At 41.9% G+C, this 272,409-nt stretch overlaps 3 protein-coding genes across 9 annotated transcripts; all 3 read left to right on the plus strand.

The window, feature by feature from the left end:
- The first annotated feature begins 3,355 nt into the window (after positions 1–3,355).
- TUBE1 (tubulin epsilon 1) lies at positions 3,356–18,587 on the plus strand. 4 transcript variants are annotated; one of them, XM_050315880.1, is made up of 12 exons: positions 3,366–3,411; positions 3,500–3,573; positions 5,550–5,602; positions 7,422–7,479; positions 8,060–8,175; positions 9,186–9,307; positions 10,585–10,772; positions 11,597–11,772; positions 12,533–12,673; positions 14,140–14,280; positions 15,183–15,357; positions 16,526–18,587. In XM_050315880.1, exons 1-12 carry the CDS (start codon positions 3,387–3,389, stop codon positions 16,682–16,684), a joined length of 1,428 nt encoding a protein of 475 aa, XP_050171837.1. In that variant the 5' UTR covers positions 3,366–3,386; the 3' UTR covers positions 16,685–18,587. The 4 variants fall into 4 exon arrangements, with proteins under 4 accessions (XP_050171838.1, XP_050171837.1, XP_050171840.1 ...); XM_050315881.1 differs by having other exon boundaries at positions 3,356–3,411; positions 3,708–7,479; XM_050315882.1 differs by lacking the exons at positions 3,366–3,411; positions 3,500–3,573 and adding an exon at positions 3,619–3,846.
- Positions 18,588–87,625: 69,038 nt separating this feature from the next.
- On the plus strand, positions 87,626–230,524 carry FYN (FYN proto-oncogene, Src family tyrosine kinase). 4 transcript variants are annotated; one of them, XM_050315874.1, is made up of 15 exons: positions 87,626–87,738; positions 148,359–148,429; positions 173,107–173,241; positions 189,525–189,782; positions 190,346–190,442; positions 194,508–194,606; positions 195,710–195,813; positions 200,010–200,159; positions 203,401–203,565; positions 204,038–204,193; positions 207,600–207,779; positions 209,594–209,670; positions 209,773–209,926; positions 218,292–218,423; positions 227,591–230,524. In XM_050315874.1, exons 4-15 carry the CDS (start codon positions 189,536–189,538, stop codon positions 227,797–227,799), a joined length of 1,770 nt encoding a protein of 589 aa, XP_050171831.1. In that variant the 5' UTR covers positions 87,626–87,738; positions 148,359–148,429; positions 173,107–173,241; positions 189,525–189,535; the 3' UTR covers positions 227,800–230,524. The 4 variants fall into 4 exon arrangements, with proteins under 4 accessions (XP_050171831.1, XP_050171828.1, XP_050171830.1 ...); XM_050315871.1 differs by lacking the exon at positions 204,038–204,193; XM_050315873.1 differs by lacking the exon at positions 203,401–203,565.
- Positions 230,525–236,840: 6,316 nt separating this feature from the next.
- On the plus strand, positions 236,841–264,189 carry TRAF3IP2 (TRAF3 interacting protein 2). The gene is given in 11 exon segments (XM_050315864.1): positions 236,841–237,222; positions 237,224–237,352; positions 245,564–245,648; positions 245,899–246,654; positions 249,735–249,927; positions 252,132–252,307; positions 253,716–253,804; positions 255,601–255,669; positions 257,964–258,080; positions 259,174–259,248; positions 263,589–264,189. Coding segments are annotated over 11 exon segments (1,920 nt in total). The 5' UTR covers positions 236,841–237,138; the 3' UTR covers positions 263,736–264,189.
- The last annotated feature ends 8,220 nt before the right edge of the window (positions 264,190–272,409 follow it).

A 272,409-nucleotide genomic window follows, 5' to 3' on the forward strand; every position in this document is an offset into this window, starting at 1 on the left:
AGAAAAATACTATGAACCAGAGGATACTTTCAGACTCAGGAGAGAGCAGAAAATAATGCAAATTTCCCTGCCCCCAACATCCACATAGACCTTGAAATTACCATTTCATATGCACCAAAGAAAGTCTGTATGTGATGCATTATATTACACACACCTCCACATTCATTTCAAAGCTGCTGGTGTTTAAGAGAAAGTGACTGCCTAAGCAGAAATCTTCCCAGAATTCAATTTGTCTTCTGTATCTATCTTAAAAATTATAGCTCCAAAGTACAAAACCCTTCATCTCCAAAGATTTGGGAAAAACCTCCACTTTCTGAGCTACACTGTCAGATTGTCCATTTGCAGTTTCAATATGAACATAACTATCTCAATTCTGCAGAAAACCTACCAAAAAATAAAGCACTGACCTTAAGAAATTATAATTTTTCTCTTCCACCTTCAACATTTTAGTAAGTGTTGTTGCAGCCTTTATCTAAGTCAGGGCTAGAGCTGCACTGTTATTATATCATGGAATATTTTGAAACTGGACATCTGCATGGCTGTGTAAGAAAGAATCCAACTTCAAGATTAAATACTCAGCAAACTGCTTCAAAATAGAGTATTTAAATAGGACCTCTGGCCCGTCTATCTCTTATATCTGAGATCTCCCCTCTCTTCAAGGATCAAGAGTATGGACAACAGCCTAGACAGGAAAATTAAAGATGGAGCGTTACAGGCCTGACAGTAATTCCCCAAAAGCCAGCCATTCTAAGTCAAAACAAACCAACCAAACAAACAAAAACCCCACCAAACAAAACCAAAACAAAAACAAAAACCCAACAACCCAAACAAAAACAAACAAAAACCCAAAAACCAAAAACAAAACACCAAAACCAAAAAAAACCCACACATACACACAAACAGGAAAACAAAACTACAAACCAACAAACCTTCATATGTGAACTAAGAGCTGCTATAAATCAAAGGATAGCATTAGTTCGAATTGCAGTGTATTCTCCCTACAGCAGCATGTGGCCTAAATAGTCAAATGACTGTTATTAAAAAGATGCTGAAAGCACAGCACATATATTTAACTTGTTATGTATTTTTGGCTGTTGTTACAGTTCAGATTTTAGGGTTATTCACCGATTCAGTCATTTGCTCTCACTAACATAGTAGGTTATTCATACAACTATTCAATTTTTGTTCCAAAGCTGTGGAACACCATTCCCGTATAACACCTTCAACAAAAAGTTACTGAGAAATTAAGGGTAAGAAACACACATTAACATAAGTCTGTTGATTAAATAATTAACACAGACAGTCTCTGAGTGGACCTGTACAGATTCACTCATTTATAACATGGTAGATGAAGTAGGGCTTCATCTACAACAAAGCAGAAAGTCAGCGTGTGATGATTTCTTTTGCATAGTTGAGCTGACTATTTCATTAAACCTCTGAGCATATGCATCAAGCTAATCTGGCTGTTACACATAAACTTCCTGCCCTTGGACCTCCTTTGGAAGCTAAAAAATATTCCCATATGAATATGAATCTCAATTACATCTCTGATTCACGGTGTTTCTAAGCTCAGGGAGAATAATCACTTAATATTTGCCAGCACAGACCTCCTAATAGCATACTGGGAGTCAAAGCACAGTGTCTTGCTGCAATCTCATGTTCAATACAGTGAATCCCATTAAGCTGAATCTTGATGGGACATGGAACACAAAAGCTACAACTAACTGAAAGAACAAGTAGAAAGTGTAGCTAATTACACAAGAAAAAAGTAAGCCAGATACATTATTCTTAAGAGATTCTGAAGACCTTAAATTAAACTTCAGAATGCTTATAAGCAATGTTGAACTGCTTTTAGCCTAAATAAGACCAAAAAGGCATGTGAAGGGAAGACTTTAAGGACATGACAGCAGGCAAGAAGTATAGAAACAGTTTGCCATTGAATATAGACTATAAGTTTGAACCAGTTCAGATAACCACAGGGAACAAAATTAAGCTATAGGTTACATCTAGACTGTCCAGAGAGAAATTACCACCTGCTTTCGTGGTTAATATTCATGTAGTTTTACACTGGTTACTAGTTTATAAAAGAAGTGTTTGTGACAGTATTACCCTTTTCATGCTAAACATGCCTATAACACTAAACCTATTGGTTCTTTACAATTTCATACATGACGCTTGAGTAACCTCAGGCCACTCAGTACTTTTTCTTAAGAATAATATTAATTTCTAATAGACGGATTCTTCTCTTCCAATTATGTTTTTAAAAAATTAGTCTGTGTATCTATTTCTTGTACACAATACATTATTAGATTGTATTGTACAATATTTTATTTGCTCTAACTTTATTTTCCTGTGGACCTATAATTAATCTCTACAGGATCCTAAATCACGTCCAGGAGCAAATAAAGGATTAAGAATTTCATTTAGCAAATTTTGTTTGCACACCAGCACTAGAAATAATATATTTGGAAAAATACTATTCTGTTGGACAGTTTTAGCCATAAAACCTAATGAACTGGGTTGCATGGAAGTGCTTTTGTTCTCCCACAGGAAGCAGAAATGCCATCTGTGTCACAAGACAGCTTTCTGCAAGCAACTGCTTTGCGTATCACACATTCTTTACTGGTTTAGTGGTGGATTTGGCAGTGATGGATTAACAGTTGGACTTCACGATCTTAAAGGTCTTTTCCAACCTAAACGGTTCTATGATTTTGCAGCTGAGCTATGTTGTGGACCGGTCTTGCTGTGCCGAGACAATAGCAACTCCACATCCTTCATTCTTTCCTTTTTTATTCCTTAAGTCCAACACATAGGCAAAAGCGCCTCCCAATTGCACTGTGGAAAATTATAAGCACACGAAATACGAAACTGAGCTTAAAATAAAACATAACGTGCGAGCCTGATGGGAAGGTACATTACAGCATTTCCTAATGACCACTTTTTTACTTAATTTTTAATTTGTATTTTCATATCGTTAGGCGCATTTCACACCATATTCCCGAATTATCAATTTGGGGAAAATAAAACGCTTCTTATCGCACCATTTTTAGCCACAGAAGGTAATGAACTGTACTGTACGGAAATATCTCCAACTCGGGATATTCTGCGAGTAGATTACTTGTTTTCCCACACAAAGTGTTCATTTTGGGTCTCTGCTGAGTCTCCTGCGTCTGACAGCCTGCAGCCCCCTCACAGGTTCACCCTCGCAACACCATTTCCAAGCTTCCCCTATCGCCTTAACCACCCCCGGCGCTCACTAATGGGACGTTCCACTCGGGGCGGGCTCCCGCAGCCAAGGCAACGGGTGGGCCGTTCCACCGCAGGAACTCAGGGGGCGCGGCTTCCGGGCGCCCGCTTCGAAACGGCGGAGCTTCGCTGGCCGTGCCATGACCCAGTCGGTGGTGGTGCAGGGTAAGGAGTCGTGGTGCCCAGAGCTACCTCCCCCACCCTCCCCCGCTACACCCTCCACGTTCTTGAGCTGTGTCTCTCCCCTTTGCAGTGGGGCAGTGCGGGAACCAGGTGGGCTGCCGGTTTTGGGACCTGGCGCTGCGGGAACACGCCGCCGTCAACAAGGTACGGGTGCCGCTGCCGCCGCTGGCCCGGGGCGAGCGCCCTCGCTCCCTCCCGCCTTCGTCGCCGCGGCTGCAAAGCTCTGTGTTTGTTCGATTAAACTAAGGCCGCTTCACTGTGAGCAGAACTACCCCCAGGTTCCTGTGCCGTTTAACTAGTCGTGAGTGTAACTATCCGGAGACCTTGATAAGCCGGAGGGCTGGGTAATCACCAACCGTATGAAGTTCAACGAGGGAAAGTGCTGGATTCCGGACGTGGGATGGGACAACCTCAGATGTACGTATAGACTGAGGAATGAGCAATGCCACGGAAAGGGACCTGGGGGTCCTGGTGGATGGCAAGTTGGATATGAGTCAGCAGTGCCCTGGTAGCCAGGAGGGCCAGCCGTGTCCTAAGGGGGGCATCAGGCAAAGCATCGCCAGCTGGTCGAGGGAGGGGATTGTCCCGCTCTGCTCTGCATTGGTGCAGCCTCACCTTGAATATTGTGTGCAGTTTTGGGCACTGCAACATAAAAAAGACATTAGGCTGTTAGAGAGTGTCCAGAGGAGAGCCACGAGATGGTGAAGGGTCTGCAGTGGAAGCCAAATAAGGAGTGGCTGAGGTCATTAGGTCTGTTCAGCCTGGAGAAGAGGAGACTGAAGGGAGACCTCATTGCAGTCTACAACTTCCTCGTAAGACGAAAAGGCAAGGCAAGCACTCATATCTTCTTTCTGGTGACCAGCGATAGGACCCATGGGGATGTCCTGAAGTTGTGTCAGGAGAGGTTTAGATTGGCTATTACACCCAGAGGGTGGCTGGGAACTGGAACAGGCTCCCCAGAGAAGTGGTCATAGCATCAAGCCTGACAGAATTCAAGAAGCATTTGGATGATACTGTCAGGCACATGGTGAGACTCTTGGAGAGTCCTGTGTAGAGCTGAGTTGGACTTGATGATCCTTGTAGGTCTCTTCCAGCTCAGAATGTTCTGTGATTCTATGATCCCTAATTCCAGTCAACTTTCTCCAGCCTTTCCACCTTGAAAAGCCCAGGATGTCTCCCTAAAGCCAGGCATTACCAGGTTTAAGGCACTTAGTGGCAAGAGAAGTCTGTTTAGTGTAGGTTCTTTGCCACTGGCAGTAAAGCAGAAGGGCAGCCCCCCAAATTCCACTGTTGTTCTCCATTTTAGCTCATGCCACATACTTGCCATACAGCTGTGCTAAAGAAAATTGCACTGAAGAGGGCATAGGATTGTGCTGACTACCCTGAACAAAATCACATTTTCCTTGCTGTGACTATAAAGATACTGTTTCCTGGTTAACACAGTATATTAACAGATAATAATGAGGAGTCTTCAATGCCTTCTTTAGAAGCAACTGTAAAAACACAGTGGATGAAGTTCATGTTGCGTTCAGAGAGTCTTCTGGTTGTAGTGTAGTACAAAAGAGTGTCTTCCAAATTCTCCGTCACCAGGTCTTGATCGTGGTAGCAATCTGTAAATAATAATGTGAAAGTATTTAAACTTGCTAGGTCTCTTTAGTTTTATGGCTGGGTAAGTAATTTGCGTGCTGTCTCTCAGCAGGGAGTTCTGGAATCACTGATGCAGTGTGATGTGCTTTCCTTTTCAAAGAACTTCATGGGCCTTAAGCCCACGATGAACTGAGTGTTGTGTCAGTGATGAACTGAGTCAGCTAAACAGCAGCTATTAGATTTAATAATTGCCTGGGGATCTTCAGTAAGCTACTACAGTTGTCTAATCTTGTGCTGAAAAATTAATTTTCTAGTTACGTCCTCCTGTCAGTTTTTAATAACGATGATTTTTCAGTGAAATGTTCTTTTTAGATCTGACTAGAGCTAGCTGGATTCAACATAGATGTTTACTCTGTTTCAAGCGGTGAAGTTTGACAAGTGACCTTCAGACGTCCCTTCCAACGTAAATTATTCTATAAAAAAGCACTGAGAATTTTTGATGTTACGTATCATTTTGTGTTGTTTCCTTTTAGAAAGGAATTTATGATGAAGCGTTAAGCAGTTTCTTTAGGAACATAGATACAAGGTAAGTTGTCTTATCAAGAAGCTCATGAGTGTAACACAGTGGATCCACACTTCAAGTATCTTCTCTTAACCTAAGTTATAATTTTCTTTGTTTCAAGTCATATTTAGTTTGTTCTAGGAAAATATTTTGCTTTTTTGTTTTCTTCTCAAAACGTATCTTTACATTTCTGGTTTAAGGATACTTACTTCAGTAGTTAAAGATGTTGAAAGTTTGGGTTAACCAATTTATATCTTAAGAGCATTCAGTCATCTCTAATCCGTCCAGTTAGAAAAATCCTTGGATTTGACCAACCTGTTTTTCTTCTATGACAAGGTTACAGCACAGCATGTGATTTTAATTAAAATGGCTTTGAAATACAAATAGTTTTGTCTCAACTTTTACAACTTTGAAAGAACAATGCAAATGCATTGGAATTTAGGATTACCATTCCTTGTGGGTATTTCCTGGAGTAACTTTTTTTTTTTTTAAACCCAGAAAATTTGATTGTAAAAAAATGCCTATATTTCTGTACAAGCCTGGTGAAACCACCAAATTTTTAACTGGCAGCTTGACTGCAAAAGAATCATCTGTTTTCTTTCTGAGCAACCTAGTCTAGTGGAAAGTGTCCCTGCCCAGGGCAGAGGGGTTGGAACTAGATGGTCTTTAAAGCCCTTTCTAACCGAAACCATTCCGGGATTCTAGGAACGTGGAGATTTTTTTTCAGCAATTGAATCCAAGTGATTGAAGGAATGGTCCGTCGCACAAAGACAATAGGAAGAAAAAGAAGTGTTGTTTTGGGAAGGGTTTTTTTCCTCTTTGAGTTTTGTTAGTCCTTGAAGAGAAATAGAACTTCTTTAGGTGTTTTTAGTCCTGCTATAGTGGACTCATATATGTGTTGTGTAGCCTAGAGTAATCACATAAGTACTGCTGTGAGCTGTTCAGCTAATGAGAAGTGTCTGGAGAGCAGGTGGAAAGTCCTGGAGGAATCCAGTACAGCCCCATATTCTCTTCCCCTCATTTCTGATGGGACTGTAGCAAATTTTAGCTCATGTTTTGGGAGTGTTTTTGTGGTAGAATGTAGAATAGTCTAAGACATTCTTTAGTCTTGGCCAGCTCCCAAATAAGGTAAATAACTGAAGGGAAAATTAGATCCATCTCCCAGTATCCCTACCTTTTTTCCCCTGTGTTCAGTATAGTTTGGCCAGACTGGAGTATCTCATCCTTTGAGTGCAGAAGCACCAGCATTTGTTGTTGAGAAAATATGATTGTAGCACAATGCATAGTCTCCTGCCTTGGCTCAGTACAACCAATCCTGGGAAAGAAGTAGCTATGCCCATCCCAGCATTATTTCTGAACTGGCAAATCTTCATAGCAAAGTCAAGCTGTGCTCAGTGCAGTAACACAGGTTTCACACCTGAGCAGAAGTACAGCGTCGTAACAACCCCCACTAAAGAGCTCGTGGGGCTACTTGGTGCACTGTGTTCAATTATGTGATGCGGATACACATATCACATGCTGATAAAAGATGATCCTTTCAAGTTTTGGCGAACTGTAGAATTCCTGCAGAGGCTGTATCTGAGAGTAAGCGTTCAGTGCTTCTCTTTTCAGCTTCTTGAAGTAATGCTTAGGCTGTTTCTGACTGAGATCGTGTCCTGTAATTGCATTACTTCCGGGAATTGTGAGGTCTTTCTTAGCAGTATGTTCAGGGTGTTTCTGTTTGTTTTTTGTTGTCATACTCTTCTGAACACAAAACACTAAAGAGAAAATTTTATTATAGTATGTATTTTCTATTATGAATCTGAGCTTAGATCTTTCTGTTACTGGTTTTTTTTTTTTTCAGAAGTGGTGGTGATGGCCCAGGTATTTACAAAGGAAAAATCTGCTCTTTAAAAGCACGAGTAAGGCAATCTATAAAGGTCATTCTTTTTACGTGGCATGTTTATGTTCAACTGTGTGGGAATTTTCATGAAGTCCTTAAAATTGCATACAGGTTTAAATACTGCTTTGACTAGTAGAATTTCTAATAGTAACTTTTATGGTTCATTCAAGTAATACAGTTTGCTGCTTGTGTTGTTGAGTAATTGTAATTCTAATAAAATGATTGCAGATATTAGTAACTAAGTACTTATTTGAATTCTCTAAGAAGTGGGTTTCCTTAAGCCACTTTAAATTATTAAGAAGCAAGAAAACTTGAAACAAAATATTTTAATGTCTTCATTGCTAACTGTTGGGGCAAAATATAAAATTTTAACTAAATTTAATTATCTGAAATGTTGTCCTATTGACCAACTTCTGGCAAATCAGCTAAGGTTAATCTAATTGGTCTCCTAGTTAACAACTGTGGGAAAAAAAGGCTTCTTTGGAGCAGAGTAGAAACAGTATACCTTTTATATTGTAAATAATTTTGTATTTCTTTGTATGGTTATTTCAAGGGTAGTTTCCTTACTGACTGAATTTTAATTCTTTCTCTTCTCAAAGGCACTGTTGATTGACATGGAGGAGGGTGTGGTAAATGAAATTCTGCAGGGACCATTGAGGGATGTGTTTGATAGCAAGCAGCTTATCACAGATGTTTCTGGTTCAGGAAACAACTGGTGAGAACCTCTTCAGAACACATTTCTTAGCAACTAATTAGATGGCATTTGAAAAGGGAAATGATAACCGTAGCTTTCTGTTTCGTTCTGCACCTGGGGAGCTGCTGCATTTTACCAGCAAACTTGGAGTCACTGTTGCCTGGAGGAGGGCTTTGAAAAGGCTTTTACAGAAGGATAATTCTGCTGATACACCATTTTGACTATTTTTTTCTCCCTCTTTTTTGATTTTCGTTTCAAAAGAACATGCTTTTTATTTTTGTTTTTTTGGTATTCAGCTGCTTCCATTGCTCAGTCAAAGCCATAATCTAGTTTGAGACTGTGCAACTACTGTGGAAAATGAGATATATGAACAAATGCATTTCTGATTTCTAAGCACCACAGAGTCTGGCTTTGTGTGTCTAAACTACATTCCCAAAAAGAGAAATTCAGAAAAAGATTGATTAACATAACGAATTGCAAATTTTCATGGAGACCCTAATGTGCCTCTAGTAATATTCAGTGCACTACAGACTGGAAAGCAAATCATCAGCAAATGTGCCAAAAGAGAGGGCAATACAAGGATAAAACATCCTGTAACTTCACCATCTAGCAGGCAAGTGTATGGAAAACAAGCCACTTGGGGTTCTTTTTAATTACTGGTATCATTTGACTTGCATAGTACTCAAAGGAAGATCAGGACACATTTTGCATAGGGGTATCCTTATTGTTAAGGAGCATGTAATTTTCATTTCATTATTACAATGAGATCATCCAATGTGGGAGTTTATTTCTTGATCGGTACAAAATAATAGTGCATGCTCCAAATGTGAACTTAGTGCTGCTTGCATCCTCAAAATTAAAACCATGTCCTGACTCCCATATTCTCATTATGTAGACACAGTTTGGAAACTCTCACAGATGAGGTGTTGGACTCTGAACTCTAAACTGTCAAATAGAAACAGATAAAATAAAAAATTGAAAGATTGGTTGTTGGAATATTTTTTTTTTTAAAGTACTTTTTGTGTCCTCAGGGCTGTAGGTCATAAGCTATACGGCTATCAGTACCGGGAAAACATTGTGGAAAAGCTGAGGAAAACCGCAGAACACTGTGACTGTCTGCAGTGTTTCTTTATAATACATTCCATGGGAGGTGGTAAGTAATGTCTTTGTAGTGAGTATGATTGCAGTAGCCACAGATGAAAAAGAAAAACATGGATCTTGAAAAGAACATAAATATAATAATTCACATGGTTCAGAATGCATAATAAAAAAAAAAACCACAGATCAATTAAGTGGAGCTGTAATTATTTAGTACTTGTTTTGTTAGAGCACTAAGGAGCCCTAATGTGTTACCCAGAGCAAAAATGCAGCTAAAATTTTAAATACGACTCAGTGGATGGATCCAGACAGGTACCAAAGACAAATAAACTCAGCAGAATTACTGCTCAGAAGAAGGGTCAGTGGCCTCTGAACACTGATGTCATTGTTGTAATCAAGTTGCTTTTAATCATGGGGAAAGAATTTTGTGAAACACTTGAAGAAGACTTCAAGTGTTGTTTTAGAAAAACTTTGTTTTTCTGTTTTCCTTCCACACAATTCTCTTGAATCCAATCTAGTTACTTTGTTAATAAACCAAAAGGGAGAATGCTTTGCCTCTAAGCCTTCCTACAACAGAAACCTGGGAGCAGCATGTATTGTAACTGGTAATGATGTGGAAAAGGACTCAGAAAATAGCTCTAAATATGAAGCAAGGGTTCTGTCGAGAGCCTTTTTTGTGGCCGTTTGCTTAATTTCAGAGCCCCTGCAGATATTGTTTCTGTTATTGCAGAAAGTTGCTGTCTTGTTCATAAGAATAAATTGTCTGCCACTGAGAATGTAGCTGCAAATTTAGAAAAAGATCACAGTTCAGATCTCTGATTGGAGCTCAGTGCTGTGTTCTTAGTTATAATGAGGGGAAAAAGCTTATGTGCTGGGAGAAAGGGGTGGTTCTATTATGACTGGAGAATGAGAAAACTTTATAAAGAAACCCTAAAAGGAAAGAAAGTTTGGAGCGGTTCAGTGCTTTTAAGCAAATGTCTTGTTTCAAAATACAAATAAAAATTTTAAAATAAGAAATAGAAATACTAGGTCAGAAAATGTTTGTTATATAATAGGACTATTTGGATTGCAGAAATTTTTGAAATTGTATACTTCATCCTGACTGGTATACCTTGGGAAATACTTTTTTTACTTAATTATTTTCCTGTCTGGGAAAAACCTTTCTGCCTTAAGTTACATTTGAGTAGCCTCCACTGTCAGCCAAATATTTCAGAAAATACTCATTAACATATATAATTGAAAAGTTGTATGTCTCCAACATATGAGTCTTAGGGCCTAAGATAACATGGGGAACCTTTTATCTTCTCTCATTCTGTTTTCATTCATAATTAGGGACAGGATCTGGTCTTGGAACTTTTGTACTAAATTTGCTTGAGGACGAATTCCCAGAAGTATATAGATTTGTTACTTCAGTTTATCCCTCTGGTGAAGATGATGTTATTACTTCTCCATATAACAGTGTTCTGGCTATGAAGGAGCTTAATGAACATGCAGACTGTGTGTTACCAGTAGAGAATGAAGTAAGAATTAATATTATATTTCTGGCAATTTTTTTTTTATTAGACTGCACAAAGGAAGTCTTTCTCGCTTTTCTGTATCAATTTGAGTACCAAGTCTTTAAAGCATAATTTCATTTTTTCAAATAATAATTGAACTTCTAAGTCACTTGTAGGCTTTTGAAATGAACATGGGTATCACTAAAAAGTTGCTCTGCATCTTCAAAGTAGTCTAGAGTGAATTTTTTTGTGTCTTTTTCAAGGTGAACATTGAAAAGCTTCTATTTACTGAGACAGAGTGTCTTCTATTTTTTTAGCTATCATTTTGTGCATAGTATTAATAGAGTCCTGCAAGAGAAATGACTAACCACACTAGATTCCAACACACTTAACTGTGCTCATTAGTCCTAGGAGAATCATAGGTATACTTGACCTTGCAAAGTACTAGAACCATTTGAATCTAGCTCTGGTGACTGTCTTGGTGTTGGTTTATGGAAAAAAAAGCAAGAAAAAGTGATATTTAGTTAGAGAATATATTTTTCCTTTCACAGGTGTTATGAAAATTTAAAATTCATTTTTAGAAGATAAGGATTTTAAATAGTTGAATATAATTCAAACTTCTGAGTCAAGCTGTGTAAATATTTGTGACATGTAAGGAACAGGCTTTTAGAAACACTTCAGTAAACTGGAATTGCTCAAAAGTTGGACTTAGATGTATCAAAGGTATAATCTTTGAGCTAACAGTACCATGTGTTAGCTTTTAAGATTAATGAAAGTGAAAAATTGGGGTACTGAATTTGAAAGTTCTGTGCTCAAGACTACTTTGCTTTTATTTTTCTCTTTCAAAGTCTCTGTTTGATATAGTTAATAAAATTAATCAGATGATCAATTCTGGGAAGCTGGGGTCAACCGTGAAGCAAAACAGCTTGGTAACATCAAGTGCAGGCAGTGTAAAAACTCTCCAAGAGAAGCCATTTGATGCAATGAATAATATCGTAGCCAACTTGCTGCTGAACCTGACAAGGTAAAGTTACAGGTTATTCCTCTGTAACAAAGTAGTATTGCTGGAGGTGGTGTTTGCTGCAAATATGCGGGCCTGGATCAACTTGAATAATATAAATTGTTTTTCATTTGATACGAGTCTTCTCTTTTTAAGAGTTGGTTAATAAATGCTGAAGTATTTGGAAGTATTCAGATTGTAGTGGTGTTGCTTTAGCCATGACAGTCTTAAAACTGAAGTAAATTTGTAGGCAGAAGGATAGTGTTTTCCATTAGTGATTAGTGGAGCCTAGGAAGGTTTGCCTTTCTAGGCCAGTTGTATTTATTTTATAAATACTGTCAGATCATTTTTGCTCCTAAACTGTCTATTGCTGCAAGAAATATGCTTCTGGAGTATTGGCCTGTTTTTCTTTTAAACAGATTGTCAGGAATGCAAAGTCACACATGTTTTATGATAGCTTGTTTAGTACAACTGGTATTAATTAACTGGTATTAATCAAATATGTCCACATACTGAAAAACAGTGCTAAAGACTACAACTGGGAAACAAGGTCTTATTCTTGATGATTTATTGTTCTTTAATGAGAAGTATAAGTAAATAAGATTTAGCACTGATTCTGCCAAATGTGACAGTTTTGTAATTATACGTGAATGGTTTCTTGAATGCTGTGTTGTTTTACTGTTTTATTGTACAGAACAGTTGAAAAATAGATTAATGGAAGTTTGCATTATAGAAGTGATTTCCTTAGTTTATAGTAATTTTGTAATGGTTTGTTAATTTTCAGTTCTGCTAGATTTGAAGGTTCCCTAAACATGGATCTTAATGAAATCAGTATGAATTTGGTTCCATTTCCTCGACTTCATTATTTGGTTTCAAGCCTGACTCCTCTGTATACGTTGGCAGATGTTAATGTACCTTCTAGAAGGTAGGGAAAATATATTATGGGAGTTTCGCATTTAAAGCCTAACTTCTGATTTTTCCATAGCTCTCATTAAAAAATCCCATTCTGTAGCAAAACTAAGGGTGGAAGTTCTAAAACTTTTAAGTCTACCACATTTTCAAATTCATCCTGCTGATTTTTATAACATCTATTGTCTCTTTTCTCTGTAATGGTTGAGCCAGTAAATTTGACATCTTTTTAATCTCTGCTGGGAAATGTTTTTGTTGGAAAAATGTATTACTCAGATAGAACCCACACCACAAGTTCTTTTGAGTAACAGTTTGCACTTGTCCTTACAGTATTTTGTCAGTCAAAAAAGAAATTAAACTAGACTCTTTGGGAAGTAATGCCATATTACTTGAATGTGGAAGTGCAGTGAGCCTATTTATCAACTTATTGTAATGATAACCTGAAACTTGTAAAGTTCTTTGAGATATTTTTCCCTCTGACACAGCAGAAAAATAACCAGTTAAAATAGATTTTACTGGATTTAGTGAATTAAGTTCAGGCAGCAAGAGGTCCAAATGATGATAGAAGCAACTAAAGTGATGGAAGTATGCAAAGCAGAGGAGAGGGCTGTTCTGTGATAGCAAGTGGTGACAATCAGCTGTATCTTTTGAAAACATACCTTGAGACAGTGCGGTGCTGGGGGAAGGAAGCATACCATGGGGAGATGCTCAGTCAAAGATGTCGCAGAATGAAGTGGGAACAAGCAGTAATATTTTTGGGTTTTTTATTTAGTTTTTGTGGGTTTTTTTGGAATAGACAGAGTGTGGCAGAGGTGATATAAGAAAAAAGAAACAGGTGATGAATACAGAGAGTTTGAGACAAATGGAAAGAATAGCTTAGATGTTGTGGGTCTGCAGAAACGTCAGGACACCATCTTTGATGTCCCACACTACAGTGAAACTTGCTTAAGGAAGTGAAGAGAGAAAGAATATGATCAGCAGTCATGCATGATAAAATTAGAATAAGTAGACAAGTATGTATAGTCTGTCTTTTCCTAAATCATTAATCGAAATCATCACTGTTCTGTGATTCTTTGATCCTTTTAAATAATGAAGTGTAACAGGCAGATAACCAGTTCTATAAGGGTCAGCAGCACTTTGATATTCCTTGTCAGATCCTTCACAGTGAGATTGTCCACTCAGATTGTCATAAGACCTTGTAACTACTGACCTCAAATTGCCTTTATAAAGGCAACTTCTGTGACTCAACAGTGGCCTGTAGCATGAGGGAGAAGAGTAAAAAACGGATCTAGTGTGTTTTTAAAAACTTGTAATGCCAACATATATATAAGTTTGAATCTTTTTCCTATAATTTAGGGTCCCAGGTTAGATATATCTTTATCTCCACAATTTTATGAACTTTCAAACTCTGAAGATGGGCATTCTGAAAAGCTTTTGTATCCTACTTTAGTAAGAGTAGATAACTGTTTTCTTTTCCCCTAGGTTGGATCAGATGTTTTCAGATGCATTTAGTAGAGATCATCAGCTAATTCAAGCAGATCCAAAGCATAGCCTCTACCTTGCCTGTGCACTTCTTGTTCGTGGAAATGTGCAGGTTTCAGACCTTCGCCGAAACATTGAAAGGTTTGTAATACCACACAAAGTAGTCATGGCAAACTGTTGTCAGTCATCCAGAGCACTCCAACTTTTCATTTGAAGAGTTTCAATACCAAATCAGTTTACTCAGAAATATTTTTCTGTATTTTAGAAGGAAAGAAAATGTAATTAACTTATGCAATGAGTGAGAATAAGTCACAGCATTCCTGGATTTCCAGATAAAGGGAGCTGACTAAATATCTCAGTACTGCTCCTCCCTTTTCCTCAAAAACGCAAAAGAAAGCAAAACCCAACCTTCCAGGGCTCTCCTGACAGTAAAGGATGTTGGGGGAGTAAGTTCTGTAGTAGAAGTTTGTTTTTACTGAGCCAAACATCCCTCTCTTTCATGGTTACTTTCCTGTAGATAGGACATCATCCTTATTTAACAACTCTGTATTGTTAGCACCCTGTTTCTACCTTTTACACTATTGAGCTACATAGATACAACAGGAAAGGTAGGCAAGCTTCACATACAGAAGGGAGTTTATAGGCAGACAGGGAAGCATGAGGAAAATTTCTGAGAATCTAAAGCATTTAACTTATTTCAAAACTACAGGTCAACTGATTGTTCCCACACAGTATTAATCTACCCCTTTCCTAAATTGCAGAGGGCTTGCAGTGTCTTTTATAGAAATAGGTACTTGTAACTTCGTCTTTCAAATCCCGATACGTTAAATTAACAAAACAATATTGATGTTTGCAATTTAACTTTCAAATAGACACAGTGATTTAGTCTGAAGTCTAAAATGTCTTATTCACAATGATAGTTTCAACTGTCCTGCTTTGTTCTGAAAGCTTAAATGTTAACCTTTTCAGACTGTTAGTTAAGAAAGAAAACTTAGCATTCATGTTCTTCACTTTCCTTAGATAACTAAATTTTTGTATCACAGGTTAAAACCTTCTCTGCACTTTATCTCCTGGAATCAAGAGGGCTGGAAAACTGGTTTGTGTTCAGTACCTCCTGTGGGCCATTCCCATTCCCTTCTGGCTTTAGCAAACAACACCTGTGTAAAACCAACTTTCATTGAACTCAAAGAGAGATTTATGAAGCTCTACAAGAAAAAGGTGCAACTCTTATCATTGTAATATCCGTAGTCACTAATCATTGGCATCTTGTGTTATTGGGAAGCAAATCTTAGTATCACAAAGGGACTGCTTAAAATTAACAGCCCAAGATTTCTATTTATGTTGCCTATTTATATTTACGCTTCTTAAAAAGCGTAAATGCCTTATTCATCTGTACCGACCTGACAATATCACAGAATCATAGAATGGTTTGGGTTAGAAGGAACCTTATAGAGCATCTCGTTCCAATCCCCCTGCAGTGGGGGGACACTAGACCAAGTGTCTCAAAGCCCCATCCAACCTGGCCAAGAACACTTCCAGGGATGGAGCATCCACAGCTTTTCTGTGCAACCTGTTCCAGTGCCCCACCACCCTCTAAAAATTTTTTTCCTTGTATCTAATTTAAATCTTGGTTCCCACCAAGCTTTTCTCTCACTTCCCTTCCTCAGCAGGACAGGTGGAACATACAATGAAAAGCTTTTAGGTCAAGGACAGAGAGATCACTCAGCAGTTACTGTCATGGGCAAACCAGAGAATATTATTTTAATTTACTGCCAATGAATAACAGAGTAGGACAGCAAAACTGAAAACACCTTCATCCCCACTCCACCCCCTTCTTCCCAGTCTCGGAATTTCACTCCCGGTCCTTCTTTGCTGATCATCTTGTCTGCAGGGCTGTTTCTCTCACATTGTCCTAAATCATCAGCTGTTGTGCATCCTTTTTACCCCTCCTTAAATATGTCGCAGAGGCATTGCCAGCATCACTAATGGGCTCAGCTTTAGCCAGTGGCGGGTCTCTACTGGAGCCAGCTGGAACACGCAGGCAGCTCCTGTTATCTTCTCACAAAAGCCACCCCTGCAGCCCTGCACTGCCCCTGCTGCCAAAACCTTGCCACATAAACCCAGTAACATGGTCGGTCCCCTAGGGTACACCTGACCAGTATGAAAAGATGGATGTTTAAGGAATCAGTAATATTGATTGTGATTCCATAGGGGATTGTAACTAAAGTTGTGAAGTATTTAAACAAGAGGTGTCATGATATAAGTCTCCTTTCTACAGTGCTTGCACTTCCCCTTCAGTGCAGGCTAAATGGTGCTTACTGAGCCAAAGCAAGTAGGGGCCAAGAAAAATGGTAACAGTGAATTATGGGTTTTTTTATTCCTGTAGGCTCACCTTCACCATTATCTGCAAATAGACGGGATGGAGCAAAGCTGTTTTTCTGAAGCTGTGTCCTCTTTGTCTGACCTAATAGAAGAGTACAATGAACTGGATGCTACAAAAGGTGGGCCTAGAACAGATCCATCAAGACTGAAGATAGCTGTCTAAAGAAGGAAGAACTGCTTTTTAGTTTTTTTTGTTTGAAGAGAATGAAACACTTCCCTAAACATCCAGCCGCGTCAGTTAACCAGAATGACTTGCAGCATGCCTGGCTGTGGTAATTCCAAAGTGGGACTTGAGGAGACAGTGCGGTGCCGGGACAACGGCTTCCTCAGCTCAAGAGTTGTCATATTAAGTGATAAGCCCTGCCTGTAAAAAAGATTTGACAGCACCTAATTATAGCTGATATCAGTAAGAGCAGTAATCCTAGCTATGGAGTAAATTGACACACCATATGCTGTGAAGACAAGGAAGAGAAGTTTTAGCAGCCAAAAATGTAATTCTTTTCTCAGACTTTACAGTAAACTAAAGGTAGGCTTTGTTTCAAAGAAAGATCACCATTGCTAGATTTGTTTTTAATAAGCAACTACGAAGAGAAGAAAAGCTTATGTAGTCTTTTCAAAGGTGAAAGCAAGTCTCTAATGAAACTGCTTTCTTAAGCTTTACAGTGGACATTTCAGAATGCTCTAAGCTATGTTCATCATTTTAATATTTTTGCTTCTCTGTTGTACTCAGCTATATTAGAGCATTCTGAGTTGATACCAAAATTGGCAATATCAGAAAATTCCACAAGATAAATTTTGTTTCAAGTATTATACTTGGAGTATTAAATAACATATTATTTTAATGATTCATATTCATGAATGCTGAGTAGCACTTGATAATGAGACAATACAGTATACCTCTGAGCAAAACATGCACTTATAATGAAGTTTTATATATATATATATAAAGAATTATAACAACTGTTTGGAGAACAGAGTTTATAGGCTTGAAAGAATGCAAGTAAAATAGATGTTTTAATATTTATAATTATCAGGGTAAGCAGCTTTTTATATTACAGTAAGAACTTTTACAAAATAGAATATACAGCTATTTCCAGTTGCTTACTAGCATTGGCTGTCTTAAAACAGCAAGACTAGTGAACTGTTACAGAACAGAATGGATCAATACAATGATTCTTGAAGCTTGAAGTCCTTCTAGCAGAGTTGGAGTGGGTGTATAAGTAAGCACAATTTCCAATGTATATGTCCAGAAGCATTCAATAAAGCATTGTGCTAGCATTTGTTGAGAGCATTTTTTAAGAAAATGTTCTAAAAACAGTAGTTTCTTTGAAATGTTGCATCTTTTATCTGCAGTTGCCTGCCCACTTTTTTATTCCTTTAGATGTGCACTGTTTATATTCACAACACTAGAGAAACACTATCTGCTGCAAAAAGCAGTCTGAGTTTAAAGTTGAATTCTTCATTTTCAAACAGTATTGATGTGTTTTACTGTTGCAGATACATGGTAGAAAAGGTTAATTTAAGAATCAGCAATGACAGATGAAGTATTACAGGGAAGTATTTTTTTCTAATAGGTTAGAACATGTGGGGTTTTTTTTTGTGGGCAACACCTTGTTACAGTGAGACATGAAGCTGTCTTGCTGTGCCTTTCTTAATTACCAAAAATTCTTGTTTGGACAGAACTACTGTAACGTGCATCCTTCTCAAGAATATATTTCCCCATATAAAAACAGTTACGTTAAAGAGATGCATTCTTGCTTGTGTTTTCCAGTGACATTTAAAACATGAGTGAGTATTCACTTGTTATTTCACTGCTTATACTGTTTATACTGCCATAGTATAAACACTGCTGTGGCAGAGGGTTATGCTAACTCTTCAGGGTGTGAATGTGCTTTTGCATTCTCGATGTGTTACAGTCAGTGGTGTAACTTGTCATAGGACTTTGAGTTCAGAAAATATATCTCCTGGAGCACTGCAAGTCCTCTGACATACGCACGATGTTATCCACATCATCTTCCACTTGAAGAAGCCTTCGTTGGGACACTCAAACTGTACAGTGATCATTTTGGACTTATTAGGTATGCAGCACCTCTTGTCCAAGCACACCCCACAGAAAGTTAGTCTGTAGCTTTGAGTAGTTGAACATCCAGAAAAAATTAGCTTCTCTGCTCTTGGAAGCTGGAATGTCGGTTGACATGTTTTTCCTTTTGGAATCTTTAATATTAGAACAAAGAAAAGCCTGAGTTTTCTACACATTAAAAACAGACCATGTAAGAATAAGTTGTGACATTTACTTAAAAATATCTTAAAAGTTAGTCTGAAACTAATGTAGTCTGAAACTGCCTTATTTTTTGCTTTATCAGTCGACAAGTAGAAAATACTTTCGGAGTGACTGTGCATCAGGACAGCACTGGCAGCACATCTATATCAGGACATTACATTATTTTGCTTGAAATCACACATCTGTAGTTTACTACTGAAACCCTAAGACCAAATGTAGAAAGCATAAGAGTTATTTTTAAACCCTTAAAAAAGAAGTCAATGTTTTATTAGCAGTTGCTAATACATATATTTTTCCACTAGCTCAAATATTTTCATTTTCTATTAAGAGGTAGTTTTATATCAGAAAATACCTTTATTTTCTTCAGCATATTGGTCAGACAAGGCTGGATGAAGCATAATCTCTTTTCTTTTTTCATCTCACATTTTCTGTTGTCGTTGGTCACTCTGCTGGATATGCCTATGCCACAGGTCCTGGAGCAGGGTGTCCAGGGAGTTGCCTGTACAAGGCACTTTTTCTTCAAGACTAGCGGTAAGCTTCTGTAAGCTAAGACAGCAATATATTATTTATGCAGCAGAACTAGCCCCAAAAGGATGAATTGAAAATACAAGGATAAGACTTTGATTTCTGTTCCTGAAGGTACTTCTGGAGATAAACGTGGAAATAACATTTCTGTAACATAGAGACATAAATAACTTTTTATACAAAAGCCAGCTGAGCTGCCATTAAACTTTACTGACACTGGATACTCAGGTCCTAGTAAGGACTATTAAATTGCATAGCTATGTGACCCTCCCGTTCCATGTAATGGAAATGTTATGTGGAGAGGGTTATTTGTGGAATTTTTATGGAATGCCCAGATTTTTTTTTTTATTTTATTTCAGGCCAAATTTAACTTGTAAAGGGCTGCTGAAAACATTAATGTTTGTTTCTTTGTAGATACTGTGAAGACCTTAGAGTTTGTATTGAGGAATAAAATGCTTCAATCAGTTCTAGATATCACCAAAAAGCCTATTTTCTGATGGATGAGGCCTGGGTTGGATGGAGTACATTTTAAAAATAAAGAAATAAAATTGCAATGGAAAAGTTCATAGTGAAACTCTGCAAAAAAACTATGTGGAATCTGGACATTTATGTGACGAGCACAGAATTACCTGAAATTGCCAGAATTGCTGTCAGCTTTCCAGAATACCTGGAAAGTAGACAGCAATTTAAAGATCTCATTGAAGCAAGCAATTTAAAAGCCTTTCAGAGAACTGCAACAAATAAAGGGAAGTTAAATGGTTGTTTATACTTGGTATATTTTTTTAAAGTATGACCTAGTTACATCCTTATGTGTCTGAATTAGGCACATCCAATTGAAACAAAAAGCTAGAAAACAAAATGAGCAGTAAAATGAAACTTAGCACTTATTCACAGTAAGAGAAAAAGGGCTTTTCAAAATAGATATTGAGCCATCCATGGAATTCATGCACAAGTTGACCTGATACTTCTGCTGGTCTGTGGAATGAAAGGGGAAAGACTTTGAAACAAAAATTTCAAGGTGTATTTCTTCAGAAGGTTCCAAAGAACAGCATCCTTCAGCACGTACAGCCAGCACAGGGACAGGGTGTTGAGTCCCTGAACTGAGCCCAACAGGAAGAGTTTGCAAGCTGGGTGTCTTCTCTCAAGGTTATGCTGTGCAGTTGATTCAAATCCTGGAATAAATGTTGGCTTAATACTGTGCTCCAGATACCTGAAATGTATATCCCCACAAACCCAGTTACTGTATGTCAGATGGTTTGGTTGCCATTGTTTTCAGTGTGTTCTCTCTTGAATCAGATTAACATTGTTCTCTAGAAAAGAAATCATTCTTCACTTGAAGTCCATTGCCTTACCAAGTGCATGTTTATACAAACAACATTAAGGATATTTCTGTTAAAAGGCTTTGATATTAGTTATAGGTATTGTATCATAATTTTTGAAGTAAGGATGAGCTTCTTTTTTTATTTTTACTAACTTGTATAACCATTGCTCATGTGTGAGAAGCTGTCCAAGCTGAACTTCAGATTTTGTAAGCGGATCTGTTTATCTGCAGATTGACTTCTGTGCATCACCTGTTTACTCAGCAGTTTTTGATGAAGGTTTTCTGATGAGCTTTGCAAACTTTTTGGTTTTGTTTTATTGATCGATGATGATGATTCAAGCTGCCACCAAATAAATGGCTCAGCTGTCTAGTACCCGTATAAGTTGTAATGAAGATGACTTTCGCCATGGAAAGTTGCACATGCATAGGGAGGAGATGGCACAAGCTTAGGCAGCTGTGGCCAGGGAAGGGCCAGAATAGCTGTTTCTGTCATGGTGCTTCCTTAAAGTGAAAAAGAAAGCTACAGGGTTAACAGCAGAGCAAGGATGAGGTTAAAGGGAATGTCAGCTGACCCTGGCAGAACTGCATGGAGAAGCTTGTGGATGTTTTTGATCAGAACAGAGAATTGATCTGAATAGAGAAGAAAGTACGGGGAGTGCTGTCCTTGCAGTGACCTAAAATTTGTCAGGAAAGCCACCAAGGCAATTTTTATCATTTTCTGCTTTCTATTGGAAGAAGAGGCCTGCAGCATGTTAATGTATGTATGTGAAAATGAAGACTCTGTACCTCACAAAGCAGAAGAAAGTGAGACAGCTCCCAAGCTGCAAAATGGCTGTCCACCAGCATCTCTAATTGGTCTGACTGATCTGATGAGTAATAAATCTCTGCAGAATGATGCTTTGCCCAGTTCCCTGGTGACAGAAGCCAAAAACCTTTTTGCTTTTCACATTCATTAGGTTTAGAGAAAAGAGTCTGTGACCTGAGAGTAAGAGGGATAAGTGGGACAGAACAGTCACCCTGGCAATGGCCTTCAGTAAGAACTGAGAAAGTGCCAGTGTGTCGCCTGCCTGGCTGCTGGAGCCAGGGACACTAAATGCAGAAAGGCTCATGTACAGAAAAGTTTACTGGTGTAGCCAGGCTCACCTGACATCAGTCTGTAGTTGGTTGATTGAAGCTGCTTGTGCTGTCCTAGTCCACAAAGAGATTGTCCAGGCTTCTTTCTGCCCGTGACCCTGGTGCAGGGACTCACTGCTAGTCTTGGTGTGAATACAGGTGTACATCCAATTGCACCACTGATACACAGGCACTTATAAAGTGGGTTAGGCTGGAAGGTCTGCCCATTGGGATAATAAACTCCATTGAGCTCACATCCTACAGCTACCAGATCTGAAAATGGTGAACAACAGTTACTGACACAGGAGGAGCATGTGGGTTTTGCTTAATAGAGTGCTAAAATGTGGTCAGCCATAAATGTGATCAGCTCTTTAAATCAGTCATCAACATCTACCAATAACAGGCTTGTGCACAATGAACTGGTTTCACTAATGCATGTGCAGGTAAGTTTAAAAGCCAGTCCCAGCCCTACTCTCAGATTCTCTGGCTGAGCAGTCAAAGGACTAAATTAGGATAAATTGTTTAGCATAGAGCTTGTGCAGCACCTGCAAGAAGGATTTTCCTCCAAAACCATTTACCTGCATGGTCCCACCCTCCTGCATTTCAAGAAGGAAACACGAAAGAACAACTTACATGCACACACGCCTTTTTCATACCTAGGCTCGTCTTCCGAGTAGTCGCAGTAGAGACCTTTGTGGGGATCACAGACATCTGCTTCATTGCAGGGCTCTCCTGACTGCTTGGCACAGACCTTACAGCACCCACAGCCATCCTTCACCAAGCTTACTCCAGGGGTGCAGGCTGGCACAGGCGGGCATCTGCATGGCCAGTGACAAACCTCCTTGCGCTGGTGGACTTCACCAGTTTCTGAAGGTTTATCTCCAGGCTCCGCTGGTGGGCTGTGGAAAAACTTACACACAGTGGGGTATTTTGAGCGCTGAATGCATTATGTGAACCTGGAATAGCATAAAATGAAGTCGAGGTGGAAAACACTGTCATGTTGGATGTACATGACATGTAACATTTCTCATCTTGTGGGATTGAAAAGTGAAAGGCTGTGAGTTTAGGTAAGAGGCAGAGGACCATCTTCATCCACTGTCACGGCTTGAGGTGTTCCACCAGTGAACCTGGCCTACTGCTTGCACAAAACACAATTCATTGGTCTTTCCTTTGCCTTCCATAGAACAAAACCTATAGTAGAACTGAAGTAGAAAAAGTGTTTTAAAGTAGGTGGTTTTATTTTAAGTATTCCTTCCTACAAACCTTTTATCAAATTAATTAACTTTTGATTCCGCACATAATTTTATAACCAGCCACAGTCCTGTGTGCCAGTTCTGATGGCAAAAGCCTTTTAAAATAATGAACCTCTTTTGAATGTTACTTTTGCTTTAAAATTTGAGTAGTTGTTTGGGAGTGCGCATTATAATATTTACAAATTCACTTGTGCTACACGCAAAAATTTAATCCTAATAAGGAAGGCTAGTAGTTGTACAGAGCTTAATAGGTTGCTTTCTAAGAGTGTATTCATTTGCATGACTAAGTCCTCATTGAATCCAAGGCTTATGGAGCAAAGACATATCTCATTAAAGAGATTTGTATCAGCAGTACGAAATCAAGATCTAGACAGAATTTGCTGTTTTGCACATTCTGTCTCAGAATTCATGGGGAGGGGCGTGGTGTTTGGGCTTTTTTTAAGTAAAGGAAGACCTAAGTAATTCTTGATGGGTTTATTTTTCTGAGGCATGGGGGAGATTAAGTCAGCATGGAGGATCTATTTGAGACAACTACATTCTATCTGCATTTTTTAAGAACTACATCTAAAACATAACAGTTTAGATCTTAGCATTAGATCTTTTCATGCTGCTGATTTCAGCAGAAATGCAGATCATGCTATATTTATTCTCCACAGATGACTGGTTCCATAGTTAAATGGAGGCACACACAGCACTTGGCCACTATACAACGTAAGGCCTGTGAGCTCCCATGAAGCAGCTCTGACTGCCCAAAGAGCAAAAGAGCAAGACAAGATCCAGCCCCTCACCAGGTGCCAATATCACCATTAAGCCTGCAGAAAAAAAATAAAATACATAGCCTATATTTTTTTCTGGGCACATGAAGCCCAACTCATCAATTTCTGTTCCTCCAAACTGCAGGGCTCTACTGATATAGAAATCACCTCCAGCAGAGATACTGAGGGAAAGCTTGGGAAGGGGTCATTCAGCTGTGTTTCCTTTCTGCTCGACTTTCAAACTGGAAATCACTGCAGAATCCAGCATTTCATATGTCATAGCCCATGGAAGCTCTCACACCATAATTGAGCCAGCCTAATTGCGTGTAACAGTAAATGACCTTTTAAAAGCCTTTTTTCTACCACTAATTTCCATTTTTCATGGTCATTTACAACTATACTTACAATATCTTAATCTGCAGCTACTAATGAAGTTCCAAAGTAGTAGCTTTCAAGTTCCTTTAGCTGAATGATTTTTAAGATAGATATTAATTTACACATGCAATTCTTATAGGAAATGAATATTAAAGAATGTCATGTGGCATTCCATCCACCATGAAGAAGACAGTTTAATAAATGTCTAATTTTGCAAAAGGATTTCTCCTAACCCTTTTTACCTAAATGCAGCAGTAATATATAAGCAACTAACTTAAATGTACTCTTTTTTAGGCAGCTCAACATCTATAAATCATAATTTTGATTTGATGAACATGTGCATTGAAATGTAAAGCTTCTTGAAGGATCGTTATGGAAACAAGACACACAGGTGTTTCTGTACATTTAGCAGTATTCAAGACTGTGTGGTCAGTTTAGGAAACACTTCCTTGCTGTTTTCTTGTATTTAAGCAGATCAGTATTATTAGAATCTGGCCACATGCCAACTATATGAGGTTATGTGGCTTGAATCAGATACCACATTTCAAAATGGGTATGTGTAGCAGGAAGTAATCTTCTGTGTTTCAGCCAATATGTTTAATTTGCATTACAAATTAAAGCATGCTTTAAACCTACAGAATTCTACCTAAGTGATTTTTCTCTCTTTGTTTAGGGTAAGATGTCAACTGAAAGGTGTGAGACTACAAAGTTCCCCAGTAAGAAAAAAACACCATCAGGCAAATATCCGACAGTTTTAACTGTGAAATTACTGAGAACCTTGGTTTATCTGAAAAATCTTCAAATATCTATTAAGTTACAATGAAAATGTAAAGTTTGCTTGTACAGTTTACAGGTCAAATATTTTTCTAATTTGTGCTTCCCTGAGTTTCTATACCAAAGCTATTCACATCACAGAAGCCCCCTGCATACTTTTCCTGATCCTATGGGCAGATCAGAAAATGAGACCATTGTGTAGGAACCCTTCATGTGTTGTTTGTTTTCTTATGTGTCAAAGATTGAACAAGGTCAGCATGGCATAAATAAGCAAATAGCAGAAGTAGGCAATGTATTTATCGCTAATGTTCAGCTTTCTAGGTCTGGCTCTATAAACATGCAGAAAGTTAACGGAGGGAGAGAGTCATTTGAAAATTCTCCATTTGACACTCATCTTGATCGTAAAGGACAAATTTTCAAAATTGAGTAAATAAATAATGAAATTGACCTTTGAAGCAAACACCTTTACAAAAAGCTAACACTTAAAATTTACTCATAAGAGACAAAGCATTAACACAGCCCAGGTGCCTTTCTCTTTGTAAGACTAGCCTGAAGTCAGACCTCTGTGTGTATATAGACATACTTGCACACACATATATATATATAGATATATGGAATATGAGCATATAAGGAATATGAACAGGGATGTTTACTTCCTTACTGCATCAGATATTCATTGGTGCTTAATTTTTATTTTTTTTAAAAAGCAGGGTCACTGGCAATTTAAGCTTCCCTAACACTTTTTTTCCCACTAAATCATATTAATGTACAGAGAGAAAAAAATTACCAAAATCAGGACTGATGCAGTAAATAAGCTGCAAATGAAATTTACTCAGGAGTGTAGGGAATGGCTGCTTATTCTTTATGAGGAATTTACTGCTCTGAAATTTAACTTGTTAGTAAGCAAATAAAAACTTTTAACTAGAACAAGGTGAAAAAGGGAGAAATCTTTTCCTGCTTTTTAATGAACTTACCTGTTGCGTACAAGGGATGATGAAGATGGTGGGAACAAGGAGCCACCGCATGTTCCTGCACATTCAGAAGTGAAACTGAGAGATAGGGAACAGGCTGAGCTGTGTCAGAGGAAGCACTGAACACAAAGCTCTCCTCTGTCTCCCTTGCCAACCCTACTTTCCCCAGCACATGCACGAACACATACACGCATTCACACTTGAAATTCTCCACTTCATACAGAACCAGCTTCACACTGAAATTTTCAACTGGTCTTCTTTTCTCTGCCCAGAGCTAGAATACAGATTTTCACACCCTGCTTGATCCCATCCAGCTGATTCAGCCAGACTTAAATTGAGGTCGGGTGGGGTGACATCTGATTCTTGAAATCTTGCTGCTGGAAATATAGTGTTATTATTGTCTTTCAATCCGTATTACAAGAATTTCTGAAATCTGAAGGGCAGAGCCCCAAATACATGCATTTTTTTGAGACAGAAAAGCGGAGTTACTCGAAATTTCTGATGAATTGTGCCTATCAAACATAGCATAAAAATTAACAGCCAGAACATGCTTTCTAAATAGGGAAAGATATACTATAGTGTGTTATAATGCTACTACATGTTCTGCACTACTTCTTTCCGTGGAATCCTACCAGGCAAGCCCAAACTATTATGTACTTTTCCCTGAAGTATGCACCTTGTCTTACTGCCGTGTCACCACTTAAAGACAATATTGTTCAAATCGCCAAATTTCCTCCCCCTAATACTGCCAAGGTGATGTGCTTGAATTTTAGGCTAAAAGGTAAGAGTCTGCAGGACAATGTAAATGCCCCAGCCCTGCACCATTGGTGTTGGTGGTGCCCTGCTTCTCCTCTCCTTTGCATTTGTCCTCGATTAGGCACCTCCTCTGAAGCCGAAGTGTTTCTAGGGGAGGCTGCCAAAGACCACACTCACACAGCAGCCATGTGTGGACAGAGGCAGTAGTAGGAGTATGGAACCAAATCCAGAACAAAAAACTCTGTTTTGCTCCCAGACTTGGAGCACCACATGCTCTCTGCATGCAGTTACAAATGCACCCTGAACTACCCTTCCAAACTCTTGAGGATTCAGCTGTAAACCACTGAAAATCTGCTTATCTTTGGCACGACCACTTTGTCACGTAATTCAAGATAAGGTCCAGGCAGTACCTAGGTGACAAGTGGATGCTGCAGATCAGTTAATTTCAGTGATGTTACTCTGCATGTGCGGCAGTGCAGACTGGGTCTGACTCAAGTCTTCCTTGCGTTTCCTGTTAAAATCTTATGAACATAGACCCGGGTTTCTCAAACATCTCTTCTGTATACTATCAAAACAGAGTTTTTTTCATAGAATCAGAAGATAATTGACGCTGGAAGAGACCCAGGGGGTCTCTAGTCCAATCCCTGCCCAAGTAGGGTCAGCTCTGAGATCAGACTGGGTTACTCAAGGCTCTGTCTATTTGGATCCGGAAAACCTGCAAGGGTAGAGGCTGCCAAATCTCTCCTGACAGCCTTTCAGAGCAATGCCGGCTGTCTGAGGATGTTCCAGGTACAGTTTTCTCCTGCAGCCTCAAAGATATGCCTTTCCCTCTCCAGTCTGGAAGAAGTGAGGAAGGTCAGAAGACTAGCACATCCATTCTCCTCCTCCTGGGACTGCAAGGGGAGCACACAGCATTGATTTGTGCTGTTCCTCTTTGCATTGCAGAAATAAAACGTGGCCAGTGTAGGACTGGGAATCCTCTGTGGGAGCTGGCAAAGACTGGTCTGATGTGGATAATGGTCCCCAGTCTTGGGAAACAGGAGACAGATGTTTCTGTAGAACTACCCTTTGCTTTTATATGGTGTATTTTGTTGGAATTACCCAGATAACATGATATTTTGAGTTTTAGAGAGTGAGACTTTGAAACTGAGGTTTGAGTATAATTAAGCTGATTGACAGAAAATTTGGGTTTGGAAGGAGTGGGAGGAATGGTCCTCCCTGAGGAAGACATTCTGGTGATAGAACACATTAAAATGTGATTTTAGGTGGCTGGATGGTTGTTTTCGTGTGTGCAAAGTAGCCAGTGTGCTTCAGCCCAAAAAGGGCCTCCTACTAGGAGCAGAACTCCTGCTGGGAGCACTCAGGTCTCCCAAGTGATAACATACCTTCACTGCCTTTCCCTAACAAATACATTAAATGAGACTCTTTGGACCTTGCAGTACCTGCAGTACTGACCTCTCCATGTGTAATAAGTAGCCATAAGACCACAAAGACAGCAGCTCTAACTCCTATGCATAAATAGTGCACTGATGCTTTGACTGAGTATTAGGCTCAGTGTCTCTGCTAGTATTGGCTCTGATTTAAATAAGTGGAGGTTATATGCCCTTTTCCTCTCCTGAAGATCTTTAGTGACCCCCCACAACTTAAAAATTAATGGTTTTAATGCTATGTCCAGACTCAGCAGTAGTTTGTCGGTATGCATCCTTCTTGACAAATCTCCCTCGCAGATTTGATTACATAAAGTATCATTCATTTCCTGAACTAAACCTGCTCTGCTATCTGGTGCCATTCTAATACCACCCTGAACAGAAATGTAATTTAGTTGTATATTCAGTGACCTCTACATTTCTTTGGTGCCAAAAAATCATCTTCCTGTCTGTGAAATATGCCATGTAAAGCCATTGGCTTAAGAGATGGAAAAGTATGAAATATAAACCCGTAAATGAACATAGTCATGCATTCTGACTGGATACAAAGTCTTAGACAAAATGCCAGAGGTATTTATTATTGATATTTGTAGGGACCAGGATTTTCAATACTCCCTAATGGGCTTGGTGGAGTTGATGAGATAAAATCCATGAAAGCCAGGGTTGGGTTCAGTCATTCCTAATACCTGGATGTCAGTCCCAGACACACACCTAATTTAAGGGGTCACCTTTTGGCAGGAAGGTTTTAGCATGTTGGCCTGTTTTATCACTCTTTGTGCATGGATGTTACAGAGACTCACTCCTCTGTTTCAGTCAGTCAAGCCTACTGGCTGTGTCTCTTCATTGCTCCTCATCAAATTGAATTTGAGGCACAAGTTGCACTCAAAAATGCCCCATATCTCTCCTCCTGGAGCACCACCAACAACAGCACATTTCTCAATGAGCTGAGTAAGGAACTTCTCCCAAGCTGACAGGGGTCTTCCAGTGGGACAAAAATTCATCTCGTCCTGCATAGCCACTACAGCAAGGCCACGTGCAACACTGAGGTCACTGTTGGAGGGATAGAAATGCTTTGTACAAGGGCAGCTACAATATGTTCCCCACAATGTGCTGCTGTTTCTATTTCAGCTCTTCTCTACTTACAAACTAATGTAAAAAGCTTCTCTGAACTGTAACAGGCTACCTGATTTAGGAAGATAATTACATGCAGGTTTAAAATTATAGATCCCATTTTCAAAACTTTTTTTCAGAAAAATTTCCCATTTATGCAGATAGTTGTCTATATCCTATTTTCTTCTAACAGGCCATAAACACAGAAGAGATGCCATAAAGTCTATATTCCTAAGGACACAATTCTGAAGTGTTTCATCTTTCTGTGACTGTCAACCACATGCAACAAGGAATTCTCAGAATTGTGTAAGCTGAATATTTGTCATCAAAGAGAGCCTGAGTTTTCATGTTTTTGGTTGACAGATCATTAAAAAAATATCTATGCACACTGGACCAGTCTGTGCTCTGCCTAGCTGTGTGGGGCAGGCTCTATGCAGTTAATCCAGAGTGGCACTGCTGAAAAAAAAAAAAAAAAAAAAAAGGCCAAAGTGAAGGTAGAGACAGGAATAAAAATGAAGACAAATTGGGAACCCACCAAGCAAGGAAAAGAAGTGCAACTGTGCTGAGCTAACCTATTATATGCTGGAATTGGCCAATTCTGCATACAGTGCAGTGGCTCTGCTTTTTTTAATGTGATGCTGAATTCACTGTAGAAGAGTAAACTCAGATCAGCCCAAACCCTATCTGTAAAGCAGCTTTTCTCCTCATAGCCCAGTTCTTTGGGCACCCCAACACTGGCAGCTCCCGCCTCCCCTACCTTTCTGCCCTGCAGCTGGCCTGCTTTGTAGAGCAGGCAGCCAGCTGCTCCTCAGGGAGAAGCACTGTCAGGATAAATATTTGAGCAGGGCAGCCAATCCCACATGTCAGGAGACATGTGAATGTCCACTGAGGCTCATACAGTTCTCAAAGGGTTTCCATTGTTAGTTATAGGAGGAAATAGTAAAGCAGCTTCCCAAACTCCTGGGCTATTTACACATGTAGGTTGTGTGCCAGATAAAAAACATTCCCAATGGAAATGAAAATAAGGTCCCAGCCAATGTCCTACCCAAACCTTCCTTGAGGGAAGACATGGGAGAGACATAGAAAAAGAGTTGTATTTTTCCCCAAACCACCCATTAGGTATTTTTTTTAGTTTATTTTATTCCCAGTACATACTTTATTAACCTTTAAAGAAAAAAAACCCACATAAATACTAGTGCATTCACATTGCTATCTCCAGATTTATTTTGGCACAAAGTCATCTGAAAGACAAATTCATGTCTTTGGTTTACAGAAAAAGTATATGATGCTTGCTACCCAGAGACACACATAAATTGTAGGGCACAGGCTTGATCTGGTGCCCATTTTTCATGGCAAGTGGCAGTTTTCATGGCTTTTTCAGGAAGTGAAAAAGCCCCAGAGAGGGGAAGGAAGGCTGTGCCTGCTCCTCTCCTTCCTGTTAGTGCAGTCATCTCCACTTCTTTCCCCTCAGGTATGAAGAAGGCCACTTCCACATCCCTCTTCCTGCATACAAGGAAGCTGCTCCAAGTTTCAGGGCTGAAAGGATTTATCCCTTCATTGGATAGTTCCATTAAAAATAGCATAAGCTGGGGGACTGGTGGTGGAGAGTCCAAAGAGCAAGTGCTGGGTGAGCACATTAGATCTGGGTAAAGTCCAGGGTTCACAAAGATGGTAACAGCCTGTGTTTAGGCCCTTATAAGGGAAGATTTTGGAAAGGACATAAGAGAGTTCTTGCCCCAGTCCTCAGGCTATGTCTTTCAGGTATCCAAGAGAGAAAAAAATCCATTCCTCTTTATTGTAAGAGTGTAGAGAATAGTGTGAAATTTCTTTATGTTTCTACTTAAGAATCTCACCTCAGTGTATTCGTACGAAAGAGTGAAAATGGGAAACTCAGTTTAAACATTCACATTTGGTTCATTTTCATTTTCATCTCTATAAAAAGCACCAAATCCTACAAAACCTCATCAAAACCAATCAAAACTTCACGTCAACTCAGACTCTCCAGAGGACTTGCAAGCTTGCCTATCTTGAAAGAAAATGTGGCTGAGTTGTGTTGGTTTGACCACCTCAACAATTCAGTTGTATAGTTACCTTTCCTTTTGTATGCCTTCAGCAGAATTCCCTGTAAATCATTAGGGTAAAAGAAAACAACCATCTCTGTTGCACAACTGTGTCCATTTACTTCATCCCAATGCTTTTGTCCAGATAAGTGGTAATGGTTGACCATCACCACCACGTTGAAGGAGAAGAGATGGCAGACAGGAGTTGGCAGGTGGGTTGCCCAGACCTCATTTGCCATGTGGGTGGAAGTGGGGGAAGGAAAAAACCAGGAAGGGATTACAGCAAAAGTCTCCTAGTGAATGATTGTGCCTGACTTACTCATTTCCTATCCAGAAAAGCCCACAGGAGAGATCAAACATAAACAAGTGAATAATGTGTCTGAGATCCATGGTTCTCAGTACTGTTTTACATAAAGGATTATTTCGTTTGCATTTTCTATAAATGAGTCATGACCTATTGAGAGCTACAAAACTCTCCATATTGCTCCTGCAAAAGTAGGACCTCTGAGATGTCGCCTTACTTTTTTTTTCTGCATTAAAAGTCTGGTTCCCCATGTGGTGGGAGACATGGTGCTGACTCCTGGGGGGACAATGCAGTGGCAGAAAGCAAAACCAGGGAAATTTAAATGGCAAAGGGAAGAGAAACAGAAGGTTTAGTGCTGCTGGAGCCAGACCATTCATGGGGCTGGTGTTCCCTCATCACTGCTCTGATCTCCTGCCTCAGAGATCTCAGGTAGGGCTGAAGGGGGCAGGCACTGCACCTAATGACTTGGCTTGCTGACCACTTACCAGAGGGAGGAAATCCTGGAGGTACCTGGGCACACACCCAGGAGGCCTCTGGATAAACTAGGTGTGGCCCTGCACTGCAAAGCTAAGAAGTTTTAGGAAAAGAGAAGAAAACTTTTCCAGTGTCATTCAAAGCAAGAAAAATACTAGGGTTTTCTTTTATATATCCTCAATAATGCATCTATCCCTCAAACCTTGTCTTTTAAAATCTCTTGCAGACCACCTTAAATTCACTGGAGAAGTGCTCAGTCTTGCATTAGGTACAGCCCTGCCATCTGTCGGATTTTTTTTTTTAAGTTAAACGCTTGTTTAATACCAGAGGAAAAAAATTACAGCAGTGGCTTGTTTTTTTTATTTCAGTCAAATATGTGTTTGCTTTCCTACAGGAGTTCAGAAACCAGCAGCAACCCTGACATTTCCTGGGGAATCCAGTTCATCTGGGACCCCATCCAGACAACCAAAGGTTGTGCTCCTGCCTCAGAGCCTGCCTAACCAAAGGTATAAATTGGCTTCAGTGATGGCAACATCCCACTTCTGTGGGCACCTTCCTGCATGAAAAGGGAAAGGTGACTTTTAAGGGGAAAAGATTGGGTTTTTTCACATAAGACTAACAGGTCATCTCAAAAGACCCTTTAATCTAATGAGGAAGGGATAAGAAGCCCCAGCAATGGGCATCTCAAGCCAGAAAAATTCTTATATTTAATAGAAGATGAACTATAACACAATATACAGAAGGAAATGGCAGTTCTTTGCTTTTTTTTGGGTGAGATCCCTGTAGATGTCCTTCAGTGGGGACAGCTACATGTCAACTAGAAACCCTTTCTATCTCTGGAGGACAACACATACTCCCATAGCGTGGTGCATTACTTCAAATGGACACTTCATCCTCACACTGAGATGAGTTGCATCTTTGCAGTACCTCTGTACCTTTTTCTCTGTGGTGACCCTGCTGGATCTCAGGGTGAGAGCTGATTGGAGAAGCATGCCTTTTCTCTCTAGTCTGGCACAACTAATTGAATCAAACACAAGTAATGATTCCCAAAGCTCAGGTGACCAGGTATAGTGTAGACTTGATGCTTAGACATCCTCAGGTGATTTTAACAGTCCCTTCTGGCCTTCTCTCTGTGTTTCTGGGGCTGGCACCACAGCAGGGCCATAGGCATGGTACAGCTTGCCATAGGGTTGGCATAAGCATTCAGGGCCAGCCCATGATCCAGATGACCTTGAAAAGTGCTTTTTTGTTTCCTTGCTCCATGTGAGGGGCAATGGGAGAGGTGCCCCCTTGGCAGTGTCCAGGATCAAGTGACAGGAGAAAACAGCTGCAGCTGCCCAGCACAGGACCACCACCAGCTTCTTCCTGTCCTCATGAAGAGAGCTTCAAAACAGAAATGAAAAGAGACTTACTGGAGAACCTCTGAGCATGGAGGATATATTCATTGACATTGTTCTGACTCAAGCCTCTAAACTTTTTGAATATGGTCACATTACTCATTCACTCTGAACAGAAGAAATGAGCATGCCAGCTTCTGTTTCCACACACTTAAGCTGCGTACAACAGAGAAGAAGGCCCAAGTGGTCTTTGTTGAGGGACCCAGGTAAGGTTAGATAAACCGGCAACTGCTTCTTTTTCCTTATGAAAATAAGAAAGGCAGGATTTAGAAACTGCTTATTAGAGATGCTGATGCAGCTGCAGACAATGGCAGAAGATGTTCGCTGAAGTATGCTATTGGAAACAAGGTTTTTAGAACAGTTGGGGTATTCACAGTGGGGAGCTTGTACTGTGCTTCCAAGAGTCTTGTCCAGTTTCACACCGTAACTCTTATTTTTGTGTCAAAAGACAGACAAATTTCCACTCTGAAAGCCAGCAGGAAAGGAACGGAAAGGAAAGGAAACAACTGAAAATAATACTGTGGGTTTTCTGTACTGTAACAGAAACAACAGTAAAAAGCTTCTATCTAGTCTGCACTTGAGAGGTTTTCCAACCCCCAGGAAGTTCTTCCCCATAACAGACTCATTCAAAACCTTTCAGGGAATTTGGTCCTGCCCTGACTGCAGCTGGAGCCTGACAAAAATAATGGAGAACCCAGGCAAAAATGTTTCCCTGAGTCATGTATCTGATTCAAGGCAAGGTCGCAGTGTACTCGGAGACAGCCTGAGGTGAACATTCATGGATGAGCGACGTTGCCTGACACCCAGCCTGTGTTATGACAGTAGCGAGAAGGTGACATTAAGTGAACCGCAGAACATGCACTCCAGACTTTTGCCATGGGTAAATACACTCTCACAGACATAGCCCAGAGCGTGTAACTATACTGGTATGGAAGGGTAAAGATCAACTGTCAATTAAAATCTCAGCGAAGTCTCACTTAGCATCCACGTTGCTCATACACATGAATGGGCAGCCCTGAACTTTGCCCAGCCACAGGGGAGGCTGGAGGGGAGGACAAAAAGACACACCAGTCCAGTCAGGGTGGCCACACCATCTAAATTAAGCAGGTCACGTATGGATTGTAACACCTCAGCTCCGTGCACAGCCCACACGGTCTTCAGGCATCTTCAAAGCATTGGGCCAACCTGGACCTTTCCTGCTTATACTGCTTGTACTCTCCTAAACACAGTCAGGAGTCAGCATGTGTCTGGCAGCCTTTGCAGTAGTTGGTGTGAAGACACTGATCCAGTTTTGGGGGAAAGTGGATTTAATAGTGCAGATATGAGCTGTGCTATGCCTGCTAGCCTCAGGGCCAGGTAATGGTCTCTGCTCTGTTTTATTATAGTGGAGAGACAGCCTCTGGGTCTAAAACATATCTGATCATTTTTCCACGTATCTTCTGCTAACAGGATCTAGAGTACAGTCACCTATTATGCATTAAATCACAAAAGTACTATCACTAAAAATCACTTTATTCAATCAATTTTATAGTCATATGGCATTTTCCAACTTTTGCCTTCAAGTGCACACTGAAAGTGTGTCTATGTGGCTGTCAGAACTTTGTAGGTCTCAAGGAAATACTAAGTATATCTTTAAAATGGGGTCCTGCAAGCAGAGTTGCCATGGCAGCACAGAAAACTGGCCCAGAAGTACATCTTTGTTTGCCTTTCCAAAGATGACAAATCATTCAGAGCATCTAATGGATATTTCTTTAAAACAAACCGGGCTTGAGGAAAACCTGGTTTGTCCCTCTCTCTTAAAACGTCAACCTGAGACCTAAAATCACAAGTCACATAAGAAAAGGAGGAAACCAGTGGCATGACAGGCCTGATAGGATCAGAACAAAATCTTCTGCAGCTTTTCTAAAGACTGAACTGCTATCTTCAGACAAGGACAGCTGCTACCCAGCAGCCCAAAGCAGAAAAGCCCTCTTGGATGACCTGACTGTCTCTGTTCCCATCGTCATCCCAGTGACCCCAGAGGCAGCACTTAAAAAGGAGCTATTCACTTCTTCCCAGGTTAGGTTCTGTTGTTTAGGTAAACCAGTCTTCACTGGAAATTGGGGAAGGAAAGAAAAAGTAATTTTTTTTTCTCTTGTCTCTGGTTATTACTTGGTTTTGGTTCTTTGTGGGGTTTTTTTTTTGTGGGCTGACAAATGACTGAAATACAGGGTTAGAAAAAGAAAAGAAGGAGACGCAATGAACCAACCAACACAGGTGCATGCACACCCAGCAGCAGCAAGGGGTGTCTCTCCACTGGCCATGGCCACTTAAAGATCAGGGCTTTGGTTTGACTCTCAGTTTCACAATGTGCTGGTTTTGTCCAGGCTCTTGTAGGCAGCTACCTTGGTGAGACTGGCAGGAGACCAAGAGCCCATGTTCCTGAGGCTGCCTATTTTGTCTGATTTAAGTGTGGGTGGCAGAGCACGTTGGTTCGTCCTTGACAGTGGGGCAGGAGGGTTTGGGCTGAATTTCATACTGGGGGAAGAGAGCATGTTTCACAGTCCCCTTTGTGTCCTGTCAAGATCTTACACACTGTAGAAATCCTTATTTCTGCTGAAGGTGGCATATCTGATGGGAGATGGGAAAGAGTAATTGCCCCACATCCAGCAACAAGTCCAGCCGATCCCATATTTCTTACCACATCATTATTAATACCATTTTGGAAATGTCAAACAGAGCATTGTGGAGGAGACTAAATTCTGATAATCAGGAAAAAATACACAGAAAATGTGAAAGTGGCTTTGTTGTGATTTTCTTGGATAGATGACTACAGCTCTGAGAGGGAACCACTGAAGATTTCTTTTTCTAGCAACAACAGCTCCAGTGTCAACTAATGGGGACTGAAAATTTGGGTCATTAGCTGGAGCTCTTGAAAAGAGACTTTCCCAAATGTGACTCTGCTCTTTGTGGTGCTGCAGATTGAGAATCGGGAGGTAGGAGAGGAAAATGCAGCACTGGGGCAGCCAGATAAACACTGCTCTTCCCACCTTCCCACTCTGAAGCACTGTGTCTCAGTAGCCAAAACTCCCAGAGGGACATTTTTTCCATTGCATCATGAGGCATCACACAGGCAGTAAGGGCTTGGCCGGGAAGGTTTGCAGTAGGATTTGCAGGCAGAGCACTGCTTGCCTTGCCTAATGAAGAGGGACAGGACAGCAGACACAGACAGTGGACTCCTGCACTCCCTGTGGTGGAGGAAGCCTTTGCTGGAACACCTTGTTCTCAGGGAAAAGCTATTTAGCTACTGACTAAGCAACTGTCGGTTCACACTGCGAAGCACAGAAGGTGAAAATATGCTTTTTACAAGGGTAATGGGTGGGACTGTGCCAGCTCACAGACTGCTACTGCTAGGCAATGGGCTGCCCTTTTCCTGCCCAGCTCCAGCCAGCCCATAGCTGTGCTACTCATGCCTCACGTTAGGAAAAGGCATTGAGCTGCAGTGCCAGGGGAGAGACAGGTTTGGGATGGGCAGGGAGCAGTAGTATTGACACAGAGGGTGCCCGTGACACAAGCCAGGGCCTCAGGCAGCTGCCAGTGTGAAGCAGGCAACCAGGGCAATTTATAGAAGAGGAGCACATGCTACACTTGATTTAGCAGCTTACTCTGTATTGTCAGAGGAGAGCAGGGAATTATTATGGTATTTGCCCCAGAGACATTTTCAGAAGCTGCATAAGTAAAGAAGGCGTAAGCAAAACTTGTTGTGAACCAAGAAATATTAATAATGAATGGATGCTTTTCAGAAATAGGTTAGTAAAACAGGTTGTTCATCTGACCAGGGCAATCTGGGGAAAGATTTAGACCTGGGAAAAGATTTAGACAATGATGTGTTAATTTGGCTAAGAATAGAAATACATGTAATTTAAACACAGCTGTAATGGGCCACTGAAGCAACAAAGGAATCTCTACAATGGCCACTGCTGTGGTTTCCAAAGAAAAAAGTTTTGAGCCTTAGGGGATATTTTGTGGTATATATGTAACACATATCCATATTTTCTGCCTTTCTTCCCTCAGCCCTTACTCTTATATCAGACTCTATAAATACTGAAGGGCCCTGTAAATACAACTTCTTTCATCAGGTGTAAGTTCAAACTTAGTGGGGCAGACAAAGACCATGCTCTGGCTTTATCAAATCTGTGCAGCCAATAGTGTTTCCCCTTCCTGCACCAGGCAGAGCAAACGGGAGGTCTCCTCCACACATGTAGCCTGGGCAGTGCCTGGCATAGTCCCAGGAAAACTGAGACTCCCAGATTTCTCTCAGACCTGAGTTGGCTCTGGCATTCATTCCTGTTTATCCCTGCAGGTTTTCTGGGGAGGGCCCTATGTCATCCCTATCCTCAAGGGCTGGACAGAAAAGGTGTCTGCATGTCAGGAATCGCATCAAACAGCACAATGTTGCAGGAAAATACACAGTAAAAAGCTAAATTGCTTTCATTTGAAAAGCTGTCCAAATTGCACTCCATGACAGCGCTGGGACAAGGCATGATCTCTGCTGAAAACAAAGGGGCAGCAGCCAGATTAGATGCCCCAATCCACATTTTCTTCTGGGGTTGCAGGACACCAGATCTCTGCCACAAAAGCAATAACAAAACTCCTCAATTTGCCTGGCAAAGCTAAAGCTTTGGGCCACAGGGACATGATTCCTTGTAGCATCAGCTGAGTGCCCTTAAGTGTCCCCAGAAGAAGGAGCAGTCCCATGTTGACATGCAAGGAAGAAAGAGCACATCCTCCCAAATGTGAATCGATACGGCTAAATGAACATACTCAACAGTCACACCACAAACCTCAGAACTCATAAAGTTGTTTTGAAAAGCACATGATTTTAAAAAATGAACATTTTTTATTATTTTCCTGTTTACTCAGTCTCTAGACTTCTGGTCCCTAAGGTCAGCTCTGCAGCCAAAGGGCTACAAACTTTTTCCAAAACTGAAAGCCAAATTTGTCCAGGAATTGTTTAGTCACACAAACTGAGACTGTAAGGAAAAAACACCAAAGATCACAAGACTCCTGATAATTTTCTGGACTTGTCATCACACATGATTTGTCATGTAAGCCTGTGGAGAAAGGTCATTTCAAAATCCTCAGAAATGCTTTGTGGTTTTATGGAAACTCCTGAAGAACAGTTTACTGGATTTCCTTCTTAACTTTTTCTTTCCTTTTCTATTTTTTCTCCTCTGCTTTTCTTGGTTTGGTTTGTGGGGTTTGTTGTTTGTTTGGGGGGTCTGGGGAGCTTTTGCAGGGGGTTTTTTTTTTTACTAGTGTTGTACCTGAAGTACTCACAGTATTTATATATTTAGTATTTCAGAATATGACTATGTTACAGAGCATTCAGAAAATGGCAATTTTATGTTCATCCATCTAGATTCAGCTAGAAAACTTTCACTTGTGTCTTCAGAATATTCCCTAGTTCAGACTCTCTAATAACAGTAGAGAGAAGTAAATACTAAATTGTTTTCTTCTGTTGTGCAACTGGACAGATAGAAAATGGAAATAAATGCATAGTACAAGAAAAAATGAGTTTGTAAAATAGGTTAAAAGAGTTCTGTCAAATTTTCTCATTTGCAATCCCACACACATGTCTGTTAACCTGGTTAAAGAAATAGTAAAATTACATAGCTTACTGCCAGTGGGTTAACATTTACTTCAATAAGAGATGGGAAGCAGCAAAACATTTTATTGTTTTATATTTTTTTCTGTTCATGCTGTCAGTAAGACAGCAGAGAGGAATAGCTAGAAATCAGAACTAAATGCCCTCATTTCCAAAGTCTGAGCATGTACAAATGTATGGTACCAGGCATTAAAAGTGACCCACCATAGAGATTTTTATAGCTATAGAGTTTGTGTCTACCACCAAGAGGCCTTTCATGCTGGGGTGTGCTGAGAGGAAGGCAAAAGGTACAACCACCCCAATGCCTTTAAGTGCCCTGACATCTTCATCTTTCAGCATTACAGTGCCATTGCCCTGTAATCTCAATAAAGTCATGATTGCACGGGGTCTCTCCCCTCCTGCTTTCCCCCACGTTTAATAAATGAACTTCTTGCAGCATTTGCTAAGGTGCAGACAAATGCACTTTTCAGAAACACGACCATGAAAGCTTCAGCCTCTCTTCCACTCACCAGTATGTGTGTAAGGACACTCGATTAATGGGCCTAGCCTTAGCAATAAAATGAAATTCTGATTTTATCATAATACACTAGTTTTCCAGTGTCTCACTAAAAGAAATTAAAAGCTCTACAATACCTGTCATCCTGGCAGTACATGCCCTCTTCCTCAAGGTTAAATAGCTCACTTTGCACTGCTGTCTCCACTACTTGCATGTAATTATATTTTCTGCATAAGTCTGTGTTCCTCATCTCACATCAATTCATAGGTACATACTCTGGTGGCATACTCATGTGCCAGCCTTTGGAAATTGTCTGTTTTCTGGGAGATTAAGCTCTTCCATCCTAATTAAAAGAATTGCTCAAATTTGGTAAAATTAATTGAATATACTATTAGCTAATTTATTTTTAGTTAGACCTAAGGGAAAATCCAATTTTAAATTACAAAGTTCTACAGCGCATCTCCATCTTCGCCTTTTCCTTCAAGAAACTATTTCCAATGCGACAAATCCTCCCAACATTTCCTACCTCCAGTAATACCCATAACACTGCAGTGTGACTGAAAAGCTGCATACGGCCAGTCAACAAACCAAGCTGACTCCGAGGACCTGAAGTCTGGGTGGTGGTGGCTTTGGGTGAGAGCAGCTCCCTCCACTATCTGGCATTTTGTAGAAAACCAGGCAGTACCCCCTTCCCATAGCTGCAGTGTCTGCCCCCACTGGTGCCCATATGTGAATTTAAAAGAATTCCATGATGGCTTAATTGAATATTTGCTTAGGAAAAATGTCTTTGAGGGTAAACATTTCTTTGGGGACTGGAGGGTGTTGCGGTTCTCCAGCCTGATGCTTCATAGTTATCCTCCTTAATGGCTTTTAGACATCCTGGTATTTTTTAGTTGAAGCTTTCCTGATGCTGCACTGACAGTTTCCCCAGCCAGAGCTTTTGTCTTTGTAGAAAACAAGCAGTATTGCAGCACTCTCTCCGAGGATCTGCTGGGACAGATGTAAGGAGCGCAACGGATGGACGGCATGCACACATACTGAAATTGCCCTGCTCAAAGAGCAACACAGTTCCATTTTACCAGCCACCAGCTGATAAGCAAGGACATGATTCTCCCCTCATAAATAAGATGAAGGCAAAATAAAAAGAGTGCCATATTAGCACTCACCTGAGAGGCATCTGGCACTCAGGTCCATAGCAGTATGTGCACACTGGCTCTACTATGACCCTGTCAGGACCATGTTCCTTACCAAATGCAGAATGTTTTATGCAGCAGCAGCCGAAAGGGCAACACTTCCATCCTGAACCTCCCGCCTGAATTTATCTTGGATGATCAGCAATGCTGTTTCTTCTGCTGTTTGTTCTCTTGTTGGATTCTGTGCGTGCTGAAGGAAGGAAGAAAGAGGATTTCAGTGTCATGGTTTTCATGCACAGCTAAAAACTAGCTGTTAGCAGTAAAAGATGTGTTTCAAAAGGAGGCCAACCGTACCAGAAACAGAAGATCGCTGTGTGTAGACATAATACTACAGCGGTCTTGCACAGTATAACTAAAATGTTAGTAGCTATTATTCAGGTGAACAAAGAGGAGAAAAGTAAAAAACAAAAAGGAAAAGAAAACAATGAAAAGAAGAAATGAGGTTGCTATCCTAAATGCACATGATAACTACACCAGCTGGTTATTGGGTCCCCCTCTGCAGCCTGAAGGCCAAATTCACTGCCTGGCCAGAGGCAGAAAGTGCCAGTGGCTATCAGAAGGGTCTCCATTCTGCTATGTGAAGTTTCTCTGTCCAGATTCAGTGGCCTGCATGAAAAGTAGATGCTGCTGCTCTTGTCTGGTCATCCTCAACATCCAGTTTTCAGACCACCTTTGCATTTCCTTCACTTAGGCCAAACCAGACCTTCCCATCACCTCAGCCTAATAACAAGTGACTTCAGGGCTCTACAAACCTCCTCAGGGCTTGTTAGAGCAATCCAGATCCCCTGAATGTGGCACCAGCATCTGTCTCCACCTGCCGTCAGTCCTTCTTGCTGAGACCGTGCAGAGGGAAGCCAGGACCTGGCCCCAGGGATGTCACCATCTGCCCTTGACATCCCTAGGAGGAGACTGCTTAGAGATTTTAAAACTGTGGTATCAGCAGCCAAGTCAGAAAGAGGCAGAAAGAGAGCTCGAGGGCTGAGCTTCACTGGAAAGGACCCCCTGAAGCAGGATGAGGTTTGTTGCATTTTGGAGGGTCACCTGATGACATGGGCCGTTTCAGCACAGTGTAAACCAGCTCCCTGCAGCCAGCTCACCACCACCCAGCTGAGTGCACCAGCCACTGCCCCAAGGCCTGGAAACAAAATTCCTCAAAGACTTAGTGCTGCTCTCAGCAGCACTGCACAGCTGCTAAGTGTCTGGTACTGGGGAGAGATGGTTTCCAGCTAAATGCTCTGCTGGTGCCTGCAGAGCAGCAGTGACCCACAAGAGCTACTGCTGAACCATTTCTTCTGACCCTTCCATGAGTTTTTATCTGTGTGCACTGCTACAGTGACCAGCCGATCCTTCCTGCTGGGGCTTGGCTTCTCTACTAGGGAGGCTTGGGGCTGTGACTTGTCAGCCCAGACACAGTTTTCTGTAGGTTTTCTGGGGTTTTTGTAGGTCTTCATTTGTAAACAAGGCAGATTTCTGCTTCAAATGCACATCTAGGATATCCACCCTTCCTGCGTCCTCAGTGGAAAGTCATTTTTGTGTGCAATTTGTCTCCTCAGAAGGCAGGTGTCTAAGCAAGTCAGATGATTCACATGCAAGAAGAATCTACTCCAGTCCTTCAGCTGGAAAGGGAGCATGGACAGCAGTGGGCACCAGTGGCGTGTGAAAGCAGCACAGGTGCTTTCCAATACCCCTGTTGGCTCCCAGGGAATCCTACCTTGAAAAACCACAGAGATCTGCTTTGATCACAGTGAAGCTTTCCTTCCTGTGAGCACCCTCACTGAGCACAGAGAATCCTGACTGTAGAAACAAAAGTGTATGTTTTTGTTATAAACTCAGCGGATACAGTAATTACATGCACCACCTCCTTCTGCATATCTCTTTCCTGGCAGTTCTTTATTAAGTACAGTGTCTGCCTGGGCGAGATGCTGTCTCTTCTCTGCTGCAAAGGGATGCATCTCTCACCATATGAGTTCTCGTTTTCCCTGCATGCCCACAAGATCTCGCCTAGCATGGAGAATAGCCAGACATCTGTGCTGTGTGCAGGGGAGCAAGTGTCCTCTGTTTTCTCCCATAAGAATGATAAGGCTTTCACTGGATGTACTCAGAAAGAGCAAACCCCTTGCTCCGCTATCAGATGTTCTCCCTTATGGAAAATGCAAGCCCCAGGAAATAGTTATGGCTCTACATCATTTCAGACAGGGCTTGGCCCCAGCCAGATTTTCAAAGCCCTGTTAAAAATAGATTTTCACTCCCCAATTTCGTTTTCTATCCAATTTTCTTTCAGTGCTGCACCACGCCCACACTATTTTTCCTTTAACTGAAATGCTTCCCACCACTGCTTCCTTTCAACACCCCTCGCCAGGCTTGTCATTTACTGTACATCTGCATTTCACAAGCCACAGACAGCAACCAAAAGGACTGAGCCCTTCAAGTTTTGCTTAGCACTGGAGGGGAAAAAAGCAACATGTTAAAAGGAGGCCCCAGCAGTTGACAAGCCAGCCTAAAATGGGTGGAGGCTGAAGGAATGGTGTGGGAATGCTCTGGAGGCTCTGTAGTACTTAAGCACAGAAGACACTGGGGCAGTCTGACACATGAAGGTTATTTAGGGCTAAGAGCCTTCCTTGAGGTAAATGTTCCTCTGCTATCACCGGAGAGGACAATGTTCATAGCCAAGTCGGTATTGCAAGCTGGAGAAGACAATTTAAAACAGTGTGAGCTAGATACGTTGTAGAAATAGAGTGCAACCAAACTGAGATTTACAAACACAAATGTGAAATGCTCTCTATCTAAGGGAAACATCAGTTGCATAGACACAGAATGTAGGGGTGTTGCTTTTGCACAGCACAGCCCAGCCTGGAAAGAGAGCAGAAGCTGAGCAGTACAGAAGGCATTGTCACAAATGCAAAGGCATCCCAAGCAGGAACATTCCTCAAGTGTAAAGCTAGTGGGGGCTTTTCCTGAAGTAGACTGCCACAGGTAGGTCTTGGTGTGAGCACAGCACCCCTCTGGGAGCATATTTCTGTTAAAACTGACCAAAAAAAAAAAAAAAAAGGGAAGAAAATCAAAGAGACAAAATAATAAATAATCCGAACAATGGAAGGACGTGAAACTGAGTGTGTTTGAGAGGGGTGGGAAGATATCCAGAGAGGACAGTTAAGGTGTCAAAGAGTATTTCTGCAATTGCACAGACCACTGCCATGTCCATTTATTGAGGATAAAATAACAAGCAGAGGACAAGAGAAGAAAACAAGGATAAAATTACATGTATTTTTAAGAAACTGTGCAGAATTTCCATAATTGTTGGAAATAGATGGGACATGCTGCGTAGTTCAGGCAGGTTTGTGCTCCTGGCTGAAGCTACTGTGGGCAGACCACAGCCACACCAGTTACACACAGCAAGGTAGCTGACAGCTCCTGCAGATGCAGGGTGTTGGTACCCTGGCTTGTGCTACCCAGGCACTTGAATCCCCCTCCCCCTTCCACCCACTGGAGCCTTGCCCCATTACCCCTCTGATAACACTTCCCACATTTCATTCAGTGTAATTATTTTAATGAGGATTTTCAACACAGCAACACGCGATCCTCTGCAGGATTTCCTTACTTACAACTATAGACACTTCAAAATGTTACTCATCTTGCTTATAATGATAATAATAATAATGGCCAGTCTTCGCGAGCGAAGATCCGGGGAAGGTCTTTCCACCTTCCAGCCTGCGCATTGGATTTTTTAGGTGAGACACAGTGTGCGCGGAACTGAGCCCACCCTTTAATCCTAAGGTTCATCTGCCGGGGCCAAGCGAGCTTGGACGGTGGCAGCGAGGTCCTTAGGACGTAGGTGGGTTGCCTATTAAGGGTTAACGAGCCCCACCTGCCCGGGAATCGAACCCGGGTCTCCGCGGTGACAGCGCAGCGCCTTTACCACTAGACCACCAGGGGCTCCACTCATCTTGCTTACAGGGGCTTTATATCACAGGTATTATGCTGAAAATAATGTACGTTTATTTTGTGTGGATATCCTAGGTGATACATCAGCCAGCACAGAAAGGTGTAGAGGGACCTTCCCATAGTGTGACACTTAAGTGGGTTCCTCTGCCCTGGGCTGGAGCTGGACACCACCTCCTGCAGAAACGGTGAGTTGCTGTTCCGAAGCGCAAGGAGAAATTTGTAATCCTTTTCCTAACTTCGGAGCTTGATTTCTTTTTCCCAAATGTTGTACTGTGAATGTTCTGAGAGATTTATTTTTTTTTATTTGGGGGAAGGTTATGCTATGCAGTAGCCTCCTCTCACAAGCCTGTTCTGCAGAGGCTGGAGAGCAGGAAGCCCCTTGGAGCCCCCCAGTGTTCTGCAGCTCCCCTAAGCCTCTGGGTTTTCATGACAAAAGCACATGGGTTCACTCATTAAAGCAAGAGGTCTGGGAGGAAACATCTTGCAGGCTCAGTGAGCAAAGACACAGGAGGACTAGATTGTTTCCTGCTTCAGCTGCCAGATTTTATGTCTGCTGTGTAGTGAGGGTCATGCTGCTCTTGCCTTTCATCAGGCACTTTTGGGTTTAGTTTAGACAGCATCTTCCATATTAGAAACCACTGTCCACATATTCATGGCTAGGTTATCTCACTTGGAGGCAGAGGATACTGTGGCAAGGCATAACAGATTTTAAAATATCTGGCTATAGCACTTGACAAAAGACCCTTCCTCTGCACAGCAATAATGAGAGGATTGCACATACAATGTGGCAGCAGGAGGTGTCCCAGAATCCCAGTAGATTCCCTCCAACATCTGCTCAATAATGGGTTTTTTTCCTTTAATTTTTTTTTGCTTTATTTTAAAAGAAGAAAACAAGGAAAACCAGAGGGTGCAGTAAACTGCTCAGAAGGGCAATGATCTGAAGTTGTAGAAATCATCAAAGTGGTCTGTTAGGACACTGGGAATTCAAAATGTTCAGCAATAAAAGGACAGCTCGCATTCAAAGGTGACATTCAAAGCAATTCAAATAGCATAATAAAGCAGTATGTAACAAGGTACACAGTTCATATCAAAGGTCCTCTTATTAAAGAGCTGCTGAGTGTGCTATGCAAAAGGATTTAAAATAGACATTTCTGCTTAAACAAGGTCTCATTTCTAACATATCTTCCTTTTTGACTTGTTCCTGCAGTCAGGGAGGTCATATCATAAGGCTAAATTTGTGACGACATAGCAGTTTCCATGGTAGCAAACTATTGTCATAAACACTGAGCTTTATGATTTCACAGCTGGATTAAGGAAAAAAAAAAGAGAATCGGGCTGGAGAAGGAGGAAGTTTTTTATTTCAATGAGACTTAGGGGAATACAGAAGATTGCAGGCAAAGAAAATTGCTTTTTGCGTAAATGTTCTTTTTTAAGTTTACCCCAGTGTGAAAGTCCCTTTTAAGGGATATAATTTGGGTAACGATCCCTCTCCTATTTAAATGCTTACAAGGCTAATGAGCAAGCTTGTCTATTTTTGGAACACTTTAGCAGTAAGGCTGGATGTTTTGCAGTAGGAAACCACTGTACCGAAAAGTATTTTCTTCACTTTCCTGACCCCTTTCTCTGTGATTTTCTGTAACTTCACCATCTAGAAGGCAATATACAGGTGAGGGTATGTTATTTATGACAGTGTATAGACTCTACCAGTCAGCCACCATTCACCTCCTCATTACTCCTCATGGTTTCTTTTTATCAATTATATTGAAGTATCTGTGAGTACTGAATGGAAATGCCTGTCAAGATGGACAGATTTAAATACGATTGTGGTTTTAGGAAGAGTTGTTTTCCTGGCATGGTCATTTATGCCCTCAAGTTAAATTAGTGTTGGTAATTATCAATAGCCCTTGAATATGAAAATGCAGTCAGAGAAATTTGGTTGTGGGAGGAGACAGGTGGCCTGTGCTGCCAGACCACCAGAAAATGCAATATACCATCACACCTTGGATGACAAGACTCACTCTGCCAGGGGCAAATCCCAGGAAAACTCCATGGCTTAGAGGGAGGCCTGGAGAGATCCCTGGTGCCCATCGCTTGCCTCTGGCAAGCTCCTCTCCAAGCACCATCCAGTTCTGCCTCCAGGGGAAATAAGGATGGGGTGGCTGGGAGAGGGATAAAAGAGTCAGTTCTCTGTGAGCCCTCAATGGTCCACGGAGGGATATCTCAGAACCACCTCTCTGATCCCCCCAAGTCACCCTACCCCTCTGCACTGGCAGGCAGCGACAGTGGAATAGGGCAGCTTCCATCCTCACTGACTGGGAAGGTGCTGTCAAGAAGAAGCGTCACACAATAAAATGCACAGTATTCCTATAGGAATACAAGTCATGAAAGTTTCCTGTGTTGGCCTCAATCAAAGACAGATCTCAAAGCTAGAGAAAGATTATTACTGTGTGTCCTAGTGATTCCCCTGGAATTTCTACAGCAGAAACAAATTAAACGTAACTCATCTTACAAATAATTAGCACATTTCATCTCAAGAAATCCCAGCTGACTTTACCTACTAGGCACTAGATTAGTATGTCCTGCACTAAAATGAATCTGACATTTAGCTTTCTAACAAAGAAAAAGGTAATCTACCTCATCAAAATATAAAATAACAGTGCAGGCAGTGCTACAGGCTGCAAAGTTTCTTTCTGAGCCACTCCAAAATAAAATTGTTTTAGAGCATTAGGGCTGGGCAGTCACAAATCAAACATGCGGATGTAGCTTGACTTTATTGACTATCAAACTCTCAAGGGAGTTTTTTTTCTTTCCTTTGAAAAAAATCCAAAATTATCAGAAAGATCACTTTGTACGGGTACTTCCTTCCCATGAGATGGAAAATGGCATTGCTCTGAAAACTGGAAATGCTAGGTCTGGATCCTGAGAGCTGTACACTAGAGGTCACTGCTATAATAAAGGAAAGAGCTAGCTAGCAGCTAAGGCACCTTATTATAAGGTGACTCACAATGAAAAGCAACAGCTAACTGAATTATACGGTATTCGTCAAATTATACTGTATTCAATTCATTTTCATCTGTTTCTCTTGCTTTAATTGGAACTTGAAAATTATGTCAGCCTGTGGAATTTTCATCACAATGGTCCTCTTCTCTTTTTCCTTTTTTTTTTTTTTTTTTTCCTCTAAAGTAGGTATTACTGGGCTGGCTCATCTTGACCAAAAGCCCAGTGCTGCCTTCATCTCCAGCATTCAAGTCCTCCTAAACAATGTTGGAAATAAATGGACACAAGAAACTTTAATACAAATCAGAGATGCAAACCAGTGGGTAATTAGCTGAAGATTACAGATGGAATGCTGACAAAATAGCTTCCTATAGAGAGATTGTCACTACCAACTGTGTGCCAGGCAACTCCCGAAGCTTCCTAAGTCTCCAAGCATGCTCACCTTTTTGTATCTGTTTCTGTATAGTCTTAATTAGCGTCTGAGACTGTTTATTTAATGAGGCATCCCACACTGTGGCAGTGTAACTTCTCTCTCACACATATTGCTGCTGAGCAGAGATGATCAGCGTTAATTTTCAGTTCATCTTTCCTAAGCTTGTGTCATAATATTATGATGCTATTTAAGTATCTTTTTTCCAACCTTGCTAAATTATTAATTTCATTCAGGATCAAGCCTGTAACCTGTCCAGTGCCTGCTTGCTGATGATTCATGACATTTCCTGTTTTGTTTCCTTTATAGGAACCATGGTTCCTGATGATTTTGCACATCTTCATGTGGCACATCCTGTGCAGGGAACTTCTTATACCAGTAGTCAACAACATATTTTGTTAGCTGTTTCTCCTTATTCAGTCTTAGATCCAGCATTTCACATCCTTCTGGCACTATTTTATCCCATGCACTTAATTTTCACTTTTTTTTTTTTTTTCTTTTCTTGCATCAAATAGCACATCAAGCATGAACATGACAACAGAAGGTATTTTTGTAGTGAACAACTGTGATACAAGATCCGCTCATCTCACAGCCCTGGCCCGTGTCCCTGCTAACTTCTTGTAAGTTCTCTCATGTTTCATCTTGGTCAGTTGTCATACACCAAGAGATAAACTCATCATCACTACAGAAGCCACCTATGGTCTAATCAGTTTCTGCACAGATCACTCCACTGCTGTACAGCCTTCTGCCAAAAAATTCTTCATGACACCCAGCTTTGTATACAGCTTTATATATTTCTTTTGTAGCTATCATCTTTCTTATCCCTACCTAATATTTCTTTTTTCTTGTTTCTTTTCCCCAGCTAAGGGATAGCCAAAGAATTTGTCTATATTTCTAGTGACAACACTGACATGTCTTCAAATTACTTTTTTCCTTCTGAAGTTTGATATGTTGTTAGGATTTTTAGGTTTCACATTTGCAACTTACAGTCAGCTTTTTAAAGCTACTTCATATTACAGCTTTAAGTCCAGTTCAACCTTTGCCCGAGTCTGTTATTTCTCCTACAACTTTTTCATCGTGATCATTTCCCAGGTTTCTATCTTACCTGAGAATCCATTTTCAACTTGTATACACCAGAAAACTGTTTCCAACATTTATTTCATTGTTATAGGTCTGTCCTCACCCAAGAAAAAAAATACTTGAAAAAAAAAATTTTATGCATTATTTTGGTTTAATAATTTTCATTTAAAGTAGCATTTGTTACATAAAGCATGCAGTGTGCTAGAGCAAATTTTGGAAAGAAGTAATCTGGAACTATGAGTATTGGTAGTGTTTTCTGTGTAGTATGAGACTGCTTTCTACCAAAATGCCTCTGGTAATATACATTACCTTCCTGACACTTCCTTGTAACTGAAAACAACCTTGCTGTGATACTGTTGAAGTGCAGAGAGGCTAGAAAAAAAACACGATAGAAGACCAGTTCTTTTCCGGGCCTTGTACAGACTAAGCAAACGGTAATGTGCTGGTCATTTGTAGGAGTTCCTGTCATAGCATACTTCCCCTGCTGTTGCACAATAATTGCAAAGAATTTCTAGCAAATATGTAAATATTTCCTGCCCTGCCACACGTCTGCTGTGAAAGGAAGTCCCCACAACAGCTCCACCATCAGCCCAGCGTTGCCCCCTCCGATGTTCCCTCAAACACCCCTCTGCCACACTGCCCACCCCCCAGGCCTCGTGATGGTGAGCCAGCTGGTCTGCTGCAGCCACTGCGCTGCTTCTTCCCCTCCTGGCCATCGACTGCCAGGCACCCTGCTGGGACCCAGTCCTGCAGCATCTCTCTAGGCCACCTCCAAATAAATAATAAGCAAGGGGGTTGCCTCAGAGCTGCTGGCCAGACGGTGTTTCCAGGTCAGCGGTTCCCTCTCTTGGAGCCGTGAGCTTGGAAGCACTCATGCCAGGGACACTGCCACTTGAGGCCATGGAAGAACAAGGTCATGAGGGGGAAAGTTTGCAAATCACTGCTTCAGACTGTAAATTTTTCTAAAAAGGGACTTTCTTTCAAATGCTTTTGTAAGTTATTGCTCACAATGACCTTTCCAATGTGTCATAAGAAATAGTGGAGACAGCATTCAGGTTGGGTGTATTTTGGTAATGTTACATGCAATAAATCCAGAGGCTCACTCCATTTCTAGTCTGGGCTGCTGTACATGTTCCAAATCTACATGTGCTCTTCATTCTTCTTCTTGAGGTCTAATCCTGTGTGCACACGTGTTTTGTTCATCTTACGCCCCTACTCCTGTCACTTATTTCAAGGGATTTGTGACCCTGAGATCTGCAGTAGATTTTACTGATGAGCACCAGCATGCTGTTCTCTAGAAAGCTTTTTGGCAATGTGCAGGTGACACCTGGGGAGGGCAGATCTTTTGTCAGAAGACCACAACAGGAATGATTCTCAAGTTTAATCATAAAACAGAATCATAAAACAGAAGATACCTTCGTTAATTTTCCTAATTCATACAAATTCATCCTGCAAAGGAGTGGTTTGGGAGACTCTGGTAAGATGAGAAGCTAGATACATTAGAATCCAACTCCACAGTTTATATAATATTTTTGTTGGGCATTTATTTCCCTTTTGCATTCACAGAAATTTTAAGCTTGTGTATAAGAGGAATAAGTGAGTCATAATACATCTTGCTTCATCACTTATTTACCTGGAATGCAGGAAGATGCATAGTTGCAAACATAAGCAATAATTAAGATTAAATATTAAAAGTTTTCCAAAACAGGAGTGGAGGAAGGAAAATCCTCCTAGTTAGCTTGAAGACGAAACTGGAATCAGATTCATGACACAACTCCCTGCAAGAACAAGGATCTGACCTTAGCAAACCCCCATGTCCTTTACAGGCTTGGGATTTCCACATCTACTTTGTCCAAATTCCCCAGTGAACAAGTCTGATCCCACTGCACTTCTCCCTAAGCGAGGTCATGCTCTCACATGGTATTTGTAAGGATGAAGCTTTTCATTGTTTTCCAGTGTTGTCAAGGAGTAGGATTGCAACTGTACACATGAAATTTCATCATGTCATTTGGCTGAATGCTCCTTGGGATGGAGGCGTATGATGAATTTTTGGATACTAAACAAGTCACTATTAATACTTAGCATGCTGTACTGCTGAGTCTTAGAAATCTCTGTGTAAGACTGCATTGTTTGAATGGTTTGGGGTTTATTTTTTTCCTGGGTAGACTTTTGAGAATGCTAAAGGCCTGGCACCAGCCTCCTTATAACCCTCTCCTTGCCGTTTTCCAAGGATATTTTTGGAAAATTCTTGGAGGCTAATACCAGACTGCACAGACAGACTCAGAAACCACAGAGCTAATTCTCAATCATTTGAGGCATTCCCGGGCTTTTGGGATAGGAAGCCCTAAAACACTTTGATTTTCCTTCAGTCTAGGGCTGATTAGGGGAATGATATGTCTCCATGGCATAAAAATAGCCAAGAGGTTCATGTGGCCCCAGAGTGCTGCCCCTTTGAGTAGTACACACTGACCACCACTGTAACAAGACATCTTTACTGGAAATAGCAAGCATGCATATGTGTAGCCCTTGGAAAGATTTGAGATGACTAGAGAGGTCCTCTGAGCAGTAAGTCTTCTCAGGGGACTTTTACAAAACTTTTTCAAAACTCTTTATATTCACTGACTGATAGTTAACACAGGGTTGGGCTGCAGAGGCTCACAAGCCTCTGAGACTGCAGAGGGAAGGTTCCCCCCTGGTTTGCAAAGGATCAGTGATATGCAGGCTACCTACTTAGCCAAGCCAAACAGATGCCCCACGTTATAAAGGAAAGAGCATGTATCCTCCTAAAGACTTCAGTTTGACTCTCACCTGCTATTCCTCTGTCCCCATCCCATTTTTTTCCTGACCAAAATAAGAAAGTATTGATTGTAAGCATATCGCCATCCTTCGTGTGGAAAATATGTCAAAACAATGGCAATATTAACAATGTCTCTCTGCCTTAAAGGATCCTGGAGAAGTTCATTAATTTATTTGCAAGACACTCTAACTGGAGTAAGGATCGTATAATTAGATTCCACTTACACGTTGTCAATGCCTTTATGTCCTCTTAGTAGAAAACAAAGGAAAACATAAAAACATGCAAAGGTATCCAATTTAAAATAAGACATGCAAGAGACTCTTCTGCTCACAGAGATAATTGTTCTTCTAAAGCTTTCAGTTCCCAGATCACTTTCCACAGACATGGGACATTTCATAAACTGCAACTCCATGACTATAGGATTTCTGGAGGTAGCACAAGGTAACGTGTGCCATTCTCTCTCTCATGCCTGTGCGACACAGCCTCCATGAAAAAGAACCCTCAACTCCTTCCTAGTGGATGACTGCTTGACCTACCACCATGCCACACTGGCAGGATGTGGCCTCAGCCCCCAGCCACAGCCAGACACCCTTGCTGCAGAGGAGCTCCACCACGCTCTGTCTCACTTTGGCAGACCCTTACCTCCATGGTGCATATGTGCCTCCAACCCTCTTATGCTCCTGCCTTCACGGGCTCTGTCATGACACTGTGACACTGCTGCCACCAATAACTGGAATTAATCTTTAAAATAGGTGAGGAGGGGAAGATTTGATAAAAACAAATCTTTATTCTATTATAAATCACTTCAGATTGTAAATGCATTTCAAAAACATCCATCTGGTGCTAAAGCCTGGTGTCACACATCAGATATAAAAAGTCATCTCTTATGAGAAAAGAAGGACTTTTATAATTAATTATTAAAATATCACCAAGGAATTTGCAGAACAAGGGCATGGTGACCACACCCGCATCAGAAGGCTAGGAATAATCATGACACAAGCAAGGGAGAAGGAAAGTCTGAGGGCAAGGACCCGGGACTCCCTGTCTGAAGGAGGCTGCATGCCCAGGCAGTGGATGTGTTTTGGCCCACAGGTATATCTTACAAGTATTAGGGGCAACAGAGGAGTACCAAATGCCCTAAAAAGTGCAGAGAAAAAAGAAAAGCAAAATCCAGTGGGTCAGCCAGGTTTCCTAATAAGATGGTACTAGCTAATCCAATATCTGCAAAGAATCTGTCTAACACTAAAAACATTCTCACTGTACATTTATGTACACCTGGACAATTGGTTAATTAAGTAATTTAAGAGATGCACATCTTAGGAAGTACAACATCTTGGTCACTAATCTGAAGGCCTTCCATTTTAGCTGAGCTGTTGAGGGTAAATTCTTGAGAAGTTTGCTAATGAAAACCATTACCTGTCACCATTGAACCCTGTGTTAATCTGCATTTCTGTGAAGTCTGAATCAATACGATTTTTCCTGTCAAAAAAAATACATTTTTACTACTGCTTTCACACAGAACAGTGCAAGGTTACCTGCAGACTTTAAATGGGAAGCACTGTAGAGAAATGAGCTCAGAGGAAGGTGCTAATGGGGGTGATCTTTACAGTATCTGCAGGAGATAAGCAGTCTGCAATCTAAAACTGAACTAATTTTGTAAAATGTTTTGGGTAAAAAGGTGAAGGAATACACCATAAAGCACAGCTTTCCCATGGCAAGTCCAGAGAAGCACAGAGCTTGAGCTTCTTTGATTCATTTGTTTCTAAGAAATACAGCTCTGCACAAAAATTTCTTTAGCAGCTCTATACTGTGTATTACTGTACCCACTGCTGCCATTCAGACCAGACAAGGAGCTGCCAGATGACCATTTTCCAGTTTGGTTTGAAAGATGTCATCTCAAAAGAATACTCTTTGTTCTAACAGCTGTGCAAGAAAAATGTATATGCCAAAATAGAGGAACAGAGAGAGTCAGATCATCAGCCCTTTAGAAAGAAGCACAATGAAAATTATTAATGCTACCCACAAACAATAAGGAGTGTAACATAAAACTAGGGCATAACAAGCTGTGCAAGTACACATGCAGCATAGGGACATCTGTGGGAGAAGGAAGCATCAGGCACAATCCAGATAAAATCGTAATTTCTCTCTCAACAAAGTATTGGAGAAGAACAAAAGTTTTTCATCTGCAAAGATTATAACAAGAAAATCATACAGAGCAGCAACAGGGGACTTACCATCCCAAGAACATACTTTATTGACTATCATGCTTACAATTAACTACTTCTAGATAATAAACTGTAATATGAGCCTGAGGAATCTGGAAGGTTAGAGGGTAGTCTTCCATTTTAGTTTTTGGTTTGGTTTAGTTCCAGAAAGAAAGGTAACAGAAAGGCTCTAGGGATACACCTCTTAGTTTGGGTGCCCATGGACAATACCCACCTACAAGCAAATCTTCAGGACCAAATCTGATTGCTCTTACTAGTGCTTTTCTTACTGAACGCACTGCCTGAGATGCTGCCATCAAGAAAAGAAACCACTAAATCTTCTAATGGGCCTCACATCCATGAAGAAAAACAGACACAGAGCTGCAGCCAAAAAGCACAGTCAGCAGGAGATACTACTTGCAAGGATGACAGTAGTTCTTTGACCAAACATAGGAAAAGATTTAAGCTTGCAGGCTGAAAGGGTCATCTGGTGGTCTTGCTTGATAAGAATGTCAGTGATTGCATCTCCAGTCTTCTGCTTTGTAAAGTAAGGAAGAAATCGTGTGTGTTTAAAAAAAAATTAAAAAGGGATTTGGGCATTCTCCCTTCAGAACTTCACAAACTTAAAACCTCATGGGCACTCTGCATATGTGTGTGTGCTGGGCCATGGGCAGCAAAGGAATTATGAAACCAGAATAATAAGTTTTAATTTAATTTACCTTACCCTGTATGGAAGAGGGACCTAGCTGGTTCATCATTGCTTATAGAATCTTTCCCATTGAACTCTACCTCACAGATCATACACCTCCTTTCCAATCAAAATATTACCTCATAATAAAATTTAGGAAAACATATTGAAAGGTCAAAATAACAGTAACAAGTTATAAAACAGTTTTACTTATTCAAGGTTTCTATTTCCAATATTCTGTCTTTAATCTTCCACTTTCAATATTTGCATACACTTTTTCAAACTTTATTAGACTGGCATTTTGAGTTTGGGTGGACAGTGTTAAAGTGTTAATCCCTGTATGCATTTAAACACCCTAACCAGACTAACTAAAATATTTAATGCCTCAAGAGCTATCTCTCTCTCTCTCTCTCTCTCTCTACTTTCTTAGGAGCAGTTTTCCTTACACTAATCCTGAATGCCCTAGCAGAAGCTCACTTTATGGCTGAGCTGTTCCACAGCATTAGTAGGTATTTTAGCCCCATCACAGAGAGGTTAAACTGGGGTTAGTCCAGATGATGGAAAGCTAAGTGGAGCAATATGAAGAATTCCATCTGATGGGAACCAGATCAGAGAGAGCAGAAAGGGAATTGCCCATGTTCAGGAATTGTCTTGACTAGGTTAGGACATTCTCCCATGCCCTGCCATTAAGCACCAGTTAAAATGCCTTTGCATGGTCTGGCTTCCAGGAGGTAATAACAGACACTCATGGAAGTCACATCAAAGGAAGTTTCCAATTCCTTATTTGGAAATATGTCTTTAAGCAATTTTCCCAAAAGCATAAAAGAGGCCAAGGCATAGCTAGGAATGGGATTTTGGTCTTTTTTGAGAGTTGCTGTTGCACTGCAGGGATGGTGCACTCGTTGTGTGAAATATTCACAGAGCACATGAACTTCTCAAACTGCTTATCATCTGTTTCCACACTGTTTACCACCACGTCTCTGTACCCCGCTACCACCCCACAGAGCAAAGCAAGCAGAGTAGGACATACACAGTCACACGTCTTTCAGTCCCCTGAAGCAGTTCAGGCTTCATCACTGGATGTTGCATTGAGAGAGGACAGGATTGCACCAGAAGTCCCTGCCTTGTCCCAGTTGTGGATCTCTTGTCCCAAAAATGGGGTGTTAACATGTGGTTTGAGTGAGAATGGAAGGAAATTGCAGCAGAATCTTATAGTTCCATATGTGTCTACCAGGATAATATTTGAGGTGAGTGGGCAGGTTAAGACTCATCCAAAGACCGAGTAATTCTGCCTTAGATTAATCCACCCTCACTGAAGCTTGGTATAGCAATGTTACCTTGAGCTAGGGAAGGTTATGCATAGCACATCAACAGCATGGCTGACAGGCAGGTATAAAATTGATTTGCACTAGCGAGATTTTGTACTGCCTGTTCTTTTACACCCAAATAATATTTCTTATGGTATCACATGAAATGATGGTGTTTTAATTGAAACCTGAAAGCTCTTAGTCGTTGATGGATCTTGAGACTTCTATGACAACAAAATCAGGTAATGATTCCAATATGAATGAAAAATTTCAAATATTAAAGCTCCTACAACAATTTCTCATCTCATCTGTCTCTCTTACCCAAGTTTTAAAACTTTCTCTAACTCCATCGAGGAATGCAAATCCCTATAGCATTTTTGCTGCAGTCTCCAAATTCATGTAGCTGTTGTAAATCAAAAGTGCTGGTGGATAAGAAGTAAGAACTGTTCATTTGCTTAGCACTACACCAGCTGCTGCATATCCCATCCCATGTCCTAGTACTATCTATATTCTACTGATATACCTGAGCTAATGAAATAATTATTACTTTCAATTATGCACATTCAAAACACAAATTGAACTTCAGTAATTTCAGCTTACTCTCTTGGAACACAGGCTTAAGCACAACAATGTTACTACAGGAAACCTTCACACCTTTGCATAAGGGGCGTTACTTTTTCTGCATGAGTAAGGGAAGTCACATTTTCCCCTGTGCATCCACTGTGCTTCATCTGCTCTCATCAGCACTTCAGTACCTGGAACACAACGACTTATTTTCATCAAAGAGGAACGGTGAGTCTGGGTTGAGGCACTCTTGTAAGGATCCATGGCACTGGCAGGCAATGGCAGGCCAAGGCAGAGGAGAATGAAGGCACTGAGGGTCTTCCAGGGTGCCAGAGGCGCCAGCACCATGGGGGAGTTCACACAGTACAACCGGCTGCTCAACCGGCACCGGCAGCACCTCCGGTCACCCCCACAGCTCAAAATGTCCCCACCACGTCTTATTAGCATGAACAGGGTCCTGTCACCTGTATTTGGGAAGAAGGGAGAAAGACAGGAGGAGATGGAGCCTTGCAGACCGCTCCCCAGAAACTCTGCCTCACCTCAGCTTCCACTGCACATTCAGACTTCAGGATGGAGGGGTTGGTACTTGGAGACTGGATGAATCATATTTTCCATGTTCCGATGTAATCTGTGTAATTTCTTTATCACAGGGCAAAATGCGTTAAAGCACACGTGGCTGCAGTGCTCTGTGGGCTGCATTGTGGTTTTCTCTGCCATCAAGACACAGCGGCGACTGGCTACCCATCCCTGTGCATCCCCCACATTCTTTGGGGCACTCACCTCTTGGCAACTGTCTTTATTCTTTCCCTTTGGTGCAGCAGGGCTCAAGGGTGCTGAGAAATGATAACTCCTGCTCGGTTGCTCACCTTTGTGCCCCAGAAACACAAATCAGCATGGAAAAGAGCATAGAGAACATTAGTAAAGTGCTTCTCTCATCTGCAGCCCTGCAGGGTGTTTGGCTTCTCTTCACCTTGCTTTTCCTTCAGGGCATTTTGGTTCCTCCTGCTGAATATTGCTCCAGAAAGAGATGGAGCATACAGACAGCGAGCTGCGGTTGTGTGACATTCCCTGCTCGGCTACTCCTACCTGCTCTGGCTATGGAGGCAAGAAGTAACTGTACATCTGATCTGAACATCACGCTTCCACTCCTGAGCATATTGCCAGGAAATGCTGTGTCTGTCTCTCAGTCTCACCAAGGCCCAGAATAGCCGTGCTCTCCGTGTGCCCGAGATCTTCAAAGCCCGTGTGGATTTTCCTTTTTAATTCTGTTGCACTCCCTCACTTCCGCTGCTCAGCTTATAGAAATTTCTTAGTCATTTCTCTAACAGGTATAATGTCACACCAGCCACTGTGCCTTTCCACGTAATGGGTTCCTTCCTGGTTTTGATTCTCTAGCTATACCTCCATTAGTAAGCAATGCTGTGTCATGGCTCCTCTCCTGGGGTTTTTGCATCCTGTCAAACTATCAGTGTTTTTAAGTTGCACAGTTTGGACTAACACCACACGGTGTTTTCCCAGACAGTGCCCAGGACCAGTCTAGGGTTAGCAGGGGCAGGGGCCATCTCTAATAGACAGAGTAAGTGCAATTATCTTGACCTGGAGGTTGAAATGTATAACTAGAAGAACACAGCCTATGCTGCGCCTCAAGGACAACAAACAGATCCTAGCCCTTTTTGTGGTTGGCAATGAGGACTAGAGAGCCAATCTTCTTTCTCTGTAGAGTTATTGCCCTCTGACCTTCACTGGATGTACACCTTTAGATGGGCTTCACCTCACCAGCCTTTGGTTGTTTAAATCTAATCATCCATTAGTTTCCCTCTTAGTAAAGGAACAGCAACAGGAACCTCTAATGGGCAACCTAAAATAGATGGCGTGAGTCAACAACAGGAGACATCTGTTACTATGCACTAATTAAAAATGGAGCCAAGAAGACTAACTCAGACAACTTTCATAACCCAGCTAAACTTGGGTGACATGAATCTTGCTTTATGTGGTTTTGCTTCTTCTTAGTTTACTGTGTTCTAGGAAAAGGCATTGCGATATGCATGCTGTCAGTTTAGCATGTACACTTACTGGTACTGATGTACCAATGCAAAGTTTCCTATGCCTTTTTTAACTGATTGTTCCTGACTTCTGAATAATTATTTCTGCAGAATTAACATTCTAAACATTTGCTTTCCACAGGAATATATGTCATGTCATGCAATCTGTGATATGCAAGATTCTAGATTCACATAATAAATTAATTTCAGATATATTTTTAATCAATATATTTGTTCCCTGAGTTATAGCACATGGCTGAAGGAGAATATACACTTCCATTAGGTTCATCAGATCCCACAGCTCAAGCAAAAATGGATCAGTTGTAGTGGCTCTGATCAGCACATATAAGAATATGTTAGCTGCACCATAATTTTACACCCACTGATGATGGCATTTGTGACAGTATGGAATAAATGAGAAGCTGAAAAATGGTTCTTCTACCTGAGTCCTACTCTTTTCTGCTCTTTGACATCTTCCATTGCTGCAGCAGGGATGAGGAAGGAGGATTGGAAGAATGCATGTTTCCTTCTCCAAAGGTCATAAAATATTGGTTTGACAATTTTCTTTGAAACAGGCAGTAAAACTCATTTTCCTCTTGCCTCCATGTGCTCACAAAGTGCGTGAATAAATATAAGCTGACACAGGGTTTCTAAGTGTGCAATACTGTGAAGTATCATTTTACCTTTCACCACCAAGCTTTTGGCACAACCACATGTCTTACGAGGAAAGGAACGGTTCACAAACCATGCAAGTCTGCCTGAAACACACATCATAAAACCTGTGGTGTGCCCCAAGCCGCTGTACATGCGGTTCGTTCCACTTATTCCCTTCCAGTGTTAGTCTTTGCTTTTCGAAATCCTCTGATTTTCCCCTCTCATTGAACCACATTAGTTACTATGGAAACCGGTCTGTGGGTATGGAACTTGGTGACTTCCGCATGGAAGGGATGCTTCCCAGGAACCTAAATATCGACTGGAGGGTTATTTGCTGATACTGCATATGGCTTAGTTTTTGTAAAAACCTGAACAAGGTCACTGAGGGAAAAGAGGTATCAGCTAAGGTTATGATGAAAGAAACCCCAAATCCACCCACTGGTATGTTCTGCAGTCCCATGACCGTCCTAGTGTCACAGTCCTGTGACTCAGAGGCAGAGGAAACAGAGACAGCCTGTGCTGAACCACAGGAGTGTGGATCCCTCCCAGGAGTAGTTCCATACAGAGAGAAACACGCAAGGTTACTGCAAATTTTGTGGTGAGCTTCAATGATGCTTACCAGAGAACTATTAGCAAAAGTTAAAACTAAAGAAAAAAAATACTGCACGCAGCACACTAAAAATGTCTGTGACTTAGCTATTTCAGAGAGGTCTTTTCCCATAATACAGAAATTCATCTATTGCAGAAAACCCTTTGTGAAGATTCACTTGGCTGGGTGGTACTTTGCTGTGTCACTATGAGGAGAAAAACCTCTAAGAGGGACCAGATCCACAAGAAAATAAGCATGACAAAGGTAGGTATTGAGTAGGCAGCATCCAGCAGAGCAAAACCAGGCAGCAGCAAGTACCAGCCCCTTTGTAGGTGCCATCCTGCACTTCACTGGAAGTGACCAGCCCCACCTGACCATATGATCATTAAATGCTGTTTTCCATTCTTGTTAAATAAACTTACTAAATACCACCTCCCTCAGTGCAGGCAGGAGGCAAGGCAGAGGGGTGTAGGGAAGACAATTCCCTTTCGTTCCAGGCAGAGGGAAACCTGTGGGATAGGCAAGAGGAAGGTGGCAGTGCAGGCAACATGGTAGAAGACAGGGATGTGGGGACCAGACACGGCATGGTCTCAGCCTAGATTTATGGATTCCCAGCCCCTGTTTTTGGTAATAGTGTGAATCTTTTCCAGAACAGAAACACATATACTGAGCTGGGGCATCATGGTGCAACCAAAGGTGTGTGTTTTGGAGCAGCAATTTTTCATATAGATTTTTTCCAACTGTGTTTCCAGGGCAGTAGGAGACATCTCCAAGCATCTCCCAGTGTGTACCAGCACAAGCCACTGCCAGGGTAAATGCTGCCAAATGAGTTTTCTATTGTAGAGGGATAAAATACTCTGACTAGAGGTGTTGTTTGATTTGTTTTGGGTTGGGTTGGGTTTTTAATTTAATACAAAAGGCCAGTGGTATTTCCATTTACCTACAAATAGGCCAGTTGGCTGCCCTATTGACAATACTATTTCTGGATGCCTAAGGAGCTGGTCAGCGGTGCAGGGTCCCTTCCTCACCCTTTGCTCTTCACCCCATAGCCCTGAGTGTGGACCACTCAGCCTGCATTTCCTCTCCTTGAATAGCTCAAGTGGAAAAAAGCTACAGTAGATTTAGAGATCAATGGTTGAGAATGAAATCTAATCCAATTGCAAGCTATTTTTGAAATACTTAAAAGGGAAAAAAAAGTTCCAAACTTTTTTGGAGGTTGGTCCCTTTATACCAGTAGCAGACCTAGTATGGGCAGTAAGGTTGAGAGGTATAGATTGCATATTTTAAGTCATACTATCCCCAAAGACAACCAAGTAATTTAACACCTTGAGCTCTGCTGTCACATTTTTGTTTAGCAACTATGTGAAAAGTCATCATGTCCCACTTTTAGATGGCCACCTCCCTGTTCACACTGATCTTTATAACAAGCATAAAAATGTCTATCTATATTTAAAGTGGGCTCTTTGCAGAACCCTAGAAATTTCACTGAGACAGATTCTAGACTGAATATGGACAGGCACATAAAGTCATGACTTTGGCACAGTTTGCTTAAACTTTCAGAACCCACTTTCTGTTGTCAGGCTGCCCTCTGGCACTGTCCCTATCCTCCACTCCCCTACTCTCTCAGGGCATTAGCAGAACACAGGCTGCCCTAGCAAGGGGAGTGGCTGTAACACACTCCCCTGTCATTTCCCAGTGCATCAACTGTAGGGATTTTCCAGAGGGCTTTTTTAGATCCACCTGTTGTTTGTTCAGCCAGCTCCACAGAAACATATAAACCTGTTTTACTTGAAAAGGGAAAGCAGGCTAACCTTTCTGTGCAATTAGACTGAGTTGTCTGTCTGCTTTCAGCCAAGAAGAAGGTGCCAGCCATGTTGAACGAACAATTTACCTGACTGACATCTGAAGAGGGAAAGAGTGAGTTCCCTAAATGAAACTTTCTCTTCAGCCTCAGGGCAAAAAAATCTATCCTATTCCCACAATTTTGGCTGATCCTCTCCAAGTTTGTGTAAGGCATGATGGTTCTGATCTGTTCTTACTTGAAATAAATGGGCTGGCCCATCCCTAACCAAAACCAGTATTTGAAACATGATAGAGGAGCAGTTGTCCAAAAATTAACAAAGTGATGACCCAGATATGGAAAATAACTGCCAAAAACTCAGGTTTGAAATACATGTATTTGAAATTAACATTAGATAAATATTGCTAGACACAAATAAATAAGCTACAAAAATAGGCTCAAAAAGTCTACTGAAGGTTTTATAGGAATCTTGTGGAAAAAAAAAAGAGAAGTGAAGTAATAGAAAAATAGAAAAAAAATACACTTGATGGGAAATCAACTGGCTGAAATCCATGCTGGTCAGAAAGAGAATGACTGCATGCATGTTATAATAAGTTGTGCTAAGGAGGAATAACTGAGTGGAGAAATGGAAAGAAAATTAAGCAGCAACATCTCCCTGTCTTTTCTAACAAGGAGATGTCTCAAAATTTAGCGACACTTGTGAGATGGTAAAAAGTAGCTTCAAAGCTATCAGCAGGAGAGCTGACACCCCAGAGCTGCAGAGTTCCAGGCAGAGTGGAAAAAATGATGCTGAATCTGATTGCTAACATATTCTGTCTGTATACAAAGGATGCCACAGGAAAAAGCAGTGGAAATTCCAGAGCCAAGAGTTGTAATAAGGTCACAAATGAAAGCCAAGACAGGAAAAAGATGAATAGAAGGGCAGAACCATTCCCTCTGCTCACCTGCATCAACCAGCAAGACCTCTCCTGTATTTGCATTTGTTTTTGCATACTGATTTGAGCTCTAGACTTAGAGCCAAGAGACTGAATTTTTATTAGACACAGGCTGTGAAAGCACAGACAGAGGTAGCACAGCAGAGTTTGAACAGCCTCAGTTTAGCTGAGTGGGACCGCGACTGCTCTCTATAAATACACCAGGTGCAGAGGGGAAAGCTATTTCTGATGAGAGAGATTTCCCAAGAACAACAAATGGCTGTAAAGGGGCCGTGGGCATTTGCAGGCAAAGCCTCTGCCTGCACAGGGGACAGGCTGTGCCACCCCTGATTCTGCCACAGCAACTTCCCCCCTCCACCAGACATCAGCTGGCTTCACTTCAGTCCAGTGGGAATAGAAGGTGGGCTGGCACGAGCTGTGATGCAGAGGAGGGGAACAGCAAGCCCATGGGTTTGCCATGGTGTACTTGGGCAACTCTGCATGCCAGGGACACCAAGGTTCCCGGCATGGGGCAGTTGACACACGCTGCCACCCTGGTCTCATGTGCCTTTCCAGCAGCATCAGTGTCTCAGGTCTATGTGGCACAGCCACATTGTTCAGTAAAGCTTTCCCAAAGGTCCGGAAATCCCAGATTTCAAACCAGGTGACAGGGTGTCTCTGTGCTGCCAGCAGCAGGGACTGTGAAATAAATACTAGAATGAAATAAACACTAAAAAATGCTCAGGGAAATACTACAGTATACTTCTTCACTTCTGGTGTTCAGAAACACTCAGTACGCTGCTGGACAAACTTTTCACTTGAACAGTGAATTATCAGACTTGAATAATCTCTTGTCCCTGGGGTGCAGGGGGTGCTGGGCGCAGGTGTAGCTGGCCTGTTGTGCTCCCAGCCCTACTGCTGGACCCCAGTTGGAGTGCAGATGGGTGACCACAGATCCACAGTCCTTGTGCAGGGCAGGCTCTAAGTGTCTGCCTGTAGCACAGGTTTTCCTCTCACCAGTGCTGGGCCATTATCATTACGTTTAAAAAGCTACTGTCAGTTTACAGACAACCCTCTTCTTCTTTTCTCTTTTTTTCATTTATTACCAGAACTTGAAGGAAATAGAAAATTTTTGAAAGGTTTGCTGGGAAGGGGTGTTCTGTTCCAGTAAAAACAGCTGGGTCTAGGTAAATAAGTATTATGTTACTATGTAATAGCCACACACCACAATCAAGGCAGTACTAGAAACCTAGAAAACCCACCCAAATTAAAAACTTCATTTCAGTTCCCAACCCGAGAAACAAACACAGAATGTAAAGGAAGATATTTTTAACTCATCTCAAATTCAGTAATGACAGGATTTCTGGTGGCACTGGTAAAAAAGTATGTGTTTAAAATATAAATTTTCAATACTGAAAGCAAGATTGTAGACTGTAGGGTATAAATGTTTTCCAGAATAGAACTCTTCCTTTTCAAAACCAAAAGATATCAGAAGAAATCTGATAAACATTGGACTCCTGGCATTTCCACAGGCCTAGCCTGAAGTAAATATGCAGAGCAGGAGAACAATTCTTCTGTAAGAAATCGTATTCTGTAGGTTTAATCTTTATGTTGGTTTCCAAACAAATTTACTTCATTCTTAGTTGTCAAGGTCTCATAAGAAAGCAGGTCTGTGGCTTGCAATCATGGGTCAGCAGCATCATCACTGCATAATATAAAGTAAAGCTGTCTTCTATTGCAGTTACAGAAGTTCACCTTAATTATTTAATCTTATTCTGAGATTTAGGAGGTCTGGTTTAATCTGCACAATTTTATCACTGTAGGATTTGGGAGGCCTCCTCAGAGGGGTGATTTGGAGACTTCCAGTACTGCAGTTGTTCAAACAAATGAAGAAATGGTCCTTGTTGTGGATTTGTTTACATTTAGTATCCATCTGCCTTCCTGACAAGCCCATCAATGGCATCATTTGTAAAATGCGTAGTTTTACTGCACCTGACTGGAAATTAGCTCACCTAAACAGTCTATTTCAGATACTTGCAGCACAGTACAGCAAAATACTCTCCTTCAACCATGTAACCTAGAGCAAACATAGAGTTTATCAGCCTCCTTATCTGACTTCCTACATTCCATATCAAAGCTCTTCACTTCTCTGGTGATTCTTTCAAATAAACATAAGAGGCTTTTCCTAAACATAAGATTTATTCAGCAGGTCACACTGGGATGTTATTTATAAGATAAATCACACTGCAAGAGAGATGGCAAAGAGAGGAGAGCTAAACAGCTTGCCAGTTGGGGGTACGAGATGATCCAACTTTAGAAGATGCTGCTGTACTAAAGGAAGGCTTGATAAATACCAGCCCAGTTCACCCAGGACAACCCATCTGTGTCAGCCAGATGTAACATAAAACTGTCTGGGAGGAGGGGAGTTTTGGTGCAATTCACAGCAGAAATCAGCTGTTCCCCTCAAATTTTTGTGATCTCACTCATTCTTTCTCAACGTGCTGTCTTTTGAAGCTCTTTCTACTGGAGTTTTGAGGAAAAGCCTCAGGACAACTGAGCAATTTCCCCTCTTACCTGGAGCAGGCTCTTTGCTGAAGTTCACACAGAATCAGCCTTAGCCAGGGTGATCTGAAAAGCTGATCTAAGCTGTTGGCTTCTCGTGCCTCCTGACCCACCACCCTCCCCTCTCACCCCTCAGGACAGTGATGTTTATTGTCACAGCTGATTTTGATGGCAGTGTGGGGATTTGTTTTCTTTCTTTTTAGTTGACAGTGCTGCAGAGGTCCTGCTGGGAGCAACAAACATCCTCACCCATTTGCAGGGATCAAAACTCACCCTGACATGATATTTTAGGAGTGGAAACAGTCAGCTTCAAAGAAAAACTGACCAGAAAAACAGCTTCTGAGCAGCACTGCTGACTCCAAAGCTGTAGAGAGCAGCTTAGCTATGTGAATATGATCCCAGGAAAACAGCACAATAAGTCACCCAAAGGGAAGAATAGCCCCTGTATCCCTATATCTGCCTTGCAGTGGAGAGCTTGTCATTGCCTCCTGCCTCCATGTCTTCAAACTGATCCAGAGTTATCAACAATCATGAGGGGATTTTTAGATCTGCAACCAGAACACATTCAAGGACCACCTTGGCTCCATCAGCCACAGGGCAGAGCCATCTGTGGGACTGCACCATATGTGGACTGCTCATCCTTTGTAATCAGCTTGTCCATGCAGCTGGGGATGTGCTGAGCTGTCATGTCCACCCATGTTTAGAAATAAAACACTGCTCTGGCAAAGACATGTGCCCAGCCCTCCACCCACATGGCCCAATACAGAGCTGGTGCCACTCAGCATACTCCCAGAGGAGCGTGAGTGCCAGGGAGCACTTCCCCAGTGTGCTTTGGGTGTGGTCACTCCCATCTGGACAGCAGGAACATTTCCCATCCCCACCAATTGGACCCAGCATCAGTGAATGCTGCCTTGTTTTCCTGGTTTGCAAGTATAACCAAATAGAGGTCAATTCTATCTTCTAGTCACTTCTTCAAAACTTGCACAAAGAGACATGGAGTTACAGCAGTAAATAATTTAGAAGTATATTATTGTATAATAATTTTGAGGTTCTCTTGTCGCTCTCATAGGAGAATGGTAGTCCTTTATTTTAATCGGAGGGAGATATTTACAGCATTGAACATGGAGTATTGGGCCTCTCCCAGTGACTGTTTCTACCATGAGATCTAAAATTCATGTTTTCCTTTCCCCAAGCTTGCAGTAAACTAAAGCATTTGTTTAGGGGGGACCTTGTCTAGAATGATGCTGTTTGGAATAGCAGTCCCATGAAGAAAAGAAAAGAAGAAAATATGGCTTAGGTGGGAGTGGTGGAAGGCTAAAAGGTTTGTTCCAGACTTTCACAATAGGGTGTGAATACAAAATATGTACATAGCCCTGGAAGAAGTTTAGTAGCTCCTGTCAGCTCCATCACAGATGGCTTCCTTCTAGCTCACCTCCTGCCTCATGGGCAACCACCAATTTCAGTATAAATTCCAGGTATGGCTGCATGTGGAATACATTGCCCATTTTTTAGCATCACCAAGTCTGTGTCAGTGTATGCAAACTTAGAGAGGGAGTAAAAGGCAGTGGAATTCATGCCTATGTGTGTAACAGAGTGGAATAGCAAGATGAGCAATGCTGGAAAGAGATATGACTCCACTGAGGTCACAAGGGCTTCTGACTGCCCCCAGTCATCTCCAGCATCAGACCTGGGAGGATCTGGGCATATGTAAAAATAGGGTGTGGAAACAACCTTATCTTGTTAGCTGCTTTCCTGTTTTTCATTTGCTGCCTGCTTTAAACCACATCCCAGGGGCTGGGTAGGGTTAGAGCAGAGCTGTCCTGCCTCTCTGGCAAAAAAAACTCCCTTGGTTTTTGTAGTGCCCAAGTGCACACAAGGGATCATCACAGGCCTTAGCACAGAGCTCATGTTGATGCTGTCTCACTATATATTGTATTGTGCTGTTATTCCCACGATTTTCTGACTAAGCAACAGCTGCAGTAACTTTCCATCCCAGTTTATGTCACCAGTGAATCCAAAACAGGATTTCCATGAGGTCACACACACCTGTATCTGACCGTATTTTGCTTTGATTGCCTCAGTCAGTGCAGGCAAGAGATGGTCTGACCAGTGAGTAAATCTGTCCTGTCCTTTCTCTACCAGCTGGCAGTTGGCAGACAGACTCTGGGCACACAGGGAACATACCCAGATGTGTCATTGCAAAACTGCCTGGTGCCAGAGAAATATCCCTTGTCATACCAGGCTTTTTTTAATTTCACTCCACAGATCAAAATCCCTGTAGCCAAACTAATGTTGTTTGCCTCAAAACTATTTCCGTCAGAGGAAAGAAGACTGGACCTGCTTGGGGACATCTGCTGTACACAGCCACTTCAGGCAGAACAAAGGGAACTGCAAATAGAGGAGCCTGCATCCTGATATGGACTGCCAGAGTAACAAGCCACATCTTTTCTGAGACATTCTCACCTTCCTCTCCTTTCAGCAGACCTGTTTGGCCTCAGCTCTCCACATAACCATTCAGAGAGGGGAGAGGAAAACTTGGATTTTATGCTTTTTGGTACTAGCCCTGGGAGACATCTCCAGACATACCCTTCTCTCATCATCAACTAAAGAGCCCCATTAGATTTACATTGAGGTTTATGGACTCTCACTGCCAGTGCCACAACTACAGTGGTCTTTTCTGCTTAAGGGTTCCAGGGGATTCATACAAGGCTTATAAAGCCTTGCTGCCCACACAGTTCATGGGTGAAAACAACGAAAGAAGGCCACAGGCAATGCAAAACACAAGCTGGTGGAAAACAGCGGAACAGGGACCAGTAGTATTAAGTAGTTCTTTCTTTTTTGGGGGGTGTGGTCCAGCTACAGCATGGGCCCGGAATGATCACCTCGAGGAAGGAGGGATCTCCCCAAGGATGGATTTCTAAAAGAAGCTCAGTTTCTGCAACCAGTTACTACACAAAACCTGGCAACTTGCAGCACAAACCCTTTTAAACACTTTTTTTCTCCTCCTCTCCCTGCCCTTACCACAGAATGTACATCATGCCCAGGACCCCAGAGACAAACCAGGGCAGGAAAATAGTTTGACTAGGAAATCTTTCCAATGTCAACATCCTCTATCCTGGGGCCTTGCTTTCCGTGAAAAGATGGACTTTGTGTACACATTTGAGTGGACTGGGCTTAAAGGCAAAGACCTGTCTTGTGGGTTTAAAAAAAAAAAAAAAAAAAAAAAAAAAAAAAAGTTAAAAGATATTATACAGCCTAAACAGATTGAGCACCCTGAGTACTCACGTGTTGTATTTAGCAATATTTAGGAACATATTTATTTAGACTGTGCAAAACCTTAGGCATTTCAATGCAGAGCAGCCCTAGGGTACCAGGCTTCATCTCCATCAATACTGCGGACTGTTGCTCCAGTCCTCAGCAAAAGTTGTGGTGAGTCATTTAGGGACACATAGGCTATTCAGACTCCCAGCACCTGGGCTAGAACACCCATGACTAAACAGACCCCTAAGGCTTTTATGCCATCACCCTTAATTTCTGCTGGAGCAGCAAAAACCTGGTTCAGACAATGCTGTGACTTCTCCATTAGCCAGTCCAACCAGGGCAGAGACAGGAAACTGAACCAATACTTTAAGGCTGAAAGTCAAACTGGTAGTGGCTGGTCCTGAAGAGCAAGCAAGAAGGATCTGCTGAACTGCACCAGTAAATTGAACCAGTGATTAGGAATTGCCAGAGCACCACTGTCTCTCTATTACGCCTTGTCCCTCCTCAGTCTCAAAGCTGATGAAAGGTAATCCTTGATGCAAAGTTACACAAACTATGCCTCCCTTAGGGACACATATCCCTGCACAAAAGACAATCCATAAAACAGGAACATTCATGACTACCATGCTGAAATATTGCCATTTCAATGGGAATACTATGAATTCTACAAGACAGGAAGGCATGAGCATTTTAAGAATCCACTACACCAAGAAGCAGCTTATTTCACGACTGAGATGAGTGTTATTTTGAAGGAAGTCATGTCCATGACTAAAAATAAACCTGTGCCATTTCCCTGTTTGAATTTCCTGTAGATCTTTAAAGAATACAGAGACCTAACCAAGTCATTCTCTTTGAAGGAAATATGTGAGATCATTAGCAACTTGCCTGCTGGGAGGTTCTCAAATCCAGATGTCTTTGTGGTAAATTCGCACAGAGCATTTGATACCTATTTATTCCCTCACTTACAAACCACGTGAAACTCATAAAGTCAGCACTGCTCTAAGAAAGACATGACTGTTGGTAGCTCTGCTTGCAATAGACAGACATTGGATTAAAATGAGGTTTCACTGTTAAGTGAAAAGTTAACTTCCAGGCATAGTTCTTAATTCAAAACATCGGAAAAATTAACATTCACATTTGGGCATTTTTCCAGGTTAGATGATAGTGCCTGGATCTTCTCTGCACACTCTATCTCATCCACAGCAAGTGGTTAAATATTTGGCTCACTTCTCTAATGTATGTAAGTGAGTAATTATGATGTTTTTACTAATCACCCCAGAATAAGGTCATCATCCCTCATCATAGGTTTTTGTTCCACTGCTGCTTCTGGCTCACTAAAACCAGAGCCCTTGTGTCACACCTTCTGACACTCCCCACACACTCTGGTAGTTTCATATTTGGATGAACTCAGTTGCTTTCATTTTGGATAATTTCTTGAATCCCTTCAGCATTACTAAAATGACAGCTTAAATACACTATCTGTCGAGAGATTTTTTTTGGTTGGCTGGGCGTTTTTGTTGAACGAGTTAAAATCTCTTAACTCATTTGTATTCCATGATTGCAAGTAGACTTAAAACATAAACGGACTGTCCACACAGTGGGTCCACACTCCTTTGGTTTAGTTTCCAGGCTTTCCTTATTACATCTTCAAATAGCACCTCTGTTCATGGTCAGTGTAAGCTTGAGCAGCCCCTTGAAGGAAGTGACTTGCATCTCAGCTTGATGGAAATTTGGGCTTACAGGACTGAAGAAGTTTGCATGGGCTCCAATGGAGTCCAGTAACCCACACTGAAGAATTTTTTTAAAAACATATAAAATAATCTTTCTGTTCTATTTGGTGCTTGCTGATGATGTCTCTGATGGAGACTATCAACCAATTTGGGACACCATGTTTCAAAGATTTAGACATAAACAAAAATGTGAGGATGTAGGAAGAATACCAGCTAGGAAAGGTTGAATTGTAGAGGTTGAATTAGCAGAAATGAAAAAGAAAACTAAGGAGAGACATTAAGAGCCTTTAAGGACAAGAGAGATGCAAAAAGGGAGAAAAGAAATTATTCATATGTTCTTTGGAGGTAGGACAAGAGTAATGTATTTTGATTGCACCAAGAGAGACTGAGGGTTCCTCTAGTGATAAGGACAGTAAACAGTAGGAAAGATTGCCTAGGGAGGTTGTGGAATATCCATCACTGTTGGTTTCTGAGAGCAAATGTGACAGATATGAGTTGGGAATCATTCTGGTATAGCTCGACCTGCTTTGGGCAAGGACTGTGTACAAGTTTATTCCTCAAGGCAATCTCCCAGAGCTATTTATTTAACACTTGGTGATAATGGGTCTCATAGACACAAAGGATTAAATATTGAATACAACAAATAAAACTATCTCAAGAAAAGAAGAGAGGAAAAAAGACATTGTCAAGTTTTGGGAAGCTAGAGGTGTGCTTTAGTCTTCAGATAGTCCTCTGATCTGTTTTTGTTTTGAATAAAATGAATATAAATTATCACTTTCTAGGCAGCATTAAGAAACCTGTTGACTTCAGAAAGGTCACTTAAAAGGGATAAGCTGTGTGGGTACTGGAGTAATTTCAGATACCTCGTCAAGTTTCTCATATCCATCCCAGTGGTGGGCCTCATGAGAGGAAGTGCACATATTGCCTGACTGAGCAAAGATTTGTGCTATAAAGTTCAGAATCCTTTTGGAATAGATTCAAAGCTTAAAGTAGAAATTAAAAAAAAAAAAAAAAGGCACACACAAATTTCAGTTCCAGGAAGCTGAACTGAAGTTTAAGAACCACATACAAAAATGAAGAGAGAATTAAGCTGGACGTAAATGTTTATGGTAACAATATTAGAGATCTGATCACAGTTCAGGTCATGGAGTTCCAATTTTTGATGTCTCATGCTATATACAAGGATTTCAGAGCATCCAGGCTGGGGAGGAGGTTGCTGGGTTATCCCTCTTCCCATGAAAGAAACAAGGAGTATGTGTTTTGCAAAGCCAACAGGACCATCTTTCAGAATTTCAGTTAACTTCCTTTTCTCCTTAAGTCATCCAATACTTTTATATAAGCCTCCTAAATGTTCTTCACAGTTACTTCAGTTAAATCCAAAACCACATCTGTCATATTAAGGTGCCTTCCCCAATAACAACTCATTAACAGATTTTCCAAATTCTAACTTCACTGGTGCACAGTATTTAATGAACTGTTGAGATTCAAAGTAAAATTCAAATGATGGGGAAATTTGTGTCTAAAACAGCAAAGACATATGATGACATATTTCTAAGAGCTTCACAGACTTTATTTCTGTGATAGTATAAACTGGAAGAAACTCCATTAAATATGGCCAAAAATCCCAATAATTGCACATCAGTGTAGTCCCACTGTGGCATCATGATCAATCCTGAAAGCACTGTCATGAATTTTTATTTAGATGTTACCTTTTTTGAAAGCCTCTAGTATTAGTTGAGAAGAAAATAACTTAAAACACTTCACAGTTCTTCTCACTGCATAATGACACTTTATAAAAGAGAAAACCTATATTTTTTTGTTTTAAAAGTTGATGTGCTTTCCAAATTCATACAGCAAAGTCAAAATAGTTAAAACAATAAAATATTTCCAACATGAATGTTGCTAGGTTGGGGATATATGAAAAGCCGTTGACTAGATGAAAAAATGGCATGTCAGAAGTTAAAGGTTCTTTGAGACAAAGAAGCAAAAGACTGCTTAAAATGACATACAGGCTGTTTAGACAGTCAAGATTTTCAAGCAATGGGAAGTGGACTTGTAGTGGCAATTAATGCTTCCCTTTCCTTTCCAGTATACTCAGATCTGTCACAAATACTGAAGTTCATTCAGAAGCAAACAAAGAACATGGAGAACCCCTTCTCTATACTGATAGAAATGTAAGTCTTAAACTCACATCTGACCAATGGTCTTACTTCTTTAAGTAACTTTAAATTAGGAAACTTTTGATCAGGCTTTATGGATCACTTAAGTCTCTCATAAACCACATGCAACATAGTAATACTTTTTTTTCAGCTGGCAAGCTGGAGAGGATGGCGTTTCCAACAAGTGTATTTTTAAGTTCTTAGTTTTCTCCTCTTGAAACAGAAAACTATCGTTTGAGTCTATTCATTACAAAGCAAAAGCATAATCATCAAACATCTAGCGTACAGCCTAAATATGCCAAGTTTTTGAATAACAAAAAAAAGGGGGGGATTAGGTTGGGAGAAAAGAAATAGAATGACTTCATAGCTAAATGACAGCAGTGGGTGAAAATGAATGAAGGCAAGGGAATGCTGTGTGTTTGTATTGTGTAGATTAATTTATGGAGCTTGAATGTCTTTGAGCTATTGATATATGAATACTTTTGATCGAGGAAAACACTCTTGGTGAAGAAGAAAGAAATAATTAGATTTCAGTACTCCAAAACTGTGTATGAAAAACCCACGCTGAATAACAGCAAAAATCACAGATTCTTATAAATTAGCACAATTACTCATAGCTGTGTAAATGTGAGTATACATTCACTTAGTATGCACATATTAAAGGGAAAGATGTTAAAAGAGAAAACTTTTTCAGAATAAGACACAACATACTGAGAAAAATTATAGTACAAGTAGGGAATTTCTTTCACAGGAGAAAGTAATTGCAATAGAGGACTCTGGGGATACCAGAATGGACTATATTGAGTAAGGACTCATCACAGAGCCACTTTCCTCCTTTTCTCCTTCTTGGCCATCAGTGAGGATGCTAACACCGACATCCCATTCACTAGCAGCAGCTCTACTTACACAGAAATTCAGATAGCTAATGCTATATATGCTTACACTTGAAGTCAAAAACTGACCTTTTTTTTTTCTCACTCATATGTTTTTAACAGTGAACAGATGATATTCAGGTAATGAGAAGAGGTGTATATAAGGCAAGGGATTCCTTCTTTTATTAGCCATCTGTCATGTATCCTGGGGTACCCTGAATTTGTGCCTGAGCCTCATGTTATTATTCTAGGTCATGAATTGGTCAAGCTCCTCACAGCTATCTTCACCATTCCCTTTATTCGTATGTGAATGTTCAAATATTAAAACCAAATGTTGTAGTTTCTAGATATGATACATCCTCAGATGGTACTTATCAGACATTTTTGAGCACCTTACCTAGCTTTTGATTTACAAACAGTCTTGAGAACTATTTGTAACATTTAATTTGTAACTTCATGCAGCTATTAATTTAAAAAACCCACAAATCCATACTGCAACACTTTCTCTTCCTTCCTTGCAAATTTGAAATTGTTCCATAATTGTCCTAGCACAGATTATATCACTGTCGATAACTGATCCTTAGATTGGAAAATGCAACATTAAATATGCAATCTAATACCAGCTACCCCATTTGTTGACTGCAGTTCCAAGAGAACTTCGCTCTTTGGTGTACAAGTTGGTGCGACTGCCAGTAAACCTAGCAGCGTATGTCATTCTGCCAAGACTCCTCTACATTTGCAGAGTGTATCTGAAGTAAGCCCAGCGAGCATGCTGGAGTCAGGGCTAGCACAGAAGTAGCCACTAGCTCTGGAGACATGAGAGAGCTGCTGGAGAAATGGTAGGTACCTCCTGTGCTCCTTCCGCACACAGGAAGAAAAGCTTCAGGTTTAAGCCCTCTGTGAAATGGCAGGAAGGAGCAAGAGTTTTTTGGAGGAGTGCTCTTTCAACAGCCAGGCTGACTGCAGATTGAGATATATAACATGCATAGGCAAGGTCCTATTCAAACACTCCTTCTTCTAATTCTGTCCAGGCACAGCATCTCCTCCACACATCCTTTCATCTCAGGTCACAAGCTCCTAATTCTCTCCAGTCAGTAAGAGGAAATAGGGACTGTTAAGGCTTTCTATAATGAGGCCAGAGAAGAAGCAGATTTGCCTCTCCTTATTACCCAGGCCATGAGACACAGCCAGGTTAGATGTATTGCTTATTCTCAGATTTTCACACAAGCACCAGAGTAGACCTCCATGAAGAATTCCTTTCAGCTAGTAAAGGTATACCAGCACACACAAGTCACACCATAGCTGCTGACTCCCAAACTGATATTAAGAAGAACAGAAATTAAATTCTGTTAAGGATATAGACAAGAGTAACGATTATAGGTAGGTTTTAGTTTTACCTAGGTCAGCCCTCTAATCTTGGTGTCTGCCTTTCTTTTTCAAGAGGATCTTATATTTAGCAGCTCTAGTTGCTTTTACAGATCTACTCTGAAGAGCACAGCATTAACGTGCCTGAACCCACCAGATGCCAGAAATCTTGGTCTGACTTGCTGGTGCATGACATGAGGGCATACAAAGTACCTAGCAGAAATCTATGCCTTGGTTCCCAAAGTAGCACAGATGCACAAAACTAGCAAATTTGTTGTATGTCCTTCCCTGCCCAAAAGAGCTCATGTGCTGCTAACTGGTGGGGCTCTGAAGCATGCTGTACCACACAGTGTGAAGTGATAATGCCCTTAGTTTCATTGTCACTAATGCTGATTAGTCTTTGAGTCTCTGCACATAAAAAAGATTTGGGACAATTCAAAAGCACTGTGCCAGAAACGGCTCAAAAGAATAGCCAGATCAGAACAAGGGGAAGAAGGCATGGATGCTGATTTTCTGCTGATTGTTTATGGAGGATTATTGTCAGTAATAATGATTTTGTGGGCATTTGGGGAGGGTTCCCCAGCTCTAGTTTTTTTAGTGATAGTATTTAGCAATACCTGTTTTGCAGAGAAAACAATCCACGGTGATTCATGAGAAGACTGAGACTAAATTGCGCACCACACCTGGTGTGATACAAAATACTAGTTTTACCTAACTAAGTCCTGTTTCTTTACATCTGTGAGACATGTTCATAGTGAAGTCCCTTGTTTTTTTCCACTGTGTGGAACCTAAGGATTCCCTGGTTCTTTGGTAACTGCCTCAGTGGGCAATTACCATGGCTTTTTGCTCTTTTTGTTTGTAGGACTGAGAATCTGGCCCGTTTGACTCCAGGCATCTGTGAAGTGCGAAACACAAAATTCTGAAAATTAAACTGCTTTGTCAAAAAATCATCTTTCACTTAAAATATTCCAAAAGCAAGAGCTGTCAAAGTAAATTTTGCACGCCTCAAAGCAGAACAAAGTAAAAGGCCCCAAAGAGAAAAGGGAGATTCCTCGCTTGAGATTTAAGTGTTCTCTCCTCTAAATTTAAATAACAAAAATATTTTTCAAAGTTTGAATCTCTTGGGCACTGGCATGTTATGTCACCAAATAATTCATTAAATAATGTTAGCTTTAATGCATCTGTTTGAAGTGTCAGAGGTTTCTTCGCCTGAAACGGTCAGTTATTCCCAAGGATGGAGGGAAGAAGAGTGTTCTCTTTGTATTTTTCTTTCAGATCATAATGGATTAAAAACAAGCAAACAAACAAATCCTAAATAATGAGATAACAGTGAGGAAGCTCATTCTAAAGGATTCTAGAGTGCTGTAATGGTATGTAGCCATCCATAGTAGGGCAAAGCTCTGTTCCCTCCCTGTGCACAAATTGCTTAATTACACTCACTACTACAGTTTATTTACTAATATTCAGCATGATATTTCCTGCTTCTAACCTTCAGCTTATATGGGTCTGATCCAGCCTGCCCTGACATGAGTGGAAAGACTGCTATTTACTTCAGTGTTCCCTTTTCCTCTTGCTGCAGCCCATTGGCTGCTTCAATGATTTCTCTCGTTTCCATTTTGGCTGGCCTTCAAGTCCTTCCAAAACATCATGCCTCTTGTTCTGTACAGAAGCACAGACAGAAAGAGAGAGAGACAAGATAATAATATGTTTGTCATGTGTGCTGGCCAAGGGGCACGGAATGGTTCACATGGCAGCAGTGTAGGGGACAAACCGGGCTTCCTGTCCCAGGCAGCCCTCAGCAGGCATCCCAGACTTCCCCAGCTACTCCCACTCTGCAGCAGCTGCCAGTCAAGAGTTATGCTGAGGCTCTCTGCATTTATCAAACACTACTTGCTGAGTTTTTGAGATCACTAGACACAGTCACACACCTAGTCTTGGTATAATGTCCCCTACTTGGGTGATTTTCCTTCTAACACTTAATTTTGTCTCAAAAAATGAGCATGAATGTGATCTCCTTGTTTACATTATAGTACTTAACTTACTATCTCTAATCTCTCTTTGAGTGATCTGCTTGCTTGACTGCGAACCCCCGGGTTTGCAAGGTATTGTAAAAAGTCAGGTGTATACTTTCAGATGCTCAATATTGAAATGCATATCAGGTTTTTCTCTCACTGACAAGCAGACTTCTGGTGTTGAGTATTTATTAATTGTAGGTTGATACTTTCTTGTCTAGCTTTATCAATTTAATGGCAAATTCTTGGAGAACTGTAGTTTGCCTAAAGTGGCAGGCTTTGGCCCATAGGTGTTATCCTTTCATCCTATCTCCTGTTCTTCCTACCACTGCTGTTTGATGGAGCTAAGTACCAAAGGTATATACTCATCTTGAGAGCAAGCACTTTTACCAGGCTGTTGGTAACACTTTCTGCAGGGAATATTACTCTATTCAGGAATGGTTTTGCATGTATTTTCTTTTTAGCAGCTTGCTTTAATAGGTCTGCAGCACTTTAAAGCACTGATTAAGCTTCGTCGTTGTAACATGATGGTGACATGAAACTCCTCTTCCAAGGTAAATCGTCTGAACAGAGTGGCCCAGTTCAGGGCCACTGTCTGAAAGCACAAAGGCTGAGGGTACCAGGCCTGATGAAATGATTCCTGCTGTGGTCGGTGCAGTGTCTGACAATCATCTGCTTCCCATCAGCATGAAAGACAGCCCTCCATGTGTGCACAGACAGGGAGGGATGAGAAGCCAAGGCAATTTCAGGGTCTCAGTTAGGACAGCTCAATTAGGCAGTAGTGAAAAATATATCTGAGATGTGGGTGGGAGGGGACGAGCAAGCTTTAATTTTTTCTGAGGCACCTGTAACTATCTATATCTACACCACTTGAATAAGGGAGGATTATGGACTGATCGATGGTCCCAATTTCCAAGAGGAACATGCCCACCCATCTGTGGGGTAGTCACCTGAAAGAAACCTAAGTTAGAATCAACCAGGAAAAACCAGGAGTGACAATTAAACAGCGTGGACAACGTGCTACCAATGCTCAAGTTCATTCCCACGCTGTCCCTTATTTAGATCACAAACAAACCAAATGCTATGTACATTTCATCAGCTTTGCCTGGTTTTGCACATTCCCATATGAACCCCAACTGTTTACCAGGTCTTTGATATCCCTGGCCATGTCTGCCAAACAGTGACATCTCCAATTTTTTGGAGACACACTTCAGTTTCAGAAGGTGCTCTGAGGAAGTGTCTGTGATCTGAACACTGTGAGCCAACTGCCTTTAACTATGATGCTATCTTGTATTCTCAGACTGCCTCAAAAATTCAAGCACTTTGTGCATGTGGGTGGGAGTTCTCCTTTGGCATATGCCCAGCTCCACAAAATTATAGATAAGAGCACTTGTTTCATATGGTTTGTTGTCAGATTCCTTTCAGATGCTTCCCTGACAATAGCAAATAATTGGCTTGATTGCTTTCTGTGCCTTTCTCTTATCCATTTTTCTAGTAATTTGAGGATCTTGTATTTTGGTTCATTTGCTGTACTTTCGTGACCAGAAAATTAAGTCAGCTATATATATCTAGTTCCATCTTTTTGTTGAGTAATTCAAAATTGTAGCATTACAGTTTCAGCATCATGGAGAGACACAACCAATAACTCCTTTAAAATGTTCTCTAGTGATTTAGTGTAATTTTCTACTTCATCTGTTTTACATCCTCAAACTTAGTGATGAAACGACTCACATCAAACATGATTGCTAGACATTTCCTCTTGGTTTGAGTGTCCTTCGGTTCTGTGTTGATAATCAGCTCAGTCCAAAAGCTACCAGCTGTCTCTGTTGTAGGAAATTTTTTTTAGTTTAGAAATTTGACTTCAAAGTACAACTCACTAGCATTATATAGTGTTGTTGCTTTTTCAGTCATACAGGATAAATGATTACCTGTTTCCTGGTATTATAATGGTTGTATGTGATTACCTCATCTATGATATCTTTTTCCTTTTTATTCAGAATTCAGCAGCTGTCCAATGATGGGAAAACAGTAGAAAAAAATGTGAGTTAGTTGAAAGACCTAATATTAAAGCCATTTAGAAATTATCTTTAGATGTAGCTGTGTTGCTTTGACCTCTTTGGCACATAATCCTTATGAAGTCAGCAAATGTATGTGAATGCATGGCAGAAAAGTGCATTTTACTGTGTTTTCAGCCAAATTTTATTCCACTTCCTGAACTCTCTCAAATCAGGTTGTGGTCAACAGAAGGTTGTGAGATACATGCTGTTCCCAGTAGATCCAGCTAATCCTAGTCCTGACATTGACAGGCACTACTCACTTCTTCTGACGATGAATCCTAAATGCCATTGCCAACTTTCTTTATCTAGATGAGGACCATAATCTTTCAAAGGAGCCATTTTACTTACCTGAGTGCTTTTGACATTATCACTGTTTGCCATAAAGCACTGGGAATCACTCTGCTTCTCCAAAGCAGGTAATCCTCATTCAGGAAGGTTTTTAGTCATGAACTCTAGTTGTCTGCAAATGTTCAAGCTTCTCTGGCTGTGGTGCTTGCCCAGCTTTTCCTCAGTCAGTCATAGCACAGGGAAAGTGGAAGCACACTCATGTGTGTGCTTCAGGGACACCCAAAAGGCACTTTTGGGAAAAGGGATTTTGATTACCAGCCAACTCTTTTAAGTTCTTAAATGAAATCAGCACTGAAGTGAAGCAAAGCATAGGTACCAGAAAAGAAAGAACATCCTGTTGGTAGGAAAAGTGTGCAAGAAAAGAGTGCAGCAAAAAACTTTCACAGTGAGAGTCATCATGATCTGCGTAACAAAAGATGCTTATCTTGCCTGAGTTGGTACAGTCATTCACATGGTGACACCCATGACAGCCCTGATGACCTCATCCTCAAGGCACTCAGAATAATGATGGTAGCGTGAATTTTATACCATCCTACCACCATTATAGTACTCTAGCTGGTTCTGATTGACTGAGTTGTTCTCTCAGACAAGGCTGAAGAAGTCTTATTGCTTCACATATTTACTACCACCCTACTGCTTGTTTTGCATTTGATTCCCTGAGGGTTTTTTTTTTTCCATTATTTTACATCACAGGGTTTGATTTGAGCTGGGTTTTTTGATGCCATCTTGTATTTGTATCATGAGGTTGTCTGAGGTTTGCAGCAGTATTTCTATTTCCATGCCTTTACACTTAATACTATGCGTCTGCAAAATCTCTCTCTTGGTCTCACTTCCTGCCTCCTTGACAATATTATTTTGTATTTTTTCTTTTATCAGTACATTTAATCTTAATTACTTCTTTTTCCACCATTATTATATACAAAGTCTTTGTGCAGGACACCCTTTCTTACTCCTCTGTTTATTCATTTTTCCCTTTTAATTTTGTTTGTCTACTTTTTACCTTTGTGCCTTTGGGGTTTGCATTCATAGAGTACATTTTCATGTTTTCTCTCTTCCTCTTAGTGGATTAACCATTCTAGGTCTGGTTCATCTTAAATCATGCACTTACATGGGAAGCCGCTCCTTACTCTTGCATACAGCTCTAACTTTTGGAGGCTTGTTGAGGAATATTCTTTTAAGTCTTTAAAATTCTCATATTTACACACTTTTAGATTGGATAATCACTGGAATCTTGGTATGTTCAGAAGGATGGTCATCTGTTCCAGACTGAGCACATACTCATTTTGGGTGGAAACAATCTTAGAAAGTTTGTAGCTCTTCACTTGGATACTCACCAGCTTAGTGTTGATGCATCTTGTTCAGCATGTGCCTGCGTGTCTATCTCAGAGAGCAGAGTGGCTGCATTTATTTAGTTTCTCCTTCTGCCTGGCTTCACTACATCCTACATCTGTTTTCCAGAGCAAGCTAGGGAATGTTCAAATGATGAGCATGGTCATCTGCATACAGGCAGCTATGGCACAGTGCCATGATTATTGTTTTTTCTTTCCCAGAAGGATCCAAAATTCATCCTTAATGACAGATGCAATTACAATTGCCAAGCTACTGAGGATCCCAGTTAGAAAATAAGGCAATTAGGGCACAGGTTCATTTTGACATTGTCAACAAAACAGTCAGTTCAAAACACCATAAGAGGTGAGAACGATGCAAAACAAGGGCAGCAGCACTCAAACCTGCAGCTCCACAACAGCAGTCTATGGTGCTGCCAGAGTGATGACAGCCAAGGTGATGGGAGATTCACACTGAATCACATCCATTTGCAAGGGCCAGCAAACACAGTGTGGGCAAAGAGCATGATGAGCACACTGCTGGGTGTTTTTTCCTTGGAGATAACAGCAATGGAAGAGGCTCTGATTAATAAGCTGAAAGCAAATGCAAATCTTATTAATCCTTACTTGGAACCCAGTCCGCAAGTCTTCACATCGTTAGAAATAGGGTCAGTATCAGTAAAGCAGTATATCAAGGCCCTTGTTGTGGGACAGGGACAAATGTATGGGGCAATAAAGACAATCCTTATAAGCATAAGTAGAAAGAGGTAGATTTGGGAAAGAAGGTAAGATAATCTATGAGAAGTTGGGCCCTTACCCCAAACTGTGAGAACGCCCACTAGCACTCCACTGTCAGCAGAGAGCTGGAAACTCTATGGTAAGATATGCACTTTGTACCTTCCTAATAATTGTCCCAGACAGGCGATGACACCCCATTGCTTCTGAGTGGTAATTCCTCCAGGAGGAGGAGTGCAGGCAAGCAAGAGACTCTCTCAACCCTCTAATAAGCTCATTAGCATACATCTTTGCTAATGATAGGTATGGAACAGGTCCATTCCCAGCTGACAGATCTCTGGGTTATTTTACCATTAAAAAAAAAAAAAGGCAAACAAACTGGAAAGTCACATGAAAAAATAGATTAAAAGAACATGAAAAGTGGAAGGTCAAGAGTTCAACAGTTGGGTAGTGCCAGAACTGGGACAGTTTACATAACCTTGCTGTAGCCTCCTCAAGAGAATGCAGCAGTTAGTCACAGGAACATGGATCACATCTGTGAGAGGATCCTGACTCACTTTGTGTCATAATGGCCAAAAGGATTAAAGAGACAAATAGAAATATTCCTCTCCTCACATTCAGGAGGTGGCACTGTTCAGAAATCCAGTCCCACAATGGAAACAGTGTTACTAACTTTCTCCATGAGCTTCTGCAGTACAGCCTGCCCGGAATATCTTTAATTATTTATAAATAGTAATTAAACTTCATGCTGCAAAAGTAAGAAGACATTTTTAAGTCCATTTTATATGCTGGGGAGAGAAGCACTATAGTCAAAGTATTCCCTTATATAATCTGAGGTATCCTTATGGAATCTGTTATTTCTTTTCACCTGCTGACATTTTAGACCTGAAGATTGCTATGTTAGTTCTGTTACACAGTGTGGCTTGGAGACAGTGACAGACAAGAAACAGTTTTCTGCTATTTTTTGGCATTTGGAGATAATTCTTTGGAAAATGTATACTTCTGGGAATCACAAAAACCTACTTGGGCCTGTTTCTCTGAAATATATCCACAATTTGTCAATGGATCAACTATAGGGTTGGTCTCTGCAAGTAAATTAAGAAAGTGATATTTAAGAACAAACTTGTGCTGTTTATTTCAGGTTTATTCCAATGTAGGAAGCCAGCCCTTTCCAGCATTCCCCAGATGCTCAGCAGAGCACTAATGCTGACAGCAGAAAGACAACAATAATGCATCTTTCAATATATTATGTGTTCTTCATTTCTACAAAATTATGTAATATAATATACACACTGTCTTCTTTGAAAATATACTATCCCCAGCAGATAATTGATATATTTCTTGGCTGGATTATAGGTGTACTGTTGTTCCCAATGTTCTTATCCCACAGGCTCTTCACTGTCACTTAAAAAATATTTTTACTGAAAGTCAATACCTTTTACCAACTTTCACAGAGAATTTAAAACGTTTATTTGAGTACATAAAATAAGAGTAAGAAATTTTTTTCTGACTTTAGTAGGATGTGACTTCTAATAAGTCTGGAAGTTATGAAAACATGGCTTTAATATTTTTATGCTATTTCTGGATTTCCTAAGGTAGTCCCGTGTGTGTTTTTTATTTCCATGTTCATGTGTAGCCACAGAGAATGTAAACATATGCCAGGCTTATAAACACAGACATTTAACTTCTAGACAATGCATGATCCCATTTGAAGATGTTATTCTTACAGTTTAACACCTGCTTTGCTGGTTTGGGAAAACCCTTCTATAATGTTTGAGGAAACACCACTTCCAATTTGTGCTTTAGGAATATTCTAAGACAATAAGAAAAGTAGGTTCATATGTATGTAAACATCTGAGATTTGACCCTCTACAGCAATAAGGAAGGCCTCTTCTGTTTATTCTTTGAAGACATAAGGTGATGAAGTGTCTCCTGGCTACTTGCTCCCACAGATGATTTACCTAATGCACAAAAGGCAAAGCACTCTTTTCCTATCCCTGCCAATACCCTTTATTTTGCTTCCGTGTATTAGTGTGACTAGTGCTGATGAACAGGATGAAGAGCTCAGTTCAAACCTTCCCTTCTGCTTCCAGGCTGCTGTTTCCATCTCAAAGATGGTGTCCTCAGGGAGGCGGACCTGCCACCTCAGCATCCCCTGACAGTAATCACCTGTAAGTCAGCAAGACCCATTTAGCACTCCCCAGCCGAGGAACCTCCTGAAAATATCGTGGGATGTGCCAGGCACATACTGTCAGCCTCCTAAAATACTGTAGGCAAGTTCAGATCCCTTTTTTCCCCCACTACTCTGTAATTATTTATAATATGCTATACATGACAGACTACAGCTGGTAAAATACACACAGCCAAAACCAAAATGAATAGAAGTCTTGCCGAGTTAGCAATGTAGAAAGCAAGGAAGTGTAAGACAGAAGATAAAATGGTGAAGCAGATTAGTCACCTATCAGACTGTGATTAGTGTACTGGTTTGAGTGAAGAATTTGAACATGATATTTGGTTATCCTTGTGAAAGGTAATCTCAATCAAAACGTTTTGATTTAAAAAAAAAAAAAAAAGAAGGTTTAAATTTAACACTTTGGGGGTCTTTTAAAACACAAGTTTCTTAGGATCTCACTTTTACAAATTATGGCTCAGAAGATTCCAGCAAACAATTCTGACAGGTTTTTCTGAGAGTCAGCCTAATTTTACCAACAGTGGCTTGAAAAAACCAAGAAAATGGAACTGACGTACTGTCCTGTTCTACAAAAGAGCTGCCTTTACATCACCTTGCTATTACAAACCTGAGCATGTTTGTATCTCAAAACATTACCTTTCTATGCAAACCGTGGCTATTATTTATGCAGTATACATTCATGATACTTGTCATTGATTCCTTGCCCACTGACAACTCCAACAGGCACTCATGTGTCATTTTGTGACTGCATTCGCAGATTCTAAATTATTATTACAAATAAATCCTAATCAGGCTCCTAATTTTCATACTGCTGCAAAAAGCCATGGAGCTCTATAGGAAGATAGAAGCAGGGGACTCAAAGGAAAAGAGAGAATCTCAACACCACATCATTTAGTACATGTGACTGCATGTCAAACTAAGGTTTTGACAGTATTTTTCATGTTGGCCATGAAAATGGCTCATGAAGAAGCCATGGACATTATTTCAAGATTTTAATGAATAAGTGTTTTAAGATGAGGTTGGAGAAAGGAGTAAGTAGTTCGGCATAAGGAGGAAGGCCACATGGAGGAAAGAGAGAGAAAACAGTGTTATGGACTCTAGGGTAAGATGCTTAGAAAAGTTGGGAGAGTAGAAGGAGAATATAAAGAACTGCTCCTGTATTATGTAGGTAAATTTAATTATTTCTTCTGTTTGACTGGGAGAATATCTGGCAGATTTTCTGGGTGATTTCTGAAGGCAGATATCAAAACAGTCAAGCCATGGTGGTGAGTGCCAAAGAACAAGACTAGTGTGAGGACCTGCCATGGGCACACATCGGCTTGACTCATGTGGAGGAAAAACTCCAGCACGTCTCACCTCTGCCACAGGGGCCACAGGAACTCAGAGCAGCTCTGCTGGCCTTTATGATCCTAAGGAAATTACAGGTACCCTAAAGGGGAAACCTAAGGCTTCTTCCTATGCTTCCCACACAACTACCCGCACTTGATTCCTGACTCCAGCACTTCATTCCTGACTCCACACCTTGCTCCTCTCCAGCTATACTTGCTCAGAGCATCAGACTTTCTATGACATCCTGCCAAGCCAGTTTATCTGCCTTGGCTTAGAGCAGTTCTGCGGCTGCTGTGTGATATTGTTTTGGTCTTTCATTGATTAGTTGGTTATTTTCTGGTTTGGCTCAAAAAAGAGTGGCAAGTAGTTTTTTAGTTGGTTGTTTGTTTCTTTTTCTTTACACGATGCTGATTTTAATTCATAGCCAAGAGCATTCAAAGTTTTGGACAAAGACTCTATACTCCCACTTTCTGATTATAAAATTAAGTGCATTTCTTTCCTATAGCTTTTGTAGAAAGATTTTCTGGTTGTTTAAGTTCCAAGATGCTTAAGATCCCCAAGAAACCTCTATTGACTTGTGAAGAGGTAAGATTATGTATAATCCCATAAAAAAAGGCGAATGGAGCTCGCAAAAATGCCCCTTTTCCTAAAGCCGCATTCTGGTTTTCTGCTGAGAAGCCTAGAGTATTAAGTCTTGACAGTCCTGACAGTCTCCAAACCTGAACCGATAGTCAGTTCAGAACAGACTAATAATCTCCATAACCCTGCTCTGCCTTCCCACTGCTTTGGGCCAGCTGAGGCAGGCGGGTCTCTGGGCAGCAGCTCTGTTCTGCTGCCTGCTGCTGGCCCAATGGCTGCAGCCTGTGCTTCTCAAAGTCTGTAGGATCAAGATCCCGATCAGTGTCTCTGGAAAGGCAGAATCAGACCTCTCCACTGAGTTGCTATTACCACCCAAGAGAAGGAAAAGCAAAAATTGTTTTTTCAGTTGATCTATACATTTATACTCTTGTGCTGTTTATATGTTTTATGTGGTAATATAAATTTTTTTCAAAATCAATCTTCATTGAAAGATTAGGAGGGAAACTTAAAATGAGCTACCTAGGAGCCTGAAAATTTTGTTTCTTTTTACATCTATAATCAGGTTTAAAATAAGAAGTGTCATAAGTGACATTTTATTTTGAAATTCCCATCCTTTCCAAATTCTTTATATGAACTCATGGAACAAATTTTATTTGGTCCTGAAATGTAATGATCGAGACTCACCTACACATAACCTACAGTCACCTAGACAGAGAAGCAAAACTCTTTCTTGTTGTGAACACACAGTTGTAGACATTCTGATAGGAAGCAAGGTTATATTTGAACTGTAAAACTGCAATTTAATCAGGAAATCAAATTGTCAAGATTAAATAATCCTCTGGTTAAATATCAGCAGCCAAAAATGAAATCCAGAGGGGAAGAAGTGAGAGAAATGCAAACCTTAGTTATTGAAAACTTGTGTTACGGTTTGCTATTTCAACATGTTTAATCAGGTTTCTCACCCTCTACATTTGTATTTTATATGTCTCTCCTGTTCTTGTTGGAGCCTAACTGCAATTTCTTCAGTGCTAAGGCAGAAGAGCTTTCCAGCCTAGGAGATAAGGGACAGGAAGATGTGCCAGTCTGTTGTCAGTATGGGAGCATCCAAGGTCACAGACAGGGTCTTGCTGGAGAGAGGACCTGAAGCTGGAGCCTGAGATGCTTTCAGAGGGCGTTGGAGGTGGACGCAACACCTTGAGAAATGCCGGGAGGATTTACGGCAGTGCTGAGAACCTGAAGGGAACAAAGTGTACAGAGAACTTTTCTAATCACCTGCCTGTGGGGTAGGGTGCACTGTGACTAGAGGACAGTGAAGCCTGCACATCTCTGGGTGCAGTGCAAGACCGAAGCCCCAGCAAAGGTGCCCAGCCGTGCTGGGGGGAAGGCAGGTACACCCCTGGAACAGCCATGGTGGGGCTGACGCTCCTTGCAACACGGCTGGACCAAATACTCCGCGATTAAATGAGGAAAATGGAATACAACCATAACCCTGGAAAACTTTCGCCTATTTCACTGCCGCCGTTGCCTTATCACCCACTATTGCCAATTTCAAGAATTAGGGATAAAAAAAAAAGAACCGTAATAATAAAACAAGACGTCGTCTTTCACAAAGAGGCATAATCTGCTTAGGGTTGTTCTCCCATTCATCGGGGATGTTGAGACGCTCAGCTCACTCCTCCCGCCTCCCGAGGCGCCCCGGCAAGCCGCGGAGCATCGCGAACCGCTCCGGCGGTGGCAGCTGTCGGCCGCGACCCCCCCGGCACGGGCAGACCACCCTTCCTCTTCCTCCTGCTCTCGCCTCTTCACCCCCGGTTTCTCCTCCCGGCCAGCCCGGGGTATCCCTCGCCGCGGCCCCGCCGGGTGCCCGAGGAGCGGCGGGCGCAGCCCGGGGGTGTCTGCGGGCGCTGCCCGCCCGCGGCCCCCGCGCCCGCCCCGCCCCCCGCGCCGCCCGCCAATCGCAGCGGCGGGGGCTGCCGGGCGCGCTCCGCCATTGGCCGGCGCCGCTGTCAGTCGGGGCGGCCCCGCGGAGGGCGCTGCCGGCTCCGTGCGGGCAGCGGGGCCGGGAGGCGGCGGCGCTGCGGTTGCGCCATCTGTCAGGAGCCCCGGTGGGAGGGAGCGCCCGAGCCGCGCTCGCCCGGGCGGAGCGGAGCGGAGGCGGCAGCGGCAGCGGCAGCGACAGCGACAGCAGCAGCGCGGGAGCCCGTGCGAGCTCATCCTTGCCCAGGCTCCGCCGCCGCACGGAGTCGCCGCCTCCGCAGCCGGCCGCGGCTCGGCGCAGTGCGTCCGCCCCGGGGAGAGGCAGCGGCGCCCTCGCTGCGAGCGGGCGGGCGGGCGGGCGGGCGGGGGCAGCCGGCGGAGGAGCGGAGCGAGGAGGATGCGAGTGCGGCGGCGCCGCCCCGGCCCCGCGCTGCGCTGAGCCGAGCCCAGCCGAGCCGAGCTGAGCCGCCTTAGGTAACGGAGGGGCCGAAGCCCGCCCGGGAGGAGCGGGGGCGGGGGGATGGATAGATGGGTGGATGCATGCATGGATGCTGCGGCGGATCTGTTTCCTTTGTGCGCCCGAGCGGTGATGGGTTGCGGGGGTACCGGGGCGGGGAGACGGCCGCGCTGCTGCGGATGTCCCCCACGCAGCACACGAGGACCCCGCGCCCGGTTCCGCCCCGACCGAGGCCCGGGGCGTGGGGAGGGCCGGGGGCAGCGCCGGGGACCGGCTCTGCGGGGCCCTGCGCGCCCGAGGGTCGCCCGTGTCCGTGTCCCCCGCCCCCGCGGCCGCCGGCCGGGGAGAGGGGAGGGGGCGCAGCACAGGGACGTATTTGTTGTCGCCGAACTGCGAAAAAGGGGAGGGGGGAAATAAATAAAAAGACCTTCTCTCTCTCTGAAATAAATCGTATAGGGTTTGCGCGTCTGTGACAAAGGCCTCTTTCAGGGAAGAAAGAAGGGACGGACAAAATGCCCAAGGGTGGTAGGATGTGAAAAGAGGCTTGTTTCTTGTCTCTCCCCTAGAGCCTCTCTGTTCCTCCCCAGATGAGGCCGCTGATCTGGTGCCAGTTCCTTTTCAGACACATTTTAGATTAGGGAGAGATACCAAACGCCACACCATGGGTGCCAGCGTTTTGCTGCGTCTGCAGAGCTACGGTGTACGTGTCGCCCGACCTCCTTAATAACGCTCAGTTTGGTCTCTGCTTTCTCGGGAACTCGCCTGATTGCTACTCCTTGTGGATTCTGCGTGAGCTCTGGGAGAGGGCTGGAGAGGGAAGGGGGTCACTTTGTGGAAACAAGACCATGATACGTTGGTCCGTTCAGTGGCACCCGGGGAGGGCAGGGCAGAATAGGTGCTGGAGGAGAGGGTTTAAGATGAGTGGAAAGCAACCTTCTGCAGTTGCTCATCAATCATTGTGATATGCTCCGATTCTTAACTTGCTAAATAACAAATGAGAACAGATCAGGCTTTTGAAATGCTTGCACAGGACTGGGAACGCCTTTGAGACCTTGTCATTTTCCTCCTTGTATACAACCTCCTAACTCCCACATCCTTCCTTCCACCATCCCTGCAACTGTAACACTTTCCAGGATCTCCTCCCCACACCCCCCCCTTTTTTTTTTTTTTTTTTCCTTGATGTCTTTTTAACTAGCTTCTGGAAGCAGAGAACAATTGCAGGTGAAGATCTGTTTGCTTATACGCTGGTGGAGGAAGTGTTTTCATTAGGGTTGACTCCTCTGGTCTCTCATGAGGAGGAACAGTAAGCTAAAGGGACACTGCCAACTTGAAATCCAGAGAATGTGTATGATGAATGGAGAGCTGTGTCCAATATTACACCCACCGTCGAGCTCCCTGCTGGAGATCTGTGGTTTTTATAAGCCTGTCTTCTGACTGTGTGGGTTTGTCATGCAGTGAAGGAGTAAAAACACGCTTCAAATAAAGTTCTGTTAAGTGAACAAAGGAGTGCAGAAGAAAAATACCAGAGTGGGAAGGAGGAAAGGCAGCATCTCCAACTCCTCAGTTACATCCATTGTAGCCACTGCTTGACCCAGTGGGAAACTGAAGGGGCGATAGTTGTTTTTTACAGTCGCACATTTACTTCGTATCAGTAAAGTGGAAAGGTTGTTACCTTTGCCCCAGTAGTACAGGAGTTTTCAGTACCTTGGTGTATATGCTCTGAAAACTGGTAGCGCTTGATGGATGTCAGTAGGTCAGAGTATTTTCATAATGTAAGAACAATTTTGAGAAGAATATATCTCTTGGGAAAAAGACTATGAGTTCCTTCTTGAGCCCTTTTTACCCCACAGAGTTGTGATTTTGATGACAAAGAGAGAGAAAGATTGTCTAATTAATGCTTCAGAAATTAGTATTTTGTTGATAGTAGGCTGCAGATTTGTCATAATTTGTTGAAATGTTTGGATGTTTCTTAGAGGATGCCTATAACCATCCTTCCTCTCCACTTCTAACAAATTGCTGCCTCATCTGTGTGGCTTGTCTTTGGCAAAAGTAACAATTTCCAATATGAAGTTGTCTAATGGTAGGCCACTGGCTGTGGGGTTTTGTGGTTTGTGCTTCAGGCATGTTGTTTCAGAAATTCTGTGTTGCCTGCTGGTGAAAGATATAGTGGCATGAAATACCAGTTAAGTATAAAACCCTGAACAGGATTCTCTGGAAATTATTTTGATGTTGAGTAAATACATGTCTTCAGTGACAGACAAACAACTTTGGCATAGGGGCATGGCAGTCAGTGTAGGCCAGAAGTGAAGAAGGTGGTACAGAGAAGTTGCTTACTAATCATTTTAGTAATTGTCTTTAAAACTTAGGATCCATTCATAAATTTCTATTTCATCTGAGTAAGAAAAAGCGTTGCTGAGGAACTAGTTATTTTTGACATATTACACTAGATTCCACAATACCTTTGCGGGAAATGCCTAAATGGTGTTATCTAAAATGCACGAGTGGAGTCTGATATGGAGAGGGTCTCTGTGGCCACTGGCCCTGTGGCATATCTGAGTTAAGCTGAATATACTAATCTGTACATGGTATGGGCTGCACTGGATTTACAGTGTAATAAAATTGTGGCTAAAATGAGTGAAAACTGTCCAGCACCTTTGCGATAATTTAACACTTTAATATGGTACATCTACAATATCATGTATTTCGTGGTGTTAAAGAATGCTTAGAGTTGTTGGCCACCTTATGCCTGATTACTTTTACTTAACCAGTGTCTTCACTTTGCTGTCTTGCTGCCTTATAGTGCTTTCACTTCAGGCACAGAAAGAGTTGAAGGCATGTGCTTTCCCTCCATCCTTCTCTCTGGGATGCACATTAATATTTGATTCAAACTTGTTCTGTAAAGTTCTGCTTAATTCAGTTTGGGCACTACTTTGAATATATAATAATGGTGTTTGTTTGTGCCCTGGACAGTGCTTTGTAATTTTCTTTATGGGTAGGTCTACTGCTGAGAGTGTATTGTCAAAGTGACCTTCCTTTCAGAGGGAGAAAACCAATAACTCCTGTCCCTTTCCCACCCCTGCAGCTCCCACAGAAGTGTCTTCACAAATAATTTTGACCCATTACTCCAAAAACTTGAACCTGCAAATCTAGTTTCACACAAGCAATCTCATTGAAATCCATCAATTAAGGATTCCTTTGGTGACAAAAGGCCTACAGATCTGTATTGTGCATATCAGCCATTTACTCAAGTCAAAACCCACAAAAGGGTTTGCGTGCTTCAATATGGAGCTCCCCAAGACTTTGCTACCAGGGCACTTGTGACGCCTGTGGATCTCACTCCCCTGAGCAAGGGATGTTGCTGCTTGCTGTGCCATGTTGGATGCACTGTAAACCTCAGAGCTGCGTTCCCAGTGGTCAGAGTGGCAGTGGAAATGCTGCCAGGGCCACCCAAGTCAAAGTGCCTCAGAAGGAGGTGAAACTCCAGGGCTACATCTGCCTGCCTACTGGGTGTCTCACTTGGTATCACAGCGATTAGGGTTAGCTACTAGAGTTTTAAAACCCTAATTTATAAAACAAAAAGAAAATGCACACATAGGCCAAAAAACAAACAAACAAAACCAAAAAAACCAAACAAACAAAACCCCAAAACAAACAAACAAACAAACAAACAAAAAAAAAAAAAAAAGAGGAAAACCTTGTGTTTGAATAGATGATGAACATGCAGATGTAGAATAATTGGGATTTCTAGCATTTGCATCCTGTCATGGGTTTTGCTCTTAATTCCTGACTTCCAGACTGAGAAATGACAGGTACAGATGATACATGAAAGGTTGAAGTTGTTTTGGTACATCCAGGAAGCATATGACACTCCTTAAGGAGTGAGCGCGTGGGCCCCGTTAGCACTGTGCTATAGGGCAGTCTCACTTATTAACTCAAGCACTGGTTTGGTTTCAGGTAGGTAATCTGCCTCTTGGTTTGAGAGCGGTCAAGTTAAACCTGTCTGTGGGAGGTGTCCTTGAGCCCTGAAACTAGTAACAGGCCTGACCTTGGAGGAGTTTGCAGCCAAGGAAAAATACACTGTTGCTGTCCTTACCCCTGGCTGCAGGAAAACAATGACATTTTATAAAGCTTTTTCAGAACTTTCCTTCACTTGGAATGGGAACAAAACTAAACAATATCAGCACTTTTACTGGAGTAGATGAAAAATTAAATTACTTAAAGTCAATCAAAACATGTCACTTCATCTTGCTTCTGACTGTTTTAGGTGGTAACTTGCTATGAAAGCAAGGATTTAACTCAAAATACTGTCACCTGTGTGGAGTAAAATAGAACCTTTGACATCTTGACTTTTTACTGAAGTATAAAATCAGCAACACTTTTGTGGAGCTTCTAGGTCTGGATAGAACTAAATCACCTTGCAGAAAATGACTATCAGATTCTTCCTGACCAGCTCTATTCTTTTTATACCATGAATTTGAATTAATGTTTTTCATCTGAAAAAGCTATCAAAAAAATAGCCTGGCAGTATCAACTGCTATGAATTAGATAGTCTGAATTAAATTGCTTTTTTTCAAGTGGGGAGAGGACATCAAACTCATTTTAAACTTCCCTACCCTTCCCAAAATGCAACTCTTTTTTTTGTATCAAAGACATCCCAATTTGGATGGATCTACTGATGTTGTTTGCGACAAGGTGCCATGGGGAGAGGTTACCCCATGTTTTCCAGCTCAGCTTCACCTGATTCAGGGAAGTCTTGCACCTCTGAAAGTTGCTTGTTCCATGCTATAATTTTCTAGAGTATCTGTGAGCAATAAGTTCTTGATTAAGGTAGAAACCTAAATTCTTAGAGCAAGTCAGTTGATATTCATCACACTGAGATATGGTTTAATATGATCCACTATACAGGGCAGATGGATGAGAGAATGTTTTGATGGGAACAGAGGAGGTCACCCCTCTGCGCTTATTTATTTTGCTTTTTTTCCGTGGGGTTTTTAGGAGGCAGCAATGATTGGATGCCTTTTCTAGCCTAGGGAAATTCTTTGTTCCATCCTGCTTTAGTTGCCCTGTGGCTACGACCAGAAAGCAGGGATGCTGAGAAGCGGCTGTGAGTGATGTGCTCAGTGCTTTAAAGTACAAAGCAGCCCAGTCAGAGCTCCTCAGAGGAGCCAGAGATACTTTTAATAGTATCGAATGCTGTGCTGTTAAAGCAGTTACTGGGCTGTCCGCAAAACAAAGGCACTATCGCCAAGCAGCCCTGAACAAAGACTTTACCTCACATGGTGCACTTTGCTTCACAGCTCTTGGGGTGGCCTGTGGAGGAGCTTCTGCACATCCTCGATGCTGCCTTGCGACGGCTCTGGGAGCTCTAAAAGGCAGATAAACATCTGAAGGTTTGGCTGCATAAGGGTGATTTTAACATGAAATTGAGTCCTTACATTTCAGACAAAATGTACTGTCATTAGTGGAGTTTCCAGAAATGCTTGAAAAATGTTGCTTTTTCCACCGAAGTGATGTTGCTTGCAGTGGTGAATTTGGAAAGTGTTTTGAAGCTGAAAGTGACAGTAATGACAGCAGCACAACATATGAAGAAACAGAGAAGTACCTGGGACAGAGGAACATTGAACAAACCAAGGAAAGAGCTGGCTGAAGCAGGCAGAGAAAGCTGCCCTTGAGTGTGTGTGTTTGTGTGAGGACATTTGCTTTAACAGAAAAAAGGTGTTTGGCACCACTTAAACATGAAAATAACTCTTGAATTAGTGATTTGTTGATTTTGGGAGGAACAAGGAGGAAACCTCAAATGATTGGCTTGGCTTGGATGAAATATCTTCTCTGAAATTGTCCTCTTCCTCTTGGCTCCAGTTTTCCCATGTTAACAGATTTGACCAAAATAGTTCTCAAGCCTTATTGGTATAGTCCAAAATGAAAGTATTATTGCCCGATAGTCATGTCAGGTCTCAATTTGCTATATGAAGCTATACAGAGAAAGTTAAACAGGCTATGAAAATGAAGATTAGTATTAAATACCCATTCAAAGTTTGCTTTTGTTTAAGAAAAATTTTTCTGTTCTATGAGAGTTCTCTAATGACCTATCTAGGAGGTTCCTAGCATCCTTTCTCTTTACAATTTTTATTATTCTACCTGTTGGGTGGGTTGTTGGTTTTTTTTTTTTTTTTCAAACAAATAAACTTTAACATTTATTTGAAGGTTCTTTATTGTATTAATAAAGATCTTTCGACCTCCCTTGTTTTTGAACAACCTGTGTGTGAAAGAGCACTTTGCATAACATTGATCTTTGACTTGCAGCTGCACCACTGACAAAAAAGAAAGCTCTGAAGGTTTTCCTGACATGGCTTTGGAATATCATGTATTTCCTATCTTGGTTCCTAATAACAATGTACAGACAATTGTGGAATTTTTTTTTTTTCTAACAAACATGTTGGTTTTTTCCCTTTTGTGCCTGACCTTTAGACCACAGAATTGCTCTGGGCTTATAGTTGAAGTTGATGCTCTTGCCCAAAATAATTGGGAAGACTTGTTACTGGTCAGGTCAGAAGTTCTCCAAGCCAGAAGCCACCACAGTGTGCTTTGTCACAGCAGCGTGCTAGAAGATGAAAGTGCTGGGCTTGTAGCTGGAGCTGAGATTAGCAGGGGCATTGGTGAATGACCAGTTCTGGGCTGACAGTGAAACTCACAATATGAGTGTCCACAGACTTTTTCCCTGTCTTTCTAGCCTGTACAATCTTCACAGCTACAGTAATGAGGGCTGTAGCTCTCTCTGTATCAACCAGCATCCCAGGACTCTGATGGCTGCATTAACTGTCCAAAAAAAAAAAAAAACCAGCAGAAGCTTGTCTGTTACTTTCTAATTTCTGTTACTTCTCTACAGAAGTACTTTTGCTTCTTCTGGCACAACTTAATTCCATGCCTGATCATTTCTTGGGACATAGCATAAGACCAGCAGATACCCCTGGTATTGTTTGGAAGATGGCAATGATTATGTCCTGCAGCCAGCTGCTTTCACCCTGGGGATGGGGGAGGAGAGCAGATGTAAAAAAAAACCTTTAAAAGAAAGGATATTTGTTTGTTCCTGGGACTGTGTTTTTATTTGTGGGCAGCCCCTCACTAGGAAGCTATCATATTTTTTTCCAGGAAAAACAAAGCATCTCCAAGACTCAAAATGAAAACCTCTATTGTCTGACTAAGCAACTAGACTGTTTCTTGTCTTAAACTATATGTAAAAGCTCAGTGTCTATTCTTAGTGGTGAAGGTCATGGTGGAAGGGTTTTATTATGGTGAAGTTAATGACTTCTTGCATGTTTCTAGACCTCTCTGTGAACAGGTCCTCTTGACACGCTGTCTCTGTAAGCTAATAAAGTTTGAAAATGGAAGATCTGAATAATAAGATTACAGAGGGGGAACCTATATCCAATAAGATTTTTGTCTAAATACCAACAAAAATGCCAGTTCTGTTGCCTGTCTGCCTCCCTGGGAAGTAACTGGAAACTCCTAAATTTCCTTCTGGGATTTGTATTTTTTCTATTGTGATATAGCCAATAGATTATGAAATTTCTGGATGTTATCACTCTGGGCAACATTTGGATTGGTGATTTCAGCAAGAAACAGTCTCAGTCCCATTTCCAAAGTATTTAGTAATGTCATGATGGTTTCACTCTTCAAGAGGGAATAAAACTATTTAAAGCTAATCCTTTGAATAGCACAGTATTTGGGGTCATTCATAATTTTAATTTACAGTCTTTAGCTGAATATGCAGGCCTTTTGTTCCAAATATTAGGTCTCCAGGTATCTTTGAATAGTCAGTGATTTTTATATTCATAAAACCTCAGGACAGGTGAGGAGGAATAGCAATTGGATTTTTATTTTATTTTTTACTCTCTTTTCTATTTTCCTCAGAAAGGTTGAGGCAAACCACCTTTAAAGGGGAAACAAAAAAAGGTGTTTAATGCAACACATTTTGTTAGCTGCAATCACCATTGGAAAAACTTTTATAAGCCCATCAGCTTAACTGTGATAAGGTCAGTGTACAGGAGCTGGCAACCTGAAGAGCCAGATTTAACTCTCAGGATAGCAGACTGTGTGCTCTCAAAAACCCCACACGTAGCATTGACTTCTGTTTCTTTGGACCACTTCACTAGGAGCTTCACTTTCGTAGGGAAAGTAACGAGTCCAAAAATTTGGCTGAGAAGAGAGCCACTAAATGTTGTGACCTTGTGGAAGAAACATCCCTTGCATCTGAAGGTCGAAAGTGACCTTTTGTGCATTGGGGGAGGTACAAGACAAGCACTGACTGTCTTTCTTGCTTAGAGCAGCATTACTGACATGCTTAAAAACTGCAGAACTTCTTGTCCTAATGTTCAAGTGGGGCTGCCAAAAAGGAACAAATAAGGCTGCAGATAAAATATGCAGGGAAGACTGTGTCCCTCTTCCTCCTCCTCAGTCATCACAGGCAGGATGGGGACAGCATCGGTTTGCACAGCCTGATGACTCGACATTCAGGACAATTTGCTGCTAGGCCTGTAAAAGATTAAAAAGTTTCTTTCATTTATAGACTTTTCTGAAATCACGAGCTTTCTCTGGCCATCAGTGTGATCCAGTGACTTCTTTAAGGGTAAGGTGATGTTGTCTCTGCTCTTGCTACATTTTCAGCAAGTCTTAATTCAAACTTGTGGGGTTACGTTCTTTGGGTTTTTGGTTTTTTTTGTTTTGTTCTGTTTCCTCCCCACGCAATAGGGTTAGGTCTGCTTTGCAAAGCTGACTGTATGGATATAGGTGTTAAATGAGTCAGCCAAATCTTCCTTGTGTGGTCAGCTCCTCCATGATTTGCCACGTAAGTTTGAGTCTTGCAAAAGATAGCTGTCATCCTTTTAGAGCTAGTGTGGCACAGCAGGACCGTGCTGAGAATAATCTAGGCCTGAAAGCAATGACAGCGTTGCTTTGGTTTTACTTCCTTGGCTAGAGCAAGTCTGGGACTCAGGATACATCTGCATGGCACTATGCCAAGGTGGGCAGAGGAGCTCATGTGGGAGAGCCAGGACAGCGCAGCATCCCAGGAGGAGCATTGTGCTGATGTGCCTGCACTGCTTCCAGGACCACCATGATGTGTCCGTGATTTCTGTGAGGCAATGTGTGGTGCTTTAGAGGCTGTACTTTTTGACACAAAGGAGAAGAGGCGTGAGAGCAATGAGCAGAAAAAGTGGATTAACCACATGAATGTTTATTTTCATAGCACAAAAGGCTACTTAAATGAGCTTTTTAAAAAGTTGTTACTAAACTTTAAAGAAATCCTTTTTTATTATTATTATTTTCTTTTTTTTACTTTATCTGTGGTTATGTTCCTTAGGAGCTTCATCTCTAAGAGCTACCCACAAGCTTTAAAGTGACACAGTGCTACAATAGTATGCAATCTTTATTTTCCATCTTCCTTCTTTAAAGCAGGATGCATTCAAATTACATCACCATGACAACTGTAGAGTATTTCTTGATAAGAGAGATTTTACCAAAGTAAACTGGTTCAGAGGACTTGCTGTCTCAAGTTTAATTTTGAAGTTGTAGTGCATATCTGTAGATTTCTTAATGTCGCTGGACCATTGTTGACAGTCTCTTCCAAAAGTGAAATATCTTATAAAAATGCAGGTGTGAGCAACTCTGCAAGGGAAGTAAAATGTTTGTTTGCTGATAATGTAGTCACCCCAAACTGTGATAAGAATTTGTTCCATAATCAGCAATATGTTGCTACTGTGAGTTACAATTTCTGAGAAAATATCTTGAACATGGCTGTCAAACCACGTCAAGTAGATTTACTTTATGATTGTTGGTATGGGACCTTGCTAAACCTTTGTAAATTGTGACAATTATCTAGCTTTGAACTCCTTCACATCATGCTTTAGAGAAGGGGGTTGGGAGAGGGGAAACTGTTGTTTGAAGGAAGGATGACCTACTTTTTTTTTTTTTCCCAATCATATTGTAAAAATTTATTTTCTGTAAATGATCTCTAGAGCTAAAAGATTTCTTTCTAAAAGTATTTTTTAGTAGTTCTTCCATTAAACTACTTTTAAATAGTCCTTCAAAATTCTCTGAGGTGAGCTCTAGGTTTGAAGGAAATAATCTCCCTGAATATAGGATAACTTCAAAGTCTGGGCCTCATCCAGACAGGTTTTGTGTATCTCCCAGGGCAGACTGAACAAATGCAGCTCCCAGTCTCCCCTTCATACATCAGGTGCTCCAGTATCTTGGTGTCCTTTCACTGGACTCCCTCCAGTATGTCAATCTTTATTTTCCCAGGACTCCCCAAACTAGTACTCCAGATGTGGTCTCACAAATGCTGCATAGAGAGAAATAATTACTTCCCTCCACCTGTCAGCTAATTAAATTGCTTATTTGGTGCCAGAGCTTCAGTTGCTGTCAATTGTCTTCATTTCCCTCAAGCTGGAGATGGTGGAAACTCTCCCTTACAGGGAGAGCTGGATCAGAGATGGCTCTTTGCTTCCATTACATGAAGCCAGATGACCAATCCTGTGTTTACATACAGAAAACTGCAAAGGTTTTCTATTTCACTCTAGCGAATTTTTGCACCAGACTTTCACGCTTCGTACAGCAATATAACCTGAAGCAGTAAGATTGTATCACATGTTTTGGTAAAACAGTGAAGAAAATGCATAGTAAACAGCATATGCAAAAAGGTGCATTGTGTGTGTTCTTTTTGTTTTCCTGGCAGTACTTTAGCTATTTGCTTAGTTACCCACTTTAAAGTTAATGTTTGGTAGCAAATATGAAGATTGAAATAACAGGCATGCCACCCAGATGAGCCTCACAGGAGCTGTGGGACAAAAACTTGTGCTTAAAAATTTATAGCCAGAAGATGTTTCTTCTCCACTAGATTTCTGAGACTCTGTCATTGCGACTTGGGATATTACAGGTGACTGAAGTACAAAGTACATGTGACTAACTGTAGTCTGTGCTTTTTAAAGGTTTAATCATCCTATGCTGTTTGAGTATTTTTTTCACACACAAAATTGAAAATTTCACAATTGGTGGTTTAAGTACCTAAATTAATATTTGCTTGAAAAAACACAAAACAACTGGAATACAAGATAAACCCCCAACCATCGCCAAACCTGTGCACATGGGACTTACTCTGCAGTTGTTGCTGCTTCTTGGAGTGTATGGCTCACAGCACTTAGCTCAGGCATCCTCACACCCCAGTGTGGGAGAGCAGTTTAATGTGTAAATCTTCTACATGCATATGCCTGCTTTAATGTGTAAAATATTAGTATTTAGCTTAGGAAATTCTGGCTCACAAAAAGCTCTGGCAAGGGAAGTGTCTGGGGTGTTGATTGGATACTGTCGGCTGCTTGGCTGACTGGTGGTCGGGTAGGTGGCTGAGCTGCGTGGTTTCAGTACCTGGAGGACCTCTTATGTATTTGTTCTGTCAAAGAAAAAGGAAACCTTAACAGCCCCATGGTGTAAAAGGAAGCATTGGTAGAGAGGTTTGAGCTGGGAAGGTGGACAAGGGAGTGGAAATCTCAGGTTGCTTTTTTTTGTTTTTTTTTTTTTTTTTTTTTTTTTTTTAACTTCAATATTTATCCCCACCAGGGAACTTGTTCAAAGTCTCTCTTCCTACTCTGGCTGTTGTCACCAATGTTTTCCTCCTGTGATTTTCATTTGGGTATTTGTTCTCACTCTGTGGCACTGGCTGTGGCTGCCAGAGGCTCTTTTAGTGGTCCCTCTTTCATCTGTTTTGTTTCCATAACCCTGCTTACAGCAATCCTGGCTTCATACTTGCTTACCTCAGTCTTCTCCATTGCTCACCTTCCTTACCTTGCCTACAAATCCTTCATGTCCCAGCACAAATGAGCTGTTTATCCTTGAGCTAATGGGTGCTCACAATGCTCTGATCATAATGCTGCAGAACTGCTTATATTCATGGCAATTAAAAATTAAAAAGATGATTTTTTTTTTCCCTACCCCAGAATATTAGTTGTATTTTTTCACTCAGTGCAGTTATCACTGTAGGTTGACTCGATTGCAACTCAGAGGTAAACAAGAAGCCCCTCCTGGTGTGGAAGCAACCTCTGGGTTACCCAGTTTGTTCAAGTTACCCAGGCATTGTTGCGTGGCAGAAAGACAGTATGCAACAGAGACATCAAAGTGGAGGCATACTACTAATCTGATCCCTGGATTATATGGAGAAATGGGGAGTTTTGCCAGTTGACAGTAATTAATTCACAGTCCCCCCACCTCGGCCCCCTGAGGACACAGACCTTCCACAGCTACTCTTGGCAGTGCTGGTGAACAGCTCTCACTGTGGCTGCTCAGGTGAGGTTGACCACCTCAAACAGGTGAATGCTTTTATTTTAATCAGGAAGTAGGGTTGCTTGGGGCAGTATATAAGCTCTCATGGGGAGAGGGTGAGAGTTGAAAACCTTTAGAATTCTTGTTCCAGTTTTGATTTAAGTTGTGTGAAAAGCTCACAAGCTTTCTAGTGTTTGGTTGCAGCTTAAGTAAAATAGTTTCAGTGGGAAGATGAGGGGGGATGTGTATCAGCTCATCCTTAGTATTTGTTTAAATGAGTTATGCAAGAGAAAACTTAGGTTATTGTTAGCAAGCGAGTGAAATCACAAAAGAGTGTGACGTGTATTATTTTGGTGGAAACTTTGGTAGATGAGGCAACAGCAGCACTGAGTGTAGGAGATCAGTACCTACTCCAGACAATGCCAGTACATTTAGTCTTCTGCATCTTGGCCCTGACCACTCATTTGAGTAAAATTTGGATGGTGGCAAGACTGAAATCAAGTATTACCAACCTCCAGTGTTTAAAGATTGCAATGGTTTTGGATGAGAGGATGAAGAGGACAGAGTTTGGAGCTAGAGATGTTACATGTGTTTATTTGGCCAACATGTGTTCATTGAGGTCCAAGGTAGTCTGGTGGGAGCTACTGCTGAAGATCTCAAAGGTCTGTCTTTTTCTTATGGAATAAATGTGTGTGTACTTGTCAACACCTTGTAATTAAATCTAAGACATTCAAATCATGTTGAAGATCGGCTCCACTAGTGTGACTCAGGTATTTTTAATATATATATTTTGATTGCCCTGTCTGGAAGACTAGTTGGTAGAGTTGATTTGTGGCTGATGTATGCTCTTTTGAAATTGCTGATACATAAATGGGTGTAGTAGAGGCTGATCCTAAAAATATTCTCAGTTTTCTTATGTTAATGTTGGCAGATGTTTCTAAGCAATATGCTGTCTTCTTTGCATATAGTTTTTTAATGTCTCTGGCAAAAAAAAAAAAAAAAAATTAAAGGGAAGGCCTCTATAAAAGGAGTGGTAAGAGCTGGAACATTTCTCAGTATGAGGTACTGGAGGTCATTCCAGTGTGCTGTTTAGAAGAAATAAGTAATTTAAAACCATTTTCTCTTCTCTGTTTTGCAATAGTTAAAGCATTATCAGTACTGTCCAAACAGAGAAGCCCACCAACTCCCTGCATCTCACCCCCTCTGCCCTGGCCAAATATCATACCCACCTGAAGATGTAGATATCTTCCAGTATAGCTGACCTTGGGCTGTTCAAGCACACTGAGTGCAATATATGTATAAACTGAAAATGTCAGAAACGGTCCTTTTATGTTACAGATGTGAGCCAAATTTTTTTTTCCCATCATCTTGTGACTTTATTCTCTGACAAGCATGTGGTGGCTTACCGCTTGAAAAGCAGTGCCTTGGGTTTTGACCCTAAGCACATCATGTATTGACTGCTGTTTTAAGATGCCTCTTTATTCTTTCTGGTTCTTTGTTGTAGGAATTTCCAAGTGTCAGTTTTGTCAAGAATTACTTTTTAGCAACTTAAAAGCAGTTATCACATTTGCTAAGAGGCAAAGTAAGAAATATAATGTATTAAAACAAAAACTGGTTGAGAGGGTCTCAACTTTAAATCATAATTTTGGAAACTGCCTTTGCTGGTGCATTGAAATCTGAGTATGTGCCACATGCTTGGACTAGGAGTATAGTACCTGTCATTGCCTGTACCTATAGGCAACTGGTTTTGAACAGGTTTTTCTTTGGGTTTTGTTTTTTGGGGGAGTGGAAGAACATGTTAAAGAACGCATGTGACCCTTTTGTGACTCAAAGGAAGAGAGATCCGATGATGATTTTTATTAGTTAGCAGTGGCTGAATCCTGAAAAAAAGCAGCATAAACCTTCTTTGTAGTATTTTGTTAGTTTTGTTGGGGTTTTTTGCCTTATATTCACAAGAAACTGCTAACCTAATTTTGGTAATCCTATGAGAGATCATTTGTGATGAGTTGCCAGAATTGCCCAAATAGATTTTAAGGTCCTTGTTAGCACCTGTGGGTTAGGTTCCTTTGCTTCAGTTTTTAATACCAGCTTATTGTTTCCCTTTGTACAAATTTGCATTCTTTAGGAGGAATATTCATCAAACAAAGATTAATAATATGAAGTATAAGAAATTCTTTGGCTCTATATAATGAATATTTGAAGATTTGTACCATTTTTATGGCTTTCTGAAACTGTACCTGAAGTCTCCTGTTCCTGTAGTGTGAGGGACCATACAGTACAGTTGACCGTATATTGCAAAATTTGAAAGTATTAAACAGTGTGAGGTTTAATACAGAAAAGAAATAAGTGTTAAAAGCATGGATTTTTGCATAATCTGGGTTTCTTGTAGGCATAAGCCTTAAGTCGTTTGTTCACTTGTCCCTCAAACTTGGGGTGTTTTGATTTTTTGGAGTAAATTTGAAGATGACTGTGAATGATGTTCAAGACTGATTTTTTTCAGGAGAGGCAGGGGTGCAGAGGAGACACTATGCTTCTAACCCTCCTGAAGGGACTGTTGAATTTGGTGCTTGCGGATGTCAAACAACTGAGTGCTGCCAAACCAAGCTAGCATGTATGTTTTGCTTAACTAGCATAACTCTTCTCTCATTTCTTTAGGGTATCAGGAGACATGGAACAAAAGGGTAGGTGAAAGGGAAGGCTCAACAATACAATTGACTAGGAAGGAAGGAGGAGAACAGGAAGATGCACCAGCAGGAAGCAAAACTTTGTTGGCCCACTGATTACAACTTGGTATTTATATTGTGACCCCTATTTCTAGGAAGTTCAAAACTGTAGCTAGTAGATATCTGAAGTAACTATTTTTAATATTTTGTTTGTTTTTTGTGTTTTTTTTAATGCAGAATCTTGATCAGGAGGCTTATTAGGCTTCTGTAGAGCAAAAGTAACCCAAGCCACTTGAACTCATAATGCTCAATAGAGGGTTTGAAAGCCTGATAGCCAGTTTGCCTTCTAGGCATACCCAGCAATCTCCCAGACTCGCTCTACCAGCCAGTCATGGCATTTTAGTGACATGAATCGACTGCATCTGTGTCTGAGTAATATTCCTCTTCAAGTCTGTGGAAGAATGGTTGACTTGTGTGTAATATAATGCCTTACTATATTTAAATTCACATAGGTAATATGCAAAATGCATAAAACAAATTTTCGATCTCTTCTTCCTTCGATTTTTAATGTCCTACAAGCAATGTTTCATTTGTATCCCTTTCATGCTCCAGAAGTTCAAGAGCAGTCTGCTTATCCCTTTAAGGTCTTGCTGGTCTGACTTCAGTGACAGTTATAGAAACTACTTGGTATAAGAGAAATTTGGGGCTGAAAAGTACAGAAAGGGGAGCAAACAGTTCAGTTTCTGGGCTGAGGTTTATATCTCTGTGCTTTAGTGTAGAAGTTTTGACTGTGGCCAGCCCTTTCTTCTGGGAGTATCAGGCCCTGACCCATCATACTTGTTCTGCGTTTTCAACAGCAGTGAAGGTACATGCTGCTTTCTTTTCTTCTTTTACTAGACTTCTTCAAGATAAATTCATCCACTAGAGCAAAAGAAGGAGTGAGGGGAGAGGAAGAAATGTATTGCTGCAATTTTTAGGGAGTGAGAAACTTTGTGTTTCTTGGGACTTCCTGTTAAACATCAAATGGTTTGTCAGTTTTGTTAACCATCTTTTACACTTTTTATTTTTTGTCAGTAAGCATCCTGCATTAGTTCTCACTGAGTAGAGGTGGACAAATTGTGCCACCTTGGCTTAATCTGATATTATCCGTTGTTAAACCGATACAGTGAAAGGGATTTATCTGTGCATGTGTGGGCTCTACTCAATAGATTTATTCAAGACTTGACAGAATTGGGGGGGAAGGGGTTGTTTGGTTTGGGTTTGGTTTGGCTTTCTACATGTTATTGTTCTGGGGTCTGCCCTTCTAATGAGTGCTGCACTCTGCTAGTTGTGATGGAGTAGCGCTCTTCTGCACAGAGCTCTGAGTTGGACCCTTACAGTTACACTGAGTTACATGGTTTGTGTCGGTTTTACCCTCCTGTTAAGTACAGAAGCCTGTGGGAGAGCAGAAGGGATGTGTCTCCCCATCACAGGCTGCTCACACCTAGGCAGCTTGCTCAGACTGGGGTGTTGGCCCTGCTCTTGGTGAAAAGGGTAAAAGGGGGTATAGGTGTCTGTCTCTCTATCCACACCACTATTACTAGAGTACCTGGGCTGATATGTGAGTGCAAAGGCATCCCCAAAGTTGTAGGCTGGCTGAGCTGCAGACACGGTGTGGATCCTCACCACCCTAAACTCCAGAAGATTTAGCTGTGGCTACTCCCATCCAGCAAAATCCCTCTTTTCTTCCCAGTGATCTTCACCTAAACTGCTATGGAGAAGTGTCCAGAAGAAAAATATAATGCACATAGTAATTTGTTTTTATTATCTTCCCTGCATTATATATTTGTGGGGTCTGCCAATAGATGTCCAGAACAGATCATTTCAGGGCTACTTCTGAGAGTTAGGAGCTTGCAGTTGCAGTAGTTGTGTTGATTTTCAAAAGGGACTTTCTACAGTTCTCATAAAGGAGGGTGAAATGTTTGGAGATGTGCCACTCCAAAAGTATTGCCAGTACTTCTATACTAATAACCTACTGCTTCTCTAAGGGCAATAGAATAGTTTTTATGCGCCAGCTCAGTTACAAATACTTGCCCACAGCTTTCTGGCTGCTGTTGGAGCGTGTACATGAGCAATGTTCAGTAATGAGTGCTAAGTGGGAGGAGTGCCTGTCCATAACCTTTATCAAGTATCTCACATGGCTTTTTGCACTGTCTGTGTCCAGTACTGACATAACGTGTATGTATTTAAATTAGCGTTGACTCAGGCTGGGTCTTAGACCACAAAGCACACAAGCATGTTGAAATAAGGGCAGGCGGATGCCAGTGAGGTTTTATGAATCCTGCTTTTCTGAGAACAGCTTCGGAGAGTGATGAAAAGTTGTGCATTGTAGAACCTTAGGATAGGGAGGGGTCTTAACTCATTCCAGTCCTAACGGTACAAGTCAGGATACAGTGAACACAGGTTATCACTGAATTCCAGGGGGTTCAAGGGAAGAGCATCTCCAACTGCTCTCTTTACACTTCAGTTATTGGTGAGCTTCTAATATCCAGCCACCATCAGTATTTGTACAAAGCATCTCTGTTATCATCTTTAGTGTGCTTGGAGAAACAGAGAACCAAAAGGGCACAGGTCCCGAAAGCTTGTCTGTTCCTGTCTGTGTTTCTTATGCAAGTAAAATGCATGGTCACTTTGTAAAAACTTTCTTCATCTTTCAAGGCTGCTCTTGTGCTCCCTTCCCATTCTCTCTCCTTTTTAATCAAGCTAACCAATTCCTCTATCCTCTCTGCATAGGCCACAGTGGCGAAAAGACTTTCAAGCAGGTTGACAAAAAGTCATGAGTTCCGGAGTCCACTATGTCTAATCTGGAGTTAATTGAACTGAGGATTGGAGGGCTTGGGTTCTTTCCTTCTGCTGGTAGCAACAACCCATGAAATCTATTGATAAATGAAGTGGTGTGTGCCCCTCTGTCCTCCCCCTCGATTGTGGTTAGCACAGTGGTAGAAACAGCATGAAGTTTCCAATTTTTCCCTGAGCTTAAAAAGGAGAGACTGCATCAGCCTGTTGGTTAATCACAGGCGCTCATGTGATGAGAATTTCTCAGGAGATGGGAAAGGTTTGCTCTTAACAACCTTAAAATAGTCTCATTTCAAAGAACATTTCTGTGATTTTTTTTTTTTCCTGATGTCAAGGATACTCAAGTGCTTGCAGCATTAGTATGTGTGTATTACAGTTTGGGTTTTAGTTGCATGATATGATCTTGGGCTTTTCATCTCATGATATCCCTGTTTCCTTCAGTGCACTGTGGAGCAAACTGAGACAGTAACGGGAGAGATTGGCTCCTGCCGAATCACAGCTTCATCTGTTGCAGGAGCTGGGAGGTGCCATGTGAAAGAGGTGGGGAAGTTTAAAGGAAGGAAAAGGCAAGGGGCTGCTAGGCATCCGGGAAAGAAACTCCACTTAAGCACACATCGTTATGAGAAGTGACTTATTTTGCCGCGTAGCCACGCCAGTAGACTGTGGAGTGACTGGAGAAGTGTCAAGTACGTGCAACTGCAAAGGAAGTCAATGGACTCATTGCTGTGGGTGTACTGAATAGTCAGGCCTTGGTTGTCTCAAACTGGGCACCTAAATAAAGAACACTTTTGAATTTATCTTCTCTTTGTCATCAAGTACCAATAATACTCCTGGTGTCTTAGAATGCTATAAAAAAATGCACGCCTTGTGAGGGAAAACTTGTGCACTGAGTGGTGTGGGGACTATGAGTGAACTGGTTGTGTTTCTGGAGCAGGCTGGGAAGAGAATTCTGTGAAATGACAGTGAATGTCAAAAAGAGGAAAAAAAAAAAGAAAAAAAGGTATTAGATGCCCACATTGACTAAGGATCAGCCATTTTAGGCACTGAAGGGGAGACTGTGCTCTTATGGGAAACTTTTCGTGTGATCATGTAATTAAGAACTATGTCACAGCGAAGTCATGGGCAGGCTGGGGGAGGGCAGGCAAATGCAAGCAGCACAACCAATAACAGCTCTGGAAAGTCTAGCGTTTGTGTGCATAATTTCATACATAACCTTAATACTTTTGTCATGCAAATGCATGTAATTGGTCTTTTAATACAAATTTGCGGCGAGATGAGGGAGAGCAAAAGCTGAGGCATGAAGCTTTGTGTTGTTCAGGTATGAAGCAGCACACTCGATATCCGGAGAGGTCTCACTGTGAACTGGTGTTGCAAGTCAGCACATGTGAACCACACTAATTTGCTGTTGCCTGACGTGCTTGTGGCAAAGATGACAAACCAGCCTTTGTGAGAATGAGAAACCAGAGAGACACAATGCAGAATGGAAATTTGGTGCTGTTGGGGCTGTAGGCGCCCACAGGCTCTGTTCCTGTGTGTGGGAGGGTGTTGTACATGTGGTGGGGGAGGGGGGAGATGGTTTATGCCACAGGTTGGCTTTCTGAGGTATCCCAGTGGGTTAGGAGCATTGTGCTTTGTACTGCAAGGAAGCCTGGAACTCTGGAGGAGCTTACAACTCTGACTTTTGTTTTTCTAGTTATCTGGTTCTGTTTTGGGGTGACTGGAGTGGTTTTGTTTCTTTTTTTTAATTAAACACTAATAGTGAGGAGTTCAGTCTGTACCATGCTTAGAACTCTTCAGTTAAAGAATGTGAAGCAGCTCTTTAATGGATATATATTAAACCTTACTGTCCTTTACAGGTAATACAAAGCAGAGTCAGAACATAAACAAGAGATCTCGTGTCTGTCAGCACTGTTACTCTGTTTTATTTTAAACCTGATTATATTTGAAAGGTGTAGGGGAAATTGAGATCTTGACTTTTGGCGCTTTCCAACACAATCTTAATTAACCATCACCACCTCTTTCCATGCATTTCTGCAAAAGACTCCAGTCCTATGATCTCACTTCCCTCATCTCATTTGACAGCTAACTCTCTCACGTTAATTTCTCTTAACTTTATAACCTAGTCTGTCTTCTGTTTAAAAATAAGATGTAAAACACTTCTGAAAACTGTTTGGGCTCCCTGCACTTCAAAGCAAAAACTCATCAATCTTTCCTTTTCCGACACTCAGCAAGAGACTTCAGGGTTATATATAAATTCCTATAGTGCTTGCAATGGGGTGATAAGATATTATGAAATGCAGTTGTGCCTGTGAGATTATAGGATGAACAGAAGACATTCAAGAAAGAAACTATATATAACTTTTACCTGCTAAATGAGGTGATTGTAAATGAATCCTTTGTTAAATGGGAACTGAAATTTTTTATTGTTTTTACTGACAGAGTGGAAGGAAACAGAAGGCCTTAAAGCAATCATTGAACATCTGGCAGTATGTCAATCAGAAAAAAAAATATAAATAGAACCAACAAGTTATGTTCTTGCGTTCTTTAAAAATTTCTAGTTTCAGTGTTATAACAACTTTTTACATTGAACATGGTGGGTTTGATAAACTGTCAGATAGAGTTATTGAAATTTGTTTTCTTTTCTTTTTTTGTTACTACCACCTTGGCTTTTAAAAGGAAAGGGGAGAGGATTGTTAGAGGAGGCCAAGGGTGAGGGGATCTTGTTTGGCGATTGACTTTTATTTGGGGTAAAGATATTTTTAAAGCCACAAAATAACACTTGATTCATATAATCCCTGGTGTGCTTGTATAAGCTGCTTATGAATTATAATAAAAAATAAAATCCCAAAAAGCCCATGGTTAGTAGTATTTAGATACTTGATGAAACACTTCAAGAGTCTAAAGAAAAGAGAAAAACGCAACCACATCCTGTGCCCATTAACATTATTTTATTAGTAGAAGCTGGTTCAGTGCCCATACAGTGCGTCCCCAACACCATGCTGATGACATTTTGAGAGAAGTGGGTAAACATTTATACTGTGCTCTGAGAAAAGGTTACCTGAAAGCCCTTTGATGGAACATGGATTTGCTATTTCGGTTTTGCTTCCTTAAACAGAAAAAAAACCCCAAACCCAGGTTACTTGTGTCTGTGAGAGGTTTTCTTCCTTGGACTTAATGAAGCAAAGTAAACCAGATCAGAAGTGCTATATGTATATAGAACAGATTTTTCACCATTGCTTCTAGTCTAAAATATATTAATATTTGTTTAAGACTATTTAAGACTATAATAATATTCTTTAACAGAGAAATAGTAGGAGGATCTGCAAAAATGTAATGCTGCTTGTGGTTGTAACTTTAAGAAAAATCGTTTGTTTTTCATCTCACAACCTACCAGAGTGCACACTTAACTTACTGGACTGGAAGTGGGGGCACGTCTTGTGACTGGTTTCCTGTGGTCTCCAGAAGACAGTGGTCTTTTCCACTGTCATTTTGTCTGTCTGTGTAAAGTAGAGATTACCTGCTGTCTGCCATTTCCTCGTTTCCCTCTGTCTCTGTTTCTTTCTGGGGAGAGAGAGAAATAAATTTTCCTCTGGCTTGTGCAGATGTTAGCGCTGCGGGGAGCTTCTCTAGCTCCAGCTGCAGGAAGCATTTCCCAAATGGACCATACAGTCCTTTGGTCTTATTTTGTCTTTTTGTTTGATTTTATTTAAGATTGTTAGTATTCTGTGCTGACAAATTTTACTACACACCACTACTATGTGTTTGTGGAGAAGTAATCATTTTGTGATTCATTTTGGAGGCACTCATCTGTTAAAACAGCCTATGAAGGAAAAATTATTCAATAAAAAAATTTCTGAAATAGAGCTCTAGTCCATTTGCCTCAGAGTCCAGGAAATGTGCTTTTAAGCAAGCTTACAATAGTACATATTGTACTGCTGTGTGACCAAAGCATCTGTGTCACAAAAACACATGAAACACATGAAAAGATGCTAGGTGCCCATGGTATTGATGGTTTTGCTTCTTTAAGAACTGAAATTTTCTACCATTTATTGTTTTATTAAGACTACTTTCATCTACCTGTGGAGTTTGATGAAGACCAGACTTGAATCTTGTGTCTCAGTGCAGCAAAAATGTTGCGTGCACAGCTCCTCCGAAGCCTACAAGAAGGAAATACCATGCCTATATGATTTTCAATCACTTTTAAAGATAAGAAGGATGAAAAAAAAGGATTTTAATTTATCTGTAAATGTTTTTCCTTGCCCTCTCCCCCACTAATCCACTGGCCTGTGATACCAATGTAGTTTTCCAAAAAGTGCTGCAACCTGGGCTAGTTGGGGTGTCCAACTGCTTGCTCTTTTGGAGAGGTCAGGGAACAAAACAGAGTGAAACCACATTGACTTACTTTGTGTTCAGGAAAAAAGTGGTGTTAGTGGAACAATCTGGGAAGATGCTGCTTATGCTGTTCAGTCTTTGAAGAAAAAGTAGTATTTATCCACAAAGTGAGGGATCTTAGCATCAGTCACAAGCCTTGAAACAACCAGTACTTGCAGGTCCTGGTTCCACTTTATTCTTTCTGTGCTTACTTGCAATGAAATTGTATTTTAGGAGTATATCTCCTCATCTTTAGAGCTCATGGAAAGCTCAAGTAGTTAGTGAAAGCCTATATACTTGCTAATAAATTGGACAGTAAAGGAATTGTGAACACTCTTGTGAACCTGCTGAAGTCAGTAAATCGGAGGTGAGGAAGAAGGTGCTGTTTCTTGCAAATAAAATAACACTTAAGTAGGTTGGTATTATAGGCTTTGCAAGGAGCAAAGAAATGAAGATCCACTGACAAAGACTTACTAGAAATGGTGTGTTTGCAATATTTCTTTTTCTGTGCTGCTTTCCTCCCACCCTCAGTGGAGGCTGATTATTTGTTTGGAAATAAAACCTGTTTCTCTGTTAGGGGTGGACTGATTTTATCTGGGAGAGCATAGCCCATATTTTTGAAGGAAATGATAACTCTGGTGTAGTCTTACTATTCTAAGGTAAAGGAGAAAGAGCAACAGTGTTCAGGTGGGCTGGCTATTTTCCTTGGTTTTTTTTTTTTTTTTATCCCCTGTTATGTGTGACAGGGAGCTCAGGGGTGCAGAGCTGCGTGGAATGGCTCTCAAGCAGAATGTGCAGGCAGCAGATCACAAGCAAGCCTGGGAGTTTGAGCGGGTGTCTGTCGGAGTGTGGGTGAGGTGAGGAAGAGTTTTTGTTGTTTTTTTCGTTGTGGGCTTGTCGTTTTTTGGGATTCTTTTAGTAAAGGTTGAGGAAAGGTTCAAGGGCAGAGGTGCTGGAGATAGAAAATACAGCCAGGACAGGAGAGTGTGTACAGGAAGCAGAAATGTTGAAGCTAAAGCAAAAAAACATAACCTTGAAATAAGTGAAACCCAGCAGTACTATGTAATAAATTAGAGTGGGTTGAATCCCAGAAGTCAAATGAATTTTTTAGAAAAAACACTGGAGAGGCTGTAAATTCATGGACCAGAAAGCTGCTTGGTTGTGTTATTATAAAGTGCAGTAATATGCATTTTAGTATTTCAGACTGTGCTTGCTTGGAATGTAGCAGGGCAGAGCTTTTTTATTTAACTCATGTTGTTCCTAAAGACATAATGGTTTTTGCATTGTCCAAGTCTGAGCATGAGGCTGGTGAGAGAAAGGGGTGAAGATGCTGAATTGTGGAAATGCTGAATCAAGCTGAGGACACAACAGCTCAGAACAGCAGGCATGGAGATGGCTGCAGGCAGAAGGAAAATAGGAGGGCTTGTAGAGGGATTGAACTGGGGAGAGGGAAGTGAGAGGTAGGTTAATGTCTTGTTTGATTGATAAATCTGTTTTGCAACTTATTCCTACACATACCTTTGCTTTATCAAGCACATATGTCATTCTTGCAAGTTTAGTGACAAATACACTTGATTAAGAGGGCTAAGAGAGCTGGCAGCAGAAGTCTCAACTGGTGGGAGAAAATATGACAATTTTTATTTGGGAGATGCAAATTCAATGTGATGAGGAGAGCAAAAGTTGCTGTTTAAGGGATTTTTCTGGTGTCTGCCTGAGAGAGTAAAATTAAAAAATAAAATAATAATTAATAATTAAAAAAAAAGAAGTAAGAAGAAAGAGAAAGATTGAAGTGTGAGGAAAGAGATTTGGACAGTGAAAGAATATTAAAGTTCAGGCCCTGAAGTCAGATAAGACTTGCTCAAGCTGTTGAGGGTTTTCAAGACACATTATTGGAGAGAATGACAGGCAGGTGAAGTGCTGCCTACTGGAGAGGGATGAGGATTCTCTACATGGGGAGCAGGAGACAGTCTCCTTTCTCCTGCCATCCATAAGATGGCAGCTCTTGGGGAATGAGAGACAACCTGCATTTTCTGGGGTTGTGGGTTATAGGGGCAGAGAGTCTGATTTAGCTAATAGGAGACACACTTAGTGTTTCACAAACTCAGTTTCACAAACCAGTAGATGACCTATTTTTGAAAAATCAGGCTGCACTGCAGAAGGCAGGGTCATCTCTTGCATTCATCTGAAGTGGAGAGGAGGCTTTGGCTTCTGAGGAAATTTTGTCGGTTACAGTGATGGCGGAGCTGTTGTGTAAGTCTCCCTTTGTGAGACGGACAAAGTTACATCAAGTTATACTTCCCCAAACCAGAACTGCAAGCCGGGTACCACAGCATTTTCCATGTTACTCAGGATAGGAAAACATGGCATCTTCTCTGCCTGCTCGTCCATACGTGCACATGGTAAAATGTCAAAACACTTTTGCATATTTTTGGCTAACTTGGAGTGAGGGATGTATTGGTGTAGGGCTCTCGTGTTTGTTCTCAGTTGCTTCATAGTTTTTTCCTTTCTTGGATTAACATATGGAAGGAGTGGGGTTTTTTTGCATTTTGGGGTTTTTTTTTTGGAAGGCAGTGGCCTGCAGCAGAGGGAGGGGGCAGTGACAGGGAATGGGAGACAACCAGAGATGGATTTAGCTGTACAAACACCCATCTGTCCTCCGTTAGGAAAAACAGGCGTAATGGCAGTAAAACATACTTTCCTTTATTCCATTTCTCTACGCCTTTATCTCAAGATAAACTTTAAAATTCAAAGTATCAAGTAAAGGAGTTGCATAAGGGTATTGCTGTACCCTGGAGCATGATGTGCAGCACAATAGGAAACTCTTTAGCAAACCTGGAAATCACAGTGAAGAAATAGGACAAATGTTCAAAAATGCTCTTAATTAACTTGCATTATCAGTAACTGCACTGAGTTGGTTTCTCATTTAAATTTTCAATCTAGAGGTCCTTCTGACTGAAGTATTTCATCATTACTGCTGCAATTTAGCCTTTGCAATTGGGACATTTCAAAAGTGATGGGCTTTACTGTCTGAGAAAAAGCTGCTACAAGTTCTGGCTTTTAAAGCTTAAAACTCATTCTAATATAAATGAGAAAAATGTAGCTTTGCTATGAATCTTTTTTTTTTGAGGAAGTTGGGAGGTTTTCATATTTATTTAGATACTGATGTTTTAAAATTTGCATACAGTTCCTTGAAATTCCACCTTTTCTTGCTGCAAATGTCATTTTTAGTGCTAAATGAAAAATGATAAATACTTTCCAGGAGTCTGGAGCTCAAGGATTAATGTGGTTGAACTAGTTAAATGTTAAATCTATTCAAAGTAAAACTGCATAGAGACTGCAAATGTTCTTGCATGCAAGTAAATCCTTTTTATATTGGGTCTGATTTGCTAAAGACGTAACTGCTCTGCCAGCTTGTTCTGTACAGATAAGTTATGTATGTTATAGGCACTCTATCTTAGGGTGCTATATTTGCTGTCCCCCTTAATGCTAAACTGAGATTGCAGTTTAATTCTGCTTCATATTAAATAGGAATCAGCCTTTTTGAATGGAAGGGAAGACGATGTAGCACACAGTATATTTTATGCACAGACTTCATATCCTTGGTGTCTAGAAATAAAAGTTTCTCAAGAAAATTACAGGGACTGTGATAGAAGTTTAAATATTATCTCATCTCCTTCAAGTAAATAACTCTTCAGCCTTCATCTGATAGGAGTCCTCAGTGGGGTTTAGCTGAACTTAGTTACATCTGTGAAACAAAAGTATTGAACATCTCAACAGCATCTTTTTGTGCAAGTAAGCACTGTTGAAACTTGTGCTTATCAAATAACTGAGAAGTCTTAATTCTGTCCCTTGATTTAGCAGACTGGCTATCCATTCCTTCACGTCTTATTTTAAATGGGAAAGTTTTGCAAAAGAATAGTCAGAATGATGTTTTTATTTCACGTGACATATACAAACCCGCAGATAAAGCACTGTGGAAGAGCTGCCTTGGGATTCCAAGTTCAAGTACTCACAAGTTGGGGAGTGAAAAGAATTTACGCTGGGACAAGTTTCAATGCCCTGTGTTCTCAGAATAAAAGGTTCCTTTTTTTGCCCAGCTACATTCTTGGAAGTGACTGGGTTGTTTTGGCTGCAGCTTCTCAGAACACTGAGCCAGAACTCGATGCATACAACTTCAGTACAAAAGGTCTACAGAGTTGCAAAGGTTTCCTAAGCAATGAAGAGCAATGTGTTGGGAAGTTACAGGTACCACCAAAAGTAAATTGCTGCTTTTTTTGAGATTTGTGATTTTTTTTTTTAATTTGCATGTCAGAATTCAGTTTGGGCCACTTCTTCCTTTTCTGCTGGAATCATTGCACAGCCTTTATTTATTTTTTTCTCCTCTACATTAAAGAAAAGCCAGAGTTGCTACATCTAAGTCATATCTGTGGCACAACAAATTAAGTAGCTAGTTTCAACTTAACCAGATTGTGTTGCTTTGGGAAAGGTTTTTAATGCCACAGGAGACAGGGAGGAGACAATGAATCTTTTCTTACCTCCTTTGTAATTAGACTGTAATAAAATCTTACACGTGACATTTAATAGCCCATGCAACACCATTACCAGCAGTACAGCAAGACTAGGTGCTGTTCTGTGGATAACAGAGTATGGGAAAATGGACCTTCATTCCCAGCCCACTGGTTTCTCGCAGAACCATAGAATAGTTTGAGTTGAAAGGGACCTTTAAATGTTACCTAGTCCAACCCGTACAATGAGCAGGGACATCTTTAACTAGATCAGATTGCTCAGAGTTCCACCTAATCTGACCTTGCATGGTTCCTAACTTAACAGAAAAACTTATTCCTTCTAGTTTGGCTTAATTTCCCTAATACCTCTTCTTCTTCTTGAGTTTGAGCTCCTTAAGGATCTGCAATATCCAAAGATGCTAACCTTCACTTCAAAGCAACAAACCTGCCCAAATGGTTCTGCAGCTGCCAGATGTTGACAAGCACCATCTCTTCACATGGACTTTTCTAAGGAGATATTAACCTGGGCTTCAGTGTTTCTTCAGGATTGTTGTGGTCCTGAAGTAATTGTCCTGAAAAAACCACAAGTTATAAATGCAGTTAAAGTCTCTGATTGCGAAGATGGGACTGAAGATGTAAATACAGTATTAGTTTTTCAGACTGGGGACTTGAGGGTTATTTAAAGGCTTAAGATAAGATTATATGTATGCACACACATATCTGTGAAATCAGGAAAAGAGAAGTCATGTAATTTGAGGCTGTTTCTAATTGCTTCTGCCATGTGATAATGAAACTAAGAGAATGACTTCTCCCAGTCTTGGTTGCAAGATCACTAAATTGCAGACCACTCATCTATAAATGGAAATTTCTGCAATATTCTTTGTTTTCCTGACTAGTTCTGAATCCTATGAGAGCTGTAGAATTACTGTGATTGAATCAAATGTAAACCCATCCAAGAAGTAAGGAGGGTGTTTCCAAAAATTATCCTGCTTGGGGTATAATAAGTTTTAAATGCGTGCTGTTATATATAAAATCTGTGGCCAAAAACTTGGTAAAACCTTCAAAAAGCTTGTTTCCACTTCAAAGAGAAGATTTATTTAGCTTTCAAGTAATCACAAGGCAAACATGGCTGTGGTCTGTAATTTTTCTGGATGTAGTTAAGTATTTTTGGAGGTTTGAAAGCTGTTGATAAAATGACAAACTACTTGTGCTTCATGAGCATTTCCTTCACTTTGGAAACTGCAAACGCTCTAGACAGAAGCAGCGATAAGTTGTGCATTTCATCCATCAATAATACATATTAATATATTTAACCATTAGTGTAGGTATATGTGCAACCTAACCACTGTTATTGCTTTCTGTTTGAGATTACTTGAGTGTTTGAGAAGTAACTTTCTGCTTTGAGGGATAAGACTGGGGGGTGATGACCATCATTTGTCATACCTCTGTCAGCTTCCTCATAGGACATAAAGGCAATTCCTGTAAGAAGTGGTTTTGTCGTCTAAGTGTGCCATGGGTGGAAGAGAACTTTTGGCTAAAGTGCCATTGCATGGCTGCAGCTCACCGAGACCCGGGTAACAAGGAGCAGGCAGAGGTCCTGGAGCTCACCCCTTTGAGGAGTCCTAGGGCATTGGGGAAGAAGCAACCTTGGCCTTATTGAGTGCATATGCTATCCATGGAGTTCAGAAAGACACGGCAAGAGAGCTAAAACAGGCTGTGTGATATTTCATTTCCATGCCTGTGACTGTCCCTCCACCTTTCTGTGTGTATCAGGTTGAGGGCACTTTCTATCCACCTGCTGCAATGGCTGGGTGGTTTAAAGCAGAGATGTGCAGAGAGGGTCAGACCTCTACATCAGAGCCCTCTTTGGCTCCTGCACAGGGACCACAGGCTGTTTTAGACTTCCAGGAAGTCAGGGCAGCTCCTCCTATGGTGAAGTAATCTGCCTTCCCTTCCTTTTTCATTTGGTTAAGTTTGCTGCAGCTGTTTTTTTTGTTTGGTAGCATTTTCCTTAGTGTCACTGGGGAAGCTTCTGAACTGCCACTAATCATGAACAGCTAAAACACTAGTTGTAAACTTAATCCTGTCAAATATAAATCTACTTTCAGCAAAGCCACAGTTGTTGATTTAAATTTGATCAGACATTATCTCTGCCACAATTTTTAAAAAGCATACGAAGATTTTACATTCTGGGAGGGTTTTGAAACGTGGCGAATTTGTAACAAAATGGAAGAGCTTCAACCATGTTGCTTTCTTGGAATAAAAATGCTCTGAGGTAATTCCATCAAATTAGTCTTGTAGAAAAGATAAACCTGTAACATGGAAAACAGTACACACCTTTTAACACACTTGAATGTGCATGTATTTGTTTGCAAGAGGCTCATATTGCTTCTGTCACATTTTTCTTTCTTCCATCTTTCTTTTTTTGTCTACCTTTAATTATTTTTGAAATCCCAAGAAGCAGCCGTATCTGTACTGTGTCTCACAGGGTGGAGACACAGGGATGTCTTGGAACTCTCTGAAGTGCTGCAGAATTAGCTCTAAGAAGCAGAAATGAGAGAGTATAGGCTTCAGCAGAGATTCCTTTCATCAGGATATGCAGTGTTGCAGCCATCACATAAACAGCAAAATCAGGTCAAAATTGCCAGACTTCCACTTGCAGAAAGAAAATTTTGTGTAAAACTACGGCTACAAACTTTTGAAAAGGAGGACTTTATAAGCAAGTATTACTATGGTTTATAACACAAAAAACAGCATTACAATAACTATGTGCCTCAGGCAGCTTATTTTAGAATTTTTCTTCACTCAGTTTTGTAGTATTTGTGGTGCGTGAATAAAGCCTATGTTCTGACACTAGTAATTGTTAGGGAGACTCTAGTGATGCGCTTGCTAATGCACTCCTCAGTGCTCTCAGGCTCTTGCCTTGAGCTTAGCTCTTTGATTTTCACCCTGTTAAAATGAGGCAAGTGGTTATATTTTGTTCAACTGGTGCTGAAATGTGTGGCCAGAGCCACAGGAGAGGCTTCCTCTCTTTGTCATCTACAGAGGGTGTGATGAGCTGGAAAAGAGGGGAAAGCCTGTGGTCCTCTGATGTGACAACACTGGGTAAAGCTGAGGCAGCCATGTTAAAACAGATGGGTGAATGAGCCCCTGCTACTTCTCTTCTGTTGATAAGCTTAAATCTCATCACTCTTGCGAAGCCAGCTGGGCACAGGAGCCAAAATTTGTGGCTAGGTAGTGTAGCGAGCTTGGATAGGTATCTTGATGCAGAAGGGAAGCTCACCTCGCTCTGTGCGAGGTGCAAACTGCTGGTGGAGCTTGCAGTAGCAGGAGATGAAACTGCAGTTGTGAAGGAAAACACTAGTGCAATACCAATGACTAGTGTGTAGAGTGAACAGGAGATGCGGTTGTCTAGTGTGGTGCTGGATGGTGGAGAAAGTGCTCCCCCATCCCTGCCCCCCAGTTTTCTTGTAAGGCTTTGCTCGTCAGCCTGGTCTCATCAGTTGGTATGTTTTTTGAGATTCCTCAGGACTCTCAAGTCCTGGGAAACATAACGAAAAGCCTAACTCCAGCAAGTGTTTTCGTCTTTGTTGGAATTCTCTCCATTTACCTAGTGGCTCATATTACGACATTGAGCAGCTCAGCTTCCAGTCTTCCTCCCAGTCAGCATCTCTGTGTCAGCATCAGCTTTTTCTGCCCCTCCTCCAGTGAATTTTTTCTGTCCAAATTTGTGTGGCTTTGATAGAAGGGAAACAGTGTTTTGCACCAAACTCATGTATTTGCTGAAGGTGTTTGCTTTCACTACATCTGTCACTGGCAGCCGTAGGAAAGCCAGAATCATCTTGGCTACTGAAACAATTTGGCAGTTTACTGTGTGTGCTTCAGCAGCACTAATCAGAGCTAGATTTTGCCAAATTAAATTTAAATTCTGTTCACTTCTTCACCAGTCAATGGAGGCATGATAATGTCTTCTGGGGGCTTGATGGGATTTCACTGCACAAGCCAGGAGGGTTTCTCTTAATTGAATCTGACCTCTAGTAGTTCACTGTTTTGGTTTGCATTTTCAGTCTTCTCTCTAAGTCTGAGAATGCGACCTTGACCTTTTGCAACCTAAGCTGAGGCTGCTTGCATGTGAAATGCAACAACTTCAGAGACATTCCCTTTGCCAAAATAACTTCTAGATTACCCCATTTTTGTGTGGCATAAACATTCCTAAGTTTTTAGAGTACAGAAAATGTTGCGTATAGTAGTTTTTTTAGTGAATGGATTTGTTTCATTTTGGGGAGGAACTGCACTGGAGATTATATTGTTGACAGGTAAATGTTAATTTAGCAGGATGTTTATTAATGCTTCCAGCTTGTTTTCTGTTTTATTCTAGAAATTAACACTTCAGCTGTTTAAATAAAACCTTTGAGATTTTTATAAATTTTTTTATAGTTGTTTTGGTTTCCCATTTTAGTTTAAGTATCCTTTGTATGAGTCTTAAAGATTATTTTTAACCTTTATAGTACTTTTAAATGGTTGGTTTGTGAATCTGAGTTCTAATGAGTCAGTATAATTTTCTTTTTAAATTTGACCAGTGAGATGAAGAGCAATTCAAAGCTCTCTGATAAGCGTGCACGGAGCTTTGGATTATTGCTTTCTTTCTGTATATTCTAATGAGTACAGTTTCATCCTTTTGGTCGCTTCTGACTGAGAAATTAACTTCTAAGTTATTTGCCATCAGTGCATGCATGGAAGAAAAAAATTGCTTGCAAAAGTTTTTTATTGCACCCATTAAATGAGTGTGGGGAGCACCATCTACTTAAGAGAAACGAGTCATTAGGAGAAAACAAGTAAGTGTGGGATTAGTTGGGGTGTATGCCTGCAGCTCATGGGTTGCTGAGCAGCAACTGCTGTATAAATGCTCATCCCTTTGTCTTGGGTAGCTGTGCTCTCCTGCACAGTTATCCTCCAATAACAGAGGATAAAAGTATGTTTGTGGATAGCCTAATGCTCAATACGCAACTCCTAATACAAGTTCACAAGCTGACACAAGTTATTATATAGCATTTGGGACCATGAGTTGGGACTTCTGGCCAAGATTTCGTGAGATTTGGGCTACGCAGACTGTGTTTCCCTCTGCACAGAAGTTTGTGTTGAACACTACCTTGTAGTCATGTTAGTGCAATCTGCATTTGAGGACAGAGTCACTTTGAAGGAGACCATTTTCTTCCTTTCTAATAAACAATGTTTCCTGATTAATCTGGGTGAAGACTGTAGTTATCTTTGTATGTGTGTTCAGTTCAGTTCCAAACGGCCATGACATTTGAAACTCCTAGATAAACTTGCATCTATCAATCATCATTTACAATATGAGGATTCAGGATCTAATCAGTCATTTGAACTGCCATTGTTTGTTGGTCTCTGGCCATGCTGGATGTGTAACTTCAAGACTAAACCTACTTTAAAATAACCCAAAAGTAACTAGATACTTTTGTGTAGTTTTCACTGTTTCTCAGAGTCAGTAATCTAAAATCAAACTCCAATTTTTTGAAATTATTTTAACTGCCTGTCTCAATATAAATAGATAGCACAAGTTTAATTATTTGGTAATGTGTCAAGCTGACATTTATCTTGGTGAAAACACAGAGGAGTCTCAGTTTTGTTGTGGTAAGGAAGCCAAAAACTTAACACTACTTAGCTGTGGAACAGTGAGAAGAAGGATAGAAATGAGAATTAACCTCTTTTTTTTTTTTATTTCCACAAAATATTCTGATGCCCTGTCAAATGATTGTTAATGAAAACTGATTTTTCTAGCATATTTTTCAATTATTTTTCCATTTAGTAATTTGGCCAAAATATATTCTTCTTGGGTAACAAGACCTGCATGATGCTTGCACATATGATGAATGTGTGTTTGCATGAACATATCACAGGACTCAAAAATCAAAGCAGCAGCACCAAAAGGTGCTTTGCATGTAATGGCTGCAAACTGAAACACAGGTTTCACCTCAACATGAGGAGGAACTTCTTTACATCGAGGGTGACAGAGCACTGGAACAGGCTGCCCAGGGATGTCGTGGAGTCTCTCTCCCTGGAGACATTCAGATCCCACCTGTTGCTGTGTCACCTGCTCTAGGTGACCCTGCCTTGGCGGGTGAGTTGGACTAGACCTGCAGAGGTCCCTTCCAACCCTAATTGTTCTGTGGTTCTGTACCCAGTTCAGAAGCAGTGACACTCCCCTCCTACATGGAACTTCCTTCACAGCCCTGAGTGCTATAAACCCTTCTATGACGATTTGGTGCAGGGTGATAAACTGCCAGCCTCGTCTATGAACTGAGCCTGCATTGTCATCCTATTTTAATAACAAAAATCTGGAGATTGATAGTGAACATGCTGAAGTTAATGGAAAAACCCTAATCAGTGGGATTCGAACCAGGTATTGACGGTGCAATTTCTTTGGCAAAAAGGCCCTTCTGTGGTATTCATTCAGAGTACTTATCTGAAGTACAGCGCCATTGGCTGCATGGAACCATTTTCAGTCCCTTTTCATGTGCTAGTTTCTCTTTAGCATGAATAGTTAACAGCTCTTTGTGTTTGCTGCGTGCAGGGCTACATGTGCAGTGCTAGTGCTGGCTGCTGAAGAGTAGATTTCGAATGAAGCCTTTGGGTGTGCACCGAGAGCTCAGCTGCAGATGGGAAGTGCCTTTCCTGTGGAAATTAGATTAAAATTGACACACGTAACGTATCATTCTGTTGTTAAAAAATGTAGATTAGGTTATAATTCATAAAACAGATATTGAAAGTTTAAACATATAATCTTGATTCATTATATCTTTTTTCCTCGAGCTCAGTGTTGTCTGTATTAAAGCAATTTCATGAAATTTTACAGGAAAAAATTAAGCAGTGTTTTGACCATTAGATGTGAGTCTAGGTTTGAAATATTACTGCGTATTATTTCCTGTGAGTTCTATGTTCCTGTATCGGGGTGAAATGCCTCTTCTTTTTTTTTTTTTTTTTTTGAAGTGTGGGTGTGTCTGTGGATACCTCATCAATCACGCTTAGACTGAATAGGCTTTTAAAATACACATATCACATCATGTGGTTTGGTGTTTAAATAAACATGTATCCAATCCTACTGTTGTTAATCTGTCAAACTACCATTGGAAGTTATAGCCATCTGATCAAGCAAAGGAGGGCTGGATAAAATCTCATATAAGGTCTCGAGGAAGTGCATGTCTAGGAGGAATCTTTAGTCCTAATTTTAAATACTATTCTAGTACCATGTAAGCTTTTAGTTATTTAGCAGTTAAAGTGTTTCCTCCCATTTTGATGGTGAATAGCTGTATCTGTTTAATTTTTCTTGGATCATTTCCTGTCCACAAAAGACTTTATCTTAATACTCAGCCTTTCTAGTAAACACTCAATAGATAGGAAGTTATCATTTCTTAATAGACCGCATCCATGTGGAAATCTGTAAACATCCTTTTACATCCCTTTTTTTGAGATTTATTCATTAGTCATTCCTTCTACACTGCTGGATTTGTGTGACAGCTGAACAAGGCAGTGCTTGTCACATAGGAACCTTCTCACTCTATCAACACACCAAACTAAAGCAGTACAGAGAAGGTGTATCAGTTTGAATGCTAAGATATTTTATGTAGCTTAAAAAGCAAAATAATAACCTGATAGGCATCTTGGATGGCCAAAGGAAGAGCTTTGCACAAACACAAAAATTATCTACCACCCTGGGAATATTTTTTCCACATTAGCACTTTGGAAAAGGTTAATATCAGGAGTGGGATAAGCTGATGCCCATAGATGATCTTGATGGGTCCCTTCCAGGTCAACATATTCTATAATTCTACCACTGACATTATCTATTCTATAATACCACTAACAGGCAACCTTAAATACAGTAATTTTTATGCTGAACTGTCCATAAGGTGATCAGAATTTTTGCCTAGTTTACAGTTTGTTCTTTGTACATTGAAGAATATAGATCTTAACAATTAGGTCTCTGACCCTCAAAGTTTTGTGCATGACAATGGGAACTCTGTCCCACTCCACATCAGAAGTGCCAGGAACCTCAGAACAGCGGTAAATCTGGGTTTGGGACCCCACTGACTGACCAACCTGGCTGCTTACTGAACCTGGCACACCTGGTCCTGGTTCAGCAGCAAAATGCAGCACCATGAAGCAACTGGAGGGCTTGTGCTTCCCTTCAGCCACAGCTTCTCTTTGCTGTTGCCTTATTATACTTCCCAGTGAAGAATACAGGAAATAAAATTCTGACAAAAACATCTCCTCAGTTGAAAATTTCTCTTCACTGCTTATGGATCGGGAACAAATAGAAATTACCTCAGTCAATATCAACTTCTGTACCTTTTAGGATAATTTCTCGTACTTACTTGGTTCAAAAGTTGATATTTCTTTCCAAGACATTCCTCTGTGTTTGCGTATATTATATATAAAGATTTCATCATCTGCTTTCTAAGTGACTGACTTAATTTAATGGCTCCTAGGAGAGATGCACAAAAGATTCTGCCCAAAGTTGTTTGAATTAAGACTTAAAGGCCTGAGAATTGGGCAAGGCTTGATTTCTAATTCCAGAAACTGCAGTGCTGATATTCATGCTTTTAATTCCTTTTCTGGATAATTTGGCAAAACAATGGTGAGGCTATTTTCACTAAGAAACATCCAAATCCTGTCAGTTTTGAGGATGAAATGTGTCTCTTTCTTTTCCCCCATGACTTCTAATCTCACTTAAGAGCCCATAAATAAGTTACATCACCTAAGGTGACCTAAGCATCAGAGGTGGCTGACGTAACCTCTCTGGAGCCCAAAAGCATTGCTCTTGAGGCGGTCACTTGAGTCCCCTCATCTTGGCTCAGGGAATGTGACTATTGCTTCTGCATCTCTCCTTTCTCAAGCTAGCCAAAGAGCGAAGGAGCGTGCTGCTTTCATCCTGACTGAATGGAGACTGTGAATTCAGCATGTCTGAGGCCTGGGGAGAACTACTTCCCTTCATCTGCTGCAATAATCTGCTTTTTTAATTCTTATTTTTAATGTCGGCATGTTCTCAAGGAAAACTGACAAGGACAACATCTCCAGTCAGACCTTACTGTGCTGCTGTAATGCAAACTAAGGAAGATAATTTCTTCAGCCTATATGCCATAAAGACTAGCTTTCTGTGGAGAGCTCTCTTGAACCTCAAATCTATCTGGTTTTCTCTTCTTCCCTTCCTGTTTCTCCTTCATGTTTGCACCCTGTGCAAAATATCTGTGTTGCTGTATGTCTGCTCTGTATTATTGGATGCTTTGGGAAAAAGCAAGTATCCCTTTCACAAAACCTTTTGGACAGCTGGTATAAGGAAGGAAATGGCCTGATTTGTGTATTTGAATTACTGACACAGTCTCCAAATACCTCAGACTGCCAAGTCAGGAAGTCTTTTCAATGCAAGCAATACTTCAGAGACCTAATTCTTTCAAATAGATAAACCATGCAGCATCACAGCTATATACTTCTTTCTGGCAGATCTAGTGTTATTGATGAGTGAGGAGCTGTGGTGGGTTGACACTGGCTGGATGCCAGGTGCCCACCAAGTCACTCTATCACTCCCCTCCTCAGCTGGACAAGGGACAGAGAATATAATGAAAAATCATGGGGCTAGATAAGGACAGGGAGAGATCAGTCACTGGTTATCATGACGAACAAAATTACTTAACTTGGGGAAAATTAGTTTAATTTATTACCTATCAAAGGAGAGTAGTATAATGAGAAATTAAAACTAAATCTTAAAACCCTCCCCACACCCCTCCCCACCCCTTCTTCCTAGACTTAACTTTGCTCCCAATTTTCTCTATGTCCTTCCCCCCAGCAGCTTACGGGGATTGGGAATGGAGTCTGTGGTCAGTTCTTCACACATTGTCTCTGCTGCTCCATTCTTCTCAGTGGGAGGACTCCTCACAGTCTTCCCCTGCTCCAGTGTGGGGTTCTTCCCACACTAGACAGTTCTCCATGAGCTTCTCTGACATGAGTTCTTCCCATGGGCATTTCTTCACAAACTGCTCCAGTGTGCATCCCTTCCACAGGGTGCAGTCCTTCAGGAACAGGCTGCTCCAGCGTGGGTCCTCCACGAGGTCACAAGTCCTACCAGCAAACCTGCTCCAGTCTGGGCTTCCATGAGATCACAGCCTCCCTAGGGTTTCCACCTGCTTCCATTTGAGGTCCTCTGGGGATTGCTGGTGGATCTCTCTCTGCTCCACCGTGGACGTACATGGGCTGAAGGGAGACAGCTTGCCTCACCGTGGTCTTCGCCATGGGCTGCAGGGGATTATCTAAAGTTCTCTGTGATGCTGAGTGTCATGTTGTTTATGTTTATCAAGAATTAGCATTTTTCTCATGTTTTGTGCTTTCCAAATTGAAAGAAATACAGCTGATTGGGATTTTTTTTTTCCCAGATAGTGTTCCATTTTTATTCCTGCATGAATTAGCAGCTGAAGAAGTCTCCTGTTTCCCAACCTCATTTGGAGTTAGGAAAAAAAAGCAAATATGAAGTTAGCCCAAATTTGCCCCTGCTTTTTGCACTGATATTGACAGTTCTACACATCATAATATGTTCTTTCTTTAAAACACCCAGTCATGAATGCACTTTTCCATTTACTTCACTGCTATTAAGTCCAATAAAGGTTGCATAAAGACTTAGAGATCAGTATCCAACAGAGTAAGTTTAAAAAAAAAAAGCCAAAAATTTCATTAATGAGAAGATTCCTTGTGTATTTTCCATCTTGTAAATAAATGACTGCAGCATGTATTACATGAACCTATTAATAATTAATTTACTTCCTATGAATGTGTAGCTGATTTGTATCCCGTGGTACTTCCTTAGCAAATGCTCAACACAGAGATGTTACAGTAACCAAGGTCTTGTCCCTACCTGACAATAACACATAATTTAGTAGAACTGGTAGTGAATATGTTTTTTCATGGGCCTATATTAACTGTGAAATTGAAGCTGCCTATGAAGTCCAACTGGTGTGTTGAAATAGTAATATTCTGGGTAATACTGACTTGTGCTTAAAGGTGCTCCTTCCGGTGTGGTGGCATTTACTGTAACTCTTCTGTGCTCAAGTGGGAGACTGGTCTATGAGGTGTCACTCTGTTACCCCTTCCAATCACTGAACTATCTCCTTCCCACACAGTGTCACTTGTGCAGAGCTCTCTCTTGGCTATCCATTGGCGTAACTGTAGCACTGTTTCAGATGCAGGCAGATGACTTATTTCCTGCAGAAAATCCTAAAGCTAAGGGTTGTACTCAATAATCCTTGCGGGTCCCTTCCAGCTCAGCATATTCTGTGATTCTGTGATCATTTCTGTAGAGCTGACATCCTACGCACAGCTCTACTACTGACTGTTGAGTAAGTCACGGTAACTGCACGTCACAGTGGACTTGGAGGGGTAGAGGTGAAGAGGAAGCGTTGGAATGAAAGCTCTGATCTCATGGCACATGGCCGATATCTAAATTAATCATATATCTTCATCTTCTTCTGGAATGACTGCAGAGCGAGAGATGATGGAAATGAGAGTGGTTTCCTAATTTCCTACAAGAAAATAATTGAATTTCTGAAGAGAATGAATGTGTGAAGACAAATCTGCAGATAAGAGTTAATACTGCCTACTGATTTTTAAACCATAAAAGGAAATCGCTGAATAAATAGTAAAGACTATCTGTTTCTGTGAAATGTTTCTCCCTAGTAAGCGTGAAGGGAGGTAGCTGCCATTAACCTCCTGTGTAGGAGCTTATAACTGATGGTGCAATAACAGTGACTATCTTGAGAATCATGTGGCCTTGAGGAAAAAGAGATGATTCCTTCATGTTTCTGGCTTTCCTTCTGCTAGAAGTGGTACTTTTTGCAGCGCTGCTCAAAAATCTCCTGCTCAGGTGTGAAGGAAGAGGGCTGTCTGGTGTGCAGTGCCTCGACAGCCCAGATCGCTGTCTCATACCTGAGATATGCATTGCAAGGCTTGCCAACTAGGGCATTGCTAGGGACACATAATAGTGTGTAATTAATCTGAGAGTGTATTAGGTTCTTACTTTGATTGTAAGAATGTGTGTCTTGTGGGATGTTCAGATGGGGGTTTAAGATTTCATTCTTCTCCAACTACCTCTCCCCATACCAGGCTTCCTAAGAAATAAGGATGCTTATGACTTTGATCTCTAACTGTTTATTGGGCACCCGAAGGTGGTGCTGCCACAAAGCGGCTTGTGCTTTTTTGGGCTATTTGAGGAAACTGCCTGGAAAAATCCACCCTCATTCAAATGCTAAGTTGTATGCCTGGGATAATTAATCACTTTTTAAAAAATTAAAATAAAAACTGTCATTTAGAAGTCTACTTCTTTAGTTTTTTAGAGCTGTTTTGTATAATCTTTCTTTGCATAGACCTCGAAGTGCTTCATAGGGTGAGTATGTTTTGCTAGCTCAGAATAGAGTCCTACTTTTTAAGTGGGATTTTGTTAGGAGTAAGTTGGAGATACTCATAATGTTTCCATTTGAGGCTCTGAGTAAGATTAGACTAGCAATTTTAAATTATGCAAGTGCTGTTTCCCTAAGATGATTGAATAGTTTGGGGGTTGTTGTTGTATTTTTAATGTTTAATTCTGCAAACTGAAACTTTTATTATCTCATGTAATAGAGGAAAAGCACGTGTGTGGAATCCTAAATTATTTGCTCTTTTGCAATATTAGTTTTGAGAGCTGGGCAAACGTGGACTATGAGATTCTTTGGGTGCTTAATGGAATATTTTTCTTTTTGGGACACTTTTCTGTTAGGAGCAATGAGGTGCTTAGGTGCTTCTAGTAGGATGTGAATGTCAGTAGAAATCTCCCATGAAAGAGCAGCACAGTAAAGCTTTTGAAACTGGAAGGCCTTTTCTTTCATGAGATACCTGGCCCAACTTATTAAATTACAGGTAAGAGAACATTGTGTTGCTGAAGTTGTTAGTGTCCTGGCTGAGCCCTGGGTTATTTTTCCTCTTTCTCTACTATTCTGGGAACACACTTCCAGGGGAATTGCCAATAGGCATCTCAGATACATAATCTCTGGAAGGGGAATGAATTTTGTTCCTCACTGCTCCTTTATCTCCAGAAGTAATGTCGGTCCCTGACAGTTTGTCAAGGTCTTTACACTTGCAAGGAAGGAAACTTCTTTTTTTTCCTTTCTCAGTGAAAGTTCAATGATATCTGCAGTTCTTCTGTCTCCAGCACCATGCTCAGGTAATCACTTAAACTCCCCACCTCAAAATAGGTGGGGAGTTGTTTAGTGAGTTGCCATCCCCACTGGTTGCACAAGCCTATTCAAGTATGACCTGACTTTTCTTTGTATGTTCTGCTGAACGTGGTGAGGCTCAGAGGATATTATTTTTGGGTGCATTGAGGAACATATAGAGTGACCACAGGAACAAATAAATGCACCCACTGACCTTGCTGTTACCAAGTAATCTTCCTCTCGCAAGCACACATGACTAATCACAGCTACAGAGAAAGGCAAGGACATAAAGGGAAAGAGAAATCAGACTGATACAGATGTTTCACAATCTGAGAGTTGTGTGGTCACTCATGTAAATCAGGTTACAAGTAAGGAAAGCTTCTGTGTTTTGCATGCTTGTGTAAATCTCATGCCTGCTTGCAACTGTGTTTAGCTGTCTGGATGGGTGTTTCTAATGCAGATTGCATTCAGAAATATAAATGCAAAATAGTTTAAATCCTTCATGTTGAGTTGCTTGTGTATACTACAGGCTTTCTCATTTTCTAGTTAAATAAGAAGCATGATCTAGTTATTTTCCCACATTCTCTTTCATGGAAGTAAAACCACAAAGTTGAAGGAACACATGATTATTCAAAACACTGTTGGCTACCCTGTTAAAGTTGTAGAGCTAAAGTCAAGGCAGTCTGTAAGGATTTAAACTTATAATTAATGGGATTTAAAAGCCAGTTTCCTAAATATCATTTTTGTGATTTATCCCTAAATCTTTTAACAACAGTTGCCACATTCATCTTCAGTTTGTCACAGCTGAGAAAGCTACAAACCATCTTTTCATGTAAAAGCAGAGATGAGAGTGGAGTGCACAAATAAAAGGGAAGCCACAAAATTGTTAGACTGCTTTTTACTACCCCAAGGTGAAGTCCTTCTTAATCATTGCCCAGAAGCCTAAAGAATGGAAGAGAAAGTGAAACCAGGACCTGCCTCCACAGCAACACAGGCTTCCTCTCAAAGCCTCATGCAGTCACAACTGCCTCCACAGAGCAATAAGGCGAGAGCCACTGCTAGCACTGGTCACCTGTGTTTGAACCGGGGATTTGTAGCTGACACAACCTGCATCTGCATTCACCCTTCCAGAGGGATGTAGTCCAGAGGGATGTTCTAGCTGCCCCCTCCTCTGAAACCACTTACTCCTCCGAAAAAGCAAGTGGTGGCTTCGTAGCAGGAGTAAGTACTTACTTGGAAGAAAATGGTGGCATGAAGCAGATGATGCTGCAAGTTCATCTTCAGATGATGATTCAGCTTGGCAAAGCTCTTGTACAAGCCCATGGGCCTCTGTCTGTATGTGTTGCCTGACCAGAGTCTGGGTATTTCTTGCTGGGTGGGGTTCTACCTTACGAGTATTCAGGGCATGTGCACACAGATATCCTAAGATACAGCTGTTGGAATCTTGGCTATGAGGTGTGCAGCAGTGGAGGAGCTCTGTAAAAAGTCTCCCCACACCTCCCAAAGAAGAAACTAGATTTGATGTTTCCAGAACCCAGACAAATGTACGTTTTTGACCTGTTGGTTTTTACACCTGCTGCCAGCTGTGCCCTCCTACTCTGATCCCCAGCAGGGGAGCATTGTGCAGGTTGTAGAACAGAAACTATCAGTGGTAAGCTCTTGTGTCACTGTGTGAGAGAGAAGCGTTGGTGGGGGTTTTTTTCTGGAGATAACTTCCTCCTCGTATCCACTCCTGACCTTCTTCACTGTCCTGGAAATTCCCTCCAGTAACTGGGCAGCATCATCTGGCATTGACATACACATTTCCTTCACCTTCTGTAAAGGACTTAACTTCTGACACTAGTAGGCAGAAGAAGGTATGTTTTTTCCCCATACCTCTTTCTCCACAGCTTAAGATTTCTTCTGAGGTTCCTACACAGGCATGAATGTTTGATCTGCTATCAACCTGCCTTCCAGTGTGTGCCCTCTTTAGTTCCTCTCCCACAGTTTGGGTTTTTGTAACTAGACAAAGGTGATTCTTTGCGTGCTGTTTTCTAAGCACCCTCCAGCAGAAGGAGTCTCTCCTGTCAAAAGATGATGAGGGGAGCTGACAGGTGGGCAGAAGAGGCTGAGGCTGGGCTACCTGTCTGCAGTCTCTGCTGAGAGCCTCTGGGGTGTGGATGGGACCACAGGTCCTGCTTTCACCTCATATATCAGCCATGTTCTGAGAAATGATGGTGATGGGCCAGGGATATTCCCCAGCTGGGCATAGACCTGTTACAGGTGCTCTCTGGCTTCAGAGCTGGAGGGCAGCTCCCTAGCAGAGAGGGAATCGAGGGGGTCATCTGGAGAAGCACCTGGGTTTACTTTTCCAATATATTGTAGGGTTTGCTTCCTCAACTCACCAGAGTCTAAGATATAGAGCTACAGCTTTTTAGTGCAATGTGGAAGATCAGTTTTGCAGTTAAAAGGAAAAAAAAAGCATAAAAGCTATCTTTTTTTTTTCCCATACTCGTACTCGTGTAGTGTGTGTTTAATAAAAATTCTGCACCTGCTAAAGGAAAAAATAGAACTTGTCAACATTCATCTGTGAAGGCACTTCACTGGCTTACTGAGTGTAAAGGGCTAGTAGATAAATTCAGTCATTCAGAGTCTGAAGAGGCTAATATTTCAGTTTGCCCAGAAATCTTTTAAGAAAATTTAAAAGAGTCCAAAGCTTCAAGAAAGGTTATTTGCTGCTATTTGTATAAACAGATAAGTACAGAAGACCTGATAGGACTGTCTGTGCAAGATGTGTCAGCTGGAGCCTTGCTGCATTCATCTTCAGTGCCAAGCAACTCTGATTACTCTTTGGTCAAAGAAACTTTTTATTCATTGAGGTGCAGTTGTTTGCCAGAGCTATTTGCTGTCATGTGTCAGAGGGGGTACAATTAATACATTGTAAAAGTAGGGTTTTTTTATTAATGCTGTATGCTATGGAGATGTAATGGAACCCTGCTGGCAGTGCCCTGAGGAGCAGTGCAGGGCCAGGATAAGGACTTGCCAGATCACAGCTGAGCACTTGAAATTCTCCAACCAGCAGGAAGGAAAAAGTGCACAAGAGAGCCCGTGGGAACTGTATTTTGGTTCAGCAGCATCCGTTAACGTTGTCAAACTGCCTGTCTCAAACTGCTAAGACTGATAAACTGCCAGTAATTACCATTTAGAAAATTAGTGGCTGGCAAGAGCATCACGCACATCACATGTGTTGGTTGGACTGATTTGAAATTATTTTGCTTTAAAAAAAAAAAAAAAAAAAGAGAGAGAGAAAAATTCCTGAGCCTGCATCTGCTCCAAGAATAGCATTGAGTTTTGACATATGACAGTTGGTGCTGGCAGTAGTTATTTTTGTTGTTCGGAATAGGCTTGGGAGATACTTTCTTGGAGTGCATCTTGGAGTGCTGTTTACTGTTTGGGTAACAGGGCAATTGAGACCTCTGAATATTGTAGCAAATCTAAATAAATAGCTGAGGCTAGTGGGATCCCCCTTCCCTTTCCTCTCTTTCCTTGCCTATGACACTGGACAGAGAGAATTAAAAATACTGGTTGCCAGAAGGAAAACTTTCTTATTCTGCAGTTGATTTCCAGCCACTGTATAGAAACTGAGTCATTATGGAAGGGCTGAGCAGGACAGAGCAAAAGCTTAAAAGCAGCTTTGACTGCACACCACCATCACTTCATCTCCTCATGATCATCCCGAACAGCCTGTATGTAGAAACCATGGCTTGAGGCAGAGCAAATGTCATTTATTTCCTTCTGAAGGAAGATGAATGCCACCATGACCAAGAGCTAAGGATGATATGAACACAAGTGTATCACACAGACATTGCTGTTAAGGAAGATGGGGGTGGTGAGAAGGCCATGTAGAAGCTTGCATGATGTTTTTCATACAGGAAGTTTGTGATTTGGTCAGCCATCAATGAATAAGTGCAAAGTCTCTGAGTCAATGATCTGTAAGTCTGAAGGACTCAAAGTCTGAGTTACCAGCACGCAAGAAAATATTGCTTACATTTTAGTGAGTGTACCTTTCTACTTCTGTTGGGGTGCAAGGGTGTAAAAACTTTGGGTGCTCTCTGCTTTTCGCTTCGAGCTGTGGTGCAAGGCAGGTCTTCTGGGGTGACAGAGCCAGCCTCTGAAGTTCCTGCTCCCACTCACTCTCCCACTGCGGTCAGTGCAGTGTAACCAAAAGGCAAATCAGTTGAACTGAGGTAGTGAAGAATTGCAGCAGAACAGCCTGCTGCATCTGAGATAGGGACAGCTCATGGTTTTTCTTCATCAGCACTTCCAATTTGTTTTGGAATTACACCTTTACCATAGATGATACCATGTATCAGCTTAATCTAACCCTTTGTAAAATACAGAGGAAGAATTTTCTCTTTTCAAACAGTATTTCAAGTACTGTGAAACAAGATGCTTGCTTATGACTTGGAGACTACCAAATACTGTGTCACAAAAATGAAAGAAAAACATATTGCATTTCATTATTTCATCTATGTGAACACTTTATCTAATTCTGTTGATCTAAAATTATAAACAAACTTAGCCTGATACAATCTAATTTTCATTAAAGACACCACATGCTATTTTGTTGGGCAACAAATTGGCTTAAGATAATTCTGTCTTTACAAAATAAGATTGTATTCAACAGATTTATAGTTTAATAAAGTCTGCTGACACATGTATAGCCTATAGCTTTTAGACCTTCATTTTCAGTTCAGAGTTCCCATTAGTCTAATTTAGTGTTATTGGTACAATCATTATATTTAAGATATGCCTTTTTTTTTAAACCAACGAAGAGCATGAGATACTGAAAAGAAGCAGTATGAGGGAATCACCTATGCGGGATTTTATTGCAAAGCTGTTGATGGACAAGATTTAGTGACAGGAGTATGCAGTGAGAGCCTGTGTTCTGTCTAGAGTTTGGAAAGGGCAGGGGACAGTGAGGATATGTAGGATCCCAACTGGGAAAAGTGATGTTTTAGTCTGAAATAATGCCAAAATGCAAGAAGTTTCTATAGATCAAAAATACTTTTTTTCTTTCTTTTCTTCTTCTCTAAATCAGTCTAAACTGTAATCTCTAAACACCACTGCTGTAGTTTATTGTCCAGATGATAGCACTGATCTTGAGTTTTAAAAGCCCAACAGCCGAATTCTTACCAATATGGATGTAGAGAATCAGTTGCATCTTATTTGTGAAAGTAGTTAAACAGAAGGAATTGGGGGTTTGTCTACATGTGCGTGTTTTAGTTTCTGATTTCCTCACCTAATTTTTTTGTACTTTGAAACAGCGAATCTGCTCCATTTTACTTTGTTTTCCAAAACAGCTTTTTGTTTTCACAGAATTGTAGAATGGTTTGGATGGGAAGCGACCTTAAAGGTCATCTATTTCCAACCCTCCTGCCATAGGCAGGGACACTTTCCGCTAGACCAGGTTGCTCAGAGCCCCATCCAACTTGACCCTTAACGCTTGATGTGATGGGGCATCCACAACTTCTCTGGGCGACCTGTTCCAGTGCCTCACCACCCTCTGAATAAAGAATTTCTTCCTATTATATCATCTAAACCTACTCTTAGTTTAAAGCCATTCCCATTCCTATCACTACATGCCTTTGTAGAAAGCCCCTCTCCAGCTCTCTTGTAGCCCCCTTTAGGTACTGGAAGGCTGCTTTAAGGTCTTCCTGGAATCTACTCTTTCCCAGGCTGAACAACCCCAGCTGTCTCAGCCAGTTGTCATAGGAGAGGTGCCCCAGTCTCCTGATCATCTATCTTCATGGCCCTCCTCTGGACTTGCTTCAACAGGTCCACATCCTTCTCATGCTGGGAGCCTCAGAACGGGATGCAGTACTCCAAGTGGGGTCTCACAAGAGCAGATTAGAGGGGCAGAATCACCTCTCTCAACCTGCTGGTCACACTGCCTTTGATGCAGCCCAGGACACGGTTGGCTTTCTGCACTGCGAGCACATGTTGCTGGGTCATGTTGAGCTTCTCATTCACTAACACTTTCAAGTCCTCGTCCTCCAGGCTGCTCTCAATCCATTCTCCATCCAGTCCCTATTTGCTCTTGGGATTGCCCCAACTGGGGTGTAAGATCTTGCACCTGGCCTTGTTGAACTTCGTGAGATTTGCACAGTCCCACCATCGGCCCTGTCCAGGTTCCTCTGGGTGGCATCCCTTCCCTCCAGTGTGTCGACTGCATCACTCAGCTTGGTGTTGTTGGCAGACTTGCTGAGGGTGCAATCATGTGCCTGCAGTTTGCTCAGCTCCTTGCCTGAGCAAACTTGCAGAAATAATTAATTAAGCTTGGATAGTAAGCAGACTGTGGATCTGGGTCATTTGTAACAAATAGGTGAGATTTTGTGTGATGATTTTGCTAACGTGATGAGGTGTGTATACACATGTGAGTTTCTAGCTGGCTGGCTGTGGGTGATCAGAATTAAAGGATGTATACTTTTATTTCAGAGAATGCATGAGATGTGAAGATATGTGCACTTGCTCTGGTTTGGGATATTCTGAAGGTCTAGCTGGGGAGAAACTGGCATCTCTCTGTCCTGGTTTGTCCCTCTGCTTGTTTCAAGGATTGTAGTCTTCTTTAGATATACTTGGATTAATGTTGCCTGAGAATCTGTAATTAAACATATGGGGCATGAGGAACCTGGGAAAGAGCAGTCCTGCTTCATTCTGTGGACCCATTACCAAGGACAGGCACAGTTTGGAGCTGTGAGCAATTGGCCATGGCACAGGCAACTCTCTCACCACGACTCTCCAAACAAGGGGGCTGGGGAAGGGTGCTGTAACTGTGCTGAGACTCAAACCATGAGTTCCCTTTTGTGCTAGCAGCACAGGAAGACCTTATCTCCAGTATAACTGGAGCCAACAGGGTGTATGTCGGGGAGCAGCTTCCCTTTCTCCATGCCCCCCTTCACCCATGCTTTCAGAGTAAAGAGAGGGTTTCTCTGGTTAGAAAGCTGCATTTCATGAGGACAGGAACCAAGAGACAGTTTATTTCTATGGAGAGTTGCTATAAATAGCTTGCTCTGTTAACATAAATTCTTTCACTAAGTGAATCCTACAAATAGGGTTTTGTTTCAATCCTACAAAATGCTTTGTATGCCCTTGTTACTTTGTATGTGCTGATGCTGACACTTTCCCCCCACAAAATGAGAGGTAAGCCCCACGCTTGCAGGGCAACACTGTTCTGTTAATGGAGTGAGGGAGTCAGCCTTCATAAACAGGCCTGCTACAGCTTTAAATTTTTACATCATTGGTATCAAAAGGACCGCTGGACATTTTTAAGGCAAGTAGGGCAGGACTCCCTGAAGCCCACACTCATCGGTGTTTAAACCTTCAACTAGGCTGCAGTGTTTTCTACTGCTCTGCTCTCTAATGCTTGCAGTCAGTCTGGATCAGAAGCTGTAGCTACTGCAAGCCTTGAAAACATTGCAGGGCCTTTAGGAAGCTTGTAATTGCTCAACTGTGAATCCTAGAGTGAGAAAGAGCTTGCCCAGGAGGAAAATGTCTTCTGTTACTGCTAGAAGCTCTACAGGCATAAATGGTCCCAGATGTATGATACACATCTGTTGCTCTGCAGCATTTTATTTTCTTCCTTTTAGGTAGTCCTAGTACTGGAAGTCCTTTCCTAGGGAGAAAATTTTCTGTTTCCATTTAAATGTGTTTCTGCATTTGACTATCTGATGCTCAGTCCATGTCTCTTTCCCGTCTTCACATGAAATGGAAGCCAGTGAGCTGTTGAAATTTTAACAGAGCTGAAAGATGTGACCCAGAGGTGTCTGCCCAGAAAAGGGAAATGCTTTGGTGTTCAGGCAGTTGATAAAACACACATGTTTATGAGGAAGCATGCTCTATCCTACTTTTTGTCCTTATTTTAAATGCATCTGTCTGCTTGTGGAGACTACTTGTGAAGAATTCACTCCCCATACACAAGGTCATGACAAGGTCAAATACAATTCTCTTTCCTGATACCCTTTCATGCATGAAGTGTGCTTGCTATAGCTTGCTATAGCTCTGTGACTGCATGAGTGGGTTAAAAGTGGCATAAGCAGTGGATGGGCACGTGTAAACACAGGGAGAGGAATCAGACCAAACACACTGGTTGTCATCCAAGGTGAATACTGCAGTGTGCAGGGAGTAAAGCATGTTGACGTGGCAGGTGGCATTTCTGCATAGACTGTCAGCTGCAGGGCCAATGGCTTTGTGGTACTGTCGTGGTCCCAAATTCTATTGACAATTTGCCATTGATTTACTGATGGTGGTGTTCACTGTTGAAATCTTCGCAACTTGCCCTTGCAGTGGCTCACAGATTGTGCAATGGTTTTTGGAGGGGAAATTAGCTGGTTTGAATACTCAAAAAAAAAAAAAAATCTTATTTCTTTGTGACTCTCAGGCGTGCATCCCTCTTTTTCTCCATAGGATTGTCATGGATATGTACTTCCAGAGATTGTACCATCAGCCTGTACCATTCACATATTTTGTAGAGTTCATAATCGAGTGTGTTTGTGGCTGAAAGCGGTGCACGTGCTGTTCTGAATGCTCTTTCTCAGATGTCTCCTGCTTCTGGTAACCCACATTCTGCAGCTGGAGGCTGCGCTCCAGGCACCACATGAATGGTGCGTCTTGTGTTTCGGCGAGGCAGAGTGAACTCGATTCTAGGTCAAAACCAAATGTGACATTTCCTAAATGCACGAGTCCAAACTAGTTACAGCACTAAAAAGCAGAGACTGTGAGTGCTTGCTGTGTGTTATTTCTCAGCGATTTATGGTCTGTTTTACTAGAGATGGGAGGGAGGTTGAATGTTCTTTTATTATCCTGGTTATACCTGGAAAACTGAGCATAGGGAGAAAATAAACCACTGTCGCTTCATCACAGTGGGGTGCAAAAGACTTACCCTTACAGTACCAAAAATCCACTTTTGTTGTTCCAGGATGAGAGTATCCAGTTTACAAACAGTGGCCTAGATAATACCTGCCAGCACAGCTCCTCAAATCTGCAGCCTGCTTCTCCCCGCTCCACTCTTCTTCCCCACAGTCCTCGCAGGCACAGCGAGAGCAGGCAGTGACCCAGATGCACTGCTCTGAAAGTGCCATTTGTTTCCAGCACTCAGCATGCTGGCAGATTTGACACATGGCTACACACGCATCCATCACTGGACCAAAATACACATCTCCAGTACTGGGTGGGGGGGGCGTGTGTGTGTGTACCAGATAAACCACTGCTGACAGGGCCAGTAGCTGCTCACACATTCTGTGAGGTGTGTGCCAGTGTGGGTGCATGGGACACCTGCCCTCTGAATGTGGATGGATTTGTTGAGCTGCACGATGCAGTGCTGGTTACTACAATTTCTAAATTTTTTTTCACTGCTTAAACTTTCCAGGGGGTTAACATGGACAACACCAGTGTCCATGGACAACACCAGTGTCCCTCAGCCAGGCCAAAATCTGCCCATCTCTCAGTTCTCTCTGTCTTGACTCTGAGATCAGCAGATTCTTGCTGCAAGCATTTTGCTACTATGTGCTTTGTTACTGGTCATGCTAAGAAAAAGAAAGGAGAAAGGCCTTTTTCCACTTCATATTTTTTCGGGGAGTACAGGGTTGTGTTCTTTCTCTTCTTCTGTTCTTCTGACTACAGCTTTATCTCTGATTGCTTTGCCATGGACAGAGCACCGTAGACAGAGCTATTACATGTATGTATGCAAATATGTATTTCTGCAAATATATATATAAAATCATCAGTCATAGGTATGTAGATATATAAGATTGTTAAGACTGGAACATAGAACTAGTCCTCTCTCCTGTCATCAAGTCTCATGCAACATGACTAAACAGATATCCATTGATACATTGATACATCTGTCCATCTCTCAGTTCTCTCTGTCTTGACTCTGAGATCAGCAGATTCTTGCTGCATACTCTCTCTTAATAAGTGCCCTGTGTTATCCAGATCACACAGTTGAAATCCAGACCACACCATTGAAATCACAACTAAGCACTCATTTGATGTCTTAAATTACTGCAGCATCATTTTCTCTGGCCTCTTCAAATTATAATACCCTCTGCTCAGAATGTCTTTACAAAAGCAATTTGTCCTGTTTCCTCATTTTTTAAGTGTAACTTCCCCTATGTGTTCCTCTACTGATTTCTTTATTGTTCAGCACAAGGTACTTATCTTTATCACCAAAGCCCCTCACTCTCTCTCTAATTCCCATCTGTCAGCCAGCTCCAAGAGGGCATCTTTCTCCTCCAGCCACCTGTGATGCTTGTCTTATCCAGTGCACACGAATTGCCTTCTAACAGGTAGTTATGGATTTTCTGCTGACCTAACCCACCTCATTAATGTTGGTGGGACTACTTTCTTCTTGTCCTTTAGGTCTCTCCTTTAAAATACTCTTCTTTTTTCTATTTTCTTTTTTTTTTTTTTTTCTGGAATGCAGGCTATGCAGAGCAGCTCACCTCCTATGTTTCACTTTTGGAATGTAGCACATTTACAAGTAGTAAGGACTCACTGTAGTAATTTTAGACCTTATTGAGATTAAGGCTTTAACCAGCATCTTCTGTCATTGCAGGCTTTTAAAAATAGGCTCAACATGCATGGTAATAGCAGCATTGTAACCATGGCAATGCAAGGAAGGCAGGGTTCGCAGGCAGGGATCTCTTACCAGACCAACTGGCATGTCTGAGGGCTGGACCAGGGTGACACAGGGATGACATTTCAGGCTCATGAAGGCACTCTGAGCCCCAAAGCATATCTGTTTTTCCCCAACTGGGTCAGGTGGCCTAATAAAAGGAATAACATAAGTGTAGTTGATCCTGCCTTGAGCAGGGAAGCTTCTGAGATGGTCAATCAAGGTCCCTTTTAGTCCTGTGGCTCTGTTTTAATAGGGAGAACTGACTTCTTGTTTTTTTGTGTGCTGTGCGTTTGAGCATATGCTGATCTTCTGCTGATACCAACAGAAGGCCTCTGAATATCAAAAAACCAGAATATCCTCATTAAGGATCTTCTTGGAGTATGTGAGAGCAATATATCGCTCTTTGAGTGAAGACTGACTTTGTGCAGCAATAAAACATCAATATTAAAAAGGAAACCAATGACGCTTCTGAAATATGTCTGAGACAGAAATCCAGATGCTGTTTGGGGATATAGGCCCTTAAAACTTAATGTCTCTGCTACTCTTTTTAAAGCTGCAGCTGCATAGCTGGGAGTGTAGAAGGGGGCACAGCAGGAGAAAACCCAGATTTTTTGGCCTCGTTTCCTGAGGAAGTGAGGGTTAGGCTGTTAACTCGGTGTGTTTGTGCACCAGCCCTTCTCCTTATAACTTTGCAGGCTGTCTCCAACTAGGGAGGGGCCTTTGGGGGCAGCATTGGATTTCCTGGTTCTTTCTCCTTTCCATTAGCTTCTGTGAGGAGATGGGATGGATGTGGGGGCAGCAGGGGCAGGGTGGCACAGGCATCCCCAGAGCAGTCGGCCAGCAGCTGCAGCAGAGCTTGCACAGCAAATGTGACTGGGTACTGGGCATCTGGGGCTATGGGAGAGTCAGGAGCACCAGGATGCAGTCTGGGAGGGACTCTCTCATTGTAAATTTAGCATCATGAGCCCAAAGGAGCTGGAAATCCAGTTTCATTAGTTCCACTGATCAGGCATTTGCTTAATCTTGAAAAACAAAAGATAAAAAAGTAAGGGAGTTATACTGAATAGTAATGACATTTTAAATCCATAGAATATTTTAGCAAAATAAATGCTTTTGTGTGGCTTTTGCATTGCAAAGAGATTTATATTAATGTACCACAATCCTGGAATTACATGAACCTTGTGTTTATTCTGGTTCACACTGGGACACTTGCTTTCTAAGGGGAGACCTGATGTTTTTAAGGGCAGTGTGAAAGTATAAAGACTTGATTTTGGGCTTGAGGCATTATGTCAGTTCAAAATCTTTTCATCCATACTTCTGGTACTTCATTAGTACTTCTGTTGCCCTGAGGATTTTTCCTGTTTCCCACTATGGAAGAGACTTTCTGGGGAGCCTCTAGAGAGCAGGGTTGGTTGTCTAGGGTTTTTTTGAAAGTAAACTGTCAAAATACAGTGACTTTTTGTGGATGTTCCTTTTATTTATTTATTTCTTGAATATAGAAACCAACAACATGAAATCTCATCATTAAAGTAAGTAAATAAATAATCAATTAAGTAGTATGAAGGACAGCCTCCTCTTTTTTTAATTCCCTCCCAACTTTTCCCCACCCTCAGCCCATTGGTGATTTTTCCTAGGTTTGGCAAAGATACTTCTCAGATTTAAAGTTTATATTTCCTTCCGTTTTGTCTTGTGTGACAAGGAAAGACCTCATTTATTTGCTTTACTTGTCTCACTAGAAAAAAAAATAAACCAGAAAGTCAAGTTTTTTGTTCTTCTATTTCCAGTACTCCTGTTTATTTTGAAACTTCCAGAAAGAGATAAAAACAGCTTAAGAAAAATGCTCTCCAGAGTAATCCTTTAAAGAGCAGCAAACAAATAGTGCATATTGGTCCTAAAGGCTGTGCTTCCTGTCTAAAGGGGGAGGGAGGTGGGGAGAGAGGATGTTTTCATTTTAGCTTTGCTCTAATCATCCGATCTGGGATTTGATAAACTCCACAAGTCTGAAACTGCTGCCTCCTCCTGTCTTCCCCCTTCCTGCCTCTCAGAAGATTAAAGTGAACATGGCAAAAAGGAAACAGTTTATTTTCAGCTTGTTGTAGTTAATAATTAGTTTACAATGCAGCATTCTCATTGTTTGTGTTCTAATCCTGTTGCTATATCCTTTTCTTACACTGTTTACTTTTCGCTTCATAGGCTTTCTTTGATACAGAAATAGGTTTACAAATAGTTCACTCTTGCACTATTTCATGCTCTTTTCAACATTTTAATATTTCAAATCAGGAAATGTGACCACATGTAGGTGGAGTAGCTTCTGCAAAACATGCCTTGCCTGCCCCCGCAGTCCCCCAGCTTGTGGGGTGCAATTGCAGGCTGTGCCATGTTTTCTTTTCACTCTGACAATTTGGAATTACGATAATTAGGAAAACCAGATGTACACACTATGGAGCAATCAATCCAATAATGTATTACATGTACAAGATATCAACATTATTTGAGACACTCAAAATTAGCTAAATCTTTGTATTGACTGAACTACAAGTCCTTAGTAATACACAGTTCCCTCTTCATCCCCAGCTTGCCCAAAGAGGGTGTCTGCTGGGTTCTTTAAACCTTAGAGGCCTGGAAGTAAATTTACCAGGACTTGAGACTGTTTCTTCTTATGTGTGTATTTTTTATGATTTCTTGCACAATGGTAATGTTTGACATTATGGGTACTATATTATTGCTGTATTAGCACATGTATTCTATATATACTCCATATGTATGTGTTCATTTTCATTGTATGTCGTGGATATAATGTCCTTAATTAAAATCTTGCACATTGATCAAAGTGCAAAAATATTTATTGCATGAGTAAGATTCTTTCTTAAGGGGGAGGGGGAAAATTGTTTATAATAACAATTGTTTACAAAAGCAAATTTTTGTATATAAAAGACATACATTTGCCTTGTAAGTGCAATTCTAAATGGCCTTTACTGCCACTCCAGAAGGTTTGTAAATACAGTTTAGCCAGTTTCTGCTAAAAGTTCTGCTTCCAGGTCAATCCTGTATTTTCAGAAGAAAAGTATTTTCTTCTCTGAGAGACACTGAAAAATCAATTATTAAAACAGAAGCTTCTGAAACCTTACATTATGCATGCTTTTTTTCCCTTTGCTGTCTTTTTTAACTTTCAGAATTATGTGAGTGCCTATTTCTGGCCATACAAGTGTTTCACTAATGCCATGGGGGTATTGGGCAGGTAAGGATGTGCAGGCTGTGGGTGCGGGAGAGGGACACAGCGCTGGCTCTAGCCACCACATCCCTGCCTCACTATCTGCTTGTGCCCTCTCTCAGCTCCAGGGGTGCCCCACAGCATCTCTGAGAGCCAGCTCAGAGGGTTGGAGAGTTCAATCTATTTTTTGGACTATGGGCTCCATTCATTTATTTTTTTTAGAAATTGTTTGGGGCATAGTTCTTTTCATTTTTCTGCATAAAGGAATGCAAGCACTCTTCCTTCAATTAATGAAGTAATTTTTCTGCTATTTTGAGAACTAAAGTACATCGGTACAATCACATGTTCCTCACATGTGAGTAAAATTCTCAGTCTGAGTGCGTACTCGGTATTGAGCTTGCTAATAGCTTTCCCTATGGATTGCTCAGCCCTCGTGACTGCCGACGGCCACCTGACACAGGGGCAGGCAGTTCCAGCAGGGAGACTGAGGTGTGCAGAACACACACTGGCTTTCAGCTCTCACACTTCCTTCTCTCTCCTGCAGTGCAGATGGCCTGGGATGCCACAGGTTGTAGGTTTTTCTCAGAACAAAAAGGCAGAATTTGGGAATGGGCCATGAGTGCTGTCACGATTGCCTTTCTGTCTCCAGTGCCCTCACCGTGTTGTGCTCCACTTGCTCACCATAACCACCAAGGGTTTTTTAGTGCTGTTGGCATCTTCTGATTTGTTGCATTTACCTCTGCTATCTCTCTGTACATATCCACACATTCCACCTGTACTGGCTCTTTCCATGCAGGAGTGCTTGGTTGGATGGTGCCATGTTTTCAAATCCTAGCTTCTTTATGCTTTCAGCTCTCTACTGTGTTACAAAGCAAGTTGAAGACTGGTAAAGGACCTGGGAATGAAGATATTGTTTAGTTTATCCAGCTTGAAAGTTGAGAGAGGGAAAAGGTACTAATATCAAGGGACTTACACTGCCTGTAGGAGGGAAGCATCCTAGGGTGAAGGAGAGCAAGCAACCCGCTTCAACAGCCACAGGACATGTGGACCAGCTGACAGCAACATGTCTGTTAAGTCAATTTAGCCAATCTAAGTGTCACAGAAAAAAACACTGTCACAGTTCAGCTTATGATCTTGAGCACAGTTTGTGGGTTTCTTTCTCTTCATAGCTCCATTTTATAAAAGCAGAAAAAGTTCAGGGAAAGCCTCTCTATTTTCCTGGTGTTTTTCTCCCCAAGTTTCCTGTTTCTGAAGATTTGTTGCCACTGCAGCAGTGACTTTGCATCCAAGTTCCTTCTGCTCCAAATGGAAAGGGCAACAGTTTGAAGGGTATATTTTTAAACAGCAAAGAGTTTGATGATGCAGACAAATAATCTTGTTTTGAAACTACTAATCGACTTTTGGACTCCTTTTTAGAGAGGGACCTAGTTATCCTTATTTACATCCTACTTGTGAATGAAGCTTTCAAGTAACTCTTTGGAAATCCAGTGACTTTCACAAGAAAAAATGCAGGATACCTGTTCCATAACCACTGTCCTCTTTCCAAGTTTTGGCACTGTTGCATAGGAGGACAAACTACCAGAGAACAGTAGTATTTAGTCTTAGGATGAGTCTTCTAATGGTGTTGCTGTTTGGGTTTTTTTTTCCTTTGCTGTTTTCCAGGGTTATGCCTGGACTTGTTGCAAGAGTTGATTTTGGTGGGAGCTCCCTCTTTCTTTCCTCAGCTCGCTCCCCCAGCTCTCTCCCCAAGCCCATTGATGACCAGCCTTTTTCATATCACGTGCCAGCTGTCTGGGACCCTCACTTAGAAAGGGGTAGTTTCAGGCCAACAGGGAGGCTTTTGTCTCTGTCTTAAGAGCAAGCCTATAAGCTTCCCTTAAACCTTAAATGTTTTATTGTTAGAAAGCTTTCAAGTGTTCACGAGATAAGGGGTCTTTGTATGTAATCTGGCATTGCACAGTAAAAGATTACTTTATGTAAGTTAAGATGTGCAGTTCCTTTATAAACTGGCCGTATAAAGTCAGCATACTGGAGATTGTTTTTCTTCTTCTGTTCAGTGTTGCTTTCAGAAGGCCTTTTTTGGTTTTGATTGATTTGGGGAGGGGGGATTGTTTGGTTTTGGTTTTAGTAAGATTACAAATCTTAGGTGGGGGGAATAGGTGGAAAATACTTCTTGCACCCTATTAAAAAACTGAACAAATACACCTCCATACATTTGTTCAAATACCAGTGTCAGCAGTGTCCTGGGAAACAGAGTCCTCAACCTGTCTAAAAAGGGTAACTCAAGACTCACACTACTTGTGAAAGTAGGGCCATAGTAACTTACTACTGAAAAGTACCTTCTAGACCAATTCATAGCCCAAAATCTATGTAGTATGATGTGTCGTAACATAAGCATGACATTAGACAGGCTATTGCTCTGCAGATCAACCAACACTTGGCAAAGTGGATCCAGCTTATTTACAAGTGTTCATTCGTAAACTGTTCTCCAATACGAAAAACTTGATCTTCCCAGTTTTTGCCAAGTAGAATAGAAGCCCAAGCACCAGGAATGCCTGCTTCTTCTTGAGGTTTGAAAAAACAGCAGCAGAAGCATGTTGCTAATATAAAACTGACAGATGTTTATAGTTATGTAAATATTCTTCTGTGTTTGAGTATCATAAACTAAATTGCATCTACTAGCATTTGAAAAGTATGTAAGGCCACTTATGACTTCAACCAGCCACTTCCTCCAGCAGGGGGGATCTCGTTTGAGCTGCAACATGTACCAGACCAGAATACTCTGTGTGGCTGTTTTTATGCTTTCATACATGTTAATAACTGTTTTAAAGGGTAGGTGAATTGTCACTGAATAATTTTTTGCTTCAATTAAAAATCAGGAGTTTTGCAGGTTCACACCTAAGATTGTTCACAGTGCACTCGATCCAAAGATCCTTGAAGTTGGTGCATGCTGATGGATTTGGGAGTGCAGGCTTGAGCAAAAATTAATTACTATGTCTGTTGTCAGTGATTTCTCTTTAGCCAGTAGTAATAAACTTAATTCTGATCCCAGTATGAACTGACAAAAACATATCTGAAAGCTGATGAGGCGAAGCAGAGGTTGTGTCATGAAGCAGACAGTATCATGAAACTGAACACACAGATGATGAGTAGTTGTGCTACTCTCCACATTCTGTTTCACAAAATACTTCTTTCTTTGCAGAAAGAAAGTAAATTTTATACAAGGCTACGTAAATACACTGCTGGTATATATGTAACACTGGGAGGGGGATGTGGGTTTTTGGTAAAAGATGGCAATTTGTTGAAGGTCCTGCTGCCTACAGGAAAAGGCTGTTCCTAGCAGATAACTCTGATTATCTCCCGAGAGTGTTCTGTTTTTCTTCAAGGTTTCAAACCAAGTCTCTCTGAAATTCAACTCAACTTTCCATGTGTGTGGGTGTGCTAAGGATTTTCTATACATTACCATTTAGGAGGAGATGCTTGGACAGCTTTCGTTTGGACACTGCTTCTGTATCGGGTGTGTCACAGTTTGGTGTGACTGTTGTAAATGTTTTGGACTAGGATGGGTAGCAATTCCAGCCTCTTATAGGAGGCTGATGTTGCTTAAATCTAGTACTATTCAATTGCTTATACTTTAAAGCAGCTTCATTTTGTATTTGATTTTATTTGGCAGAAATTATTTTCTTTTTTAACATTTTCCTTCACCTGCAACTTCTCTTCCTTCCCCTGGCTGGGGTAACAAATAAATCCAAACGTACTATAAGCCATCCAGTAGGTGCCAGCAACCTGTTGGATACTGAGGTATACGTTTGTAGAGCTCTTCATAACCAAAGAAAATCAAAATAGTTTGTGGTAAATGTCTCTGTTAGAACAACTATTTGTGAAAATAGATGTCTGTAAAGAAGGGCACCTTTCACTGAATAGTCACTTGTCTGCTTCCAGATTTTCATTTTCCCAAGCACAGAAACTTGGGAAGGCAAGCTTTCTTTTTCCAGTAATTCTGGTCAGACAAACCTTTTGTCACCTCTTCTATTTATTATACTAATTGTAAAAGAAGCCTGTATTGGTGTGCCTTGAAGCCCATATTAATTTATTTTGCATCTCCTATGCTGGTTCTTCTGAAAAGTGCTGGTCAGATTTTGGAGATATGTAACATGATCCAAAGCCTAAAAAAAAAAAAATTCCTTCTACATGCTTAGGTAGAATGAAAATCATTAAGACTAAAACTGAGTTCTGTACAGGCCCCAGCTGAATACAAAGAAAGAGCAGATGATCTTTGGTTTACTCTGCAAGCCATGTCCAGCCCTTGCCCTTAATTATACAGCAAAGAGTTTCCCTTCCCTTCTCCCTCCCTGCTGCTCCACCTTCAAACCTCTCATCTCCATTGTAGACAAAGAGACAGGGCATGTTTTGCACCATCTTCTAAAATCAAGCCAAAGACATCCCCTGGAAAACTTTCAAGCTTTCTACCCCCAAAATTCTTAAGATCTTGCAAGGCTAGAGGTGTGGCAAATTTTATCCCTGCCTCAGATTTAACTATACACCCCTTGCTAGTTTTTGTCATACATGATCTCAGTGAAGGGCTTGAACTAGACTCCTTTGGCATGTATTAAAGTAGCTGCCTGCAATCCAGTACTGTAACAGTGGAATTGCATTGTAGGTTGAAATGAACACCACAGCCAAATAAGTGGACCTGCCATCATTTTCATCCTTTCCATCCTTTTACTCTAGAACCAGCACAGGCTTCTTTTTTATTATTTTTTTTCTTTATGTTTTGTTGTTGTTGTTTGGGGGTTTTTTTGTTTGGTTTTTTTACTTATTTGGAAACTGGACTGAAGAATTCCCCCAGTTGCTTTCAATCCTGGTTGCTGCACAGGCATTTGTGCAGGGGTGAGGGAAGGAAGAAGCACTGCCAGGTCTGCATCCAGAAGTTCCACACCAGTGCTGGTCGGGGGTTCAGCCCCTTTTGGCAGTGGTGCCAGCCCCTGTCTCAAGTATTCATGGGACCAGCAGCATGGAGTACAGAGTTTCCCCTGTTTGTCACTTCACTGAGGAAATTATTAAATCAGTCTCTTAGTGTAGAAAAAAATAATGAGCTAATCCGGAGTCGAGATGCCGTTGGATTGTTTTGGACCTGGCTCATTTCTTAAGCCTCTAACTTTTCTGCATGCAGATGTTATCCAATTAGTTTGGAGGCAGAAGCAGAGTTTCTTGATTTTTTCTTTCCAGGCCAAATGCCTGGAAGCTAGGGAGGGAAGTGGATGGCACTGGAATAATAACCACCTTCCCTCAGTTTGAGCAAAGCCGTTAAGACCCATCTTTTTTTCAGTGTTTTCAGAAATTCTGCCAAGCTATACAAAAGGTGAAGGGGGAGGAGGGGTGTTCATTTTTTCTCTTTGTTCCTTGATATGCTCAGTTTTTTTCTCAACCACTAAACAAAGAAAGCAAGCAGAGAAGAAGGCGCTTTGGTTTGTAATTTACTGATAAAAAGTGTATTCCTAAAATCTCTCTCAACATCCTCTTCTAATTTGTAATGATTCTGGTTTTTTCCCTTGAACCTGAAACCTCCACCCAAATGGAGTCTCAGCTTTATGATATCAGATGTCTGCTTGCTAATCAGGATTTAGAGCAATGTGATCCAGTTGCTGTATTTTAAAGGAATATTTATTTGTGTTTTCCTTAATAGAAATTCTATTTTCTTGACTCCTTCTCATTTAAAGATGACCAGTGGAAGTAATTTGACCTAAGAAGGCATTCCCCTTTCCTTTCCTGTTCATGCTTACAGCGTCCTTCAGGAGAGGTGCTGGAGGAAAGATTTGCTGTTTCTACAGCTGAGACAGGTTTTCACAATCAGTAATGCCAGGCTCCAAGTCACCTGTGTATAATTGTAAAGTTACTCATCCAGCAGTAATTTCACAGATCCCTCCCTTGCGGAAAGTTCGGCCACGTATCTGGGGGAGAATGGGACTTTAAAGCAGTTCAAATTCAGTTTGGCTTCACAGGTGTGAACACCTGGGCACTGAAAAGTGTGTCCTCTTTTTGTTACACAGTTACCACTCCCAAATACGGACACCAGCAAAATCCTTGCTCCTCCATCTTCTAGGAGTTTACAAACTAAACGTTTTAACATCATTGTTAGTCTGTGCTTCACGAGTTGTTCTTTCAAAGATTTTGCCTCAAGGAAAAATAAGGCATAGCTGTCGTTTGAAATTTACTCAGGGTTGGCGAAATGATGGCATTTGTCACTTTTGCTTTCTATCTTCTTCAGACAGGCCCTAGTGTGTGTCAAACTGGATATTGTGCGGACTTCCTTCTTCTCCCTCTTTGTTCTTCTAGAGAATGCGGAGTGATTAATATAGTCTAAAAATTTAGTGTGGCACAGCCCCTTTTTTTTCTTTGTGTAGTTTTCAAACAAGAAGGCTGCCAAGAACCGACGTTAATCAAATTTCAAAACCAGTTTGTTAAAATCACTAAGAGATACAGGGTTGACCATTTTTTTTAGGGTTGCATCTAAAATAATTGGCACACTTGCCGTGTGCTGTTTCGCATTTCATGTCATTGACCTTGTCTCCCTGAAGTCTGAATAGCCATCATGTCAGTGACAGTGATGTGTCTGAGCAGTCTGAGGGAGTCCTGCAATTATTTTAATATTTTGCATAATACTGGTAGAATTCAATAATTAGTTGTGAAGGTTCAAATCCAATTACACCCTTCCCTAAAACAGGAAAAATAGTGGAAGATGGTGATAGATGTTAGCAAAGTGAGAAAAAAACTTAACACAATTTGTGGTGTTCCAGTCACTAATTATGTCTTTTCCTTTCTCTCTTATTTTACAGGGTATGTTTCCGAGCCAGTTTTGAGGAAATGTGGTGAATGTAAACTTACTCTCTTTGGGGGGGAAATTTTGGTAAGTGGTGCTGTCTTGATCAATTTTGGTTTTCAATGAGAACTTCAGAGAGTTTTATGTTTTAGCTTTTTTCAGTTTTATTTCTTTTTTTAGCTGACTGGAAATACAGAGATATACTTGATTTTATAGTTGATACGTGTTTTTCTTCCTCTGCTGTGGAGACTCGCAGTATGAGAAGCATTGACAGAGAACAGCATGCTGGGCCTCAGGGCGAAGAATGTGTTTTCATTTGCTCCAGTGGCATCTGCTTTTGTGTTTGTAGCTGTTCCATTCTGTTGAAGAGTGGTTGAGCTAAAACCTAGAGTAGAAAGAATAAAAAAGTCTAATTTAAAAACACAGGGTACAAAAAAAAGCATGTTAGTTGTATAGAAGATCAAGAGCAAAAGTAATGCAGAGGGAGTACATACTTCCCAAAGTGGTCGGGGTGTCCAATCACTCTAAAATCTTTCCATCCGTTCCCAGGATGTCTGACTGGCACATTTGCCGTATGGAACTAGGATGTTTTGCTTATGTCTAAAAGATAGTTAATGCTCCTGTATACTATATCAGTTTTCTATTCCTCCTTTACATACCACGTGACAAGCTTTGCTGCTTGTCTGGCTCTATTGTATGCAACACTTCCAGAGGCATCAGCTTCCTACACACTTCCAGCCTTACCTTGCTATGGGAATATGGCACATCATGGATGATGTGTCTGTGCTGTTGAGCTGCACTGCTCTTGCAGAAGGAGACAGAGAAGAACAGGAGGTAATTAGTGACATGCCCCAACTAGAGGGAAGTAATTCAGAGAAAAAGCTTTCAACCTGCAAAAAAGGGCAGCAGATCTTGGGCAGTTGTAGGCTCATCTTGTTTTTCCCTTTAGGAAACCATCAATATATACAGTTCTGGCTAGTACCAATCAATCGCCATTACCCTTGGGAAAAAAAATATGCTAGCAGAAAACTGTGTCCCTCTTTTCCCTTGACCAAGCAGGGTATTGGACTGGTGTCTTTTCTTCAGGCAGAATGTGCAGATTGCAGATGAAAACTGGCTTATTCTCCACTGGCAGAAGAGTTCAGAATCGGATAGCCTGCAGGGTAGAAAACTAAAAGTGAAAGACTGGCTCTGTGAGAACACTTGTTCTTTTCTGCCATTTAAAAAAAAAACAGAGGTTGTTACATCATAGAAAGATCTGGATTAGCTAGCAGATGTTTAAGTGTCCTTGTGCAAAATATATACTCTTAGAGATAAGGTAAGAAAAGATAAGACAGTCAAGATCAGAATTTTACAAAGAAGCTGGCCAAATAGATGAAAAGTCCTGTACAACTGTACCTGGCTAAACCCTACTGCAGCTCATTCTTTTAAACAATTTTCTCTCTTTGGGTCATATTTTCTGACAATTTTTCATGTTGTAAGTTTGCACCTATATCCATATACTGAAAAGTACAAGGAACAATTATTTAACTAGAATTTAGTTGTAGGGCCAAAGATGAGCCCTACGCCAGAGCATGAGTTCATTAGTCCATGAGATTTTGTGGTGACTTTGATTACTATGAAAGAAGATAGAATCTATATCTAGTATTCTTTTTGGTGGTAGTAATGATAGTTTCATCCTGAAAGTTGTCCAGTGTCCTTACAGATCAGCTGATCTTTGTGTGGGGTGTGACAAACCTGTGGTGCTCAGAGATGAAGGAGAGCCATAATTCAGAAATAGCGATGCCACGTAACACCAAGCAAAAAGGTTTATCAGCAGACTTGGTAGTCAGATGATTGTGTTCTAATTTCCCTTCAAAGATGAATCAGCTAAGACCAGCCTAGTCTCCATGGCTGACCTTAATGAAAGAGCATAGCTAAGAACAGCAAGAGGAAAGAGACAGAAGAAGCATGTTTCTTAGAATCATAGAACAATTCTGGTTGGAACAAGCTGCCAAGAAATGGGAACAAACTGTCATCGTGTCCAAACCACCACTTGAAACAGGTCCTATTATGTCAGGTTGCTCAGGGCCTTGATTTTCAAAATTCAGCTGGCTGGAAAATTGACAGTCCCCCTGGGCATCTGTTCTGTCTGACCATCTTCAGAGTGAAAAAAGTGCTTCCTTGTTGCTGTTTGTTGTTGTTCACTGTTGATCAGTGCAAACTTTGGGTCTTCTCTGCCTCTGAGAGAGAAGTCTTGAAATGTGGTGCCACGCAGATGCAGTAAACTGCTAGTGGGAAAAAACTCCACAATCTGGTTCACAGAGGTTTCTCAACCTATAGTTGAAGTTCAGACTTGAAGAGCATGGCTGCTGGACTTGGTTGAATCTTGAAACTTGGAAGGTTATCTGACAAACTGATGAAATCAATGAAAAGAGGTACTTCTCACTGCTGGATTGTAAACATCCTGGAATTTCTTCAAACCAGTCTGGAGCTGGGTTTGTACCACTCCATACTCCAGGATTTTGCTCTAGAATTTGTTTTCCTGCAGCCATTATAGTACATAAACAGACTCTGCAAATTTTTTTCGTTTTCACAGATGTTCTTTTCACTCTTCCCACTTCAAACTGCGATCTTTTATTTTGAGGTAGAATAATCATAAGACCTTGACTTTCTCATCTGTAAGGATCTCTGATGCCAATGTATGGTTGCATTCCAAATTCCCAGGGAGTTTAAAAATAATTGCAAAAAATGTGAAACAAGGAAACAGTTTTACCCAGTCTCTGTCCCTAACCCACTGAATCTAGGAAGTACTGGACATCAAGAAAACATTTTGTATTTATCTTGACATAGCAGCTGAGCTCAGAGGCTCAGCAGTTATTTATTCATCTTGTATCAAAGTCCTAGAAAAAGGTCATGCAGCCTCTACATCAAAAATTCATAATGCATTTAGGAGCTGATTGGAGAAGTATACTTGAATGCTGGGAGGGCAATCTTGGCTGAATTTAAGACTCCCTCACTAAGCTGATGGCAGTGTGAGAAGACCCCTCATTTGATGAGATTTCTGTAAAGCACCCTTGTAGATTTCAGAGCAGATATTCACGTGGCACTGTAAGTGTTGCATTGACCATAGCACACAGCAGGCAGTCACAGAATGGCCACCTCTCCACGTCAATGGGTACACAACTGCAAGGAGTAACAAGAAGCATGACTGAGTTAGGACAGATAACCTTGGGGTGATCCGTGTTTTATATTTTCTCCCTGGTCAGACTGCTCTTTGCCAGTCTTCACTCCCCTTGAAACTCTTGCCTTTTGTAACAGCTTTTTATATTTCTAAGCCTGACTTATGCTGTACGATTTGGAGTTCTGTCCCTGTCTATCTAGACCCTGTAGCTGGTTACAGCCATCAAGATCAGAGGAGGATAAAGTGAACTGAATAGAAGGACTGCTGTACAGAAAACCTGACCATCTTTCCGTGCCAGGTGTGCCACTGTGCACTCAGCCATTTCCTATAGATTTCTTCTTCCTGGGAGAGGCTGTGAATGTTTCAAACACAGGCCTTGAAGTTGAGTGTATATATCGGGGCCTGGAAATGCATGGCTCTTTGCCCTCTGAATTTAGGCAGGGATACCTCCCCACAAGCTCAGGGCTTTTTGATGTTTCAATCTGAAATCTGAGACACTATGCTTCTATTTGCACACTTCTCTGTAGATTAGAAGCAACTGCACATATTAATCAATGCTTCAGCTATTTCTAGTTGCTCAGATATATAATGGAAAATTTGGATTTCAACTGCTGACACGCATCTGCTATTTTTTTGTGTGTTTTTTCCCATTAAGAACAGTAAGGTTTATCTTCTCTGTTTTAAACAACAACAAAAAATAGCAGGTAATGACTGCTTTGATTTTAAGAAACCATATAAAAACAGATTTTAAGCATTTTTATGTATCTTTAAATTTGTTTGCCTTCAGAAATATTGTGATGCCTTGTGCATTCCTGGGTGTTTGACTTGTATGGTACAATTATTTATATCTCTGATACCTACCAAAAATGCTATTGAATTTCTCTTGGTAATTCTTCACACATGTCAGGTTTCTGATAAAAAGTATTATAGAGCAACTGTGTAGTATCTGAAAAGAGCTTGGAATATGTACTCTCACTGCAAAAATAACGAACTGTAACTTTTGCTTTGTTACCTGTGCTCTCCCATGCACACAAGAGACCTTGCCAGAATCATTAGCCGTTCTCTGTAATTAGGGCTGACCTGGTGCATTTTGGTCCTATTTCTAGTAGCTTTTAGTTTTCCAGAATCATTAACTTGGGCACTGATGTGCCTCATAGTGTGTTTCTGTTGCCTACCATCATTATTTGTTCCTATAGGCTGAAGATTGTCTTCCTCCTTAGGAAGGAAAGTGTGAGGAACACTTGAACATTTTAATATATTTGTGGCTTACCATGATTTTCTATGCAATGCTTGTAATTCCTTCCATTTAAGTCTATTTCTTTCCTTCCAGTCTAGTCTGTGCAGAAGATGTGCATTTTGGTGCTGCTGAGTGTATCTGGTCCATAACATTTCTAAGAAATGCAGTTTGTCCCCTGCCCAGAACTGCATGTGTCCAGTGCCAACCTGACTGGATTTAGTCTGCTCTCTGTGAAGCATTGTTATACTTGTATTCAGTTTATTAAATCAGATAACCCTACACAGAGAGATTATGTTCCAGCCTCCTGGAGAAAAGATCTTTGTGTCTCTCTCTGTAATTTTCCCAAGTCTTTTCCTACATTTCACTGGTAATTCATTTATTAGAGTGGTTTTTTTTCTTTTTTCCCCCTGAGGTTGAGGTGATTCAATTGTTGGAATTGCTCAGCAAAAGAGAGTTAGTCTGTAGGCCATCTCTGTGGATATTTCTTTTGTTTTAGCCACTGGAGAAGAAATAGGGAAGAACAATTAAGACAGCAGGTGGAGCAGAGCACTACACGCAGCTGTACCTCACCTTTTTTAGTTGCCTCAATTAGCAGAGATGTTTGCAGTGGATCATGTTACAGCAGCTTGAATATCCATGATAGGATTTAGCAAGTGGTAAATTGTTCGTGTTGTTTTAAATCAAGATAATAAGCCCTCCAAACACTCTGTTGAAAGAAAAACATTAAGTTTGAAAATTCAGGTGTTGCTTTACGGAGTGTTACATCAACGTTGCTCTTTTCTATATATGCATTGGTGCAGTTGGTACAAGAACTCCTGTTCCATCACACTGGTGTGTTCTCATACTGCATGTTCCCCTCCCTTCCATCTAGAGAACTGAATACAAACATGTATGTCCAACCCTTTGGAAGTACAGAATTAGACGTGGAACAGCGTTGCACTTGGTTTCGTGTCCAGCTCTGATCATTTAATGTTAAAGTATAAGTGCAACTTGGAGCAGGCAGGTCCCACCCAACTGGTAGTGCGATCTTGGGGTGTTGTAGGTGGGAATTTAGTTGCTGGGAAGCATCACTTCCTTAGTGAGCTCATGCAAATTGAGGTGGGTTTTTTTTCAGAGGTTAGTAATTTATCCTTGTTTGGCAATTTTCTGCAAAGATCAAAACACAAGGATTTGCTTTGACACCTTGCAAGTTTATGGTCCAAATCACAAAACCTTTTGAGCTGTTCAAGGAGCGGCCAGAAGCTTTTCATGTGAACAATCGCTCCACTTTCCCATGCTTTGCTTCAGAATTAGCTTGAAAAATTTTGGCTGACGTCATGCCAAAAATCCAAAACAGCAACAAAGTAAGGGGAAAAAACCCTCCCAGCAGACATCCAGAATGGAGTATATTGCCAAACTTGGGTTTGTTTGTGCCAAGTTTATAATCAGGCAGCAACAGGGTCTTAATAGGTAATTCACTCAAGCCACAGCTAATGAGCCCTGCAGCGTAGGGAGTGAGGAGCACTGCACAGAGAGCTTGGTCTGCTGTGTGTAAGACACAGATCATACCTATCTGGGATTAAAAAGAAAGCACAGCATGATTTCTGGGCATCAGATAAGGCCATTTCTGTGGATACTGGTCTTACTGAAGGAATAGTTGTTGTAGTGACAAATAGATCTATAGGTAGGGTTTAAGGCATGAGTATGGATATAGATTTTCCTGAGCCGAGTGTGCTGTACTTTGTAGTACAGTCACAGTGCTGCTTTACTTCTAGAGTTTCTTTTATGAAATACAGGGGGAGGTAGATGTTCAAGTAATTCTCTCAACATTAATTCTACCTCATCAATACTTTATGGATTTAATATATTTTAGAGTTACAGTCATTTGGGAGACTATTTTATCAGCCAAGTTCGATGGAGGTTGCTGAAACTAAGAGGACAATACATGTGTGTATGATACAGGATGCTGTGGAATCAGGATTTAATTATTATGGGATTTGTTTGGGAGATTTCTCTGTGCTGTTTGTGGAGCTTTATGTTGAGCACTAAATACTTTGCATATAGGCAAGTGAGCTCTTCAACAAGAGTTTGGTATGGATCTCTAGATGTAAGTGGCTGTTTCCACCTCACAGCAGAAGCACACTGCTCTAGTTCTTTATCTGTCATTACGTCTCCCTCTCGCTTAAATGCTCATCTGGCACGAACATAGTGAAACTGCATATAAAGGATCACGAAGAGGAGGAGAGATCTCATTGGAGATTACCAAAGCTGAATATTTTTGGACATCGAGTTATTTATATTATCACTTTGCTAAGCTCAAAGATAAAAGAAAGCCTTGGATGCAATCCAGAAAAATCAAGAACAGAAACTAGTGTGAAGATCATGCATTAGTGTGTGTCTTGAGAATGCCTGCAGTGCTATATCACAATACCCTTTCCGAAATAAAAATAAAGATGGGCGGATCCCAAAGGCCAGTGCTCAGTGATGGGGAAGATTACTGCTTGATATTACACTCCATTAGTTGAGGTGGAAAGCTGTCAGGGAGCTCTCTACATTGTTCTGCAGTTGCCCTGCTAGCAATGGTAAACAACATTTGTGGGCTCCAAGGGGTCCCATACAGCCTCCACTGGTCTGCAAGAGTCAGCTTTTCCCAAGACATGTTATCAGGGAAATTGCTGGTGGTGATTTTTAGAAAATGACCAGTGAGCTTAAATTCATGACAAGTTTGTGTTCATGTTAGCTCTGAAAACCTCAGAGCTAACAGAGATTTATATAGCCTTCTCATAAATAGTGTTTTGTCCTCGTGACCTTTATACTCGTTCCCTGCCCACCTATAGGAATATAACATAGCAAGTCATATTGCTCCTATAGTTTCTAAGGAAGAGAAAATAATAAAAGATTCGACTGTGTAAATGTCATTCCTGCCCAGCCCATTTAGTGTTATGAGACAGGGAGAAGTCTGCTTTGAAATTTTCCCTCTGGCAGCAGCTTGAAAAACCTTGAATATTGTGTGCATCCTCGATCATGTCATGCAACAGTAGTAGTGAGAAACATAAAATCTACTATCTCATTCTGCTAGGGTTTTGAATGCTGTGCTGAGTGCTGAGAATCCTGCCTTTCTAGTCATACAAGATGGTATCGAATCAACAATGACCTTTCAGGATAGCTATGATGTAGTCGCTATCGTGGAAATGTGGTGGAGTGGCTTGCGTGACTGGAGTGCCGAAATGGATGGCTACAAGCTCTTCCAAAGGGACAGGCAAGGAAGGAGGTGTGGTGGTCTGGCTCTGTATGTTAGGGAGTCTTTAGACTGTATAGAGCTTGATTATAGTGATGATAAGGTCTGGAGCACATGTAATATGAGGAGCAGCTGAAGGAGCTGGGGTTGTTTAGCCTGAAGAAAAGGAGGCTCAGGGATGACCTTACCACTCTCTACAACTACCTGAAAGGAGGGTGTAGCCAGGTGGGGGTCGGCCTCTTCTCCCAGACAACTAGTGACAGGATGAGAGGACATAGCCTTAAGCTGCATCAGGGGAAATTTAGGTTGAACATTAGGAGGAAATTCTTCACAGAAAAGGTGATTAGATATTGGAATGAGCTGCCCAGGGAGGTGGTAGAGTTACCACCCCTCGGGTGTTTAAGGAAAGACTGGACATGGCACTTAGTGCTGTGGTCTAATTGACATGGTGGTGTTCAGTCATAGATTGACTTGATGATCTCAGAGGTCTTTTACAATCTAATTGATTCTGTGTGATTCTGCAGTTCTGTGATTTCAGATAGCATTGATTTACTGACATAAGTTTTGTGCTTTTATTTAATCAGATTGCATTTCTTACCATGTATTTTATTTTGTGTGAAATCGTGATAACTAAAGCAAGTGACTTTACAGGCAGAAGGATAAAATAAAAATAGCATTAAAGGTTTTAGATTCTGTGTAAAATTATCAGTTAAAAATAGGCATGGATCTTAAATGGGATCTAAAATGTTAACTACATTGATCCTTTAGGTTAACAAACCTTCCTATTCATGCAGTGAAGATGCTAGATAGCAAAAAGATTCTGTGTGAATGAAACTTCAGCTGTACACTGTGGAAACAGATTTTAGGTCATTTTCTTGTCCTGTTTTGCTGCTTATCAAAAGTTAGAGGCTTGTCTTTTTTTTCAGTGGGAACCTACACCAAATTATAGTACAGTATGCTTAAAGCTAGTGGTTACATCAGTGCACCAGCATCTGTTGCTGTGATGGGTGCTGACTCTGGTTAGCTGTAATTGGATTGAATCATCAGTCTAGGAAAGTCCTCATTTTGCTATGATATTTGTTGCTTGTGCGTGACACTTAAGAGTCTATATTTTCCCCCTCTGCTAATTCCTCAATATAAGGGCATTAGTCTCTCTCTGCATGCCATTTACTAACAAACATAATCTCCTTTTCCCCATATTTCTTTCTGTTTACATCCTTTGATGAGAAATATTTAGGCCACTACATGTCTTTATTCTTGTCAGACAGAGCTGAAGAAAGATCCATTACATGAAATTCTACTCTATCTATAGAGCAGGATATCTCAAAATACATGCGTAAACATATAGAAAGCATAGAGACTGACAGCTGAGAGATGCTGTAGACTTTTCATTGTTTTCTACCGTGGTGATTATGCCAAATATGTCAAAACACAGGAAAATAAATTTGTATATCAGTGAAGCGGCACATTTTTTGGCCGGGAAGGCAATGCAATATCCACAGTCCTATTTTTAAGATATACTTTATGACCATTTTGGTATCTGCTAAATGTCTTTGCAGGAGCCCAAGATCATTCCATTTGCCTTTTTAAATATCTTTTCTCTTGAGTTTTGCCCTCTAACTGACTGCAATTACACAGGGAGTCTTAGTTTGAGTCTAACCACCAGCTTTCCTCTGTGTCATTAGATGATGTTGGAGGATTAGCATGCACAGTTGCAAATTACAGTATATGTCTTCATTTTCTTTTTTGGATTAGACAGTTTATAAACCAAGTGTTTCAGATGACAGAGAGAGACAGAGCATCCATCAAAGCTGACAAAGCAGAAGGAAAGCTTGTGTTGAATTACGGCGCTGTTAGCAGCAGCCTTTTGCTCATCCCAAGAGAGTAAGAACATGCTGAACACATAAGCTGCAATGCTAGTTTAAAACAGAATTCTTACATGTTGATACTAAAATATTCATAATTTCTGAGTTAGTGCAACATGTGCCTTCCATATGTGTGTCATTCCTCTAATGTGGTGTAGGTGTTATCCAGAAACAGTTACTTGGAGAAACTTGTCTGGTCATGCACATGGAATATGCCATTGGCTGCTGTCAGCAGTAGTGAATCTTGCATGTAACTGTGGTCCTGTCTTGCTCTGAGCACTTTCATGTGGCTTATGCTCAGCAAAAGATGCAACATCCTTCATCTAATATCTCTTGCAACAGTGTGCAAAGGGTCTACATATTGCATAGTAGACAGAAAGCAGTCCAGCTTGAAAACATTTCAGAAGGTGGATGGATATTGGGCAGCACTCTGAGGAAGGAGCTCTGTTTCCAGACAGGGAGACCAAAGCGCTAGAACTGCTTGCTGTGCCCAGCCAGCGGTCTTTGCGAAGACCTCACGCTCACATCGGTTTTGGTACTTTGCTTTTCCCGTCCATCTTAGATCTCTTAACTTTTATCTGCTTTTATTCATGCTTTTCTGCATCTGTGATTTGGGTGAATGTATGTGAGATCTGAATTTTAAATTCTGTGGGAAACACATACTCTGGTGTTGCAAGACCCCTTTTATAGCACCAGTAATTTCCCAAAAATCAAAAGAAAACTGTTTTTATTTTGAGGAATATATTTGAGACATCATTGAATACCTCATTGAAAGCCTGCACATGTATTGTGCAGGACTTTTAATTGCTGTATGAAATATTTCTGTTATTTAATATGAAAAGTTTCATTCACTGTATTAAATATTTCCCTAGTTGTGCTTCTGATTAAAGAAATAAAAAATTCCTAAGCTACCACTTTTAACCACCCGCTCTTCTCTAAGAAAACTCATCCTCAATACTATGAGAGACCAGTACCACTTCAGGCCAGTACCATTCCAGGCCACCATCCTGCTTCAGCAGGAGCTATAAGAGTGCTGCTGTCAAGCTATTGAGAGTGCTTTGCTTCCACTGTAACCAGCAATTCTTGTGGTATTTTTTTCCCGGAATATTTCTCCTATTTTTGAAGCTACCCATGAATATAGTCAGTGTCTTCCTAGGTTCTTTTTTTTTTGGATCTCCTATATCTGGGATAAGTTCCAGGAGCTTTATGGTGTAGCTTTAGGCTCCTCTGGCTTGGAGATGCTTCTACTTGTCATCCAGACAAGAGCTTTCCTTAATTATTTAAGACCAGAAAAAACAAAAAAAAGAAAAAGGTAAAAGCACAACAAAAATATAAAACCTTTTTCCAATTCCACAGTGGAGGAAGAAAACACTCTAGGCACAACTGGCAAATAGTTGTATATTTTCTTCAGGTTTAAAACCAGCTCTGATAGAAATATGTTCTTTGATGGACAGTTCTCTAATGATAGTGGACAGCGAGAGCAGCAAATTTAATATGCTCTGCAAGTCAAGGTTGGTTGAAGCACCAGAAAACTGTGAAAGTCGGAGAGAAATCCCCTTGGAGCTTGCTTTGTCTGCTCTCAACTTGCCCTTTCTTGTGTTTAACCAGTTTGAGTCCAGGTCATCTGCCCTAGGCTCATTTGTGTCAGTGGAGTGGGGGAGTGTGAAGGGAGCTGCTTTGTTTTGTTTTGTTTTGTTTTTCTTTAAACCCAGAACACATGAGTAAAACAATAGGCCAGTTGAAATCATGGTGGTTCATGCAAAGTGTAAGAGTAACTGTTGGTGATATCAGAAATCTCTTCTTGGTCAGTTTGGCAAGACATAAACTAGCAAGTGACTCTCCAAAGGTACTTCTGTGTTTATTCAGCAGGTAATGGCATATTTACTGTGCTAACAAATTTGACAGCAGTTTTAACCTGTCCAGCAACCTCCAATTAAACTTCCTGTAATTTACAGAAGCAATTCCTTCTGATGTTGCATGCGGTTATCCTGCAAGGGTCTGGAAACATCTAAGCCATCCCAGTCCATTTGTTAAATTTTATAGGTGTTGCTTATCTTATGATTAAACAAAGACTTGAAAAATAGGTTTCTTCAATGGAGCCCAGTTAAATCTTTTGCAAAGGCTGCTAAAAAGTATGCAAATAGCAGAAACTGACACTCCAGATCATTTTAATCTCTATTACCTCGTCAGTAGATAACTTAAAAACTCCATTTATTATGATAAATGTATTCAGAAACCAGTAGAAGGCTTAAGTATGTGAGGAATCATACTTTTATGTGCTGTAAGTCATCTCACCTGTGTTATGTTTATTCTGGGTGAAAAACAGTGTCTGATTGTAACTGGGAGCCTCTCCAGGGAACTCATCCTCAAATCTCTAACACTGTGATTTACAGGAACAGCATTGTGAAACCTCTTGAACCTTTTGGAGCTTCCTGTTTCTTTCTTGGTCTTTTCCAGACTAATGTAATTTCAGCTCTTTCTTAGCAATTAGATTAGACACAGGCAATTTCCTTGTAAAATTGCCTGAGCAAGTCCTTTGGTAAACTGTAATAAACTTGTTGTGGCTCAGGGGTGTTTGGCAGAATAATTAAACTGGACTCTATCGCCACACATAGGTATATAGTTAAACACCACAGATCTGGTAAGGTGCTTGGTTAAGTTTCTATAAATATAGTTTCTGTCATGGCCATATGTGCCTTCTGTTTATGGTTTCTGCTGCAATTTGTGCATTGTTCTCTCTGAAAAATCATGTTTTAAGTACATTGAATGATAAAGCACTTGTCTCTCTTATCCCACAAGTGTACCAGCATTACACAGATTCATGTTGATTTGTGCCATGTCTGTCTTAGGTGTTCATCTTAAAATAATAGCCCGGAATGTGTTTATTTTAGAATAATACTATTTTAAAACAATACCCCTGAAGGTTCAGGGATTTTAAGACCAAAAAAAAGAGAACAGTTAAGATTTCACACAAATTAAGAATCACCTTTGTGAGCATCTTTCCCAATAAGCCTGAGAACTGTACAGAACTGACAATTACTTTTTCATGCAAGGTCCCTATTGATTTTGTGCAGTATGACACATTCTGCTAGGTCTTTGTGCAAAAGAAGCTCTGCTAACCTCCTGCCCCCTCCCTTGACATCCTCATCATTTTCTGAGTGCCTGTGTCTGGTGCCCCTGGAGCTATCCCCATAAACAAAAATGCACCTTTCAACATCATTTCTCAAGTGTTTTCCTCTTCGTTTCAGGGAGCACAGTGAAAGCAGAGCATCCCTGTTCACACAGAGACATACCCTTATGATTCCAAACAACAGTCTGAACCCATGGGTAATTAGGCCTGTGTATGTAGTTAATCAATTTAAAATTAAATGCTACTGGTGCTGGTGAAAGGTCGTAGTAGGTTTTGTTATGGTTCTGAAAAAAATCTGTTTTAGCAAAGGCTGTCTCTGAGAAGGAATATTGGTTCTTTGTGCACTGCCTGCAACAGAAGCAAAGCTGGGGGTGCAGTTTTCACGAAGGATGCTGTAAGTTTTATCTCCTAGATCATGGGATTCCTGTACTGATTTGAAGAGAGCAGCCCTGCAGTGCAAGGAAGCGGATGCATCTTTTTATCCACAGCAAAAGGAGCTGGTGTGCCAGCGGTCTTGTGGGTGAGATAGGAACTTCATCTCCGGCTTCCTAGTCCATCATCCTCATCATTAGACGATTCTGCCTCCCAGGCAGACAGATTACTTCATATTTTCATTCATTAATGATTTATCAGACAGCTCCTCCCCTAAAGGCTCATCTCCTCAGTTGTACTCACAGCCCACACGCAACCAGCAATATGTAGCTGCCAGCTGGCACTCTGGCATTGGGAGAGCAAGTTGCTAGCCCTTCCCACATCTCCTACTGCCCCCTCCTCACTTCCCTTTCCAGCTGCCCAGCTCACCTGCCAGCTCCTTGGTGGATTAGATTGCACCAAACCCATCAAATCTCCACGTGTCCTGTCCTCCTATCCCACCTCTCCAATCTAATACCTTAATGTGCTTTTCCTAACCTTTTTTTTAAATTAAAAAAAAAAAAAAAAAAAAGATGAGGTGACTCCACTTGTAAAGTGGCGGTGCTGTATCTGTTATGGAGATAGTGGCCTCTCATTTTGGTGAGAGGGCATGCTCAGTGGTGACTTACATTTTAGTTTCAGGTAGACAAGAGGGAGTGCTGGGGAGAGACTGAGCGAACTGTGTCTGTGAGCAGGAAGGTGTGGGTTGGCAACAGTTTCAGATTTTGCTATCAGGTGCTTGGCACAACAGCTCTGTTGAAATCCCTCTCCAGCTGTCTGTGTGAGAGAGTGATTTTTATCACACTGCTAAAGATTAACTCTATTCTTGTTCTCAGTTCTGCTCCCAGGAATCAGGCATGCTCTGAGGTCTGGGAAAGAGAGTCCAAATGACTTCTCATGATGAAAGGGGGAAAATCCAGAATTGTTTGCTACTCTCCAACTTGTCCACTGCAGGCAGGCTGTGACCAAGAGCAAGGGGAACAAGGGCTGTAGGATAGGAGGCAAAAAATATAAGCTAGGAGAAAGGAAATAAATGAAACTCCCTTGAGTCCTTTATACATGAATGTATAACTTTGAAGTGCTTAATCTACTCTTGGCAAGTGGTACCTGATAACTCATTTTCTCTCTTCCCTCTCCCACACCCTCCCAACATCTTCAGAAAGGACATGTGATAGGAATAATAAATCTCATTATTTTAACAGGCTACAATACAGATTATGGATTAAGTGTGTTAAGCAGAAAGAAACTTACTCTTACTAGGATGTCTAAAATCTATTTTCACTTATATTGTTTTTGAGAACTTTCTGAATTATTCAGGCCCCTACACTTACCTCTTTGGTACAACACTTTTAAGTAAACCAGTGTTAAAGGCATCAGGGTCCAATCACAACTTGAGTATCACTAGAGCCTGACACTGAGTGAGCTCAGACTTGGGGAAAGTCTGGATCTAAATCCAGACCAGATTTCTTTACTCTAAGTCTCTGAGCTGGAGCTTTTTTCTGCTGCTGTAAGGAGAGAGATTGAAGGTGAAGGGGACTTCAGGCTGACACACATAATGGTGTTGCCATTCCATTCTGTGCTGCAAGACTAATCAGTTTGGGCACTTTTGGCTTTGGAGGGGAAATAGGTACATGAGAACAGTAGGTGCTTGTGTTCCTTGGACAGCCAGGTGTATGGAAAACCAGTGTCAGTTCTGAGGGTGTAGGAACTCTTGTTGCTGCTCTATGGCCAGAGCAGGCTTCAGGTCTCCCATAGCAGGGGTGGAAGGCCATGGCAGGACTCTGCTCACACAGGCTGAGAAGAGAGTGCATTGTACGGTGACTCAGGTCAGAACAGGGGGAGAAACAAGAACAACAGCAAGTAACTTATTTTAAGGGGTAGTTCATGAGCAGAACAGGGACTTGGGACACGGGTCTTGCAAGTCCCCAGGCCAAGGACACAGCCCATTGGTTGCTGCAAGACTGTTGCATTCCAGTGCTGTAGATGAGGATGGCAACCAAGACAAATAAAGCACTTGCATGCTTTGGCAGATGTGTCAAAACGTCTTTCAGGTCTCTCAGTAAAACCTCAAACCTGGCCCATGACTGTCAACAGAGCTAAGGGCATGTTGCTCTAGGAGATTGCCATCAGTAAAGCCTAGTGTAAATTTACAGCACCTGACTACTTTGTTTTCTGTCCTCTGTATGTGGAGTATGTTGCCTTGTGCATTAAGGGTGCATTAAGCATGCAAGAAGTTGCTGTAGTATAAAGAGTGTGCACTGAATTTCCACCTGGTGTTACCTGCCTGTGCTAAACCACAGTTTACCAAGCAGTTGTTTGGTTTTTCTTGTATCCCATCTCTTAGCTTTACCACTTGAATTAGCGCACAGGATCTAAAAAGGCAGGAATTTGAACCACACCTTTTTCCTGCAAAATGCGTACCATGCTTTTGTTAACTTACTGAATTGTCACATTTGTCTCTGTCTTCTAAAAGGAGTGAGAGGAGGATTTTTATAAGTGCAGCAGCTCTGTGTATGACCTGGCAGAATCACATATTGCTGGGGTTAGAAAGGGTCTCTGGGGATCATCTACTCCAACCCTCTGCTCAAACCGGGGTCAAATTAAAGTTGGTATCTCAGGGTCATATCCGTGCGGGGTTTGGATATCTCCAGCAGTGGACACCCTACAACCTCTCTGGGCAACCTGTGCCAGCATTCAACACCCTCACAGTACAAAAGGTTTTTTCTTATGTTTAAACAATATTTCCTGTATTTTAATTTGTGCCCATTGCCAGTTACTGGACACAACTGTGAGCTCGTGCCTCATCTCATCTACTGCCTCCCATGAGGTATTTACATGCATTAATAAGATTGTCCTGATCCTTCTCTTCTCCAGGCTGAAGAGTCCCAGCTCTCTCAGCCTTTCCTCATAGGAGGGATGCTCTAAACTCTTAACCGTCTTTGTGGCCCTTTTCTGGATCTGCTCAAGTAAGTCCGTATCTCTTCTGTACCAGGGAGCCCCAAATTTTCAGGGTTCCCTAAATTGAATCCAGCACTCCACACATGTCTTACCAGGGGGAAGGATCATCTTCCTCAACCTGCTGGAAGTGCTTTTTCTATGCAAACAAGGAGGCTGATGCCACCTTTGCCAAAAGGGAGCATTGCTGGCTCATGTTCAACTTAGTTTCCACTGGCACACTCAGATTTTCTCCTTCAGTGCTGCTTTATGTCTCTGCTGAGGTCAGCCCTCAGCATGTACTCCCAGTGTAGAGTTCTTCCCCTCCAAGCACAGGACTTTGCATTTCCCTTTAGTGACCTTCAGGAGGCTCCTATTGGCTCATTTCTGTCAAGGTACCCGTGAATGGCAAGCACAGCCATCTGGGATATCAATCACTTTTCCAAACCCTTCTGAGGATGCACACTCTGCCATTGTGTAGATCACTAATGAAGAGGTTAAACAGTATCACCAGTATCACCTCCTGGGCTACACCACTAATGACCCATGCAGCAGCAGGCCCTTTTTGCTGCTGATATACCTGTGGAAACCCTTCTTGCTGCTTCTGACAACCCTCACTGGACTCAACTCCAAGTGGATTTTGGCTTTTCTAACCCTGTCTGACTCTGCTTCCATATCTTGTGCACTTCCATTTTGTGTTTTAGTCCAGAGCCACTTGTTTATCAGTGTGGGCCTCCTGCTGCCTGTGCAATGCCTGTGCCCTGCATATTGAGATGGACCATTCTAGAGCTCACAGGAGGTGGTCCTTGAAAATCAACAGGCTTTCCTGGACCCCTTTTTTCTCCAGGGCTGTATCCCACAGGATTCTTCTGAGCAGATCTCTGAAGAGCTGAAAAACTGCTCTTCATGGGGGTGGTTATCTGCCTTTTTTGAAAAAAGACCATCCACCATCTCATTGTCAGTGCACCCCATGCTGCCCTTGACCTGCACATCTCCTGAGCCTTGTTTGTAAGTGTAAAGTCTAGCATAGCATTTCCTATTGTCAGTCCAGTCACCTGTGTTAGGGAGTTACCATCAACGCACTTCAGGAGTCTCCTGGATTGAACCCTGCTGATTCGGGTTGGCATTTTCAGCTTTTTCTCATGCTTAATGTGTCTGTGGCTGCTATTTCTTTGTGTAGACTATTCAGTCATTTTACATTATTAAACTATTGAACATTATCCTGAAATTATGTCCTGTGGAAGGCAGTTTGCAAAAGAAGGCTCAGTTAAGCTTTGTACCAAAATGAAACATATAACCCACCTGATATGTTAGGTTTTATTTCCTCCCTTTTTCTCACGCTTAAATGTAAAATAAGCATTATACTGTAGGAACCAGGCAAAGGCTAATTTGCCTCATTTGAATGTGAAAAGGAGCCCACATCCTTCCTGTGCCCTGCAAAGAATGCAGAAAGACTTTACAGAGAAAACAGATGTACTAATATGTATCACTTGTTGGGGGCAGGGGGAATCCAGGGTGCTGCCACTAAAGCAATGCTGAACATGCAAGAAACAAAAGCACCAGCATACAAAATATAGTTCTGGGAAGCTGGCAAAGTTGGGACTGTTTTCTTTTGCTTACATTTATGCTCCTGGCATATGAAAAACTGCTCTGGAAAAAAAAATATATATACAAAAGAAAACATGGAGCCTCATTTTTCACACTTCGTCTTCACTGAATACAGTTGAGTGCCCAAAATGCAAACAAAAGACAGAGGCTCCAAACCAACTGTAGGGAAATCATCTGCATTTCAGAGTCGGTATTTCCTCATCAGAAGAATACACTACTAACATCGTAAACAAGACAAACACAACTTTTGGAAGTATCCCTTAATTTTGTTTGTATTTTATATACCTCTCTAACACATAAATATGAAAGAGCTAGTCCTGTTATCTCACAAATAATGCAGAATATAGTAGGGAGGGTTTTAATGGTCTAATGGTTTTTAGCATTGAAGATAGAGAGCAAATGTTCTCATATTATTTCTATGGCTATGCAATCCAGTTCAGAGTACTGTCCTTTCCTGACCCATCTGTTTATCCCTTTCCAAGAACTTTGGCAACGAGCAGTCAGCACTGACTGGTCAGTTTGTGAATACACTGGTGCTCCTAACTTCCCAAATTCAGCAACCTGCCTGATGCAGATTTGGCTCTGTAGCAGTATAGACTATCTTGCCAGCTTTTAGCTTGCAGACAGGAGGCAGTAGCATGTGGCCATTTATAATTTATTATATACATGTATTGCCAGTCACAGTAATAAATAGGATAAGTATAGGAGAATACTTGAAAGTTTCCTATTAAAAGGCTACCTCAGACCTCTTAAATTAAAAACTGGTTTTCAAAAGCAGAGGAGTGAAGCGTAACAGTTACTCAGGTTTCTTTGTTCAGCAGTTTTAGCTGGGTAACATCCATGGGTGGGTATGGCGCTTCGTGAAGACCATGTGCTTTTTCCCTAAATGCAGCACAGTGGCCATTTCCTTACAGGCCGCAGTACTGAGGTTCAGGGCGGCAACAAAGACCCTTCAAAATTGACATTTTCTGCTTGATGTACTGTTTGCATCTTTGGGAGGTGTTCTTGATTTGCAGGAGTTTTAAAACTGTAGCAGTGACACAAATATCCAGCCATGGATAAGACAGGCTCAATAACCTTAAAAAGGGGAATTTTCAGCCCTCTTACCTAAATCACTTACATGAATGTGAATGCAGCACAAAAGCTGAGGTGTTTGAGTTGCAGTTTAACTGCTGGTTTGTTTTGTGGGATCAGGCTAAATAAAATCTTGGCCTTGAACTAATATCTGGGTATTGGAACAAACATCTCAGTGCAGCACGCTGCAGAAGGAAGGAAGCAGAAGAGAAATTAGATCACCTTCCTGCATTATTTCTTGTAAGTGTAGTCTTCTTACGTATGGAACACACATTTCCTGTTGTAAAGATATTGTAACAGCCTGCAGTAGTCAAACAACAGATAATCTGCTGTTGCTGAAAACTGGAGTCATATTAGGCGAGCAGGTTTAGAGGGAAGTATTCAAAGACTTCAGATGATCGGATCTCTCACGCTCTGAAAAGATAGTGATAGTGAACTACATAACAACTGCTGTGATTGTCATATCAACTGTAGCTTTACGTTATGAAAGAAATAATAGACTGACTCTTCATACAAATGACAATGTGAAGGTATGAGTGCTTTTGGTTCTTGCTTTTTGTTTTGTATCGTCTATGCATTGAGACAGAATCATATGGATATCTTATCCTCTCTTCTTCATGTGCCTTAATCCTAGAGTGCAGGTGCTTTATTTGTCTCTGTCTACAATAATACAGGTTTGTGCCCATAGTCCATAAATTGTCTTACAGAACCATTAAGTCCCAGCTGCATGAACAGCACCAACTCTGTTTTGTGATAGCAGCCGTGGAGGTGACAATCCAATTCCAATAACAGAATCATCAATCATAGAATAGTTTGGGTGGGGAGAACCTTAAAAGTCCATCTATTCCAAAACTCTTGCCCTTGACAGTGAAACCTGCCACTAGACCAGATTACTCAAAGCCCCATCCAATCTGACATTAAACATCTCCAACAATGGAACTTTGTCAGCTTCTCTGGGCAACCTATTCCAGTGTCTCACCACCTTCATTGTAAAAGATTTCTTTCTATGTCCAGTACAAATCTACCCTCTTTCAGTTTAAAATTGTTGTCCCTCGTCCTGTCACTACAGGTCTTAGCAAAAAGTTTCTCTTCATGTTTCTTATAGCCCCCTCTAAATTTTGAAAGGCTGCTATAAGGTCTTCTTGGAGTCTGCTCCATGCTGAGCAACCCCAGCTCCCTCAGTCTGTCTTCACAGGAGAGGTTTTCTAGCCCTCTGGTCATCTTTGTGGCCCTCCTCTGGGCCTGCTCCAACATGTCCAAGGTCTTATAGTGGGGACCCCAAAACTGGATGCAGTACTCCAGATAGGGTCTCTTGAGAGCTGACCAGAACCACCTCGCTCAACCTGCTGGTCGTGCTTCTTTCGATGCAGCCCACAATATGGTTGGCTTTCTGGGTGGGAATCATACATTACCAGCTCATATCCAATTTTTCATCCATAGGGTTACTCTCAGTTCCTTCCTCCTTCACTCTGACCCAGGTGCAAGATGTTGCACTAAGCCTTGTTGTATTTCACAAGGTTCACAGAGGCCCAGTTCTCAATCCTTTCAAGGTCCTCTCGATAACATCCTTACCTCCAGCAGTCAATGGCACCACTCAGCTTGGTGTCATCCACAAGCTTGCTGGGAGTGTACTCAATCCCACTGCCTATGTCATTAATAAAGACACTGAACAGGGCAGGTTTAGATTAGATATTAGGAAGAAATTGTTTACTGTGATGGTAGTGAAGCACTGTTGCAGGTTGCCCAGAGAAGTTGCCGGATATCCCATCCCTGGAAGTGTTGAAGGCCAGGTTGGATGGGTCTTTGAGTCACCAGTGGAAAGTGTCCCTGCCCACGGTAAGGGGGTTGGAATAGATGATTTTTAAGGTCCCTTCCGGCCCAAACTATTCTATGATTCTATGATTAAATTATTTATAATTCCTGATGCTTTGAAGTCTTAAAACCCTTATTGCCTGAGCATTACAACATGTACACAAGTCCCAACATATCTTAAAAGATTCTGTGGCTTCTGATATTCAGCCAAACTGCAGACCACAGTTTCTGGCCACATTCTGGGGGCAGGTCACATCAAGGGTGATAGACGAAGAAGGACAAAATCTGGTTTTTCTTTGTGTAGGGGTGGTCTGATGTTCCACTTCAATGGCTGTAACACCTGATATGTCTTCTCCGAGACCACACTTCTTACAGACATTCAAAATGGTCATTTTTTTCCGTCTCTCGATCATGGCCAGATAGCAGAAGCAGGCTTTTATTGTGGTAGAGTGACCCACTCAAGTAGCTGCAGAAGAGCAAAGTGAGAATCATCACAAGACTTTCTCTTCTTGGAAACACTCCAGGCACACAGAAAGAGGAAGCCTTGAGTGTTTCATCTGGTTTTTGCAGACAATCTTGCTGCATGGACTGAAGCAGAAGGGAGCTGGAGGAATGGGAGAAAAAAAAAATGTGAGTAGCAGAGGTGGGAGCCTTTCTTAGGAGAGGAAGTAAAAGAGAGAGGAGGGAATGAGTTTGGGATCTGTTCTTTTTTCTGTTTTCATTGTATAAAGTTGACGGACAAGCCACGTTCAGTCCTGGTATTTTCCCTCATGAGTTCTGAAAAGCTGTACTGTTGATGTGTCGGGTTTCTATCTTTTCCTTTTATACTGAACTTATTTCAGGAGCAGCAGCAACCAGGTGGAGACGAAAATCTTTAGCTTAGCCCTTTGTCCTCAAGATAGATATCATACCGTCCTTGATCTGGTTTCCTACCATAATTTATGTTTTCCATGGAAAAAAATATTCCCAGCTTCTCTTCTTGCTGTCCTTATGCAGAAAACATCAGTATTGATTCAGTGTTCTCTGATATCAAACTATATAGCCTAAAAGTTGCTAGAGCTTGGATATTGAAGTGATTGTCAAGGCAGGAAGGTTTCATCCTGACGATCATATTGAAAACAGGTCCACACAGTCCCCTAAATTTTAGAAGAATGGGAGAAAGGGAAAAAGAGCGGTTTGTTTTGAAGTGAGGGAACTATGTTAGGAACTCTTTTGAATGTACTAAGGCCATAAAGGACTGAATTAGGCTGTTCCTGAGGTTTTAAATTAATGTCCTCCATAGAACAGATGTTTCATGCGTGTTACGTGCAACAAGCCAATTACAAGTCATGTAAATTTAAGCTATAAATGAAATGCTATGTATACATCTAAATACTACTTAGAAATGTTTGTCTTGGCTTTCCCTTTCTTAGACAGCATGTATCAGTATTGCTGCTGAGAGGTAGGCATGTGTTTGGCTAGGGTTTGGGTTGTGCTTTGTTTTCTCTCGTTTTCTTTGGTGGAGAAAGGAGATTGGATAAAACTCTTTTCTGGTCTCTGTTGACATCAGCACATTCGATCTGCCTGCGTCCAAAAGAATTATGTCAAAGCAATTGCCTGCATTTGTTTCTTAGCGTGTTCTCCAGCAGCACTGTCGCTTGAGGGTCAGACTGGAATACATTAAACTGGAATTGGGGCAGAAACTGCAGCCAGCCTCAGGTCAATGATGCCTCTTGAGATTTGCGAAAGTGACACTTCTGGGGTTCATTGCATTAAATTCCATAGCATTTCTGTGTCTAGTCTGGGTGAATTACAAAGGCAGATGGGATGGTTAGTCTCTCACTCTCCTATATAATTCTGTGTCTGTGTGTCTGGAATAAAAGGACAAGTCTTGCATCTACTTATTTTGTAATATTTCAGAAAAAGATTTTTTTCAATCCATGCATTAAAGCTCTTTGTTTCCATGTAGTTTCTATCATTTGTGTTTAGGAAGATTACCGCAGTTACTTCATCTGTAAAATTATATTTGTGGAGTCCAGCCTCTGTGATCCTTGTAATGGTACAACTTTTGACATAAGCAAGCCTTTACAAGGCTTAAAAATGCAGTTGCACATGTGCTTAACAGGACATCCTCATGCTGTAGGATGTAGTTGGAGCTGTGCCAGAGGAAGAGGAAGAAAAATGCATCCAGGAGGACAGAAAGTATTAAGATGCAAAAATGCACAATTCAAACCGTAATTTTGCAGGGTCTGAAACCTCACTCTCGATTATCTTTCCCAAAACTTTTGCTCTATTAGTGACTAAAGAGTTGCCAGTTTTGAGTCTTGAGAACTGTTGATAGGAATAGTGGGTATGACAGGGATGAAGGGGTGGTGTGTATGAATACATGTACACGTATGTATACACACATCACACTTGGACAGGCCATCTTCCATCCTAAAATTTTCACAGACTTTCTTCTTTTAGTTCACTCTACAGAAGTTTTGTGCTACAATTTTACTGAAGATAGTATGTTTCTTTTATGTTTGTAACATAGCACTGAGATTTTACTATGTTGAACATGCTGTGTTTTATCAGGCATCACTTACTGAGAGTGATTGGAAGTTTGAAAAACATTTTTCCCACCTGTTGAACAGAAGAATATATGTAGAACCATAATTAAATATAATTAGATGTTTGTTTGAAATAACGCCTTCTAAGTCTCTGGAGTGGCATATGTGAACCAGTCCTGAGCTCAAGTAATTGGGATTATTTTATCTGTTTTGTTTGCAGAATTTACACTGCAGCATTCAATCATAAGTGGGTTTGTTCCAGAAGCTTAAAAAGAGATGATGCCAGCAACTGGCACAAATCAAACACTTCCCAGCCTTCCCACTCCTGTACATTGATAGGATTAATATTTTCTGGCCAAAGGCCCGGGTTAAGACAGACAGCATGGACAAAAGCTTGCACTGCATCTTTAAAAAGCACCAAATCTAAATATTGACAGGCTGTGGGATGAAGCAAATTCTGTTGCCAGGTCCTTAGGAACCCACCTGCCCAACCTCAGGACAGAGCACCAAAAGCTTTCTTGGGACAGAGCACCAAAAGCTTTCTTGGCAGCACCCACTTCCCTCGGTATGGGGAAAGGGAAGACATATGGATGTCCTGAGTGACCTGGGAGGCACCTGCAGGAGCAGTGCTCACATCCACTCGTCCTGCTTAAAGGCACTAACTCGTTTTCCTGAAGAAGGTAGTTAGTCCAACATTGCATCCTGAAAGGATGAATTTGGGACAGGAAATATCTGTGAGATATGGAGGACTCCTTCCCTCAACATATTTCTCTGAGGTCACCTTCTGTGGCTGGGTGATGCTGGGATGAAATCCCAGGCAGGGATTCCCAATCCCTGGGGTGAGGTCCCAGTAGCAGGCAGCAGATGAAGTGAATTGCTGAAGCAAAGAGTCACAGGTGCTGTGTCAGTGTCAGAGCTATTATAACACCCATCAGTTTCCTGAAAGTGCTTTCCTTGGCATCTCAGTGTGAGGAACTTTGTACAGTGAGGTTTTGTGTGGAGCAAGTGCTGGGAACTGAGAGCCTGCAGATCTTGCAGAAGATGGACAGTTGGGTGTCATTCATACTAGATGGTGTCTCATCCCCAAAAGGTTGGGGTTTCCCCTGGAGATATTTTGTAAGCTATGAGCAGGAAGGCTGCCAGGATTACTACCCTGGAGAAGGAGTGTTTCTTGGTGGCAACACAAAGCCCAGTGTGATGCAGTGAGCACTCACCTGACCTCCAGCTTTAGGCAGGCAGTAGGTATCACCTGCAGGAGCTCCTGCTTTTTGCAAGTTAACCCAACCCATGCGGGTGCGCATACTTTTTAAATCAAGCATAGTTGCTTCCACAACTTTGCAGAGACAGACAGTACATCACAACCTGTAGTGTAAAGGGTTAATTACTGGTTAATTACCCATAGCCAGTCATTGCTGAAAAAGCAGAACAAAATTGCCTCTTCACAGTCTGGATTGGAATAGCATTCCGTTCCAATGCATTTTCCACCTTTGCTAGATTAGAGCCTGCAGTTGTCAAATTTATTCATTGTATGAATACTGCTATACTGTGAACAAAATAACAAAATGCCCTTTTAAGATTTTGGTTTATAACAAAGCCTTCTGCCACCCAGTTTTCAGTCATTTAATTTCTCTTCCCTGAACACTCTTCCAATTTTTCCAACACTTCTTTGTAAAATGAAGCAGCAGAACCTGATACGTTATTCATGGAGCAGAGGAATAAGAACCAAATGCAGCATCACCATAACCTACCTACTCATCTTTTGATTTTCATTTGTTTGTACAGCTGAGGCTCACGTTAGCCCTTTTGGCCACAGCCTTGCGTGGGGAATTCATGTCAAGCTGATTGCTTCCCAGGACCCCGGGTCTTATATTCAGTCTCTGCTTTGGAGAATAGAGTCCTCTCTCTCCCTCTCACCCTGTAAGTATGGCCTGTATTCTTTATTCTAATAAGGTGATTCTGTACTTGGCCATATTAACACCTAAACTGGTTTCTCCCATCTTTCTACAGATCCCAGTTGTTCTTGTCAGGCTTGTCCTTTTGTGGTTTGTTTTCTGCTATCGCCAGCCCCGTGCCTAGCCACGATGACTTAACTTTAATCCAGGTCACTGATAAGGCTATTAAATAGTAAAGAAATGATCACCAATACCTGGGCTAACCCAATAGGAACCCATTTGTTTGCTAATAAATAGTTTCCCATTTACAGTTATACAGTGGTTTCCTTCATTTATCACCTTTATAATGCTTTTAATATGATTGTGGACTCAGAAGTGACTTTAGTATAAAATAAGTTCGAGGTTTTTGCCTGACCTCATACTGTGCTCTCCACCTATGGAGTCCTGCTCTCCATGGGTAGATGGAGACACTCCATACAGGCTTCAAAGCATTCAGTTTCTTCATAAAGATATTCTACCTAACAAGTCAAATGACTTAGAGTTGTAATACTGTTAGCAAAGCTGCCTTCATCATGTGAACTTGTAATTTTTGCAAGAAATTACATCAAATTAGTTTGACAGGATCTATTTCCCTTAAAGCCAAGTTAATTGACTTTAATTACAGAGCTTTAAAAAAGTTATTAATCGAGATCTATATTGGTTGTTTTATCCTCTGCAAAATACTGGAGACTCAGCCAATTGGTCTGTAATTACTTTTTACCCTTCTTAAACAGTAGCCAAATATGGGCCTTCCTCCTGCCCCTGGTCCTTCCCCAGTGGTCCACCACTGCTTTAGGTGCAGCAGTAGCAGCACCAAGACTAGATCTCTAACCTTCTGAGACAAGTTTATTTCTAGCAACTCATCTGAATCACCCAGAATTGTTTATCTGCTGTTTAACAACCCCTCTCCAGGGGCTACTGTGGTGGGAAGCTATTTCATTATCATCATCATCATCATAAACAGATCATCCAGCCTTTTATCTGTGTGCTATTCAGAAATATTTTTTATATCTTCTGTTACCATCATATTGTTATGAGCTATTCTACCATTTTTATTGTTCAAGATTCATCGTTCATAATCTATTTAGAAAAATAAAAAATTACACATCTGATTTTATCTGCCTTAATTTGTCCTAGTGTCTTCTTCATTCCTCTATATAATATAATTTCTATTTTAGCTTTTTTGCTTGTTATTATCTTTTCCCCTTTCTCTCTTCATGTATCAGTTTTGTATATAACATTTTATATGTTTTTTCTGGTAAACCCAGCTGTTGGTTTTTTTCGTTGTGTGTTATTTTTATCTAGCCCATTTTCATGGTTGTAGCACTGGAGGCATTTAGGAAATGTCTTAAACTGCTTGCAATGTCAGCAACTTTCTGTACATTCTGCCTTCAGCCTGATTTGACTCCCATTCACTCTAGTTTTGTGAAACTACTTCTCAGAAAGCATCCACTGTGATTTTAATTTATGCATATATAAAGATAATATGTTCATATATTGCTTAAAATTTTGCTAGTCTGGGTTTGATTGCAGATGATATTAGCTATTTGCACAGGAAGTGTTGGTCCTTTTCAGCCTAAACAACCAGTAACCTTCTGGTTTTTGATCATTTCCTCCCTCTGAGACAAAGTGGAGAGCAGGGATGCTCTACCTCCTCTACTAAACCGGATATGACTCACAGGCAGTTCAGGTAGCTCCATCATGGGACCAGCAGTAAGCTGTGCTTGTGCTGGCCCTGTAGCTCCTGCCAATTGCAGTCCCTGGCTGGAGAAGGAAGCAAGTAAGTGAGTCCTGCTGAGCATGGCATGGTTGTGTGATCACCACGGGGTTTAGCTTGTGTGCAGTGGAGTTTAGCTACGTCCCACAAGCTCTTCATGTTGTGGTGATCATGCTGTGAACTGCTTCTGAAATCTCTTTCCCCTTCAGTACTGCAAGGCCTACGCTGTGTATGACTCATTTAGCTAATTGGCAAGAGCTTTATTTCACGGGCTTAGGAAGGCTGATCTTTCTTTTAGATTAGGGGTTAGTGACTTGTCATTTGTACCTCTTTAGAAAGTACAAGGGTGCTTTAGTGCTAGTGACATAAGGTCTCCAGCATAAGTAACACAAGGAGGGATTTTGTACTTCTTGTATATGGGTGTCGAAGAAGTCCATCATCCCTGTACTCTCCAAGATTGTTTACTTCCAAGTTGTCAATCACTCGAACACACATCATTTGTGACATATACAGCCTGTCAACTCCCCTCTTCCATTTGGAACTTTTAAAATTGACTACAACTGTTTCTGTTAATAATATAATCTAAATGTAGCTATTATTTTGCATTGCTGCTTTGCAGGCAGAGGGTGTATCAATTTTTTTCAGGTTCTTGTAATTAGCATATAGGCAACTTAAAATTCTCATAGCCTCTGCTTTGGTTAATGTTGTCCTCGATATCATGGGTTTGTGCTGCATGTGCTTGTGGTTCCTTATTTAACCAAACTTGTCCAGCAAGCCTGGCTTACAAAGTGTGTATTTGTTCCCTATCAAGAGGTCCCTTTCCCTTTACAACACAATCCACAAATATGAGATCTGTCCCTGGGTTGTTTACCTAGTTTTTAACTTCAGCAGCCTTCCGTTTTTTGTCTTTTTGTGGTAGCAAACAGTGAGGAACTCCAGACAGAATCTCCCAGTCTCCTGAATTGTTGATAGTTGTGTAGTTCATGAGGTGTATCACAAAACATTCATTTTCAGTGAAACCCCGTCTGTCTGCTCCAGATTACCATCCATTCCTGCACTTACCTTTGTGTCTTAAACACACAGAAACAGAGTTTCAACCTCTGTTGACTGCCTCTTTCTCATGCACTACTCTTTTCATTCTGCTGATGAGGAAGGTTGGAGCCATCCTCAGGGGCACTTGGGGTCAATTGCTCTTGCTCAGAGAGCCAAACTGGGGAGGGAGTGCAGGCAGTGTGAAAGAAAGTTGAAATACCACCAGCAGAATGTTGCCACAGTGTCCAGTGGATGTATATTTGCTTGGTCAGATGTGTGCTACAGGCTTGTGGACCGCCCAGTGACTGATGGGCCCCAATGTTCTCTGGACCACCAAACAAGCAACACCATTGTAGATACTCCCGTATGTTAAATTGAGCAAATGTCCACTTGGGCAAACTTACGCACTCAGTTCTGTGTGACTAACAGGATCTTCAGATGGGTTTTTGAGCTTTGCTAATGTACCTTCATTCACAGAGCAGAACTGAAGCACAGTTTCTTCTCCTAAGCATATGAATCTTTGAGAAAGAATGAAAGAGGGACTAAGAGAAACAAAGAAATCAGACTTCCTCTGGTTTTAGGGAAGAGGCTATTAAATAGAGTTAACATCTGCTGTTTTGGTCACTCATTGTGAAAACCAGATTGAAAGAGACTCACACATCCTCCTGAAGATGCCTCCAGAGGCAGTGCTCTGACTGGCAGATACTTATTTAGCCTTCACATTGCCTTAGGCAGTCTATTCCAAGTTGTTTTGCTGTCCTTGACAATGGAAAGGATTTTCTTCCCTGACACCTAGCCTAAATACCCACAGCTTCCATGTAGTCCATTATTTCAACGTGACTTCCTGCTTAGGCCATGAAGGTTTAAAGTAGGGACTCCTGCAGCCTACACCCTACACTCAGCTGTGCTGAGAAGATTTCAGTAGCTTTAAGCTAAAGGACCAGGTTGTGGACCTGTAGCTTAGACTCACTGCACATGACCATTCCTTGCAGATCATTCCCTGACCAGTATGTGCAATGACCTCAGGTTCATGATGAAATAAAATAATCTCTTCTACTTGTCCTCAGATGTGGACATAATACTTAAAAATAGATCTACCATATGTTTAGTGATACTTAGGTATTCTGAACAATGTGAAGGGCCCACTAGCTGTTTGCTGGCTTCCTTTGGAAAATTGTCTCTAACTCAGCAGAATCTATTTTTCATGGCTTTTTAAACCCTGTTTTCTCTAACTAACAGAAGGGACCTTCCATCACGATTTTTCCCACCACCTCTTTTTTAAACTCAAAGTCCCAACTCTTGAAGCATTTGGGATGTTCTCCCATGCTTATTGTTGGCTCATTCACCTCCAGACTGTGATATTCTAATTCAAGCAGTGCAGCCACCTAAGAGTCAGGGCAGGCTGTGCGATCAATCACCAAAAATGAAAACTCATCGGTTCTACAACCACACACACTGATGCAAAGACAAAGAGGACAATACGTGGAGGAGAGAAGGCGTCTGTCTGGTATTATGGTTTTGTGTTCCTCTGTTGTTGCTACTGCTATCTTGAATTGCTAATATCTTTTCATGAGGCAGAGAGAGAGAGAGAGAAAGAAAGACAGAGATAAACAGAGAGGAGCAGGCCTTTTTAGGCATAGGTCCATGTGTAACAGTTTTGGTACTACCTCTTAGAGTTCCCTGAGGTAGCAATGGGAGGTAGGCAACCTCACTGAGCTTTGTGATACTGCAGGGTCCACTCTGAGCTGAGTAGTACTGATCCACCTTTGGAGGCAGAGGGACTTTGTTGTGGGTTGTTGGTCTGTAGCAGAAGCCAACAAAGGGGAAAATATCTATTCTTTCTCCTCCTGTTCTTTTGGATTCTGCCTCAATTCCCTTCCTTACTCATCTCCTGCTCTGGTGATTGACCCATCCAGGTTTGTGTAGGTTATCTCTGCTTCTAGGGGCATTTCCCAGCTTTTTGGCACAAGGGAGTGTATGTGGTTAAAACAAAGTAGAGACTGACCACTGACTTCCTAGAAGGCATCCCAGGTGGCATAATTGCAGCCTGTGGTAGAACATGGGGACCGGTAGTTTGCAGGGTAGTTGGCAAAATAGAGTTGAAAATCACTAGTCCTAATGACCTCATGGTTGGAGTGTGTGCATCAACACTGTCACTCTTCTATAAGAGGGAATGCAAGATTAGGAACTGAAAAGAAAATGAGTGATGCAGATGCACTGTCACCACCTCCCACCAGCAGATTGATGTTCACCCAGTCTCTGAGCAATGACTACTCTCAAAAAACTCAGTTTTTATTGCTGAGCACAACATGATATAGAATAATCCCTTTGGTCAGTTGGGGTCAGATTCACCAGCTGTGTTCCCTCCCAGCCTTTTGCCCACCCTCAGCCTACTTGCTGCAGTGGCAGAGTGAGAAACAAAGAAGGTCCTGATGCTGTGCAAGCACTGCTCAGAAGTAGCTAAAACACGGGTGTGTTATCAACATCATTTTGGTCACAAATCTGAAGCACAGCAGGGTTTGGAACACTATGAAAAAACTTAACTCCATCCAAACCCAATACACATGCCAAAGCTGTCACCTAGCAGTAAGCTGTCATACACTGAAACCACAGGGGCAACAGTTGGGTTTGAGAAAACAGGTCTCACTAGAGCACTTTTTTGTGTGTGCATGTGTGAGCGTAGGCAGAGGTTTTGTGTCTTCCCGTTACTGATGTAGTCAGTACCTTCAGCACTCTGGTCCCTTACTGGCCTTTGCCACAATGTGGTTGCCACCCTGTTTGGGGTCTCCACCTGTAAGCGTCTTTGCTGTTGTATATGCAGCCAGCCACAATAATGATGAAAAGACTGGGAGTTTCTTTGTGAGCTGACTACAGGCAAATTTTTGCTTGTGTTTTTGAAGGAGGACGTTTTTTCCCTGTTGTAACTGGACAAATAAGTGATTTAAATAATACTTTAAAAATATTAGCAGTAGCAACCTGTACGTGAAATGAGAGCACCTTGGGGAGGGAATGGGGCCTCAAAGGGTCTTGAAGAAAGTCATCTTCTGATCTGAGACTCAGCTAGCTCCCTTTTCCTTGCCATCGTATCCTCCGAGGTCTTCAGTCACAAAACAGAAATCAGACAAGCAGAAAAGAGGTTAGTTTCATTTGTGCATTGGCAAAGGGGGGTGAGGAGGGACCAGTGAGGGTTTTTTTGAGAGAAAATCTTTTTCTATGCCTCTTTTATAGTCCGCAGTGGCAAACAGGCAGAACCTCTATACTGCTTCCTTCCCTTTTCCCCTCTTCCTTCCCTGCCCGTCCTGATTCACATTTTGCACTCTGCTCTGTGCCACTCCCATGCTGCAGGTCAGATGAACAACCATTAATCCTGGGCAGGTTCTAAAAATAAGAACTGAAAGAAAAAATATCAGAACACTGTGAATCAAACTGCAATCATCTTTCTGTTCTCTTAATGTGGGGGGGGAGAAGAGGAAATCAGTGGAGACACTCTTTCACTTCTTCTCTTTCCAAGACAAAATTATTCTGGCATTTGCAGCAGTTTTCCCTTGATATAGGTTTTCTAATTTATACACTTAAAAGGCACTTTAAAATTTAGGTGCATTAGCTCAAAATGCTTATGCAGACCATTCACCCAGTTCTCTCTGCTTGTGAATAGAGCTACCATAAGCAGCCTGATGGAGAAGGAATGTAGCTTGAAATCACGCTATTGAATTTACATGGTGTTCTCATGTGTTACTCCAAACCAAGAATAGACCCATCCTCTGGGGGGTTTAGCTATAGAGTAAGCAGAATGTTTACTGTGTGTAGCTGCTGCCTTTAGCTGTTAATGTCAAAGCTTCCTTTAACTCATTTTAAGCATAAAAAAAAATCCTTTGTGCAGCTTTAAGTCTGACTTGCTCTTTGGTTTATGAGCATAAAACCTGCAGGCCTTCCTTCTAAAGTTAGCTATACATAAGCTTCTTTCTTTTAGATTACAAATGAAGTTTGGATGTTGGTGGGAAAAGAAAAAAAGCACAGAAGAACCTTTTCTCAGAACTGCTTTTCCTGTTCTACGTTTTTCTAGGGCATCTTTTTTCTTAAAGTAATAAAAGCCCTGAGACAGTACAAGGCATAACTCAGTTACTGTAACTTTAAGAGATTACAGGGTGAGCCTCTGCTTTAATTGCTTCTTGTGTTTTGTTCTGGATCAGTTTTGCTGAAAGGGATTTATCACAGAGTGGAAGAGAATTCACTGTGTTTTGAAAAAGATAAGGCCATGACATTCAACTGGCAAAGAAGCCACAGAAAACCGAAAGGGTGGAGACGTGTCCCTTTGTGGGCAGTTTGGATGGTTTATCTTCTCTTTTTGGATTGGGGAGCTTTCGATTATGGCTGCTCAAATAGCCACATGGTGCTAATGCAGCTTCCTGTGGCCTTGCCAGGTGACCTTCCCACCAGCCAGTCCCATCACCACAACTGTCCCTCAAACAACCACCTATGGGCATGGCTATTGTCCCTCCTGCCCAGCTGGAGCACTGACTTCCTTTTTCTTCTCTAGTTTGTAAAATACAGATCATAGAGCTATATTGTTAATAAATGGATCATCTGGGTTGTAATAAATCCCTTGCCAGAGTGGGATAATACCCTCCCACCGGCAGGGTGATGGATCTGTTTGTCAAGACATTCGTCACTCTTTCTTCCTGGCATTGAGTGGCCACCCGCCCTGCCCCATGGGCAGCTGTGCTCACGGCCTCTGGCAGAAGCCAAGGGTCTGGTTGTAGCTCACTGGAATCCTCCAACATATGCCTTCTTTTCGCCAGTCCTGACCCCTGAGGCTGGCTTAAATTAAACAGCAAGATGAAGCCCAAACCTTCCATTTTTCACAACTGACTTTTAGTTCAGGTCCCAAAGAGGAAAAAGACAGAAGGCAGAAGGCAAGCACAGGGCTACACTTCGCAGAGATGTGTTACAACTTAAATCTTGTCTGTAATGTCAGGAAGCTGTCATTTCCAGGGCTGCGTCCCCAGTCACTTGGTAATGGGGAGAAACAGCAGGGCAGAATATGACACTTCAAAGCTCCTTGCAGGATCCACTCTTCTCATGGTAGCAGGAGCTGCTTCTTTTCCTGAACTGCTTCTGCCACTGTTGTAGAAGATTTCCAAACCAACTGTGTGCTGACAAGAAACAAGGAGCACTCCAGCACTTAAAAAGACATTTTCTTTGAACCAGAGCACTATGGCAGCAGGAACTCATCTAAGACTGCTCTTCCTACTCCTCCAGCTGTAGTTGTCCATTGACACTGGGCAGTAGCCTGATTTTTGACTGCTGCAGATGAACAATTAAATTGCTGGGATTTTTATTGTCAGCCTGATAAATCAGAATCTGAGAGTGAAGCGTAAAGGACTCCCTTAAAAAATAAAATTAATGCAGCCCAGGAATTTTTCAGTGCTGTTTTGAAACATACTTGACTTGAAGTTTTGCCCTGGTGTGTCTGGCTTTTTGTTCAGAAATCTCTGATTGTGTGTGTGAGATTTTCTGCATATCTTTAACAGTCAGAGAACATCCAGTGGTAGTACTGCATCTGATTTACATTTTTTAGTGCTGTCTGATGGGTGTGGTACTCACGTAGATTTGCAAGAACTCTACACAAATCTCCAGCTTCATTCAAGGCTAAAGGAGATTATCACATCATGGTATATTCTTTCTAGATCAGACATTAGTAAAAAATGATATGTATATATAGTAACCTGCAACCCACAAGCTGAGAAATAACTAATAACACCCAAAAGTTTGAATTATTTTAAAGTATTTGTTGTATCTTCCTGACCTGCTTTATGATTCCTAAAAATTATGGAATCACTGGTTATGCTGGAATGAAGGAATTCCTCTAAAAGATACCAGACTTAATAGATAAAACCAAAAATAATTCAATAAGTGTTGCAATTTTATTCCATCTGTTTCATTTGAGTTGGCTCGAAACTGACACAGTATTAATTCTGGAAATCCAAAATGCTCCCATCAGCATAGATATGAGTCAGAGAGAGGTCAGCAAGCAGACAGCATGAGAATTACTGACCTACATAGGACTAGTTTTAAGTGCTTATTTGTTGCCCGACTTGGAATGCCTTCCTAGTGACTTGTAATATTCAAAGTGGGTGAGTGTGAACCTTTTCTGAAAATTTGAGGGGTTTAGTGTGTCTCAGGCTCTTGTTTCAAAATACATACTCTATCAGTTTCTCTCTAGGGAGCTACTAATAGTGACATGGAAAGTAAGACATTTCAACTTCAGGGTAAATTTCTGTGTTGACTATTATCCCTATCCAGCCTGCAGGAGGAATTCCACAGAAAACTAAAGTCTCTTTTAAAAATTCTTGTAGTTCTTTTTCTTGGAAAGCCCTTTCTGTCCTTCTTGCATCTTCTCAGTAACTCAGAATGTTGCATTTTGAATATAAAATCCCATGGTAGCTCATAAAATTTGGCTTATTTGATGTCACAGACTGATATTCAGTGGTGCTTTCAGCAAAACATAAACCACCAAAAAGATGTCCCTTAGGGAATCTATTTTTCACAGCCATGCTGGATGCATCCCTTAGTGTGATTAATAAGCATGTTCACCACAAAGACTGAATAAAAACCAATGATTTTTGCTTCTGATTCTCTTTTAACATAACTATTTCTTAACTCAGCCTTCCTGCTGATGCTTTCCAGACAAGATTTGTAGGATTTGGTCAGAAAAAGACAGTTGATAGTTACCAGTCATGCAGCCTTTCCCTTTCATGTCTTTCACTGAAAGAAGCTGTCTTAAAAATATCCCATCAAATTTCATCCCAGAAAAATCCACAAGGAAGGAGAATGCACCTTGCTGGGTCTGAACCTGCTCCACATTTCTTCAGCAGTTTGGACCCCTCTCCCATGCTGGTGCAAGGAGTTTGTGAAGAGAGGCTATGGCACGTATTGAAGGGTGCAGAATAAACAGGTTTTTCCCTGCACCTCCCTGTACCCCTCAAACATTTTAGGACCTATTTTCTCTTACAACTTAAAATAAAAAAAAAAAGAAAAAAACAGGTTCTGAAGAGGCACCATAGTTCAGAGTTTCAGCTGTGAGTTGTAAAATCATAAAATCATAGAATCATGGCATGTTAAGGGACTGGAATGGACCTTAAAGATTATCCAGTCCCAATCCCCCCTACCATGGGCAGGGACACTTCCAAATAGACCAGATTGCTCAAGGCCTTACACATCCAGGCTTTGAACACTGCCAGGGTTGGGGCACCACAGCCTCACTGGGCAGCCTGTTCTAATGTTTATCTACCTTCACAGTGAAAAATTTCTTCTTAGTATCTTACCTAAATTTCCCTTCTTTCAATTTGTACTCATTACTCCTTGTCCTATCACTACAGTTCCTGACAAAGAGTACCTCTCTGGCTTTCCTGTAGAACCCCTTCAGCTACTGGAAGGTTGCCATGAGGTCTCCACACAACCTTCTCTTTTACAGGCTGAACAGCCCCAACTTTCTTAGCCTGTCTTCGTAGGGGAGGTGGTCCAGTCCTCTTATTAACTTCATGGCCCTCCTCTGGACTTGCTCCAACAGTTCCATGTCCTTCTTCTGTACTGTACACAGTACTCCAGGTGAGGTCTCACAAGAGCAGAGTAGAAGGGGGGAATCACTTCCCTCGACCTGCTGGCCATGCTTCTGATGCAGTCCAGGATTCTCACAGCTTTCTGGGCTGCGAGCGCACATTGCCAGCTCATGTTGAGTTTTTTATTAACCACCACCCCTTAGGCTTTCTTCACAGGGCTCTTCTCAATCACATCTCTGCCCAATCTGTAGGTGTGTATCTGGGCTTGCCCTGACCCAGATGTAGGATCTTGCACTTGGCCTTGTTGAATTTCATGAGGTTCACACAGTCCCACCTCTCAAGCCTGTCAAGGTCCCTCTGGATGGTATCCCTTCCCTTCAGTGTGTCAACTGCACTGTGCAGCTTGGTGTCCTGATGCTCTGAAGGAGTGAATTTACACCAGCCTTTCTCCCATCCAGCTTTTACTTTTAAAATAGAAGTATTAAGAAAAAAATTTCCTGGTATTCCTGGACTTTTCCTAGGATTTGATTAACTAGCAGTGGACTGTTTTAGTTATCTGTAAATGGAGTGGATATCTGGCTTTGTTGAGTGTTTCAGTTTTGGCTTCTGTTTTATATCAAGAACCAACAGAAAAACCAAAGGAAGGTGATTTACAATAATAAGGATGTTAATACATCTCCTTAACCTTACCCAAAAGTAATAAAGTGCTATGACTATATAAATAATTATTAATGATATAATGAATTGTATATCTTTGTCAACTAATATTTTGACCATGTAGGAGAAAACTACTATTCTGGTTAAACTCATGTTGGATTGCTTGCAATGTAAATGTTGGAGTCCAAGAAATATAGCAAGGGCAAGAAAGGAGACAAATAACATAATGTTTATTTTCATTTGTCACTAAAGAAGTCTCAAAAAACATGTAAGTGGGGATTTTTTATGTTTTCATGAAAACACATGTTTTATATTGCCCGTAAAAACACAACTTTAGCATAAACAAATCCAGCTTGCTTACATTAGAAAAGTTCATTTTAATTAGACCAGCTACATACCTTTTTACAATCCCAGTGTCAAATTATGATAATTCTACATGACCCGTAACTCACACATCTGAGAAATGCTGCCTTTCTTAATGGAAACGGAATAAAAACTTGTTCCTTTACTATAAGATGCACAGCATGTTGGATGAACAACATTGTGTGCTCACCTCTGGAGAGTTTAGTGTAAAACAACTCCAGATTTTGTTTGGTGATCTCAGAGCTGGCTGAATAACTCCAGCCTTCCACAGCTCCAAATGCTGACATGCAGGGAGATGAGACTTTTGTATATTAAAAGCCTGCTCTGTGATACTGAAGGAGATTAGTTTTTGGAATCCATTCATTAACACAAAGGCCAATGCTGAATGGAGGTTATATTTATTGTCTATGAAACCTCTGAGTAAGCTGAAATCACTTTAGGCATGTACATGCATACATGTATTCTCTCACATTTAGCCAACTCCCCATGATGCTGTTTCTTTGAGCCAGGAACAGACAACTTTCAGAGACTTGGCTTGAAAAGATGTGTACATGTAACACCCTCTGTCACATTTTGCAAGAGGCTACAATCAAGCAGTCTTTATACTTGGATTGTCTAGACGCCGTGACAGCGGGAGGGGACAAGTGAAAGAAAAAGCCCATTTCGTCAGTCGTTCACTTTGCATCAAATTCTCCTTCACTGTGTGCTGCTGTTGCCAGCAAAAGGCTAAAGAAAGCAAAAACCGAACAAAAATCAAGAAACCGATAATTCACTAGTTTACTATACATATTATTCCTAGTAAGAAAACCCAAACCGTTTTTTTTTTGAAACTACAGTACATATATATGCCATCTCTTTGTTTATTCACTTTTTTCAGAATTAATACTTTGAGCAGTTTTCTTTTTGCAGCTGATTTGTCATTTTAACTTCTTCCTCATCAACGTGTAAATGAGGTGTGTAGGGCTGTCTTGTCAGCAGTTATAAATTTGTATGTGAAATATTCCCAGATTTCAGTGGGGATTTATTTTCCTGCTCAGCTGAATCTTTGTGAATAAGCAACAAGAATACCCCTTTCCCTCCCACTGCTGTCCCACATTTCATGTTTCCTATCTCTTTTAATTTCTTTTTTACTTTTCTCCATGGAAGCACATGGGAAATATAAGAGGAGAGACAGAGCTGGGAGGGGAAAGGGAGGAGGTGATAGAATTTCACAGGGACATAAGACTGCAAGCCATCAAAGAGGCTGTGAGATTCTTCACTGCTTTGAGGTGAAGCATGTTGCAGCACTTGCAGCCTTTAACCAGTCTGATTTAATGGCTCACTCTTCCCTGTTCGAATGGTCAGCATCTCTTTCTGCCTTTCCTTTTGAGATGAGATTTCTCTCGTGGTATCTCCCATGCAGCATTTGCTCTTTGCCCATGTTTTGCTCTCTGCACACCACAGACACACTTTCACAGAGAGTCCCAGACTCACCCTTCCTGCCCAAAACCTCCTGGACACTCCTCATGCTCATATCAGTGAGATGAGCCATGACCACACCAGGTTCTTGTCTTCCATGTGGTCCTGCTCCACCTCCTGGCACTGCCCGTGAGACGTCTTGGTTCTGAGAGGAGACAGGAAAACTTCACCTCTGAGTGACGTCTCCAAACAAAGGGTTTCCAGAGCCAGACCATCCTGCTGCTGAAATTGTAGAAGCAGCAAACGTTATCTCCACAAGCAGTTTTTCACAGCTGATATGAAGCTGTCTGGGGCACCTCTGCATCTGTTGTGGTCCCTGTGTGTTCACCTAGAGTCACTACTGATGCTGGGCATGCACAATACTCTGCACCTCCAGTTCTAACCCAGCTTCCAGGGCGATCAGAGGCTGGAGGTCCACACAGCTGCCACAACAGTAGCAGAAGCAGTGTGTCTTGCAGCCTCCAGGCTGCAAACCCCTTTCCCTTGACCTGTTGTTGCTTTAATTTCTCGAGGGATACCCACATGTGCCACCTGTTGCTGCAAGTGCATACTCAGGAGTCCATTTTCCTGTTCTCCTGAAAAAACTTAAACGTTTTGGTGAGGGAACCCTGCTGAGTGGATGTGGTGTCTTTAAAGTAAAAAAGAGATGCAAAAAGGGCACTTTTAAGTTAGAGCAAGAGACCCATGCTAACTGCAGGCAGCACAGCTAAGGGAAATGCAATAATATTTCAGAATCACTGAATCATTTAGGTTTGAAAAGACCTCTGAGATCATCACATCCGACTGTTGGTTGACTGATCACCACCTTGTCAACTAGACCATGGCACAAAGTGCCATGTCCAGTCAGTTCTTGAACACCTGATGTCCAGCCTGAACCTCCCCTACCACAGCTTAAGACTATGTCCTCTCATCCTGTCACTAGTTGTCTGGGAGAAGAGGCTGATCCCCACCTGGCTACAACCTCCTCTCAGGTAGCTGTAGAGAGTGAGCCTCATGAGCCTCCTTTTCTCCAGGCTAAAAAACTCCAGCTCCCTTGGCTGTTCCTCATAGGACTTAAGGTCCAGACCCTTCACCAGCTTTGTTGCTCTTCTCTGGACTTGCTCCAGCACTTCAATGTCTTTCTTATTGTGAGAGGCCCAGCCACAGCCACAGTACTCAAGGTGTGGCCTCACCAGGGCCAAGTACAGGGGGACAATCACTGCCTTGGCCTGCTGGCCTGATCCAGGCCAGGATGCCATTGGCCTTCTTGGCCACCTGGGCTCACTGCTGGCTCATCTGCAGCTGGCTGTTGACGAGCACCCCCAGGTCCTTTTCCACTTAAAAGCTTTCCAGACAGTCTTCTCCCAGCCTGTAGCACTGCATGGGGATGTTGTAGCTCAACTGTAGGACCTGGCACTTGGTCTTGTTGAGCCTGATACCCTTGGTCTCAGTCCATCAATCCAACCTGTCCACATACCTCTGCAGAGCTTTCCTACCCTCCAGCGGATCAACACTCCCACTCAACTTAGTTTTGTCTGCATATTTACTGAGGGTACACTCAATCCCCTCATCCAGATCATCTATAAAGATATTGAACGGGACCGGACTCAACACTGATCCCTAGGGGATGTCACTAGCGACCAGATGCCAAGTGTTTGCAACACCATTCACCACCACTCTCTGGACCCGGCCATCCAGCCAGTTTTTTACCCCTTGAAGAGTGCATCTGTTCAAACTGTGGGCTGCCAGCTTTTCCAGGAGATTGCCACGGGAGACAGTATCAAAGGTTTTGCTGAAGTCCAGGTAGACGACACCCACAGCCTTTCCTTCCTCCACTAGGCAGGTCACCTGATCATAAAATGAGATCAGGTTGATCAGGCAGGACCTACCTCTCCTAAACCTGTGCTGGCTGGGCCTGATCCCCTGGTTGTCCTGCACTGTGCCGTGTGACCACACTCAAGATGATCTGTTCCATAACCTTGCTGGGCACCAAGGTCAGGCTGACAGGCCTGTAGTTTCCCCAGATCCTCCTTCCGTCCCTTCTTGTGGATGGGCTTCACACTGACCAACCAAAATGGAGCTTGTTTTTCTGAACAGGCTTGTAGAATAACTGGAAGTGTCTGCAAAGTTTAGAGAATACACTTCAACAGAACTGTTCTGCTTTTTAATTAGGCAGGTTAAATGTAGGAAGCAGGTATCCAGACTGTGGATTGTCACAAACAAGCAGGGAGTTGCTGCATAATTTTTCAAGCATTAGCACTTGTGAAACATGTTTTTCCTGAATCCCATGAGTTTGTCAAAACCAACATCCTATGTTAATGTTGGGGTAAGGCACAGAAAATAGCCAGCCTGGCAGCTACAGAAAAATTAGGAAATTTAAAAAAGCATAGGCTTTTTATTTACCCTAAGTGACAGATATGGGCTGAAATCTGAAGAGAAATATGGGGCAAAAAAAATGTACTTCACTGTAGGGGTTTTTTTCTATTCTCCGCATTTTCTCCCTGTCTATTTATATATTCTGGAAAAAGTATGCCTTGTAAGTCTAGTTTTTTAATGATTTTTCTTTTGTTACTGCTCTTCCAGCCTCAGTGTTTAGAGTTTGTGCACCAGGTTACATCTAAAGAGTCGCTGTACTGGTTCAGATCAAGGAAGCATCCAAAAAATTATTTGATTCCCTAAATTAATCACACCCAGCTTCAGAAACTGGTAGTGGCCCGTGAGTGTGCAGAACAAGAGGTTATAAGAATTAAAAAACTTAGAGCAACCTTTTCAAACACTCTTGTTTTCATCCTGTCTATGATCCGGACTATGAGATGCTTTGTGTTTGACATGTTAATTCTTCTGGGACTTTCTCTAGTTTCTTAATGTGTGTACCTTTGGCAGCCCCACCTTCTGCTATCAGCAGGTTCTAGCCTTAAGTTTGTTACTGCATAAAAGGGCGCTTCCTTTTGGTTTAGTTGTGCCCTCTGATAGCTCCCTATTATTTTCCTGTGCTGTAATAACTATTGGCTCACTGTGACTGCTTTTCTGCTTGCCATGCAGAGCTCCAGCAATGAAAGAAGGTTGTATTGTCTTTAGATGAAGCCTGCTCTTGGGTAGTTGGCAAGGTCAAATATGAACCACGAGCCAAGTGCCTCATTCTGTGTTATGGGGGGCAGACTTGAACACCTCGAGCTGCACTTCTTTGGCTAAATCCTTTGCCTGCCAGTCATGCCCTCCTAGCAAAGAGTGAGCTTTTGCCCAGCATGCAAGTTATTGCCTGGCAGGGCTTGGCAGAGACATGCTACTACCCTAAGAGCAGGCAGGACCCTCTTCCCCAGGCATCAGTGGGAAACTACTGAGAGGGAGATTTTGTTTGAGCTTTTTTCCAACATGTTGCTGTTTATATTCGAACCACTGCAGGGTTTTCTCAAGGTACTTAAATTAATCCTCATCACATGTGGGTTTGGGGTAGATCTGGTGAGCATCAACATATGAACACCTGTCGTTCCCTTCCTCTCCTAGGATTTTAGATAATGGGCTGTGTGCAATGTAAGGATAAAGAAGCAACAAAACTGACTGATGAGAGGGATGGCAGTTTAACTCAAAGCTCAGGCTACCGCTATGGGACAGATCCCACTCCGCAGCACTATCCTAGCTTTGGTGTGACTTCAATCCCAAACTACAACAACTTCCATGCCACAGGAGGCCAAGGACTGACTGTGTTTGGTGGAGTCAATTCCTCCTCTCATACAGGGACCCTGCGTACAAGAGGAGGAACAGGTGAGTTTTAAAGTCTTACTTTAGTTCTCTTAGTGAGTGTCAATCATGTGCCTACAGCAGAGGCATGACTGTCTCAGCATGCTGCTTTAGGGGAGAGTTATTTCATGAAACAGTGCAAAGAATTGAAGTAGAGGTGGAGCTTAATCTTCATCTTTATCTTTGCTAATTTGCAGGTGCTAGTTCACTTGGGGGGTGAGAAATTATGTGTGCTTACCCAATTTGGCTAACTGCCTCATCGCTCTAATAGGGAATGGAAAGTGTGGGCTGAGCCACCTCAAGCTGTTAACAGGAAATACTTGGCATGGCTATGTCTACACTCTCTCTTCAAACCCTCTTTGCCTGCTTGGGATCCTATGACTGTACAGAGTGAAGGAGGTGGAGTGCCTACTGGCTGCGTAAGACCAGAGGGATTAGAATGGTTGTTCAAAAAGTAGGAGGGTTCGATTTCTTTTGCTCTTCAGCAACCTGAGTAGCTTACAGGTGGCTTAGCCACCTCATCTCTCCAGAATCCTTTCCTTCCTGCTTTTTCTGATAGAGTATAACGCACCTATCTTTTTCTTTAGGTGTAACTCTTTTTGTGGCACTTTATGACTATGAAGCAAGAACAGAAGATGACTTGAGTTTTCACAAAGGAGAAAAGTTTCAGATACTTAACAGCTCGTAAGTTTTAGGCTGGGAAATTAATATTTCCAAACCTCAAACCTATAATGTTTAAATTTATGTTTGCTAATGTAATCTGATGTTGTATATTCAAGATATTGGAGGGGGTTTAGTCTATGCTTACTTTTCCTAGCATTTAGTGCACTTTTGCAAAGTGCTTTGTTGTTAGGGGAAAAAAACAACCACATGCAGCTATACTTCAACCACATGCAGCTATACTTCAAAAATATGTGAGATTGTGTGATTCACTACTTGCATTTTACAGTAACCCCACATTCAGAACTACCAGCTCTGTACTTTACCAGTAGCCACAAAAGTTCTGCAAGGCATGTACTAACACTTTTTACAATCTGCTGCAAGCATCTCCACAGAGAAATGAGCTAAAAAGTGATTCACAAAAGAGACGTTATCCAGACTTGCATGCCAGGTTTAAAAGCATTTTTTTTTCCATTTGAAGGTAGGTCATATAATCAGAACATGTTAGGAAGTTCTGTTACCATTGCACCGTTGCATCTGACATGAAAAACCACACTTCTATCCTGGAAATCATCCACTTAAAATTAATTTTATCAACTGCCCATAGAAAAAAAATCCCTTAGCAACTTAAAAATAACAGCTAAAATTCGCTGTGCTACTGACCTATATCTGAACATCTTGTAATTCTTGGCTAAGAACATAAAGTGGCAGGCTCTGTGTTATGTTCAGTATTGCTTTCATGAAGAAGCAAAAATAGGCTAACAGCAATGTCACTTTCTAAAGGCTTTGTGATATTGGTCTCATCTTTTTTTCTTACACTTTGTGACAGTGAGGCAAATCCATCCCTGGTGCAAATCCTGTTAATTTTAATATAACAACTGCAGGGTTGGAGTTGGCTCAATGTGCATTGAAGTTAAAAAAAAATCAGGTAATTCAGTGGAATATTTCATGAAGCTGAAGGGCTTTGATGTAGATGAAAGCACAGAAACTTCAGTTATGACTAGTAAAGGGAACAGCAGTTTAAAACCTTTCTGCTTCTAAGTCAGTGCTTGAAAACAAGCCCTTTTTAAACCTATCATCCATTTTTGTTCACATTGCATGCTGCTTTCCTAACCTCGTACAAACTGTGCCGTAATTTGAAACGAGAAGAAGTTCTACACATTATCAATACATATGCCAGCTGGTGAAATCAGGGGGTGCTCACAAGGACTTGCAAGGTAATCATCCTTGGAGTCGGTGAGACAGAGAGATTCTCCTACATGTGGGTGGCTGCAGTACATGCATTCTGATGCAGGTAATTACTGCCTGGAGGAAGGTTTTCTAAGAAAGGGAAAAAGACCAAACATCCACTGATTTTCCTGTAGGATTATAGAAGTTCAGTATCCACTGTAGTCAGCTCTGCTTATAGACATGGATCTAACCACACTCCTGGAATAGTGACATCCAGGCTGGAGACCTCCAGAAGGCTGCATTTCTCTAAGAATGCTTCCGCTCTTTACTTGTATCAGAAATAACATGAAAGCCCATTTTTAAATGTCTACCAACTCTGCTTGCAAACAGAAAACATATATGTGCATAAAACTAGTTTGTCTGGAATTTTTGGAGGGGTTTGCATTTTTCTTCAGTGCACAACAAATTTGATTTGTGCTTTGAAGTAAACAATCAGGGCAGCAATACCTGAAATGGCATGCAGGGGGTATCCCCATGATTTGAAGTCAGAAATTTTACTAAAGGCAGTCTGGAGCTGGAGAAGGTACCTGCAGAATGGTTCAGAGCAGAGCCTAACTTCAGGACTCCAGGACACTCAGCCATGCCCAGCATCCCCACTGCCACTCCCACACACCCTGTCTAGCCCCATTGACTAATTTCCTCCTACCTCAGCTGCATGTCTAAAATTAAGAGCTGTGGAAAAAGCCTGCATTCCTCCTCCTCTCTGGCAATGCTTTGAGAGATTTAAGCATCTCTATCAAAGCAGAGGGTGTTGTTGCTGATTTTGTGATCATCCACGGGGCTGCTTTTTCCCTCCCTAGATACGACAAAATACCTCCACCTAGTGGACCCTCTGTGCAGTAAGGAGAAGAAATGGAATGGTACAATTTATCAACCACAGTGTAGCATATATTGTCTCAGAAATATTCTACAGCAGCATATGGGGGAAGGGTTAGCACTTCAGCTGGTAAAATTAAGGGATGCAAACAGATAGGGCCATTTACCTGACATAGTAATGCACACAAGGTGTATTAAAATAGTGTCAACTGCCAGCCTCTACGAAAGCTATTTATTCTTCACATTTTTTGAACTGTAAAATTGGAAGCAGCTCCTTTTTGACTAATCACAGCTGGTTTTTAGTTGTTTTCCTTAGAGTTCATGCTCCTTCAAACTTTTAAAGAAAGTGGAGTTGAAAATTTAAAGTAAGAACTCACCTTGCCACAGCCTTTCCTGCCAGTAATAGCTTAGGCAGTGTGTTTTCTGTAACTGCTTGCTTCCAGAAGAGGCTGAATTATCCAGCCACATTTAATAATAGTGTTTTATTTAGTGAAGAAATCTCTGGTTTACAGAGGGAGGAAATAGTGAAATAGTTTCTGAGCAGTCCAGAAATAGAAAAGAGAATGCTTATTATTAGCAGTAGGAGTTAAACATCAATGAATCTGATGCTGAGAATGAAAGACAAATTGCTAAGTCCCAAATCATTGCATCCTGTAAAAAGCTGAGAAATAAACTTCTCTTAAAGCTGCACATCCTACAGCAGCACACATTGTCTAAAAGGCAATACCATGTCCCACTGTGCGCATCAATGTAAGACAAAAATTCATGCTAAGCCTATGGAACACTGCCTTAAGATGCTCCTGCATGAACCTCTTCACATTTAAATATTGTGAGTCCCTTCCAACTCAGAATATTCTGTGATTCTGTAATATTTTTTGTAAGTATTTGAAAAAGCAGCCTACTCCTTTGCTACTTCAGATACCTCCTCCAGGTAGCCAGCAGAGGGAATCTACACAATGAAGTGTGCTCCTTAAGGGCCATCTAAAATGCCATGTTGATAGATGGCTTTTTGATATCTTTGGGTCTAGGGTTAATTATGCTCATAGAAGTTTAAAATTAGCAGTGAATGTGCTGTGACATTGTGTCGTGGTTTAACCCCAGACAGTAACTCAGCCCCACCCCGCCACTCTCTTGCTCCCTCCCATGGTGGGATCCTGGAGAGAATCAGAAGGGTAAAAGTGAGAAAACTAATGATGAGTTGAGATAAAGGCAGTTTGAAAGGTAAAGCAAAAGTCATGCTCACAAGCTAAGCAAAACAAGGAATTCATTCGCTGATTCCCATCAGCAGACAGATGTTCAGCCGTTCTCCAAGAATGCAGGGCTCCATCACTCATGACAGTGACTTGGGAAGACAAACACCATCACTGTGAACATCCCCACCTCATCTTTCTTCTTTCCCCAGTTTTATATGCTGAGTATGACACCATATGGTATGAAATATCCCTGTGATCAGTTGGGGTCAGATGGCCCAGCTGTGTCCTCTCGTAACCTCTTGTGCACCCCCAGCCTCCTCGCTGGTGGGGTGGGGTGAGAGACAGGAGGTCTTGATGCTGTGTAAATTCTGCTCAGCAGTAACTAAAACATCCCTGTGTTATCAGGAGTGTTTCCAGCACAAATCCAAACTACCAGCTACTATGAAGAAAATTAACTCTATCCCAGCCAAAACCAGCACACAGTATTCATCTTGGCAATTTTCCTATAAGCTCTCTCAAGGGTCTGTATTAGAATAATTGCCATGGAGACAGCTTTCAACATCCTAGTCCAAATCCAGCCCGCACAAACCTGATTTCGCTGGGCTGCTATGCCTCTTTATGCCATTATGCTACATTTGGAAGGGTACACTACTAATCACTGCTGAAATAATTACAGGTATAAAGAAATATGTTTATTATTTGGGTTCAGATGTGAACAGCAGTCTTGGAAGCATGCCGGTGATAAAGAGATGAGTTGCTGTGACTTTTTATGCCACACAGTTGATGAAGTCAGATCATTGTCTTTACAGCTGTGTCTCACTCTCACTTCTCCTCACCTCTGTTTCTGCAGGGAAGGAGACTGGTGGGAGGCCCGTTCCTTGACAACAGGCGAAACTGGTTACATTCCCAGTAATTATGTGGCTCCAGTCGATTCCATCCAAGCAGAGGAGTATGTTTTCTTTTTTGTTGTAAAGACCCATTAGTGCTGTATGAGAAGTAGGTGTGAGGAGTTGGTTTTGATTGATTGCAGTGATTTTTCAGATTACTTACATTATATTTATTCCAGTTCTTAACTGCACTGATAAATAATTAGGTAATTAGTAACAAAAGAAGCACAAGCTCAGTGCTTTTTCAATGTCAAAACAAAGGAAGAAAACCCAAAGGAACATAGGTCTGCTTCCTTTTTTCAAGTGTCTACTGATTTCAAGCTTTAACCAAAAGGTGCCTTTGCTTTTCCTGAACCGACTTGTAAAAATATTTTGAGTCAATTAGTGTGCAAGTCAGCTGCACGTCTATTAAAGAGGGCACATTGCATCAACAAATACAAATCCTACGATAGTAGGATGCCTACTACGCATGCAGCAGGCAGAATAATGAGGACATATCTATGCAAAGAAAATGAGTGATGTGTGTATCCATATTATTTCCAAAATAAGAGATACAGTGGAGGAACTTATACAGCTGAGTAGGCACTAGCGTAGTTTGTACTTCAGGTTGATTGTGAAACTAAAAAAGCATTTGCTGCAGGAAGGAAAAAAGGCAGTAACTCTGAAAGCCTCATAGAGAACCACAGTAAAGTGGTTACATCTGGTCCTTCTGCTGAGGTTTTAGAGCTGTGCTTCAACAAAAATATTGAACACTAATACATCACTATATAAGTCAAATATGTAGCTTATAGCAACATCTGTAAAAATACTGCTCTTCAGCAGCCACACAGTTTTCTGCCCTTTTCCTTGTCTATTCCTTCCACCCACCATCTTGGTTTCTATTTGTCCAAGTCCCGCCTTTTTCGTGGGATTCCAAGCAACCATTCTCAGCAACTACTGATTACGGGCTTTATGCAAAGTGCTACTGCATAACATATGCAACATTTACTACACAGTTTGTCCCATGGCCTTTCCACCATGATAAAAGAGACACAGTATAACAAAAATGGTTGACTATGCTAGAGTAACTATAGTTTCCACAAATAATCCTCCGTGTTTGAGATCTGTGACACTAATTAATAATGCTATATAGCATTTGTCTTACTGTTTCTGATGCTTCCCCAAGGTGGTACTTTGGCAAACTTGGCCGAAAAGATGCCGAGAGGCAGCTGCTGTCATTTGGAAACCCCAGAGGTACCTTCCTGATCCGGGAAAGCGAAACTACCAAAGGTAGGATGGCCAAAGGTGTTCTGATAACAAATGAGATGATAAATGAGAGAAACTGTGCTAAGTGTGTGACGTACTGTTTTCAGTGGCATGAAGGTAAGGATAAGAATCATCTTGCATATATTTGTGCTAGGGAATTGGATGTCTGGATATCTTAGGGCAATGAACAATTCAAGAGCAGCCCCTGTCATACTCAACCCATGGTATCTGCAGTGCAAGTCACACAGTCTGATCCTTTGAAATTCTGTATCAAGGTGTGGGGGGGGGGGAGAAAAGAGAAAGAAATTATGTAGTGGTTTAATTCACATATTAACAGGGAAAAAACTTGAATATATTTCTAATTAATATATTCATAAAGTATTCAATTATATCTATTCTGTTGAAGTCAAGTGGAAGGATGTATTCTCCTCCTTCCCTCTAAAAATATTGAAGGAGTTCTAGTTTTCTTGGCGGGTGCTATTTTCGCTTTTACATTTTGTTCACAAGGCCTGTCAACATCTTCTTCAAAAGTTTCACATATATGAAAAGATCTCTCTAACTCATACAACTATTGAGGAGAAAACTGCAACTAAGTAAAAACAAACCTGGCCATTTCTCAATTAACCAGCAATCCAAAACAAAAGCTGTGGGAGGCATAAGTCGCTAGAATTAATTCCATGTAAGTTCTGAAGTCTAATGATGGATCATGTAATTAAAGCACTGACTTGTCAGTGCTTTGATCAGAGCACACTGTCAGCTAGACTTAGCGTGCAAAGTGCTGGAGTCATAGCTAGTTAAGGGGTTTAAAGGAGAAAAGCAGTACTTCCCACTCCTCTCTGCCCGACCTATCTTCAGATGCTGCATTCTGTCATCTAAAATTGTAAGTTTTACATTTTTGACTCTTGCAGTCACTGGATTCTTCCTTTGCTGCCTATAACTCCAGGGACTGTTTCTGATACACAGTGTGAATAGACAGGCTATTGTTTCAGACAGACAATTTCTTGTCACCGCACAACTTCATCATGCTTCACGGAGCAGTGAGGCACTCTCACCAGGAGCAGGACAGGCTTTAACTTGCTCTTTTTCTGCAAAGAGCCTCCACCTGTTTTTTTTCACCAGCAGTTGCTATGATGCGTGTGAGGAACAGGACTTCATTCCACTCTGTGCCAAGTTTAAAAACTCACTCATATATGCAGCTATGGATCCTAAAAACAAACACAACACTGTTTCTCTAAACCACATTATCAGTTTAGTCTGGTTTTCCCATTTTTTATACTGTGATAGGGGATATATTTTGCAGGGCTGTTTACTTTGCTAAGTCGGGGCTTTTTTCCATGTTCTTGTGAGACACAAAAGCATTGGGGAAATGGAATAATTCATCATGGATGGACTTGGAGCAGCAAGCTTCATTTCTCTGCATTTGAACTTAAGGCTTTCTACATCTTCAGGCTAAGTTTTCTTCAAAGCCATTGGAAAGAACCAAACATGCATGGTTTTTGTCAAAAACTTGTATTTCCTTTCTCATCCTTGTTAGAATGTGTTCTAACAACATTCAGTATGTTGTTAGAAGCTTGTAGTTCACAAGAGAGAAAAAAATTGGCTGGATGGCCTTAAATGGTGTGTTCTGCCATTAGTCTTCTTGAAATGCTTTACTCCAGCTAGTCATCTTGAGCTTGAGGCAGGAATTGTTTTGTGACCTAGAATTGTCCCTTCTGCTTTAAATAATAGCAATAATAAAATTAATCAGGATCACGTTAAGAAGTATCATTGTAGATGATTTCAGTGTGAATTTAACCTCCCTTGATCAGGGTTGTCTTCTCTTCTTACTTCCAAATCAGATGGAGCTGGGTTTTCATTTTTTGAATACCCAAGTACCCAGGTACTTAATCAGCTCTTGTCTGTATAACCCTTCACCTGGTTTCAATACCCACTCTTCAAGGCTGTCTGGTTTTAGGTTTGGGGTTTTTTTTTAATTCATTAGTCTGATATACTGTAATGTCATATTTCTATCCCAAATTTTCATTATGTATATCTCTTTATATTTGAATTTATCACCAGATAATAACGCATAGTATAAATAACCAACAGCCTAAATAAATGAATAATGAAATCCATCTTGGTGCTTGTTTTTGTCCGGATTTGAACTAATGCTCCAGTCCTGCAACTTGATCTGAGGTCAGCGGGGGTCCACAGAGGGCCACCCACGTAGCTGTGATTGCAGACCTGGAGCCACAGATTGTTTACATTTTCCTAAAGAATCTAAAAGAGTGACCAGATAGGCAGGGAGCGTGACTAAAGAAAATACAGCTGCTGCCAGTGAATCAAAACTCACAAATGCAGACATGGAGAGCACTGCCTGGAAAATTCTGAAAGGAAGCTGACAATGTACAACCCAGAGTGGTGGTACAAAGCACGCACAAGATGTGCTTGCAAATCCCCAAAAAGCTTTGAACTCCTAGTTGAGATGTAGTGACTCAGTAACAGTACTGACCTCAGAAAACTGTCCTAAACAAAGAGTATTTTTCTACACTTAGAAAGCATAGAATTACAGAAAGACTTGGGTTAGAAGGGACCTTAAAAATTATCTAGTTCCAACCCCACCAAAATAAATACATGAAATATAAAAAATAGTACCCCCTATCACTTCCTTAAGGGTGCCTCCCACTTAAACCACAATCATCCGTTTAAGTGCTGGCTCTTTTCATCCCAAATAGGAGACAAACATTAGGGAATTTGAGAAATCCTTGGAGTCAGGGTGAAGACGTTTTACTCACCACAGCTCCCTCACTGGTGAGCCACCCACCAGTGCAACCTATTGCAGTTTGATGTGGTCAGGGAAGTTTCTTCCTGAGGAGACATCCAGGAAAGACATCTTACACCAGGGCCACCTTTCACATTGTACAAAACTGCCTGCTGGTGTTTTTTCTTTGCTGCACTTAGCTGACATGGCTACCTGTGAAAGCAGCAGAGGCTCCAGAAGGAGGACCTTCCTGAGATTCTGCAGCTACCAGTTGCCTCTTTTCCTTTTAATGCCTGAATCCCCCTGAGTAAACACAGTATTTGCCTGAGCCATGAGTGAAGATTTGTCTTCTCTGATGCCTTTGAAATGGCCATGATTTTCAGAGTTCAGAAGCTGCATTATGCTGTAAAAAGTGGCTTTGCTTTTGGCACTGTAGAGAACCAACATGTGTGCCACTATATGTAGAATAGGATTGTCCTTCAAGTAAGACACCTGAATGTTCAGTGCCCTCCACAGGTGGCTTGAGCTCCTTTTACAGTCAGCAGAAAGCTGGGGTTCTTTTCAAGTGCTGGTGACTGCAGACACCACTGTGCCATAACACTCGTGGAAACTAGGCTGGGATTCAGCTGCCCTAATAGCTACCAGAAGCTTACATGTGGGCATCTAAATCAAGCCTATAATCCACCTGCAGAGAAGCCACCATTACACCTAAAATTATGTCTAGCCACTCAACTGAGATTCCTTTGCCTGGTCATCAGCATCCAGAGCCATCTGAAATGCCTTCAGGGTATCCACATGGATGGAAAAATGTGACAGCCTGTGGGGAAAACTGCCAAGCAGCATGTCCTGAGGCATCTCGCATGGCACTTAATCCCTGTGCTTCAGCATCTGAATCCCACTAATAAGCTCTAAGACCCCTGAATGGATTTGGGAAGTTAAACATAGAGTTCTTGCAGATCTCTTGGTGCACAGTCTTAATGTAGTATACCCTTCAGAAGACTATGGTGTATAAAGTACACTTATTTGATTTTTTAATGCTTATAAAGAAGTTTGGGATCCATCTAGGTAACAACACTAACAACTCACATATAAAGTCATTTTCTCCAGTGGTTCCTATGAAAACTTGATATTTACCAGCCACTGTCATTTACATTAAGCATAGTATTTCCAGTGTAACCTGAAACTTAGAATAGAAAAAGTCAGTATAACAGCCTGAATCAGTAAATGTTAAAATGTGAGTTTTCATTTATCCAGAAGTCCCAATTTCTTTCTAGAACATTGTGAAAGGAATGTGGTGTGAACATTCTAAGATTTCTCTGACACTTTTCTCCTTGTGTTACATTAATTTGTTCTTTTTCAGAGTACAGTAAGCATTTTTTGGAAGCAATTTATCTTTCACTTTGTAACAACCAACCAGGAAACAAAATCTTGGTGACTAAAAGCTAACTTCAGTTTTTGATTTCTCCTTTGCTTGGAACAGGTGCCTATTCCCTGTCTATTCGAGACTGGGATGATATGAAAGGAGATCATGTCAAACATTATAAGATTCGTAAACTTGACAATGGTGGATATTATATCACAACTCGGGCACAATTTGAAACTCTTCAGCAGCTGGTTCAGCATTATTCAGGTAATTTTTCAGATAATACATGGCACTCTGAAGTATTTTAAAACAAAAGTGTTTGCTGCTGAGCTGATGTATGTGTAAGATACCCTAAAGAGTCATTTGAGCTATGGGTCTTGGTTGTTGTAATGCATCTTCCATTATCCCTTTCCCATTGCAGTTATAAATGGCATTGAGTGCCTTTCACAGTGTACAGTGGTAGAGCTTTTAAAATCTAACACTTGCTGAGGTAAAGGTTTTGCCTGCTCTCCCTCTTCTAAGCAAACAGAATTAAACAGAATTACTGAACTTGACTTGCACATCTCAAAGCGTGAATTCCCTGTGCCTAAGTGAGTGCTAATATGTACCATTTTGCAGCAAACTATTGCTAATAAAGCAAATAGGGAATTGCATTGTGGAATTCAGTCACTTGAAGCAATGACCAAAAGGTTTGCATATATTACCTGACTCAGATTTTCCTGCTTGAATTTTGTTCAGTGTGCAAAGTATTAGCATTTAAATTATAATTGGTCTAATTTAAAATATAAATGAGGCAATGTGGGTGTTTCTGTGTACACACTGTTCGTGTCCACCCACCAAGCTCTTTTTTTTTTTTTTTAATTAAAATGCGGCATGCAGTATTCCACCCAAAAGTGCATCCTGCTGTCACTGGTGGTTACTGTATAACATACACAACTTTAAAGCCCCCTAAGCTCCTGCATAGGACAACTCGTTCTTACACAGACTGCCATGCTTCTTCTTAAACTGAAATTTGTATTTTGAATTATTTTGCTTTTTTGTTTGTTTTTTTTTTCCTTTACTTTAGCTTTTCATAATATTAACAGATGATCCAAAATGCTTGCTGCTCAAAAACTTCTCATAATTTTTACTTGGGAAGTCAACTTCTCTGTGGGGCATTTTTTCTGTATTCTTTGTATTCTGTCTGCTGTATTCTTATGCTATTCATACTAGACATCTGGCTGTCTTCTCCACCCAGTTTCTGGTGGGTGCATGCTGCCAGGGAGAACTTCTAGTTGTTTCTGGTGACTCTACTTTAAGCTAAATGAGGTATAAAGACTCACCTGTAAGGAAGATAATTTTCAACCCCACTATGCCAGTTGATATATGTCAACTTTTAGTTTTCTCTGGTCAGCTTATTTGGGTGGTGTATTTTCCATGCACAGGTGCAGAAACAAATAGATCTAGAAACATCCATTTCTGTGCAACACAGAGGCATAATCCGTGGGATCCAGGTAGGGTAGCTCTGGAGGCACGGTACAGATCAACACTCTAGAGGTTTCATCTGCGGTCTCCCAGATCCAGGAGAACAAGGAGCCCTCACTCCACACAAGCCCCTGCTGACTTGAAACATAAAGGTCACGTCTAACTACCTGCTCTGCACTCTGAATTGTGGGAGGTAGATTAGCCTTGTAAGTGCCCAGACTTAATTCTAGGGAGAGCTCAAAGATGCCAAATGATTCAGTAAAGATCGGCATGGTTCCTGAAGAACCACTGCTGAGACCATAGATCAGTGCCTTCATGGCAGGACACCCTTCATGGCAGCCCACCCTCAGTCTTCATCCCATAGCTGTCTAGGCTGGAGGACCCCTCCTCTTCAGGTAGTTGGAAACCAGGCTACCCATATGGATTGAGCAGTTTGTTCTCATGTAAGCAGTCCTAGGTCAGGAGCTGGATGTACAAAGAGGACCTTTGTGCAGACAGAGCACAGGCATTCCTGCACTGTGCCCTCTTTGCACTGCCAATTCCCCTTATTACCACTACTCACCTCTTATCCCAGCCCCTTCTCGCCTAGATATAAAGCTAATTGCAATGCCTGGACTTTCACAGATGAGATGTACAAATGAAAAATATTGAGATCTCCAGAGTGTCCTGATGTCAGGCTGAAGTCCAGTAACAGCACGTCTGGAGTTGAAGCACCATTCCCCCAGTCCCAAAAAGCTGGCCTGTCAAGCATAAGCTTTTGTGCGTGCAGTCTGGACTTAACTGGAGCACCAGCATGCCAAGCTATTTTTTAAAATTAAAGCAAACAAGGAGGTCTTAAAAGCCTCCGGCTTCTTTTTGCAGCTGTCCAAACTCATAAAGAAGCTTCTAAGATACAATCCATATTTTGCGTAGTCCCTATCCTAATGTTCCCTTTGCAATTCTCTTGGAAGAAGACATGTCAACTGGTTGGCCTATCTTCCCTGTTTTGTGGTCTTTGTTGTCTTGCTACAGGAGACACAATGAGGTCCACAGTCAGGGTGTCTGTAGGGATTTCCCACCGTTCCACAACATTTGTGCTGATGAGGTAGAGCTTAGTGTTGCAAGGAGCTTCAGTGCTTGACCACCTTATGATACTGAAACAAACTGTTCACTTAAAAGTGAAGTCTAAAAAGAAGCCTTGCACAGAAGAATACAGACTATGTTTGAGTCTGAAGTACAATTGCAGTTCCCCACCTTGTTCTGCTCTGCTGTACCTGTTTTAAGATACAAGTTGCTGTGCAAGCTTTATACTGTAGTCTGCTTTGTGCAGCATAGTATACTACTCATCAATATGTATGTATACATATGTTTGTATATATTATATATATGTGTAATTGGTTTTACTCCTGCTAAAATATCTTATGTGACTTTTGTCACAGTTCAGTCTTCTGTGAAGCTTTCCAAGAGACAATATAATGAACCTGCCCAAATGATGTAGGACTGGCTGCATATGCTAATAAAGGGTATGCTCTAGAAAGAATGCCAGGAAAAGTCTTTTACATGACACCTACAAAAACACCTTTTCACAGAGCAGAATATAGAAAAATACCTTTTCCCAGGATACAAGAAGTCCAGCAGATTTTCATTGCTTTGATTTTCAGGAAAAAAAAAATCTTCTCTGTGTTTATTTTACTCAGTACAGAAACAATCCAGCTTGTAATTTACAGATAATTTTTAATTTTTTATACTGTACTATAGTGAACCAGTTACTTATGAGGTTATCTTAATGCAGCATTGTGGGAGAAGGGAAATTCTGAGTCCATGAGAGAAAGCATTGGCAGTCACCTTCCATTTCAGGCTGTGGAAGCAGAGACTAAAATATTTCCTGTTCTGTCTCAAATGAACATGTTTCAGTGTTCAGTTTCTAATCTTCCAGGATGCTTTGTGGTATGCAACTAACAGCTGTTGTGAGTAGCATTGTTTTTATGCTTACTGTTTTTGTTTTATGTCACACTTTTTTTTCTTTCCTCTCCTTTGCTGTTGGCTTCACTTCTGGCTCCATCAGAGAGAGCTGCAGGTCTTTGCTGCCGCTTAGTAGTCCCCTGTCATAAAGGAATGCCAAGGCTTACTGATCTGTCTGTCAAAACCAAAGATGTCTGGGAAATTCCACGAGAATCCCTACAGTTGATCAAGAGACTGGGAAATGGGCAGTTTGGGGAAGTATGGATGGGTATGGAGCAAAATAATTATTCTAAAATAGCTCTCTGTGTGGGAATTACAAGATGGAAGGTGAAAATATAGGACACTGTGACCCTCAAGGAAAAAAAATAGTAAAGCTCAAAATGTTAGGAAAAATGGCTTTAGAATCATGCCTTTGACTTTGAAATTCTTTAATCTTCAACTTTCACTGTAATTGATAGCAAAAGAAAACTAAAATTCCATGTTTCCTTGGAAGGTTTTGATTTTGACAAATTACCTCTGTCTTAATAATAAATCAAGGCTCACACAGTAATCTATTAGTTATACCAAGAAGCCTTTTTCTACAAGCTGACAAAAAAGCTCTTAAGCTGAGTATCCAAAACCCAGTGTTTGCAAATGAACTTCAATGCAACTCTGAGAAACAAATCACCTTCCATCTTTCTCAATGCATGCATAATTTTGGATTATAAGTGTGTTTTTTTTATTAATTTCCTCTCCTATAGAGAAAGCTGATGGTTTGTGTTTTAACTTAACTGTGATTGCTACGAATAATACCCCACAAACTGTTGGATTGGCTAAAGATGCATGGGAAGTTGCACGTGATTCATTATTTCTGGAACAGAAGCTTGGTCAGGGGTGTTTCGCTGAAGTGTGGCGTGGTAAGGCAGAGAATATATTTTGCTTTGGATGGATCTTTTAAGGCCCTCTTGGCAGAAATAAACATTTCAAGTAGAGATCTTAAAGCTAAAAGATCAGAATAGTAAGAAATGTTAGTTTATATTGCCTGAAACAGTCAAACCTAAATACGTTAATCCATGGGGAAGCTTCCTTTAACTTTCACACAGTGGTATGAGAGGCTCAGGCATTAAACTTCATTAATTGCATTGGGTTTATTTGGGTAACTACACAATTGCTAGGTATTAAAATAGGAGAGATGATAAACCTCTAAGGCAGAATGGTTAACCAGAAATTAATCTGGTAAGTAGACATTTTTCTTTCGTCATGTGTTTTAGTGCTGTTGGGATCAGACCCTGAAAATGCTTCCATCCACTCTCCCAGTTTAAAAATAATGGCAAGTATCAGCAAGTTGATATTGTCAAGCTAGCTTTCCCATGCATCCACTTCTTTAAGTCTGAAATTTGTATCTGCAGCAGAACCCGGTAACTCAATATAGAGACCAGGGACAATAGAGGCAAAACTTGTTGGGCCCAGCTGAACCCCACTTTGAAGTCCAGAAATATTGACATTTTCCAAATCCACTGACATTCTGTTTTCTGCACACTTGCCAGCTAAACTTACTGCCCAACCCCCCATGCCTCATTCTTTTAATGAGTATAAAACAATAGCAGTTTACAATGTGCATAAATCTTAGTATGGCCATAGCACTGAAACACAATATAGTGGCCATTTCATGAGAGGTGGCTCAATTTTTGTGCCAAATTGCAGTCTGTATAGGCTCTTTGAAATTACCAATTCAAATTAAGAATCACTACGTGTTGTTTCTTCAGAAAAATTTGGTGGAGCAGTTTGGCCCCTTTTTGTTGCAGTGGCACAAAAGTACATAAAGCCAGTGGGTTCTCCTGGGTTCTTGCAGCTGTTTCCCATTGCAAGATTACAGCAAGGAGCACGGCAGCAAGTCTGTGAAATCTATAGAATTTATAAGTACAGAAAGTTACAGAATCTCGCAGAATTGCAGTTGACTTGTTGCAAAGACAGCTGCATATGTTTTCTGTTGGCATCTCCAGATAACTGCAGTTTCACCCTCCTGTTTTCCATCTTGAATGCACACTCAAGTTTCCAGCTGATGATAATACTTAGTGGCCAGCTTTGTGTGCAGTAGATCTTAAGCTGATACAGCAGTTAAAGGAACAAATTAAAAAAATAATTTAAAAAATCAGCTCTGAGAAATAAAGGGAAAACTACCAGTACCAAATATCTGTCAGAATGCAATAATTATTATTACAATTACGAAATTATGTTTCTTAATGTATAATAAAAATATGTTAACAGCCCTGAAGCATTACCAAACTGGAGTAGCTTAACACAGTAAAAATTAATAACAAATACATTAAGTAGTAACTAACTACATATTGGAGGAATTCAGAGGGAAGTCTGTGCTAATTTTATATTAGAGAAACACACCAAACCACAACAAGAAAACTTAAAAATTTAAACTCTAATCTGGGCTGAGAGGATAAGTTAACATTTTTGCTTGATTTTCTTTTTTTAACTGGAGAAATTCATAGAAGTATTTGAAAATAGACCTGCTGAAAACACTTCACGGTAACAGAATGCATTCTGGGATTTTTACTAAGGAAATGTAAACAGATAGTACACAGTTCATCCTGTTAAGACACCAGGTAAAATCCTAGTTTGTTAGTGCCAATCTGGTTTCCATGAAACTGTGGTTTTATTCCTGGTTCATATAATTTGCGGTACCTCTGTAGAGTGGCTGTGATTGACGCCATGCTGGGGTCCCAAGCCTCAGTGACTGCAGACAAAACACACTCCCTGTCACCCATCAGAAAAGATTTTGGCCACCGTGGTTGAAGTTAGGAGGCAAAACTGCATCCTTCCCTGCTTACACAGGAGTGCTACTAAAGCAAAGTCCTCTTCAGCTCTGATTTGAAGGACTGAATGAAATTAGGACCTCAAGAGTTCTCCTGAAGCACGCTGGGGTAGTGGAGGTGGTAGCTCAGGACATTACTCCACTGACAGTACAGTGACACCTGGCACAGAACTGGCAGAAGAAAATCAAGGCATAATGAAAACGAACTTGCTCTGCACGGTTTTGACTAATATGTGCGTCAAGCCCCCACCCAGACGTTTAGGATTGCCCTTTAAGTGATGCGTGACACAGGAGCAGCAGCTCCTCCACTGCTCCTCCCCTGTCCTCAGCTAGACAACAGGGACCTGGGACCTGAGCACTTGCAGAGAAAAGGACCCAGCTCATTTTATGCTCTGGCAGGTTGCAAAAGCTCATGATGAATTTATTTTGGCTTAGCCATTTCCCCTGCAGCAGCAGAGCCCTGCTTAATGTTCATGTACTTTCAACAAAGACAAACCAGGTTTTTTACACGTTACCTTTTTTGATGACAGAGTTTTTGTGGACTTTGTAGGCTTTCTGCTTATCCTCATGCTTGAGTGCAGAGGAGTAATTTTTACCCAGTGTGATTAATTCCTGAAGTCATTTAGTGTTGTTCTGCCTTATCACACAACGCCTCCCTATCAACAGATCACAGGTCCCATTCAAAGCCATTTCGGCTCTGACTCTGGAGCAGGGTTCTGGCAAGTCTGGGCAAAGGACAACCAGAAGGCACTAGAAAAGTGGTATTGCTGCCCATTTAAATTTTCCTTCCTTTCCCTTTCTTCCCCTCCCCCCCTCAAAAAAAAGTGTTTGTGCAGGCTTTCAGATGTTAGAGAAGGCTTGGTAACTGATGGCTGAAAAATGATGCAGCTTGTCCATTTCAGTGCTGACCACAAGTAAAGAACAAGATGAAGTGAACGAGAACCACCTCATTTTCAATCAGCAGCTGCTGGAGATGAGAAAGGGAAAGAAAAAGTTGTATTTCAGTTTGGAAACCCACGTTTCTAAAATGAAATCAATTTAGGATTTGGTTTTTGGGAATTGTTCTTAAAATATTTTTCTTTCCTCTGACTCAGAACAAAACCGAAATGTTAAAATGTCTTGCAAATAAGAAGTTCTGGGTTTAACCAGTTTTGTTATCCAAATCTGTGACTGGAACTGTGTAGTTGTCTGTAGCAATTACTTGTTAGCAAGTAATTGCTACAGACAACATGAAGATGGGTTTCAGCAGTCCCGCATTTCTTACTAAGAGGATGTTTCTGTGGAGATCAGTGGAAACACTGTCTGAGTAGTATGACAGCAATTGTGCCCCAGTGCAAATGGGAGTATTTTTTTTCAGTATAAAGCAAAAAACTAAAATATGAGGGAGGCATTAGGAGAAATATAATGATAAGACAGCATGGGAAACCAAATAAAAAAAAATACCCTTATATTAAATGTCTTTGCTGTTTTTTCTAACTAAGTGTCTGTGCTTGTAGGTACGTGGAATGGAAATACTAAAGTGGCTATCAAGACCCTGAAGCCTGGCACTATGTCTCCAGAATCCTTCTTAGAGGAGGCCCAAATCATGAAGAAGCTAAAACATGACAAATTGGTCCAACTTTATGCTGTGGTATCTGAAGAGCCTATCTATATTGTCACGGAGTACATGAGTAAAGGTGAAGCCAGAGCTGCTGGCTCAATAATATTTTTTCTTTATTGATGCTCCTTGAGGATTCAGAGGGAGGTGCAGTGTAGTGCATGAACAGCATGTGAGGAAGGAGAGCAAGAACAGGAAACTAAATTTACATCTGTCTTCAGAAGAATTATGAATTTCACTCTGAATTGGGCCCAAAACCTGATGTACAAAGAAAAATTTATACTAGGTGGGGAAGAGAGAAGTTGGTGCAGCCTAAGTGATTCCAACTGCATCAGCATCCAAACTTCCCTGACGAGGGAAGATTTGCATTTTCTAGGTTTGATGGTATTACATGCTGCTTCCCAAGATACTAGCTTTTCCTGGCACCAGGGAGTTCTTGTGGCATCTTCTTTCAGTGTTTACTTGTCAGCTTAGGATTTCTGTCTCTTCCTTTAGCAATCCCGAGTTCTGTCACAGGCACCTCACTCTCAGATCACAGCTTCATTTTCAGTCCAACCCATTCATCATTTTAATACAAGATTTGCAGATATTATTCTTTCCCTCCTCTCTGCCCTTCCCTTTCCCCTTCTCCTTTCTCTTTTTCTTCAAGCTACTCAACTGGTAATGATGTAGTAAAATGAGAAAAGGAAAACTTTTTGCTTCCTCAGATCTCCAGCAGGGGTGCTGAGAGCAGAGCAAAAAATCTGCTTGTTTTGGAAAAGCAAATGAACCAAATAGGAAACATAAGTTCTCACAGGGAAGTTTCATTGTACATTGGAGGATGTACTCTGAAATTTTCAGTCCATGTTTTCAGTCTATTTGGAGTTGATTTTGATTTTCCTGGCAGGTGCTTGCCCACCTCCCTCCTCAGAGGCATCCAAGCCCTGACTAACTCACACTTTAATCATATGTATCAGTGACAAGCATATGCTTTTCCCTTTAAAAAAAAAAAAAAAAGAAAAAGACTTTTCAAAATCCTTCTCAAGTATGTGGTTTATTTTGGCTTGCTTTACTAGTTTGTACAGTAACATTTTACATCTTTGGATCTGAGCTTGAGGCTGACAATTTATCAAGGGAGAAACGCCTAATCATCTGTCTTTTTCCCTTATTTATTAAACCAATTCACTGCCCTTATTTAAGGGAGACTGCCACACTTCTCTGATTGAATACAAGATTGGGATGGAAGCTATAACATCCTAGGTGTTTTAAGTGATCCTTGTTTTCCCTTGCACAGGAAGGCTATGTCCTTATTGTTTTTACTGAAGTTGCTTTCATTTCATGTCTGCTTTGTCTTCCTAGCAGTCTTCTAAAATTAATGGTTCATGCTGTGTTTAGCTCTGGGTTACCTAGAGAAGGAGCACTACTCATTTCTAAGGAAAAAATAGCCTTTGCTAATGCTATCCCCCTTGGGCTTATCAGGCTTCGGGCCGACCTTTCTTTTGGAGCTGGTTACGCTGGGATCTGACTTTTTCCATAGCTTGTGTGGCTTGGAACTGAGCTGCTGCTTTGCAGCTAGCTGAGGCCTTTAGAGAGCAGCAAGTATGTAGTTTTAAAGAGCACTGGAAAAGTTAAGAAAGACCAGCTTTCTCCGTAATGGTCAGGAGGATTAAAAACAGAGTTGTTTCTTTTCCCTGCAACTCTCCTTGTACTAGTGGCATATTCTTCTGCAAGACAACCTTTAAGAAGAGCGAAGCAAGTATAATAGAATTCTAAGATATTGTGGGGTTTTTTTAACTGTCTCTTGAACTTGAAACATTGCTGTCTTTAATAGGGCACATATTGCTGCACCTCCATACTGATGAGTTGCCGTTGTTTTCCTAACATCTCTGTGTTGTGTCAACTCTGTATTTGCAGGGAGTTTGCTAGATTTCTTAAAAGATGGAGAAGGAAGAGCTTTGAAGTTACCAAATTTGGTGGACATGGCAGCCCAGGTCTGTCTTCAGAGTACTGATCACTGAGATGTACATGTTTTGTAAACCCTGTATGTCTGAGTTCATTTTAAATGCAACAATTGTGTCTCATGCTTCTCACAGGTGGCTGCAGGAATGGCCTACATAGAGCGAATGAATTACATACACAGAGATCTGAGGTCTGCAAACATTCTGGTGGGGAACGGCCTAATATGCAAGATTGCCGACTTCGGATTGGCAAGACTGATTGAAGACAATGAATATACAGCCAGACAAGGTAAAAACAGTGGCAGGTGTAGCACTGAGTGTCATTCTTGTGACAGGAAGAATGGAACATGGCTTTGAAAAGCTCTCCTCTTATGTTTTTGGGGTTGTTTTTGGTAAATCCCGAGGTCATATTAACTCCTAGGCCAGAAGTTCGTTGCTGAATGCATGTCCTAAAGAGAATGTCTTGTTTAGTTGTCTTCCCTTTAAAAACCGACAAAAATGAAACAAAAATGATGGGTGAGAGCACAGCTGGTAAAGTGACAGTAAAGACAAAGATAGTTGTGGTGCCATAACAAAGAGGATGCCTTATTTACCAGCCTTGAAAGTCTGAATGGGGTAATCCAGAAAAGTCTATGTAAGCTATTTCTTTCATAGTATGCCTTCTAGTATTTGCTAACAACTATCATTATTGCTGTGCTATTCTTATTTTCTTTCTTTCAAACAGGTCAAATTTGTGCTTCTGTGCAATGTAGCTGCCTTTCAGAGCACTATGTTTCCTTTGGGAACCGAAAAAGTTATTTTAATAGAAATGCTATTTTCCAGTGCCACACAGAGTGCTAGGCATAGACAACCACTGATACACTATGAAAATGTATCAAAGAGTTTTGTATTTTTTTTTAAAAAAGCGTGTGGGTTCAGACTCAGTCATGACATGGGCTCTTTGTAGCTAGTCATTCTTTACAAGTCATGTTTAGTTGTCAGATGTTGGTCCAAGCTGCAGAGCTACAGTTTTGTTCTCTTTCCACTGGCAGGACTTTGTTAGTGCTTGCTCAATATGTGTCAGTAAACAGCACTCCATCCATTTCAGTGCCAAAGCCAAGGAGGGTCCCACTAAACCCTGTTGTATGTCACCAGAAAGAACACATCGGCTAAGTACTTCATTACCTACATTTACTCCTTCCTGTTGTTTCTTCTCTTCAGCAAAGTCCCTGTTTCAGCATAGATCTTGCCAATAGTTCTTAGGAAAGAGCTCACCTCATTCTGTAACTTTTTCTGTAAGTGCTGACAGAAGGAGCCAGAGAGTTTCCAGCATTGCCTTGGCCTAGGAGGAGCAGCAGCTCTTGTGATGTTCTCGCTCCTCCAAACTGCTGTCAGAGTACCTAGTCACAGGGATGTGGACCACGGGCTGCATCCACCCTAAAAGTTGCCTGCTTCACATCTGGACAGCGAGGCCTGATTATTTCGGTGGCGTATTTGATGTACCTGTGGCAGATACTAATGCAGAGACTTAACCACTATTGATTTCAGCATGAGCGTGGGAATTGCTTTTTGCTGGAAAAAAAGTAGCCTTGTAACATTCTCTTCAGAGCAATAAGAGTGTCTGGAGGCTCTGGTAAACAGAAAGCTGCCTGCTTGCTCTGCCCCTGTGTGAGTTTTCCTTAAACAAGGCAGACAGATCCAGTCTGCAAAATGGCTTTGAAATGGTGTCCTATATTATCTCCATTTCTGTCTGGTTTGCTGCCATGTCTTTTGTTCCCTTTGGAAACCACCCAGTGTATATTTTTACGTGATTAATTATTTGTTTTCATAGACAAGTATGTGACCTACTTCTGGCCAGATCTTTTCAGACTCCTGATCCCTAGGAAATCCTCTGATGACCTGTTTGCCTCCTGGTTTAAATCTCAGAACATTTTTGCTCTCTTCACATTTTAATAAATCTGTGAAAACCTGAAGCTTCGATTTTTAAGACAACAGAAATTACTGGATTTGAGGTGGGGAAACTTTGAGCTTAAACTAAAAGATTAACACCAGGACTGGTAAGGAGAGGGACTGTAGCCATGGATATCTCCTGCCTTTCTTTCATGACAGAAATCACTTGTATTGAGGAAAAAGTGTCTGGGAAGGGAGACTTACTTTGGCTTTTAAAATGCATGGCTGATGATCTGGAGATCTGAATTGTGCTTGCCTGGCTTCATCTCATGGTGCAAATATGAAGAGGTCGCCCATCCTTCCCATACTTGAGGGCAGTGGACAATACTTCCTTCCCCTGTCCTCAGGGTCAGGCTGAAGTCCTTCAGAGCTACAGAATTCATTAAAAGAAAGACCCTAAGAGCTGTAATCAGAAGCATTCTTGTAGAAAGGTTTTCCTACTTTCACTAATGTCTTTTAGACCCTTTCTTAAGTGGTAGCTTGTTTTAGGAAGGGGTGCTTTTCTGACCAAGTCGCACATTCTCAATTACACTTAATTGCAATTAACCTGGCTTCCAAGCCAGCTGGGAAGCCAAGGTGAGCCTAGAACCTTTAATTTATTGCGGAAGAAAGATGGTTTTTAATGTGGCACATTAAAATTGGATTTTTTTTTTTCAAGTGCAATTCAGTTGTGGTGTTTTTTATTTAAAGTTCAGTTTGAGCATTGCTTGGTGGAGACCACAGTATCAGAAGGAAATGGTTGCCTCTGCTTGTTTCCCATGACCTATTACTTCAGGCTCCAAGGAGATGCATCTGGGGACTGCTCTGTTTATCTAGCTGACTACTGCTTCAGTGGGAATTTTGACACAGGAGAGCCTGGCCAGCAGAGGGGAGGGGATAGGGAGTTCTCCAGACTGGCAGCTCCTGTGGGAGAAAGGAAATGTTTTTCCTTGCAAAATCTGAAGATTAAAGTCTCTGGTCACTCTCTCCTCAGCATTCATCCTTCTCTTGGCTTAAGTGTGTTAGTGCAGAGCTCATTGTTGGCGTGGGGAAGAGGTGGTTTTCTCCAGCTTCACTTGATCTCCCCCTCCCTTCCCCCACTGTCACTTTTGTCTTCGATTAAATATTTTGAAAGGAAACAGATGGGGATGCTTTGAGCCCCAGAGGGCTAGAGTGCAGGATTCCTGAACCTGTGTGGGTATTACTTAGCCTGGTGGTAATGTTTTACTGACCGGTTTATTTTCTTTTTGGTTTGAACAAAGGAGGCCTGACTGCTCCTGATTTATGAGAGGCAAATAAAAAGCAGTTTGTTGTCTGCACTGCCATTTCTCAGCAATTGTCAGGAAGGAAAGAGATGGTCGTGCCACTAATGATTTAAAGTGTGTGACTAGCAGCTATACACTGCCATTAAATAATACAAAAAAAAAAAAGAAAAAAGTTCTTGGCTTGTAATGAGCATTTGGCTTCTCTTGCTTTTAGAGGAAGTGAGTAATCAAAGGGGAAAAACATGCCGGTTAATGTGACGCCCATTTCAAAGGCTACACTGATGGACTGTATTGCAGACTGCACCACTGGGGCTTGCTTCTTTTGGCTGATGCTGTTGCAACATCTTCCCCACACACACAGTGTCAGGCACTGAGTCTTATTTCCATACACTGGTGATAATGCTGTGTCAGTCCTCTAAAGCAAGACTTAAAACTCCTGATATCATACAGGACAAAGGGAAACTTCCCATCACTTTCAGCACAGAATTTCCCATGCAGTTCTGCTACCCTTATACTGATCTGGTTTACAGATATGTGGAGTTTTAGCCAAGCACATGGCATTTTTGTGGAGAGTGCTGAGTGCTCCACAGAGTTGCTGGGTTGGAGTTGTTACTATTCTAAGCAGTAGCAGCTGATACAAATTTAAAATTTCCTTAATAAAAAAAAAAAAAGAGCAGAGTTATTTTCCAGGCCGTGTTTCTACTGCATGCACTGGCAGCACTTGCAGTAGTGCCACTCCAAGCACACATGAAAAAACAAGAATCTTTCTGATGCCTTCCAGACAAGTCAGAGCTATTCTGGGAGCTCTAGTACATGTTTGTAAACTTTCAGATGATTTTTGCCTCCTTAACACTTAAGAAATACCTTCTTCTTGCCCTGCCTAAAAACAAGTGATGCTTCTTGTTTTGATTTCCTAGAAATAAACAGGGATTTTTTTTTTTCCCCTCCTTCCAGGCTCTTTCCAGTCCTTTAAGTAGGGACTTGTTCACCAGCTAATCAGATCTGTCTTGTTTGTGACTGACTGTACTGTGGGCTGTAGTGTTCAGGGCTTTGTCTAGGGCTTTGTTCTTACTCTTTACCTGCCATTCCCTTGGCCAGCCCGGGAGCAGACAGGAGAAAGGACTCTTGCTTTTTTAACAGCCAGCCACCTGGGTCTGGGAAGGGTGCCGCTGATACACTCTTACAGAGCTGCCATCTGCTCCCTGAGAAGGAGCGAGGTCAGGTCAAGAGGAAGGGCAAGAGGAAGGGGGGCGTACAGGCAGAGAGGGAGAGGGGAATGTTTAGACCGGCAGTTCCGCCCCTTGTACCCCCCTTCCTGGGAAGGGGTCCGCCTGCAAAGCCTGCTTCTCATCGCTGATGTTTTGCCAGGCTTGTAATTTCATGTTCGTTCTCACAGAACAAAAAATGTAATTGCACAGTCCCTCCCACACGGCACTCATCATCGCCTACCAGGGCTGACTCGTTTCCTGTTTCATGCTTGCTTCAGCACTTCATTTTTACCTTTTGTGGCTTATCCTTTCCAGCCCCAGAAGCAATTCAGTGCCACACTGCATTTTCTGGTCGCTAAGCCAAGAGGTCCCTGAGTTTTGGGGTTTTAGAGCTTGGGGTGCTGCATTGGCTTTGGTTTTAAGGTACAAGAGGTAGCAGCTTTGTAGCATTTCCAGAAACAGGATCGTTATCAAGCTGGCAGTGGCTCTGGGGCATGAATTTCAGAGGTTTCTCCTTCATCAAGATTTAGATCTGAAGAAAAACAAAGCTCTGAGGGATTTTCGCTTTCCTCAGAAGAAATCATGCTGCGAGCTGTATGTCAAGGTCACTCAATCATCCCAGCCCCCTCCACTCCTTCTCATCACGTGGCCTGCTTATAGCAAGCAAAGAATTAAAGCAGGGCCGTGGATTGATTTTTCCCAAGGAAATCCTCCTGGGAGATAACCTGTGTGAATGCCTGGGCAGAGCCAGGCAGAGGTCCCAAGAACAGGGCTGAACCTAACAAAAATCCTCAGAGGCAGGAGGCAGGGCTGGTTGCCCTAATAGTAAACTGTATCATCAGCTTTGGTTTCATGTGGTTGCAAGCAGTGAAGAAACCCAAAAAAGGCTTTTCCCAGGCTGAAACATTTCAAAAAAAGGGACTGAGATAAAAGCTGCAGATTAGTACTTTGCTTTGGGGCAAAGACAGGCTATCCTGACCTGATGAATGTAGCGTGTGGTTGGGTTTTATGCATAGGGTTACTGATGTGCTATTTTGTAATAAGACATGTTCCAGAAAAAAAAAAAGAGAGAAATCGCTCTCCTAATGATGTAAAATCTGCCTTCAAAGTAGGAGATGGGCTGCGTTGTCAGCTGGGGTAATTTGGCTTATCAGATTTATTAACATGCTTGTCAGTAATACACATTTTATTTGATGCTGTAATTTGTTTGCAGCACAAAGTCAGCTTGTTTAATAAGCTGCTGAGGCCTGGGCAGAGGGAGGGGATGAGTTTTCTAATCAGTGCGTTGGGAAGAGAGTAAGCGCAGAAACTGTGTGTCAGTCAGGAGCCATGCACAGCGTCTGGTCTGTTCAAACGCTTCGCATGGCAACAGCAATCAGGAGGCTTCGAAGCAACGCTCAACACGTGTGGGAATTTTTGTGCTCTCACAGCAGTGAGACTGTCTCAGTCTCCAGTGCCAGACAATGGATGGGAGGCAGCACCTCGGGGGGATCCCTGTTAGACAAACACACACAACACACCCATTCGCACAAGCTGCGTGTGATCTCTTTGTGTTATGGCAGGGCTTGCACTGCACGTGCAGATGACCAGTTTGGTGTGTCCTCACTGGTCTCTGCTCTCCCCTTACTGACACCCCTGCCATACTGGATTGCAGGCTCTCTTGGACCATCTAGCTTCCAGCATGTGTTGCAGGGCCAGAAAACCATGAAGCAGGGCTCTGCTAGCAAGCTCTCTGCCAACCTTGCCTTTTTCTCCTCTCCATCTATCACTTCAAATCTATCATCAATCAGGAAATACTGCACAAACTGCAGAAGATGTGATTTTTATATTAGTTGTTTTAGTCAGAGAATCGTCCACAGCAGGGGCAACATAAAGAACTAATGAATAGCTGTACTGTCATTCAATAATCCACAGCACAGACCATTTGTCTTCTCCAGCAGTGATCATTGCAGTCCAGTGAGGTCCAACTCTAGCTCTCAGGAAAAGGGATGTGCTGTAATAGTCCCCTCTTCTCAGGGAATTACCTTGCTTCTCATCTTCCTATGGTTCTTCAGCACACCACATACTCATCTCCTAGACCCACACTGGCAGAATATGAGGAAGGCAAAAATACCAGGGGAACTGGCCACAAAAGAGTCTGAAGAGATTTCCTTTCTCCAAAGATGAGTTGTAGGTGGTTGCTACCTTTGTATCTTGAGTACGAAGCACACGGGAATTAAAGCAGGCTAAGTTTCTCAGAAAAACACAACTGAATAAAGAAAGAAAAATTGTTGAATAAATGTGTGCAACATGTGAACAAGCAAACCCTCATGCTTGGCCATCTGATACACCACCAGCCGATGTTCAAGGCTTCGGGCTCCTGGTCAGCCTGGAGCTATTCATTTGTTCAGCTGGCACGGGTTGTGTGTACTATCTCAGCTGCACGTATGAGAGAGCAGAGGGACACTGGCCCTTACATGCAGGGCTGACGGCATAAACCCATCTAAAACCACACACTGCAGGCCTAGGGAACCTGACCACCAGACACACACAGCTTGCAGTTTTTCCAGGGATTGACATGGGGTGTAGAGCCCCAGGTGGCTGGAGGAGCCAGTTGCCAACTTCCACAACAGAGGTTCAAGTGATGGCAGCTACTGCTCAAAGAACTCAGACATCACAACCAAGGCAATTTTTAAGAGAAGGTGAAGTTCTACAAATTTTGAGTCTGGTAAACTAAGATTGGTCACGCAAAGAAGTGTAAGTGAGGGAGACTGAGACCAAAGTCAAGCACCCAAATTTTAGTTCCTGCCTACACACCAACCAAAGAAATTACAAAAGAGGCAGAATTTAAAAAGTGGATAGGCACCCAAAAATCCTCCAGCACCTTTGCAAATCTAATCACTGGTGTGCTGGTGCTGATGCTAAACTAGACTTAAGTTACTGACTTCAGGCATTAGGGATTTGAAACTTTGTCTTGCATCTTTTAATTTAGCAGGACTTACTTGAGCAATTGCAATTTTGCCTAGAAAAAGAAATATATTTGTTTCTGAGTAATAGTCTCTCTTAAGATCATTTACGTGTAGAGCAGAAAAAATTTTAGCACATCAAAGTTTTACTAAGTAAGGAGATGAGAATTACCATGTTTACTTTTCATTCTGAGTCACATCAAATTGGGCTGTATAGCTGAAGATATGGGACATTTAGCACTGGGTGTGATGGCAGAACAGCATCAGCAGGGAACTCTAAACAGTGCTGTAAGTTCACTCCCTGAGAGTGATTTGTCCACGTTGTTACACTTCCCACACTCCTCCTGAAAGCTACGGGAACTTTTATGAGAGGGTGGTGGGAAGTCAAAGTCGGTCTGTTTCCAAATTCAAGAGTGTTTGTCACTAGGGATCAGCAATAAGCAATGCAACTCTTTTGCCTGTATGTTAATACAAGGCACCGGGGAAATGTCTGCATATTTTTTCGTACATACTATGAGTTAATTATTACCACAAGACTTTTCTTTAAAGTCATACTGAAAATATTTTCCCTAAGAAAACAGCAAATGATTGGAAAAGCAAATAAATCAGTGTTTAAAGGCTTGTTATCTTACTATCCTTGCCGCAACTGGCTCCTGCAAGCTCTGATGATGGATGAACACATTAGAACTGCACGTATTTAAGGCACTACAGGCTTTTCAGTGCCAGGAGCTTAAAGTACATTGTCAAGTTATAAATCACGGGTCAAAGTTGTGCCTTGACATCATGCACTCCAAGCAACTCGAATGGCAGTATTATTTTTAAGTCCTTGCATGTTTCTAATGAAATATTAGGTTTGGTTTTAATTTATGTTTTCACCATGTTCATCTGTTTGCATTTTGCTCAGCTTGAGCAGGGAAACTAGGAGGTACATTTGCAAATATACCTCATTTATGCTTGTACGTGCTAACTGTGTTTGACTTGCAAGTATCTCAGGGAGATGTTAATTTAAAACATTTTAGCAGAAAGAATTTCTATTACGTTGGGCTCAATTGTTTTTAAAAACTGTTTGTTTGTGTGTTTGGTTTTTTTTTTTTCATTTTACAAAATTTCAAACTGGAATTAAAATGTCTTCCTAGCCTTCTCTTGGGATATGGGACAAACAGACCCCTTCCCTGCTTAGTCTTTCCTTGTCCCCTATACGTTCCACCTGCCTGTCCTCTCTGACCCTACTTTCTACCTGCACATGTTGCAGAACACAACAGCCACCTGTGAACTGGTACTTTGATTCTGTCTCTATTCTGGTTAAGACTCATGTATTCTTTCATTAGGTGCAAAATTTCCCATTAAATGGACGGCGCCAGAAGCAGCACTGTATGGAAGGTTCACAATAAAGTCAGATGTGTGGTCTTTTGGGATCCTACTGACAGAGCTGGTAACAAAAGGGAGAGTGCCATACCCAGGTAAGAAAACAGTCCTACTTCACTTGGGAAAAGGAATGGGAATGAGCCACATGCTTAAGCTGGAACATTTGTTTATATTCACTGAGCTCAAATGAGGATGGTTATAATCATAAGTTCTGTGTATGCTTGGAAACAGCTCTGACTGAAAACTGCTGTGCAATGGTCATGATAAAAATGACAAGGGGACAATTCAACATATTAATTTCTAATATTGTAGTTGTTCTCAATTCAATCAATGTAATTTCTAGACAACTTATGGAAGCAACGTAGAATGACTACATTCTGGAGCAAATAGCTCTCCATAGCATTGCGTTCACTTTAAGATATCAACAGGCCTCCCAGAGAGGCCTTACTCCATTTATTCTGTCAGTCTGGTTCTCTGCAAGGTTTGATGACTGTCTAAATGTCTGGTATTACCAAATCTCTTTTTTATAAACTCCTAAATTTCAGTCCTTGCTTTTGAGATGGATGGAAAGGAAAGAAAATAATTCTGCATTGTGCAGGCCAGAGCTCATGGCAGGGTCACAGCGGGGCCAGATTCTCTGCATGGGGGAACCGGAGGCCCCATGGCTCTGTTGAAACCCTGCCAAGTATCCAACGGATTAAGATTTGTAGGAGGGGTGATTGGATCTGCTTATGCAGAAAGAGCTTTTCATTCTGTTGCCCCCCTGAAGATTGTAGGCATTCAGGTGAAAAGGAGAGGGGTGAGGTGAAAACCGTCCATTACATGGAAAAGAATTCAATCCCTTCATTTTCTCATCAGCACAGATACTAACAACAGGGGATGCCCTGCATCTAAAGATGTATATAGATGCATCTTTACTCTTTTTATTAAGAAAAATAATAAAAAAATCTCTAACTACTCAACTGTATGGCCATGTGCACTGCAGGTGAATTAATGGAAAGTGCCCTACAGCAGTTTTGATTTTCCAGCCTGTGCTGTGATTGGGCAGTCAGTTCCATATATCAAATTGAGCAGGAGAAGCATCAAAGTGGAGTTCTGTTTATCCTATGGTATCTCATGCCACTTCAGAATCCTGAACTCTGCAAAACTAATGCCCCAGACTTTTACCGGGAACGTCAACTTTGCTAGCACCGAACATCCAGTAACTGATATTTGGGTAGAGAATATGGGAAGCGAAAGGCATCTCATGATCAGAAGTGGATTTTGGCTTGATTAACAGCGAGCAGCTTAGCAAAGCTGTGACGGGGACCACAAAATGAGGTAGCAGAAAACAAGATGACATGTTTCTGTGGGAGGCATGAGTCCCCCTGTAGATTTAAGGTGATTTTTTTTTTCCCTGAGCTCTGTATTGGTGGGGCAAAGATACTTAGTGATTTAACCATCTGCCTTGTCATGTGCATGAGCACAAACAGACACACACACACGCAGGGAAAATACCATTTAAACAAGAAAATGGCAATCTAAGCCCCATGTTTAGTCACAAGTTTGTAGCTGAACACAGTGTTGGCTGTGGATGTCTGCACTTCACAGATGTTCCTTTCCCTCCCCAAAGGAAAAAAGTCCACTGGATCTGCATTTAAATGCTTGCAATATATAACCTCTTGTGGGAGTCATGACAGTAATCTCAGGCATGGGCTGTGTCCTGAAATTCTGGACAGTTTTATTATGTGGCAGTTTGAGCACATCAAAGACAACTAGCAGCATCTCTCCTCTTTTAGCACGGTCCTCCCCCTTCATTCCTCACTGCATAAAGCCCTCACACACCAAAAGTCCTTCCAGCTCACTCTCCCCCACCTGCACTGGAAAGACATGAAGTAGCTGGAAGCAATTTTGTGTGTGTTACATATCACAAAGTCAGCAATTTTCTGGACAGTCATGTACTGCCTTGGTTACACACTGCCTGTGCTCTATGCCAGGGCCATTCCTCCCTGTGGGGACTCCAAGATTGCTCATCCGGGAGGCCTTAACCATTCCCATGGCCACCATCACTCCCCTCAGTGAGGGGACTAGTTTTAGTCATTTTACCTAAGGGCAGTTTCTGTTTTACATTTGAATTTCCACAGTCTTTACAGATTTCAATTCAGTCTTGGTCCCCAGACCCTAACCAGGAAAGCTTTTATAGGCTGAGGCAACAGTGGAGAGGAGCTGAAGCCTTCTTAGAAGGTTCTGTCTTTGCATGTGGGCTGAAAAGAGGGCTCGGACTTCCCAAAGTGACAAAGGCCTCCTGAGGTCTGTAGAAAAGACTATCTTCCCCTGACATAGAAAGGACCATCCATCTTCTGCTTCATGCTGGGAAGAGGAAGGACCTCATAGAAGGACAAAGTTTCATGAATACATTTCCCTGTCTGAGGCATGGAGTAGCATTCAGATGCACCCACAGGGCTTTTTCTGACACTGTGGCATGGCTTGCACAAGGAGGAAAAGATGGGATTTCAATCACCCTGAGAAGCAAGACATCTTCACCCAAGTAGACAACTTCTAGGTGACAGAATGCAGTCTGTTGGCACTGCCAGCTGCTTCGGCACCCAAGTCGTGTGGATTTACAAGCTCTGAAAAGCATCAGCCTTGAAACAAAGAGGGTCATGGAACTGCCACTCTGCTATAATATCCAATTTCTGAAACAGATGTGGGCATGTTGTCCTGATGTTCCTGCTTACAACTTGTAGCAGGCTGGGGGGGAAGCAGGGAGAGGCCCTCAGGCAAAGGGATTGCTCTCTTGCTTGACAAGCTCTTAGTGCCTGGAAGGGTTGTTTATAGCCCACACCCTAGTTCTAGTGTGGTACCCACGCCCCCAGGGCACTGTACCTCATGCCTTCCACTGCCTGGAACCAGGCATTGTTTTAAACCCGTATAGAAGGAGAGATAAGCACAATGAGGAGGACAGAAGGAGACAGCAGGCAGTTTATAGGAGGGGAACAGAATGGGTAGAACAAAACTTGGTGTGCTTTGTCCCTTTGTCCCCCAGATTTAAAGCAGTTCCTGTTGTTGTTCCTGCTCCACTTTGGAAGAGAGGTTGGAGCAGTGGTGAGATATATAAGCAGTAAAGATTTTGCTGGCAGAGATGAAGATCGGGCTAGAGTTCATAATGAGGTTTTGCCCCAGGCCCTATAGCTCCCACAAGCAAGACCAACTTTTTGACAGGTGGCCTCATGCTCATACTTCAACTAAGCCTGTTTCGCTGTCAGTGATCATAATGGACCATGATGATAACTAATTTATGTGCGGGGTTTTATGCTTTCCTATTCTTTTCACAAGGCAGCAGATTGAAATAAGCCACTTTCACAATCTTTTTGGGCATTGAGGTTCTATCCATTATTAGAGTGGGGAAATAAATAATAGATATGGGCAGAGGAGGAACAAAGTTTAAAAAAGTAGTTGGTTCTTTTTCAGTGTCTGTTTCTTTCCCTTTGACAAATGCCCTTTGGATTTTAGTTTGTTTTTTTGTTTTGGTTTGGTTTTTAATGGAGTTTAAGAGTAGGAAGTTGAATTTCTCTAACAGTAGTCAGAGAATTTGTGGCGTTTTAACATGCTGCCTTTTGGATAGCCAAAATCTCGACCACACTGAACAAGCACCTCTGAACTTGCTCCTTCTGCTTTCTGCTCTACTTGTCACATCAAGAGCATTTACATTTTATGTCTATTGTGACAGCCACCATGGTGCTATCCACATTGCTGCCTCTGGCCAAGCAGGTTTTTGAGCCTGGGCTCCAAGCAGCCCTGCAGTCTCTGGGGAGCCGTGTTCAGCCTCCACATCTCTGGGGGAAGCTGGGCCACAAGTGCCAGAGAGCGCATGGTACCCAAGCTTGAGGCCAAGTATGCATCAGGGAGCCAGCATATGTGTGTGTGTAGCATCACTGTGGGTGGTAGATGAGGAGTTGAGAAAGATATATACTCAGCACACAGCATAGATAAGCTCAGGTTTTCTCGTAAGCAGGAAAGCTCCAGTCACAAATGCTGTAGCATCTATTACACCAGGCAAATAATAACTTATCTTAAAAAGCAAAACCAAAACAAAGAACAGATATTGACAGTCTAGCTTTGTAGGTGCTTTGAGGATGAGGAAATGCTGGGGGTTTTCAGGCTTTAATTTCTAAATGAAGTGATATGACTTCCAGATTTTTAAACCTTTTTACTACTTTTCCACAGAAAACTATGTTTGCATTGTACTCAGTAAGAACAGCATTATGCTTCAAAGGTTGTCTTCCCTTAGGAGCAGCTTCCTGTTCCCTTCAGTGCACTGTATTAGTTTGATCATTGGTCTGAAAGCATGCAGTGGGTCTGGAAGGAGCATCATTCTCAGCCTAGCAGAAGAAAGCAAGAATAAAGGGGTTTAAAACCATCACTCTCCTCACTGGACTTCACATGGCCCAAAGTAGTCTATATAGCTCATTAGCTTTGTATGTGGGGACTCTGCCTAGTTATAGTAACGTTTCTGGTCTTCTGGAAGAGCAGCATTGCCCAGATCTGTGCTATTTGCACATCTGCTGTGCTCCATCTAATCAAGCTGCTCAGAGCACTTCAAAGCACTTTCCAGTGTTTTCTTTAGCCACAAATGGAAACTTCACATCCTCTTTTGTGTCACAGTAACTCTTAAAGTAACTCTGAAAGCCACTGTAACTTTAAGTTACTGCGTTTCTATGAAAAGCCAAGCAGTATTGAGTTTCCGTCCCCAGTCCATACAGGCAGTAGATTTTTATTGTATTGTGCATTAAAGTGGCCATATACTGTGGCATCCTAAGATTATTGTAGGTTTCACTAATGAAGCTGGATGGTGGGAGGTTATTTGATTTTTGGTCTTCTCAGAGAATTAAAAGGCTAATGGAAAAGTTTTGGAAACAGGATGTTTTCTTCTTGGACCAAACTGTAATTCTAGAAACATGATGAGCATAAACTGGTTTTCCACAGATTTGTAGAATTCATAGAATAGTTTGGGTTAGAAGGGACCTTTCAAAAGTTAACTAGTCCAATCCACCTGCAACAAGCAGGGACATCTTCAGCTAGATCAGGTTACTCAGAGCCCCATCCAACCTGGCCTTGAACATTCACAGGGTTGGGGGCATCCATGACCTCTCCAGGCAACTTGATCCAGTATTTCACCACCCTCATTGTAAAAAAACTTTTTTCTTATATATAATCTAAATCAAATCCCTTCATTTTAAAACCATTAACCTTTGTCCTACTGCAAGAGGGCCTGCTAAAAATGTTGTTCCTGTCATTCTTATAGGCCCCCTTCAAGCACTGAAAGGCCACAATAAGGTCTCCCTGGATCCTTCCCTTTTCTAGGCTGAACAATCCTGATTTTCTCACCCATTTCTCATAGGAGAGCTGCTCCAGACCTCTCATCATCTTCATGGACCTCCTCTGGGTTTGCTTCAACAGGTCAATGTCCTTCCTTACTGTGCTGAGAACCCCAGAGCTGGATGCAGTACTCCACGTGGGGTCTCACCAGAGCAGAGTAGAGGGGCAGAATCACTTCCCTAGACCTGCTGGCCATGGTGCTTTTGATGCAGCCCAGGACACAGTTGGCTTTCTGGGCTGCAAGCACACATTGCTGATTCATGTCCAGCCTCTCATCCACCAGCACCCTCAAGTCCTTCTCAGCAGGGCTGCTCTCAATCTATTCACCGTCCAGCCTGTATTGGTATCATGGATTGCCCCAACCCAGGTGAAATAACTGTAGTTAACAGAAGAATATTGCTAAGTGTTTTATTCCACAGATTTAGGGATTTTAGGATAAACTTTTAAGGGGTATAGAAGCATAGTGCAAGCAGAATGTCATTTATTATTTACTAAGAGTTGAAACTCTTGGGGATTCATTAGGAGAGAGGAGTTGTAAAGACTGCTCAAATATTCTCTATGTGATGTTAGAAGTGCAGAAATGACAGGCTCCTGCTATCAAAAGAGAAACACTAAAACTTGCAGGATAAGTGAATAAGTTTGTAAACATCATTACCTCTTAAGAGGTAAAATGTGTACCTGAAGCACTGCTATTTGTATAAGTCAGACAAATAATCCAGTAGATTTAGGGGAAAAAAAGTCTTTGAAACTTCTTTTTTAAATTATCAGCACGTCAAAAACAACAGAATTTCTTTGGCAAATCCTAGGTGCTTCAGTCCTTGCTGGATATATGAATTCCAGTGAGGAACATGAGGATTACTTGGTTTAGTTTCATATCTGGGTTTTACTGTGAGGGAAGGGAAAAGAGAAAGGAAAAGAAGGGCATTTTCCTGGATTAAACCATGATGAGAAAACCTGGCTTGACTCACTTTCCAGGGACAAAAAGAAATTACTATGATTTCAGACAGCAATGTCTCTTTCATGTTCTTTTTTCTACCATTTTGTTAAACAAAGGGAAATGAAGAGCTGTTTACGTTTTCCCTCCCCCCTCTGTTTCCTCAGGGTTTTCCTTCCAGCACACAGTTCCTTATCAGGTTTCAGAGTGTGCTTTGCAGCACTGAGTAAAGCACTGGGTAAAAATACCAAACATTTGATATCTTAAAACAACAAATCAGTTGGGAAGAAGCTTTTCTGCTGCTGTTGCTTCCATCCATGTTGTACTTAAAGGCGTATTGCCAAAATAAAAACAAAGAATGCAGTTTGCTAGTATTTTTAGGTGTATGCAATAGATGAGGTACTGGTAACAGTTATTTTCATAGCCATTAATATGTAAGGGAAGCAAAGCACAGGAGAAGTTCTTACCCCAAAATATGAGGTAATTCAGCTGATTCAAAGACAAGGATATGAAAAAAGGGTGCAGATTTTTGTTCAAAACACAAATTTATAAAACTAATAGGGAGAATACACTGTGAAAAAAATGCAGTGTTTTTTCTTGTAGCCTCTTGAAACCAGCAAGGCCGGAAGGTTTGGGCTGATGCTGCCTTGAGTTGGTGATGAGTAACAGACCACTAGTGTTGTCTTGTAATCTAATGAAAAAGTAAAATACCTTTGAAGATGTTCTTGTTGGATAGTGAAGAATACCCAAATATTTGCTCAGTGGGTGGCAAGCTTTTCTGGTTTGTTGTGAGCCTCTGTGACCTAACAACATCATTTTGGAGACAATAATAGACAAGAGCCGTAACTCTATGCAGGATCTGATGTCTGCAGAGAACAGTTATCACTCTGTATTCCTCATTTTGAAGTCCTAACCATGGTCTACCTTAGATGCCATACAAACTGTTTGCCCCTAATTACAAACATCTAACACCAAAAATACAGTGACTGTTAGATGATAAATGAAACACAAGAAACCAGTGCTAAAGGGTTGGTCTACAGGTTAGGAAATACTGTAAATCAGTAATCTAACCTTTCTTTTTGCAATTATCACTGTTAAAAACCAAATCCAAGGATTTGCACCACACAGACACTCACTCTCTCTGCCCCAGCAAGGTGAGATGAGGAGGAAAATTGGATTAAAAGTAAAACCTTTTCTTCTACCTTGAAAGGGTAATATCCTCCTGCTGATATCCATCCAAGAGGTTGAGATAAAAATAGTTAATAATTGAAATAAAGTAAAATATATTAATAATTTTAATGAAAGTGAAAAAGAGAGGCATAAAAGCCAAGGAAAACAAGTGATGCACAATACAGTTTCTCCCAGCTTCTTGTGCACCTCCTCACTGGCAGAGCATGAGAAACTGGAAAGTCCTTGACTTAGGATAAACACTACTTATCAACAACTAAAACATCTGTGTTTATCGATATCATTCTCATACTAAATCCAAAACACAGCACTGTACCAGCTACTAGGAAGAAAATTAACTCTATCCCAGCCAAAACCAGACATTTCCACTAGTCAAAGTGTAGAGGAGACAAATGAATCTGTATCAAAGAAGGTGGTTCAATTATTCCTAACAAGTTTACGAAAAATATGAGGCCGAGAGAATTCCCTGGGTCCTGAAGGTAGGACAAGCAAATTTTTCAAGAGGACAACCTGAAAGAAGAAAGTGCAAGATTCACAGGGAAGGATGATGTCATGGAAGCCAGGGAGAGGATAAGCTAACAGAAAATGCAACATCAAGGTGCTGGTTTCTAGATTTGGTCATAGAGAAACTTAAGTGTCTCTGCTGGTTCTCCTGCAGAGCTACCTGGCAGGACCCACTAAGTCAGAGAAGAGAAGCCCACCAATATTTTTCAGCAGGGGACTGGGGCAAGGCTTGCCAGCTGTCAAGCCACAAAGCTTGCAGTCAGCATGCATGCTTCTGTGAAACACCTCTGCCTGCCTGCAGTGCCAGTCTTACCTTTGGTACTGTTAAAAAGCCAAAGGAATTACTGGAAAAGATATGTAAACTAAAGCTGAGGTTGACTGCAATTTATGTTTGGTGAAAAGCATCTCAGCAGAGGAATCGAGGGTTGAAGGGATTGTATAGAAAAGATAGTGTAGCAAAGAGCCAGGCCTGCCTCTTAGAGACAAGCAAGATAAGCCACCACCCCTGGAGGTATTTAGAAGACTGTAGATGTGGCGCTTAGGGGTGTCGTTTAGTGGTGGACTTGGCAGTGTTAGGTTAACAATTGGGCTTGATAGTCTTAAGGGTCTTTTCCAACCTAAATGTTTCTGTGATCCTGTGACGGTAATGTAACTTTTTACCTTTTTTTGAGAGAGAACTGTGGTTCTGCAGTGGAGCTGTTTTGCTTGGTATTTGACTTGTCTTCTGAGCAATGTTGCTCCATTCTGGGTTGGGGTGGAACAGTGGAATATGATCGAAACAATATTAACCAGCTCACATGGAGAGGGGCAAATCAGCAGCAATAAGCTTCTGAACTGACATTGAGGGCGATGCTGCTGGACATCCCTGGCAGCCCAGAGTGGCAGAGTTTGTCTTGAAGTCTCTGCAGCATGACCTTACGGAATGATTCCAGAAAGGCCCACACTCAGTGTGAGGGTTTCAAAAATTCATCCTAATTTCTCTAACTTTGAATTTTCTATTTGTTGCAATGGATTTTTTTTCCTTAAGCATTTCACATAATATATTTCACAGCTACTGCTGTTGGAGAGGGAAAGCACCAAATCCTGCCCATTGTGAGTAAGCCAAGAGGGTAACCATGGGAGCAGCATTTTGCTCATGTCTGGATCCTAAAAGCCTCTACCGAGAAAGAAAATAATAAACAAAAGAAATTAGTATGATTGAGAAAACCACACGTAGATATAATTATACTTGGGTTCATTTTCCTGTAATTTAACTGTGCATTTGTGTGCCCTTTACAGGCATGAATAACCGTGAAGTCTTGGAGCAAGTAGAACGAGGTTATCGGATGCCATGTCCTCAGGACTGTCCCATCTCCTTGCACGAGCTTATGATTCACTGCTGGAAAAAAGACCCAGAGGAGCGTCCAACTTTTGAATATTTACAGGGTTTTCTTGAAGACTACTTCACTGCAACAGAACCCCAGTACCAGCCCGGTGACAACCTGTAAATCCCTGGTTTTCAGACACTGTCGTGAATGACCAGGTGTTTCTCAGCCCTGTCCCACCTGACCTTTACCTTCCAACTCTGTGATCAGCTTCTCCAGAGTGCAGCATCTTCCAGCACCTCAGTGCACAGGAGGGGCTGAAGCTGAGAACTTCCGCAGCCCTTGCCTATGACCACTTGTCCTAATAATCTGAATGTCCTGGATGAAAAGGAGAAAAACACTCTTTTTTTTCTTAATCAAAGACTCCAAAACTGCATTGTATTGATGTTATGTAAACTGCAAAACCTCTGTTCATTGTAAATAGTAACTCAGTGCCAATAACTGATCCTAGTGCTTTCCTTTTTTTAAAACGCAAAACCTATGTGATTTTAACTAGTCTTCTCCTGATTCAACTAAAAGTATTATTTTCCAGAAGTGGCCTCTTTGTCTAAAACATTTTTTTTCATGTTTTAACAAATAAAAAAATCAGGACAGGTGTTTGGTTTTTTGCTTTTTTTATATATAAAATATATATAATATATATACATACCTGTACATACAGTATATGGGTGCTATTGCAAAGGAAACTCATTTGGAATTGAATGAATCCTGCTGCAGCAGTACCCAGAAAGCGATAATTTTACTGCAGACATGAAAACACTGGTGGGATTCTGAAAGCCAGTGATCTAATTTTTGGCTTTTGCCAAGCATGATTTTTTTAAATTGGATTGCACTTTTTGTTTATGATTATGTACCTGTAGATGGTTGTAACTTTGCTCTTTCAGGAATCATGTGCTGTATTTACAGTAATGTTTCCAATGTTTGACAAGTGTGTGATGATTTGTTCTTGAAATTAAAACGAACATATTTAAAGCAAGAAAACTACACCATCACCGTTTGAACTGGAAATTGAAACTGCAAGGACTTCTTGTATCAAAACATGTATACTGAAATGTTTCAAAAAGATTTATTAAGCAGTGTAACCGCATTCAGATGGTCTTAAAATCATAGCATTTTAGCCATGTCCCCCTGCTAAATTGTTGGTCATGCAACTAGGATTTTTCTGTTTTATGTGTAACATTTTTTCATTGTAAAATAAGTGTGTTAAATGTCCTGTACTGCTAATGAAATTACTTTCTCTGTGTCTGCAAGTTCTCCAGTGGAATTACTATGCACTTCTTTACATTTCATGGGGGATGCACAGAACAAAGTATTACCTTTTCAGTTGTCTGTACCAGCCTTGAAATACTTACGTTTAACCAAAAAACAAAAAAAAAAATTCCTTTCTATTTCTATTGAGTTTTTAATACTGAGTTGCAAATTTTAAAGTCTTAATTACATTTTGTTATGGTTTATTTGCAAGTTTACATTTTAAAACTGTTTAACTTTCTTAATTTAGTAATTAAAAAAAGAGCATTTTACATTTGGACAGTTGTTTTTTTGTTTAAACTGTGGAGATAATGGTGGAGATGAGATTAAAAACTTTTCAAGAAGGGGTGTCATGCCATTTGAGGCATCATATTTCATAGGAGTATGCAGACCAGTTACCTATGGGACATGATTTTCCAAATTACTAAGTCATTATGTTTTTAAACAACTGGAGTTCAACTGTAAGAAAGATGACTGAATGCATAGCTAGTCTCTCATTTTTCTGTTCTACAAGCAGTTTGTTCTTTATTAGTTCTGTTGCATTTAACATGACTACTTTTACATTTACAAGTGTTGCAGGAAAAGATTTTCTATGCCTTGTATTGCTGTTATCGCTTTAAAAGATTGCGGCCGAGTAAGACTTCCCAACATTTGAAACTCTTTTTTTTAATTATTTAATACTTAGATTATGAATTTGTATTATGAAGATTCACACATTTTCTAAAGAGAAACTTTCTCCATTAGTGAAAACTAACCCAATAATGAATTGAGATTCAGAGAACAAATTGTCATTGTTTTAATATTTTCTATACAAAACTTTGACTGAAAATTCTCTTGCAAAGGAGGCTTCCACACTTAGCCTTTCTCAAAGTGTGAATTTATACGGCAATGTTGCTTGTTACCAGCTTTCCATGATAAATTGGTTAACGTTTTACATGTAGAGTCTATGAGCAATGTTATGTACATGATATATTCAATGTTGCTGTACCTGTAGCTGCGGAGTACTGAAGAGGCCATGATTCTTGTCGGACTTTTAGCTTCCTCGTAGTACTTACAAAGCAAGTCGTGGCCCTCTTTTTTTTTTTCCCCACAGCTACCCCCCTGCCTTAACACATCCTCCACGGAACTGAGGACTCCATAGTAACTCAGCGGGCTGGCGAAGCCAAAACGTCACCTACTCAGCCCAGTGCTCGGTGGCGCAGCATGGCCATTCTGCCAAGTTCCTTAGCAGCCTTTGCTATGCCACAGATTCGAGGGCAGTTTCCATCTGTAATGCGGGATGAGCCTAAAACATTAGTTTGCCTATGTTTCTCATTGGAAGTAAGACTCAGATGGGGCGTTGTTGGGGTTTTATGGCCTTTATTTCTGATTCTTTGGGTTTGCTGTTCCTTGTATTGCATTCGGTCTATGAGTACCATGTTGGTCTCTGCCGGATCTCTGCCTGCAGCTGGCTTGTGTGCAGACTGGTGCCACTGTTGAGTGGCAAATCCAGACCATTTCTCATCGGTAGCTCTTCTGCTTCTTTTTATTAATGTTGGGAGTTTTGTTGTTTGGGTTTTTTAATCTCTCAAATAAAAACATTAGCAAAAAATTTAAACAAGGTTGTTAGCATTTTTGCTATAAATTAATAAAAGCCTTTTCTTAACACTGTGTATACACCACAAATAGCTGTGTGGTGGCTGTAAAGTAGAATTTATGAGACTAAGAATTTCCTGTTCCCTCCAATAATTTTTTAATGCAAGGCTAATAAATTCCATCCAGATAATTACAAGTGGCCAAATGCTCCCATCCACTGCCCACCTGACTCCCAGCTGATCCACAGTGAGGTGGTGAAGTTCCAGAAGAGGTCTTTCAGAAGACCTCCCAGCAGCTGAAAGGACTCCGTGGGGTGACGCAGGCATCTCTGGGCCAAGTTTAATTCAACACCATTCCCAAGAAAAATGGCAGGCAGAAATGCAACACTGCCGCCAAAGGGACAGCTACTACAATTATTACTATATTTCTGTGGGAAGGAAATGATGTGAGACTTGGTGGTCTTTGAAAAAGACCAACATTTGTCAAAGGCACTAACACAATATTCTTTGGCTTATGTAAACAGTGCTCTACTTAGTTCTATGTGATGCTCTGGTTTTGATTTAGTTACCATTGTAGAACCAAAAAAGTAAATACAAAACAGAAAAGTGATTAACAGCTAAAATTACAAGAATAATCACAAATGGAAAATCTGTCTCCAGTGTGAGTGTTTCTCCTGAAGCCTCTAGACTGGAAAGGACTACCTGCAGATCAAGAAGGCAGATTGTAAATGTACTTGACCTTGCCACATAATTTCAAGGTGAGTAGAAAGTTGCTCAGATTTATTTTAATATGCACCATCCTTTTCTCAAGCTCCGCAATAAAAATGCAGTACACTAATGAATGCAACCATATTGTACCCAAGAGGTTTAAGAGCCTCACACGAGGCTGAGCCCAAGCATGCAAGAGCTATTAGGAGATATACAGTAGCTCCTCTTCTGAAGTGTAGACAATATTCATTCATCAAAGAAGTCTTTTCCTGTCTAATGGGAAATTACCACCAGCAGTGCAAACAAAAGGATATTTATTTTCTCCAGTCTTGTCAGTTTGAGGGTCTGTCTGTCTTTCAAGAATAATTGAAGTCTTGTTTGTAGCTCAGAAATCTCATTGTGTTCTGCAGTCTTGGAAAACAGTGATTATAATTTCCTGTGACTCATATACAGGGATATTTTATCACTGAGGAGACTCCTGTCGACTGGAGCAGTATTCTCTGCCATCTTAACTGAAGAAGAGGGCACTTTAGTTTCAAACTTTCCTGCGCAGACCAAGCCAGAACCTGTGTCCTTTCAACAGAAAAGGAAAAGGGGTCCCTTGCCAGGATTGCTACTGGAGCAGGGTGCTTCTAAATTTCTCAGGAGAACTTCTTACAGCTAAAACTAGGTTGCTGAAGTTCATTTTGAATGTTAGAGGGGAAATGCTGGCTTCACTTAAGTCTGTGAGATATTTTCTATTGACTTGTAATATAGACACTCTTCTTGTGTGTGTGCGTGTGTGCGCATTTATCTGTATCTCAAAAGGAAACTCACACATAAAAACATTACAAAACATCAGTCCATCTCTTTGTATTCCTCCCCTGCAGCTGAATGCTTAAAAAAAATATAAGACTGGGAAATGAGTAGATTAGAGGACAGAATGTTGTTAACAACAATTTTTTTTCTTCTATTTTTCTTTCTTTTTTTTTCTGATGGTTCCCGCTACATGATCAGTTACAATCCATATTTCCAGGAGAGATTTGGTAACAGCAAGGGCTGCTGCCACGTCCCAGTGATGCTCTGTGTCTCTGGCTACTGCAAAGAGCAACCTGCAGCTGATTTCAAAGTCAGGGAGAGAAAACATTTCTCCCAAGGGCATGGCTGCAGTTTGGAGCCTGCGGCATGCATACGCAGGAGGGCTGAAAGAACTGCCCTCCCAGGAAAAACAGGTCATTAGCTGATAGGCACTGCTTCGTGTCATGGAGAGAGAGAGCCAAAGGTTGCAGCACCAGCTGTGTTCGCAGCACCAGCTGTGCTCATAGCGCCTGTGATTCGTTGTGCCCAGGGATTTGGGTGATTAGATTACAGCAGGCTGAGAAGCATGAACTGCGTTTTCTGTTACCTGATGTAAATATCTTCTCTGTCACAGGGTAGGGGTAAATAGTGTATGTTCAGGACAGGGGAAAAAATCACAGGATTGGTGTGGCCTGTGACTGGAGGGCACGTGTTGCATCTGCATGACCAGGCCAGATGGAAGTTTGATTGTTTGGCTCATTGTTGGGAATAACTCGGCATTAAGCTCTGTGAATAGCTAAAAGGGCAAAGAGCAAAGAAATGAGATTATCCTCCTTCCTCTGCAGCCAGGCTAGAGCTTGCCAAGGGCTCTGGTTTGCTTTTTGTGCATCAGCATTTGTTGCTGAGTCCCTGCACCCAGAGCCTTGTGAAGTTTGCTCAGCTACTTATTGTCACAGCTTCACAGAAAATTCCTGAGCCCTGTAATGGATGGATTTTAATCTGGAAAAAGAAAAAGAGAATTCAGGGATGCTTTTTGACTGTCGGGGCTCAGCCTCATGCCAGAGGCTTGTCCATAAGGAGTGGAATCCCCTGTGCTTTATTCACTGCTGCAGCTCAGGTTTTGGGCTGCCTCCAAGACCCACTAGGCTGTTGGATTTCCCTAGCTAGAAGATGCTATTCGTATGGAAAGGGTTCCTAGTGTTGAAAAAGACCTGAAGTGGTCCCAGCTCCTGGAACTGCGCAGGGCCAGGGCCACCCCTGCTCGTGGGTCAGGCTTCCAGGAGAGAGTGGCAATGAAGCCTGCAGCTTCCCTGAAGGCCCCTCCGACACCCCGAGCTGCCATGTTCCTGGCTCAGGCACAACTGCATGTGGCTGCTGCTGGGTCTTGGAGTGACTGACTTGGCGGGGGCTGTGTTGGTACAGCCTGCAGTCCCAATGGCAACAGAGAAGCAGATGCTAACTCCTGCTGTCCTAAGAAAAGCAGAGGCAAGGAGCCACATGGGGAACAGCTTTGTATCTTAAGGACAGAGGACTAGGTACATTGGATCATATGAGAATTCAAGTGTTCCCTCAAATTCTCAGGCCTCCCAAAAGCAGTGCGGCCACCAGCTGAGCTTTGTATATGACTTCATACACACACAGTGTATAAAACACATACCACATATTGAACATTTGCATATGTTACACGTTTTTTGTTCCACTTGGGTGGCCTTCTCCTCCCCCTTCCCCCACGTCCTGCCCCATTACTCGCCAATGCAGCTCTCCTCACGTTAATCTAGATGTGTCATTTCTGAAGGACTACACATCCTGGTCGTGCAGAGACTGGGGGCTCTTTAATTGTCAAATGTTGAGTGGGTAATGATCAATGGAAGACTAATTGGAAGCAAGAGGGAATAAAACAGGTATTACTTAGGTTCTGCTCTTAATTAAGAGGATGCATAATGCTGTGGGGAAAATCTTAACAAATGGCAGGAGGGGATTTTGTCATTATGCAGGATTTAATTAGAAGCACTGCACAAGCTAACATCCAGGTAATGTTTTCTTTTCTTTCAGGTGTCTCTCCAGGGTGTGACTGAAAAATGCCAAAGCAAGAGCCTTAAAATAAAATAAGTGGAAAATATTTTTGTAGGCATGTGCCTAGCAATGTAAACAGCAAGAAATAGAAGAAAGCCATGGTTTCCTCACAGTGCAAAAGCAGCGAGGGTCAAGCCAAATGCAGGGAACCGGAGTAAGACCGTCATGTGCATTATGCTGAGGCAGAGGGGATTAAAGGCTCATTGCAATGTCTCCAGGTTAGTTTGCAGCACCAATGTTAAAAGGAGAGCAACATGACAGTGCTTTATTTGAACAGTTAATCATTTGGAAGCAAAAACATTTAAGATGTAGTTCCCTGAATATATAGATGTGGTAGGACATACGAAAAGCAGCACTCGATACCAACACTGTCTTCCTAACGGAAAAAGAAACGTTACAACTCCTGAAGGATTTGGAACCACTTCTTAAAAAAAAAAAGCTCCACATTAGTTGCCTTGCCAATGAAAACACTCATCTTGCACCTGAATATTAATCTGTACTTTCTATGACAGGCCCAACATGACACATCATGTTCTGCTTGTAAACAATGTACAGATGATATAATAACTTTAGAGAGTTCAGAGTTTGGTCTGGTTTTCAGTGAAGTCAGTAGGAAGACTTCAGAAATATAAAAGAGGCCTTCAGAAAGCAATTAGGATGGCCTTAGTTTGGGGGATAAGAGAAGGAGTCTCTTGAAAAACACTGAAATAAACTCAGATATCTGTTCTCCAAGTTTCCTAATCCCGAAACAAGTTAATTGACAGCAGTTTCTACATCTTTGTGGGAGGGTACTTATATTTGGGCTGTGTCTGAACTCTGCTTTGAAACCCACTCAGCAGACAGTGCCGTCAACCGAGTGTGATTTTCAAGCTTTTCTCCCTCTCTTTTCTCAGGCAGTTAATAAAGTACATAAAGCTCAAGTGAGAGGAAACTGCTCCAAGTACCTGCTGTTTTCTGGGGATTGGCAACTAGAAGAGGGGACAGAGACTGGTCCTTTGGCTGCAGCTGCAGACACCATTAGGTTTCTAGATTTCTGGACCGGGAAGTGCTCACACAAGGGACAGAACTCACAGCCACAACCTTCCCTCCCCTGGCCAACTAGCAGCTGCCTACAGGTGGACACTATTGTTTGTTGGGTGTTACAGACCCATGTCCATGCTATGATTAGCAGAGAACTGAAGACTGTGCATAGCCATTGTTGGTAAGGGAGGCCACTCCACTGTGAGCAGGGAGAGGTGTTAGGTGGCTGCACAGCAGAGCCTTTTACAAGGAAACCCCACAAAGGTGGATACTGATACAACATCCCTGGGGGAGATTCTCCCTACCCAATGTCCAGCCATAGCTGCCTGCATTCCCTGGGGGGCACTGCAAACACTACATACCTCCTTCACATAAGCCCCAGAAAGGTCAGGCACTCCTCAGAGCAACTTTCCCTCCCTGCTCTCATCCTGTCTCCATTCACCAAGGCCCTGATTTTGGCTCATGTGTGGCCGTGGACCCCTTGCCACCCTTACCCACTGTGGCACACAGGTGGCAGCAGAGCAATCACTGCTCCCAGGCAGGAGGATGGTGGGAAGGCTGGAGAGAGAGGCAGCCACCCAAGCCCAGTGTGGTACAACTCAGGGCTCAGGAAGCCCTGATGAAAATGACAGATATCATGGTGAAAACAATTGTGCAGTGGAACCACCACACTTGAGATCAAACCAGAGAGATTAGACCTTCAGCTGACTCCAGCAACTGTGGTTGTAATGCAGTCACTTCAGTCATAAGCATCTACTGCCCATCACAACTGGGTCTGGCTGAGACCAGCAGGGACTGCCTGGAAATTCTGTCAGCAGTGAAGGACAACTAGTGTCCTGCTTACCTGTGCCTTGGCAGAGGAGAGAGGAGGGAGGGAAGGAGGGAATCAGGATGGCCAGTCGCAGGTACAGGGTGACACAGAGTTTCTCAGGGAGGAAAGGTAAGTTCAGGCTGCAGGGCTTCACTGCACTGCCATTGATACAGTCATAGTTAGCTTGGGGTCACATGCTGCTCACAGCTGCTTGAGTTTTCCCTCCAAAAATGTGGTGCAGTCATTCCCTGATAAGAGGAAACAAGTGCCTGGGTCACACCTTCACCTCTGGGCCATAAGGAGGGGCTGGCAGAGCAGTGGGCAGACAGAGAGGGCCCTTCCAGAGGGAAGAAATGCCAGGCAGGTGTCTCCTATCTCTGCCCCCAGTGCTACAGGAAGGAGCAGCGGTGGCACTGCTAAGAGCAAGGAGCTTGGAGGATGTTTTAGATGTCCCTGCGTGCACAGGCAGACCTGTCAGGCATTGAGGCAGCATGTGGTGGCAGCCCGTTCTCACTTTGGAGGATGAAGAACCATGCACGAGTTGCAGCTAAGTGAAATTCCTTTTAGGGTTAAACTAAGAAAATGAGCCTGGAGATCAGGAAGAGCTTTTTGGCAGGGAGGCGTGCTGAGTGTGGGGTCAGGAAAGCGGTGTGGGCTGGGACGTGCAGCTGTGTACAGTGGGCGCACCAGGGATTGCTGCTGCGGAGCCTGGCACTGCGCCGATGAAGAGCTGGTGTGGCTTAGCGGGGCTCTTGGAACCCCAGTGCACCATGCCAGCAGTGCCAGCACTACTCGGCTTTCAGGAACTCTGAGAATACAGAAGAGTTTCAGCTCTTAGGAAAAGCGAGTCTCTGCTCCTTGAGAGTGTAGAGGCAAAAGTGGAAGTCTAACCTAAAAGAAAGAACTAGACGACAAATCTTTTTTTTTTTTTCCTGTTCTTTATATAGTTCTTGCACCCATCATGTGATTGTCTCCAGTAGTCTGAATCACAGTTGCTTTAACATTCGGCATTGACACCGAGAGACCGAGGGCTGAAAGCAAAGGACGACTTTCCCGGCGAGGCACACCGTTTAAGGAATCACACCGGGTTTCCCCTACAGTAACTTATCTGCGGGGCTCACGCAGAAGCAGCCCGGTTTCCCACGAGAGAGAGAGCGGGCTGCGCGCAGGCATTTCCAGAGGGTTTTGAGCTTTTAAAGTGTCACTCCCCCAGAGAGGCTCTCCCACCGCTGCCGCCACGTTGTGCCGTGCATGCCTCTTCCACTTCCTGCTGCAGAGCCAGTTCTGCCGCTTACCTGGGAGAGGCAGGGAGGGTGTCGTAAAAAGAGGGAAAAAAAACCAAACCACCCGGCCGGCTGAGGAAGGAGAGCGGGGCACGCCCGGAGAGCGGCGGGGAGCGCAGGAGGCATCGCCGGCCCTCCCGCTTTCCTCGGTCAGCTCAGAGCGACCCTCCCTCGCCCGCAAGGTAAGAAGTGTCAGAGATGCCGCCTGTTCTCGGCCCCTGTTTGTAATTAGCTGCTGACCCACTTCTGGCTCCCGGTGGGGCTTTTTCCCCCCCTCAAATTGCTGTCTCCCTCGCTCTCTCCCTCTCTCTCCTGTAATGATAGCCCGAGTTTCACAGATGGTTACAACATGTTTCAGCCATTTCGCTGCAGTTTGTTTGGAGTTTTTGTTGGTTTTTTTTTCTTTTTTTTTTTTTTTTTTTTTTTTTAATCAGGCGGGGTTGGGGTAAACAGTGGGAACGGACACGCCTGGTGTCGAAATGTTGTCCTGCCTATTTACGTAGTTGCCTGGCAATGCCTGGCAGCCAGGCCTGATCCCGCTCCCGCCCTGCACGGCTCTGCAAGCTCAAGGTGATTTGTTGGCCGAGGGTTCTCCTCCCCTCCCTTCCCCTCCCTTCTCTCCTCTCTCCTCTCTGCTGCCTTGAGGCCGCATTGGATAGATCCGTGGACCTGGTGAGGGAGAGCTGACTTGGAAGGCATGGAGAAAACAGGATCACAGGCCCCTTTTGCATTGTCCTCCATAGCACTGGTATTGAAATAGTGGGAGCAAGGTGGTAGTATTTCTTTTTAATTAGGATAAAATCAGCCGTATAAAACCTGCTTTCATTTTACCCACAGCACACTCCTGGAAAAGCTGGCAGCTCACAGCTTGGACAGGGGCACTCTGTGCTGGGTTAGGAACTGGCTGGAGGGCCAGGCTCGAAGTGTGATGAACAGTGCTGCATCCAGTTGGTGGCCTAGGGATCAGTGTTGGGCCAAGCCCTGTTTAACATCTTTATTGATGATCTGTATGAGGGGATTGAGTCCACCATTAGCAAATTTGCAGATGACACTAAGCTGGGGGGGAGTGTTGATCAGCTGGAAGGTAGCAGGGCTCTGCAGAGGGACCTGGATAGACTGGAGAGTTGGGCTGATTCCAATGGGATGAGGTTCAACAAGGCCAAGTGCCGGGTCCTGCCCTTTGGCCACAACAACCCCTGCAGCGCTACAGGCTGGGCACAGAGTGGCTGGAGAGCAGCCAGGCAGAAAGGGATCTGGGAGTTTGGATCAACAGGAAGCTGAACATGAGCCAGCAGTGTGCCCAGGTGGCCAAGAAGGCCGATGGCATCCTGGCCTGGATCAGGAATAGCATGTCCACCAGGACCAGGGAAGGGATTCTTCCCCTTTACTCAGGGCTGGTGAGGCCACACCTGGAGTGCTCTGTCCAGTTCTGGGCCCCTCAGTTCAGGAAGGATATTGAGGTGCTGGAGCAGGTCCAGAGAAGAGCAGTGAGGATGGTGAAGGGACTCGAGCACAAATCCTATGAGGAGAGGCTGAGGGAGCTGCGGTTGTTTAGCCTGGGAAAGAGAAGGCTCAGGGGAGACCTCATCACTGTCTACAACTCCCTGACAGGAGGTTGTAGCCAGGTGGGGGTCAATCTCTCCTCCCAGGCAGCTATCAGTAAGACAAGAGGGCGTGGTCTTAAGCTCTGCCAGGAGGGGTTTAGGTTGGATATTAGGAAGAAATTCTTTTCAGAGGGAGTAATCAGGCACTGAAGTGGGCTGCCCAGGGAAGTGGTGGATTCTCCATCCCTGGAGGTTTTTAAGACGGAACTGAATGTGGCACTTAGTGCCATGGTCTAGTAACCACGGTGGTGTTGGATCAAGGGTTTGACCTGATGATCTCAGAGGTCCTTTCCAACCCAGCTGATTCTATGATTCTGTGATTCTATGATTCTATGATTGTTTCAGGATACAGGTTTTGTAGGGTTACAATTGACTGGGCAACAAGAACGGCACATCTGGGCGTACTGGTCCTTGACCACCACCACCCACCAGACCAGAAATTCCCATTTCCTGCAAGGCCTGGGTGGGTTCAAGGCCTGGACTGGCCACATCAGTGCCATCGCAGGCAGGCATCAATGCCCCATCGTGACCAGATGGGGCTGTGAGCCCCACAGCTGGTGACGCCAAAGATAGGGGTGCGAGGGGCGCAGGCAGCAGGGCTGGTGCTGGTGAGCATCTGCCAATGGAGCTGCTGCCTGCAATGCCTCTAATGCCTCTGAAGCTGTTTTTTGTTTTTTATGTTGTTCTTTTTTTTAACGGAGTTGGATTTTCTTTCTGTCTTTCTAAGGCAGGAAACAAGGCATGTGCAATTATGGTGCTCATGTCTGTCAGGGTCCCCCACCGCCAGCCATGGCTTTTGAAGTTTGGCAGAGGGTACACGTCTGAAAGATATACATTCTGCACGTTTCATGACAAGAAGTGAGTGAGGCTTTCCTCACACCAGCTGAGGGAGAAACGTCAGGCCTCCCAGGCTTCCCCGTGGCCTCCCACCGCCCACGCACCCCTCATCCCTCGCACTGCAGAACAGGGAGAGTGGCTGGGGATGAGAGAGACATCAGCCCCATGAAATACTGAAGGTTCTTCCTTATTAGGAACCAGAGTCCTCAGTGTGAGGCATGAAGCTATGGGAAAGCAGGCTGAGGACACTTATGGCTCTTGTGGTGATCCCCCCATCCCACCCCACTCAGCCAGCCCCAGGTTTTATGACAGGATTTTTAGATGTGCCAGGGCCATGGAATATCCCAGGTTGGGGTTTATTCAGTGCCTATGGGAGTTTTATCACTAGTGGGTGGGAAATAACCTCTGGAAAACAAGCACATTTTTAAGGATACCTAAGATCACTGCAAACATTTTCATATTTCACAAAGTTTAGAAAACTGACAGGAAATGCTGCTTATATCTGAGATGCCTGTTTGGATCCTGCTTGAGGGTGTCACCCTTCTAGTTTCTGACTGCTTATTGCCCAGCATTCCTATTACTTGTATATTGACATCTACACTAAAGAGACAAAAAATATCAGGTCTACTCTTCGCACCATGGATTGCCCAGTGAAACAACATTAGTACTGCAAAAGGGAATGTGATGTTTGCCATGCAGGGAGGATTTGAAGTATGTTCTCCTAGCACATGTAGACTTTCATGCCATGGCTGCAGAAAATACTTAGGAGCAACCGTATATATAGTCAGTGTGGAAGAGGAACATTGTTTTCATATTCTTTTGTCTACTTTTTCCAGAAGGTATACAAATAAACATTGCCTAAAAATCTGGTCTAGGAATGTGACACATTGCCTTAGTCTTTGCTGTGTAAGGTACCCAAGGGACAGGGTAAGTGTCTGTGATGACAGCAGCCAAAATTTTTCATGGTGAAGTGTGAAACTCTGGAGCTTGGATTTCTTTGGCAGTGTTTATTTAGGTTATAGACCCAAGACAGTTCCCACATTTGCTCTCTGATATTTTTTGAGGAAAGTTGTGCCTAGTGCTTCTGTAGAGAAAGCTGCACTTACAGCAAGTGTACTTACACACTTATGCTTACCTGACCCCACGGCAACAGGATTCAGTGCGATCTCAATGTGTGCATCTTTACAGCAGCTTGTAAATTCTGCATCCACTTACTCCCACCCTGCAGATGTATATCAGCAGCACCAGGGAGCTTAAGGGATTCAGCCAGAGTATGCAGGAATTATTTGGAAATCAAGAAATTTCTGTCTGTCCCCACCCTTTCTTCTCAGCTTTGCCTTAATCTCTACCCATGCCATTTCAGAAATACCTTGACTGGTGAATAAAAAACCCTGTCCTTGTGTGTTGTGCACCAAGGAAGGTGAGGTTTCTTTCTCATCCTAATATTTTCTAGTTTAATAAGGTAGACAAATGTAACTTTGATCAAAAGAGCAAAGGTATTTTCTCCCTTCCCAGAAGCAACAGGGAGCACTGCTGTGCTCATGTTGCAGAATCTCTCTTCTGTTTCTTCATTACAGAAGGTTTCTAATCAAAAGCAGATAGATGGTTTGTGTGTGTTTTGGGACAGCACATCCTGACAAGTCTTTGTGCTGGGAAACAGATTAAATACCTGATGGATTTTGCAATCATCTGCAAGAAAACAGCACAGATGAGCCCAAGCCCAATACCCTTCCTGGCCCCTGGTCAGCCCCTTGCCTCCACAGGACAATTTTTAGGGGAGTTTGGCCATTGCTTGGAATTTGGGTACTCAACTTATCTGCAGAAGAATTTGCTCCCCTTCATTTATGCTCTCCCTGCAGCTTCCCAGGAGCAGCCCTGGCCAGCAGCAGCAGGCTGTGAGCAGGAGGGCTGGGCGGCCTTTCCTGTCTTTCTGGCAGGAGCAGTGAAAGAACCTCTCTAGGTGTGGGGAGCCTCACAAGGGAGCTGGGATGAGCTTCCTCCCAGGAGCTTGAGTCACTGAACACCCACCCACAAAGGTTATGTGCTGAATTAATGCACAGAAATGGTGCAGAAATGGGTGTATGAGCAGAGGAAGGAAAAGAAGGGAAAAGGGTTATTTAAGGAGCTCTCCTGACAGTTTTTTGCAACAGTCCAGGTCTGGATACCCTGTCCCTTCAGGAAGGGCCTCTTCACTTCATTACAAGCAGAAATATATGCAATAGCTCCAACTTGTTATCAGTAATCTCCTGAATAGTCGTAGGTGCAGGGGGGATATTAAATTCTTTAAGCTTTCTGGCAATACCATGATCTGACTTGAAGCTACAGTGTCTTTAAAAATGAGATTGGACGCGACCTACTCTCTCCAGCAGCCTCTGTGCCAGAAAAGGGATCAGGCTACAGATTTCTGGGGGTATTTCAATATGCTGAAGCATTCCTCTACCCTAGCTCTTCAACACAGGAGACCTAAGTGAGTAATTTTTCTGTCCTATGCATAACTATATTTACAGGATAAGCTAACTAGAAAAGGTAAAGGAGACAAAATGAAACTCAGCAGCAGAAGGCAACCTAAAATACAGGGATAATGGGCTCAGTGTTGGGTCTTTTTCCAAAAGCCAAGGATCTTCAGCTGAGTAGAAACAACACCCTGAAGTACTGCCGTTGGAGGAGGGTGTTTTTGAATCATCTGTTACATTTCCAGCAATGTGGGGATTTCTCTTGGGAATTCCCATCCACATACCATTGCCAGCATTGCTCAAAAAGTGTTTAGCATGTCCTGGGGTTAATTTATCCTCAGGACTATCTCTCCAGACAGAGCTCTGCTGTTGAAACAGCTTCTCTCTCCAACCAGAGCTACTAAGGGAGGAGGAGGATGAAGTCACATTTCTTCCTTTTTCAGTGCCGAAGCCCTCACCCCTCTGGTGCCTCCTTCCTCGGCCCTGTGGGAGCAGGGGCTGTGCGTGGGTGTCAAAGCTCAGCTTTTGCTGCTCAGCTATCCTGCATCAGGGTCTAAGCAAAAACCTGTCTAAAAAAAATAGAAGTTTTTTGCAGGTAAAAAAACAAGTGATGGAATGTCTTTTCTGTCTGACTAAATTATTTCACTCATATATTTGAAGTAATTGTTTTTAGCTTATGTTACACAGGAAGGAAATAATGCTGTCATTTAAATATTAGGTTGATTTGGGAGATAAAGAGGCATTTATCCGTCCAGAGATTAAACTAATAGGAAAGACATTTTTAAACTATTGTGAAGAAAGACATTTTAAAAATTTGGTAGCTGATCATTTGCAATATAGTTTAATAAAGTCTTAATATTCCTTTTCCAAAAGGCAGAGTAAATACATTAAATAGCAAACTTGAAGAAAACAAGTTTGAATTTTCCCTACCCACGTTGTACTGTTCATTAGAATCATGTAGCCTGTGCATGATCTGTTTCACTGATAGCCAGATGTTAGCAATGCAACTAAAAAAATACCAAAAACTTTGGAGGTTGTAGCCTCCAAAGGAATTTAGTAACTTTTAAATCCCATCTGACACCCAATCCAAAACCCATTTACTTCACTGAGCTCTGGATTGAGTTCTCAGTCTCTCCACAGAAATCTGTTCTTCCTTTCATGGTGCTAAACTAAAGGCTATTGAATACAGAAGATCTGAATTCAAAGTATTTTCTAGCATTTTCATCCAGCTACTTCAGAGACCATCAAAGAAGCATTTTAGTGTACGAGGTATTGCAACTTTGTTTCTGAAAAGTCTCGTTTGCATGTTTGCTGAGGATTAAATCTAATGGGAGGGATGATCAGACAACGAACGTCTAGAATGGTAGAGCTGTACCCCAGTCCCCAGTCCACAGCTGAGCTTGTGCTTTATGAACAGCAGGGTGAACTTTGCACAAGTTTACTGGAGATGGTCAGAGGGTAAATAAGAGTTTGCAATGTGATTTGTGCCGCTGGAGTGCATGACATTCGTTATACAGCCAAATGGACAGAGATAGCCACACGTTGAAGCATGTCTGAGCAGGCACTTCAGGGCCAGATGATCCAAGGGTCAGGTTTACAGAGCTGTTGCGATGAGCAGAAGACAGATGGTTTTGTAGGGTGTTTGACACCTGAACTTCACAGGTGCTTCTCTAAGCCTGTCAGGGGACCACTTAGCAGGTTTACAGCTTGATTCTTGTAAATCTGACTTTGTGCTGTGAGTCACCACCAGAAGGACAGTCGTCATTTAAACTGCCATCTGACCAAAGGTCCCAGGCAAAGGGCATTTTGCCGCCTCTGCAGAACATAGCACAAGTCCCTGTGTCATGGTCCTGTGCTGCTGCTGAGAGTTCGAGGTTTTCCCTTTCCCATCACATTGGTTGTGACTGTCAGAGAACCGTGACTCAGCGGGCTGGGTGAGTGTTTGTGATTGGCATAGAGGAAAAGGGATGCAAAGCATAGGGAGAAATATGTGATGGTGGTGAGGTGACCATCAGGGTTTAAAGCCTGGTTGCTGGTATGGGAAGGAGCTGGTTTGGCACCAGACACAGCGCTCTCATGCAGGGGCTGCAGCAGCGTGTGTGCTGTGTTGGTGCAACTAATAGCTGCTCCGAGGGTTTGCCGACATGGGAAAATTTACCAGCATAATTATCCCACTGTAGTTATCCCAGGATAATTCTCCCTGTGGACATGCTTAATATAACATAGTATGTATGAATATATGGTAAATCTTCTGCAGGGATGGGTTTTAAGTTACATAGAGGAGCAGTATTTACATTGTAGCCCAGCACTAAAGCACAGTTTTTCTCCTACTTTCCAGAAAATGTTACACCCAGAATTTTCTATGTCAGAGGTACTTTGAGGGGGAAGTCGTGTCATTTGATCTGATCAGCATGAATGTAAAGCCTCGCTCTTGCCCTGTAACACAGGGCACAACATTCGCTTTTACAGAACTGTTGTGAGAGTCAGGGTAAAGGCTGCGACACTGCCTTGTACCTCTCTGTGATCCTGTTCTACTGTTTTTTATACTGTGGTCATTTAGATGTGTTCTTCATTCAACCCTTCTGTGACTGAAGTCATTGCTTGAGTGCTTAGTCCGCTCTCTTCTGATATCTCTCCTACTTGGGATTTTAGCTTCTTCAGTGTGGTAGAAGGTAAACGGCTGGGGAAATGATGACCACTGGGCTTGTTTCTCTATACTCCATGGTAAGAGATAAAATTTGCTGGCAGGAAGCTAATCTGCACTCTGTAAGAGGATGAAGATGGGTGCGCTTCCTGAAGCCCGCTCAGCATTTACCAATCATCGACCACTGCTGCTGTCGTTCTGAGTGAGGGTGAAGCAGCAGCGTCTATCGTCAGGCATCACTTGTCTGGACTAAATTTACTGACAGCACTCCCAAATGGAAGTGATAACTTTGATTTGGGCCTGTGTTTGGGCCCAGGTCAATTCTGAAGGAAGGGGTAAAAAGTTCCAAGCAGTAACTAAATCTCTCTAAATTGTCCTTTAATTTTCAATAATTTACAGTAACAAGAGTCATGTGATAATAGGCTGGATGAAGTGATATGATAAAATAAGCAGCCACACCTGGAAACAAGCTTTGGAGTTGAAATTACTCAGCTAGGTGTGTGGTGAAGTTTAGATCTGAAGCATCAGCATGAAGCTATTATTAGAAGGTCAGGAGTAAAATAATTGCAAGTGATTGGATTCCCTGGATTATGCCTAAACCAAACTGCCAGACCTAAGTAGTCTGCTCTATTGTCAGGTGCAGAAATTATCTCTGAGAGACAGTCCATCTGCTTTTGCCCACCTCCAGTCTCAGCAGGAACAGTAAGTTCCAGAAATCCCATAAAAACAACTGATTTGCACAACACGGTTTCCAGAACTTTAACTGGTATTTCTTTTTCAGACAGAAATATTTTAGGATTATTGTCCATGTGAAACTGTACCATGTTCACAAGAGTCGTTTCTCTTGTTTTCCAGCTTGCTGAAAAATCCTGGCCTTGCAGTAAGGTGGCTGACTCGCTTCTGGTTCAACTACAAAACTTGGAAATGGCCTCTGTGTCAGGTTAGTCTAAATTATAACTCTGTACTAGCCACCTTTCAGCTAACCCTCTACTTTCTTGTTTTGCCAAAAGTCAGCCAGACCTTTCTTTCTGTTTTCTGCCATCCTTTTAAAAAACATTAAAATATAAAGAATATAAAGAATACATACTGCTCTTCAGTATCCCAGCTCACAGTCACTGAATGATGACTGAGGATAGGCATTTTGACTGTATGGCTCTCCATCTACAGTGTTTCTTCTCTCAATGTTTCAGGGACTTTTGTGGGACGAAGCATACCAGTCGAAGTGGATGAATCCATACCATGGTCCCAGTTACCTGAACACATCTTGGAAAAGGCTTTGCACCCTTCTGGAGAGGATATGGAGGACGAGGAGGCCCAGAGACCATGTGTTTCTCAAACACCTCAGCCTGCAACCAATCCATCATGCCTTTGCAGAGCATCAGCACATCATCAGTCAGCACCGTCCATTGGGCCGGACAGCAGCTTGTGGTCAGAATATACTGATCCCAATGGAGATGGACACTTCTGTTCCTCCAGTGAATCAATAGCAGGAGTATTTCCCTCCAGGAGGCATCTTACAGCTATGGACAAACCAGGCATGCAGCCAAGATCACAGCTTTCAGCTGACACCAGGCACAAATGCAGTAAATCAGAGCAGATCTTGTCTGATGTTCCCGAGGACTCACTGGAGGAGAGCAGCCAAGGGAGTTCACAGTCACAGCAACCCTCAGGAAACAGACACCCAGCAGAGCTGGGGACTGTGGACACAGGGTACAACTCCCAGTCACAAGACGTAATGGGCATCAGGCACTTGGAGCCCCCCTTACCGCTGGTGTCTGTACTGAACCCCCAGGACCTCCCAGGACCACTGATCTCCAGAGAGTTTATCGGACCTGAGCATCAGCAGTGTCCTCTGTGCCAGCACTTGCCCCGTCCCAATGCCCCCTCGCAAGCCCCCGGCTGCTTTGGGCACCGCTGCCCGGCAGAGCAGCACCCCCAAGGCCCATGTGAGTAGCACCGCTCGCCCTGTGGGAGGTTCTCCGGGTGTATCACAGCCATCGCTCACCGGGGCGGTGTTTCCCAGTGCAGCATGCAATTATTAACCTCTTTAAGCATCTATTTGCAGTCCTTTTTATAACTTCAAGGGTTTGAGTTATGCAGCTGGGCTCTCTGGTGCAAAACCTCTGAGACAGATAAAAAGTTAAAGAGGTCACAGTTACTCATAAATGCAGGCTAATGATTTTGCCTAGAAACTAGCCTTTGCTGGTCACGCTGATCATACAAAGCCTCTCCCTGCTGTTATTTCGTATTCTAGTCATTTCCTTCCTCCTTGCATCAGTCATTCGGCAGCCTCGTATACCGACTCAATTCCTGTTGTTTTCATAGATTTGCTTGCTCCCACTTGGATCCCCAAAGTTGAGAATTTCCTGCCAGGATCAGGATGGGAGGTTACCCTCAGTCTCTGTAAATAGTATCCTCCAGCCCTGTGACCAAACTCACCCATGTGCTTTATTTCTATGTGAAAAGAGCATGGCATCCATCATCCTCGTTTTTTTTCCGTTGTCAGCTGAAATGAAAGCTCATTACTTAAAATGGAGCCCCCTCAGCTTCTGGTGATTGTATCACTGAACGCTGATGTGACTCCATCAGTATGGGTGTTTTGGCTCTTGGAGACTACGACGCAGTTTACAACCTGCTATTAATTAGTATTCCTTTTCAGTCTCTGAGATTTTTATCTGTTATGAAGTGAGCTTTGAACATTCAACAGCAATATAATTGTTTTCATACAATTTATATTACATTAGACTCCTGAGACCCTGACCTGTTTTGGGCTGGCTTAGTAATAAAAAGCCTTTGTAGGCCTGTTCTGATAACCCTTTATTATTTTTTTTTAACCTTCTGTTGCCTCCACAGCTGTTTAAAGAGTTTTGTCATTCCAGCAATGTGCTGTAATTAGGTATATGAAAGAGAGAGGGTTTCAGAAACTCAGTTTCCAGCTCTAATTTTGGAACTTCGTAAAGGGGAAGGGGCTACGGATGGACTTTCAATGACACTTACAGCTTAACATTTGGAAAATGTCCTCTGCTTTTCTTTTCATACCTTCTCCTTTCAGTTCAGCTTTCAGCAGACAAAGAGTTGGTTGCACAACACCCCTCACTATTTACCTCAATTTACCTCTTCCACAAGCGGACATCCTGAGAAGTAGGACATTTAACTGAATGAGGACATTTTGTTTGAAAGCAGGAACTCTGAAAGGCTTTCTTTAGAAAAATCACTACCATTTTAACCATATCCAGAGGGCAAAAAGAGTAAAATAAACTCAGATGGCTGGAGCAGATTTGGTCAGGACCAAGAAGCTGGCAACTGTATTCCTGTTTCTCACATGCCTGGTACAGCATAAATCACCTCCTGACAGCTCCTTGCGTTTCAGATAATTGTTGGGCAGTGGCAACCCACAACAAAGCTCTGCAGTTTGTGTGTTGCAACATGCCTCCCCTGGGGAATAGCAGTTGTGCCGGGAAGCTCTGAACTGGCTCTGGGCACCTGCTATTTGAGATTCAAAAGCAAAACTGCTTCTGAAGTCAAAGAAATTCTCGCAACAATGCTACGTGCCCGGGGACGATTATTTCAGGTATCTCTATATGAGAGGTGTGTCGGTGTATGGGGACACATTCTCCTGGCCACACTGTGCTTTGAATGGCAGTGGCTTCATCCATTAAAATAATGTGGATCAGACAGATCCAAAGGACGCCAGTGAAACATTGGCCTTAAAACCTCTAAACCAAACTGAGTCTCCCAGATCCCTGCCATCTCCCCTAGAGCTGGTCATGAGGAATCCATAAGAAAAACATATTGATTCGTAATATTATTCTCCCAGCCCCTTTCACCCTGCTCTGTTGCAAACAGTTGAGAGGGGAAGTGGGAAAAATCTAAAACAATCTCAACAAACGCAATGTTGCCGACTCACAATTTCATCAGGAAAGTCTTTGTAATTGTAGGGTTGGTTGTTTGGGTTTTTTTAAAGTATTTGCCTCTGGAATTGGACTATTTAATCAAAGCTTTGTTTTCTTTCTTTCTCTTCCCCTTAAAAAAAAATAGTCCTCACTACTGCTAGAGAAAGGAAAGCATGACCCCAGAAAACCTAAAAGGAATTTAAAAAAACAGTTTTGGGGGCAAGAGCATTTGAGTGCTGCAGCTTTCAGAACCAGCTCATAACACTATAATCATGCAGTGCTAATAATCCCTGCCAGGCTGGACTTTGATCTGCACACAGCAGCTTGAAGGTGCATGGAGCTGTTGCCTAATGAAAACTGCAAGCAGAAAGACTGGGGGGAAAAAAATTACTTTTCCCCATTTGAGAAGCAAACAGCTTGCATTGCTTTCTCTTTCAGTTTATGCCAGCAGTTCCATGTATATTAGTTATTGAACTGCATTATGTGCTTGTGCCCAGTAACAGTAAGGGAATTTTCAGAATTACTTGAACAAAATCGTCACTTTGGGCTTCCCTTGCAGCCTCCTAGATGGCAAGGGGAGCAGCAGCAAGGCCTTAAAAAGTCACTTTCACAGAAAATTCACACAGGGTGAAGTAACAAACTAAGAGATTATTTTTTCTCTTTTCATTTACAATAATCACGGTCTGTTTAGCCTTAGTGTTGCAAACTGATTTGTTCCAGGATTTTGCATCTGCTTTGATGAGAACTTTGAGATGATTCATTTTCACAAGTTATTGCCAAAAAGAAATTAAAAAAACCCAAACAAACAATCCCTACTGAAGAACACTGAGGCATGGTAAGTGCAGGGACAAAGCAGCCTGGAATGTTTTACTGTCAGCTGTCCCAACAGCCCAACCCAGAGCGGGGAGCTGAACCATGCCAGGTTCAGATGTGAATGGGAAATAGAAAGCTTCAGACTGTAAAATATTCCTTCATCTGGCTTCTTCCAGAGCGAAATACCTGCAAATGCCTCCAAACTGCTCAGTTTCCTGAGACATGAAGGAGGACATGCCTGGAAAGGAATAAACACAAACTGAGGCAAAAATGTGTTGGCTGAAATGATAGTGGCTGCCTTTATTTTCTCACCCTCCCAGATGGCAGAGCTCCTTTCCAGCATTTTGCACAGACATCGCAACCACTTCCTCCTGTTCCCGGACCTTGCATGAGAGTTATCCGCCCAGCCCAGCAAGTCATCCCAAATTACTCAAACCTTCGTGCTCCCAAGGGCACCGGAGACCGACCACCACCCCAGAGGACATGCTCCTCCCCTGGTCCTCCTCGATTCCCGTAAGTATGCCTGGGGGGGTTGGGGGCTGGGGAAGCTGGAAGCTCCAACCAGTAATTGTGAATTCTTGTACTGTGAGTGTGCCCAGGCTGCAGGGGATGTGAGATGCTGGGTGGTTTTCTTTATTTGCTATTTTACACCCAATGGGGGCCTGACCTTACCTTAAAGAACTTCAAAGCCAGATACCTGATATGTTGTTATAGCACACCCTGAAATGCACACTTTAAGGAAGATAAATGCTTGAAGGTTAAAGGGATGAAGGGTTGAAAAATATCTCAGTTGAAACCTTAGAGCTCTCCTGCTCAAGGGCAAAGGTCAATTTGGTGGCTCACTGTGGTCTTCAGCTTTGTGCTGTACCAGCCTGGGACAACTCAGTCATTGGCTTCCAGTGATTTCCTTCTTATCTCTTCTGTGGTGCAGAGAAAAAGGGAGAAAACCTCATCAATTGCTGATATATCTCTACACTGCAGTTTGCAGCCTTTTCTATGATTTTTCATGTAGTAGTCTAACACTACACATCTGGCACTTTTCATCCAGGGGTTTTTGACTGGTTTTCAAATATTAATTTACCAGGCCTTATATCCTTATACGTACATCATTAGCAGAGGGGAAACCTATCCATGCAGGATCTTTTACCTCCAGGCTCTGTTACCTAAAAACAAATCAAAGCTTCAAGTATTGAGGATATCTGAAACCTGACCATTTTTATTTAAGTGCCACAGTACTTTTAGTGGTGTTAAACTTACAGGCATCCGTGCCTGAAAATGTCCACTTATGAGACATGATTTGGCAGGAAACTGGGAGAATAGGCAGATCAAAGGAGGGCAGATGACTGAAATATTGCTCTGCTCTGGCCTATGAGAAGTGGCTGTGACAGAAAAGTGACAGCAAGCTAAGGCAATACCTGCAGCAGAGACAATTGCACTGAAGAGTTTGTATGGAAATGTAAAAATGTTGGAGAATAGTGGGTGTCCTTTGCAGTAGTAAAATTTAAAAACAGACTTATCATTTTTGGCACATTTTTTAGATAAGGTGAAGTTTTGGGATGATCTGTAAATTAACCTCAGGATATTTTTTTTGTGGCCATTGTTGAGGTGTGTGTTGCTTTTATCTGCTAAAAGAGATCCAGAATATGCGGGGTCTGTCCTGTGGCTGTGTGACTGGTGTTTGCAGGCTGATTCCCAGAAGAGCAGTTATATGTTGGTAATATTTGCCTATAGAGTATTTTGTAACAGAAAACATCTGCACTGAAATGAATAAACCAGATCTTAATGTGACAACAGAAAACATGCTGTGACCAGCCTGTCATCATTCATTTAAGGAAGGCTAAGAAAAAAAGAGAGTGGTCTTGACTGACTGAACATCACAGCTCTGTGGGGAAAAGCTCTCAGAGAAACCTAACACTCATCCAACAGATTCAACCCAGCAGATTCTCAGCACACCTCACATAAAAATCTCTATAGATTTCCCTTCCCATTAACTTAAACTGTGAAGCCAAAGTGTCACAAGACAGGAACTGCTAAGCTTCCTGAAGTCATACTTTTCTATCTGTTTGCTGCAATGAAGTTGTTAGGCAAGGTTATTGCAGGTCTGGATCACCAGTCCCTGCTGTGAGAAAGCCTCATTTGGGTCTGTGATTCCTGGTCATGAAATTAACTTTGTATCCTTTAGCAAAACTTTGTGTTTGTCCAGAACTGGACACCTTCCAGAGCCAGAGGTGGAGTGCCTTTGTAGCCCCATTTTTCCAAATTCCCACCTTGCTCTGTGCCTCCTGTGCTGCGCAGGATATTGTGAGAGCATGTGAGGTGCCATGAAGCACCCCTTAGATAATGTGAAGAGATTTCCCAAGGGCCACCCTGCTCCCATATATGCATAACAACATCGACACGGCATTATTTCTCGCTCAGAAATGGCCTTTGCTTCTGCTAATTGCAAGCTGAACAGCTTTCAGCTATGATGTGACTTACTTCCCGTGATTGATGTCGCTTCTGCAATAAACTGCTTCTTGTGGTAGACTGTCGCCAAAGTATCCATTCAAAAGATGCTGTAATAACTTAGTAGCTATGCTGAGTCAAGCATCTCTACAAGAACTTTTCCTAGCTAATATGCAGATAAAGTTCTTAATGTGTTATTAAAAGAATTAAAAAATTCTGAATTTTGCCTGAAAAGAAGTATTTTTAAAACCCCCGCTTGCTTTTCTTTGTAGAAACCAGCTATACAACCAGCTACCTAATGGACAGATGCCACCCAAGGCATGTGGCCCGGATGAAGCATGCGGTTGTCCCTCTGACAATTTTCCATCTCCAGCTGCTGTCCCAAGACCTCTCAGTAACCCTGCAGCCAAGGGAACTCTGAGAACCAGCAATTTGCCGGAGGAGTTGCGTAAGTGGTTGGTTAGCAAATTTGTTCTGTGCAAGATTTTACAGCGCAGACTAACAGTTTTAGGTGGGAAAGCTCCAGAAGAGGGAAAGGGGGAGTAGATGGCAGGGGGAATGACACTGACACAAAGACAACAAGAAAAGAGGGAGTGTCATCACATCTGTAGGGTGTGAGTGTCTGTGTTCTGTGGGATGGAGTTATCCCCTTGAATCCTGAAAATGTAATTGTCATTAATTGCTTGTTATTTTGTTTACAAAAAGTAAATACTGTTTAAATTATTTTCATGACTCCTTGCTAAACAGGATGTCCCTCTGAGGGGGGCTGAAGCTTACAGTAAAAGCCTAATAACAAACAAAGTCCTAGGGATAAAGCATTTCTGTCTGTCCCAAATGAGACAAATATGTTGAACACTGACCTCAGTTTCTCCCTGACCCAGTGAGTGGAGAAGACTTTGGGTCAGGAACCCGTGCTGAGAGCAGCACAGACTCTGGCTGAGGTGCTTCTATTGCCACCAGCCCCACAAACACATTTATCTCCAACTCTTACAAAGAAGTGAGGTTTCAGAAAAATGAGTTCCTTCTTAATGCCAAGGTGGCTAGTAGGTGAGATGTACCATTGCTAAGAACCCTCCACATCTCTCCTGAGGTTTTGCTTCTTCCTTTTGTCTTCATTTTGCACATACCTTTCTACTCCAAAGAGTTCCATCTCTCTGGCCTTTAGGAGTGCGTTACAACACTGGGTGCCACTCTTGGATAGACCCTACTTTATCAGGTAGATGGAGGAATTACTGGATAAAATAGTGTCATTTGTGGCACATGCTCAGCTGGGTTAGATAAGCCAGCTGGTTTACCCTGATGCAAATCCATGATTCTTCAGTTAGTATGGAAAGCCCTTCCACAAGGGCAAGGACAGCTGAAGGCATTGTTGTCACCAGCCACGCATCCTGCCTGCAGAGGGGGGTTAATGCTGCTCCAAGGTGAGGCAGTGTGGCATAAGGGCCTCTCCAGCTCCATATCAGATCTGTGGGGTCTGGGGGAAAGCTGTGCTGGTTGCAGCCAGTGCAGGCAGCAGGAGCTCTGGGTGAGAGCCCAGCCTCACTTCTGCCAAAGGGCTGGGGAAAAGCAGTTCTGGCCACAGGGCAGAGTGAGCAGCAGAGTGATGTTACCCTCTGCAGCTTGCCAGCAGCAAGGCAGTAGGACCTCCAATGTACAGTGAGGTTCTGTACGGGGGGCCGATTTCAACACCGAGGCACTGCACTATCCCACATGCATTTTGTAAATACTACAAAGAAACCAAAGTGGGCAGACTCTGCAGTTCTAGAACTGCAGGAAAAGGAGGGCTGTGACAATCTCACCCTCTGAGTGGTGTATTTAAATATGTTTCATATTCATATGGACTCTCTCTCTCCCAGGGAAGGTCTTTATAACCTATTCGGTGGACACAGCAGTGGAGGTTATGAAATTTGTGAACTTCCTGTCTGTAAATGGATTTCAAACTGCTGTAAGTATTCCTTCTGGAGAAAATTAAATTCAACCAGGGAAGAAAAGAAACATTTTTTAAAAAGCAGAGGCTATCCATTTAAATGTTTTTCTGTTTATCATCACATTCTGTAGGTTAAAGAAGATACAAACAGAATGAACTAACCTTGGCTTTCCAAGCTTTAACTTAAATTATTTGCCTTTTTGTTGATTCATACTTTGACTGACTTTTAGGCTTTGAAATGTGCTTTAAAAATGACCCTGGAAAATTTCATTTAGTGCCACCAGATACCAGATGGGCAATTGTATGCGGTTTTGTGAGCTGTTCCATTAAGATTGTCTCATATTTGATCTCTAATATCAATATTAAAAAGGTCAATTTTCATGTTCCTCCCACCCCAGCTTTTTTTATGTGATGCTATTACATTGTTAGTTCTTCAGATGTGAATACTTTTCTGCTAAAAAATTATCTAAAAGCAGTGTATTTCACACAGCATAATGAAATGGCCCATCTCATGGTTTCATTTGCTTTGTTATACTTTTAAAAGGGATTCTAAAAATCATTGGCCTGAAAAGGTCTGTGTCCCGCTGTCTAATCCCATAAGCCATTCAAATTTTTCCTGAACTTCTCATGAGTTTGCTTCATCATAGCAGCTCTCTCTAAGGGATCCATCCACAGAGGCTCTAGGATTCGGTGTTCATCGAAATCTTGATTCATATTTTCTTATTTCAGGAATATATGGTATCTGACCCCTCAACCTTCACTCTTTGGCTCCAATTCAGGAAACCATTTAAGCAAGTGGCTATCATTAAACTGAATGAGACTTGGTGGGGGGCTTTGCACACGCTTATTTATTTTCATGAATCAAAGATTTATTTTTTTCCAGAGGCTGCAATTATACTTCTCTCCAGCAGTTCTGTGCTATGACCAATTCATAAGAAAGCTTTGGGCACCATAAAGTTACAGAGTAGAAGGCTCATTAATAGCACCTTTGCTGGATGGGCAACTCATGGACCCTGCTGCAGAATAATAAACATAGCAAAATGGCCCCAAAGCAAAGAAACAAATACGCTTTCTATGTACAAAAAGGGAAAATGAAAGACTTGAGAGCAGAACATGACTCATCTATCAAAACTTGGAGAAGTTAATACTTCCTCCATTGGTCACAGTCACTGATTTCTGGTTTCTGCGTTTACTGAGTGTGCAGAGAAGCAAGCAGTGTTGGTCATATTCAATCTGTGAAGTCCTCCACTGCTCTGCTGTCACTGAACTCTGGGTTACTGCATTCAGTATCAGTGACCTGGCTGAGTTCCTCCACACACCCTCAATATTTAGTTCAAAACGAAGCTAAAACTTCACTCTCGGTATACCCTTGCAGCCAGAAGATAGTGGGCGATTGCAGCTATACAGATAGAGAAAGTGGGCAGCCATCCATGCTCATGAGATGTTTAGAGTAGCAAAAAAGCCACTTTGCGAACATCACATATCTAATGTTCACCAGCACTGGTTTTTTCTTGTTCCATTGAGTAAAATAATGCCTGGGAGTTGGGAGCTGTGAGGGCAGGGCAGCCAAGGGGCCGACTGAGCAGGAGCCCAGCAGTGTGCCTACAGCAGCCCCTCCGTGCCTGACTGGTGCCTGTCCAGCTTGACTCTGAACTGCAGGGAAAGGGGAGAAGTTGTGCATGTACACATTTCTTTCCTAAGGGAATCTGGCATGCACATTAGAAACTAGAAAAAAGAGTAGGTGCCATATCAGTGCCATCAAATGGGGAGGAAAGGCGAGAGGATGTTCACCACGGACTTTCATTCTCTTGCAGATTGATATCTTTGAGGACACGGTACGAGGTATTGACATCATTAAGTGGATGGAGCGCTACCTAGGTGATGTATGTAAGGGCAATTTAACCTTGTTCATAGCAGAGGTGACCTGAGGAAAATGGTTGATTATAGCAACAGGGACAGAATCAAAATGCAAGACCCCTATTATCATCTTCCCTGCCCCTACAGAAATAGCAGAGGCCTTGCAGAGAGAGCGTAGGCAAATCTCTCTCAATTCTGTATCTTATGGTCCCAAAGCTCTTTCTTTAAGAAATGAAGTGCTAATCCTGGCACTCTTGCCAAATTCCAATGCTGGCTGTTACATTCAGCCTGAAGCTGCCATTGGACAAGTTGTTCCTCCATCTCTTTTTTAAATAGTGGGGTTTAGCTATGCGTGGTTAAAGTGATATCTGTATTTCATCCCAGGCTGCATAGCTGTGGCTAATGTTCATCCTCTCACCTGTAGCTTTTAAATTGCTATCTAAAACACTGAAGAGTTCTTCTGGGTAAACCATCCTATATGTACACCGGAAATTAGTATTCTGTTGGTTGATAGATTTGCTCGCATTACTTGGTATCTATCTAAGCAGTAAAACATAGATTTATCTTGCTGCCAGTGCAGTTCCCTGCAGTAGCAACTTCCTCTGAAGTTCAATTGAGCAGTGAGTGCACATCTTCTTTAGGATTAAACCAAGTGGTCACATTAAACCAGCACAGCTGGACACAAACTGGTGATTCTGTCGCTTGACACATGTCATCATGGAGTGAATTCCTTGGATTCACACCTTGCTGAGTAGCCACCAAGCCTCTGAGCAGATTTTTGTGGTTTGGGAACAGCATGGCAAAGTGGTGGGCTCTCCCTGGTCTGAGCAAGGAACCTTAAGCATTTGAGACAGGACTACACAGGTTTCCTGAAGATATCCATCAGGACACCTTAGCTGATGTTCTCAAGACCTGGCACAACTGCATGCAGAGCCAGCCTGGGGCCTCTGCCATGGAAATGCAGCCATGCCTTTTGGAGTTTCATCAGGACAAATTAGGCTTGGGCTCACCGTGCGTAATGGAGGTACTAAAACTAGAAGACAGCATGAATTTGCTTTTGCCAAAAACATCATTATCACTTAAAATACAAGCTGGCTGATCTCCTTTAGGACTCCAGCACAGTCAATACAAGAGGCAAGTATGTGCAGAGAACAATTCCCTGCCTCCACATGAGGATCTTTCTCTGACTGGCCACCCCAGAAATGTTTGTTTTCCTCCATTTACTGTAGAGGCACTTTTTAACTTCAAAACCCTTACACATGTGAGGAGGAAAGGACTGCTTGGACACAAGCAGGGCAATATATGCAACTGGGAATGTCTCTTTCAAACCCTCCACATCTGTAAATGCTTACATGCATGTCAGGCACAAGCAAAAGTAATTCTGGAGTATGTTAAGTCGGTGTAAAGGATAATGGCTCCTTACCGTATTTGACCCTGTGGTGGGGCAAATTCTCTTGATATAGCACAGAAGGAAGGAGTTAATTAGGTGCCAGGCTGACTGTGAGCCACAGTCTTGGAAGCCTTACACAGCCTGATGTGGCAGGGATGAAAGACAGGCCCTAGGTAAACACAAGTAGGAAGCTTTCATCTGCCAAGCCTCTCCACTGGCCTGCCATTAAGGAGGAGAGATGTTTCCCAGATATGAAGGATGGCCCCTCCATGGAAACCTGAGCTCCAGTCGGGGGCTGGGATTAAAGAGGTCACAGGCAGGATCCAGGCTGTCCTAGCAAGGTGGAGGAGCGTTGCTTTCAGCCAGTTGTGGTGAGGTGGGACAGAGCTGCTAGCTACCCCTAAACCTGCCCAGGCCATCCACAACAGCCCACCTCTGCACACTCCACCACTAAGATCAGCAAGAGAAGATGTCATTTCTGCTGCCGAGAGCCCTCAGGGTAGCTTCCATAGGCCATTGCCTTTAGTGGCTTTTTGTATACAAAGCCATAGATGGCTAAATAGATGCACTTATACATAAGCTGTTGGAAAACATTTAGGTCTGAATTTTAAGATAAAACTTTTCTGTGTATGCACATAGACACTCTACACTGATAAAAAGTAGCTTCATATTGTAGGGATTCCAAGTGTAAACTGGTAGCTGCTAATATATCTCTTGACATTTAGATTTTCTGTATTATGAGATCTCGAGAAATAATGAGGAGAACGAGTGTATGAATTCTCCTGTATTTCCTGCCAGAATGAATGAGATCCTCTCACGTTTGCCAAGAACACAAAGATCACTTAAAACACAAACTGGCAGATTTCCGATCTGCTTCTACCAAACACGCTGCGTTTCCCAATTTCATAAAAGTGCTTTTCTCCCTAACAGAAGACGGTGATGATAATCATAGCAATCAGTCCAAAATACAAACAGGATGTGGAAGGGGCTGAATCCCAGCTGGACAGGGATGAACACGGCTTACATACTAAATACATCCACAGGATGGTAAGCAAGGACATGCATTTGCTGTTTTACAAAGACTCTGTCTCTTCTCAAAAGACAAATCTGTCTCCAAATGGCAGGTTCTTTGCTTTGTTTTCCCTAATCCCCGTAGTTAAACACCCCTCTTTGGAATTCATTAATCCTTCCTCTCATCAGCTCCGTATGCTCATTAACATCTGCTAAGAGGTTCAAGGGAGAAAAATCCTATTAAACATGCTCATCTTATTTCTCCATATTCTTTATTGTTACAGGGTTTTTTCCCTCCTTCACCTTCTTGAGCCTTTGTATAGCCCTGAGAACAATCTTATCTAACAGTGCCTGACCTTCCTCCCTATAAACCAGCCTCTGTTCCTCAGCCATCCTGGAACTGAGGTCTTTTTTCAGACATCAAGGCTGAAAGGAAAGGTGGAATTGCAAAGCAAAGGCCAGAGGTGCAAGGGGAGGGGCTCCTGGGGGGTGACAGAGGACCAGACACCCATCTCCACAGCCCGTCACAGGATGGACGTTCAGCCCAGAAGATGCCACAGAGCCGTGAAACTGATCCTTTCTCCCTCGGTTTGCAGTGTGCTGCCTTTCTCACCCTATAACCCATCTGGTTCCATAGTTTGGTCCTGCAGTCAAACTTCTCAGAAGTTGTCACCAACAGATGAGCTCTCAGCAGTATTTTGCTGTCCTTTATCACCCCTGGGATGCCTGTGTCCAGGGCCATGGGGAACAGGCTGGGTCCTAGCTAGGACACAGACCTGGCCTCTGGCTGAAGTCTTTCACCCTGTTGGAGACTGAACAGGGGCCTTAGTCAAGTCACAGCTTCATCAGTTAGAGATGGATTTCATGGGATTGCAACTGCAGCTAAACCCATAATTATTTCATACCACAAAACTAAATGCTCAAGAAAGGCTGACAGATCTTTCCTATTTCTGTAGTAATGAAGAATCAGATTAATTGGCCAAAACAGAGTCCACCAGCAATAGACCAAATCACTTAACAGAAGAGCAGTTTAAGTAAGCAACAGGTGTTTATACACATAGGGTTCAGATGCATGCAAAGAAAAATTATCATGGCTTTACAATAAAACTGGCAATTTTTTCTGTTCTAGATGCAGATCGAGTTTATACAGCAAGGAAGTATGAACTTCAGATTCATCCCTGTGCTTTTTCCAAATGCCAGAAAGGTAAAATACGTGCATGCTTATAAACTTGTTGCATGATTAAGTACTTATTATTTTGATCACAATGCACCAGGTGAAATCTTAAAAACTAAAACACTCCATCTCTTGGTTCTCAATATCCCACTAGTAATATTCCAAAGCTCCATTTTACATTAAAAGTTTATAGTTTTACGTACATACAAATAAAAACTATTTCATCCACCGTATAAATCAGCACATAAATGTATTTCTGATGATGAATGTTCAATAAAACTCAAATTGCCTTTAGCACTGAAAGAATTTAAATGGAGAGAGACAATCTATCCAGGAAGCCTGCTTTTTATATTAACCCTTTTATAATTTTGTCCAGATGTAATGCCGATGAGTGAGATGGGCAAGATTTATGACTGATGTGAAGTGAGGATCTGGAAGAGAGTGTGTTGAGAATATAAAAATAAAGAGTATAATAAATATTAAAGTACTAGGCTGTTCTTGAACTTGGATGGGCCCATCAAAGGCAAAATATAAGGTTTTTTAGGACTCGCAATTTCATCTGCCCTCCTTACTTGTTTTGAAGATCCATTTGAGAGTAAGAAATAAGTAATGCAGCAGATTCTACCTCAGTCTGAGAGAATCTCTTGAATTTTTACAAGGCCAGAAAACTTAAATGACTTCAGTTATAGCTGAGAAATAGCATTCTTCCCCAATCTCATGCATTGTATTCATGTTCACTTTTCCTAACTAAATGCTGTGTGCACTGTTGGGTAGCTGTCATGTTACCCCTAGGTAGGTATGGCTGCATTTTGGAAAAGTATGGAAAAATTCTTTATATTTCCATGTGTGACCAGATTTTGGAACATGAGTCAAAATTTAAACAATATTATCAGTGATTATAGGTCTGTGAAGCCCCACTGCACTTCCGGATTTTAGTGTAATAAAATTATTTAGGCACCAATTTAAGCTCGGAAATTTGAAAATACATCCCTGGGTTTGTAAAATATGTGAAGTCCTTTGGAATGAACGGTACCTCTGGTATTTCATGTAATTCAGATCCCTTCCTGAATGGTCTCAGTCTGGTACTTACCTTCAGTGTGAAAAGCCGGGAGACAGCACCAGTGGGAATTGTGCAGATCAAAGGCAGGGAAACGGTCAGCATTTTCAGTCAGTCTTTGCAGCTTGATTGGGGGCAAAGGGCAGGATAGCTCCTAACCTTGGGGCTACTTGAGTGCCCACCACATGAACAGACCCTACACCCTGGTTGCAGAGAGAAGCGTCCCAGGAGGCACTGTAGCTGCCTTTGGGCTTTGAGACAGAACAATAAGTTATGTTAATTTTGGCTGAACATTATTTATTGGAAGACTGTTTAGCATATAGCAGTGATTCTGTCAGACAGAGATCTATAAGGAATTTCCAGGGTTGGTTTATCCAGCTGCCTCTATCAAAGCAACAGGCTCCAGGCATCCTTCCTGCCTATCCTCTGTTGTCCACGTCAGTTTTTTGAGAGATGCCTCTCTCATTACATTATGCAGATCAGCATTTTCTACTGCTGTTAAATTTTGCTCTCTTTCTCCACATATTTCTTTGCTACATCACCTACCTTCATCCAGCTAGTTAATGATAATGTAACTGAGGACATCATGGGTGGAAGGAGAGCACCAGAGCCTGAACAAGCTGCAGTAATTAAGGTGGAAATGGGATTTCCACCTTCCCATCATACACTGCTAAAGGAGGCATGGGTCTTGCTGGTTCAAGGTTTGCATTGCAGCAATCCACAAAAATGTGTCTTCATCCGACCACCTGATGACCAGAGCATTAAGCCATGATTGCCCCATGCTGGAGGCTCCCTCTGGCAGAGTGGAAGCAGCTGGAGGGGTGAGATGAGCAGGGTTGGTGCCAGGAAAGCCAGGAGATCTCAAACCACGCTCTGCTGTCATAGCCCTAAACAGTCCTGCCTTCTGCACTAATACACTCTGCCCTCTTCCTACCAGTTTGATCCCCAGAGTTACAAATACTCTCTCTATGGCATAGAGAGAATTTCCTCTCAGCTTACAGATACACAGCCAAGGTTAAAAAAATTTAAAGGACAGTAAACGATTTTCCCATTACTCCCACCTGTAATGACAGGTGACATACGGCAAGGAAAAGCCCCTTTTTCACTCTCCCTGCTCCCCTGGATAAAAATAGCAGCTGTAGTTACCCCTTTACCCCTACACACCTCCCTCAAGTTAAAATTACTGATTCATGTGCAGGTGCTTTTTGCACTGGCTTCATTATCGAGGATATTAAACAAAACTGCACGAGCAGTTCTGGAAGTAAGGTGCGGTGTCTGTCTCTGGATGTACAGTGCCTCTCTCATTATATCCTCACTTACTGGTTTCTTACCTACTACATATTTCCCACACTAATTTCCCTCTTAACTAATGATTTCCCATATGGACCTACATCAAATGCTTTTCTGAAGTCCAGACCAACTATGTCTAATGCATTTCCTTCCTTGAAAAAATGTAGTTTCTTATCAAAGACAGAGAGAGGGCTCTTTGGTAAACGCTTGCTGTTTTGCACTGCATTTCCTTCTATAGCTCTTAACAAGATTTAGTAAAGAAACAAATTTCATGTAACAGTGGTATGCACATGCATGCAAACATAGTCATCTTTTGTTCTCCCAGTAACATTTGAATCTCTTGGCCGATTCCAAGCAGCTTTGCCAAAAGAGTACAGTTCACAAAGACTAAAATCCATTCCTATGCAAGAAAACCCTATCAGGTGGAGGCAAGAAATCTTATTTGTGCTCCTAACAAAGGGAATGCTGTGGGATCTTGCCTCACACTGAGGTGTCCACGTAGTTTAAAACCTGCACTTTAGGGAGAGCACTGACCAAAGCCCATACTTTCTTGAACTCTGGAGGAAGAGGAAGGTCAGGCTTGATAGATACCTCTGCCACTCATGCAGCTGCTTGTTCAGAGGCCTAGGTGAGTTCAGACTAATGGGTGTGTAAGTGCCTGTGTGACTTACCACCTCCTTCCTATACATAAATGCTATAGATCTAACAAAGTGGTTGGAACAATTAACACAAACCACTCCCTGAGCAGGGAAAGCGATGCAGCTTCATTCCTACAGCTGTACAGGCCAAGGAAAAGACAGCCAATTTGAAAAGCACGATGCTTGGGAATGAAAGATTTGGACTGCAGCTAGATTGTTTGCTGGCAGGCAGGACATGTGCTGCCCATGCCAGGGCATCCCCTGGCGAGGTGCCACAGATGTGGTTCACACCAGCAGCTATTTGCTCTGTCCTCTCGGAGCCAGCTCCACTGCCTTAACAGGGACTGGGCCCCTCCTAACGGGAGCCACCTTGGAAAAACACTGCCTTGCTAAATGAGAGGTCCAGGGAGCAAGTGCTGGATGTCCTGGATGCTCATGTTGCTTACCTGCTCTCTCACTTTGGCTGTGTTCTGGTGTCTCCAACTTCAGCTCTCCAAAAGAAATCTACATCTCATGGTGACCATGAGCTGCTTTTGGTCAAGGATCAGTCCCTCTGTTAATTAGTAGTATCATAATAGCCCTTCACCCCTAAACATTCAGGGTGTCCATATGGAAACCTCCCAAGGCTGTGGAAACACGCAAACATGAAGTCTGAGCTGGTTTCTCTCCATAAGCCTGCTATCGCTCTCCAGGGCCATGGTGGTCCCAGTTTCATTATGTTAATGGGCATTAGCCAACCCCTATGAAAGACTGCACCTTTCCCAGGATGCAAGAAGTGGTGGAGGTTTGACCCTGCTAATCTGGAGATGTATTAGTCTCTCCTCAAACTCAGCATTGGCCTCAACCTCCTGCTTGGGAGGTGGTCAGAGCACACCATGCTTGGTGAAGGAAGGTGCAAGGGGAGGGCGAGAGGGCTACCAAGATAAGAAATGACTCCATGGTGTCCCACTCTTTCCCTATTGATTCTCATTCCAAGGTTGAACATGTTGTGTGGATCCTACAGCTGCTGTGGAGCAGCTACTAAGGTGGCAGCCTTTCCCTGCATAGGACACTGAAATGTCTCCCTTCTCTTCTCAATGTTTATTTTCACAAGCCTTTCAGTGCCTGTCACTGAGATCAGACTTCGTTTGAAATGTGGTGAAATTAGCCAACATGATGGCAGAAGAGAAAGAGAGACAGGCAAGCTGTGAGATCACACAAAGTTCATTTATTTAGGAACCCAAATACAACTCTGAAGCCAAATTAAAATTTCTTGTTGTTACATAAAGTGCCTAGAACAGACAAAATGAAATCTTGCTTGGCAGGGTCTGACAGAATCTGCAAGGTTCTGGTACAGATTCAGGAGGATTTACAGGATTTAGTGTTTATTTTCCTTGTTTTTTCAGGAACACGTGCCTACCTGGCTGCAGAACACCCACATTTATAACTGGCCAAAGAATAAGAAGAACATCCTTTTGCGGTTACTGCGGGAGGAGGAGTACGTTGCTCCTCCAATAGGCCCTTTACCAACACTCCAGGTTGTGCCGTTATGAACATTATAACTTTAAGTGCATGTCGAGTGGTTGCTAAAGGGTTGTTCCTGGCAGGGAGCCAACGCTCTTCCAGATGGCTCTTTTTGATGACAGAAGACACTCTTTCTGCTAAAGGAATTGGTTGTCTTGGGTTACGCAGGCTCAGCTTGTTCTCTACCATGTTAAACAACTATTTCCAAAGCTGATGGGGCAGAACTCTTTTCTCTAGAATTTTAAATAAGCTGCAAATGGAAAGAATGCCCAGTTTTATTTTAACATCTGTTTTTAACATATTCCTTTATTAGTCATAATAGCAAACAAATACCAGAAATTGTGTTCCAATAAGAGTAAAATAAAAATTACATTCTCCTTTTTGCTCAGGGTTTCTTTAAAGATATTCCTGCCTTGTATAGCACTATCAAACCATTAATTTGTATATACACTATTAAATATTTGCCTTTTGTAAGGCACCTTATATATTGTGTCTGCTTTTATTATTGGTGGGAACGAGGGAGAAATGGGTTGGGCAATGCAAGTTTTCCTTAGCCTGGCTTGCATAGAGACACTTGTCTTCAATTAGAGGACTTTCAGATCTGAAATCTCTGGAGTTCCCTTTCCTTACAGTTGGGTCCCTCACACCTGCAGTGTGTTGCAGGAATAGTCCAGAACAGGAGACCTAAATGCAAGGCTACGTGTGTGCTGTCAGTGCCATGGAACACTGCAGTATTTTTTGTAGCAGCCCTTTAGGTTCATTACTGCTCTTCAGCCCTTATTTAAAACAGACCATGTCAAAAGGACAATTGGCACTGGGAAAGCCAGCGATTGTTAAGAGAAAGAACATTGACTCCTACAACTTGTATGCAGTACAGAACAATAAAATAATCAAAGATGGAGAGCCACAGGGTGTTGGCAACCAGGAAGGCTCAACACCACCACGTCTGCTAAAATTTGAGCATTTTTTTACATAGCACATAACCATGACTTTGGTGAGGAGTCTTTGTTTTTTAAACGGCCTTAACCTTACTGAAGTAACAGTGGACACTACTGGCTTGAAATTCTGCAGCCCTTATTCTATAGAGCAGTCGGACAATAAATGTCTTGCTCTGACACCAGAGCGCTTCATGCCTGCTCAATGCAGGCTCTCACCAAGATCCTCCTCAGCTTTATTATTTGTCACAGAACGACCCAAACAGAGCTTTATAAAAACGTACATGTATTAGGTAGTCTGAAAAGTAAATTAGCCCAGATGGTTTATATTCCTCTTACAGTATCCAAATTATTTAATTAGCTTTCCATGAAGATGATGCCAGCGTGGTGTGTTGATGCAGGATGTGCCTTGTAGTGCTCATGAAGGAGAAATTTAAACTCAGACCTTCCTTTAGCATAAAGGCATTTCCTTTTGAATAAAGATTTGCAGCCATTTAAGAGAACTGATAGAAGGGTGCATTCAGTGTTGTCTATTCCTATAATTTTGGTTGTGGTATTGTCTGTGCTTCACACAACTCCAGTTTCAAAAGAGAAACTCAAGAACTGAAATAGGCTAATACCTGCCATGCCAGTAACTTCCTGACAAAGCACAATAAAACTATGTTAGGTGGTGGTACTTCTTGGCATCTACTTGCATTGTGGGGAGGGGAGGTCTGTTTTTCATGTGATAAATTGAAAAACTAAGCTTCCAATTAAGAAAATAACGTTTTAGTATACAATGAGAAGCCTAAAGTCGTGACAGAAATCCATCTCAAATGGTCAACAAAATGAAGACAATAGGAGTGGGATGTGCATACCTGACCATCAGCATTTGGGGTTACCTGGAGTGCCCTGTAGCATTGAGCTCAGCCTCCAGGTTGAGCAAATCTCCTGAAAGGCTATGGCATATCTGCCAACTCAGTATGGCTGCCTCCGTTATTTTAAGGTATCTGAAACATTTTAACGCTGTGAACTAGTCTGTCTGAAATGGCTTCTGCATCCATTAGCCAATTTCTGCCACATTTAACAGGGAGAGCTCAAAGACACTAAGTGCCTATGGGTTTCGAGTTAATAATTACCCGAGCAAAGAGCAAGCCCTGAACCCACATGCTGTGGAGGGAGAGGCCACAGAGGTTCAGGCCTGCAGAGGTCTCTTCCCAGAGGTGGGCAGCTGGCCATCCAGCACTCACAGCAGGCACAGCTGGCTACCCTGCCCCTGGACAGGGCTGGCAGGGTGCTGGGAGGTTTTTCCAGGTGCACAGCCTGGACAAGGCTGGAGCAGAGCAATGTGTAGGGACTGAGGCTGTATCGGTTTTGCTGCTTGCAAAGCAGCATATTAGGGAGCCCAGTTAAGCATTCAAAATGATTAGCGAGGCTGGGTAGTCAATTCCTTTCATCGTTTTGGCTGTCATCCGAAAATATGTGCTCTAGATTTACCAGAGATTTGCTTGGTTTCGGCCAGGGAATTTCATTAAGTAACTCCTGCATCATGTGACACACAAGGTTACATTAAATGGTCCAGTGATTATTTCTATTCTTCTGTTTCAACGATCCTTTTCTGAGAAACAATGCAAGCAGAGTGAGGAAGAAAAACTATGCTTTGGTGTTTAGGAAGTACAAAGAGCCCAATCTATTTAACTGCTGGGCCTTTTTGGTTTTTTTTTCTTTTTTAATCAAATAACAATTCCTGGGATTCATTGATCTTTACATTAGTTAGAGCATCCTACAAGGACAGAAACCATGATGGGGAGAGTGTGAGTAATGAGCTACCAGCCTAGTGAATCATTTCCCCTAAAGCTTTGTATTTGTAGAGAGACAGATGGTGGGAGCTGTGAAGAGGGAGGGGGAGGAGAAAAGCTGGTTTTTGCAATCAGCAAAAGTATAAAGGACGGAGAGAAAAAAAGATAAATAATCAGCAGGTAAGGGAGAAGAAGAGACTGAGAATATACTGGCTGTTTCAAAACTAACATGTTAATGTTACAGTGGATTAGGGTCAAGGGAAAATAGAGGAAGGAAACTGCAGAAAACAAGAGCTTTGTGGCTGAGAGGGGAAAAATTTACCAAGAGCAGCCTTAAATATGTATTTGTAGATGAAGTCTTGAGTCAGTTATTAACTTTATTTGCAAATAATGGAGAAGTAGCTGAAAGTATGCAAGATTCTGTTGTGCAGGTTGGCAGCGCTGCTGCCCAGCTGGAGCTGCCAAGCTGCAGGTACCCACAGAGGCAAAAGGCATGGCTTGGACAGTGGCAACAGCGCCAGGGATTTCTCTCACAAAACCTGAACATTTGCAAAGGGTGTGTGGGAGAGGAAATCCACTGTCCCTAATGTGGGAAATAAGAAGCAAAGCAAGAGAGTTACATACTTAAGACAGAGATGAGTGCAGCATTAAGACAGAGATAAGATGGTTGAGAGACATCCTGCTTTATAGCCTTGGCAAAACTCAGATGATATTAATGCATGTAAAAAATGTTTTATGCAAGTCACCTGCGTAACAAAAATATGGTTGTAAAATTTTATCCCGCAGTTCAGTTGGATCGGCCTCTCCAGCAAAGGAAGTGTAGAGTGGTTCTAGTACGAAGTTAATTCAATAAAGCCTTGTACACAAGACAAGAAATGCTGCCCTAAGAGCCCATCTTCTCCTGGTAGGCTCTTAACTGTCATCATTTGATGCCATTTAAGAAAATAAATCAGCAGATTTCCCTGCAGCCTCTCTGAGACCGGCAGCAAGGCGGATCACAAAGCTGGCTCCTTAGAGCAGCCCCACCAAAGGGTGCTTTGCTGAATTTCTTTCCCTCATCTCCCGCCACTGACCAGGCTGCAGGTACTGGAGACCTGGGCACATTAATAACAACATCAGTTCAGGCAGCAAACTTGGGCAGTGTGGTCAGGAAAGCTCCCCAGTGAGATGTACTGATGGAGAAAAAGGAGCAATTAGCACCCATTAGCAGGCTTCTGGGTTGTCGGATTGGAGGCACTGGTAAAGCTGAGGGAGGTCCCTGATCTTACAAAGGAAGGGGAGAAGGGAGGGAAGAATTGGGAGCTGTGTGGCCTTGCAGTGCAAAAGGTCTACTGTGGTAATGAAGTAAAACATGTCTTGGCGAGTTTCCTCACCCTCAGCACACAGAACAGGTACACGTTATCTTCCAAAGCAAACACCTCTCCTCTTACACTTTGGCTTTAATTTAACAGGTTCCTCTGTGCCCACACCTGCAGCAGTCTGCTATTGTTTAACCCGTGTTTGGGAAACAGATCCTGCTGGAAGGTCACAGCTTTTGCCAGCCTCCTCCTCCTCCATCATCCTTTATCACGATGCTGCTGCAGGGAAGCACTGCCACAAGAGTGGTTTGCAGTATCGATGGGCTGGCACTGCTCCTTCTCCCTGATCTCCAACAGAGGTCTTATGAAGTTCAAGGGTGGCACACAGCATATCAGTATCATTAGAAATGTCCACTGGGTCATTTCTCCTTGAGCTGCGCCAATAGCTGCTCACACTCCCCATCATGGCTCTGAGCACTGCATGCCACTGCACAGATCCATCCAAACTGGGAAAAAATGCCACCAGAAGCAAAAATGTGAGTTTTTTAAACATTTTCTCTTCATTGAAAGGTATCAAGGACTTCTCCAGTTTCCAGAGGGTGAGAGGGCAAGTGCCTACTTGCCCACTGAACCCTTGGGTAAGGGGAGCTTCGCAGCAACCTCTGCAGCCACCAAGTCCATGGGGCTAATGGACAGATCGAGGCAATCTCAGGTGAAACACGGATGAACCCAGTGGATGCAAATCCCTGCAGGGCTGACTGTTGAAGAAGGAGGATGTGCTAGGGAGTAGGCAACTTCCCAGTACCTAGTTGCTGGTTGGGCAGGGGAAGTCCTCTCTGTTTGACTAGTACCAGTCTTCTAAGAAAGGGGAAATACATGCTGTGGGAAAGTTCCAGAGAACCACAAAAGTGTGAGTTTTCTGGGACTGCAGAAAAAGGTACTGTAATGGCAGATGCTAGAAAAAAAGCAACTACTAAAATAACTAAAATTGATTAAAAAAAAAATCATGACCAGCACCACCTGCAGTGAGCTCATTCTGGATGAATTTCATTCTTTGGATTTTCCATTTTTTTTTTCTAAAGAAGTATATTCTGGAAATACTATCTTGGAGGCTTTATTCAAAGACTACCTTCCTTTACTTGGGCTGACAGTCCTTACAACATGTCTGTTCTGTTTTTCATCAGCTACATCCAGTGAAAGTCTGGTAAATGGGATGCTTTGTGACTGGCATGTCAGGCACTGCAAGTGCCAGCCCCAGGATTTCCAGCAAGGAGCAGGTGCTGCAGTCCACTCTTAAAAACCCTGCAGTCTTCAAAAGAAGAAATTCAGTGAGAAAGACTTCTAAACAGATGACATTACTGGGGATTGAGTGGAATGGCCCAGGAGCGGTGAGTACGTTAAAGAATCTTTCATCTCTAAGCTGGGAGGGGGAATTTAGCCTGGCTTGGCGCTGACCAAACCCAGTCTGGTTAGTATCTGGTAATATCCATTCTCAGTGGGCGTTGTGTGCACCCCACACATGTGCACATGCACGCAGCCAGATGCATCCGTCAGAGCCTTTCTCCCAGATCTTCCCTCCTAGCAGGCTGTACAGAGACACCGAGATCCAGCCTCAGCACGACACAGGCACTAATGGTTCCTGAATGCCAAACAAGCAGCACGCAGTGGACAACTGACCATTTCTCTTTACAGCAGGCTAAAAATATCCCTACCAACAATGATTCCAGATGCTCAGTACTGGCTTTCCCCGTGCACAGAGCATTTGGAACATTTGGAAAACAGAAGTTTTATTCTCCACCTTACTACTGCATTGCTGCAGACAGCAGAAAGTTCCCCGCTCACTCTGCTTCAGCCTCCTTACCTAAGAAGCTGAGACATAGCAAAGTGGCTGCTTAGGTAAGGTTGTTGAAGACTTACTGATTAAAGAACTACATACATACAAAAAAAATTTATTTTTATGGGTCCATTCTTCTCCCAGCCTTACAAGATACAGTTTTTTCTTGAAGCTCCAGCTGCGTGGAAGCTGAAACAGCAAAAAGCCAGCAGTAAGACTGTCCCAAAAGAAAGATGAAAAAGGGGGCTCTTTAAATAGGCACAATAGCAACTGAGAAGACAGAGTATAATAAAGAAGTGAGATAAGAGGAAGGGAATTATACTGTAATAAAACTGACTGAAGTAGCAAAACTAGTAAGCTAGCATAAATTCATCTCTTTTGGTGTCATGCTTTATTTTAAAAGAGGTAAAATAATTTAGCATTTACTATTTTTAAAATGAAGAGCGAAAAGATAGAAAAACAGTATTTTCCTCCAGGCTTTTTAACTTACTAGTTGGAAACCAACCTACTGAAGCATCACAGTCCCTCCCGAGGACACAGCCGTACTAATGACAATTTGATATATCAGTATATCAGCAGTCAGGAGACCGACAGCTGTATCAAGACCAGATAGACAGGTACACAGTACACGGAAAACAAAGAGGTTTCCTCTAACACAGTGAATGAAAATGGCACATCTCAAATCCTCACATCTGTTGACTGATGTAGTCAAGACTCTTTGCTCACTCCAGGCTGGAGTTAATTACTCCCAGGAGAAATTAACAGGTTGAATTTTAAAGCTCTGGACTGCATGGACATCAGCACTGAAGAGACAGGTTTCACTGTTCTCTCAAAGCAGTGCCCAGACAATTTTGTGACTTGCTTTACTGGAGCTATACTAGAGAAAATGCATCATACCCATCAAACAAGCATAGGGTTTTTCTGTTGACCATATTTCTCAGTTCTGCATACTTCCCTGGTTTTGATGTCTTACAGAGTAGCTTGTTTTGAACTGCCCAATGCTCTTTGCCCTAAGAGCAATTTTCAGTATAAAAAAAAAGTTAATCTGGAGGCCCACACCAGACTCAGCCTGTGCAACCCTACACAAAATCAATTTGGGTTCTGGTATATACTGCCTGTACTGTCCTCACATTTTGTGGAGTTTGGAAGGTAAAAGAAGAGGTGTAGCTAAGCAGTGTTATTGTATAGAGACGATGGTAGAATGGTGCCTGGGAAAATTATCCAGGGCATTTCTACATTAAGACTGGCCCAAAGCCTACATCTGTGGTGATATCCAAACTGGTCTTCAGAAGGTTGCAAGAAGACAAGCCTTTATGAGACACTACCAGTGAAATAGCATTGGTGAAAAAATACAGTGAGAGCCAGAAAATCTGGTGTCAAATTGCATGTGACAGAGCTCAGTAAAACTAATGCCCTGACCTACCTGCTCCCTACAGCCAGAACATTTCTTAGGTACATCACAGGGAAATGCACTTTATCCTACCAGACATACAGTGTACAAACACAAGTTGCAAACAGCATGTCTGCGAGCTCTGAGCTTGTCAGACAACTCTCAGTGTCTCAAAACCTTAGTGCAAGCTGGATTTAACAGGCTTTCAAGGCATTTTGCATCAGCTCAGTTATCAGCTCTGACTATCAAGCAGTGCTATCACCCAGCTAAAAACACGGTTTCAGTTCTGATTTCTCTTTTCTCTCACATGCTTCCACTAGGAAACCTCTAATGAAAATAATTTTTCATGTGTTGTCTGTTGTCTGTTTTACAACATTACAACCAGCTATGTAGATAGCTGCCTCATGCCTAACTCTGAATACCAGAAGGCTGTTCTTACGAAGAGCTTACAGTCTGACTCTATCTGGGATTTGAGTGGCTAACTAAAATCCTTTGCAAATTGTCTGTCACTTCTTTGTAAGACCTGCTTCCTTTCTTTATGTCTGAATTCGGACTGGGGATAATGAACTTCCTGTATCATAGACTGGGATACAAGGAAACTCATTGTACGCTCACCAAGGAAGAGTATATCACTAAGTAGCTTATAAGGCAGCTCTGAAGGGTCTTGTTAGAATGACTTATTCTCCAAGTTTCAGTGGTTTGATTAAGTGGATCATGTGATAAACACTTATAATGAACGTCTTCAGATGCTGCCAGGGAAAGCCCAGCAGATAAAATGCTGAATCCCACGGCATTGCTCTCTGCATAACAAACTGATTACAAAGACGGAAAAATCATGCAATTCACTGGCTTCTTCTCCCACTCAGGACAGCACAACAGTGTTATACAATTTTCTCTCTGCTGCCCCAAATTAAAGTCTCCTTGCTACTCAATCCAGTTCAAACTAGTGCAATTTTTCTCCTACAACTGACCAGGCAGATTACAGCTAAATGTAACTACATGTGAGCAAGCCTAGTCAAACTTCTGAGTGATTTCTTTCTTATTAAAGAAAACAAAATAATACAAACAAACATGTCCATGTTGAAACTTTAAGGTTCCTTCCAAGCCCAACCCCCAACTCCAATCACTCTATGATCCTATATGAAAAGAAAAACCCAACTAAACAAGCACTGAGCATAAACTCACAAGTAACACGTGCTAATTTGGTTTATTTAAAAATGTCAGGAAATGTCCAAGTGCATCCCTTGCAGTTTTTGCCAGCCCAATACCTGTAGGACCAACGACCAGGGATATATATCAGCATCTGCTCTGCTCTCCCCTCAACCTCAGTTAGCAGCTTGTTGTTCCTCCTTGGCAGCACAGCCTCTCCCCTTTACCCCCCTCTCCTAAGTTGTTCCTGCCTAACAAGCTACAGTGTCTCCACAAAAGGCATCCTGGCTCTGGCATGAAGCATGGGATGTATGTACCT

Source organism: Myiozetetes cayanensis, unplaced genomic scaffold (assembly GCF_022539395.1).
Source record: "Myiozetetes cayanensis isolate MyiCay16 unplaced genomic scaffold, myiCay2020 scf2-11, whole genome shotgun sequence".
Lineage (NCBI taxonomy): Eukaryota > Metazoa > Chordata > Aves > Passeriformes > Tyrannidae > Myiozetetes > Myiozetetes cayanensis.

Bases quoted from the DNA above. Each gene is read 5' to 3' on its own strand.
- TUBE1 (XM_050315880.1), top strand. From the start codon at position 3,387: ATGACCCAGTCGGTGGTGGTGCAGG. The intron at 3,412-3,499 runs GTAAGGAGTCGT...TCCCCTTTGCAG, and splicing joins CCAGTCGGTGGTGGTGCAGG to TGGGGCAGTGCGGGAACCAG. The intron at 15,358-16,525 runs GTGCAACTCTTA...TTATTCCTGTAG, and splicing joins TGAAGCTCTACAAGAAAAAG to GCTCACCTTCACCATTATCT.
- FYN (XM_050315874.1), top strand. From the start codon at position 189,536: ATGGGCTGTGTGCAATGTAAGGATAAAGAAGCAACAAAACTGACTGAT. The intron at 190,443-194,507 runs GTAAGTTTTAGG...CTGTTTCTGCAG, and splicing joins TTTCAGATACTTAACAGCTC to GGAAGGAGACTGGTGGGAGG. The intron at 209,671-209,772 runs GTCTGTCTTCAG...TGCTTCTCACAG, and splicing joins TGGTGGACATGGCAGCCCAG to GTGGCTGCAGGAATGGCCTA.